This window comes from Microtus oregoni, unplaced genomic scaffold, assembly GCF_018167655.1.
Source record: "Microtus oregoni isolate MIOR12 unplaced genomic scaffold, Mior012 000027F_ref0000203, whole genome shotgun sequence".
NCBI lineage: Eukaryota > Metazoa > Chordata > Mammalia > Rodentia > Cricetidae > Microtus > Microtus oregoni.
Window position 1 is genome coordinate 17,717,725 of NW_024543086.1, and position 208,411 is coordinate 17,926,135.

General features: G+C 46.6%; 10 protein-coding genes and 1 non-coding gene across 17 annotated transcripts; 5 read left to right on the forward strand and 6 right to left on the reverse strand.

The window, feature by feature from the left end:
• The first annotated feature begins 9,066 nt into the window (after positions 1 to 9,066).
• LOC121463879 (hemoglobin subunit alpha-like) lies at positions 9,067 to 9,929 on the forward strand. Its single transcript, XM_041676422.1, has 3 exons — positions 9,067 to 9,227; positions 9,344 to 9,548; positions 9,694 to 9,929. The coding sequence occupies exons 1-3, from the start codon at positions 9,133 to 9,135 to the stop codon at positions 9,820 to 9,822; spliced, it is 429 nt and encodes a 142-aa protein (XP_041532356.1). The 5' UTR covers positions 9,067 to 9,132; the 3' UTR covers positions 9,823 to 9,929.
• A 2,570-nt stretch (positions 9,930 to 12,499) lies between these two features.
• LOC121463748 (hemoglobin subunit theta-1-like) lies at positions 12,500 to 13,577 on the forward strand. Of its 2 annotated transcripts, XM_041676198.1 has the most exons (3): positions 12,500 to 12,806; positions 12,917 to 13,121; positions 13,233 to 13,577. In XM_041676198.1, the coding sequence occupies exons 1-3, from the start codon at positions 12,712 to 12,714 to the stop codon at positions 13,359 to 13,361; spliced, it is 429 nt and encodes a 142-aa protein (XP_041532132.1). In that variant the 5' UTR covers positions 12,500 to 12,711; the 3' UTR covers positions 13,362 to 13,577. The 2 variants fall into 2 exon arrangements, with proteins under 2 accessions (XP_041532132.1, XP_041532131.1); XM_041676197.1 differs by having other exon boundaries at positions 12,500 to 13,121.
• A 4,147-nt stretch (positions 13,578 to 17,724) lies between these two features.
• Luc7l (LUC7 like) lies at positions 17,725 to 47,375 on the reverse strand. 2 transcript variants are annotated; one of them, XM_041676022.1, is made up of 11 exons: positions 47,195 to 47,326; positions 46,242 to 46,312; positions 45,189 to 45,283; positions 40,797 to 40,895; positions 35,431 to 35,541; positions 33,627 to 33,770; positions 27,966 to 28,142; positions 25,935 to 26,023; positions 24,059 to 24,088; positions 23,319 to 23,486; positions 17,725 to 21,955 (listed from the first exon to the last, which is right to left on the reverse strand). In XM_041676022.1, the coding sequence occupies exons 4-11, from the start codon at positions 40,890 to 40,892 to the stop codon at positions 21,814 to 21,816; spliced, it is 957 nt and encodes a 318-aa protein (XP_041531956.1). In that variant the 5' UTR covers positions 40,893 to 40,895; positions 45,189 to 45,283; positions 46,242 to 46,312; positions 47,195 to 47,326; the 3' UTR covers positions 17,725 to 21,813. The 2 variants fall into 2 exon arrangements, with proteins under 2 accessions (XP_041531956.1, XP_041531955.1); XM_041676021.1 differs by lacking the exon at positions 46,242 to 46,312 and having other exon boundaries at positions 47,195 to 47,375.
• A 6,073-nt stretch (positions 47,376 to 53,448) lies between these two features.
• On the forward strand, positions 53,449 to 83,410 carry Fam234a (family with sequence similarity 234 member A). Its single transcript, XM_041676467.1, has 13 exons — positions 53,449 to 53,651; positions 72,576 to 72,687; positions 74,998 to 75,294; positions 77,194 to 77,310; positions 77,637 to 77,828; positions 78,541 to 78,671; positions 79,946 to 80,078; positions 80,325 to 80,454; positions 80,836 to 80,976; positions 81,287 to 81,362; positions 81,552 to 81,707; positions 82,139 to 82,241; positions 82,330 to 83,410. The coding sequence occupies exons 3-13, from the start codon at positions 75,030 to 75,032 to the stop codon at positions 82,539 to 82,541; spliced, it is 1,656 nt and encodes a 551-aa protein (XP_041532401.1). The 5' UTR covers positions 53,449 to 53,651; positions 72,576 to 72,687; positions 74,998 to 75,029; the 3' UTR covers positions 82,542 to 83,410.
• Positions 83,411 to 85,576: 2,166 nt separating this feature from the next.
• Rgs11 (regulator of G protein signaling 11) lies at positions 85,577 to 94,007 on the reverse strand. The gene is given in 17 exon segments (XM_041676617.1): positions 85,577 to 86,375; positions 86,462 to 86,544; positions 88,619 to 88,757; positions 88,836 to 88,923; positions 89,050 to 89,165; positions 89,258 to 89,371; positions 89,467 to 89,528; positions 89,602 to 89,631; positions 91,149 to 91,217; positions 91,700 to 91,781; positions 91,921 to 91,997; positions 92,521 to 92,579; positions 92,684 to 92,735; positions 93,293 to 93,399; positions 93,478 to 93,528; positions 93,598 to 93,694; positions 93,939 to 94,007. Coding segments are annotated over 17 exon segments (1,410 nt in total). The 3' UTR covers positions 85,577 to 86,260.
• A 1,635-nt stretch (positions 94,008 to 95,642) lies between these two features.
• Arhgdig (Rho GDP dissociation inhibitor gamma) lies at positions 95,643 to 97,842 on the forward strand. Its single transcript, XM_041676319.1, has 6 exons — positions 95,643 to 95,974; positions 96,636 to 96,815; positions 96,909 to 96,992; positions 97,185 to 97,261; positions 97,339 to 97,402; positions 97,480 to 97,842. The coding sequence occupies exons 1-6, from the start codon at positions 95,902 to 95,904 to the stop codon at positions 97,677 to 97,679; spliced, it is 678 nt and encodes a 225-aa protein (XP_041532253.1). The 5' UTR covers positions 95,643 to 95,901; the 3' UTR covers positions 97,680 to 97,842.
• A 501-nt stretch (positions 97,843 to 98,343) lies between these two features.
• On the forward strand, positions 98,344 to 101,056 carry Pdia2 (protein disulfide isomerase family A member 2). Its single transcript, XM_041676445.1, has 10 exons — positions 98,344 to 99,011; positions 99,120 to 99,253; positions 99,330 to 99,467; positions 99,535 to 99,651; positions 99,759 to 99,884; positions 99,954 to 100,151; positions 100,241 to 100,361; positions 100,441 to 100,622; positions 100,731 to 100,835; positions 100,933 to 101,056. The coding sequence occupies exons 1-10, from the start codon at positions 98,780 to 98,782 to the stop codon at positions 100,975 to 100,977; spliced, it is 1,398 nt and encodes a 465-aa protein (XP_041532379.1). The 5' UTR covers positions 98,344 to 98,779; the 3' UTR covers positions 100,978 to 101,056.
• Positions 101,057 to 101,297: 241 nt separating this feature from the next.
• Axin1 (axin 1) lies at positions 101,298 to 158,910 on the reverse strand. 2 transcript variants are annotated; one of them, XM_041676336.1, is made up of 11 exons: positions 158,554 to 158,910; positions 154,012 to 154,970; positions 119,944 to 120,084; positions 112,398 to 112,494; positions 110,388 to 110,525; positions 107,567 to 108,084; positions 107,048 to 107,218; positions 106,103 to 106,348; positions 104,124 to 104,231; positions 102,663 to 102,830; positions 101,298 to 102,138 (listed from the first exon to the last, which is right to left on the reverse strand). In XM_041676336.1, the coding sequence occupies exons 2-11, from the start codon at positions 154,887 to 154,889 to the stop codon at positions 102,012 to 102,014; spliced, it is 2,592 nt and encodes an 863-aa protein (XP_041532270.1). In that variant the 5' UTR covers positions 154,890 to 154,970; positions 158,554 to 158,910; the 3' UTR covers positions 101,298 to 102,011. The 2 variants fall into 2 exon arrangements, with proteins under 2 accessions (XP_041532270.1, XP_041532271.1); XM_041676337.1 differs by lacking the exon at positions 104,124 to 104,231.
• An 11,408-nt stretch (positions 158,911 to 170,318) lies between these two features.
• Positions 170,319 to 173,431, reverse strand: Mrpl28 (mitochondrial ribosomal protein L28). 2 transcript variants are annotated; one of them, XM_041676353.1, is made up of 5 exons: positions 173,105 to 173,431; positions 172,192 to 172,344; positions 171,643 to 171,777; positions 171,474 to 171,560; positions 170,319 to 170,713 (listed from the first exon to the last, which is right to left on the reverse strand). In XM_041676353.1, exons 1-5 carry the CDS (start codon positions 173,390 to 173,392, stop codon positions 170,603 to 170,605), a joined length of 774 nt encoding a protein of 257 aa, XP_041532287.1. In that variant the 5' UTR covers positions 173,393 to 173,431; the 3' UTR covers positions 170,319 to 170,602. The 2 variants fall into 2 exon arrangements, with proteins under 2 accessions (XP_041532287.1, XP_041532288.1); XM_041676354.1 differs by lacking the exon at positions 172,192 to 172,344.
• Positions 173,432 to 173,701: 270 nt separating this feature from the next.
• On the reverse strand, positions 173,702 to 183,168 carry Pgap6 (post-glycosylphosphatidylinositol attachment to proteins 6). Of its 3 annotated transcripts, none has more exons than XM_041676144.1 (13): positions 182,919 to 183,168; positions 180,023 to 180,197; positions 179,736 to 179,943; positions 179,403 to 179,530; positions 178,928 to 179,196; positions 178,519 to 178,832; positions 178,032 to 178,122; positions 177,867 to 177,951; positions 177,465 to 177,601; positions 176,493 to 176,671; positions 176,272 to 176,418; positions 175,272 to 175,388; positions 173,702 to 174,972 (listed from the first exon to the last, which is right to left on the reverse strand). In XM_041676144.1, the coding sequence occupies exons 1-13, from the start codon at positions 183,028 to 183,030 to the stop codon at positions 174,676 to 174,678; spliced, it is 2,259 nt and encodes a 752-aa protein (XP_041532078.1). In that variant the 5' UTR covers positions 183,031 to 183,168; the 3' UTR covers positions 173,702 to 174,675. The 3 variants fall into 3 exon arrangements, with proteins under 3 accessions (XP_041532078.1, XP_041532077.1, XP_041532079.1); XM_041676143.1 differs by having other exon boundaries at positions 176,272 to 176,397; positions 177,828 to 177,951; XM_041676145.1 differs by having other exon boundaries at positions 177,828 to 177,951.
• An 11,150-nt stretch (positions 183,169 to 194,318) lies between these two features.
• LOC121464088 lies at positions 194,319 to 194,449 on the reverse strand. The gene has a single exon (XR_005976491.1). It is a non-coding gene; the product is annotated as a small nucleolar RNA SNORA33 (small nucleolar RNA).
• Positions 194,450 to 208,411: the final 13,962 nt, after the last annotated feature.

Below are 208,411 nucleotides of genomic sequence, written 5' to 3' on the forward strand. Positions count from 1 at the left end.
AAACATAGAACGATGTATGGTGGAATAAGTCTTTTAACCTCAGTGTTCTGGAGACTGAGGCAGGTGGATCTCTGCAAGTTCAAAACCAGCCTGTTCTTTTTTTTTTTAAATATTTATTTATTTACTTATTATGTATACAATATTCTGTCTGTATGTATTCCTGCAGGCCAGAAGAGGGCACCAGACCTCATTACAGATGGTTGTGAGCCACCATGTGGTTGCTGGGAATTGAACTCAGGACCTTTGGAAGAGCAGGCAACGCTCTTAACCTCTGAGCCATCTCTCCAGCCCCCAAAACCAGCCTGTTCTACATAGTGGGCACCAGGTCAGTGAGGACCCATGGTGAGGCCTTGCCAAATTCAAAGTAAGGGAAGAAACAAGCAAATAAGGCTGGAGTGATGGGTTCGCAACTATGAACATGTTCTGCTCCTACCCAGGACCCAGGCAGATTCTCAGTATCCACATCAGGAAGCTCTCGAGAACCTGAAAGCTCAGTTGGAATGAGATTTGATAGCTTGGGTAGATGGCTCAGTGGATAAGAGCACTGGCTGCTCTTCCAAAGGATGTGGGATCAATTCCCAGACCCACATGGCAGCTCACAACTGTCTGGAACTCCAGTTCTGGGGGATGCAACATCCTCATGCAGGAATACATGCAAGCAAAAAGATCTGATACCTCTGGCTTCCATATGTTGTAGGGAGTGGGGGGGGGGGGGGGCTTTGTTCCATCCCGGCCACCCAGCTAGCTTACACATGAAATAATCACACAGAAACTACATTCATTTAAACACTGCCTGGCCTATTAGCTCTAACTTCTTATTGGCTAATTCTTACATCTTAATTTAACCCATTTCTGTTCATCTTTGTATCGCCACATGATTGTGGCTTACCAGCAAGATTCTAACCAGCGTCCTTCTCAGGCTGGACACCTATGGCATCTCCATGGCGGCTCTCTCACTCAGCTTTCTTCCTCCCAGAATTCAGTTCTGTCTTCTCTGCCTCCCTAAGTTCTGTCCTATCAGGCCAAGTAGTTTCTTTATTAATTAAATGAAAGCAACACACAAACAGAAGAACCTCCTACACCATTACCCCTTTTCTGTTTAAAAATGAAAGGAAGGCTTTAACTTTAACAAGTAAAATTACATGTAAGAAAACAGTTATCAAGCAAGAATTACAGTTACATTATTTATATCTATTTTATCTTTTAAAAAAATATTTATTTATTTATTTATTTATTGTGTATATAGTGTTCTGCCTGCATATATGCCTGCAGGCCAGAAGAGGACACCAGATCTCAGTACAGATGTGGTTGCTGGGAATTGAACTCAGGACCTCTGGAAGAATAGTCAGTGCTCTTAACCACTGAGCCATCTCTCCAGCCCCTCTATTTTATCTTTTACCATAACAAAGGAAAACTATAACTATCTATTTATTCTTCAACTCTATCAAAGACTCCAGAAGGATATTATATTACCTAAATAAACAAGAAGTAAGCAACTTCCAAAACTCTAGAAATGACAGAGACATCTCGCTGCCTGTACCGTCACCCAAAGTTATTTTGTACCGTTGGGGCATCCATCTTCAGCCTACATGCCTATAGTATCCAGCAGACTTTTCCATGAAGCAGGAAATTCCAAAGACAGTTCAGTCACTTTTTTTCTGTGTTCTACAGAATGTCTCACAGACTCTTTCATGAATCAGAAACCCTGAAGGATCATCTCACCATTAGGCAAGTTCAGCAGTCCTTTCTCTGTGGGTTCTTCATGTCTAGTTGATGCATCAGTCCAGGCAAGAGCAGTTTCTTGCCCAAATGGCTAATCTTGTTCAGGAAGTAGTTTGGTGCTGCCAGGAACAGGTGTGACTCATTGTCATGAAAAGTCCAAAATTATTAAAACATTTTAAATGTCATATTCTGTAGTCTTTGAAAGATATGAAGAATGCCTATCTAACTGAAATATATCTCTATATAACTAAAGAATCTAACTAACATGACTACAAGCTTGACTATCCATTAACAACCTATATTTCCTAATTATACATTACATTTTAAAATGAACTACACAATCACAATATCTTAATTGAGAGCAGAAATATACATATAACAAGATTGACCTTAAATTTATATCAATAAAGCAAGATTCATACCAATGCAAATTATTCATATCTATATCATATCCCCCTTTAAATGTAAACAGTTATAAACAATATTTGGGAATATGGACATAGTTATTTCTCTCCAAACTTCTTCCTGCTGTATGGGGGCACTGTTAATCAGGTCCTTCATGGTATATCCTATGTGCTAGGTTCATCTCAGTCAGTAATTGAGTGAAGTAATTTTCTGAGAGTGTTTACAGCGACCTTTTAGGAGGGTGTGGTCTATCATACCATATAGATCTAGAAGCAAACCACAGGATCTCATCTTCTGTGAACACAAAAGAATAACCTCTTTTCCAAAACACTATATCCTTAGACCCAAATTTTGAAGTCATAATACTTTTTTTTTTTTTTTGGATTTTTTGAGACAGGGTTTCTCTGTAGCTTTTTGGTTCCTGTCCTGGAACTAGCTTTTGTAGACCAGGCTGGCCTCGAACTCACAGAGATCCACCTGCCTCTGCCTCCCGAGTGTTGGGATTAAAGGCGTGCGCCACCACTGCCCGGCTCATAATACTTTTATAATATACATGGTGGTTTAGCCTAGCAGCCCATACAATGAAATGTCTCTCTGTACTTAGTTCCTTCACAGTCAAAAACTTAAAAACACAATAATATACAGAATCCATACTCTCTGTGAATTTTCTATTTTTATGTGGCTTATTTTTCTTTACTTATTTTAATCTATGACTATCTGTACTCTGTCTCTTTAAAGACTTTACTCCTTTTTTTAAAGTATTAACTTTATTTTATGACTTTTTATACTCTTTTTCTTCTCTCTCCCAAGCCTATGTATGTTTATCTTACACTATGACCCATTTAGAGGTTTTTTTATGTTTGAATCTGTCCTATTGCATTGCCTTTAATTATCTACTGTCTTGAAGAGCTTTTAAAATGCTAAGCAGCTTGGTTGCAGCTGCTTTGGATGTTGGCTCCACCTCTCTCCAATTTTAAAATGGTGGACATACTATTTCTGCTAGCTCTGGGGGCGCCGGGTCGGAGCCGCACTCAGCACTTTAACTCTGAGAATGAGCATGCAGCACATAAATTCTTTTTATCTGAGTTATAGCCAAATCTGCCACGCAGAGCACTGTGCAGCCTGGAAACATCTCTGTGTATGGCGGCGGGAATCTGCCATGCTCTCCTGCCTGCCCAAGCCTAGTAGACTGATCCTGCCTTCTTCCCAGGAAGGAAGAGCAGAGCCACGGGCATGCTCTCAATCCAAAGTGGGTGTAGAAACACCTGGGCCCACAAATGCCATTGAAATACTTAATAGCTGGCTTTTGTACTGGCGGCACAGCCCAGGAAGCCACGTTTTTTTTTTTAATAAATATTTCTTTATTTATTATGTATACAATATTCTGTCTGTGTGTATGTCTGCAGGCCAGAAGAGGACACCAGACCTCATTACAGATGGTTGTGAGCCACCATGTGGTTGCTGGGAATTGAACTCAGGACCTTTGGAAGAGCAGGCAGTGCTCTTAACCACTGAGCCATCTCTCCAGCCCCAGGAAGCCACGTTTTTAAAACGTGTGGCTTTTTTTTCCTGCTACTGCTGCTGAGTCAGGAAAATGTCTCTTAAAGTAACTGTAGCATGCACCAGCAAACAGCAAGCTGTGTTAAACTCTCTATATATTTTATTTTTTCATCTAGAATTACTTTTTAAAGCCCTCTCAGGTTTTACGTGGACTTAGCTGGCCACGTTGGGCAGCCAAACTGTAGTAGGGAGCAGGGGACACTTTGTTCCAGCTGCCTGGATAGCTTACAACTGAAATAACCACACAGAAACTGTATTCATTTAAATCACTGCCTGGCCCATTATCTCTGGCGTCTTATTGGCTAATTCTCACATCTTATTTTAACCCATTTCTAATAATCTGTATATCAACATGAGGTCATGGCTTACCAGGAAAGATTCAGCATGTCTGACCAGGAAACTCTATGGCGGCTCTCTGTCTGCCCTTCTTTCCATCATTCAATTCTGTCTACTCCACCTACCTAAGTTTTGCCCTATCAGGCCAAGCAGTTTCTTTATTAATTAACCAATGAAAGCAACACACAGACAGAAGGATCTCCTACACCAAACGTGGACACTTCATACAGGCACATAGAAATATATACAAGAATAAAAATAATTAAAAAATAATTTAAATGCTGGGTGATGGTGGCACATACCTTTAATCCCAGCACTTTGGAGGCTGAGGTAGGAGGTTCTCTGAGTTCCAGGACAGCCTGGTCTGCAGAACAAGGCCCAGGACTGCCATGGCTGTTACAGAGAGAAACGCTGTCTTGAAATAAAAAAATACAAAGAAATACTTTAATAATATTTTAATGTTTTTATGAGTATGAATGTTTTTTAAAATATTTATTTATTTATTATGTATGCAATATTCTGTCTGTGTGTATGTCTGCAGGCCAGAAGAGGACACCAGACCTCATTACAGATGGTTGTGAGCCACCATGTGGTTGCTGGGAATTGAACTCAGGACCTTTGGAAGAGCAGGCAATGCTCTTAACCACTGAGCCATCTCTCCAGCCCAAGTATGAATGTTTTGCCTGTATGGACACATCTGTGTACCACATTTGTGCCTGGAGACCATGGTCAGAAGAGAGTATCAGATCCCCTGGAACTGTAGTTACAGATGGTTATGAGCCACCGTATAGGTGTTAGAAACTGAACCCAAGACCTCCGCAAGAGCAAGGACTGCTCTAAACAGCTGAGTCAAATATCCAGCCTCATATATAGGATAGGGTTTCTCTCTGTAACTGCCTGGCTGTCCTGGAACTAACCTTGAACTAACTGAGATCTGCTTGCCTCTGCCTCCCCGTTGGCTGGGCTTTAAACCTTGCGCCAGCACACCTCGGCCATCTTAGACTTTCTGTTGCTGTGAAGAGACGCTATGACTATGGCAACTCTTATAATGAAAACATTTGAGTAGTGACTTAGCTGCTGGGAAGCAAAATGTGACTGCCTTGCCAAAAAAGGTACAAAGCCACATGGCCAACATAGACAAGAATTATGGGTTAATATAAGTTATAAAAGAAAATAAGAGAAGCCTGAGATATTAGGCCAATCAGTTTATAATTTAAAAAAAAATAAAACATTTATTTGGGGTGGATATCTTAGATTTCAGAGGTTCAACCTATTATCATCAGGGCAGGGAGTATGGCAGTGTACAGGCAGATGTGGTGCTGGTTACATCTTGGCCAGATGGCCACAGGAAGTGGAATGAGACTCTAGGCAGTATCCTGAACACAGGAAACCTCAAAGCCTGCCCCTACAGTGACACACTCCCTCCACAACACAAGGCCATGCCCCTTCCAACAAAGTCACACCTCCTAAGAGTGCCACTTCCTATGAGATTATGGGGGCCAATTACATTTAAACCACCACATTCGACTTTTAATTAAATAAAAATAATCTCTAGGGACTGGTGAGGTGGATCAGTGGTTGGGGGCACTGATTGCCCAGAATCAATTCCCAGCACCCACATGACTGCTCACAACTTTCTGTAATTTCAGTTCCAAGAAAACTGACACCCATGGAAAAACACCAATGCACATAAAATAAAAATAAATAAAACTAAAAAAAGGAATAAATGTCTCTAAAATATAGTAAAGGGCACTACAGAAACAAATGGCAAGGAAGAAATCTTCTCAAAAGCGAGTATGTGGGGGGCTGGAGAGATGGCTCAGAGGTTAAGAGCATTGCATGCTCTTCCAAAGGTCCTGAGTTCAATTCCCAGCAACCACATGGTGGCTCACAACCATCTGTAATGGGGTCTCATGCCCTCTTCTGGCCTCCAGGCATACACACAGACAGAATATTGTATACATAATAAATAAATAAATAAATATTTAAAAAAGTGAGTATGTGGGACTGGTGTGGTGTTGCATGGTTTTAATCAAAGCAAAGGCAGAGAGATCTCTGTCATTTCAAGGCCAGCTTGGTCTACAGAGCAGGTTCCAGAAGAGTAAGATCCAGTCTTAAAAAAATCAAATATAGTGCCGGAGAGAAGTGGCGCACGCCTTTAATCCCTCCACTCAGGGGGCAGAGGCAGGCAGATCTCTGTGAGTTTGATGCCAGCCTGGTCTACAAGAGCTAGTTCCAGGACAGCTAGGGCTGTTACACAGAAAAAAATCTGTCTCGAAAAAAAAATTTAAATCAAACAAAACACTGAGTATATGTGCTTGTCTACTCCCTCCTTGAATTGCTCAGATTCTAACAGCCTGTGCAAACCCAGGCTGGGGAAGGATGGTTTGAGTAGCTGTGGTCTAGCAGAGAGACCAGCTAAGCAGCAGGTTGTAGCCAGATGCAGTTGCTCTGAAGGGAGTCCGAGCACTGGTTTCCCTACAGAACCCTCCCTGGAGGAATTTCCCTTCCCTCTGCCATCTCTCCAGCCTTCATTTTTATTCACATGTAGGAAAACACCTAAGAAATAAGCTAAAGTCGATCAAAGCATTCACACCCTGCTGTGTTATCAATGGGAGACAGTCTAGGTCGTATCTCTCCACCCAGAGAAAGGCTGAAGAAGTCTGGGACTGAGCCTACTGTCTTCATTAAGTCTAAACAAAGACATATCTGGAGGGAAGGAGGGATGAAGAGAGGAAAGAAGAAAGAAGGGAGGAAGGAGGGTGGAGAAGGGAGGAAAGGTAAAGAGAAGAAGGGGAGGGGAGGGGGAATGAGAGGAGGAGAAGGGCGGAGGAGGAGAAAGGAGAAAAGAACAGAGGAATTTCCATGCTCCCTAAGGCTAAGACTTACCCTTTGAGGATCTCAGGGAGGAGAGACTGAAATGGTACCTACAGAGGGGCACCTTACAAACAAGTGTCAAGCATCCCATATGCCTCTAAGTCCCCAGCATCTTATCTTTTCTGTCCTCAGAGCCAAGAGCTGTGAAGCTTGGGAAAGAGAAGGAAGCATGCCAGGGGACAGTTCTGCCAAAGGCTGAACTACTGTGCCGCAGGGAATAGGACCCTGCATCTTCCCAGACACCTGTCTGGAGGGAGGGGAGCAGGAAAGAGGACGAAGCATCTAAATCTGAGGCTGGGGTCAGGACAACAACACCGACAAGCTATTTGCTCCCGTGAGTACAGTGCTGATCTCCAAACACTGGAACCTCAGAGCTGCAACACCAGGCCCTCATGCCTGTCTACACCCGCAACTCTTGGTCTAAACAAGAAGTGTGTACACTTGAACTTTTATATTCCTGACATGTCGACAGAGAGCATGGACCTACTGCCTTGGCCCAGGATCTTTCTGTACCTGCACTGGAGGAGGATAGCATGAGAAAGAGTTGCAGAGATATCCTGGGGAAGACTAGCCTTCAAGAAGTCCTCCCAGGAGACAGAGAAAGAAGTCTTTTTTAAAAAAAGATTTATTTATTTATTTATTTTTAAATTTATTTATTATGTATATAGTGTTCTGGGCACCAGATCTCATTATAGATGGGTGTGAGCCATCATGTGGTTACTGGAAATTGCACTCAGGACCTCCAGAACATCAGTCAGTTCTCTCTTAACCTCCTAGCCATCTCTCCAGCTCCCAGGAAGTCCTAATAATACATATGCCACCTTTTTGTAATATCATTTGACCCATACCCCCTAAGCACAAAACAAAGATCACCACAAAACACTTCTTTAAGCCGGGCGGTGGTGGCGCATGCCTTTAATCCCAGCACTCGGGAGGCAGAGGCAGGCGGATCTCTGTGAGTTCGAGACCAGCCTGGTCGACAAGAGCTAGTTCCAGGACAGGCTCCAAAACAAAAAAAAAAACACTTGTTTAGAAACACACACACAAACACACTCACACACAGAAAAACAGAAATAATAAAGGGAGGGGGGAAGATAGAAAATCAGAAAGAATAAGAAAAAAAGAAAGAAGAAATGGAGGCCATTAAGACTTCACAGCTAGTTTTCTGTTATTCTAGTAAGAAGTCAGTCCCTATGCTCAGTCATCCTCACCCCAAGTCAAAAAAGTTGGAACTGAGCCCAGGAGTTTCAGTTGGCTACTGCTTCATGCTCTGTGTTATCATACATTTATTTCTGCAGTGCTAGAACTGAATCCAGAACCTTCTTCAAACTGGGTAAACATTCTGCCATCCAGTTACACCCCAGCTTCTTTGCTATTATTTGCTCATATTAGAAAGATGGGGTCTCTCTTTGCAGAGACTGACCTTGAATTCCTGGGATCAAGCAAGCCTCCTGCCTCAGCCTGCTAGGATCCGAGGTTCCTCCTGTACAACACCAAAGTCAGCTCTCAGCATCTTTCCTTTGCATCCATGGGAGCCCTGGGCAGCTGAGATGCAAGTCAGAGAATCTGGTGCCCTGTTCCTGCAGTTCCCTGCACTTAGAAGGCTGACCAGGGGGTTGACTTGAGCCAGAGGATCCAGGTCAGCCTGGTCATCAGAGCAAAACCTGTTCACACAAAAGGAGGAAAAAGAGAGAGAGGGAAAAGAAAAGCCAGGAGGAGCCAGGAAAGGAGAGAGTAGACAAAGGGACAAGAGGGAGGAGGGAGAAAAAACAGGGAGAGGGTTTCTCTGTGGGACCCCAGCATCTACCCTTCTTGTTCCCAAAAGAAGAGTGTGGGGCAGAGCAGGGAGTGTGTGGGTTAGGAAAAAGAGTGAGAAGCTGAGACCCAGAGCAAGGAGGAAGGGTGGGCACTACTCAGGCTGGTCTGAGTAACTGCCTTCTCTGCACAAGGCTTTGGGACTCTTACCTCTTTTCCAAAAACACATCATTGAAAGCAAAGGAAGTTATCAAGGAGCACCCCAATGGGTGATAAGGATTGTCTACAGGCAGTGGATGCCTATCGTCAACTCCCCAACTCCGGGCACCCCTTGCCTGCTTTGCTCTGCAGTGAACCACCCTAGTGAGCCAAAGAGGGCCACCCCAAGGGTGTGTCCCAGACACAGCAGGTATATAAGAGCAGCAGCTGCAAGTTCAACACACTCCTGATTCTGACAGACACAGGAAGAAATTCATCATGGTGCTCTCTGGGACCGACAAGAGCAACATCAAGACTGCCTGGGGCAAGATTGGCGGCCATGCTGGTGAATATGGCGCCGAGGCCCTAGAGAGGTGAGACCTCTGCTCTGTAAGGGCCATGGAATCCAAAGCAGACAGGGTGCACAGAGGACAGCCCTTAACTGTGCTTTCCTGTGACCTCAACTCCTCCCCCCACCTTCTTCCCACAGGATGTTCGTGGCATACCCCACCACCAAGACCTACTTCCCTCACTTTGATGTGAGCCACGGCTCTGCCCAGGTCAAGGCCCACGGCAAGAAAGTCGCTGATGCCCTGACCACCGCAGTTGGACACCTGGATGACCTGCCCGGTGCCCTGTCTGCTCTGAGTGACCTGCACGCCCACAAGCTGCGTGTGGACCCTGTCAACTTCAAGGTATGGGCTGGGGCTGAATGGTGGCAGCAATAGGGGAGCGGCGGCTGATAGGACAGCATCTGGGACAAGCAAGGAGGTTATGGGGCCCCTCATGACAAGGGGACTAGGTGTCTACTCCATGGTCTGAAACTTCCTGTCTCCACAGCTCCTGAGCCACTGCCTGCTGGTGACCCTGGCCAACCACATTCCTGCCGACTTCACCCCTGCAGTGCACGCCTCTCTGGACAAATTCCTTGCCTCTGTGAGCACCGTGCTGACCTCCAAGTACCGTTAAACTGGAGCTTCAGGGCGTCTCCTGCCAGGCTTGCCTTCTGGACAGGCAGTCTCCCCTCCCTTGCACCTGTACCTCTTGGTCTTTGAATAAAGCCTAAGTAGGAAGAAGCCTGTGTGCCTGGGTTGTCTGCATCTGCACAGGTGCCCGACTGACATGGGGAAGCCTGGGGGAGGTCATATGCCCAGCCTGGGACTCAGGTCCCCTGTGCTGAGGCAGAATGCCAGACTAGACTAGGGAGGAAAAAGAAGGAGAAGTGGAGGGAAGAGGGGCAAGCAGAGTCTCCTGCCCAGGGTCTCTGGACAACCTCTTGTTCTGCAGTCCCTGGCTGGGTTACTCTTACCCTGGGTTTCCCACCGGGTTCAACATGAATTTGCTGGACTACGATGTCCTTCCTACTGCTACCTTTCATTACACACACAGACACACAGACACACACACACAGACACACACACACAGACACACACACACACACACACACACACGACCAGAATTTCCAGGACTCCCCATCAGGTGACTGCTCCAGTCCTCCCTTTTTTCAGAGTGATATTGAATCCTCATTCACCCACCCCTTAGACTCCCTTGAAGACCAGAAACAAGAATGAAGCTGGGGGGATGAATGGTGCCAATGCAGACACCAGACAAGTCTGGGTAGGTGCCACACCTCATGCCCACGCTTTGGACAGTCATGTCTGAGGACCATAAAGAGGTGAAAACTTAATCACTGGGACAGGCTTGGCACTCATTTCCCAGCCCCGCCCTGACGCCCCTCTCCACAGTAGAGACAAGGTTCAGAGGCAATGGAGCACAAGCGAGTGTGTCCACACACACAAGCCTTCTCCTACAGAGCAGGCTCTGAGCCTGGAGCAGCAGCAGGCTTGGCAGCAGTCCATCCAAGCCCTCTGCTGACAGCTCTGGCTTTTCTCTCCGAATCAAGAAATCATGTTTTAGGAATTCCTATCTCAGGCCCTCTCAGGTAATGATGTCCTTAATATCCCTTGTACATCAGGGTGGGCCCTACTAGACAACAGCTAAAAATGGAGCACCCTCCCACAACCGTGATGGTAGGCAACAGGTGGCCTACATCCAAAAATGTCTGCTCTCCTTTTCTCCATTGCTTGTTTCCTCCTATCCTTCCTTCGGTTTCTTTTTTCTCTTTTTAGGGCTTCATGTAGCCCAGGCTGGACTAAAATACCTTATGTAGCCACGGATGACCTTGAGCTCCTGATCCTCTTGCTTCTAACTCCTGAGTGCTGAGATTTAAAATGTGTGCCTTCATGTCCAGTCTGTGCAGTGCTTAGGAACTGTACTCAGGGCTGGATAAGTTCATATATATATATATATGTGTGTGTGTGTGTGTGTGTGTGTGTGTGTGATACTATATACACACATTCATGCACAAATGTATACATACATGCATGCATATGCACGTATTGCACAAACATTCTATCAACAGAGCTATGTCTGTACCTCACAATAAAATATTCTTCAGCCATGGACACCAAAGAGTAAATTTTGTATATTATGTGAGTGAGCTTAAAAAAAAATGTTGAGCAGAAGAAGCAATGGAGCAAAGACCACACAGCACATGATTTTATGTTTGTAAAATATCAAAGTGAGCAAATCTATAGGGACAGCAAGCACCCTCCCGGTTGGCAGGGGCTTTAGGAAGGGTTGGATAACTAATGCTAGGGGGCTGGAGGCTCTATTTAGGTGAGGAAAAATTCAGGAAATGGGTATAAGGGATGACTGCATAACATTGGAAATGACATAAGATCAGTGACTTGTACACATCAAAGACAGCAGAATACACGGGGCTTTGTGGCACGTGCCTGCAATCCCAGAACTTGGGAGGTAGAGCATATCCACACACAGACACACACATTTAGTGTAGACTGACACAGAGCACCAAGTGAGTGAGCCACTACCCTTGCTATCATCATTGACACAGTATAGGCATCCATAAAGCTATTGTCCCCAAAGGAACTTGTCCTGGGATCCAGGCATATATTACTTCTCATCCACTTTATTATTGTAACTCTAAGAAGAACACATTTTTAAATTTTAATAAATTTGGAATTTATTAAAAGGGATTGCATTGGGGGGGAAGGGAGTGTAGAGCCAGGATCTCATTATGTAGTTCAGGCTTGTCTGAAATGCCTATGTAGACCGGGATGGTCTTGAACTCACAGAGATCTCTTTGCCTCTCACTCCTGGGTGCTGGGATTAACCTGTGCCTCTGCCACCACACCAGGTTTAAAGGGCTTTTTAAGGTAGATTTGAATTTGTTATATTCTATATTTATCCGCATGGGTGTTTTGACTGCATGAATGCAGCCCGCGGAGGACAGAAACAGGAATCATATCCGCTGGATCTGGAGTTATACAATTGTGACCTGCCCTGTAGGTGGTAGGTATGAAACCCAGGTCCTCTGGGAAAACAGCCAGTGCTCTCAACTGCTGAGACATCTCTCCAGCCCCTTTAAATATAGATTGAACTACGTGAAATTTAATAAAAAAGAGACGTGCTCCAGGGGAAAACTAAGGTAGACCCAAGTAAGGCTATGGGACTACTCGAGGGAAAGTTACGCCAAGAAGAAATCCTTTTCACTACTGAATGAGAAAGGGACGGACACCTATGAAATATCCTAAGGACTCGGGGGTCAGGTTAAATTGGCAGAGCCAAAATACACATAAATTGTAATGTGGTAGTACATATTAGATACATTTGTCCATAGAGCTTTGGGGCTCAGGGGGACAAAGGGCTGTAAGTCCAAGATAAACCCAGCACCTAGGCGAGCTCGAACGCAGCGGCGCCCCCTGGCGGCACCCTGGCTTTCCGGGAATCTGCCCACAGCCGGGAAGCCTGGAGAGAGGACACAGCTCAGTGAAGATGTCTCTGTCCCAGACTGAGCGCGCTCTGGTTCTCGCGCTATGGAAAAAGATGAGCACCAATGTTGGAATCTACACGACCGAGGCCTTGGAGAGGTAAAGGCCCCCGTCGGGCGCCCTCGGGCTCACCTTCCAATGGACGGCCGGGCAAAGGCGGGTTCTCTACACCTCCCGGCCAGGATGCACCCAACTCAGTTTTCCCACAGGACCTTCATGGCTTTCCCTGCCACCAAAACCTACTTCCCACACTTCGACCTGAGTCCCGGCTCTAGGCAGGTTAAAGCCCATGGCCAAAAGGTGGCTGATGCTCTGACTCTCGCTGCCCACCACCTGGACGACCTGCCTGGTTCTCTCTCTGCTCTCAGCGACCTGCATGCTCACAAGCTCCGCATAGACCCCGCCAACTTTCAGGTGGGTTCTGGGACGGAGCTGCTCTGGTGGCTGCTGCAGAGGAGGGTGCCTTCAAGTCTGGGTGTCAGGGAGAGATAAAAGCAAGGCGGGACGATTCTTTCTCTAATCCAGTTCTTCAGCCACTGTCTGCTGGTGACTCTTGCCCGACACTATCCTGGGGACTTCAGCCCAATGATGCACGCCTCCCTAGACAAGTTCCTGAGCCTTGTGACTTTGGCACTGGTCTCCAAATATCGCTGAGGATGAATCCTGGGATCCCAAAGCAAGGTTCCAAGAGGCTGGAATTTCAGCCAAGCTGGAGTCATAGACCTCCCGTGAAAGCGGGCAGGTCTTTGTATTGTGGTTTGGTTTTTAGTTTGTTTTGTTTTTGTTTTTTGATAGGATTAATGGTCTTGTGTAACCCAGCCTGGCCTCTCAGATCCATAATTTAGACTAGGCTGGTTTTGAACTCCCATCTCCAACCTACCCCTTGCCCTATGCCCACCCACCATGGATTACAAAGCATGCCTGCCTCACCACACCTGGCTCCACAGACTCTTTTTATTTTAATTTAACCCTTTGTCTGTGTTCTGTGTTGGAGGTGGGAAGAGGGGCCTCCTGCATGCAGAAGTGCTCTAAGCTGTAGAAAGTGTAGCTGCCAGAGAAAATACGGGCAGGTAGTGAATGAATTCAATCTTTAGAGCAGGAAGACAGGATCTGTGTAACACACTGCGAAGAGTAAAGAGCCGGGTGGTAGCAGGAAGACCACCTGCAGCTGGAGGGCCTGTACCTCCACATGTCCCCAAGCATCTGGGGAGCCTCAAGCCATCTCCACCTTGGAGCATCTATGGCCCCTACTCACAAATGCATGCCTTTAGCCTTGGCCGCATCAGTTGCAGAATGGTCACTTTTGTGTCTCAAAGGGGTGACAGGTACAAAGGTCACAGGTCAGCATAAAGGACAATGTTCAAAACAACCCTATTTCCCAGGCATCACCCTCCCCTGGGTGCTGTGGAAGAATCCTTTTCTACACTATGACTATGTACGATCGCCATTGCTAATAAAAAACTGACAGGCTGGTGACTGGGCAGGAAGTCAGGCTGGAAAGTCAAACTGAGAAAGCAGGGAAGAAGGAGGGCAGAGTGAGGAGACACCAGCCAGCTGCCCAGAAAGCAAGACATGCTAGAGGACAAGTAAAGCCACCAGCCACATGACAATACATAGATTAGTAGACATAGGTTAATCTAAATGTAAGAGTTAGCTAGTAACAACCTGAGCTATTGGCCGAGCATTTACAAGTAATATTAGTTTCTGTGTGGTAATTTGGAGACAGTGCAAGGACAGAGAGTGGCAGTCAGGACAGAAAAACTGTGCCCTCCACCTAGGCTTCTGGTCTGTTTCTAGACTCTGCTCAGGGCCAAGTCTTATTGCAAGGCAGTCACCTGCCTAGATACATACATGGAGATCACAGCTTTAGATGCTGGTCAATGAGGGTGAGCATGGATGCCCAGGATACACTGGGCACTGTGCCAGAGAAACTCACAGTCACGAACTCCTGCCTGCTCAGCCCAGCCATGCCCAGGGTGTGTGGGTATGTGGGTGTGTAATTTCGGGTATCAGGGAGGCTGTGGTTAAAGCATTCCGTGCAAGACTCAACTGCTTGGGATGAGATGATTGCACTGAAGCCTGTCATGTAGAAAAGGGTCTTGGGGACCTCCAACCCAGCCTTCACTGGTTTTCAAAGAGGGATCGAAGTTTCTTTTGGCTAGCTAAGATCCATCATGACTGTGACAGAAACCTGATTTTAACCTACTGTCTTGTAAGGAGCTGCGGGCTGCTTCCCGCCGCCCAGCTCCTGCATGACTAGCTTTACCCAGATTACATGTAAACTGTATTCTTTTAAACACTGCCAGGCCCATTAGTTTTAGTCTTTTTTTTTAAATATTTATTTATTATGTATACAATATTCTGTGTGTAAGCCTGCAGGCCAGAAGAAGGCACCAGACCCCATTATAGATGGTTGTGAGCCACCATGTGGTTGCTGGGAATTGATCTCAGGACCTTTGGAAGAGCAGCAATGCTCTTAACCTCTGAGCCATCTCTCCAGCCCTAGTTTTAGTCTCTTATTGGCTAATTTTTACATCTCGATTAACCCATTTTAAATAATCTGTGTAGCACCACGAGCTGGTGGCTTACCAGAGAGATCTTAACCTGTGTCTGTGTCAGGTGAGAGAATCATTGTGACTCACTGACTCGGCTTCTTTTTCCTAGCATTCTGTTCTGTTTACTCCGCCTACCTAAGCTGCTGTCCTAATCAAAAGGGCCAAGGCACTTTATTAACCAATAGACATATGACCCTCCTCCATCACTACTGTCCACTGGCTACATCTCAGTCTCATGATCCTTCAGGTTCACAAGGAAAGGATACTCTCACAAAGTTTCCTGGGCTTTCCTAAACAAGACTGCCCAGTACCAGCTAAACCACAGATCAAACACAACAATAGTTGGTGGCAGCACTCATTTGGGTCCAAGCTACTTCCTAATCTGAGGCAGGGAAATCTTAGGTACAAAAAACTCCCGGAGCTGTATACACATTCACCTATAAAACACACACACACACACTAAAAAAAAAAAAAAAAAAAAAAAAAAAAGACAGGCCAGGGTATAGAACTCAAGAATGGGGCCCCTATCTTGGATAGGCAAAGGTTTGATCTTTAGTAACACGAAATAACAAACAAAAAGCAAAGTAAAAACATAAAAATAGGCTATTGGCTTGACATTTAGCTCAGTTACTACCTAGGCCAGGATCAAAACCACAAACTAGACTTCTGAAGACACAGAGACAGTGCCAGAAATACTCTGATTCCTGCCCCTTTTTTGCTGGACAAGTCCAGGACCTGCCAATACAGACCCCAGAGAGTAGGTCAGCTTGTTGGAAGACCTACAGCACCAGGTATTTCTGGGAAATCCAAAGCACAGTATCTTTCCTTCTTGGTGCATCTCTTGAGCTGAAGGTGACTGTTGCCATTTTCTGACACTAAGGCTCTAGTGTGGTTTTTCCAGGGACATATAAATACAGAGTATCCATAGGAACTGGAACGGTGCCAATAGACTCCCCAGATGATGGACACCCACCCAGTTTAGTGAATAAAATAGTTAAAGACGCCCTGACCACAGCAGTTAGAGACCTGGATGACTTGCCCGGTGCCCTGTCTGCTCTAATCGACCTGCAGGCCCACAAGCTGCGTGTATAACCTGTGAACTTCAAAGTATGTGCTGAGACCTGATGGAGGTGGCAGTGGGAGGTGTTCAGGGGTGGGGAGCAGGATCTAGGACCAGCAGGAAGGGCGTGGGGCCCCTTGAGCCCAGAGCAGTGAGTACAGTGGTTTCAAAAATTTCAGCCCAGTGTCTAGGTGTCTACAGCCAGGGTCTGAAACTTCCTGTCTCTGCAGCTGCTCCTGAGCCACTGCCTGCCAGTGACCCTTGCTTGCCACATTCAGGCTGAGTCCACCCCTGTGGTTCAGGCATCTCTAGACAAATTCCTTGCCTCTGTGAACACAGTGCTGACCTCCAACTGGAGTCTCCTGGCTGTCCTCCCTCCCTGGCATCCATACTTCTTGGTCTTTGAATAAAGCCTGTGTGCCTGGGTTGTCTGCATCTGCACAGGTGCCACGACTTGTGCTGTTTTATGGAAGCCTTTAGGACCTAAGCAGTGGTTCTCAATCTTCCTAATGTGACTCTTTAATAGTTTTGCACATTGTGGTGACATGAAATTATTTTGCTGCTACTCCATAACTGTGTAATTTTGCTACTGTTGTGAATTAATTATCTGATATACAGGGTATCTGATATATGATCCCCAAGGGGGTCACAACTGGCAGCAATGCCTCTAGGGTCTAGAATGGGGCATATCCCTAGGCTGGGACTTGTGCTGAGGCACAAGGTCAGACAAGAGCAGGGAGCAGAGAGATGTTGAAGTGTAGGGAAGAGGGGTCAAGCAGAGACTTCTGCCCAGGATTTCTGGACAATCCTGTGTCCTGACTAGGTTTACTTTTATCATGGGTTTCCCAGCGGGGTACAACACACATTTGCTGGAATACAATATCTTTCATTACTGCTACCTTCCATACCATGCAGACACATATACATAGGAAATGGCCCAGCTCAGCACCCACCGGAATGTAAGCTAGTGAGAGAGAGCTGGAAGGCTTAACCAAATGCTCCCCTAGACACACACACACTTTGCAGGGCAGAGTGTCGGTATGATGTATCAGGCTTGGCATCAATACATCCCCAGTTCTCTTATAAAACCCTGGGTTGAGACAGACCTCTGTGATTTCAAGGGTTGTATAGTGAGGCTGTCTCAAAAGAAAAAGACAAAAACAAATGCTGGGTAGGAATGAACCTAGCCAGGAACTACAAAGTCAGGAATTATTAGGAATTCTGGACAGAAATAGCAGTCAGTGTCTTTTCCTCTGGGCCCATGAAACATTTTTGGAAAATAGTCATGGCAGAGCATCAGTGATAATCCCAGCTGCAGCATACTGTAAGAATTAGAATGTGAGTGTATATTAGATTGGTTTCTCAATGCTGTGACAAAAGACCTCACAAAAGCAACTGAGAGAAGCAGTTTTATTTTGGTTCACAGTAGAAGGGTACAGTCCTTGTGTGGTGGGGAAGTCACGGTTGCAGGAACTTAAGGCAGCTGGTCACACTGCATCTGCAGTCAGGAAGCAGAGATGACGGCTGGTGCTCAGCTCTTTTCCTCTTTTTTATTCAGTCTTGGACCTCAGAGTATAGGATAATGCAGCCTATATCTGGGTAGGTCTTCTCACTAAAACCTCTGGAAACACCTTCACAGACACATTCACGGGGTGATTCTAAAACCCATCAAGTTGATATTAACCATCAGAGTGAGTAAAAACATGTAGCTCACACTCAGAATGGAATTTTTTTTACCCATAAAAGTAACGAGATTACATCATGCCGCTGAGTTTTGCAAAAACCTTGAGCAGAAGCCAACACACCAAAGGCCATACAGTGCATGAGTCCAAGTTTGTGAAATATCCAAATAAGCAAACTATAGGGACAGAAAACAGGTTCCAGATTGCCAAAGGCTTCAGGAAGGAGCTGAATAGTTTTGGGAGTGGGCTGGAGTTTCTGTCTGGATGAAAACATTCTGCAACTTGCTAACAGTGATGATGACTAATACTGTGGATACATAAACATCACTGACATACACATTAGAAATGGCTATAATGATGGTTTATATAGAAAGCTTTGTTGCATTTTGCTGTCGTCTCGGGAATACATCACGGGCATTCCACAAATGTCACTGTTCTGAAAGGAACATGTGCTAGGAGTCAAGACACCCAACAGCTGTCCACTGAATTATCTGAGAAGCAATTGCTTTCATTTCAGCAGTAAGCAGACCCTAGTAAGTGTTTTAACGACTCAAGAGGACACTGACAAAGATAAAACACACACTAAAATTCAGTGTATTCTAATAATGCATGCCAAGTAGGAAAAACCTAAGGCTTGGGAGCCCAGGGAAACATAAAGCTCCCAGGTCATAGCTAATTCTGGAATCCAGAGCTCATATATCCCAAAACCAAACTACAGAATAAAGCTCACAACCAGTGGCGAACTGACCCTGCTGTTGTTGGAGGGGTCCCTATCAAGGTGAACAAGTATTGCTGAACCGGAGATGCGTTCTCTAAGGAGGCATATCCTGCATCTCCTCTCTCTCACGTCCTCTGAGTTCAAAGGGCTTACCCTTCCAGTACACGGGTCAAGGTCCAAGAGTCACAGATCCCCAAGTTAATATGATAAAGGTCCAGTCTTTTAACCTGTTAAAATGACCATGGGACATTTGGAGATTCAAGAGGCCTCTAACCTGGCAGGCCTAGGGTTATTCGTCACAAATATTGAGACCAGATTTGGCTATTCTGGGAAATACCTGCAGCTTTTATCCCTCAGAGAATAACAGTATCACAGTTTCTCTAACTGCAGGAGCAGCCTTGGTCAGACACTCTCTAGGGATGCTTCACTTTCATCCTCCTGACTTTTTTCAGATACATGTTGGCTAGGCCTAATTCACTGATAGGCCACCTAGGATAGAAATAGGGTCCCCAGTACAAGTGCTGCTCATGTAGTCAAGGGGACTAGGGGCTACTAAACCCTGTTTTCATCTGATTTCAGAGAGAAGATAATGCCTTCTTCCTGCCTTAAAATCAATCATGGTCATCACAGAAACCTGATTTTAACCTGCTGCCCTATTTGCTATGTCCCAGGCACAGGAATATGTCCTGCACATCCATGTCCTTCAGTTCTTACTCAACATAAGGCAAATTATGTCCTGTATGAACAAGTGCAAGAACCTGTAAAGTAATCTATGTCCTGTATAAGCAAGAAAAAAAAAAAACCTGTAAAATCATCCCCCAAAGCACATGCATGACACACATTATATGACATGGGAAAAAGTGTGGATTTGAGAAGCATTAGAATCACCAGCCAAAGACAGGACCTCCCTGCCCAATACACTGGTATCACCCATGCACCAAGGATCTGGAAGGAATAACAGGATCCAAGAAGGGCATATATCCTCTTTCTGAGCTGGACGTCCACCTTCTCTCCTATGCCCTGGCCTGTGGATGGTATTGGTTGTTGGGCTTCACAAAGGGCCAGGATGAAAACTACTGGTTCTTCAAATTCTTGGGCCTGGAACCTAATCAGTACCTGGGGCCCTCAGGTTGCATATAGTAGATCCCATAACTTTTTGCATAATGGCCTGAGCCACCCCCACAAACACACACAACAAATCTCTGGTCATCTGTCCTAGTTCCCTTTCTCCATGAAAATTCCAATTAAGAAAACAAAACATCAGGAGACAGAGGTAGGCAGATCTTTGAGTTTGAGGCCAATTGGTTCTGTAAAATAGGTTCCAGAATATTCACATAAACCCCGTCTAGAAAAACAAACAAAAAGCCCAACAACAATCACAAAACAAAACAATAAAACAAAGCATCCAGATGTGTTGGCACAGTCAACTGTGCCAGCTATTTGGGAACAGAAACACGAATATCTTGAGCCCTGAAGTTCAATAGCATGGTTAACAGGGCAAGATTGTTCCCCCCACACAACCCAAAACAAACAAACAAACAAACAAAAACCTTACAAACTTGGTAAAGTCTCCATAAGAGACTGAAGCAAGCAGTCTTTCTGCAACTCTAGGGACACTGACCACCCAAAGGATTCTACTTATGCAGAGGGTCTGCCTACTGTACCCCAGTAGCTGCAGTCTACCACATGAGCCCAGAAATTATCCTCTGTGGGTACCAAAGGCCAGGGCACAGAAATGTTTTTAGTAACTTTACACCCTGATAAAACAAAATAGTTGTTTTATATGTAGACAGAAAAGGATCCAAACCAGACATGCTGATGTTGGCTCTGAGGAGAACTGTCCAGGTAAGCTCCCAAAGAGTCCAGGAAGCAAAATGTTCCTAGTAAGAGTCCACAGCTAGTCAAAATTTTTACCTGGGACCAGGTACAGTTTTACTCCAGGAAGACAGCAGAGCAGAGCTAAACTGATTCCCACCTAAAGGCCAAGGGGCTAGAGATGAAACCTACAATGGCACCTGTGCATAGCACTGAGACCCAGTGGGTCCTTCACAGATATTCTACCCTACCTTCTTTCGTATGGAGACAGTTGACAAGGTAAAGTCTGTTTCACACACCAGCATAGCAAGTACCCACACACATCCTCTGTAAAAGAGAACCCAGGGCAGCACCAGGAGCCACACTACAAGATCTCAAGATCCTATGTGTGACCATCAAACCAACAGTTCAAGACAGCACCTAAACTTTTACAAGCATGGCAGGGAGAGGGGAAGCTTTTATGTTTAACACAACCAAATAAAGCTCCTTCTGAAAACAAACTCTAACTCCCCCCCCCCCAAGAAGTGAAGGGAAGAAGCTCCTATTCAGATATCCTTTCTATTTAGGTTTCACTTTGGTCTTAAGGCATTGGTCCTCTGTGAACAACATATACTCAGGGGTTGACAATAAGTCCACCCTGAGAGTAAGCCACCCAAGATACCTGACCTAAGCCGCAAGCCTTTCCCAAGGACCTCCTGAGTGGCAGTTAGAGGCCATCTATGTCTTTTTTCCCATCTAAGTGGAACTGCTTCCCTAAGCTAAGGTTGCGATAGCTATAGCTCTCCCTAAGGAAATGAGTGTGCAGTATGGCCGCCCCCTCACACCCAGAGCCGGCTCTATGGTCTGCATTGAGTAGCTGAGACGCAGCATGTGAGCCAGGCAGAGAAGTCACAAATATCTGGCTCAGTTAAGTGTGTTGGAGTGCCCTGGCACATAGGATGCTAAAGTTAAAGTGGTCAGACATCTGGACAGTTTCCTAAGGTAATGGCAACACCAGCCTTTATCTCCACAGGTGCAGGGTCCTAGTGAAGTGCCTCTAGAGTAGAGGACAGCACACACCCCAACACAGCTGTCATGAGGCAGCCGCCAAATTTATTTGTTCCTATACAACATAACCCCAAACACAGGAGCAGCTCTGAACAACTCTAGAAACTCACAGCTAGGGCCAAACAATAGAAATTTTAACTACAAAAGATGAGTTGTATCCAGCAAATATAAAGGGTAATTTAGGCTGTGCTGAACATTTGTCAGACTATTTACAGTGCCAGAGCCAGGTTCAGATCTCGCCAGCCTCCTTCTCCTCCGACCTCCGCGATGCAGTCTTGCCATTGGAGCTCTCCAGCCTCCAGTCAGTGGGCCCTCGCTCACTCCGCCCGTACTCCCAGGATTCCTCTCTCAATGAGCGCTCCCTGGAGAACCTGGGAAAGTGGAACCAGAAGCTCAGCAGAGGCTGCCATCTCCTTCTGGCTGGCTGCACAGGAACCATTAAGGCAGACCCTCAGCCCTAGACTACAGAAGGCCATTTCCCTTCTAGGCTCAGGTGCCTTCTTATGTGGGCTGGGGGAGATGTTTCAAGACAGGGTTTCTCTGAGTAGCTGTGGCTGTCTTGGAATTCACTCTGTAGACCAGGCCTTAAACTCAAGAGATCTACCTGCTCTTGCTTCCACTGCTGCCTGGCCTCAGGTGCTCATGTGCCTCTTAACATGCCAGAAGACAGCCAACCAAGCCTGATTCCATCTGTATCTAACTGATCACACAGATAATAATTGAAAAAAGAAAAAAATTAAGGTAACCCTTTGATTTGAGGATAGTGGCTTATACCTGTAATCCTCACACTTAAGAAGGTGAGACAGCAGTGATTAAGTCAGAGGCCAGACTGTGCTACAGGGTGAGGTTTGGTCTTAAAAGCAACTGATAAAAAGTAACATTTGAAAAGTTTAAGGGGGTGGAACAATAGGTCAGGATATGATGTTTTGTGGAGAACCCATTTGTAGGGCATCAGAATCACCAGTAACTCCAGCTCTAGAGGATTCAAGACAAGTTTTGTCCTCCAACAGTAAGAACAAACACGTACGCACACTCACATACATACATACACACACACACACAATATACACTTACACTAACATTTGTGACACAATACATTAACATACACATAATAAAAATAAATCTTTAAAAATAAATAAATAAAAGGAAAGACTTTAATAAGGAAAGTTTTTGGTGTAACAGAAACAAAGCAAATGGGAATACAATAAAGTTATGCATGTGGAGTATGACGCAGTATGTAAAGACAATGGAAAAAGAGTAGAATGGAAAAACCACATATGTCAAGCATGGTGGTATACACATTTCATTTCAGCACTTGGGAGGCTGAAGCAGGAGGACCCTGAGTTCAAGCCAACCCAGGTTACAAAGTGAGGGCCGGTCTCAAAACAAAATTACAAGAGAGGTAGGTAAGTAGCATAACCTTTTTAAGACAAAATCCTTAGCTGCTCTTTACCAAGTTAAAGTACAAAAAGCCCAGCCAAGTACAGTGCTACCCAGAGGGCCATGAGAGCTCAACAGCCTTATACTATTCCAAGCACTAGGTGACGCTCTCTATCTCTCAGGGTACCAACACAGGGTGCTAGTCACCCAGAGCCTGTCTTCCCATAAACCCAACCTTGTCCCTACCAGATGTAGTGGCCAAAAGGCCAGCATGACAGACCCCAGCAGACTTGGGAACACAAAGAGAAAAGGCTTGTTCCTGGCTGCAGCTACTGAGGAAGTCAGAGTAGTTACTTGTATTTTGTACTCCGGTCCCTGGAAGCCCGGCGGTGGCCCCGGCTGTGGCTCCGGGAACGACTGCGATGGCGCCGGTGTCTATCTCGGGACCTGGAACGGGAAAACTTCCGTCGCTCTCGGGAGGTAGATCTAGATCGCCTCCGTCGTCGATCCCGAGATCGTGACCTGGAAAATCCAGATGATTTTGAGAGCAAGACATCACTGAGGTCAACCTCCATTTCTCTCCTCTTAGCATCTTTTGGCTTTTAAGCTTTCCTGGGATTTCTCTCTTTCCTCCCATAAATGTACAATTTTGGACTAAAGAGTCCCCTGAATTAGTCTGATGGCAAAACCTTTCCCCTAAATAACATCTCTAAAGAGTACAGTACTTGGCCAGACGTGGTGGTGCATGCCTATTCCAGAACTTGGGAGGCAAAGGCAAGTAGACAGGTCTCTAAAATTGAGGCCAGACTGGTCTACAAAGTCAGGAATACACAGAGAAAACATGTCTCAAAAAACCAAAACACAGGATTTAGACACTCCTAGTTGGTCTGTAGGCCTCAGCAGAAGCTCCAGGCCTTCTTTCCTTGTAGTGGTGGTAATGGAATATGTGTTTCTGTTGTGCTAAATCCTAAGCAATGCTCTTCACAAATCAATCTTGCCTACCTAAGTTGTGAAGCTGTTAACATCAGTTATTAAATGTTTCTGCATAAGAAAGTATTCAACTTGAAAACCCTGTGATAGATCTGAAAACCTACCTCCTGCGATCGCGGGTTCTTGATCCAGACCTAAACAGGAAAATAAAAAACACCATTAATCCCACCACCAAGGAGCCGAGGCAGATGGATCACTATGAGTTTAAAGCCAGCCTGGTCTACAGAGTTCTAGGCCAGTCAAAGCAACATAGTAAGATCCTATCAAAACAAAAAAAAGTGTCCCTCGAGATAGCATAGTTACTTCTGGCTCTCATCTCTTCTTTCAACTCAAATTAGATCCAACACATCTATCTGAGTATGTCTCAGGCACCTCAAACTGAATATAGCCAAATTCTACCCCTATTCCTCATTCCATCCTCCCTGTCCAAGGTAAGGGAAAATTCCAGATTAGAAACCAAGAGGCCAATTGAACACGGTACTGGGTGCACACCTTTGATCTCAGCATAGAGAAGAAAAGACAGGCGGATGCCTGAGGCTACAGAATAAGTTTTATGACAGCCAGGGATATACAAGCAACAAAACAAAAAGAAAAGAGACCATGAGGCCAGCTGCACTCCTTCTCCTCACACGACCCCAAGTCCAGTCAGTTCTACCCCAAATACCTTAGCCCAGATCACACCACTCACACTCTTCTTGCCTCGAAAATCAGAACCTCACTGGTGTTTGGGGGGCGGGGGAGGCTTTTGCTCAACACCTTAACACTCTGCTTCTCAAGCAACTACGTCTTATAGGAAACTCTGTCCTGTGGCCCCATGTGACCAATTCAAAAAAATAAAGGGGGAGGAGACATACAAAGCCTCCACCCCTTCACTTCAAAGCTGACAATTTTTTTTGTTTGTTTGTTTGTTTGTTTGTTTTGTTTTTGGTTTTTCGAGGCAGGGTTTCTATGTGGTTTTTTTTTTTTTTTTTGGAGCCTGTCCTGGAACTAGCTCTTGTAGACCAGGCTGGTCTCGAACTCACAGAGATCCGCCTGCCTCTGCCTCCCGAGTGCTGGGATTTTTTTGTCCATAGCAATGCACTGCCATGAGACTACAGCTTAGCAGCAGATCCATTGTTGCCTTCCCTATTTGCTGAAGGTTCTATGCCCAGCTGTCAGAGCCGGCTCTGTGGGGTCCAAGGATGGCTGGGGTGGGTGGCTCACACCTTTAATCCTAGTACCCAGAAGGCAGAGGCAAGTGCATCTCTGTGAGTTTGAGGACAGCCAAGTCAACACAAAAACTCTGTCTTGGGGGGAAGAGGGGAGAGTAACTCTCCCTAGTTTCTTCCTCCCTTGTTTAAATCAATGTCATACCTCACCAGACTGAGTATGTTATAGATGTAATAATTTTTCTTTTAAAGGCCACCCCAGAGCCAGGTTGATGGCACATGCCCTAATCTCAGCTATTAGAAGGCAGACACAGGCACATCTCTGCAAATTCTAGGCCAGCCTGGATTACATAGTGAGACCCTATGTGGTATCCCCAAAGGGAGTGGCACTATTAAGAAGTATGGCCTTGTTGGAAGAAGTCTGTCACTGTGTGTGTAGGAGGGGACCAGGAGGGTTGGCTTTGAGGTCTCCTATGCTCAACACACCACCCAGGGTCTCAGACTTCTTACTGCCTGTGGGTCAAGACAGAGAAACCCTCAACACTTTTGCCAGTACCATGTCTGTCTGCATGTTGCCTTACTTCCCACCACAATGATAAATTGACTCCACAATCAAATATTTTCCTTTGTAAGAGTTAACGTGGTCACAGTGTCTCTTTACAGCAATAGAACCACTAAGATACCCTATCTCTAAATTAAAAACACACACACACACACACACACACACACACACACACAAGTAAATAACTGCCGATTCTTTGTATGGTAAACACTGACTATTCCAGGTCACAACATGGCAAACAGCAGTTTCCTAAGGCTGGCCCACACTTACCTCCTGCTCAGGCGCTCCTCTCGCTCTCTCTCCTCTCTTCTCCTCAAGCGATCCTGATTTCTCTTTTCCTGCTTTTCAGCCACAGTTTTCTAAATAAATGAAAAATGGGTGGGGGGAGCAACAACTTTTAGGAAACAATATATTCATTTTTAAAACTAACGGAAGCCGGGCGGTGGTGGCACACACAATCTCAGTACTCAGGAGACAGAGGCAGGTGAATCTCTCTGTGAGTTCTAGGTTAGCCTGGTCTACAAGAGCTAATTTCAGGATAGTTAGGGCTGTTACAGAGACACCTGGCTCAAAAAAAACAAAATATCCCTAACAGAACAAATGAAAAAAAAAATTAAATCATTTTATACATTTGGTTACAAATTACGAAGGAGGGGGGTGGGCTGAACTTTTAAGTCACAGGGAATTGATCACAATGCTTCAAACCAAACCATCAAGTTAGCTGTTTATCCTACAGCCTCTCTATAAGCATTGTAGTAAAAAAAGAAACATGAGTCAGACCACATACACGCTGCTGCTGGGAGTGGAACTCTTAGGTAGCTAGAAGCAACTCACTTCTGATGTGGTAAGTGCATCAGCACAATTGCATATTCAATTCATTAGGCTCGATCCTAAATGTGACAGAAGCCAGAAGGCTCTGATACACTTTACCATCAAATCAGCATCAACTTAAGCCAGCTGAAAAGGGCTAAGAACCTTTATAACCCACCACTAACACTAACAAATCCTGTAATACACCATCTGGGCAGAGTGGATGAAAACACAGTCCTGAAAGGGAGAGTAAGTCATACCCCATGATACAAAAACCTACCAGTCCTCCCTGCTTAGAGCCTGGGATAGCATAGAAAATCTCTATGCCCAGTGAGTAAAGCAAGTACCCTCTAGATGAGAGGACACAGGAAGGCCCAGGCAAACTGTTCTGTCCATCACCACACCTCTACACCTCCAACTCGGTCATCCTTCATCTGAGCTAGGCATACAGGTTATCAGTTTCTTTTCACACCTTCCTAAAGCAGGTATGGCTGAGAATAGACCCCTAGGTGTGGCATCACTTCCTTCCCCACATCTACAATTCACCTCACATGACCAGCATATCAAACTCATACTGGCAAAGATGCAAAGTAGTACATTAAAATGCTTTTGGGAAAGGCAGAAGCAAATGTTTTTGTTAAGGCAAGGTTTCAACAGATGGATCTTAAACTGCCCAGTTAGCTGAAGATGATCTTAAAATTCTGATCTTCTGCTAGGCAGTGGTGGAGACACTTTTAATTCCAGCACTTAGATAGAGCCAAGCAGATCTATGTGAATTCAATGCCAGTTTGGTCTACAGAGCAAGTTCCAAGATAGCAAGGGCTACACAGAGAAACCCTGCCTGAAAAAAAAAAAAAAAAAAAACAACAACAACAACAACAACAACAAAAAAAAAAAACAAACAACAACCCAGAAACATGTTCAAATTCAACTTAAAGAATATAGATAAGGGCCAGGCGGTGGTGGCTTTTTCTACCTGTGGGACCCTTCTTAGAACGTCTACTTCCTGATGAATGCTTCACCCTCTGAGTCTTCCTAAAGACTACAATATTAAGAATATTTTAATGGCCGGGCGATGGTGGCGCACGCCTTTAATCTCAGCACTCGGGAGGCAGAGGCAGGCGGATCTCTGTGAGTTCGAGACCAGACTGGTCTACAGAGCTAGTTCCAGGACAGGCTCCAAAGCCACAGAGAAACCCTGTCTCGAAAAAACCAACCCCCGCCACCGCCCCCCAAAAAAAGAATATAGACAAGGCCATAAAGAGATCTGGTGCCCTCTTCTGGACTGCACGTATACATGCAAGCAGAACACTGTAAATTTTTAAAAAAGGGGAGGGAAGCTGTGGCTCGTTCCTTTAATCTCTGCACTTGGGAGGCAGAGGCAGGTGGATCTTTGAATTCAGAGTTAGCCTGGTCTACAAAGTAGTTCCAGTACAGTCAGAGCTGTTACAGAGCGTACAAAAAAAAAAACCAGAAATATTATCAACATACCCTCAACTGATCAAGCTTCTCTCGGATCTGAATGAACCCCAAGTGTAACTTGCCCCCGAAGTGGTCTGCTAGACGACGGTCATTGTCATGGAGACCAAGATAAGCCGAACAAACCTCACAGACACGAAGCTTTTGCTGCTGAAAACTGGATGCAGGCATAGAATTTCTATATTCTTCCTATGGTTAGACAGATGAAACAGACAAACAAACAAATAAATAAAATATAAAAGATGAAGTGGAGGCATTTCAAAACTGTCACCATGCAGACCCCAGAATGCAACAACCTGAAATATAGGCAACATTTTATCATGTTGAAAACTAGATTGCTCAGCTTTAGGTATATTAAGAACTTCAATTTCGTTGTTTATTTTAAAAGAATTAACATTTAGTGGCAGGAGGTTTTCTGAGTTCCAGGACAGCCAGAGCTACACACAGAAACATTATCTCAAGAGAAAAAAGATAAATTAAAAAAACTAGCATTTATGTATGTCTTATCAAGAACAACAAGGAACATTCAAATCACGGAGATAAGAATGACTGTTCTAGGGGCTGGAGAGATGGCTCAGTGGTTAAGAGCACTGACTGCTCTTCCAGAGGTCCTGAGTTCAATTCCCAGCAACCACATGGTGGCTCACAACCATCTGTAATGAGATCTGGTGCCCTCTTCTGGCCTGCAGGCATATATGCAGGCAGAACACGGTATACACAATAAATAAATAAATAAATAAATAAATAAATATTTTTTAAAAAAAGAATGACTGTTCTAAGATAAGCAGGGAAGAGAAGACTTCAGAAATAAACAAAAACAAGATGGAGTGGGATGACTCAGCAGTTAAGAGCACTTGTTCTTTCAGAGGCCCGTGGTTTGGTTCCCAGCATCCACACAGGAAATTGCAATCATCTATAAGTCTAGATACAGGATCTTTTCTGGTGCTTTCATCTGGCTTCTGTGAGCACTAAACACAAGCAAGTGAATCCATGTAGGCAAAATACCCCCCCCCCCACACACATATATATATAATTTTTTTGAAATAGGGTTGGAAAGATGGCTTTAAAGAATATACACTGCTCATGCATTAGACCTGAGTTCAATTCCCAGCACCTATGTCAAGCAGTTCACAACCTACAAAAATTCTAACTCAAACGAGATCTAATGCCTCTAGGCTACCTCAGCCACTTACACTCACATTGATACATACACACACACAATTTAAAATATTTTTTAATTTTTATTTATTATGTATACAGTGTTCTGCCTGCACGTGTGCCTACAGACCTGAAGAGGGCACCAGATCTCATTCTAGATGTTTGTGAGCCACCATGCGATTGCTGGGAATTGAGCTCAGGACCTCTGGAAAAGTAGTCAGTGATCTTAACCACTGAGCCATCTCTCCAGCCCTAAAATAAATATTTTTAAAAAGTAAACAAAAACTAGCACAGTCATAGCAACTGGGTCCTGATATACAGGAAATACATAATGCACGTCTAAAAGATACTCTGAAAGGCCACATCATTAACACTTTCCTTGAAGAGAAAAGTACCCAACACATATGTACCCTCCATAAACACTAAAATGTTTATAGAAAAAAAAAATCACTTATTCTGCTCAAAGTAAAATATATCAAACAAAAGGAAAGAGGCTTGGCACACTGCTTCTGGTACTTGAACTCCAGTTAGAACACTGCTATAAATTCTATACTGAAGAAAATCATTCCTTTGTCCTATTTTTTAAAAAAAGACTGATCACACTTATACAGCCCTTATCTGGAACTTGTGGAGATGTTAATTGTCTCAGCCTTCTGAGTGCTGGACTTAAAGGTGTGTGCCACTACTCCCTTCTTTGTTCATTTTGGAAGGAAAGGCTTGAATGCATATGTAACTGCTTACATTAATTCATATATTTAAAACATTCCCTAGGAAATGTAAGTTTAAATACACTCTCACGTACCGCTGGTTATAATAACCCTAACATGTTCTGATGTTAAAATAAGGCATTTAGCTGGATATGGTGACCTACTCCTTTAATCACAGTACTTAGGAGGTAGAGGAAGAGAAGAGGTCAACAGATCTCTGTAAGAACAAAGCCAGCCTGGTCTACATTGTGAGTTCCAAGCCAGCAAGAGCTACAAAGTGAGACCCTGTATAGAAATAAAAGCAAACCAACCAAACAACAATAAAACCCCAACCAAACAGAATGATCATTTATGTATGCATCATTAACCAGGAATTCTTCCAGGTAAATGTGCCCCCGTGCCACCATGTATTAAGAACAAGGTCACTAGCCAGGTGGTGGTGGCACATCTTTAATCTCAGCACTCTAGAGGTAGAGGCAGGTGGATCTCTGAGAGTTAGAACACAGCCTGGTCTAAAGCGAGTTCCAGGACAGCCTGTTAAGTAGAGATAACCTGTCTCAAAAAATGAAAATAAAAAAAAAAAAGCAAGGTCACCACTATAGAAGGATTTAATGTGAAAACTCAGAAAAAACTGAGAAACTACCATTTATATGTTCTGTGTAGATAAAAAAAAAAGGAAGCCTGTAGCAATAAACTGAGTAAAATCTTCTCTTAGTTACTATCACTAACTTGGTTATAAAAAACACCAAGACCAAAAGCAAGTTGGAGAGAAACAAGTTTATCTGGCTTACACTTGCACATCATCATCTTTCACAGAAGGAACTCATCAACTGATGTGATTCCCCAACCTGTCCTAAGAGACTATAGACCCCCTTTAGGGCTGGAAATATAACTCAATGGTTAAGCTCTTCCAGTGGATCTAGGTTCAATTCCCAGCACCCATATGACAGCTCACAACTGTCTGTAACTCTGGTTTCAGGGGACCCAACAATACCCTCACACAGATATACATGCAGGCAATACAAAAAAAAAAAAAAGATGCAGAGATCCCTCCTCTCTACTCTCTAGCCTAGGGAGTACTTGTCATCAGAAGATACTTCCAACTGTCACACTTGGAGCTTATGTAGAAGGTACAGTCCAAGCACTGGTTCCAGTCTTTTAGGGTAAATTCTATCTAGACATCTCAGCTGTGTTATGAATCTCTTTTGTATTTCAAGCTAAGCAATTACATAAGCTTAGACACAACACAACAATGCCACCACCAAGTAGAAGTGGGGTAAGTGTCCACTGGGAGTATGAGACATTAGATCGGAACTAGCCTGTTCTGCCTATCCGACCTTTGCTGCAAACTTTAATTCCAATCACTTTTGGAGAACTACAGAAAAGCATAATCCTGATGGTCTCAAGCTTCTCCCCCTGTTACTCGGTTCAATGAGCATTGCTCTAACACCCAACAAAACCCTGACACTATACAGGTCAGCTATAAGAACAAGAGGCACAATAATACTTAAAAGTTAAGCAGGCACCAGCCATGCACCAAACACCATTTTCTTATCTCCTCCCCACCCCTGGACTTTTTGCTTTTATTAAAGGTCTAAGCTATAGCTTTGAAGGCTATCCCCAACCTACCTATAGACCATCCCAAAGTCATCTCTTTTATGAATCTATCTTCATCAATATCAATGGGAGGAGGAGGAGGACCTAGAAAGATCATTCAGAAGTCAAAAGCACTTGTTGTTCTTCCAGAGGATTCAGATTTGATTCCTAGCACCAACTCAACACCTCACAACTGTCTGCAATTCCAGTTCTAGGGAATCTGACACCATCTTCTATCCTCCATGGACACAGCGCGCGCGCACACACACACCCTAACAAATGGATCAAAAAGGAGTTTTAGGAACAAATGTCTAGGTAAGCTATATAAAAGATGGATACAGGTTCTTTTAACTTTCTCATACCCATAGAATATTCAATACTAAAAGTAAACTATGAGCTTTGGGGTGACAATGTCTAAATTTTGGCAATAAACATACCACTCTGGTGGGGGGGTGCTGATAATGGGAGAGCTATAGAGGATAATTTGGAAATTTCTGTCCCTACCTGTGAACTTTTTACTACAGTCGTCACAAAGACTATTTTTTTTTGTTTTGTTTTGTTTTTTGTTTTTTCAAGACAGGGTTTCTCTGTGGCTTTGGAGCCTGTCCTGGAACTAGCTCTGTAGACCAGGCTGGTCTCGAACTCACAGAGATCCGCCTACCTCTGCCTCCCGAGTGCTGGGATTAAAGGCGTGCGCCACCATCGCCCGGCTCGTCACAAAGACTATTATGTGGAATAAAAAGAATGTAGACATGGTTTAATAGTCCAAATGTTCAACATTACTGAATTACCATCACTTACTTCCCTATCATTACATTTCTTGTTGAAGCCCAGATTGGCCTCAAACTCACTATGTAGTCAAGACCGGTTTTGAATTCCTCATCCTTTTTTTGGTCTGTATTCTGTGTGTCATCCATGTCCCGTGTCCTGTCCCTACTCCCCAGGTGTGAAGAACTGGGATTATAGGTGTATTTATTATGCCTGAATTATTATACTTTTATTATTATTATAACAGGGAGGCTCAGGTAGAGGGACTACTTTAAATTACAGACCAGCCGGGCGGTAGTGGCGCACGACTTTAATCCTAGCACTTGGGAGGCAGAGGCAGGCGGACCTCTGTGAGTTCGAGACCAGCCTGGTCTACAAGAGCTAGTTCCAGGACAGGCTCCAAAGCTGCAGAGAAACCCTGTCTCGAAAAACCAAAAAAAAAAAAAAAAAAAAAAAAATTACAGACCAGTCTTGGTGGCACAAGGAGTTCATGGTCAGCCAAGACTATATATAAAGTCAGAGAGCATGTTTAAAAAACAAAAGGCCGGGCGGTGGTGGCGCACGCCTTTAATCCCAGCACTCGGGAGGCAGAGGTAGGCGGATCTCTGTGAGTTCGAGGCCAGCCTGGTCTACAGAGCTAATTCCAGGACAGGCTCCAAAGCCACAGAGAAACCCTGTCTCGAAAAACCAAAAAAAAAAAAAAAAAAACAAAAAACAAAAGCTGGGCGGTGATATTGCACACCTTTAATACTAGCACTCAGGAGTGGAGTGCACTCACAGGCAGGAGGCTCCCTGTGAGTTCAAGATCAGCCTGGTCTACATAGCTAGTTGTAGAACAGCCAGGGCTACACAGAGAAACCCTGTCTCAAAAACCCAAAAAGCCAAAAAAACCAAGCAAACAAAAAAAGCTGGGGACGCTAATAGTACATGCATTTAATCCCAGCACTCAGGACTCAAGAGTCAGACGGATCGAGGCCAGCCTGGTCTGCAAAGTGAGTTCCAGGACAGCCAGGCATGTTACCCAGAGAAACCCTATTTTTTTTTTTGGGGGGGGGGGGGGGGAATATTGCTGCCATTCCAGAGAACCTGGATTTGGTTCCCAGCATTCACACACGGCAGTTTACAAACATGGGTAATCCAGTTTCAGAGGAATCAATCCCCTCTTTTGGTCTCCAGGGGTACCAGACATTGAACACATGTACAAAGCGCACATATATGTAAGCAAAACACTGACACAGACACACATACACATATAAATAAATAAATAAACGTTGAGAGAGCAAGAGCAAAAGCTGAGTGCCAGGCATGGTAATGCATGTCTTTAATCCTAGTACCTGGAAAGGAGAAGCAAGAAAATCTTTAAGGATTTAAAGTTTAAGGACAATCTGCATACCAAGTTCCAGGATAACCAAGTTCCATGTCTCAAAAATAAGCAACAACCAACCTCTGCTTCTTTTTTCTTTGCACGAACTTTCTCCACTTCCATAAGGATCTTCTGAGATTCATCCACATTTCCTTCAGCTCCTAGCTGCTCTGCTTTAGCAAGGAGTTTTCCTATTTCTTCATTCAGCTCATGCACTTTTTCTGCCTAAGGACAGAAAATCAGATAAAAACACCAAACATCAATACCTTGAGTTACAAAGAAAACAAGTATTTCTCTTCTTCTTGCTGTATACCTAGCCTATTCCTCTGAAAATATCCAGACTCAGTAACACACTTAAAGATTAAAAGCTCAGGGGGGGGGCTGGAGAGATGGCTCAGTAGTTAAGAGCATTGCCTGCTCTTCCAAAGGTCCTGAGTTCAATTCCCGGCAACCACATGGTGGCTCACAACCATCTGTAATGAGGTCTGGTGCCCTCTTCTGGCCTGCAGACATACACACAGACAGAATATTGTATGCATAATAAATAAATAAATATTTTAAAAAAATAAATAAAAAATAAAAGCTCAGGGGGCTGGAGAGATGGCTCAGTGGTTAAGAGCACTGGCTGCTCTTCCAGAGGTCCTGAGTTCAATTCCCAGCAACCACATGGTGGCTCACAGCTATGTGTAATGAGATCTGGCACCCTCCTCTGGCATGCGGGCATACATGGAGGCAGAATATTATATACATAATAAATAAATAAATCTTAAAAAAAAAAGATTAAAAGCTCAGTGGCAATATAACTGGCAACCACTTCCAACTTTTGGATGGAAGCTTGGAAGTGGGGATGTCAGTTCAAGATCACCTATAGTAAGTCAGTTCAAGGTCAGCCTAAACCACAAAAGACCACTTCAAAACAAAACTATGACAGCCTTACTATCATTACACCAGATTCTAAGCAAGCCCATTTACTCCATTGCATGGTATTTTTGTTTTGCAATGGAGCACATGCCGTTCACTTTAGAACTGACACGTTAGTTGGGTACTGGTGGCACACACCTTTAATCACAGCAATCAGAAGGCAGAGGCAGGTGGATCTTCGTGAGTTTAAGGCCAGCCTGGTCTATCTACAGAGCTAGTTCCAGGACAGGATAGGCTCCAAAGCTACACAGAGAAACACTGCCTCAAAACAAAACAAAACAAAAGGCCTCCTCCCCGAAAACATGTTGGTTATTTTCTGTGTCTCTTTATGTCCTCTGGGAAGGAGTAGTAAAATTCAAGGTTTAACATACAAACGTAGGCTGCAAGCAAAATATCTAATTACTAGAACTTCCCAGCACACATGTATCTTTTCTTTCTTTTTTTTTTTTTTAGGTTTTTTTCAAGATAGGGTTTCTCTGTGTAGTCTTGGCTGTCCTGAAACTCACTCTGTAGACCAGACTAGCTTCAAACTCAGAGACCTGCCTCTGCCTCCCAAGTAATGGGATTAAAGGCATGCGCCACACCGCCACAATTTTTTTTTCTTTTTTTGATTTAATAAAGTTTTATTTTTCCAAATGTACAACTGATTGAACCTGTTTATGCATCTTTACCAGCAGCTAGGATAAATTGAAGGCATTTTCATATCCATTTCTAGGTTAAGAAGTAATATGCATAGTAAATTAGTACTGGCTCACATCTTGTGATGCATGCCTTTAATCTCAGCATTCAAGAGGCAGGCAAATCTCTGTGAGGTCAAAGAAAAGAAAGGAAAGCAGGCTCCAAATGCCTTGGCCACAGACCATCTCCACTGGGAACAATCAGTTTAGAAAGCACCATCTACACAGAATTCCCAACTAGTGTGAGGGTGAGACAAAAAGAGAGTTATACCAGTCACTTAATATACCTTTGCAGAAACTTCTGCACTGATCTCTTCCTGAGTTTCTGCCAGCCTCTTCTTGGCAAGCTCAGTTCTCCGATCACACTCTGCAATGAAGGATTCTAAGTGATCCATTGCCTAGTTCGGAGAAAGCAAACAGCTAAGATCAACATCGCATAGTTTTTTTTGTCATTGTTATGTCTTTTATTTGCGAAGAGAAGTGCTTAAGATTAAACCCAAAACTACAAGTATGCTAGAAAGGAACTCTTCTGAATTACACCTGCAGACCAGTTTCTCCAGCTAAAGTCCCACAGACCAGGCTGGCCCAAAACTTGCCATGTACTCTGGGCTGGCTTTGAACTCACAATCTTCTTCCCTTAGCCTCCAAAGTGCTAGATGAGAGGTGTGCACATCACACTTTGCACACTGCATAGTCTTGGCACCTATATATGTAATAGGAACACAAGCTTACGTTTATTTCTTTGTTTTGAGAGTCATACTATGTAGTCCTTTTGGACTTAAAATACTCCCTATGTATATCAGGCAGATATATGCCCTTAATCCCATCACTCAGGAGGAAGAGATAGGCACATCTCTGGGAGTTCCAGGGTTACATATGAAACCTGGCCTCATAAAAAATAAATAAAAAGAAATTAAATTGCAATTCCTATCTCTGCTATGGCATCTATAGGGACAGCATGAGCTGATACTCTGCTTAAAAATTTATCATCATAATTAACATAATTAGAGTCATCTTAAATCAAATTGCTATCTCATTTACTTATTTCCAAAATTTGTAGAAAGATCTCTAACTCTCTGTTAAAATTACCAAGAAAATGGACTGAGGGAATTGCTTAGTAAGGTGTCAGTCATGCAAACATAAGGACCTGAGTTCAATCCCTCCAAAATCTACATGTGGCAGTCAGCCTTTATAATTCCAGCATTGGGGAGGTGGGGATAGGTAGCTCTCTTGGACTTCTCCATCAGCCAGTCTTATCTACTTGGCACATCCTAGACCACTGACAGAGAAACACTGTCTCAAATAACAGGTGAGGGGCTAGCAAGATAGTTCAGTGGGTAAACATACTAGAGGCCAAACCTGATTAATCTGCATTTACTCTTTTGGAACCTGCATGATGGAAAGAGAAAACCCATTCCCATAATTGTGTGTATGTATACATACAAGCAAATAAATATAAAAAAAAGTTAAAATAAAAACAAAAAAAAATTGACAAGTGGGCAGCACCTACAAAAAAACAACCAAGGCTGTCCTCTGGCCTTCACAGGCACACAGCAGGAGGCTGAGGCAGGAAGATTACTATGAGTTGGAGGCCAGTTTGGGGCTATATTGTAGAATAAAGAGAGGCAACCCACACGTAGAGGAGAAATTCAGTGTGAAGGTGGTTCAGTGAATAATAAAGACTTTGTTGAGAAAGCAAGTTAGTACTAAGACTGAATCTGGGGCTGAAGAGATGGCTCAGAGATTAAGAGCACTTAATCTCTCTCTTCCAGAGGTCCTGAGTTCAATTCCCAGCAACCAAGTGGTGGCTCACAACCATCTGTAATGATATGGGATATGATGCTCTCTTCTGGTGTGCAGGCATACATGCAGACAGAACAATGTATACATAATAAATAAATCTTAAAAAAAAAAAGACTGAATCTGAGTCCTAGAACTCACATAAAAATGGTAAGAGGCCTCACCCTCACTGAGAAACAGATGGGGAAGGGGGGAGGGGAGGGAGGAACTGGGATTAGTATGTAAAAGAAAAAGTAGTAAGAGACAGCCAGGCAGTGTAGCCAACACCTTTAATCCCAGCACTCAGGAGGCAGGCTAGCCAGGTCTACAAAGCAAGTTCCAAGGCAGTCAAGGATACATACACTGTGAAGCTCTACCCCAAAAGAGGAAGGAGGAAGGGAGGGGAGAAAGAAAAGGAGAAAGGGTGTGACCTATGTTTGCTACCACAGTTGCAAACTGTACTTCTGGAAAGATGAAGAGCTGGTCACCTGTCCTTACCCAGAATAACAGCCCCAATACAGGATCCTGAGGTATCCTTAAGCCCACTCAAGTAGTGCTCCCCTACTGTATACTCAGCATTATATATATATATAGGGAAGATCAATGACTCACTCAAAGCAGTCATGCAGAGCCACACCTTTATCAACTAAAATGCCTCTATATTAAGCAGATTCTTAGTCCAATGGTAATGTGATGGAGGAAGGTCATTGGTTTAAAAAGAAACTGCTTAGCCTGATAGGTTAGAACATAGGTAAACAGAACAGAATGCTGGGAGGAAGAGGAAGTGAGCTCAGATGCCATAGCTCTGCTCTCTGAGGCAGACGCGGTGAAGCTCCGACCCAGGATGGGCGTAGGCTAGAATCTTCCTGGTAAGCGCACCTCATGGTGCTACACACATTAATAGAAATGGGCCAAGCAGTGTTTATATGAATACAGTTTGTGTGTCGTTATTTTGGGGCATAAGCTAGCCAGGCAACCAGGAGCCGGGCGGCAGAAACGCAGCCCGCAGCTCCTTCTACAGAAGTAATGGACTCAAATATCTAAAAATCTAAAAACGAAATGGTTACACAACAAAACAAGCAACTCAGAGCATGGAGTGTCTTCAAACAGGCATGTTCTTTAAAAACTAAGTCTGTTTTGCTGTCCCTTTCTCTCCTTTCAAAGTGTTTCAAGTGTAGATTAGTTACAAAAGGACAATTTTACATAACAGAAAAAGATGAGTCTAAAACTCAAATTCTTTTTTTTTTTGGAGGGTGATTTTCAAGAAAAAGTTTCTCTATGCAGCCCTGGCTGTCTTGGAACTCACTATGTAAACCAGACTTGGCCTCAAACATGAAGATCTATCTGCCTCTCTGTCTCCCAAGTGTTGGGATTAAAGGTATGTGCCACCACCACAGGCAAAAACCCAGATTCTAATCACAATCTACCCTTTACGAGAATGTGTACAGTGGTCCCACATAATGGTACAATGAAACCCAACTTCTAAGAGCACCCAGGCATATTCAACCCTGCATGATACCCAAATAACTATGCTCTCTTCCTTCCATGCTCAGAGCCTAGATAGAAACAAGGCCACAGGACAGAGTAAAAACACTTCACCAATGAAGTGTTGCCCAGTATGTGTTAAGGCCAAGTTCAATTCCCAGCACTGTCTTTCTAAAAAAGAGAGCAAGAGAGAGCAAAGTAGAGCAGGCATAGTACAACACATTTTTAATTCCAGCATCAGAGAGAGTAACGAAGATAAGTAGGCTTCTAAAAGAAAAAAGGGGGGTAGGGTGGTTGAAGAGATGGCTCAAGCAGTGAAGGGCACCAGCTGCTCTTCCAGAGAACTCAGGTTCTGTTTCCAGTAGCCACATGGCAGTTCTTAACTATCTAACGCCAGTTTTAGGGGGTCCAATGCCCTGTCTGGCTTTCATGGGCACCAGGTATGCATGTGGTCCACGGACATAAATCCAACTGAAATATTTCTACACATTAAAATAAACATTAAAAAAAATTAAAGAATAAACAAAAGTACCAGTAAATTCAAGTAACTTGCTTTACATTTTAGGTTGCTTTGTTTTGGGGTAGAACAGAAAATAGGGTTACACTATGTATCCTGGCTAGCTCTCAACTTTGCTATGCCTGCCTATAACCACAAACCTCTTGCTTTAAACTCTTGAGTGCTGGGAGTATAGATAAAGTCTCATCTTTACTATTCTTATAGAAAAGTATCTATTTAACTTTAGGTAAATGTCTATAATTTTAACATTTCGGAGAGAGAATCAATCCATAGCTACAAAGAAAGTTTGAAATTAGCCTTGGCTACATGAACCCCTCAACCCCCAACCTCCAAAAAAGGAGCTTTAAACCTTTTGAAGGCAAGTTGGGCATGCATCCCCTGCCATAGCAGTGCTCAGGGGATACTCACATAGTGAGTTCAAGGCCAGCCTGGTTTACCTAGTGAGATCTAGGACAGTCATGGCTACATTGCAAGACCTTGTATCAAATAACAACAATCCAAAAAAAAAAATATATATATATATATTAAGAACTTACATGCAATGTTTGAATAAACCTGTGACACAATTCTAGCAATTTTCTATTAATACAACATCCATACACTCCCCACCCCCCACCCCGCTCTTGCTCTTTTGCTAAAATTTCTCAAGGACATGCCCCTTTTGGGAACTGCTCTGAAATATGACTAAAAGGAGATCACCCAGGCATGTCTGCAGCAGTAATATTAACCTGATTCTTTGGCTGTCTCCAGAGGACAAGGAAGGTAGGTATACTTATAGACAAGCTATGCATTCCTGAATTTACAAATACATGACCACAAAAAAGAACCAAAAGTGCTTTGTGGCACTGGAGAGATGACTCAGTGGTTAAAACCAAAGCTGCTCTTGAATAAGATCCAAGTTTGGGGAACTGTAGAGGTGGCTCAGAGGTTAAGAGCACTGGCTGTTCTTCCCAGCAACCACATGGTGGCTTACAACCATCTGTAATGAGATCTGATGCCCTCTTCTGAAGACATAATGGTGTAGAGCACTCACATACATAAAATAAATCTTAAAAAAAAGACCCAAGTTTGTCAGGTGACTCACAACTGCAGATAATTTCAACATAAAAGGGATCTGATGTCTCTGGCCTCCACAGGTACCCGAACTCATATACACATACCCACATACATACACATACACAATTTTTTTAAAAAAAAATACTTTGTGCCTGTATTGCTCATGTTACTGTAACCAATTTAGGGAGGGGACGGTGGAGCTGGAGGCCCCACATGTGAGAACAGGATTTCTCAGAAAATTAGGAAACAACCTTCCTCAAGACCCATTAATACCACTTTTGGGTATATATCCAAAGGATGCTCAATCGTGCCCCAAGGGCATGTGTTCAACTATGTTCATAGCAGCATTGTTTGTCATAGCCAGAACCTGGAAACAACCTAAATGCCCCTCAACCGAGGAATGGATAAGGAAAATGTGATACAATTACACAATGGAGTACTACACAGTAGAAAAAATAACGGTATCTTGAGTTCAACTGCCAACACTATACAAATCTATCGTGATGGCATATGGCCCTGTAATATCAGTTCTCAGAAAGAGGCTCAGGAGTTCAAGATCGTCCTTTGCTACATAGCATGTGCTATCAGTATGTATTATAATAGACACATAAAAAAAGCAAACAATGAAATGAAATTCAATACAATAAGTTGGGAGTCACACACACATAAGATGGCATCTGCTGTGTTCTAGAACTTAAGATTCTTAACAAGTGCTTATTTAATTACTTTGCTTTATAACTCACAGACATTACACTACTTTCAATAGTAATTGATACTCTGTAGCATGGATAAATAAACATCCAAAAAAAATCTTACATCTAATTCAAAAAACAGGTCTCTTTCTTTACTTGCAATTTCATAATCTGCTCGGAGGGCCAAGTCGTGGATTTTGGTACATTCTCCTAAATCCATGCGCTGTGGGAAATCAAAAAAAAAAAAAAAAATTAAAACATTAACACCTATTCATTATAGAAAGCATGAAGTTAATATGATTTAGCATTTCAACTTTCACTGAAATAAACAATACAGTTTTACAGATAATAAATAAGAAATGGATCAAGTGTAATGGCATATGATAATCTCAACAGTTAAAGAGTTTGAGGGGCAACAGGGTAGTAAGTTAAAGACCAACTTGGACTTAAGTAGCCTAGTCTCCAACAAAAGAAATAAAGCCAGGCACACTGACTGACACATTTCTGTAATTGGTGCCCTTGGCAGGAGGGTCAGGAATGTAAAGTTAACTTCACCTTCAGCTACATAGTAAGTCCAAGGTCAGCATGGGCAACGAGATCATATCACATAAACAAAAAAGAAAGATATATCCTAAAAATGCATTTTTTTAATTTATTTTTTAGATTTATTTAGCTGGGCAGTGGTGGCTCATGCCTTTAATCCCAACACTCAGGTTGCAGAGGCAGGAGAATTTCTGAGTTTAAGGCCAGCCTGGTCTATAGAGCGAATTCCAGGACAGCCAAAGCCACACATAGAAAAACCCATTTCGGGAAAAAAAAAAATTTTTATTTGTGAGTGTTTTGCCTGGTGCCTTCAGAGGTCAGAAGGCAAATCAGATCTCCTGGAACTGAAATTACACAGTTATAAACCATCATGTGGGTGCTAGAAACTGAACTGGAATCCTCTATAAAAGCAGCAAATGCTCTTAACCACTGAGCCACCTCTCCAGTCCCTGTATTTTTCTTTCCTTCTTTGTTCTTGCTGTGGCAACACCAGACACTCCACTTGGAGCTTGTTTTCTTCTTGGCAAAACTGGTCTTTGGGCAAAAAACTGCCCCTGCCTCAACCACTGACAAAATGCACGATGTCCAGACTAGACAAGCAGGATACCGCCCAGCTGTGTAACTGTTTTGTAAGCCAACATTTTCTTTTTGTTTTTTTTTTTCTTTTTTTGGTTTTTGAGGCTTTATCCCTGTAAGTGGTGTGCTGTCAATAAGACTAGTCACAATGTATTATGTATTCTAATCACATGTAAAACAATCATACTGCAGTTTGTAATGTTTATGTTAATCCTGAGTACAGGACTGTGCAGGTATCTCCTGCTCTGGCTGTCTAAACAGCAATAGAAAATTTTTGTCCTAAAACTTATGGCATAGCCGGGCGGTGGTGGCGCACGCCTTTAATCCCAGCACTTGGGAGGCAGAGGCAGGCGGATCTCTGTGAGTTCGAAACCAGCCTGGTCTACAAGAGCTAGTTCCAGGACAGGCTCCAAAGCTGCAGAGAAACCCTGTCTCGAAAAACCAAAAAAAAAAAAAAAAAAAAAAAAAAAACCCAACTTATGGCATTAAATCAAAGCGCAAGTTAACAAAATCACAAGGAGAGGTAGGAAGATCAGGAGTTCAGGCCCAGATTCTACTGCATTGTGATTCTGAGGTGAGCATATGACCCTGACTCATACACAAAAAGTGGGAAGGGTTGGCAGGAGAGATGGCTCCATTGGTAAGAATGCTTGCTGCTCAAACATGAATGTTCAGAACCCAGCACCCATTTAATTATCCAGGCATGATTACACATATCTGTAACCACAGCACTGTTTTACTGATTGCTAACCCAGTCAAAACTCCATAAACTCTGGGTACAATGAGCTTTAGACTAAGTAAAACACTGTGCCAGGTGGTGGTGAGGTACACTATAATCCCAGAACACAGGAGCACAAGAGGCAGCAAAAGCTGGCAGATCTGTGAGTTGGAGGATAGCCTGTCTACAGAACAAGTCCAAGGACAGCCAGGGCTACACAGAGAAACCTTGTTTCAAAACAAAAACAAAAAAAGAAAAAAGAAAAAAAAAAAGGAAAGAAAAAGAAAGTCTCAAGGGACTAGGAGACCAGCGATAAGACGGTAAAACTATCCTCCAGCATCTGATTGAGTGCATAAATATAACTACACAAAATTTTTAAATCCATGCATGATTCACTGTGAAATGTTTTCTTGCGCACAAATATTCATACAATGAGTGGTTGATTTTTACTTTCTTCATAATAGCTATGAAGCCTTAAACTGGTCCTTTGTAAAACACTTTCACGCTAAGTAGCTGAAATATAACAGATGATTTTCTTCAGTTTATAGTCTGACATTTAACTTAATTTTAAATGAAAGCACATCCTACAAAACTAGCATTTATCTGTACTGCTCAGAGACTATAGTAATTGGGCAGTATAGATTTCTTCAAAGAGCTACAAAAATACAGGCTGGAGAGATGGCTCAGAGGTTAAGAGCACTGACTACTCTTCCAGAGGTCCTGAGTTCAATTCCCAGCAATCACATCGTGGCTCATAACCATCTGTAATGAGGCCTGGTGTGCCCTCTTCTGGCCTGCAAGCATACATAGAAGGAATGTTGTATACATAATAAATCAAAAAAATAATTTAGGGGACGGGAGAGATGGCTCAGTGGTTAAGAGCATTGCCTGCTCTTCCAAAGGTCCTGAGTTCAATTCCTGGCAACCACATGGTGGCTCACAACCATCTGGAATGAGGTCTGGTGCCCTCTTCTGGCCTGCAGACATACACACAGACAGAATATTGTATACATAATAAATAAATATTAAAAAAAATAATTTAAAAACTTACAAAAAATATAATCAATGTGATCTCATTGATTTTTATTCTATTTTAGGGACTGAAAAGATGTCTCAGCAGGAAAAGCCACTTGACAGTCTGAGTTCATTCCCCACATCTGTGGGGTGGAAACAATCATTCCTGTAGGAGCTGGAGAGATGGCTCAGAGGTTAAGAGAACTAGCTGCTCTTATTTTAAAGGTCCTGAATTCAATTCCCAGCAACCACATGTTGGCTCACAACCATCTGTAATAAGATCTGGTGCCCTCTTCTAGCATGAAGGCATACATAATAAGTAAAATAAAATCTTCAAAAAAGCTGGGCAGTGGTGGCGCATGCTTGTTATCCCAGCACTTGGAAGGTAGAAGCAGGTGGACCTCAGTAGGTTCAAGGCAAGCCCGGTCTATAAAGCATGTTCCAGGGGGCTAGAGAGATGGCTCAGCAGTTAAGAGCATTGCCTGCTCTTCCAAAGGTCCTGAGTTCAATTCCTGGCAACCACATGGTGGCTCACAACCACCTGTAATGAGCTCTGGTGCCCTCTTCTGGCCTGCAGGCATACTCGCAGACAGAATATTGTATACATAATAAATAAATAAATATTTAAAAAAAGATGGACACTAATTCTCCTGTGATTTATTTATATTTTTATTTATTTTATTTTTATGTATACGGATGGATAGTTTGGCTGCATGTATGTCTGTATACCATGTACATGCCTGCTGCCCAAAAAGACCCTGGGACTGAAGTTAAGACAGCTGTGAGCTACTGTATGGGTCCTAGAAATTGAGCCTGGGTCCTATAGAAAGACAATCAGTGAGTGCTCTTAACCACTGAGCCATCTCTCCAGCCCTGTAACTCATTTAAAAAAAAAAAAGATTTATTTATTTATTATGTATACAACATTCCTTCCATGTATGCTTCCATGCCAGAAGCTCTCACCAGATCTCATTACAGATGGCTGTGAGCCACCATGTGGTTGCTGGGAAATGAACTCAGGACTTCTGGAAGAGCAGTCAATGCTTTTAGTCTCTGAGCCAGCTCTCCAGCCCCCTGTAACTCTTTATACACAGAATAAAGTGGGGGTTTCAGCAATTCTAATCCTAAAAGTTGTTTTCTTAAACATTAATTTTTAAGGTTTATTTTGATTATTTTAAAATTATGTATGTGCCTGTGTAGAGGTTATGTGCACATGAATGTAGCTGCCCCACATTTAGAAGTGGCTGTCAGTCAGATCCTCTGGAAATGGAGTTACAGATGCTGATAAGCCATCATGTGAGTACTAGGAATCAAACACTGGTAGTCCACAAGAGCAACAAATGCTCTTAACTACTGAGCTACATCACTAGCTCCTATTATGTAATTTTAAAAAATAAAACATTACTCTTGGGTTAAAGAAAAAAATATTAAGCCGGGCGATGGTGGCGCACGCCTTTAATCCCAGCACTCGGGAGGCAGAGGCAGGCGGATCCCTGTGAGTTCGAGACCAGCCTGGTCTACAGAGCTAGTTCCAGGACAGGCTCCAAAGCCACAGAGAAACCCTGTCTTGAAAAACCAACAAAAAAAAAAGAAAAAAGAAAAAAATATTACATCTACTGTCCCACCCCACCCTGAGTAATCCATAAGGTTCTGGAATGCACCTACCGTCCCAGCAAGGATGTCATGGGGGCAGCAATCCAAAAGGTGACTCTTGCAGACACGGTCATCTGTAAACTTGACCCTCTGTCTGGTTTCATCTCCTGAAATTCATTTGTGGTTTTAAATAAAGTAGTATCTCACTAACTACACAAGGCTATCTGGCAAAACAATACACTCAGATGATTTGCAGACTAGTATTTCTGTATTCTCCCCATCACACACACTAAGAAACTGATCTAAAGATACTGACAATTGGAATGGAATGCAGATTTTTTTTCAAGCTAAGTAATTTATGAAGACGCACACTTAATCACATCTAACTCCATCATTAAGTCAAGGAGTCAGAAATAAGAGTGAGTACCAAAAGGAATCAGCCCAAATCAGTGTGGGCATGAGAACTAAGAAGCAGGTAATCTACCACATATGACTTAGAGCTGGCAATTCCCAACCAAAGCTACTTATTAATCTTTTTGCTGCAGTCAAACAGGCAGTGTTTTATTATAGAAAACTGCCAAGAGGAAGGAGGATGTTTTCAAGCTCTATCACTGACTCTTAAATATCTCTAGACCTTTTCTTGTTATGCCCCTTTCATCCCCACCCTTACAAAGGGAAGTTGGCACCTGGGAGTCACTTTTAACAAGACAATACCAAAGAAAGCAAAAAGGAATCAGGTTAGTCAATACACACTGTGAACTCCAACACATACTGTACCCATCTGCATTCTTCAAGAACTCAGCTGCAGAATTTTATGCCCGCTGTTGAAAAGTTTTAAAGGAAAAGTTTTCTTGCCCACACCTGCAGTAAGGAAGTCAGGGGGAATGATACATAAAAGTAAAGGCAAAGTGGTATGTGACAAATTTTAAGGCTAATCTGTGTAGAGGACACAGTGCTGTGTAATAGTCAAGGAGGAATATATTTCAGGATTTGCAAGCATCCAGGATTAATGTAGTGTCTTTTTACTGAAAATGTTTTCTTTCTAAACTACACTTTTAAAGTTACTTGTGGAAAAAAAGCAAACACTTTTTTGTTATAACAGCTTAGAAATTGGTTGTGACTCACGGCTCGATGAACATGAGGCTTTTCTGCAACTCCCTTGCAGATTGATGTAGGCAGGCAAAGATACACTGAACCTTTATAAATAAAATAGAGGGGCCACAATTGTTCAGTTTGTATGAAATAAAAATATGGGAAGCAATTCAAAAGCAACTCAACATACAAAGAAAGCTAAAAGCACTTATTGACCTATGAAATAAGGTGCAAAGAATCTGCACAGCCCTGCGAAATGTGCCAGTGTGAAATTACAACTTCATTACTTTAGTAAAAATGAAAACACCAACCACAGCAGGGATCTAGCTTTGCTGGGATGCAACTGCTTTCTCCTGAGACACCACCGTGATCTTGCACGCCTCCCTACACACCTACCTAAAGAATGCCAAGAGCTGACTAAACCAGGGCTAGTCTGGAAGGCTGGGGAGTGAGGGGTGGGAAGACTAGGAAAGTGCACGGAGGAACCCACGTTAGAAATGCTCATTTACGGCTCCCCTTGTGACCGTACGGAGCAGGAACGCCCGGGGTTTTCGAAACCCGTCCAGCTCCTCGGGGGTCGCCTCTCCTCCGAGCAGTATCAGAGGAATTCTGCCACACGGCAGCCAGCGCCCGGGAGCCGCGCTGGTTCCAGCCCTCCGCCGACGCTCCAGTACACCGGGCGGCGCCGAACCGCGGTGCCAACCAAGAAGAATTCGCATGACGGAAAATGGGAGGGGGACAGAGCCCCACCGTCGGATCGGACTCTCAGAAAGGAGGCCGCCCGGACGAGAAGGACACGGCGGCCGCAGCAGCCTCGCAAGCCAAGCGGATCAGACAAAGGCCCAGCGCCTGGGGTCGGCCAGCGGGGGGAAAAAGGAATGGTGCCCCGCGCAGGCGCACAATGTCACGGCCCTCGCCTCAGGATGCCAGGCGGCCTCGCCTTACTCCCGCCCCCGCCCAGCACCTGGACGGCCGCTCAGACTCACCGTCCCGAGCCGTGCCCATGAGCTGGTCCAGCAGGGCCCGCATCTGCGCTTGGGCGGACATGGTGGCCAGTGGGGACGGCCGCGAAGCTCCTCACAACTCAACGGCAGCAGCGGGAACAGCGGCAGCGAAAGATGGTCCAGTCGGCCTGAAGCCTGCTCGGCGCTTTCCCGCCGCGGGGAATGCTGGGAGGAAGTTCGTCAACGTTGTTGGAGGGCCTGCCGGGAAATGTAGTTTGAAAAAAGCCAGAGTCGCTAGGTGGGGCGGTCACAAATTGTCCTAGAGGCTAAATTAAAACTCCAACCCTGATCCCTAAAACATCAAATTCTATTGTCTGTCTGTCTGTCTGTCTTTCTTTCTTTCTTCCTTCCTTCCTTCCTTCCTTTCCCTTTTTGGTTTTTAGACACAGGGTTTCTCTTTGGATCCATAAAGTTTAAGCTAAGGATTTCTTTTGAGACAAGAATGAAAAGACCACCCACCCTAGGATGGTAGACAAATTTGTGACAATGCTGCTTACCCTATATAAACTGTAAAATTTTCCAGCATGAGACTAGACTTTTTTTTTTTTTTTTTTTTTTTTTTTGGTTTTTCGAGACAGGGTTTCTCTGTGGTTTTGGAGCCTGTCCTGGAACTAGCTCTTGTAGACCAGGCTGGTCTCGAACTCACAGAGATCCACCTGCCTCTGCCTCCCAAGTGCTGGGATCAAAGGCGTGCGCCACCACCACCCAGCTGAGACTAGACCTTTTTGAGGAACTAGCCCATATATGTATTAAAGAGTTCTCTCTTTCTCTGAATATTTATGTGGTTGGAGTTTCCACTTCACAAAGACTCGCAATAGTACAATATTTGTATTATTATATATTCCAATTCCCATGGAACTGGAGTTTAAATGTTTGTAAGCTTCCATCTGGGTACTGGAGACTAAATCTGAATCCTGTGCAGGAACAGCAAGTGCTCTTAACCCCTGAGCCATTTCTCCAGTCTACATCTCCCTTGTTAATGATTTCCCTTGGCTCTGCTCACTTGCTTTTGAGAGGGATGACACAAATGGCTCTATTCCGATACTGTTGTTTCCTCTCTCGTCTCTCAATGAACTTTTTTTTCCTCCAAAGGCATGGCTGATTAACCAGTCTTTGCTCTGGTCCATCACTCATAATGCCCCAGTCTGATCTTACACTAGGTGATAGATGATGTGAATTCAAGTTTCCAGAAAAGCCCACACCTATGCTAAAGATTCTACAAGGCCAATTTACTGGTTATGACTGTATGAAAGGAAAAAGGGGAGGGACTGAGGATGTGGCTTGGCTGATAGTGTGCTTGCCTAGTGTGCCCTGGGTTCTACCCCCTGCACAGCATAAAACCAGACATAGTGGTGTTCACGTTATTACAGCAATTGGGAGGTAGGGGCAGGAGGATCAAAAGTTCAAGTTCATCTTTAACTACATAGTTCAAGGCCAGCCTGGACTATATGAACCCTTGTCTAGAAAGAAAGAGAAGGAAGGGAGGAAGGAAGGAAGAAAGGAAAGAAGGAAAGAAGGAAGGAAAGAAAATGGAGCGTTAGAATGTTGCTGATCTGGAGCCAAATTATCATGAGCTATAAAGGACACAGAGAATGAAAGAAAGATTTTTTTTTTTTAAAAAAGCTCTGAGACAAAATGTAGATGAATAGAAACAGGTAAAATTAGTTAGAAGAGCTAGTGGGACAAGTCTAAGCTAAGTCCAAGCATTCATAATTAATAATAAGTCTCCAAGCCAGGCGGTGATGGCGCACACCTTTAATCCCAGCACTCGGGAGGCAGAGGCAGGCGGATCTCTGTGAGTTCGAGGCCAGCCTGGTCTAGAAGAGCTAGTTCCAGGACAGGAAACAAAAAGCTACAGAGAAACCCTGTCTCAAAAATCAAAAAAAAAAATAATAATAAGTCTCCATGTCTTTATTTGGGAGCTGGTTGGCAGCCCAAAGACAATTCCACTACATCTGTGTACTCAAGGCCAGCCTGGTCTACAGAGTGACTTCCAGTACAGCTGCAGTTATGTAGAGAAACCCTGTCTGAAAAGAAAAAGAATACAAATTAAAACTTCATAAAATCGGGAGCTGGAGAGATGGCTCAGAGGTTAAGAGCATTGCCTGCTCTTCCAAAGGTCCTGAGTTCAATTCCCAGCAACCACATGGTGGCTCACAACCATCTATAATGAGATCTGGTGCCCTCTTCTGGCATGTAAACATACATGGAAGGAATGTTGTATACATAATAAATAAATAAATCTTTAAAAAAAAAAACCTTCATAAAATCTTTCCCAGATTGGGGCACGGTATTCAGCAGGAATGTTGAGACATGATGGTTTGAAAGAAAATGGCGCCCCATAAGCCCATGGGAAGTGGTACCATTAGGAGATGTGACCTTGTTGGTGTAGGTGAGGTGTTGGAGAAAGTCTGTCACTGGGTCAGATTTTGAGGTCTCAGATGCTCAAGCCAGGACAGTGTCTTACTTGCTCTTCCTGTTGCCTGCCAATCCAGATGTAGAAGTCTCAGCTACCTTTGGCATAATGTCTGCCTGCATGCCACCTGCAGGCCGTCATGCTCCCCACCATGATGATAAGGGACTAAACCTCTGAACTGTGAGCCAGGTGTTAATCCCACTGGTCAAGAATAAGACCACTACCACAATTTAAAACCAAATTTGTGCCAGGCCTCCTTAGCCTCCTTATTCCCCAGGGAAAGGTGAGTACCATTCCACGGCCCCACGACACAGGACAATCAGACGTGATAGGGAGTCAAATCAAAGCGGAAACTAAGTTTATTACTGTGAGCGTCAGCTTAAATAGCTTAAGTGACATCGTGTGATGTGGGTGTACCTCCAGCCAATGAGAGACAGTCAAGCCCTCCCTCTAGCTGAGGGGCATCTACCTAGATTTTGCTGTCTCATCCTCACTCAGTTCCCTTAAACTCGAGCCAGGCTTTTCTCTGTCCTATAGGCCTTGAGGTACAGGCCCTGAGATACTTTTGGCCCAACAATTTGAAATACTGGCCAGATGTATGGATTCTGGCCAGGTCCATCTTTGGGTGTCCAGCAGATGGCCCCAATCAGGTTTTGCAGCAGCTTAAGTATTTCCCATCAGGTCCAATCAGGAACAAGAATACATCCTGACTTATGTCCTCCAGCCTACATGCAACCAGGGGCAAGCATACATCTTGGCATATTTCTGCCTCTGAACCTCCTGCCCACCTGTGATCCAGCACATTTGGTGCAGAATGGTCAAACCAAGGGAGTGAAAACAGGTGGCTCATTATCTCCCATAAACAATAGCTTCCAGCATTTCAGGGACTGTCTGTCCTGGGGCAAGGGGCTTGCAGGTCAGAGGCAATTTGTTGTTGTTGTTTCATGGATCTCCAAGGCATACTAATTAAAACTTAAAATGTAACTTTGGCTCTCACACAGCCCCAATAAAATGTTTTCCTTTATAAAAAGTTGCTGTGTTCATGGATCTCTTCACAGCAACAAAACCCTAACTAAGACAAGGGGCGACCTGATTCTATATTCCTGTGCCATGGGCACTTGCATATTTGACTTAAGAACAAAAATCGCTTATCCCTTTCTAGGCAAGAGCTATGTCTTTTTTTTTTAAATATTTATTTATTTATTATGTATACAATATTCTGTGTTTATGCCTGCAGGCCAGAAGGGGGCACCAGACCCCATTACAGATGGTTGTGAGCCACCATGTGGTTGCTGGGAATTGAACTCAGGACCTTTGGAAGAGCAGGCAATGCTCTTAACCTCTGAGCCATCTCTCCAGCCCCTGTCTTTTTTTTTTTAATATTTATTTATTTATTATGTATACAATATTCTGTCTGTGTGTATGCCTGCAGGCCAGAAGAGGGCACCAGACCCCATTACAGATGGTTGTGAGCCACCATGTGGTTGCTGGGAATTGAACTCAGGACCTTTGGAAGAGCAGGCAATGCTCTTAACCTCTGAGCCATCTCTCCAGTCCAAGAGCTGTGTCTTTGTGTTGGCAAATTACCGGTAAGTGTCAAAGCCAAACAAGAGGCTGAAGATGTGGTTCTGTAGTAAGATGCGCACACTGTTCCTGCAGAGAGCCAGAGTCTGGTTCCTAGCACCCACGCCCACTGTCCACAACTTCCTGAAACCCTAGCTCCAGGAAATTGGACACCCTCATCTGGCCTTGGAAGCACATGCAGTGACACACATATTCTCTCCCCTGACATACACATAACTAAAAATAAAATATTTTAAAAATAAAAATAAAGGGGCTGGAGAGATAGCTCAGTGGTTAAAAGCACTGACTGCTCTTCCACAGGACCCGGATTCAATTCCCAGCACCCACATGGCAGCTCACAACTGTCTGAAGATTCAGTTGTAGGGGATCTGACACCTTCACACCAATGCACATAAAATAAAGTTAAAATAAACCATAAAAAATAAAAATAAAATCAAACAACAAATTTTTTGACAAATTTGAGCAACAAGATATTTAGGGGCAGTGGCACTTAGAGACATACTACAACAAGCCATATCAGCTGTTTTTGTTAAAATGTTTTGACTCCTCACTTGGGCCCACAGGGTAAATGAAAATAGGCTAAGAGCCTAGTATTTCTGCCTTCATTTTGTGTCTGTCTGTCTCCTTTACTTTAACTGAAGGCACATATTGATCATTATCCTAACCCTTTCTTAGATGAGATCCCAGGAATCTGGCAGGACAGCTCTCCCCAATCCAAACAACTACCATAGTAGTGAGGCTGCACCATCAGCAATGAGTAGATTAACAACTTTAAATGCATTGGGGGCTGGGAATATAGCTCAGTGATAGAATGTTTACCTAACATGCACTAGGACAAGGCAGCTGAGCAGTGGTGGCACACACCTTTAATCCTAGCCCCCCGGAAGCAGAGGCAGGTGGATCTCTGAGTTTGAGGTCAGCCTGGTCTATAAAGGGAGTTCCAGGAAAACCAGGGCTGTTACACAGAGAAACCCTGTCTCGAAAAAAAAAAAAAAAACAGAGAAAAAAAAAAAAAGCTAGTCAGGTAGTGGTGACACACACCTTTAATTCCAGCATTCAGGAGGCAGAGGGAGGCAGATCTCTAAGTTTGAGGCCAGCCTAGTCTACAAAGCAAGTTTCAGGGCAGCCAGGGCTACACAGAGAAACTTGCCTTGAAAAACACAACCAAAATAAATAAATAAGCAAAAATGCAAGGCCACCCGGGGTAAATGACAACTCCACCTTTAAAAAGAAAAAAGAGCTGGGCGGTGGTGGCACACGCCTTTAATCCCAGCACTCGGGAGGCAGAGGCAGGCGGATCTCTGTGAGTTCGAGACCAGCCTGGTCTACAAGAGCTAGTTCCAGGACAGGCTCCAAAACCACAGAGAAACCCTGTCTCGAAAAAAAAAAAACCAAAAAAAAGAAAAAAAAGAAAAAAAGAAAGAAAAAGAAAAAAAGAAACAAACAAAAAGGAAGTTAGAGATGTACCTGAATTGGTAGAGTGCATTACCTACCAAGAACAAAGCCATGAGTTAGATTAACAATAGCATTGCATAAAACCAGTGTAATAGTGTAATGTCACATGCCTGTGATGGCAGGAGGCATATTTCAGAATAAGGATTTCAAGTTCAAGGCCAGTCTGAGCTATATTAGACCCTATCGCAAAAACAATAGAGATAAGAAGACTCAGTGGGTAAAGGTCCTTGCTAAGCAATTGCGCAAGCCTTGTAACCTTCGTTTGATCTCAGGAACCCACATAAAGGTGGAAGAAGAGAACCAACTGCAGAGTTGTTCTTTGACCTCCCCGTGTCTGGGTGTGCGTGCCTGTGCGTAGAGGGAAGAAAATGCCGCGGACAGTAGGTGCACGGAACGATTTGCGGTCTAGAAAAAAGAACCCTTAGAGAGGGTCTCCTTCTGGTCAGGTGACCAATGTCTCCCTTCACAGTTTTCTGGGGTCAGTATTGCAACATGAGACCCAAGCTATCATAACAGTACCATGTCAAAATGCTCGGCTCCAGCACTAGTGGGCTCTTTGCTGGAAAGGAGCAACACCGGACGCCACATTCACGTTGCTAAGCAATTAACTCAGGTAGCTTGACCAGGTCACGCTGGTACGCCCCTTCCGCCGACAGGAAGTGACGCACAGCGCTGGTGGGGTGGAACTAAGGAGGAAACCATAGCCTCTTTGGGGCGGGGCTTGCTGCAGGGCAGGTCTGGGGCGGGCCCTGTGGGGGCGTGGCACGCTGCCCTCCAGGCCCGGGCGGGTCCGGGCCGGCTGGGGGAGGGCGCTGCTCTCCTACGCAGTCTGTCCTTCTGCTCCAGTGCTCTCCACCCCGGCTGCTTGGAATGTGGATCCCGGACTCCAGGGACCGCAGTTGAGCCAGCTTTGGCAGTCCAGGACCACTTGCTGAGGAGCAGGATCTCCCGGACGCGTCCGAGAGCAGGTCGAGAGCCAACTAGGTAACTCTCACACGCGACCTCTTTCGGGCCGAAGCCGGCTGCGTTCGATTGCCAGGAGCTAGTCGGGGCCTGGAGCCGGTCCGGCCACCTGGAGAGCGGCGCACAGCTCGGGTCGGCCCCGCCTGAGCTCCCAGAGTAGCAGGGTCATACAAGGGGCCTGGCACCTCCGGGCGCGCGGAACTCGCCGAAACAAATCTGTGTTCACCCGTGTGTGTTCCCTGGAGGGCGCAGTGCTGACCCAGAGCGACAGGGAGTGACCTACCTGAGAGATCCTGGGCTCAGGAGGACATCTGCTAGTCTCGTGCAGTTCCTTAAATTCTGTCCCTCTCAGCAGGGCAATAGTGAGAATCAGTTTATATTCTTCAAGTTCAGGGCCAAGGCAGTGTGGTGGGTAACGGCATGGATGGTGATGGGGATGTCTTCATTCTTCACCCTCACAGTTCTCCCTGCTGCTTGTTTCTTTAATCTGATCACCGCCTCCTCCTGCTGCCTTGAACTGGAAGCAATGTTCCTGCTTGAGCCTTTCTGGTGCTGGGCTGTTCTTTCTTCTATACTGGCATTTTTCTCACTCCCCCTTCCAATTGCCTCCTTGTGCTGCTTATCAATTGCTTTGTAACAAAGAAACACAAAATTTAATGGATTAAAACAATCTTTATGCCAGCTGTGGTGGTGCATACCTCGAATCCGGAAGTTGAGGATGAGACCTAAGAATTCTGAGTTTGAGGTCAGCATTGGCTACAACATGAGGTCTTGTCCAACTAAATGCACAAAATAAAACAACATTTACAAGTTAGCACTTTCTGTGGGCTGCGAACCAGACGTAGGTGATGATGGCCCGTTGGCTCTCACTAGGTTGAGGGGATCTAAATCCAAGACAACTGACTCAAAAAGCCAGTGGCTAGTGTCCTCGATGCCCCTGGAATCTTTCCTGTTTTCTATTGGTAGCTGTCTTCCCTCATAAGGGAAATGGGGGGGGGTGATAGGAACTACTGTACTTTTTGTGACTCAGTTTTGAAGTCTAACACCCCCTCCACATTCTGGGAATAGGTACAGCAAAGAGTTTGTGAAATTTGTGTGTGTGTATGTGTGCATGTGTGTGTGTATATGTGTGTGTGTGTATGTGTGCGTGTGTGTGTGCGTGTGTGTGTGTGCGTGTGTGTGTGTGGGTGCAGGTGGGTGCGTGTCAGAGAAGACAACTTGTAGGAGTAGGGGCTCCAGGGATCCTCTTCTCCAGTCCTCCGGTGCTGGAACTGTGTGTGTTGCCATTCCAGTATGTTTGTGCACTGTGATCATGTTTGGTGCCTGTGGAGGTCCAAAGAGGTCATTGGATTCTCCAGAAATTACAGATGTTTGTGAACTACCATGTTGGTGCTGGGGTTGATCCTGGATCTTCTGCAAGAACAGCAAATGCTCTTAACTTCTGAGCCAACTCTCTAGCCCCTTGTGATTGTATTTTAAAACCGTGCTGCTAACCACACCTGTGGGAAGAGAGCGCCTACTCATTCCTCTAATTAAAGATGGAGTTCCACACCGAACATTCACACGGCTTTCATGTGAGAATGACTGACTAGACAGTTGGTCTTGGGACGGGGCTTTTCCGAGGGAAGAGAGTGTGCAGTCACCAGGATGATGTTGAGCACTTGGGAAAGGAGATTTCCCTGTAGAAAATTGAGGCGGTCAGCTGGGCAGTGGTGGCGCACGCCTTTAATTGCAGTGCTCAGGATGCAGATATAGGAGGATCTCTGTGAGTTTGAGGCCAGCCTGGTCTGCAGAGCAAGTTCCAGGACAGCCAGAGATACACAGAGAAACAAACAAACAAACAAACAAACAAAACCATTGCGGTGGACTTAACTAGAGAAAAATACGGTCACAGTACTAAAAAGAAGGCACAGGGCCAGGTGGTATTGGCGCACACCTTTAATCCCAGCACTCAGGAGGCAGAGGCAGGCGGATGTCTGTGAGTTCCAGGCCAGCCTGGTCTACAGAGTGAGTTCCAGGACAGGTTCCAAAAGCTACACAGAGAAACCCTGTCTCAAAAAGCCAAAGAAAAAGAAAAAAGAAAAGAAAAAAGGCACAAGTTGTCACTTCTGATTGGTGTCCCGTGTTTACAGTTGGCATTTAAAGCCACCTGATCCTGCAAGCTATAGGTTTTTTTTTGTTTTGTTTTTGTTTTTTTGAGACAGGGTTTCTCTGTGGTTTTGGAGCCTGTCCTGGAGCTAGCTCTTGTAGACCAGGCTGGTCTCGAACTCATAGAGATTCACCTGCCTCTGCCTCCCAAGTGCTGGGATTAAAGGCGTGCACCACCACCGCCCGGCTAGATTTTTTTTTTTAATGGCTAATGAACTCACGTGTTAGTAAGTGACTCTCCCAAGAGAGGCTGATGGTCATATTAAAGATTAGACATTCAGACATGTGCACTCTTATGTGTATTTTCTGCCACTCTGCTTTGTCCTTGGACAGGGTGAGCAGTAACTATAAGTTGTTTGTTTGTTTGTTTTCCGAGACAGGATAGCTTTGTAGCTTTTTTTTTTTTTTTAGTTTTTTTTAAAATATTTATTTATTTATTATGTATACAATATTCTGTCTGTGTGTATGCCTGAAGGCCAGAAGAGGGCACCAGACCTCATTTCAGATGGTTGTGAGCCACCATGTGGTTGCTGGGAATTGAACTCAGGACCTTTGGAAGAGCAGGCAATGCTCTTAACCGCTGAGCCATCTCTCCAGCCCTCTTTGTAGCTTTTTGGTTCCTGTCCTGGAACTAGCTCTTCTAGACCAGGCTGGCCTCAAACTCACAGAGATCCGCCTTCCTCTGCCTCCCGAGTGCTGGGATTAAAGGCGTGTACCACCACTGTCCGGCTCAAAAAGTGTGTGTTAAATTACTGGAAATCTCTGTCACGAGAACCCAGAGGGGAACCCTAAGCCACCGTGGTATAACGCATCACGTGAAGTGTCCCGGTGGGTTTTTGGCACATCTGTGTTCTACTTGCATTGTAGAAGCAGTAGAGGAAGAGGGACAGATGCGGGGGCAAGTACAGAACAACAGTGTGATGGGGACAGATTGTGGCTGTGAGACGTGGGAAGGGTGGCAGGCAGACAGGAGCCAGGGATGGAAGGACCTGGCGTTAGCCAAGGTTTTGACTTTGTTCTGAAGTGGTCATGACTCATTCTAGACTCGTAACACGACCAGGAGATATTTTTGGAACATCTGAGAGGGCTCCAGAAATCACTGTGAGAAGTTTTAAAATACAACCTAAGCGGTCGCCATGAGGAAGACCTAGGGTTGTTGAGATGGCTCAACCTGTAAAGACACCTGCCGCCAAGTCTGCTGATCTGAGTTGGATTCCTGGGTCTCACATGGTGTAAGGAGAGAACCAGCTCCTGCAAGTTGTCCTCTGACTCCCACAAATGCTGTCAGTGGCATGCATGTGCCCATATACATATGCACACTCATTAAATAAAATGAAATGAAATGAAAAATATAAAAGGGAGGGGCTAGATTGACAAGATAGGTGAGTTAGGCTCTACAGGGTTTCTTTTTTTTTTTTTTTTTTTTTTTTTGGTTTTTCGAGACAGGGTTTCTCTGTGGTTTTGGAGCCTGTCCTGGAACTAGCTCTTGTAGACCAGGCTGGTCTCGAACTCACAGAGATCCGCCTGCCTCTGCCTCCCGAGTGCTGGGATTAAAGGCGTGCGCCACCACCGTCTGGCTTCTACAGGGTTTCTTAAGTGTCCTGAAGTTTACCACACATCTCACTCAAAATTGATCTTGAAACCCACGCTCTTGGTGTGATGCGCTCCCAATCTCACTTGTAAGCGCCTTCACGGAACTTAGGTTTTTAGACTATAACATGTACAAAAATGCTGACTCCTAACTAAATAATCAGAAAGTAGGTGCTGACCACTCATGTGATTTATCTCTGAAGTGGAATACGTTTTAGAATGATCATAGGTTGAGCATGCAGGAGTCGTGTGTTAGTTCATTGGTGGAAACAGTTGGTTTTCTGTTGACCTCACTCAGTCTTGGTAGTTGATTCACAGAGCTGGTGTTCTCTATTTGTCTGTGAATGTATAGATGTGTTCATTAAGAAAGTCTTAAAAAAATGATGTGGCAGTCAGGCATGGTGGCACAAGCCTGTAATCTTAGTATTTGAGAGTCACAGGCACACGAATCAGAAGTTCAAGATCAGCTAGATAGCACATTGAAGGCCAGCCTGGGTAATAAGACCCCGTGTAAAAAATAAACAAAAATTTTAAAAAATCCAGAAACAGACAACAACAAAAATAGCGATAAGAATTGATGCAAAACTTCAAGTAAATTGATGCAAATTAAAGCTATAATTTACCTTAATAGTCCCCTACTAAATGTAGGGGTGAAAAGCAATAATACGGATTCATAGGGGAATTGCAGGAAATAAGTCTAATCTAGACTTCAGGAAAAAAGTTTATCCCTTGGGCTAATCTATAAGACTTACCTGAGACCGATTTCCTTCTGAGCTGAATATGGTCTGTGTGCACTGTGATACTTGGGCTAATCTATAAGACTTATCTGAGACCATTTTCTTCTGAGCTGAATATGGTCTGTATGCACTGTGATAGTTTTTGTCTTAGTCAGGGAACCGTGACCTTAAGATTTGTTCCGCTTTGAGAAATTATTGTGCCTCTGTTCTTTGTGTTGAGATTCCGCTTTGTGGAGAGAGTCAGTAGTGTTCGCTGTAAACAACAGAACACTATAACTATCTTTGTCTCACATCTGCTTGGCTCAGCTGGAAAACCCGGTGCTGCCTGGTTGGTTGTTGTGGGCATCTGTCTCAAACATCTCATATTTGAACCCAGTTAGACTACAGGGACCAGTCTTGGAGGTGGTGCAGGCCATGCAGTGTAAAAGACTTTCTTTTGTTCTTTTTTTGGGGGGTGGGGGTGGTTTTGATACAGGTTTCTCTATGTAGCCTTGCCTGCTCTAGAACTCTCTGAGTTTGAGGCCAGCCTTGAACTCAAATCCACCTGCTCCTGCCTCCCTACTGCTGGGATTAAGGTATTCAGAACCATGCCCACCTTGTTCTTGTGTTTTGTTTATTTGAGACAGGGTTTCTCTGTGTAACGGCCCTAACTGTCCTGGAACTAGCTCTTGTAGACCAGGCTGGCTTTGAACTCAGAGATCCTCCTGCCTCTGCCTTCTGAATACTGAGATTAAAGGCATTTGCCACCACTGCCTGATTTTGTTCTTATTTTTTAAGACGGGGTCTTGTTATATAGCCCAGGCTGAATTTCAGCTCACTGTGATGCCCTGGTTTAGCCTCCTGAGTCCTTTAATTACTGATGTACGGTCATGCCCGTATATGTAAATATATATATATATTTTTTTAAATATTTATTTATTATTATGTATACAGTATTCTGTCTGCTTGTATGCCTACAGACCAGAAGAGGGCACCAAACCTCATTACAGATGGTTGTGAGCCACCATGTGGTTGCTGGGAATTGAACTCAGGACCTTTGGAAGAGCAGGCAGTACTCTTAACCACTGAGCCATCTCTCCAGCCCAATATATATATTTATATTAGGGACAAGCTTTTGTTCACTCTTGCTGTAAGATTGGTTGGTGATGGTAGGTCAGGAATAAACTTAGGATCTGAAACAAGGAGACCGATTTATTATACTCATCTTTTTGTCCAGAGACATGCTCCTTAAAATCTTGTGCCGAGCTGGGTGGTGGTGGCTCACTCCTTTAATCCCAGCACTAGGGAGGCAGAGGCAGGCAGATCTCTGTGAGTTCGAGGCCAGCCTGGTCTACAGAGTGAGTTCACCCTGTCTCGGGGGTGAAAAAAATTGGCCCAAGCCGGGGGCAGTGGGGGCACACGCCTTTCTTTAATCCCAGCACTGGGGAGGCAGAGGTAGGTGGATCTCTGTAAGTTCGAGGCCAACCTGGTTTACAGAGTGAGTTCTAGGACAGTTTCCAAAACCACACAGAGAAACCCTGTCTTGAAAAACAAAAACAAACAAACAAAAACAACTTGTTGTGCCCATTTCAGTTAAATATATTTGAGTGTTCACTGTGTGTGGTTTATGGGACAGTGTCATAAAATTGATATGGCAGAAGATGAGCACGCATAGAATGCTTTGAGTTGGAGATGTACCACACACACAAGTTATAAAAGAAATATACTGAGTTTCTGGGGCAAGAAGAGATTAACAAGGGTCAAACCAAACTTTTCTAACAAACTGAACTTTTCTAGGACTTTATGCTTCTCAAGCTGAATGAAGGGGTAGATTCAGGTTCTCTCTCTCTCTCTCTCTCTCTCTCTCTCGTGTGTGTGTGTGTGTGTGTGTGTGTGTGAGAGAGAGAGAGAGAGAGAGAGAGAGAGAGAGAGAGAGAGAGAGAGAGAGAGAGAGAGAGAGAGAGAATAGTTAGATAATGAGTATCAGGAAGTTCCCAAGGGACACAAGCTAACACATGCGAAGACAGAAAGTGGAGCCAGGCAGTGGTGCACACATCTTTAATCCCAGCACTCAGCCCTCGGGAGGCAGAGGCAGCTGAATATCTGAGTTCACTGCCAGCCTGGTCTGCACAACGAGTTCCGGGACAGCCAGGGCTGCACATAGAAACCCTGTCTCAAAACAGCTGGAGATAATGGCTCATGGGTTAGATGGCTGAGCAGTTAAGAGCACAGGCTGCTCTTGAAAGGACCCAGTTCGATTCCCGGCCCTTGTGTGACAGCTCATAGCCTTCTGTAACTCCAGTTACAGGGGATCTAATACTCTTCTGATTTCTGTGGGCACCAGGCACAAATGTGGTACACAAACATATATGTATAAACTGTGTTTTAGATCAAAATGCTTAATTTTGAATGCTAGATCTTTTTGTCTAACCTCCTTTATTCATAGAACTTTTGCTTAAAAGAATGAGTTTGCCATGGTGGTGTGGGCCTATAATTCCAGCACCTGGGAGGTAGAGGCAAAAAGATGAGGAATTCAGGGTAAGTTCCAAGCCAGCCTGTGCAGAAAAGAAAAGGGGCCTTGGACAGTAGAGGACTTGCTGTGAAAGAATGAGAAGTTGAGTTTGGATTCCCAGAAGGTAGACTCCATGTTGACCTCTGGCCTTCACATGCATGGATACACATGCACAATAGCACACACACACACACACACACACACCACAACACTTAGATTTTTGATAAGGTGCTAGGAATATATATAATATATATATATATACACACACACACACATATATATATGTGATTGTGTTTATGTATATGTATATATGACCCTTTGCTTTCAGATCAGTAGAACTGCCATTGCAAATTATTTGCTCTGCCCATCCTGGGGATTTCAAACCTCCCATAAATTTGAAGCAAACATAATCAGATTCGTTTTTATTTTTAATTGTCTCCGACTCAGAAACTCAGAGCCCTTAGAGGAAGCGTATTTCGTTTCCTTTCTGCATCCACTGTGTTTATGAGCTACACAAGCTCTGGCACAATTTTATTGTTCTTTCCCCACAATCAGCGTTTTCACTCAGGTCATGATAGTCTGCGTGCTACTGGAGGACAGGTGTGGCAGCCCATGGAACAGAGAATGAGTGTCTAATTTCCTGATAGTCCGTGGAGCCAGGGGACAATCTCTCTGAAAAACTATCAAAGGCGTTGTCTTGCTTCAAGCTATCTTTTGTTTTGTCTCCCCCCAACAATGATATATATCATAGGGTTGGGATATAACCTATTAGATGTTTGCCTTTTTGGCGTGCATAAAGCCTTAGTTTCAGGGCTGGAGAGATGGCTCAGTGGTTAAGAACACTGGCTGCTCTTCCAGAGGTCCTGAGTTCAATTCCCAGCAACCACATGGTGGCTCACAACCATCTGTAATAAGATCTGGCACCCACTTCTGGCATGCGGGCATACATGGAGGCAGAATGTTGTATACATAAGAAATAAATAAATAAATCTTTAAAAAAAAAAAAGCCTTAGTTTCAATCCCCAATCCCTGGTGCTGCAAAACTTGTATGTGTGTGTGTATGTGTGTATTTGTGTGTTTGTACATGTTCATGAGTGTGCATTGGGAGGCTAAATTGACATCAGGTAACTTTCTAAGTTCTCCACCTTATTTATTTATTTATTTATTTATTTTCTGTATGCAAGTGCTTTTTCTGTGTGTATGTTTGGGCACCACCGAGTTTCTGGTGCCCATGAAGGTCAGAAGCAGTATTGGGTCCCTTGGAACTGGAGTTATAGATTTGTGAGCTGTCATGTGGGGGCGAGCAATTGAACCTGGGTCCTAGCAATTGAACCTGGGTCCTCTGGAACAGCAACAAGTGTTCTTAAATGTTGAGCCATCTCTCCAGGCTTAACAATAAATTACTAAGAAGTTTATTTTAAAACAGTTTTTTGGTTTACATGTATTTTTGCCATTTATTAAAATGCAGGTAGATTTGCATACTAGTGAGAATGATGTGTTTGTTTATCTTTCCTAAGAATTAAAATTAGGCTGAGGCTGGGGGTGACACCACACACCTTTAATCCCAGAGTTTGGGAGATGGAGGCAGGTGGACTCTCTGTGATGTCATGATGTCTCGGCCAGCCTGGTCTGCAGAGTGAGTTGGAGGCCAGCCAGGGATACACAGTGAGACCCTGTCTTAAAAATAAATAAGTAGCCAGTGTGGTGGTGCACACCTTTAACCGCAGCACTTGGGAGGCAGACAAAGGAGGATTTCTGAATTTGAGACTAGCCGGGTCTACAGAGCGAGTTCCAGGACAGCCAGGGTAATGTAGAGACTCTGTCTCAATAAATAAAGTTAGCTCAAATATTCAATACTGCACAAGACAGCATCTTCAGAACTTTCTGAGTTGGATGATGTTTTTATTTTGTATAAATGCATGATTAAAAGTGCCAGAAGTCATTTAAGAAATTATGAGAAATTTGGTCCCAATTCTAAAATGGAATTCTTTGGGGATTGTTTTCATTTTAAATGCAAGGTACTTCTGTTAGACCCTGAACTTGCTATGTAGCCAAGGCTGATCCTGATCCTTGATGCTTCCTGCCTCCCTCTCCCAACTGCTGGGGTTCCAAGTGTTTACCACCGTGCCTGGTCTTGTTTTTCTAATGACCAAATGTACTGACTCTGGTTGTTAGTGTAATCGCCGCAGTGTGGCAGGGACGGTGCCAAGCTCGGTTTCCTTGGCAGCCAGGCCTTGTAATGCTTTGTCTGTTGCTCCAGGTATTTTTAATGACCACAGCAAATGAAAACGTTAATACCTTTCTGGTAGTGCCGAGCAAATTTCTGAACCAGCCTCTTGCTGCCTGTGTGAAATATGAACTGCCTGGCTTTGGTTTGTTGCTCTTGGGGCCTTTAATAACTACCTTTTTTGTTGATGTCTGAGTAGAGTCCCCAGAATATTCTTCCTAGGGATCCTATGGGTGCCATGAAGGAATTTCTCAACAGTATTTTTGGACTTTCCTTTCCAAGTTAAGCCTGCACTCACCCGTTCTGCAGTAAGGCATTAAGCCCTGTGTGGAGAGTACTTAGCAATGAGAGGACGGGCCATCTGTCCCTTTGGTGTTTAGGCTGTCACTGTGGTCTGGCCTATGTGATCCTCGGTGACTGTGGCCTTTGCTCTCTGCTCTGAGGATTTGGTAATCTCAGTTTTGATGACTTAGGCTGTATGGTTTTTATCCACTTTGAAAAGAGAAGTGATTGCAGCGGTGGCTTCAAGAAGCCAGTAATTCTGCTGAAACAGAGCTGCAACAGGCCAGTGGCTAGGCTGTTCTTGGAGTATGTCCCTAAGTTACTGAAAAACTCCTCCAGTAATGATATTCTTCCATCCACAAGCAAAGCCAAACAAAAGGTTCCTGTTTTTGGAGAAAAGCAGTTTCATAGAACTGGGGGCTTGAAGGCGTTGGCTAAGGCGCCAGGGGAGCTGGTTCTCCCTCCTGAACTTGTATGAACCTCTGACTTCACTTTTTTTTTTTTTTTTTGTTTTTCAAGACAGGGTTTCTTTGTAGCTTTGGAGCCTGTCCTGGAACTAGCTCTTGTAGACCAGGTTGGCCTCAGACTCACAGAGATCCTCCTGCCTCTGCCTCCCGAGTGCTGGGATTAAAGACGTGCGCCACCACCGCCCTGCCCACCTCCTTTTGTTATTTGTGTTTTATTTTGAACTAATGATGCATTCAAAAGCTATTGTAAAAATCATGTAGTGTCTTGGCTCCCCGCGCTTGGATGGTAATGGTCTCATGGACCGAACGTTGTCCTGTACAGAAAGATATTTGTTGCACAGTGTATGTTAGTTGGAGGCCAGCTTGGTCTCATCAGCCTGCCAGCTTTTACCGTCTTCGCGCAGGTCCAGCTGCATAAACCTTCACTCTAGGTGACACTGATGTGCCAGCCTTACGATCAGGATGCCAGTTCATACCTCGGAAGAGACACGCCCTGCCCTGCTATACCGTACCTCTTACCCCAGGCTGCATGGGAAGTCTTGTCCCGCAGAAGTAGATGCCCAGGGGAGCTGTGCAATCTGCTCACAGAGATTCAGTATAGGCTGTGATTCCCGGGGAAACAAGCACTGGGCATAGAACACTGTCTTTTACTGAGGGAGAAGGAAGCTGTCATCTCTTCTGTCTGGCTCAGGTGCACTTTGGGGATAAATGACATTATTTTTATTTGATTTGGGCCCACAGTCTTCCCCAGGGCTTGGTTCTGTCAGAACAGGAGTCTATAAAGAAAGATTCCGGTAGAACTGGAGCAATGACTTGATGATGGAGAATACTTGCTGTCCTTGCAGAGGACCTGGGTTCAGTTCCCAGCACCCACAGGGCAGCTCACCACCATTGCAACTCCAATTCCAAGGGGATCCAATGCCCTCTTCTAGTCTCTGTGGGCATCAAGCAAGCATGTTGTATATAGACATACATGCAGGTAAAACACTTATACACATAAAATAAAAAAAAAATTTAAGACTGGTGTTGGTGGCATACACCTTTAATCCCAGCACCCGGACAGCAGAGACTTTTAAGCGGGATGGAGAGATGGCTGAGGGGTTAAAGCACTGGCTTCTCTTCCAGAGGTCCTGAGTTCAATTCCCAGCAACACATAGTAGCCCATAACCATCTATAATGGAATCTGATGCCCTCTTCTGGAGTGCAGGCATATGTGCAGACAGAGCCATCAAAGGCCCTGAGTTCAATTCCCAGCAACCATATGGTGGATCACAACCATCTGTAGTGAGATCTGGCACTGTCTCTTGGAAAGTGAATATATATAATATATATATATATATATATATATATATATATAATAAATAAGCAACAAAAACAAGAAACAAAGAACCCAGGTTCAATTCCCAGCACCCACATGGCAGCTCACAGCTGTCTGTAACTCCACTTCCAGGGGATCTGATACTCTCACACAGACATACATGCAGGCAGAACACTAATGTACATAAAATGCAAATAAATAACTAAATTTAAAAAATAATTAGAAGGCAAGCTAGTTAAGTTCTTGTTATTTATTATGACTCTGTGTGTGTGTGTGTGTGTGTGTGTGTGTGTGTGTGTGTGTGTAGGGGGAGCATAAATGCCCTGGCTTACACATGGAGGTCAGAAAATACGTTTTGTGAAGTCAGTTTTTCTTTCCTTTCACTTCCAGGGATTGAACTCAGTTCTCCGGGCACATGGCATACACAGCAAGTGCCTTTACCCACTGGGCCATCCTGCCTACTCTCAGTTCCTTTGCTTTACCCTTGAGTACCTACCAAGGTTTCTGTCTACTGGCTATTTTCCACGGGATGCCTTCAAATTTCCAAAGGCTTCCCAGTAGAATATACTATCTCCCTTCTGTGGATCATTTGTTCTGGATTCCAATATAAAAACAGCCCTGTGAAGCCAGCCTTTGTCTGGGGTGAGGACTGTGGCCTTGGGGCGTGGCCAACGGTCACCGCAGGAGGCCTGTGACCAAGTGGGTAGTTCTTTAGAACTTAAACAAAGTTCTTTAGCTCTTTCGGACTTAGAAACCCAGGGTTGACATGTGTATATATGCTGTGACTTCTTTTGTACTAGCTCAAAGTAGAAACAACTCAAATATCCTCTAGTACGCAGTACGCGTCTGTTCAAACTGCAGCATCCACACATGGGCTGCTCAGCCCAGAACGGGAAGAGACTGATAATATCTGTGGCAACTTGGGTGGACCTTGTCATACTGAGTGGAAAAAAACAACTTCAAAGTTCGCATACCGTGATCCACTTATAAAATGTTCTCTGAAGACAATATTTAGAAATGGAAAGTTCAACCGGTCTTAGTGGGTGTGCCTTTAATCGCAGCTCTTAGGAGGATCAGGAGCTTAAGGTCACCCTGAGTACATAAGCAACTCCATACTAGTCTAACTTAACAGGAGCACCTTTACTAAAAAAAGAAAAATGTAAAAAGATCGCTCAGCAAGTAAAAGTACTTGTCATATAAGCCTGGCAACCTGTGTTCAATCCCTAGAAGCCACAATGAAGAGAACTCCTTTTTTTGTTTTTTGTTTCTATTTTTTTTCTATCTACTTTTGTTTTTTAATTAAAAAGAAAAATAGGACTGGAGAGATGACCCCATCATTCAAAACAGCATATGCTCTCCCAGAAGACCCAAGTTTGATTTCCAGCACCCGCATGGCAGTTAGCAACCCTCTGTAGCTCCAGTTCCAGAGGCCCCCACACCATCTCTGGCCTCCAAGGGTGTGCGATGCATACACTACATACAGGCAAGACACTCATCCACATAAAATATGATTTCAATTTTTTTGTTTGTTTGTTTTTTTCAAGACAGGGATTCTCTGTGTAACAGCCTTGGCTGTTCTGGAACTAGCTCTTAGATCAGGCTGGCCTTGAACTCATAGAGATCTATCTGCCTCTGCCTCTGCCTCCCAAGTGCTGGGATTAAAGGCATATGCCGCCACCACCACCTGACTTTAAATTTTTTTTGTTATATAGTTTTCTGCCTGCATGCCAGAAAGGGGTACTTGATCTCACTATATAGGTGGTTGTAAGTCACCATGTGGTTGCTGGGAACTGAACTCAGGACCTCTGGAAGAACAGCTAGTGCTCTTAACTTCTGAGCCGTCTCTCCAGCCCAGTTTTAAAGTTTTTAATAATTTAATAATGTGTATGAGTGTTTTAATAATTATGTATGTGTATGAGTGTTTTGCCTGCATGTATGTCTGTGACCCACACACGTGCATTCTGACCCAAGGAGGTCAGAAGAGAGTTGTGGATTCCCTGAACTGGAGGTATAGTTGTTAGGCACCATATGGGTGCTGGAAACTGAACTGGGGTTCTCTACAAGAGCATCAGGTGCTCTTAACTGCTGAGCTGTCTCTTAAAAGCATCTCCTGGCCCAGCAGTGGTGGCGTACACTTTTAGTCCCAGCACTTGGGAGGCAGAGGCAGGCAGATCTCTGAGTTTGAGGCCATCCTGGGCTACAGAGTTAGTTCCACTACAAGTTCCAAAGCTACAGAGAAACCCTGCCTTGAAACCCCGTCCCCAAAGAAAAAGGAAGGAAGGAAGGAAGGAAGGAAGAAAACACAGTTCTGATATATGGAAATCTAAGACAAAATTCTGAAATAGTGGGTAAGAGTCAGTCATACATTTATGTTCAATATAGCATAAATCCATAGGCTTATATGTAAATAATTCAAAACTAATGTTTAAAATGGAAATATCACAGCTAGTAATGACAGCACACTGTATCTAAACCAATTGGGCAGGTGTGCATTTGACAGACTGTTTGGAAAGTCAGAACTAAAATAAAAACAAAATAAAAGAAACTCAAGCTATTAGGTACAAATAAGGAAGCAATTTAGATACAGAAAGAAAGAAAGAAAGGAAGGAATGAAGGAAGGAAGGAAGGAAAGCAGATATCAAAGTGATAAAGCATTAGAGTGTTTCTCAAACCTGCCTCCACCTGGCTGCGTGAGCCACAGCACGGTTTTACCCTTCTGTGTGGCTCATATGTGTTCATGTGTGTGCATGCTTGGAGACCAGGCGTCATTCTTCAGGAACTGTTCACCTCTTTGAAGACCTTGGCTGGGACTTGGTGGACTCCATTTTGACGTGGCTGGCTAGCCGGAGTCTCAGGTTCCACCTGACTCCGCCTCCCTTCCACCTGACTCCGCCTCCCTCCCACCTGACTCCGCCTCCCTAGTGCCCGGTCACAAAGCTCACCAGCCTGCTCAGGCTCTCCACAGACCTGAGGGTCAGCGGGTCAGCTCCGGTCCTTGACTGCCTACCCAGTTCCCATTCTTTTCTTTTTTGAGACAGCCTCTCAGGCAGCTCAAGGTAGCTCCCTATATAGAGGAGCTGGCCCTTGACTCACAGAGGTCTACCTGCCTCTGCTTTCTGGATGTTGAGATATAAGGCCTGAGCCACCACACCTGGCTTTTCCTGAATTTTCCAGACTGGGTTTTACGTATTTAGTTAACCTTAAACTCATTAGTCGACGAGCATAGCCTTGAACTTCTGCCCAGGCCTAACTAGTGCTGGGATCACGTGGGTCAGCCACGCCCGAGTTCTCTCACCCTTTTAGATGGAACCATTTCTAGCCTGCACCTTTAATCCCAGCACTCAGGAGCTCTGGCAGAGCACAGGCAGGCGGAGCTCTGTGATTTTGAGGCCAACCTAATCTACAGAACAAGTTCCAGCACAGTCAGAGCTACACTGAGAAACCCTGTCTCTAGGGGGAAAAAAAAAAAAAAAACCATTTCTGCACTACTTCCTACAGCCATTTTATCGCATAATCTTGACTAGGGCGAATCTTCAGTGCTCTTTTCTGTCGAATCAGGATTTTCTGGGAAAGCTGCTTATGGTGTTTTCAGCAGCCTCACCAATGCTTCCACTCCAGGTGCCCAGCACAGCGCTTGAGTAACTGATGGAGAAACGTCGAGGTGAAGTTCTGGGTCTTTGTTTACAAGGCTGTGCCCAAACGATCCCCTTGTCTGCCAGTCTTGACCGCCCCTCTGCGGCTGCTCACATTCACCTCAGCCCCTGATGGAAACTGAGTAACAGAATCATCGCTGTTTCTTTTGGTGACAACAACAGGATTAAGGCCTGGGCTTGCAGCATGCCTGCCATGTACTCTGTCTCTTTCTGTAGGCCACACTTCCAGTGCGTCTATGTGCAGGCCCCTTCCCCTGGGCCCTTTGTTTCCTTTGACACAGGTCTCATTACAGACTTGCTATGTAAAGATGGTGTTGATGTTGCGCTTCTGGTCATTTCCCCCACACCCGTCAGTTAGGATTGCAGACCTGCATTGTCTGGGTCATCACTGATTTATTCATTTATGTATCTTTTTTAAATTTATGCTTTATTTTATTCTGTATGGGTGTTTTACCTGCATGTATGTCTGTATACTGCATGGATGCAGTACCTATGGAAGCCAGGAGAGGGCATCAGACTCCCTGGGATTGGAGTTACAGATAGTTCTGGGCCAGCATGTGGGTGCTGGAAATTGAACCTAGGTCTTCTGGATAGCAGCCAGTGCTCTTAGCCATGGAACCTCTCCAACCTATTATTTACTTAAAAAGAAAATAAATTAAGGACAATGGATGTAGCTCAGTGGAGTTCACTTGGCTCCTATGCAGGAAACCAGTCTCTAGTATCACAAGTAAATAAAATAGGGTGTCCTTCACTCTCCATCCCCAGGTCTCCTGATCTGGTGGGTTCCCAGGCCATCCTCACTTCACCCAATAGTCTTCTCCAAAGGTTTGGCTTTGGCCTGGGAATCTGGAGATGGCTCATTCACAGCCTCTGCTGCTTCCTGGACGATGGGCAACAAGTGAGTGATTCCCACTTTCTTAGGCCTCTGTTTTCTGTGAGTTCGAGGACAGCCTGGTCTACAGAGTGAGTTCCAGGACTGGCTCCAAAGCTACACAGAGACATCTTGTCTTGAAAAAACAAACAAACAAACAAACAAAAAAGATACAAAGCAAGAACTGATTCCCACAAGTTGTTCCCATGACCTGACGACCTGATGACCTAGCTAACCCGGCACTCAGGAGCATTCATGGTGTCCACTCACTACTTCTAAGCCTGTGGCAGAGATGGGAGCCTGGGCAGGTTTTTTTTTTTTTTTTTTTTTTTCCACTGGGCTCCAAATCAGAAAACAGATAACTCGCTGGGGGAGTGACGTATACCTGTGATATCCTGGTGCCTGGGAGGCAGAGGCAGGAAGATCACAAGTTCAAGCCAGCCTGGACTGCATAGTGAGATCCAAACCCAAATAAACAAAACAAAATGCCCAGACGTAGTGGTGTACACCTGTACTCCCAATACTAGAGTTCAAGGCTGGCCTTGACCATGTGGTGAGTTTGAGGCCATCCAGGGCTACATGAAGCCATGTTTCAAAACAGCAATGAAAGCCATTCACAGAAACTGGCAGTGCTCCATTCCCGCCACAGGTGACCCATCTGGTGTGATGTCATATGATAAATCATGAAGTATATTAACGCTTCCCATTCCCGGGGTGATAGGATGGCTGTGGGAAGGGCTTTTGCTGCTCAGCTTACCAACCTAAGTTCAATTCTGCTGGGAAGGAGAGAACCAACTCCTGCAAGTTGTCTTTTGACTGAACTCACGCGGGCGCATACACGTGCGCCTGCTCACAATGAACGAATGAAGGAATGAAGGAATGAACGGCTAAGCATAAGAATAAAGAGTTTGCTACTCCTTTAGCTTTGAGAGATCACCTTTATAGCGTAGCTACTCTGTTCATTTTACTTTGTTCACTTTTACTTGTGCCGCCAGGCCAGCTCTTGTTTTCCTGGTCGTAGTTATAAAATAACCTTCTGGAGGTACCCTTGCCATATCTCCATAGATGCGTGGGCTATTCTGAAAGGACAGTAAGAAACTGGTAGCTTGCTTCTGCTCCTAAGATTTGCCCTCTTTTGCCTTCCAAAGATTGTATTAGATGTGTTCATTACTGAGGTTTTTCGGGGGGTACAGGTGCATGTAACCAAGCCAGGCCTTAAATCTAACATGTAGCTGAAGGTAACTTTGCGTTCTGATCTTCTTTCTTCACCACCAAAGTGCTAGGTTGCAGGAGTGCGCCACCATGTCCACATATTACTGACCTTTTTATTTTTTTTTAAATTTTTTATGATTTATTTATCTTTATTTTATGTGCATTGGTGTGAAGGTGTCAGATCCCCTGGAACTGGATTTTCAGACAGTTGTGAGCTGCCATGTGGGTGCTGGGAATTGAACTTGGGTCCTCTAGAAGAGCAGTCAGTGCTCCTAACCGCTGAGCCATTTCTCCAGCCCTTACTGACCTTTTTTAACACACATTTATTTATTTATTTATTTATTTAGGGTTTTTTGAAGACAGGGTTTCTCTGTAGCTTTGGAGCCTGTCCTGGAACTCACTCTGTAGACCAGACTGGCCTCAAATTTACAGAGATTCACCTGTCTCTGCCTCCCGAGTGCTGGGATTAAAGGTGTGTGCCACCACCGCCTGGCTAATTTATTTTATTCTTGTGCGTGTGTCTGTGTGTATGTTATCTGTGTGAATGTATGAACACGTGTGTGTAGACGCAGATGGAGGCAGGAGAGAATCAAACCCGCGAACCTGGACTTACAGGCATTAATGATCCAGCCACCGTGAGTGCTCAGATCTGAACTCAGTCCTCACGATTGGATAGCAACATTTTTAAATGCTGAGTCAATTAGGCTCATTTCAAAAATTAAAATAAGCTGGGAGGCAGAGGCAGGCGGATCTCTGGGAGTTCGAGACCAGCCTGGTCTACAAGAGCTAGTGCCAGGACAGGCTCCAAAGCCACAGAGAAACCCTGTCTCAAAAAACTAAAAAAAAAAAAAAACAAACAAACAGAAAAAAATTAAAATAAATAAACAGAAAACCAAGCTAACTTGTAGTGCTTTACATGGTCCTTTGTTCTTAGGTTGAGGTGTCCACGTGGCTTAGGAATTTGAGAATGACTAAGAAAAGGAGAACAGGAGCTGGGGCTGTAGCTCGGATGGTAGCGTGCACACCTAGTGAACACGAGGCCTGGGCTGGCTCTCTGACTGCATAGACTGGGCATGCATGGCAGCTCACTCCTGTGTTCCCAGCACGTGGGGCGTGGACGCAAGATGAGTTCAGGGTCACCTCTGGCACATAGTGAGTTCAAGACCACCCTAGACTACATGAGACTTTGTCTCAAAATACAAAAGAATGCCAGATGTGGTGGCACCTGCCTTTAACCCAGCACGTGGGAGGCAGGCAGATGGGTCTCTGGGTTTGGGGCCAGCCTGTCTATATAGTGATATTCGGGCCAGTTGGGATTTCATAGTGAGACCAACCCTGTCTCAAAACTACCACCAACTCCAAAAACACAAAACAAAACAAAACAAATTAAATAAATAAAAGGAAAAGCAGGATGATGCTGTAGCTCAATGTTTAGGTGCAAGTCCAGTCCCCAGACAGACACACAGACGGATGGACACTAGTTTAATAGCTTGAGACCTGTACTTAGATCAACTAAGTCTCCTGAGATTTGCCCAAAAGAAGAACGCTCTCTACACCATTGGTGAGCTGATCGAGGCAGTGTTCTCTTCTCTCTGCACCTCTCCTGGTTGGCAGTAAGATGAGGCTCCACTTGGAGTGAGGAGCACTGTGGCTGTCCTCTGATTGGATGAGCCACAGTGGCTGAATTAGTGGTAGCTAATGAGACAGACAAACAAGGGCAGGTTCTCCACACTCCTCCTCCACCTGGCTGACCCTGGGAGCCTCTAGGAGAACATTTGTCCTGACTCTGACTCAGACCCCCGCCTAAGGGGCAATTATTAGACAATATGGGGTCTGGGACCAGCATTGTGTAGGCACCCCAGTGTGGAGAGTGTGGATAGCTGTGGCAGGACCAGCTGCAGTCATTGGTGACCTGAAGTGCATTTACTGAAGGCTTTACAAACCCTTAGGTCTGCCTGGGCTTATGGAGGCGAAGACCATCCGCGACTAGTGATCAGATGCCCCAGCTGCTGGCCAGGAGATTCTGCTATTGAACAGGCCCTCAGGTGCCTCCACCGCCAGGTAGGTCTGGGAAATGTGGACCTTAAGGGCAGATGGGCTGTGTTTTCAAACTCCTAGGACCCTGCCTTATGCCCAGTGGGTGAAGGTTTCTGCTGTTGTTAAGACGGGGTCTTGTTCTGTAGCTCAGTCTGGCCTTCTACCGGGACAGTCCTCCTATCCCAGCTTCCCAAATGTCAGTATGACGGGTGTGAGCCACCACACCTGACTTGAAATATGAAGCTCAGAGGTGCTTGCCTGCACAGCACCAAAAGATTCTCTGGTTTCCGACAGGTAATGATGGCTGCTCGGCTCAGGCTGGAGTTTCCCGTAATTAGACTTTAGGGCTTCCAGAGCTCTAAAGATAGGATCAAAAATGCTAGCAGGTGGCTTCTCATTTGGTTCTCCTTGCCTTGCCACAAACAGTTGTGCTTTAGACATTCAGATGTCCCTTCCTTGTGTCTGCAGCGCTGGGCTTGCTGCAGCTTGGCTTCTCTTTATGCCTGGCCTCGCCCGGCACCTTGCACCTTGCTGCTGCCCCCTGCCAGGTGCACTGCTGACTTTTCCCCTGGTGACCTCTCCCCGTACAGCCCGGCTGTGCTGCCCCACCCACCTCAGGGGCTTGGGCTTAATGTGGGGCCTGGATGACTCAATGTTTGATTTTCCCTTGGCCGACTCATTACCTTTGATAGGAATACCTCTTCTGACCTTCGTTTGTGGTAGAAGAGACAGCATGCTGGCACGTGACTATAGCCATGAACTGAGGAGATTGTGAGCTTGAGGCCAGCCTGGGGTGCATAGTTAGACCCTACCTCAAAAAACAAGCGAACAACAACAACAACTACTACAAAACAAACAAACACAAAAAACACTATGGGCTGGAGAGGTGGCTCAGCAGTTAAAAGAACTTGCTGCCCTTCCAGAGGACCAAAGTTTGAGATGGTTTCTCTATGTAGCCCTGGCTGTCCTGGAACTCAGTCTGTAGACCAGGCTGGCCTCATACTCAGAGATGCCAGAGATCCGTCTGCCTCCATCTGCCTCCGCCTCCCAAGTGCTGGGATTAAAGGCGTGCACCGCCACTCCCAGCTCATTTAAGATTGTTTTACTTTGGTAGTGGGGAGGCACAGGCAGGTGGATCTCTGTGAGTTCAGGGTAAATCTAGTCTCCTGTAGTAAGTTCCCAGTCAGTCAGAACTTGTAAGAACCTGTCTCAACAACAACAACAAAAGTTTCTCTGAAGTTGGAATCTAGATCTTTTTTTTAATTAATTAACTTATTTTAATGTGTATGGGTGTAATTTATTTTTAATGTGTATGGGTGTAATTTATTTTTAATGTGTATGGGTGTTTTGCCTGCATGTATGTCCATAAAGCATGTGTGTGCAATGCCTGCAGAATCCAGAAGAAAGCATCAGATCCCATGGAACTAGAGTTATGGACCGTTGTGAGCTGCCATGTGGGTGCTTAGAATCAAACCAGGGTCCTATGGAAAAGTAGCCAGTGTCTAGATCTTATGTGGCAGACTTTTCCTGGGGAGGCATCGACTCACCCCAGAATGGGAACCCATGACAAAACAAAGTCCAGCTTGGTGAACCGATAAATTTTGGGGGGGGGTTACTAACAAGAATGTGGGTGAGGGGTCACTTGCAGGAGCAGAGAAGACCCCAAAGCAGCTGAAAGCACCCTAACTCAGGTAGCACCCTACCTCAGGAAGCTCTGACCAGGAGCTCTCTCTTTGCGCTGCTTTGTAGACCCTCCGGATGTGAGATTCCCCTGAGCACTTGGCTGGTCAGTCTCCCTCCCAGGAGCTGTTTCTCTTTCCGTGAAGCTGGGAAGGGTCTTTCCAGAATCTTTCAGGTTCCACTGTGCCTCCCACTCCTTCCTGGAGAGAATCTATCATTTCAGAGAAAACTGCCTTCCCACGGATCTCTTGGGAGTCCGTTTGTGAGAACGTTGGCCGCATCCGACTGTCACACATCCCCTTTCCCACCTGTGTGTCTGACAAATGAGCAGGGGGAGCTTGGTTAATGAATGTCATGGGTGGGTTTATTGTCATTGGTTCTGGTCACCGTGTCCCCTAGTGAAGCCCTGGTGTTAGAGGACAAATATACCGGCTGCTGGTTTGCTGGTTTGTACAACCAACCTGCCTTTTCCTGTTGTATTGACGTCTTAGGTAGCATGTGTTGTGGACAGTCCAAAAATTCATGTCCTTTTTTCTTGGGCTGATGGTCCAGAGTGGCAACTGTAACCAATGCCTAAGAATCAGAACACAAACTGAGCGAGATGGTGAGCAGCTCATGGAACTGCTGACCGTACCCATTTCTTCTCCCACGCAGTGACCATCGTTAAGCTCTGGAATGTGCTCAGAATGGGCGATAACAAGGATCTAGAAGCTGAAATCCACCCCTTGAAGAATGAGGACAGAAAACCACAGGAAAACCTGGGAAACCAATCGAAAAGCGAGAACTTGAAGAACAAGCCTCAGCAGTCCCGCCTGTCCCGGTGCCGCACGGTGGCATTTTTCCTTTCCTTGTTTATCTGTCTCTTCGTGGTGTTTGTCGTCTCTTTCATCATCCCGTGTCCAGACCGACCCTCGTCTCAGGGAATGTGGAGGCTTGACTACAACGCTGCAGGTGAGCCTGCCAGGGGCCTCTTTCCCCAGCAGGGTTCCAGACCCCTCTTGGGCCAGCGGCGCTGTTACAAATGGGAGCCTGGTGGTCTTTGGCAGTCAGCCCTGAGTGGCTGCTGGGTTTGCCTCTGAACTTGGAGATGTTAGGAGCCTCTATTGGAACCAGAAGCACTGCCCTGGTCAGGTAAGTAAGAAAAAGGAGGCTTATTGGCTGATTAATGGAAACAGTTCAGTGACTGAGAGGTTAGAGAAGGCCCATCCGCTGCAGGGAACAGCAGATGTGGAGGTGTCCCGAGGTGCTCCAGGTGGGAAACCAAATCACAATTTATATCTGTCCCATGAATTAGCCCTTATGAAAAGCAGCGGAAGAGCCTTTCCATTTTTAGTTTTATTTGTTTGTTTGTTTGTTTAGAGACAAGCTCTCATTTAACCTCAGGATGGCTTCAGACGTACAGTGGAGCTGGGCTGGTCTTAAACTCCTGCCTCACACCCTAACTGCTAGGATTATGGGAGTGTGCTCCCATACCTGTGGTCCAGGAGACTGAACCCAGGGCTCCATGAATGCTAGGAACTCACTCTACCACCTGAGCTGCATCCTTACTTCCCCAAGTCTTGCTTTTTTTTTTTAAGACTTATTTATTTATGCATGTGAGTGTTCTGTCTTCCATTAGGACTGCAGGCCAGAAGAGGGCATCAGATCTCATTACAGATGGTTGTGAGCCACCATGTGGTTGCTGGGAATTGAACTCGGGACCTCTGGAAGAGCAGCCAGTGCTCTTTAACTACTGAGCCATCTTTCCAGCCCAAGTCTTGTTCTTTTAATGAATGTATTTCTCTCTTTTTGTCTTTTTGGTTGTTGTGTTTTTTGTTTTTCCAGACAGGGTTTCTTTGGGTAGCCTTGGTTGTCCTGGAACTCAGTCTGTAGACCAGGCTGGCCTCTGCCTCTGGCAGATCCTCTGCAACAGCAGCCAGTGTATTTACTGAGCTGTCCACTCCAGCCACTGCTGTTTAGACAAGTTATGGCTATGGAACTGTTGCTGGCCTAGAATGTACTATATTGCCTAGGCTGGCCTCAGACGTGTTATGTCACTGAGGCTATGAACTCATCCTAAACCTCCTGCTCCCAGTTCTCATGCAGAAAACTGCTCTTGGCTGATAAGTAGCCACATTGAACGTTTTCGCATGTGCCTGTTCATCACTTGGACATCTTAGGAGAGATGGCTGTGAAATCCTTCACCCACTTTTTTTTTTTTTTTTTTTTTTTTTTTTTTTTTTTTTTGAGACAGGGTTTCTCTGTGTAGTCTTGGATGTCCTGGAACTAGCACTGTAGACCAGACTGGCCTCGAACTTGTAGAGATTGGCTTACTTTTACCTCCTTAGTGCTGAGATTAAAGGTGTGAGCCATCACACCAGGCCTATATTTTCTAGTTCTAATTCTGTCTAGGAGTCTGATCCATTTTGAGTATGATAAATGCCCAAATTCAACCTCTTATGGTTTGGTTTTAAGCGTAGAGCTTCTCACTTGAACGGAGATACAGGGCCTAACAAGGGTGGAGTGTGACTGAATCCCATGCTGGTCTTGAGGATTGTCTTCTGTACAGATACTCAGATTTTTTTTTCACTTTGTTTGTTTGTTTCTTTTTGAGACAAGGTCTTTCTTTTAGCCTTGGCTGTCCTGGAACTCTCTGTGTAGATCAGTCTGGCCTCAAACTCACAGAGATCTGCCCGCCCCTGAAGAAACTGCTTGTCTTAGTGAGGAAGATCCTGCTCTTATCTGGGGAGGGGGAGCACCTCCCAGTGGCAAGTTGTACATTGGGAGCACCAAACCACACAGAGCATTCAACTTGACCTTCCCAAAGACAGACATGGCCCACGGAGCATAGTCTGTGACTTTCTTTTTCAGTCCCGTATGACTTTCTGGCTACGGGAGACGTAAACAGGGACAAGATCCAGGACGTTCTCTTTCTTTATAAAAACACCAACAGCAGTAACAATTTCACCAGATCCTGTGCCGATGAAGGTAATTCCTGTTCCTTTTAACAAGGAGCCCCCACCCCATGGGATAAAGGCTCTTTGTCCACACCACCTTCTTATTTGGAGCATTCGAGTGGAGGGGATTCAGGGAACCACCCCATCCTTTTTTCTTTCTAATAGAATAGGCTCGATAAGGCTTTCAGTTCCCTCACTCCACCTGAGAGGCCAACCCCAGTACCTTCTGAGACTCTGGTCTAAGGGGAAGTAAGGGAAATGAGCTCAGTCACGTGGCTGAGACACAGAATAAGGGAGCCAGGAGGTGGCAGAACACTGTCTGAGACTGACCAAATGGTTGCCCCCTCTCCCCTCCAGGCTTTTCCACTCCTTGTGCCTTTGTGGCTGCTGTGTCCGGGGCCAATGGCAGCGTGCTCTGGGAGAGACCTGTGGCCCAAGATATCGCCCTTGTAAAGTGTGCCGTACCACTAACGTCGGACAGTGAGGTGTCTTCTGCCTGTATCCTTGTGGGAAGACTAGGTTCTTTCATTGCTGTCAGCTTATTCACAGGTCAGCCCTGGCTCTCTCCTGGGGGTTGCTGAGTGGGTAGGAACCTTTCAAATGAGCGTGTGACCACTTGGAAGCCAGTGGTGTCAACTTTTTCAGCTGCTCTGCTGTGCTGCCCTTGTGTCTTTGCAAACACAGTTTGCATCTTGCTGTGGATGCTAACAGACAACTAGTGTCACCTGCTATGAGGTAATAGTGGTCAGCCTTGGCTCCTGGTGGCTTAGAGGGCCGGACTGAGCCTACTGATGCCGCTCTCCTAGAACAAGTCTCCGAGCCTTAATGTAACAGGCCAGAGGAAGAAAGACACACCCAACTTTTATGTGAGCGTCTGGGGATCTGAACTCTGGCCATCACACTTGCGTAGCAAGTGCTTTAACCATTGAGCCATCCTCCTGCTCCATGATGTTGCAGTTTTTTGCAAGGTCATACTATGTAGTCCAGACTGACCTGTATCCCAGGCTGGCTTTTCACTTGCAGCAAGCCTCCTAGGTCAGCTTCCTAATGCTGACATTACAGGCCTGAGCCGTGGTACCCAGCTGCCTTTTCAAGAGGCTATCTAGTATCTTCTCCCTCAGCTGTGTGTGCTTGTTCTGCAACATTTCAGAGCACTTGTACACACTCCTGTATCTAAGTGGGCTGCCAAGGATGGCTGCCCTCCTGTAAGTCTATCATTGGCTCGTCAAGATGATTGGAGCCTCTGTGTGTTTGGTTTTAGGGGAAACCCTGTGGAGCCACTCCAGCAATTTGGGTGGAAATGCTTCTGTATTGAGCCCCCTGCTCCAGGTGCCCGACGTTGATGGTGATGGCGCCCCAGACCTATTGATCCTCGCTCGGGAGGGGCACGAGGTGATAAGCATAGTTCTAAAGTACCCCAGGCCCACTTACTCCCTTTTCTTCCTCTTCCACTTTTCCCTAGAGAGAATTTCTGTGACCACCCAGCAGGGGGTTCTCCCAGGGCTCTGTATCCTGAGGTCCACACATACAGCATCTGAGGTCCACACATGCAGCATCTGAGGTCCACACATGCAGAATCTGAGGTCCACACATGCAGCATCCTGAGGTCCACACATGCAGCATCTGAGGTCCACACATGCAGCATCCTGGGGTCCACACATGCAGCATCCTGGGGTCCACACATGCAGCATCTGAGGTCCACACATGCAGCATCCTGGGGTCCATACATGCAGCATCCTGGGGTCCACACATGCAGCATCTGAGGTCCACACGTGCAGCATCCTGGGGTCCACACATGCAGCATCCTGAGGTCCACACATGCAGCATCTGAGGTCCACACATGCAGCATCCTGAGGTCCACACCTGCAGCATCCTGAGGTCCACACATGCAGCATCCTGGGGTCCACACATGCAGCATCCTGGGGTCCACACGTGCAGCATTCTGGGGTCCACACGTGCAGCATCCTGGGGTCCACACGTGCAGCATCCTGGGGTCCACACGTGCAGCATCCTGGGGTCCACACATGCAGCATCCTGGGGTCCACACGTGCAGCATCCTGGGGTCCACACGTGCAGCATCCTGGGGTCCACACGTGCAGCATCCTGGGGTCCACACGTGCAGCATCCTGGGGTCCACACATGCAGCATCCTGGGGTCCACACATGCAGCATTCTGGGGTCCACACGTGCAGCATCCTGGGGTCCACACATGCAGCATCCTGAGGTCCACACATGCAGCATCTGAGGTCCACACGTACAGCATCCGAGGTCCACACATGCAGCATCCTGGGGTCCACACGTGCAGCATCCTGGGGTCCACACATGCAGCATCCTGGGGTCCACACGTGCAGCATCCTGGGGTCCACACGTGCAGCATCCTGGGAGGCTCCATCTCTACAGGAACTTACTGGCTTCCCCATGGGTGGCAGAATGCACATGGCTTATGTATGGGTTGGCGTGAGCCTGCAGCTCCATGACCTACAGCTCCCATACCTCCCAGCAGGCTGTGCAGCACAGTCACACATGCTCCCTGTTGGTCACTCTCCTCAAAGTACTTTTCCCCCAGACCCAAAGAGTGTTTACCACCTTCTCTGCAACTCCCTAAAGCTCCCCTGCCCTCCCATGGAGCAGGTTCTTCCTCTTCCCTACTGTTCTTTGTTACTCCAGGTCAGCGGGGCTATCTATTCAGGCAGCACCGGGTACCAGATTGGCCACAGAGACAGCCTGGGTGTGGATGGAGACGGTGGCGCCCTCCTCCATGTGACCAGAACGGGTGCTCACTATATTCTCCTGCCCTGTGGTATGTTGGATGCCACATTCTTGGGATGGGCTTTTCTCCTGGAGTGATGCTAGACAGAACACTGGGTTCCGGGCTAGATCAAGAAGCATGTAAATTGGTGACTGGCCATCTTGTGGCCACTCCGGTTCGTAAGCTGACAAGCAACAATCAGGAAGCCCAAAGGCTAGACTGGGTGTGGTTCAGGAGGTGGGACTGATGGGTGCACCTGGTCCCCATGGTGACTGTGTCCTTCTGTGTTTTGAACAGCAAGTGCTCTCTGCGGCGTCTCTGTGAAGGGTCTCTATGAGAGAATCACTGGGAGAGATGGCCAGTTTAAGGAAGACTCCTACTGGGAGAATATACTTAATAGCTCTGCCCACCGGAGGCTTCTGCCCAGGTTTGTCTGACACACAGGTCTCAGTTAGGGACAACCTTGTGTGGAGCACAGGACAACCAAACTAGAGCCTTGAAGTACTGTTAGACCACCATGTCTCTGGAACTGAAAAACGGGCAAGCAAAAGCAGAGTAAAAACTGAGAAGGCCGGGGTGGCTCCGTGATAGTGTGCTTGGCTAGCTTTCATCCCCCAGTAGTAGAGAAAAATATTGAATGGGGAGATCATCCTTGTTCCACAAACAGCATCTCATTTATACTTCCAAGCTAGGGAACTGAGAAACATGAAGATATACCATGGGGGCCTGAGGGAAGAATCCCAACAGGCCTGTCTTGGTGAGGCAGGACCCATATGCTCCTCCCACCACCTCCACTCTCCTCGTCTAGCTCTGGAGCAGTTCGCTACCTGATGAATGTCCCAGGGAAAGCTGGCCAGGACGTGCTGCTTGTGAGCTCTGAGACCTGTATGCTGTTGGATGGACAAGATCTGGTGCCCAAGTGGACCCTTGGTGCAACTCAGGTTCTGAGGTATGTGCAGTTGCTGCTGAGTGTGGGAGGGGTGCACGCCTGCTCAGGACCTCAGTGTGTCCTGCTGACTGGCAGGGGGCGTGTACAGTGGACTGGAAGGCCTGTGTAATTCTGTTAGAGGCCTTGCTGTCCTCGGATCTGTCCTTGTCACTGGAGGGGCTTCTGAAGCTGCTGGTCACAAGTACTAGCCCCTCATCCCGGGTCTAGATGTGGGTAGCCCCATCCAACCCAGGAGCTGCGTCCATGGACATTTCATCTCAGTTTCCTGTACCAAGACCTTCTGTGAGGTCTTTTTCCTTAATCCTTCCAGAAAACCCGTCCTTGGCCACTACAAACCAGACACTTTGGCTGTGGTCATTGAAAATGGAACCAGTATTGATAGACAGGTAGGCTGGGCTTCCTGTGTGGATTGGGCATCTACCTTGCCAACAGCTGATAACAAACTGTGAAAGCAGTCAGTGCTGAGCCCCAGGCTGCTGCCCTCAGATGGGGAGGTGATTCAGAGAGCAGCCTTTGCGGCTGGCATGGCTGAGCAAGCTGGGGCTGTCTGCCAGTAGTGTCCCCTCCCTCCCCAGATCCTACTTCTGGACCTCAGTACTGGGTCTGTGCTGTGGAGCCAGCACCTCCCAAGCCTACCTGGGGGCCCACCATCCACAAGCCTGATGACAGCAGACCACCGCTCAGCCTTCTTCTTCTGGGGCCTCCATGAGCTTGGCAGCGCCGATGAGATGGTACAGGGTCATATGTTCGGGGAATACTCCTTGTTGGGATCTGGTGCCAGATCCCCCTGGAAGCTGCCAGGGACTGGACCACCAGAAGTCCACTGCATGAGCACAGACCTGTAGAAAGGGGGTCCAGGCCAAGAAGGAGGTATCATGATGTGCCTTGGAGCTACAGGAGAAGGATCTTGGAGATGGGGTGGACCTGTAATTGGGGAGGCAGGTGCTTATGAACACCAGGAAGGACCAGGTCCAGGTGGGGGAAGCAGGGGCTACCAGATATTCATGGAACAGGAAGTGGCTTTCTGGGGGACCCTGGTAGACATAGTCTAAATAAGGATAACACATGGATAACCGCTTTTAAAGGTAACCTGAGGGCTGCCCACTTAGACGTGGCGGTGGCCTGGGTGCAGCAGGTCAGGTGCACTGTGTTCTCACTTCAGGGTCCCCAAGACATGCAGCACAGCCTATACATGTTCCACCCCACCCTGCCTGGCATCCTGCTGGAGCTAGCCAACGTGACTGCCAACATCGTGGCCTTTGATGGTGAGCATTGGCTCGGGCACTGGGTCCGGCCCTTCCCTCTGCTAGTTTGCTCTGGCCAGTCCTGAGCACCACTGACTGTCCCCCACAGCCATCCTGTTCGAGCCAAGTCGCCATGCTGCCTACGTGCTCCTGACGGGCCCAGCAAGCTCAGACATGCCTGGCCTGGTCTCTGTGACCAAACACAAAGTGCAAGACCTCGTTCCTGGCAGCAGAGTGGTCCACCTTGGCGGCGGCAGCTCAGACAGCGACCAGGCTATCCGCGACCGCTTCTCCCGCCTGCGGTACCGAAGTGAGGTGTAGGTGGTGGCGGCTGGAGCAGATGGAGACTCCAACTGTGAAAACAAAGCCTCCTGGAAAGTTGGCCTACCCTTAGCCTCCATGCTGACCTCACTGCTTGCCCTGGTCATTCTGGCCTTCTGAGAACTATGGCCTTACCAGCTCTACCCAAGAATGTTGGGGGCACCTCCAGTCTCCTGCCTATACCATATCCTCCCTCAGAGGTCTCACTGTGTGACTCATGTGATCTGGTCAAGGCCAGTAGGCCTCCCTGTGGTCTCTCTGGGCCAATATGGGCCAAGCCAGCCCTTCAGGAAGCCCCCCACTTAGTGCCTCTGTACCTTCTCACACTCCACTGAAAAAGCCACTGCTGTGGGGTGCCCCTGCCTGTGGTGTCTGTCCGTCCCTCTCCTTCCAGCCTGGCTCTCCCCTTGTCTGCACTGTCTCTCAGGAGTCACAGAGCTCAGAGGGTGGTAGGCCCTGGGCGACTTCAAGGCTACAGCTAGAACCTGAGTCTCTGAGCTGCTTTCCCAAAGCAGAAAGGAGCATGTCTCCTGAGCAGCAAGAGTTTTTTCCCAGCAGAAGGGGTCTGGACTGGAGCCTGTGGGTGCACTTGAGGGACCTCTGGAATACACGTTGAGTCTATCTCTTCCTCAGTACACTGGACCTGCTGTCTGCAAAGGCATGTCCCTTTTCCTGCTCTCTGGTGCTTACCTGATACAGGTCTCACCTTGTGCCTTGTTGCTCCTGAGGCCCAAGGGCAACAGAACAGCTCTGCTCAGACCAGATCCCTAGCTCTGTAGCCAAAGCAGTCCCATGACCCTAGCCACCGTGGAAAACAACATAATAAATGATTTGCACTGATGGGGGAAAGCCCCAGGAGCTTATTGTGAGCCTGCAGTCTGTCTGGATGTCTCTCAGCTTGCAATACACAAAGGGATTATTCTAAGTCATTACCAGGAATTGCCAGGTCTCGGAGCCAAGCGGGCAGTTAAAATGAGAGCTCTCCACAGGCCTACCCGATAGGAACAAGCCTGTAGGCTGCACAGCCTCTAGGATGGTCACCAGGACAGCGGCTCCCGCTGTCTCGGCAGGCACCCCTACCCTAGCATCGTGTCCTCTGTTCTGCTATGCAGTGTAATGAAATGGAAGATCAGGTCAGCTCTGGCTGTCACTACACAGGAGGACCTGGAAGGGTTTCAGGGCTTGACCTGAGAGTATCAGTTCTTCTGAGAACCTTGGAGTTTGCTAAACATAAACTTGTTCTCATAACTGCTCATGTTCAAAAATCTTAAGTGTGCGCGTGCACAAAAGCCTGAGGTGTGGATAGGTATTTTCAAGGCTGAGGGTGATGGATAGGTGTTTTCAAGGCTGAGGGTGATGGATAGGTGTTTTCAAGGCTGAGGGTGATGGATAGGTGTTTTCAAGGCTGAGGGTGATGGATAGGTGTTTTCAAGGCTGAGGGTGATGGATAGGTGTTTTCAAGGCTGAGGGTGATGGATAGGTGTTTTCAAGGCTGAAGGTGATGGATAGGTGTTTTCAAGGCTGAGGGTGATGGATAGGTGTTTTCAAGGTTGAGGGTGATGGATAGGTGTTTTCAAGGCAGGAAATTGGTCCCTCACCCTGAGAAGTAAAGGTAACTCAGCACACATATCACTCAGAGAAGAAATGGCGATGGGGGAGAAGGGTGTACCTCCAGATTTCAGGAGCCAGGCTCTCCACTGCACAGGATGAGGTGCAGGGTCAAAGGACAGACACCAGTCAGGCTGGGTTGTACTCTCTTACCCTGCTCCCCGAAGGCCACCTAGTGGCTGTTGATTCGCCTGTTTATGATCATTAAGGGACCAGGCAGTTTCCCCTCTAGCCCGCCCAAGGTTTCTTAGGGTCCTGGGCTTGCTTTGGGTTGTGTCTCCTGCAGCTGGGCATACCTGCTCTAGGTGACACTGGACAGATGGCAGCATCTTGTCTGCTCACACCTTCTTTGACAAGTTTCTGACTTTCTCTTGCACTCATGCAGACTGAGACCACCAAAGCCTGAGGGGACTGGGCCACTCAGCAGCCCAAGCACAATGGGCACCCTCCACAGTAGAGATAAGATGGCCTGGGAATTGGTTCTCTCTACCACGTAGGTCCTGGGGATTGAACTCGGGTCATCAGGCTTGACAGCAAGCACCTTTACCCGCTGAATCATTCTGCCAGACCTGTTGTGGCTGCTTTTTTTGTTTGTTTGTTTTGTTTTGTTTTTCGAGACAGGGTTTCTCTGTGGTTTTGGAGCCTGTCCTGGAACTAGCTCTTGTAGACCAGGCTGGTCTCGAACCTACAGAGATCCGCCTGCCTCTGCCTCCCAAGTGCTGGGATTAAAGGCGTGTGCCACTACCACCCGGCTTTTTTTTTAAAATATTTATTTATTATTATGTTTACAATATTCTGTCTGTGTATATGTCTGCAGGCCAGAAGAGGACATCAGACGTCATTACAGATGGTTGTGAGCCACCATATGGTTGCCGGGAATTGAACTCAGGACCTTTGGAAGAGCAGGCAATGCTCTTAACCACTGAGCCATCTCTCCAGCCCCCAGCTTTTTTTAAAAAAATATTTGGGTCTGGAGAGATGGCTCAGTGGTTAAGAGCACTGCCTCCTGTTCCAAAGGTCCTGAGTTCAATTCCCAGCAACCACATGGTGGCTCACAACCATCTGTAATGAGATCTGGTGCCCCCTTCTGGCCTGAAGAACAATGTATATCTAATGAATAAATAAATCTTAAAAAAAAAATTTATTTATTTATTATGTATACAATATTCTGCCTGTGTGCAGGCCAGAAGAGGGCACCAGATCTCATTACAGATGGCTGTGAGCCAGCATGTGGTTGCTGGGAATTGAACTCAGGACCTTTGGAAGAACAGGCAATGCTCTTAACCACTGAGCCATCTCTCCAGCCCCATAGTGGCTGCTTTTTATACCAGAACCACACCCTTGATCCCCGCCCCCTGCTCTTCACACACACCAGTATATGACATGCTTACACTACAGATGCCACACATCACATGCAAGGGCTTGAATCTTTTATTTCTGTAGAAATGAGTTGTGAGCAGAGACTGGGGGACAACCCTGGTGGGAGCTGCATGGCAGAAGGAGGCATCTGTTTCTAGCTCTGGGGCAATGCTAGCGGCTTGGGGCAGCCTGGAGAGGGAAACTGTTCCTTGGCAAAGACCTTCCCTAGGGGTTCTGGGAGCATCACAACCAGGACAGCAGCGTGGAGTTGTCTTTCTACAGATCTGGTAAGACGGGTGGAAGAGAAGCCATGTACAGTGGTGAATGTGGTACCTGCACATATACTGTCTACTAAGAAGCTCCAGCAGAACAAGGAACCCACACAGTGTTGGAGCCCTCCTGAATAGGATGGCATAACCGGAGACCAGTATCTCTTCATGGGTCACTAACTTGACATTCTAGAGAAGAGATGGCTACCTAGTCTTGAACTTAAGATGACAGAATACCAGAAACTCTGAGAATTACCTTCTAGGAACAAGTCCTGTCCTGGTAGGGTTCAGCCAATGAAATCTCTTCACTATGAATCAGTGGCTGGACCAGTCCCTTCTAGGCAGGGGAGGATTTCCTTAGTGGAGGCCCAAGGGCCTTATAGTTAGGCTGGGCTCTCTACACAGGGCGATACCAGTGCTGGGGGCCCAATGTCCAGGAGAGCATGACCCCACAAGTAAAGTGAGGTGACTGGCAAGATTCAATTACTGCTCCCCGTTGCCACCTGCAGGGGTGCTGGTCACTGCAGGCTCCTCAGGGGTAGATTGAAGAACAGGGCTGGGGCTTGAGTGCAGAGTTTTCCGCAAGAATGGGAATGCCCTGGGGATAAGAAAGTGCTGATGACCTGGGTCGTCTTTCTGCAGGGTCCTCCCTGCTCCGTGGATTTGGGTGGTGGCATGGCTCACCGGCGCTTCGTCTCCAGTGGAATCACAGCTTCCTCCAGCAGGTCCTTGTATATGTCAGACTTCAGGAACCTCGGGTAGGAGTCCTGCCGGAGACAGTATCCTGTCTGACTCTTCCACTTCCTAGCCAGGTCCAGTCAGGCATTTCTGGGGCTAGCCATCTTCTTGCTCATAGGCCATTCAGGACAGGGTGCTGGGGGTGGGGGCAACCATCCAACACTAGCCCAGAACAAGACCTAGAGAGAGCTGTCACCCATCTGGTGGGGCCACCAGACTGCGAAACATGGGCAAGAGGCACCATATTCACACATGGAGGGATGAACCAGTATCTCCAGCCAGGGATGAGGAGCCAGAGTGCTCCCACCTCTCTGTAGAGGCAGGGCAAGAATGCTGGGTTGTAACTGCACAGCGGAGCCAGGCTTGATGGCTCACACCTGTAATCCCAACCCTTGAGAGGCAAAGGGAGGAGGAGCATGAGTTCATGGATAGCCTGGGCTACATAGTGAGGTTATTAAGAAAGAATCGTCCTTTAAAGGGCAGAGCACTAGAAAAATAGAGAAAACCTACAAAAACCCACACTAAGGCCAGGTGTGGTGGTACATGCCATTAGCACTCAGGATGCAGAGGCAGGTGGATCTCTGAGTTCAAGGCCAGCCTTGTCTACATAGTGAGTCCCAAGGCAACCAGAGCTACATAGAGAAGCCCTGACTCAAAAAAAAAAAAAAAAAAAGACATCTCAAAACACACACCAGAGAGCAGGAGGCCAACAAGGGCTGGGTGTCACTGAATGATCATTAAGATGACCAGGCCAGGAGTGGGAGAACTCACAAATCAGGGTCTCTGTGTAGCCCTGACTGCCCTGGAACTCACTTTATAGACTAGGTTAGCCTCAAATTCAGAGATCCCAGAAATCCACCTGCCTCTGCCTCCCAAGTGCTGGGATTAAAGCTGTGCACCACCACACCTAGATTTTTGTTTTGTTTTGTTTTTTTTGTTTGCTTGTTTTGTTTTTTGAGAAAACAATGTTTTTTTTAATGGTGTGATGATGGATGCCTGAAATCCTAGCAGTCTAGGGGGAAACAGAAGGATCAGGAGTTCAGAGTCATCCATAGCAAATTCAAGGCCAGTCTGCACTACAGGAGACTGGCTCTAATGACAAGGATGATGATGATAATCAATTGTTACAGGTTGAAACTTTTTTTTTTCTTTTTTGGTCTTTCGAGACAGGGTTTCTCTGTAGCTTTAGAGCCTGTCCTGGAACTAGCTCTTGTAGACCAGGCTGGCCTCAAACTCACAGAGATCTGCCTGCCTCTGCCTCCCGAGTGCTGGGATTAAAGGTGTGCGCCACCACTGCCTGGCCTGAAACTTATTAAATATGTTGAAATCCATGTGTTTTTGTTTTTGAGACAGGATCTCACTATGTAGATCAGGCTGGCCTTGAATTTACAGAGATCCACCTGCCTCTGATTCCCTAGTGCCAGGATTAAAGGTTTGCGACACCATGCCCTAAGAAATCTATTTATTTATTATAGTATTAAACGGCATCAGGAGGCTGAGGCAGGAGGCTCGCCTACAAGTCAAAGGCAAACTGGACATTTATACATAGTTAGAGATTATAGAGTGAGACCCTGACTCAGACAAACCAAAAAACTTGCTAACCCCTCTGAACACATACTAAGGACCCAGGTAATTGTTTTAAAACTGATCAGCACTGGCTGGGCGGTGGTGGCGCACGCCTTTAATCCCAGCACTTGGGAGGCAGAGGCAGATGGATCTCTATGAGTTCGAGACCAGCCTGGTCTACAAGAGCTAGTTCCAGGACAGGCTCCAAAACCACAGAGAAACCCTGTCTTGAAAATAAATAAATAAATAAATAAATAAAATAAAATAAAAAATAATAAAACTGATCAGCACTGTAAAGAATCGAGCTTTGACTCCATCTATACCACTAGATGACCAGAGAGTACACAAACGGGTGGGGTGGGGAATTGACGCCCAGGCAAAAGACAGCAGGCAATGGTGGGGTCTGAATGCCACCACGCTGGTTTACTGAAACCAGGGCAGTGAGCTGCACAGGCTGTGCTCGCTCCTTATGAAGCCAACAGAACTGAAAGCAAAGCAGGCAGAGTTGTGACAGCAGCGACACCAGGATGTGCCCACCTTCTTCATGAGCATGTAGATATGCAGCTGGGCCGCATCGAGGACATAGCGGTGAGGCTGGCGCATCCCCTCCAGGGTCCACTCCATTGTCCGGCTGTCAATGTTGACCCAGCGGGCAGCTCCAGGGGCCAGGAACTGCCTGGGACACAGATGGCACAGAGCAGGCCCATGCTGGGCCTGAGCCATGGCCAACTAGCTTCCCCTCCCACACACTTACTGGTAGACAGCATCCACCAGGGCAGGGACCTGGGCCTGCCTGCCAAAGCGCAGCTCCTCACAAGCCTCCCAGAAGCTGAGGTTTTCCGCTGAGGACAGGGCAGCAATCAGGGTTAGGGGTCCCACTGAGAAGGCTAGAGAAAGCCTTGGGCAGGGTCCCAGGCAGTGGTCTCTCCCCCTCGAGGGTGCCTATAGCAGGAAGGTAGGCTCCTCACCGCTGAACTCCTTCTGGAGAAAGTCCATGAAGTGGCCACGCCCCACGGAGTCATCCAGGAGCTCTCGGAAGCTGAAGCTCCATCGCTCCACACGGAGCTTTGTGGGGGCAGCCACCCTGGGAGGGGAGAGGGCAGAGCAAGAGAGAGTGGACTGCTGATCCTGCTAATAGTCTGGGAGTGATTGACTACCTGAACACCCAGGGCTTACTTGGGCGCATTCATGGCCCAGTAGGTGACATCATCTGTGATCCAAGGGTTGCTGGGCAGGCATCCTGACAAGATGGGATCGTGCGGGCCATGCTGGCTGCTGAACTTCAGGTACCTGGGGGTTCCAGGGACCGGTGCAGGATAGCCTTAGGGACAAGGAGCTCTACAAAGGGTCTGGGTTGGGAGGGTCCCTTGCTGCTCCTCACTCACGCCTCGAGGCAGACAGAAGACTTCACCCGGTTCCTGCCCAATGCCTTCCTGAAGCACTCGATCTAAGACACCAGAGCTGAGTCAGGACCTGTGGTAGGGGAGGGGCGTCCCTACCCCCAAGTTTCTAGGACCTACCTCACACTTATAGAAATCCGAGCTCTAGGTCTAGAAGACAGGGGAGGCTTGAGTTACAAGGCAGCCTTCTGGGGTTCAGGAATCCTTCTATGCCACCAACCAGGGCTGAGACTTTGCCCCACGAGGATGCAGCAAAGAGTGGCTCAGACCTGCCCCCAACTTTTGGAGTCCCTTCCTTGTAGCTCTAGCCCTAGGGGAGGCCTCGACAGCCTTTATCTAGAGACTCTGATGCTCTACCAAACCCTAAGCCCAGCTACCTAGAAAGCCTTCACTTGTTAGTAAGCTGTCATGCTTTCTGATGACTTGAGGTCTTTTTGTTGTTGCGACAGGGTTTTCTTTGGTTCATGCTGGCCTTGAACTCATGGTGTAGTTGAGGATGCCCTTATACTTCTGGTCCTTCTGCCTTCACCTCCCAAGCAGGATGATTAGAGGCGTCTTGTTGTTTGTTTTGGTTTGTTTTTTTCAAGACAGGATTTCTCTGTGTAATAGACCTGGCTGGCTCGACTGCCCTGGAACTAGCTCTGTAGACCAGGCTGGCCTTGAACATAGACATCTACCTGCCTCTGCCTCCCAAGTGCAAGGACTAAAGACGTGAGCCCTCGTGCCTGGCTGTTTGTTTTGAGACAGCGTCTCTTTCTGTAGCCCTGCCTGTCCTGGAACTTGCTGTGTAGACCAGGCTGCCCTTGAACTCACAGAGATCCACCTGCCTCTGCTTGTCAAGTGCTGAAAGTAACAGCACATACCACCATGCCTGGCCTTTAAAGTCTTCCTGAAAACATGTATACTGAGCAATCTTTCTCAGGGGAGCCGGGTTTAACTAAGTCACGGCACATCTAGGCAGCTCTGTGTGGCTGACTGAAGGAGCCATGCAATAGACTGGCCAACTATTCCCAACTCCTTAGCCACACTGGGCTCGGGGGCTGGGGTGGATGAGCCCCTGGCTTCCAACATTCATCCTAGTCTTTCTGCTTTAAACGGAAAAAAAGGTTTGGGGCTGAGTTAGCCAGGTGCTGTGAAAAACAGGATCTGCTCTAGAATGTGGTTTAGGTGGGGGTGACTGACGCCTCGCTGCCTGTTGCTGCTGCATTCTTAGGACTTGTCTGTACTGGGTCCCACCTCCTCCAGGTTGGATGTTACCAGAGGCTTTGGAGGGAGGTGCCTGGGGACCCAGGTCCCCCAAGCCATGGCCTTATCTGTTATCCTTTCACCTCCCTGGGAACCCTGATGCTGTTTCAGCCTGGGGGAAGAGCTTCCCCCACCCCTTTCCCCCGGGACACCACTTACTTGCACCCAGGCAGCAGGTGGGAGAAAGGAGAAGGACAAAGTTACTAAGGGAGCCTCAGGTGGAGCACAGGCAGAACTGAGACCAGGCACAGCGAGAAATAGGGACCTTGGCATTGTCGCATCAGGTCCATTTGGGGTGGATCAAAGGATAAACAGATGGATGAGCAGAGCAATGATCTCTGAAGTGGGTTAAGTGGAAGAGCGTGTGTTAGCGTTAAAGCAGCAGGGAGTGGGGGTGCTGGGGCTGAATATGAGGCTCTTACCATCTGTACTTGGCTGGAGTTGTAAGAGCCCCTCTCAGGACCCTGCTCCAGAATGTTTGGTGCCCCAGGCTGCAGAAGGATGAAATGGGGTGCTAAGCAGTCTTCAACACCCTTTATTCTTTGGTGTGGAAACTGAGTCCAGACATGGTTTTGAATCCCATCTCTCTACCCACCCTGACTCAGGGTGATCCCCTCAGATAGTAGGCAAACCTCAAGCCATATGCTAGGACCTCAGATTCCCAGGCACTGCCACCCGAAACCCAGTCCCTCTGCTGTAGCTGGGCTCAGCCCCACCTTGGTCCCGCGTTAGTGCTTGTGTGTCTCTCATACACTAGTGAAGCTGACTTGTTCTGTGGTCTGGACAAGAGGCAGCCTCAAGCCTAACCATGTCACCTATATATTCTCAACCGAGAAGCAACAAACTGCCTGTCACTGCCCAGACCCTGAAATACACCAACCTAAGCAGGCAGTTTTGAGAGAACTTTTTAGCAACATACACAGACCCTTTTTGACAACCAGGAGAACTCTACCCTCACCACATGCAGACTCACAGGGGGCCTGTTCACCAGCCAGTATGTCTGCTCCTGACACGAAATGACCAGCCTGTCTCCCTTCCTGCGCTGCTTTGCTGCTCTGGGAGAGGTGAAAGGAAGTTGATCCCCACACAGAGCCATGGGATGTGATGTTCTTGGCCCCGGGGCTGCCAGTGCCCAGCTCGCCATCCTGAACACTCTGAGCTCAGTGTCCCACTAGCTGTGGTTTGGTGTCTCACCGCAGCTGCTCTTGAGCCTGCATCACTACTAGATCCCAGGCATGGTTGATCTTCTTGTGCAGCTGGGCATAATGTTCCTGGAGGGCAGCAGGGTATTCAGTGGGTAAAGTGGGTAACCCACACCCAGGCCTAGCTCTAGAACATAGACCCCAGCTCCCAGGGGCACTGCAGGGATTTAGTGTAAATGGTGTGTGTGTGGGTGTGTCTGTCCACCTGGTACAGAAACCAGCTCACCCCATGGGAATTCTAACTTTTTTTCTTTTTTGGTTTTTCGAGACAGGGTTTCTCTGTGGTTTTGGAGCCTGTCCTGGAACTAGCTCTGTAGACCAGACTGGTCTCGAACTCACAGAGATCCGCCTGCCTCTGCCTCCCAAGTGCTGGGATTAAAGGCGTGTGCCACCACCGCCCGGCTCTCATGGGAATTCTAAACTGGGGCTGCCTTCCCTTCTGGAAACCTTAAGCCTCCCCTAGAGGAATGAGGGCTTCCCAGTGAGTCGGCAGGGGCTGAGTAGAGGTGCATTGTCTAGTGGCCTTGGCTGTATGCCTTGGGCTCAAGGGATGAGTCTGTGCTAGAAGTCCTTAGTCTTCTGGAGGTCCCACCTTCTCGTAGTCCACCAGGGCCCCTTGTTTTTGGATGTTCTTCTTAGCCAGGTAGATGGCTGGAAGGATAGGGACATAGTGCACAGGAGCCATCAGGGTCTAAACCCTATGGCACTGCCCTGGTACCCAGTTCCCAGACTGGATTTCTAGCCATCCCACTCACCATAGTCCAGCTCAGCAGCTGGCCACAGAGTGCTTGTCCAGAAGTAGGGTGTCTTGTGCAGGGAAAATGATGTCCAAGACCTTCTCATCTCTCTCCCAGTTACTCCCTACTACTTTATGGTTCCTAGCTATGGCTCCTCAGAGGGTGCATCCTGATCTGGAAGCTCCCGCTGACCACTGCCCATTCTTTCTACCTGGAGCAGAGGCCACTTTGTTTCTTGGGGTCTTGTAAAGGGACCGCTTCTGTGACTCTGAACACCTCCCCAGCTGACTGGGGAAGAAGTGGAGCCTGATAACCCAAGGATGTGGTCACGGTCTGAGCGTGGGGTGGCCTGGACTCACACATGGAGGGAGGTGCAGGGCCCCTAACATCAGCAGATTATCTTTCAAGGCTGGGACCTGCTGCTGGACTCCAGCTGAATGCTCCGCACATTGCCCTTTGCACGGCTGCTGCAGCCCTAGAAAGTTGAAGCTCCCTTGACTTGCTTCTGTCCAGATCTTTTGGGGGAGGGTGTGGGTCCTGTCTAGTATGTCTCAATGTTCCCGCTCCAACCTCAGTAAGCCCCACACCTCCCCTGGTGGCGGTGCACCCTGCTACCCTGGGCCTGACCTGGAACCTGTAGGGCGTCTCATCGGGCCGGAGCGTCAAGTCTCGGGACTCACGCAGTGGGTAGATGTAGCCATGCTGAGCCAGGAGTGTGCCCAGGTGCAGGGCCTCTGACGAGAACGAAAACTAAGCGCTCAGCCAGCCTCCCCCTCCACACACCCCGATTCGCGGTGTGCCTTGACTCTCACCCTCCTCGGAGATGCAGAACTTCTGAACCAGCCATTCCACGACATCTCTGCCTGCACGGGAGAGGCGAAGTGGGCGGAGACCGCGGCGCCCTGCTCCCCCAGGGTGTCCACGAGTCTCACCCGCTACCGCGTGGGGAATGGCGGTGATCAAAAGGCGCTGGCTCCTCATCTTCACGCCCTGGTCAGGGTCCTGCATACTCACGATCATCCGCTCCATCTGAGAGCGAGCGCGGGAGGTGGGGGTAACAACTCAGATCGCTCGCAGTTGCCCCCAGGATCCCCAGGCCACCGCGCGGGGATAACAAACTGAAGCAGCAAAGGCCCGGACCAGGGCCACCCAGTGCTGTTATTCTGAACTCCCAGTGCTTTCCCGGGTCTCCCCAGTGCTCTTCACCCACCTCTCCTGCCGCGTTCCACGACCCCTTCCTGCCAAACCTTATGCCCACAGGCCAAGGACGCACCTTGCTGAGATGTGGCCTCTGCGTGCGGGAGGACCGGCCGTGGGGTGTGCAGCCCGCAACCGTGGCCATGGCGGATGTCCTAGAGGAGACGCCCCGCCCCTTGCCGGCCCCTCCCGCCAAGGTTAACCGTGTGAGCACAGGTTCCCGCACGACCAAGTCAACGGAGCTCTCTCAGGCTGTGACTTGGGATAGCCTGCCGTGGGGGCAGCCTGAAACCTCAGATACCTGCCAAGCAAGGAACCTGCCTTGGTCTGGTGGCTACCTACCTCAGGGCTTGGTCTTGGAGATGGGGCATTTCACCAAAGCTCTGGAAAAAGACAGGTTTTCATCAGGGTGGAGACAGTAAGAAAGGATGAACCTTGCAAGGGATGGAGAACTCCAGCAGAGGCGTCTGTGACTAGGTGGACCAGGTTGGGAGCAGCGGTTTAGGGTCTTGGTAGGCGCTACTCTATCCATCTTAAGGAGTGCAGGGGCCAGCAGAGTCAGGGATGTGGGATCAAGGCTGTAGTTTGACTGGCCCAAGGGTATCCTGTCAGGTATGTGGCACCATGTATGGCCATGGTGGAGCCATAGAGTGGTATGATGTAGCCCACACCTGGCAGGATTACTGACCATTTAAAAAAAGGGCACAAATGGGTCCTTTCTTTCCTGAGGATAGGGTGCCCTCTTTCTCTTCCCTACCCAAGGGATGCTGGGAGCCAAAGGAGGGAGAATTTGCCTTACTGAGGCCAGGAACCTTCAATATGTTATTTGAGTTGATCCCAATGGATCAGGAGGCTGGAGAGTGTCCTGCCTAGATATGTTACATCTGCTGTAGATCCCAGCCTTCTCCTGTCCCCTGCTTCACCTACACATAAGGTCAGGCTGACCAAAGGACAGCAGTCCTCCCTGGATGAGTAGGCATTCTCTGGAAGTTTCAGGCTGCTGGCCGCTGAAGCCATCCCCAGCTAAGGACAAGTAATTTCAGTGTCTAACACTACACACTCCCTGCAGGGCAGGGGTGGGTCTCCCTGGAATCCTGGGCCTTCTTGAAGGGTTTTGCTTTGGAAAGGTAGTAGGCAGTGTGACCACTAGCCCAGTGCTTCAGCGTTCATGGTCCCTGCTACTCAGAAAAGCAAAGGTGGGTTGATCCCTGGTTCTCTCCAGAGAGGAAAAACACTCCTTTCAACAACTTCCTTACTCAGATCCAGGCCTTTAGTTCTGCAGTCTTCAGCTGAAGGCCCAGCTCACCAGCCATCTGCCTTGGCTAACCAACATCCCCTCCCATCCCTAGAGCTCCTCTGGATGTCAAGATTAAGAAATCTCTCAGCACCCACTTTCTGTTTCTTCAGCATCCTTTCTTTTCCCGGTCATAGGAACCTGCAGAATTGCCTGAGTCCCAGGTCCCCACAGACACATCCCCCACCCCACATTCACAGTCTGCACCAATAAGCTTTAAGGGATCCTTGACTCTGTGTGGCCCAGACTGCACTTCAGTATGTGGGCGCCCAGAACCAACAGGGTGTGGCCCAGCTGGAGGCTAATAGGCCCTGAGAGTCCCCTTTGCCCAGACAAGAAGGAGGGAGCAGGTGGAGGGTTGCGGGGCTCCAGGTGTGCCCTGCGCCGCCTGCTGATAATGGGAGTCCAGGGACGTGGGGGCGTCGCACCTGTTCCACTTGGCGTCCCTGGCCGGCACGCCCCGCCTAGGGGATCCCGGGGGACCCGACTCCCCGTGGGGGTGGGGCAGCCCTGGGTCCCTGGCGACGCGTCCCGGCGCGGGGCGCGGCAGGGACGACGGGGTTCCGGCGCGGTGCGGACGACACGCGCGTCTCTGCGGGCTGCGCGGGGTCCGCGGAGCGGCTGGGGGCGCGCGGCGCGGGCGCGGCGCTGGGCGCGGGGGGCGCTCCCGGCCGGGATGAGCTCACCGCAGTCGCGCCGGGGCTGAGCCGAGCGGGCGGCGGCTCCGCGGCGGGCCGCGGCTACCATGCTGGGCCTGGACGCGTGCGAGCTGGGGGCGCAGCTGCTGGAACTGCTCCGGCTGGCGCTGTGCGCCCGAGGTGAGTGGCCCGGCCGGGAGGCGGCCACGTGCGCCGGGGGCAGCAAGAGAGCCGTGCGGTTGGGGGGTCAGTCCCCGCGGCAACTTTGGGGGGCTCGTGGGGACCTCGTGGCGTGGATTCTGGCCGGGCGTGGGACTTCAGTTTACGCAGACCCTTCTGGGGAAGGGAGCCAGGAGGAAAGGAGTGTGTCCAGCCCGGAGGCTGCGGCCTCTCCCGTAGGTGGGGCTGGGGCTCCTTCCGGTGAGAGGCAATCCTAAGGTTGGAGGGCAGTAGGCAGCATCTCAGTGAGACTCCTGCCCAAGACACCTAAAGCGGATATGGAGACCCCTAGTTTGGGGCACCACCGCAGGGGCCTAGGACATTATGAGAAGAGCTCAGAACTGGGGAGCCCCTAGAGTTCCCCAGGGCCACTCTCTTTAAGGCTAATCAGAAACAAACTGGTCTCTCCAGGGTCTGTTAGGAATCTCTTCCAGTCACCAGAGCCCCTCCTGAGGAGACCAAGCCTAGAGACTTCTAGGGACTCAGGGGCCACCGTGTGTCGGTGACGGTGACAGCTCCTCTGGCTTCTTTAGCTTCACTGGGCAGTGGGAGGCACACCTGGTGAGAGTGTGGGTCCCAGTCAGCAGGTGGCAGGTGCTTAAATCCCTTCCCCTACTCCCAGTCCTCTTGGCTGACAAGGAAGGGGAGCCAGTCCCAACAGATGAGGTGCTGGACGAAACTGTACCAGAGTACCAGGCCCCTGGGAAGAAGAGCATGCTGGCAATCTGGCAGCTGGACCCTGAGGACGTGAGCCTGGTCAAGTACAAGCAGGCGCTGCTGGGGCCCCTGCCACCCGTTGTGGGTATGGCCTGGGGCCTGGATGTGGGGGGTCGCAAGCAGGGGGTGGGGGAAGGTGGGGCCAGCAGGGTACCCTGTGGATGCTGTTTCTCCTCAGACCCCAGCCTGCCCAACGTGCAGGTGACCAGGCTGACGCTGCTGTCTGATCAGGCTCCAGGGCCTCTCGTCATGGACCTTACAGGTAACCCCCTCTGCAGACCAGAGCCCCATCTTTGGATGAAGACGATCCTAGGCTCGACCCTGTGCAGAATCCTACTTCCTTGGGTGCACTGCCACAGACGTCATGGGCACCACCAGTCCCTACATAGACATTCCTGGGGCAGGGTCTTGCACATCTTGGAAATTTAGAGTGTACCTGTTATTTTTCTGACAGGAGACCTGGCTGCCCTGAAAAACCAGGTGTTTGTCCTGAAGGAGGGCATTGAATACAAGGTGAAGGTCACCTTCAAGGTGAGGGCAGCTGCAGTAGGGGGCCAGCCGTGTCCCAGCCTTCCAGAGAAGGCTCCTAACATTCTCCTTTCCCCCAGGTCAACAAGGAGATTGTCAGTGGCCTCAAATGTCTGCATCACACCTACCGTCGGGGACTACGTGGTGAGATAGTGTGGAGGGCAGCTGTAGGCTGGGAGAGGTGGGCAGAGGGGTGGCTCCTGACTACCTTCCTTCTGCAGTGGACAAGGCCATCTTCATGGTGGGCAGCTATGGCCCCCGGGCCCAGGAGTATGAATTTGTGACGACAGTGGAGGAAGCACCAAGGGGCGCATTGGCACGTGGCCTCTACGTGGTCAGGTCCCTCTTCACTGATGATGACAGGCTTGACCACCTATCCTGGGAGTGGTGCCTCCACGTCTGCCAGGACTGGAAGGACTGAACCTCCTTGGGGCCTGTGTTCCCAGTTTCTGTCAGTTGTAGAAGGACCTGCAAGCATCCCCTAGACCTCCCAGTTGGTGATCAGATGTCCCTCACTCTGCTGTGTCCCCCTGCCTGGTGCCCATTAAATGTTACCCTGTCTCGCTGCCCTCGTGTTGCCTCTTTCTGCCTATCTCCGCCCCTAAAGGGCCTTTCACGCTTTATCTTCTCTGAGACCCAGCCAGGTGCCACGTGGCTGTTGCTGCTTGGTCCCCGGTCCCTTTATCTACTCCAGCCTTCAGGGCTCAGCACGCCATGGATGGTCGGCTCCTGCCAGTGTTGCTGCTCCTGCTGGGTGTCTCAGGCCCATGGGGACAGGGACAGGAATCTGAGGGCCCTTCAGAGGTGCTCCCTGAGGAGTCCACTGGGGAAGAAGTCCCCACGGATGATGGGATCTTGGTCCTGAGCCACAACACCCTGAGCCAGGCACTACAGGAGCATCCAGCCCTGATGGTGGAGTTTTGTGAGTGCTTCAGCCAGCGGTTTGGGGACCTTGGGGGCCTACGAGTTCAGGCGTCTACTTCCTAGACTTGGCCTTTCTGGCGAGAGGGTGCCTGGACGGAGGCCCTGATGTTGAGCTGGGCTTGGTGGTGGTCTGGTCTGGGTGGCAAGGTGTGGTGGAAGAGGAGTAGCAGCTGGAGGACATGTGATGCCCAGAATCCTCTCCTCTGTCAAGCGATGGCCACATACGGATGTTACTACCTTTGGGGCCTCTATTCCAAATGACTGGTCACCGGTCCTTCTGTGGAGGCACAGTGTCCAGTTTGGGTGCTCATGCCATATCCTGTGGCATATGTGTCTGTGGTTCCTTATAACCCTTTACAAATGTCAAAGCCATTCTTAGCTGGCAGGCTTTAGAAAGCAGCTGCATGTGGCCCTGGAGACAGGAAGCAGGATTCTTCCCAAACTCTCCCCAACCTCACTGTGCCTGGGCCCTAGGAGTCTCTGGGGTCTGGCACCCGGGTGTGGTTGTGATCAACGCCTAGGGTGGGCCTAAGGGAGGAGGTGAACAGAACATGCTTCCTGTTGGTCCTGGGCTGCAGCTGGGGCTGTTGAGGACTGATGTACTCACAGCCTCATCCCCCAGATGCCCCATGGTGTGGTCACTGCAAGGCACTAGCTCCTGAGTACAGCAAGGCAGCTGCCCTGCTGGCAGCAGAGTCAGCTCCTGTCACCTTGGCCAAGGTGGACGGGCCTGCAGAACCAGAGCTGACCAAGGAGTTTGGCGTGGTAGGGTACCCTACACTCAAGTTCTTCCAGAATGGAAACCGCACAAACCCTGAAGAATATGTAGGTATGAGGTGGGTATGGCTGGGGGTGGGCAAGGTCATCAATGAGGAGTGGGTGTGGCCTAGGGATGGGTGGGGCAGAAGTCCAGTCTGAAATGGGGACATCTCTGTAGGACCCCAGAAGGCTGAGGGCATTGCTGAGTGGCTGAGGCGGCGAGTAGGGCCCAGTGCCACACATCTGGAAGATGAGGAAGGTGTCCAGGCATTGATAGACAAATGGGATGTGGTGGCCATCGGCTTCTTTCAGGTAAACTGGGAGGGGTGGACAGGCTACGGGAACAGCACTGGTGGTACCCATCATTCTCACAGGACTGGGTCTGTAGGACTTACAGGAAGAGGATGTGGCCACCTTCCTGGCTTTGGCCAGAGATGCCCTGGACATAACCTTTGGCCTCACTGACCAGTCACGGCTCTTTCAGAAGTTTGGCCTCACCAAGGATACTGTGGTTCTTTTCAAGAAGGTGGGTTAGGGCTAAGGACAGGGTTGGGGTCAGGGCCATACCTCCTGCTAACCTTGCTGGTGTCCAGTTTGACGAAGGTAGGGCCGACTTCCCAGTGGACGAGGATACTGGCCTGGACCTGGCGGATCTGTCCCGCTTCCTCATCACACACAGCATGCACCTGGTCACAGAATTCAACAGCCAGGCAAGTAAAGCTATAGGTCACAGTGAGGTAGGGTGGGGTGCAGGAACCTTGGGCTGGGGGACCTTGAACAGAGGTCCAGTGAAGTTAGGAGTTTTCTACCCCATCAGACATCACCGAAGATCTTTGCAGCCAAGATCCTCAACCATCTGCTGCTGTTTGTGAACCAGACACTAGCTCAGCACAGGGAGCTGCTGACAGAATTCAGAGAGGCAGCTCCCCCATTCCGGGGGCAGGTACTGGGGGGCCAGGAGGGAGGAGTGGTAGGGCTAAGGGAGATCCCAGCGTGGTATGACTTTTGGTAGGTGTTGTTCGTGATGGTGGATGTGGCGGCTGACAACGACCATGTGCTAAAGTATTTTGGCCTCAAGGCGGAGGAAGCCCCAACCCTGCGCCTGATCAATATTGAGACCACCAAGAAGTATGCACCTTCAGGTGTGGCGCCCATCACTGCAGCTTCTGTAGCTGCCTTCTGCCAGGCAGTCCTCCATGGGGAAGTCAAGGTCTGTAGCTCTTAGAGGTAGGAAGGAGAAGTAGCCCTACAACCTTAACCCTACATAAGACCCCAGTGAAAACCTGCTTGCTTCCCTAGCCCTACCTGATGAGCCAGGAGATACCCCCTGACTGGGACCAGCGGCCAGTCAAGACTCTTGTGGGCAAGAATTTTGAGCAGGTGGCTTTTGATGAAACCAAGAGTGTGTTTGTCAAGTTCTGTGAGTGCTGAAGAGGGGGAAGGTGGCAGGCTGGTGGGAGGCAGGGGTGTCAGCTAGCCAAGCCTGACTCCTCCCCCAGATGCCCCATGGTGCAGCCACTGCAAGGAGATGGCTCCAGCCTGGGAGGCACTGGCAGAGAAGTACAAAGATCGTGAGGACATTGTCATTGCTGAATTTGATGCTACGGCTAATGAGCTGGAGGCCTTCTCTGTGCATGGCTATCCCACCCTCAAGTTCTTCCCAGCAGGGCCAGACCGGAAGGTGAAGGGATGGATAGGGTAGGGAGTGGACTACTACTCCATAGCTGGCTTGGCTAGCATCAGTTTGTGGCTGGTGAGCATGCCCTCAGGTCCTTCTCTTTCTCCTCAGGTGATAGAATACAAAAGCACCAGGGACCTAGAGACATTCTCCAAGTTCCTGGACAGTGGAGGTGACCTGCCCGAGGAGCCCAAGGAGCCTGCAGTCTCCAACCCAGTGGGTACTCCATTCAGGATTCCAGTCCCTCAGTAGGTTCTCTCCCAGCAGCATGGGCAGAGGCAGGTCTGAACTGGGCTTCTGTGATCCATTCTAGGAAATACAAGCCAATTCCACCATGGGGCCCAAGGAGGAGCTGTAGCCATTTGCACACTGCATTCCAGGGAGTGGTGTTCTCCAGCGCTGGGGGGAGATGTGCACTATGAATAAAAATGTTTTCCCAGACTTTGTGTGGTTCATGAGCAGGGCTGGCTGGTCTCCCTAGCCTGGTCCCTGGTGCTTACCTCTAATTCAGTACCTCATGGGATCCGACCTTTCTCTTGTGCTCCTGACTTTGAGGCTTGCCTGGGCAAGAAGGGGTAACGCATACAGGGTTGCCTCCACTGCTTGGCTTGAGGGCAGCACATCCCTTGGCCCTGCCCCATTGGCAGCAGACAGTATATATCACAGACCCAAAGCAGTTCAAAAACTGTTTTATTTCATTATTATCCAAGTACCTTTGAAAAGATAATTGTACAAGTCATTGCATGAAAAAATGGGCTCAGGGTACCCCCTGCTGGCCCTGGCCTGAGAAATATACATATTTACATGGACACTTAGAAGGGACCAGACCCCGCCCCCTGCTGAACCAAGCTGGTGGCTGGAAACAGGCAAAGGGGCCTGAGGTACTCAGCCACCAGATTCACACAGTGGCAGGCAAGAGACAGCATGTTGAAGGCACTCAGTGACATGTACAATATACAGAGGCCCCCAAAGGATCCCCTGCTCCTTGGCCTGAGCCCAGCCAGGTGCAGTGGATAGGTTCCAGAGGGAGAGGAGGACACAGGAATACAAGCCCAGGTAAAGGTATCCCTGGGTCAGTCTGCATTCAGAAGCAAGAGCTGCTGAGGGTCATGGGATGGCTCCTGGTATTGCTTCAGGGGGTGATATGGGGGTAGGTGGGGCTTTCCTTTTTGAAAAGCAAAACAGAGAACCCCATGGAACCACTCAGTAGGAACCCCCTCCTTCCCAGACCCAGAGGGACAGAGGTATGGCAGACACCTGAGCCCCCACACCAAGAGCTTATGACACAATCTTGTGCTGTTCCCCACATCAGGCTCCTGAGGACACGGCTGCCCACTGGCCGATGGCTGTGCACCTTAAGTGATGGTGTAACCTGGGTGTGTTGCCCAGTGCTCAGTCCACCTTTTCCACCTTGCCAATGATCTTCTCTTCAAAGACAGGCAAGATTGCCTCGTCCTCCCGCACTTCTTCAAATACCACACCACAGTCAAACTCGTCACTCACTTTCTTAAAGTAGTATCTAGGAGCAGAAAATTGTGGAGACAGTGAGAAAACCCAGCTCCAGGAGAGGAATGCCACACTTAGGGTAGAGCTGGGACCACTGAAAGGGCTAAGTTAACAGCTTGTTGAGAATTGCTAGAAAACCCCTGGGAGCCCCAATCCTGGCTTCTGGTGGGTGTGGAGGCACTGATAGGATTATAATCCAGGAAGAGCAGAAGTCCTGCCATCCACATGGGCTGATACAAGTAGGACTCACAGTCTCTCAGGTATCAGCAATCTTTCTACTGGAGTTTAGAGCTGAGTGACATGGAGGAAGAGGTCTGAGGCTAGAACAGAGGGCCAGTCCAGCTTTGAGGCAGGGTCCTGATGCCACCCAATCCTGATGTGCCCTAAATAGGGCAGTAAGCAGCAACCATGGCTGATAGAAGGGGGGGGGGTGTGAAGGGAAAGATAAAAGACCGGTGGGACAGAAAACTCTTTCCTTCTACACTAAACCCATAAGCATGCTGGGCAAGTGTGCTTTAAGGCTGCAGCTTTTCTCACCTGTAGCTCCCCCTTTTGGTTAGCAGCTCCTTGAACTGGCCCAGGGTGACAGCACGGCCCCGCACTAGGGTCCGGTAGGGGATGGGCTCTCCACAGAAATAGTAGGCAACAACGATGCTGTCACATGGTGGTGCACTCCCACCACCTGCCTTTCTCTGTGATTTTGTCCTGGGACAGAAAGAGAATGGTAAGTAGTGGGCTCAGGCCAAGGTCACACAGAGTACCTCAATGGTACCATTTATAAACAGAGGACAAGACATCCCAGGGTCAGTACCTCACTCAGCAATGTGGTATTCACCTTGCCACCCACCTACCCAAAATCTAGATGCCAGTCCTGTGTAAACTACTCACTAGGAAATGAGCTAAAGGTCGAGCTCTAAGAAAAGCACTTCCCTCCAGACGATAAAAAGTAGCACAGACACCCACAATGACCAAGTCAGGCCCTCAGTTCACAAAGCCCCACCACCAAGGTTATAAGGGAGTCGGTCCCTAGACTCTGACAAGTCCCAACCTCTCCAAACTTCCATAACTCTCAAGGATGGACCAATCAGGGCTGAACAGATCTGAAAGGTAAGTGTTCCAGGACCAGGATCTCCAAAGCAGACTGGAGGCTTGAGCTGTTTCTTGCTCAGGTCCTATACATGCTGTGTAGCTGCTCTGAGTCTGCTCCTATGTTCCTATACCTTTCAATGGAACCCAGAAGCTTCCACAGCTGGCCTTACCCATGCCAGTGCTTTTCCTTGAACAAGTAAGATACCTGGGGCCATTCTGGTTGTGGGACTGTCCAGTTCTTAGACCTTTTTCTAGCAGTGGGCTTTTGAAACTCTGAAGGTGGAACTGGGGAGATCTACTTCTCCAGAACAACAGAGGGCCATCTGTAGAGCCCTAAGCTCAGGATACCCTCTCTCTTATGAGTTGTGGGTAATGGAGTTTGGGCTGGGTCAGCAGCAAGGCCCAAGGGGGATCCTCATCTTCCTGTCTTGAGTAAAATCACAGAAAGGGCTTAGTCAGAAATGTCCCTAACCTACATGTGGCCGTGGCAGCAAGACGTGCAGAGCCTAAGTCTTGGCTGTAGTCACACCACCTAGATCCTACTATAAACTTGGCTCATGCTCCTGGTGCTACTTCAAAGGGACTAGGACTGTGGACCTGATCCTGTATAGAATGATGGTCGACCCACCAGTCCCCAAACCTATCTCAGGAGCTCAGGAGAGTAAAGACAAGATGAAAGGCAAGCTGTGGTGCCTGAATGGACCACACACAGGTATAGGGATCATGTCCCTACACCGAATAGGCATGATCTTCTCTATTGGGAGACAGGAAGGAGAAGCCCCAGCAGGCCTTTCTCCAGCCCTGATGTTTCCTGGCTCAGTGATAAAGCCTATCAAAATAGCTGCTCCACTTTGGGATTTGGCCTGGGCTGGGATGGGCAGAACCAGGAGGACCCACGGGCGCACGTACTCTGTCTCGGAGAGTTCCAAGTCCGACACGGCTGGTACCACACTCAGCACCGGTGCACATGCTGGCCTGACACAGGTGCGTCCCCGCTGCATGACTGCCTGCACATACCTAGGGAACAACCCGCATCAAAGAGGATGGGGCTCAGCCAGTGTTGTGGACAGTGTGCACAGACAGGGTGAGCAGCAGGAACTAGCTACCAAGAACTCCCACTCACATATCAGAGGTCCTGCCCTAAGTGTCTAGACACAGGATCAATGCCAGTCTGTTCTTTAGAATACACTCTGGAGTACTGCTCGTCTCAGTGCTACAGGTTCTCTTTACCCCCTGTACAGATGTCTTCCCCAGGCTAGAAATTCTTGGAGAGGGCCTGCCAGTCCATCTCTCAGGGATGTGGCTCTTTCTACACAGACTTCATCATGAACTTCCTGAAGATGACATGGCTACCAGACATAAGCAGCAGCAGTGGTTATACTGTACCTTGGGGAGCTGTTGACACGACTGAGGCATGCCCCAGAATCTCTGCAAAGCAAACCTTTTCCAAGCGAGTCCTCTATGTGGGTACGTCACTATGGGTACCTAACAGTGACTTTACTCTCGTCTACCTTTCCAGGACCTTCCACGGCCTGGGGCTTTCACCTCATACATCTACACTTGCTTATAAAATTCCAGACAAACAGACTCAACACATTCAATTTCCTCACACATGAAGATTTTGGAGGCAGCAGTTAAGACCTGATATATGTGTGTGTGGTGATAGTGTTCTCATACCCCAAAACTCAAACCAGAAGGGTTTAGCTGATGCTACTTGCCAGGAGAAAACCACAACTGTTACCATCATGTGGGGCTTGCCAGGTAATGGTAGGATGAACAGATGCAACCTCTGTGACACAAGAGAATCCTAACTCTCAAAGTACCCTACTCCACAAGAAAATCCTGCCTCTTAGGAACACTTCGCTACTGAGAGCACCCTTCCCAGACCACTGAGGGCATTAGTCCTAGCAGATCCCACATGACATCCTCCTCCACTGCCTCGACCCCTGCCAGATACACACACTATTTCAGCACCAGGAGGAACACTTCCTACACAGAACAGGCAGCACAAATGCATAACATGGCTTACAGCAGGTGGCAAAGTGGCCCCTTGTGTTCAAGGTAGCTGCAACTTCTTTTAGAACCAAAGTTAGAATAGGTTCAGAGCTTGGTATGGGTCTGTAGAGATTTTCAGTGAGCTAAAATGTCTAAGCTTCCAGGGAAACTATAGCCTGATCCTATTAGAGACCACAAGTGCAGAGTCTGCTGGTCATGAGTCGTAGCATCCCAGGGAAAGAGAACCCTCAGAAGTGAGGTCAGACCCCAGAATCTATACAACCTAAGTTAATAATGGGGCTGATAGTTTCAAAGGGCAATAGTGGTCTTTGTGTAACCATAGTTCCAGGGACTGGGTAAGAAACAGATTCTAAGCCTTGATGGAGATTACTACCATTTGAGAATTCCAATGAGTCAGAATGTCCAAGTAACCGACTGAAAGCCGAAATAAAAGGTTTCTAGAAGGCATGTTCTAGCTCCCAAGAACACTGCTACCCAAAGAGAAATCTTTTGAGTTTAAGCAGAATATATTCCCTAAGGAAAAGAACAGGCTTGCTGAACGGTGATGGTGAAGGGGTCAATATTGTGATCACTCCAGACAAATCCTATTATAACTGTCTGTGCTTCAGAATTGTCCATCATCTCCCTGTGGTTGTGCTTTGTGTGGCTGTCATCAGAGATGGTCAGGAATTCACCACTAAGCTGAGCATGCCCAAAAGCTGTTGTCCATCTGACCAAGTGCTGGTGAGAACATTCACCTCATAGCCTCTGTCCTGCAGCAGGGCTACCTCTGTGGTTCTCAGTGGAGAAGCAGTCCAGAATGGGTGTCTTACCTCAAGGGCCTTATAAGAGCCTTAGGGCCATGTAAGGTCACCTACACCACGTGAGCCTACCTCTGCTTGGAGGGCAGTTTGTTGGCTCTCTTCTCCTCTTCCTCCAAACGCCTGCGGGCCTCTTCCAGCTGGGTCAGGGGGTTAGGGGCGGGATTGGGTGGCATTGTGGGATCTTGGATGAAAAGATGAGACGGTTGGACAGAGTTCCGGAGCTGAGCACTGACCCAGGGGTGCACGGCTCCAGGACGCTCAATAGACAAGGGCCTGGAGCTCTCATGGGCTTGCTGCTTCCTCATCCCAGAAGACCTTGGGGGACAAAGACAAGTGACTGCATAAGCAGTGGAAGCAACAAAGTGTGTCCACCCAATTACAGGAGTCACATGGGTCTCCTCTGATCCCGTACAGTTCACTCTTTCCTTCTTGAAGAGTGTTCTTTTTTTTGTGTAATTTGAAATTGAACCAGGAGTTTGCTCATGCTGTGATGTCACTGAGCTGCATTCTATAGTTCTTACTTTTTGAAAATTTTATTACATTAATTTTGTGTGTGAGAATGAACACACATGTACGTGTCTTTGTAAGGATGTCAGAGGAAAACGTAAGGGTTCCCTCCTACAATATGTATCCCAGAGTATGTTGAGGGCAGGCAGCACATTAGGGTAGTCTGGGACTGAGGAAATGGGTTATACAGAGGACCACAGGGATGACACCTGCTCCCTGTGGAGCCAGGAATATGTGCAAACACACAGTAATACGAGACAAGATGGATGAGAGATATGCAGAGAGGTCACGATGGGGCTGAGCTATCTCAAACCCTTAGAATTGAAGAAAGTAGGCGTAAAAGGCAGAAGACTCTCCCATAGCTGCCACTTATGTAAGTTCATAGGTGACAGGGACTTAGGTGGAGTCATATGACCTTGTAGCCAGAAATAAACTCCTAAAAGCAAAGGTGTTGGCAACAAGACAGGTGGCTAGTTGCTAGGGAACAGGCCCCTGTAGTGTACTTACCCATGGCCTGCCTTCCGATGTCTACTGATCTCCTTCTCCCCCTCAATGATCCACTGCATGATCTTCTGGTTCTTCTCTGCATCCTCTGTGGTACTGGGTACCTCTGCACTAGCATTCTTCCCAGACTCAGTCTTCTTGGTGTTTCTTTTGGAGGATGCACTAGCTTTACCACTGTGAGATCAATATATATGAGGTCACTTGCTGTTTCCTAAACTCTCAAGCACAACAAGAGGGCCTGTAACCCACTGTGAAGGCAGTGATCTCTGTGAAGGTCAGGTGTCTAGGGTCTGGGGTCTGCTTTGATATGGTAGGAGTCATGCTGACCATAGCCCAAGACAAACCCACCACCCCTCCTCACCCAGTCATAGCAATGCCTGGATCCTGTCTGGCCCCTGACCCTGGTGTCATATGTTTTTTATCAGGGAGGATCAAGCCACCATAGAGCCATGGCCCCTCTGGACCACAACTTGGATACAAGGCCACACGGGAAACATGTGAAAGGGCTGGGTCAAGACTCACCCAAAGGCCAAGTCTCCAGCACTGGGGGTGGTGCCTGTGCTCTCTGAATAGCTGCGGGGCTTGGCATGACCATGTGTTTCTGGGCCCCATGAGAAGTTGCTCTGGACCCTGCGGGCAGCTTCAGCCTCCATTTGCTCCTTGGGTCTAGCTGAATTATGGTGAACATGGTGGTGGACATGCCTATGGTGGTGCAAGCCAGCTGTATCAAGCTTCAACCCCAACTTAGGAACGTGCTTTCCATGCCCGGAGGCTACACCGCCTAGTACTGCAGTCTTGGCTACATGCCCATTATCGGGAGAACGGTGGCCTGGACCAGGTGACTGGCAGCCAGGTGTCCTCATGACCCTTTGCACATGCTCATCCAGGATGCTCTCAGGATTCTCCTCATGAGCATCCCGCAGTCCAGAGCAGCTCATATCCACATAGCGGGGTGGGAAATGGTGCCAGGCTGGGACAGAAGGCAGTTTGTGACTAGCCATGGGGCCAGAAGGCAATTCACCATCCTCCCCTTCTTCTTCCTGTGGAGAAACAGCGGCATTGTCAGGACGAGAATGAGGATAGACCTGGAAGTGAGCCACAATCCTGACAGTCAAGTCAAGGACTTTCCTAACTTCAATGTAGTCAAATTAGGGAAAGGTGTTGACTCCTGGATACCCTGTGCTTGAATTTCAAAAGGCCCTGGGAATCTGAACTGATCCCATCAACCTGTTCTTATCAGGCAAGGAAAAAACAGGTTGAGTGGGATTAAAGGTCTGGTGTCAGTTGTGACCACTGAGAAGGCACTGCATAGATTTAGTTTTATGACTCAGTAAATGAAGGTTTTTGTTTTTGTTCTCTCTCTTGGTTTTTTGAGACAGGGCTTCTCAATAGCCCTGGTTGTCCTAGAACTCACTGTGTAGACCTGGCTGGCCTTGAACTCACAGAGATTGACCTTCCTCTACCTCCTAGATGCTGGGATTAAAGGTTTGCACCATTACATAAGGATGACCCAGCTTTTCTTACCAATTCCTCATATGTTGCAATAAAATGTAGGATTTGTGGTGAGCCTCAGTTTCTATCCCTTGCCCCTGCCAGTTGGGGTTATAGGCTTATGTAGATTCCCATCTTGTTTCATGGATACTGGGATCTGAACTCCAGTATTTTCTTTTGGAGGTGCGGGGGAAGGGTTGTTCGAGAGACAGTGTTTCTTTGTGTCGTTTTGGAGACTGTCCTGGAACTTGCTTTATAGACCAGGCTGGCCTCGAACTCAGAGATCCCCCTGCCTCTGCCTCCCAAGTGCTGGGATTAAAGGCGTGCGCCACTACCGCCTGGCTGAACTCCAGTCTTCATTAATCTGTCCATTTCTTCAGACCTTCTCAGAATTTTATTTCCTCAGTTTTGTTATTAAAAATAAATTATTTTAAGCCCATTTGTTTTTAATCTTAAATCTCCAGTCTGTGAAGATTATAACTGGTGCCACCATTAGCCCTGTGTCTACAGTAGTATGTAGATCTGCTGCTAAGGATGTAACTCTTAGACAATGCACACAGTTTACAAGGAGTCTGAGAGGGTAGGGATGGGCCTAGACTGGGGCTCTGAGTTTGGAGAGGGTTGGGTTCCATATGTCAAATAAAAACATCAGGTAAAGTAACAGAGAACCTCCACAGTTGAACATTATACTCTAGAACTTCCAGTATGAAAACCTGCATAGATAAAAATGTTTGATCTTAGCCAGGCATTGGCACACACTTGTAAGCCAGCATCTGGGTGGCTTAAACAAGAGTATTGCTGTAAGAAACCATCCTGGGCTGCATAGCGAATACCAGGTCAGGCAGGCTACAGTAAGACTGTGTCTTAGGAAGGAAAGAAGAAGGGAGGTATAGAGGGAGGGAGGGCAGGCTTGAATTTGCAAGTGTTAAACTGTTTATCATAAAACACTGGGAATGAAGGACACATATAGGTAGGCCATGGCCCTACATAAAGAAGGTCTTTCTATAGTAGCATAGAAAAAACAAAAATATATACAAAAGCAGTGGTTTCTTAGCCAGGTGGTGGTGGTGGTGCACGCCTTTAATGGGAGGCAGAGGCAGGTGGATCTCTGACTTTGAAGCAAGCCTCATCTACAGAGTGAATTCCAGGACAGCCAGGGCTATAGAGAGAACTCCCCCCCGCCTCTAAATTTTTGTTTTGTTTTTTTCAAGACAGGGTTTCTTTGTGTAGCTTTGATGCCTATCCTGGAACGAGCTCTTGTAAACCAGGCTGGCCTTGAACTCACAGAGATTCGCCTGCCTCTGCCTCTGGAGTGCTGGGATTAAGGGAATCCCAGCACTGGGATTAAGGGAATGCACCATCCTGTCTCTTTTGAAACCAAACCAAATAAACAAAATAGTGGTTAGTGGTTTCTCAATGAGCCAAAATGAGCCCCAAGGAAGCCATTACAGTTACTATGCTCTGTAGTGTCCCCTAAGTGAGCAGGAGCCCGGCACCTGTCCAGCCTGCCTACTACCATAGGTCCATTGTGCCTTAGCTCAGTTCCTGCCACCTGCCAAGGCTAGGCACACAACCGTTTTGTCAGTTTCCTGTCTTCTTCAAATGTTAGGAGCCTTGGGAACTTCCTCCTAGGCATCTCCTGGCAGGAAGAGATTGCTGGGGGAAACACTAAGCTCAGTTCATAGTAAAAGAGAGAGGAACAAGGTGCTGAACAGAAAGGCAGGTGGGCTCCAGAAATAGTAAGAAGCAGGCTGAGTAGAACATTTCAGAATGGAGGCTACCCTAAGTGCAGGACTTCCAAGCCACAGGAAATAGTGGCCTTGACACGGTTCTAAGCATATAGTCCACTCACCATCCGTACACGCTTCAGCCGTTCTTCCAGCTTCTCTTCAGCTTCTCGAGTGCGTTGGACAGCCTCTAGACGATGAATAAGCTCTTCAGCAAATTTCTGTGGTTCTACCCGGATCTCCTTTGGCATTCGGTAAGTGCGCTGGAGAGAGACACAATAGTCAGTAGGGTTGCCTTCACAGGATGGTCCTGTATCCTTTATAGAGCAGCACAGTGACAGCCTAGTAAGAGGATGTGTACAGGAAAACTTGATCTTAGTTATTTTAAAGTTCTTATACATTTATTTGTTTGAATATGTGAGCATGCACATGGTAGATATGTGCACAATGGCACTATGTAGAGATCAGAGGATAACTTGCAGGAGTTGGTTCTATTCTCCCCTTTCACCCGGTAGGTTCTACAGATAGAACATAGATCATCAAGCTTGGAGGCAGGTATATCTATCCACTAAGTAACCTTGCTGGTTACATCTATTTTAAAGCAGGTATTTATGGTTCCCTTTTACAGAGACACTAACATCCTCATTGGCTCCCTTTCTTCCTTCACTGAGCACTGACCTGACGACGTGGACTTCTCTCTAGCCACTCACAACTAAATTACTGGAGGCCTGGGCATGGTCCTGGTATGCGTAGGTTGTGGCACCCCTGAGTGAGCAGGTATACATGCTCCCAGACAGATAGTGGTCAGTACCTTGACCAACATGCCCTATACTAAATATTCACAACTCGTCACAGAAAAACATTCATGACATAAGGTGGGGAATTCCTGAGGTTCAGTGTAAACAGCACTAGGAACACAGGATCAAGCTGAGTAAGTACAGCACCAGTCACTAAAAACTCCTAGGGTGAACTTCTGGTTCTGAAGCAGGCTAGTCCCACAGCATACACTAGTTCAAAGGAAATCCTGGATGGAACAGTGCCTGGTCCTGATGCATGGCTGAGTGTAATCAGAGTAGAATTGCACTCAGGAGGGTTGGGATTCTAGGCTCTGTTACAGCAATGGGAGACACAAAATACATCATATATAAAATGAACACGATTTTCCAATCACAAATGAATCTTTCCTAACTTGGGAACTGAAGGTGCAGTCAAAAAGCTGAAAGACTCCAACTAAGAAATTCTGATGAGGCTGGGTGTGATGGTACATATCTTCAATCCCAGTGCCCAGGAGAAACAGGTGGATTTCTGTGAGTTCAAGATCACCCTGGTCTACACAGTGAGCTCAAGGTAAGCCAGAGCTACATAGTTGCTGTCTCAAAATAATAAAATGAATCAAAACAAATGCCAATGTCTGTGTGATGCTCTGAATTGCCCGTCCTCCCTACACAGGTATGGGTGGAGAACACTGCTACAAGCTCCCCAAGTTCTCCTACAAGTTTTCTGCCCAAAGCCTGTGTGCCAGAAGGAACAATAATTGTTCTGTGTGCCACTAGTGGTCAGTGCAAGTAGAGAGAACTATAAATGCCTACTCAAACACAGAGTCAACAGGCTCAGGACAAGCTACTGTATTACCCAAGAGGCAATGCTGAGGCAGCTTCTGAGCCAAGATGTCTACACGGCAGCACCCACGGCTCAGCCACAAAAAGGACAAGTTCCTTCAGGAGCAAAGCCTGTGAATGGATATCTAACATACCCTGGGGTCAGGTGACTTGCAATGTCCAGGGCTGGGTCCCAAGTAGAAATCTGTCTTCTCAGAACTACTACAGAAGAATATCTGACTTTACAGAGAAACCATACAGGGAAGGGTGGGTGCTAACTGGAAGTCACTTCCTGTTACTGAGCAAAAGAAGCAGTTCAAGATTTGGGAGCTACCATAGACTATCTACTCTGATGGTTATCTCTCAGCTCAACATCACTCAGACAGACTGTCTGCTGTGCCCAGTGGTAAGCTGTGGTCCTAAGAAGCCTACCAAGTATCTCTCCTACTGATTGGTGCCATGGTGGCCAACTCTGTGTAAGAAACCAGTTAGGCATCTGGAGAGAAGGTATAGTGCTGCTGAATATGTGGGACTTACAGGAATGTGAGGTAGAGGCACCCGTCCATTAACTTGGACACTCTCCTGCATCTCCCTTCGGTGCTGCTTACGGATCCTGTATGGGGGGATTCCATCCCTGAATAGACAAAAGATATAGCCATTAGCTCAAGTAGAAAATAAGATACAGCAGAGTACCATATACTTACCAGCCCATGGGCATTACTGATAGCAATGATATATCCACATTGTATCAGCCCATGTGCATGCATATATGTTACTTACATGCACTTCATGACATACACACATAAAATTCATATATAGAAAAGCCCAGGAACTCAGTCATGAAATATTCTTCTAGCTACTATTTTATCAACATTTCAATGAAGATCAGCTGCCCTTACTTTATTTATCTCTGAGTCTATAAAGTCTGAAAGTTTGATAGCTAAGAATCATTTTCACATTAAAAATTTTTATTACACACACACACACCATGTATATAGTTTATGCATGTATATGGGTAAGTATATGTACCACAGCACATGTGTAGATTCTGGGGACTGAACCCAGGCCACTGTGAGTCTTTTAGAAGAGCGAAGCAAACATGTAAGGCCAACTATAAACAGCCTTTAGCAGCCATAAATCCAAGGACTAAGGTCACTAAAAGGCCAGACCCTTGCTTATTTGAGATAGACAACAAATCCAACACCTTGTGAAACTGCCCAGCCTCTATCCTATAGTTCTAGAAAGTGCTCTAGGAATCAATTATGGCAACAAATGGAACTAGCAAATCAGAAAAGACAGGCTGACAAACCAAAGTGCTGGGTCTTCTCACTACAGTTCTCTAGTTACATGAAAACAGGTGGGTGGGAGGACTGCAATCTCCATGGCAAATAGGATAGGTTTTTAAATTATCTTGCTAATCAAAGAGTCCACAGGGCAGTTAAGGTGTGTGATCTGTGTATCCTGCCCCTCTGGGGGAGGTGGGAAGTCATCAAGGACAGCGGAACTCCAACCATACTATGCTTGACAGCAGAAAAGACACATCCCCATCAGAGGATTGCCCTGGCAACCTTCCCAGGTGCTTGGGCAAGAGGGTAGTATTACAGTGTTTTTCCTTTTACATATGCAAAGGGGACATAGAAAATAGAGGAATGGGAGTTTAAAATTCATATGACTTGGATTCCCAGGCACTCAAGATGGTGGCCTAAAGCCAACAGCTGAAACCTGTTTCTTCTATACTTAGACACAACACTTTAAAATCCCAGCCTCTGCGGATTAGGCTTGTCCTCAAAAACTACATCTAAAGAGGCAGGTGGATCTCTGTGAGTTCGAGACCAGCCTGGTCTACAGAGCTAGTTCCAGGACAGGCTCCGAAGCCACAGAAAAAACCCTGTCTCGAAAAACCAAAAAAAAAAAAAAAAAAAACCAAACAAAAAAAAAAACCCTACATCTAAAGATGGGTGTCATCGTACTAGGAAACACCTTGTTGAACAGTTGTATGATCCAATTACGGCTCCAACGTGAGAAACTCGTAAGCTATCCCAAAAGGTATAGTGAGAAACATCATTTCATTTTTTGCCTCAGATGTATGTTCAAATACAGGTGGTAGTTTTGTATACCAATTTCTTAAGTCTCCCAATAAAATCTAAGATGAACAGATCCTAAAACAAAAACCATCTACACGTATTTTAAGTGTCTCCATTTTGATAATATGATCTTTTCTCTTTTTTTATTTTATATATAAGTGTTTTTTACCATGTGTGGGGTCCCTTGGAACTGTAATTACAGACAGTTGTGAGCTGCCATGTGGGTACTGGGAATTGAACCCAGGTCCTCTGGAAGAGAAGTTCAATGCTCTTAACCACTGAGCCACCTCTTTAGCCCCAACATGTTCTTTTCTTAAGAAAATATTCAGAGGCTGCAGAAAAGGTTATGCTGGAGGTTAAGTCTTATGAGTTCCATAGGACGAGGAGGACCAGGTGCTACAGACACAACTGCGGTCCTCTTCTGATGGGGCTATGATGGCAACTACTCTGGCAGTGAGAGGTCACAAAGGACTTCAGGAAAAGAGTGTTGCTGAAAATGTCAACATTCAAAGATTCAAAATCGAAATATAGCCAAGTATGGTAGCACACACTTTTAATCTCAGCACTAAGGAGGCAGAGGTAGTGGCTCTCTAAATTCAAAGCCGGCCTGGTCTTCACAGTGAGTTCCAGGCTAGCATGGGCTACAGAGTAAGACCCTGTCTCAAAATTAATTAATTAAGAGAGAATTAAATGAGACATTCCTCAGATATAACAAAACACAAAGAGACAAAGTCCATCCTGGTATCACTACCACATGATTACTGGAGTAGAAAAGGAAACAGTCCAATATATGCCACATGGCACTGGCCAAACTCAGTTCCGAGCACCAGGAGATGGCATGCTCTATTTTAAAAAGTCATGTGTTGGAAGAATGTTTAAGGGCAGGCAAATGAAAAGAACCAGCCACAAAACTGGTACAAGCCGGGGGTGGTAGCACACGCCTTTAATTCCAGCACTCCGGAGGCAGAGGCAGGCAGATTTTGGTAAGTTGAGGCAAACCTGGTCTACACAGTGAGTTCCAGGACAGTCAGGGCCACACAGAAAGACCTTGTCTCCAAAACACAAAACAAACAACAAAAACCATGAACATAAAGGGGACCATCCTCTAAAACTACATTCAGTAAGTGTAGTGAAAGAGACATGGAGGAGAGTGCCTAGCCTAGCAAGTGGTCTATCTGTGCTGGGGACAGAGAAGTTGGTGTGGAGATGGAAGGAGGAAACAGAATTAGGATGAAGTACCTCAGTCCTAGACAAATGGGCTTCCACAATACTCCTCCTGCTGGCTGCATCTCTGGCTCTGTCCTTCTGGCCTGGAGCTGGTGTACCTCTCTCAGCCAGAATGGATTGCTGAGATATTAATTTGGCTTCTAGAGTGAGCCCTAAAAACTACTACAGACTTCTTGGATAAAGACAGAATTTTCAGCAGCAAAATTTCAAACTTACAGCCTTCTTTATTTCCCCCAATGTATGTATGTATTTATGTATGTATGTATGTATGTATGTATGCATGCATGCATGTAGTTTTGCACTGAGGCTTGAATCTAGCCTTCTATGCAAGCACTCTACCACTGAGCTACATCCTAGTCACAAGCTTATTTATTTTCATTTGTATTTTGCTACATGTATGTCTTAGTGAGGATGCAGAATCCCCTGGAGTCATAGACAGTTGTGAACTGCCATGTGGGTGGTGGGAATTGAACTCAGGTCCTCTCGAAGAGCAGCTGGTACTCTTAACCACTGAGCCTTCGCTCCAGTCCCTAACCTTATTTTCTTGTAAATGCTTTCTCATCCTAAAATAGTATCATGTGTTTCAAACTTGTTTTTTTCTTTCTTTTTGTTGTTTTTTAATTTTCAAGATAGGGTTTCTCTGTGTAGCCCTGCCTCTGCCTCCCAAGTACTGGGATTAAAGAAATGCACTACCACTACCTCAGCTCAAATTTGTTATTAGTTGTTAATTATGAATTAATATAACTCTAAACAAACCATGTATTTCTATAATGCCTGTAGCAAATAATTTAGCAAAATCAGTGTGGAATTTACTCATTCAACAAGTTTTAGAAGAGGGACAGGTCAAGATCAGATGAGGAAATCTACAGAGAACTGATGAGCCAACCTCCTGGGAACTCTAGATGGTCAGCTGTGGAGCCTGCATGGGACCCAACTAGGCCCTCTGCACGTGGGAGACAGTTGTGTAGCTTTGTCTGCTTGAGGGCCCCCTGGGCATATTTATATTTCCCTATGGTGGGATGCCTTTGCTCAGCCTTGATTGGGGGGGTGGGGGGCTTAGTCCTGTCCCAACTGAATGTACCAGGCTTTGTAGACAAGACTCCCCTTCAGGCCTTACCTTCAATGGGAAGTGGAGGGGGGTGGGAGGGAGTAGGGGGTGGGAACGGAATTGTGGCTGGTATATAAAATGAATGAAAAAATTAAAAGCACAAAACAAACAAACAAAAAAAACCCAACTAACCAACCAAACAGGTTATTAGGACCCTCACTACTATCTAGGCATGATTTGACACACCAATAAACAACAATAACAAAAATCATTCTTTAATAAGCTTACTTTTAAAAATACTGTTGCTTTAAAAATATGTTACTTAAAACAATTTACATTCTAGGGTTGGGAAGCTAGAACGTAATTAGAAATGCTATAGTCCCAAAGCAGCTATCGTAAGTACTCTGAAAGCTATTCCTTGTAACCCTAAGACTTTTATATAATAGATAGTTAGAAACTGGTTTCAGCCGGTTAGTGGTGGTTCAAGCATTTAGTTCCAGCACTCAGGAGGCAGAGGCAGGAGGATCTTTGAGAGGTCAGACTGGTCTACAGAGTGAGCTTTGGGACAGCTAGGGTTAACACAGAAATTCTATCTGGGGGAGATATCTGGTAGGAGGACATGTGACTCCTGTTGGTATCAATGTTATTCAGTTTTTGTGAACTGTCTAAAATATTTAAGGAAATATTCTCCTTTATAATTAAGCCATTAGATTTGGTAAACTGCTAACAGTTATGTCTTCAGAGCTGCATTTGTTTAATCAGAATCTTCTGCGGGGGGGTGAAAAGTGATTGAAGTGTCTAGATTAGAACACAGAAATGAGATGACAGTGAAACCAGATTATGTGGCCTGCTATGCTGCTAAGTTTCTCTAAGAAATGTTCACTTATATCAATGAAAACAAAAAGCAAAACTACACAACTACACAGACACACAATAGTGGAAAGTGGGGAGCTGGGGAGCTAGATCAGCTGTAAAGTACTTGCTACAACAACATGATTCCCCAGCATCCACTTAAAAAATAAAACAAAGCTGGGCATGGAAGTGTATGCCTACAGTCCTAGCATTGGAAGGTCCCTGGTGCTCACTGCTCAGCTAATTTTACTGAATAAGTGACCTCCAGGTTTAGTGTCAACAAGATTGTTCAGTGGGTAGAGGCCGTTTGGGAATACAATAGGTGTGTAGGCTTGATAATTGAAATTCAATTCCTGGATCCCACAAGGTAATAGGAGAAAACCAAAAACCACTCTATAGTTGCTCTCTGACCTCCACATGTGCTATAACGCGCGCGCGCGCGCGCGCGCGCGCGCGCGCGCACACACACACACACACACACACACACCCCTACATTCTTTTTTTCACACTCATAATAAATTTTTTAAAATTTTAGGGAGCTGTGGAGTCAGCTCTGTGGTTAAGAGCATTTGTTCTTCCAGAGGACCTAGCATCTACATGGTAGCTCAAAACCACTCTAGGTCTAGGATATCTTACACCCTCATCTGCCCTCCAGGGCACTAGACACACACATTGTACAAATAAATAAATGCAAGCCAGCTGGTGGTGTGCACTTCTTTAATTCCAGCACTCACAGACAGAAGCAGGCAGGCAGATCCTGTGAGTTCAAGGACAGCCTGGTCTACACATTGAGTTCCAGGATAGCCAGAATTGTCACACAGAGAAGCGCTGTCTTAAAAATCAAAACCAAAAAAAAAAAAAAAAACACAACAACAACAACAACAACAACAAAAAAAAAGCCAAACATCCCCCAAAACCAAACATGCAGGCAGAACATATAACACAGTGTGTGTGTGTGTGTGTGTGTGTGTGTGTGTGTATTTATCTCCCTTTTTATACTTTGTTTTTTTGTTTTGTTTTTTGAGACAGGGTTTCTCTGTGGTTTTGGAGCCTGTCCTGGAACTCACAGAGATCCGCCTGCCTCTGCCTCCCAAGTGCTGGGATTAAAGGCGTGCGCCACCACCGCCCGGTTTATCCCCCTTTTTAAAGACAGGGTCTCAATATGTAGCTCTGGCTGTCCTGGAACTCACTCTGTAGACCAGCTGGCCTCACATTCACAGAGCTCTACTTGCCTCTGCCTCCCAGATGCTGGGATTAAAGGAGTGTGCCTGGAGATCAACACTGGAAAACACCTAGTGCTGACCTCTGGCTTCTACACACACACACACACCCATATATACCATTGGTGAGCACTCTCCTTCCTTCTAATTTATACCTACCAATTTCCCAGCTTTCACGCAAAGAGACACACAGGTAGAGCAGAACTGCTGAGCTAGGCCAAGAACCCTGTTGGGAACCCTGCGCAGTCATGAAATAGGGACATCTAGTGGCGATTAGAAGACTTGCTCCTGGTCACTGTAATAAGCAAAGACTTAATCCAACACTAGGGTGCTTTTGGAGGGAGCTCCAGGAATGGGGCAAACCTGGACTAAGCGTGACTGAGTCAGAACTCCAAGAAACTCCAGGCTGAAGGGTTAACTCAACAAAATGTTTTATGCCATTAAATTACTTAATTTAATTACTTAATATGCACCTGAGCTCCAAAAAGCCACCGGCAGGAGGTGGTTCATGACAGGTCTATTCCCACAAGGACTTTCGGGAATGTGACATTAGAAAAAACAAGCTCCTAAATTGTGATCATAGTATCAGGGAAGTGGAGGCTCAGATCTGCCTCTCCATGGCTTGGAATTCACTCAGGGAACTGGTCTTAGCACAGAATCCAGTCTCCCCAGCTCCCCAGGACTACTCACGATATATCAAGATGCATGGGGTTGGAGAGATGGCTCAGAGGTTAAGAGCATTGGCTGCTCTTCCAGAGGTCCTGAGTTCAATTCCCAGCAACCACACGGTGGCTCACAACCATCTATAATGAGATCTGGTGCCCTTTTATGGTGTGTAGGCATACATGCAGACAGAACATTGTATATATAATAAAGAGTCCAAGGCAGAACAACATGGGCAAGAAACACATTCATATAACCTGATGGATCCCAGGACTGTCTCCAGCCCTGCCCTGGAAGAAGGCTGCCTGTTACCTGGGCCCATCTTTCCAGTGAAATCTATCCTCTGTAGAGGATGAACCTCCAGTTTCTCTGAGTCCTCTGCTCTTAAAAGCTGCTTGGCCTCTAGGAGAGAGAACTAATGCAAACTTCAACTCTAGCTTGGATTCCGTTCCAGGATTTTTTTTTTTGTTTTTGTCTTTTGATACAGGATTTCTCTGTGCAACAGTCCTAGCTGTCCTAGAACTCTGTAGACAAGGCTGACCTCGAACTAAAAGGATCCACTAGTCTCTCCCTCCCAAATGCTGTGATTAAAGGCGTGGGCCACCACCACCTAGTTTTCCAGGATTTTTAAACAATTTTGCTGCTGTTGTGCTAGAGATTAAACCCAGGGCTGCCACTGAATTAATTACACCTTGGCCCTTGGGCTAGTTTTTGAAGGATACTGTAACTCACAGAGCAGTCTGTCCTCTTTCTTTAGGGTTTCTGTTTTAACAGTCTCATTCTATAGATCAGGTTGGTTTGCAATCATGACAATTCTCCAGCTTCAGCATCACACGTTCTGGGCTTGCAAATATAAGATATCATGGCCAGCTTAGTGTTTGTTCCTTGGGGACACTCAAGTCAAGCTTTACAAGAATCAATCAGTAAGGACCAGCCAGTGGGGTAAGCAAAGAGCACTGAAGCATACAGTCAGCAAGTTTGGGACTTACACGCTACTGTCCGTAAGGGATAGGGTGTCAGCATCACTGGACAGGCTCTGCTGTTCACTGTCATTGGCGCTGGTGGCTGGGGCCAGAGCATAGCCAGAGTTGACATAGTAGGGGTTGACGGGCTCCCTCCAAGATCCATACCTGTGAATAAGAAAGACACATGAGTGGCAGCAGAGCAACAGTCTCCTATTTTAATGTACACTGTAGAGTTTTCTGGATTACCACATGAAAAATTCAGAGAAAAACAGAGCAAAAAAGTCCTGTCTCCATCTCGCTGCTCTTCTCATTCCATTCTTCTCAATTCGAAATAAAGGATTAAAAAGGGTCTAAGCTATGGGCATCTTTCCAGATGTTTACTACGGTTTTTTTAAACGCATTCAAGTATACATAGGCAGAATAACATCTCTTTCTCCTAAGAGTACAACCAGAAAGTACAATCCATGATCCCTGTTATAGCTACAAATTAACCCACTTCTGGCCCATGCCAATAGGTATTTCTGAAGCAGTCAGCCAGAGCCACCAAGACTCTAAATCAGGTCCCTGGGCTCCAGGCATAGCCCATGGACAGAACACACAGATGAAATCTGCTGCTGGGTAGTCATGGGGAGATGGGTCAAAGCACCACTACTAGGGCTAACAGAATCCAGTTATTGCTATACAATTGGTCAAAACACAATATACTTAATCTGCATTTTCCCTAAAGATACTTTTGGGTACTTGTCGTTTGCTTTTCTCATCTCTTTCTGGCATTTGGTCCTTGCCTACTATGTGATTTATAAATTCACAACGGTTTTCAAATTACAAAATTATTTTAGCTGGGCATAGTGCCATGTGCCTTTAAGCCCAGAATTTGGGAAGCAGAGGCAGGTGGATTTCTTATGAGTTTGAAGCCAGCCTTGTCTACATACTGAGTTTCTTGCCAGCCAGGACTATAAAGAAAGACTCAAATTAAAAAAAGATTGCCAAGTGGTGGCTGTGCATGCCTTTATCCCAGCATTCGGGAGGCAGAGACAAGTGTATCTCTATGAATTCGATGCCAACATGGAGCTAGGGCTACACAAAGAAATCATGTTTAAAAAAACAGAAACAAACAAACAAAATACCGTATGAGTGTTTGGCCTGCATGCATATAAGTGTACTATGTGCATGCCTGGTGCCCATGGAAGCCAGAAGAAGACACTGGATCTCCTGGAACTGGAGTTATGGACAGTTATGAGTTGATGTTTAGGTGCTAGGAACAGAACCAGGGTCTGCTGCAAGAGCAGCTAGGGCTCTTAACCAATGAATCATTTCTCTAGTCCTCCAACTATTTTTACTATTAATATACATACATATTAGTACCTACCTATATAATATATTCATACAAAATATTTTCTCCTTAAACATACTTTTTCTTTTTTCAAAAAATAATTTATTTTATGTTCATTGGTGTTTTGCCTGCATGTGTATCTGTGTGAGGGCATTGTATCCTCTGGAACTGGTGTTATAGACAGTTGTGAGCCGCCATATGGGTGCCGGGAATTTAACCTGGGTATCTGGAAGAGCCGGTGCTTTTAACTGATGGGCCATCTCTCCAGTTCCAATATACTTTTTCTGACATTCCAAGCCCTCTTATCCTGATCCCATGAATGCATGATCCTGCCTCAGTCTTCCTGAGTAGATGAGATTATAGGACTGTACCACCATACCTGATCCTTATAACTTTTTGCATTGTGTAGACAGACCTTTTCATTTTAGGTTATAAACACAGTATTCTATTATTATTTAAAACCATTAAAAGATTTTTTTGAGGCAAGATTTATCACTGGCTGATCTTGAAATTGCAGTGATCGTGCCTCTGCTTTCCCAAGCATATAACATGATATATCATAGCCAGCTTCCATTAATTTTCTGCTTGTGTTTTTTTTTTTCCCCGAGACAGGGTTTCTCTGTGTTGCTTCGGAGCCTGTCCTGGAACTAACTCTTGCAGACCAGGCTGGCCTCGAACTCATAGAGATCCGCCTGCCTCTGCCTCCCAAGTGCTGGGATTAAAGGAGTACGCCACCACCGCCCAGCTCTGCTTGTGTTTTAAGAAGAGGCTCAGGTTGGCCTCCAATTCACATTCCCTCTGCCTTAGCTCCTCAAATGCTGGGATTACATCTATCTGTTACCATCAAGGCTTCCAATACCATTGTGTGTGTGTATCTGTGTTTGAAAAGGTGCAAGTGGAAGTCAGAGATCAACCTTAAGGGTGTTCTTCAGGAAAATGGCTATCGAGCCAGCCTGCCCCAAGGATCCTGTCTCCATCTCCTGAGGGTTGATTATTATAGCTGGCTGCTTCTGTGAGTGATGGGAATCAATCTCAAGTCATCAAATTTGCATGACAAGTCCATTATCGACTAAGTTAGTGCCCTGGCCTCTAATAGCTGTTTTAAATTTTTCTTTGATTTTTATCTGAATTGGAGATATGCACAAATAAAACTTAGCTGATGCTGACCCCACAATGGATGGCCAGTTGTTAGCAGTAAATACTACATAATAGGTAATTAAACGCTACCCTTGGCCACATCCTAACCTCACTTTAAAAAAAAAAAAGATTTATTTATTATGTATACAACATTCTGCCTCCATGTATACCCGCACGCCAGAAGTGGGTGCTAGATCTCATTACAGATGGTTGTAAGCCACCATGTGGTTGCTGGGAATTGAACTCAGGACCTCTGGAAGAACAACAGCTAGTGCTCTTAACCACTGAGCCATCTCTCCAGCCCCCAACCTCACTTTTAACACAGGAACGTGGATTCCACATTGCTGTACTGAGACTAACCCTGTAGCAGTTGTACATCTGTAACAGTAGTTCTAAACCTGTGAGTCACAATCCCTTTGGGGTCAAATGATCCCTCCACACAAAGGTCCCCCTATCAGATATTCAGCGTATCACATATTCTTAAAAATATTATATTTATTTATTTATTTATTTATTTATTATGTATGCAATATTCTTTCTGCGTGTATGCCTGAAGACCAGAAGAGGGCACCAGAGCTCATTACAGATGGTTGTGAGCCACCATGTAGTTGCTGGGAATTGAACTCAGGACCTTTGGAAGAGCACACAATGCTCTTAACCGCTGAGCCATCTGTCCAGCCCCCATATCATATATTTTCATTTGATTCCTAACAGTAGCAAAATTACAAGTAGCAATGAAAATAATTTTATGGTTGGGGGTCACCACATGAGGAACTGCATTACATGGTCACAGCATTAGGAAGGTTGAGAACCATTAGTCTGTAGCGTCTCCTGCCAATTCTCTTCTTTAAAGATGGCTCTCAGCTGAGCGTGGTGGTGAATCCCTTTAACTTCAGCACTTGGGAGGCAAAGGTGAATTCTGGGTATATATAGAGTAGTATATAGAGTAGTGTGGTTCTCACTTTCCTAATGCTGTAACCCTTTACAGTTCCTCATGTTGTGCTGACCCCAAACATAAAATTATTTCATTGCTACTCATAACTGTAATTTTGCTACCGTTAGGAAGTGTAATGTAAACATTTTGAGATAGAAGCTTGTCAAAGGGGCTGGAGAGATGGCTCAGAGGTTAAGAGCAATGACTGTTCTTCCAGAGGTTCTGAGTTCAATTCCCAGCAACCACATGATGGCTCACAACCATCTGTAATGAGATCTGGTGCCCTCTTCTGGCCTGTAGGGACACATGCAGGTAGAATGCTGTATACATAATTAATAAATAAATCTTAAAAAAAAAAAGAAGTTTGTCAAATAGGTTGCAACCCACAAGTTGAGAATCACTGATATAGCATTCCTGGCCAGCCATGGCTATACAGCGATGGCCTCAACAGCACCACTCAAGAGCACCTGAGGGCAGCAAATTAGGAAATAACAAGGATGGGGGCATTTGAGAGGTTCAGCTGTTTGAACACTGGATCCTAGGGTTAGAGCCCTTCCATTGAGTGGTAAGCCATGGGCTATGCTTGACTGCCAGGCACTCTGTACCATAACGTGGTGTAGAAGGAAAACCCAAATCTAAGGGACTAGGCCTCCTTTTGGACATCCATTTGCCAGGTGAACAGAAACTTTGAGAAAATTCTAACTCCATCAATTGTGCAAGGGCCCTTCAATGTGCTAGATGGGCATCTCAGAATTCCAAGCTATTATACCCTAGGATATGTGGGCCAGAAAGCATTCGACCTTAAAAGGCATACCCTGATCCTTTGTCCCTATACTTCAGAAGGCCCAGCATCTAAACTCAGGAAGGAAGGTGACATTTTGTAAGAGCAGTGCATCCCAACACTCATCTCATTCTTTTTTTTTTTAATATTTATTTATTTATTAAGCATACAATGTACTGCTGGCAAGGAAGGCACCAGGTCTCATTACATTACAGATGGCTGTGAGCCACCATGTGGTTGCTGGGAATTGAACTCAGGACCTCTGGAAGAGCAGCCAGTGCTCTTACCCTCTGAGCCATCTCTCCAGCCCCACTCATCTCATTCTTGAAGTGCAAGGATACAAGGGGCGACAACAGTGCTAAGAAAATGAACCCATCTGTCAGTCAGAGAGCATTCTGACTACACATTGCAGCCCCAAATTATTTGCACTGGGCATTAACGGGCCATGGCTGGTCAGAGAAAGGCAAGACCAGCCATCTCAACCTGGGATGTATGTTAATTGCCAAGAGGCTACTAGGTGCTTGAGAAACCAGCTCTTTGGAATCAGCACCATGTATCTGCCATGATATCTGGGTCAGCCCCTTATCCCCATGGATCAGGTCAGCCTATGACTTTATGCTCTTTGCTGAAGTGTGCAGAAACATTTTTCAAAAACACTGTTATCCTCTAAGTTTAAAATCAGCACAGTTATGACAACCAATACTGTCACGACCACACAACCACAGAAGTAAAACTCAGAATGTTGCTTAATGCTAAATCATTCTTTTTTTTTTTTTTTTTTTGGTTTTTCGAGACAGGGTTTCTCTGTGGTTTTGGAGCCTGTCCTGGAACTAGCTCTTGTAGACCAGGCTGGTCTCGAACTCACAGAGATCCGCCTGTCTCTGCCTCCCAAGTGCTGGGATTAAAGGCGTGCGCCACCACCGCCCGGCGCTAAATCATTCTTGAATTTGGCTGAAAACTACTAAGAATATTAAGCCACATGGTGGCACATGACTGTAATGCCAGCAAGTCAAAAAGAGGCTGATATAGGAGAATTACAACAAACTGAGGGAGGCCTGCATGATCTATATTCAGAGTTCCGGGCTAACCAGATCTATATAGTGACACCCTATCTTTAAGAAAAGAAAAGTATAAGCCGGGCAGTGGTGGTGCATACCTTTAATCCCAACTTTAGGGAGGCACAGGCAGGTGGATATCTATGAGTTCAAGGTCTACAGAGAGAGTTCCAGGACAGTTACTGATCGAAAAAAACAGATGAGAAGAGAAGAGAAGAGAAGAGAAGAGAAGAGAAAAAAAAAAGAATGCCTGGTAATAGTGGCTCATCCTTTCATCCCGGCACTAGGGGAGTCAGAGGAAGGCAGATTTCTGTGAGCTCAAGGTCAACCTGTTCTACAGAGCAAGTTCCAGGAAAGGCTCCAAAGCGACACAGAGAAACCCTGTCTCAAAAAACAAAATAAATAAATAAACAAACGAAATAAAAAGAAAAGAAAAAAGTATAAGGACAAAAGATTAAAATTTAAACTTGTTAGTTTTCTGATTTGCTCTCTGCCCTCCAGACTGTCAACATTGTTCTATTGAGTAACAGAACAGTCCAGTAGGGTGGGGAATTCCTTGAGCATATTCAATTGCCTCCCATCCCACTCCACAGCCTGGTGCACAACCACCCTACCTCCCTTCCCTTTCTACAGTCCCAGGTGTGTATTTCACATGTGTGGTAAGTCTGTGTTCCGCACAATTCAATGAAGACCGTAACTACTGTATATACAATCCCTAAGGTCCAAAGAGAAGGAAAGAACTCAGATGAAAGAGAACAAAGGGAGGAGGGGAGCTACCAGTTGCCCACACCATCTAAAACTTCTATACGTCAGCACTAGCTTCAAGGAATCAATCTGTCAGTCATCTAACTGCTCTACTGAAAGCACAGACCATTTGTCTGATGTGATAAGGAATGCTCTGTCAATGATGTGCAAGAGAATGTCACAGAGAGGTGGAAGGACCATCCCTAGAATTGCTGGAAACCAGAAAGAGGAGGACTGGGTATGCCTGAAAACAGGTGTGCATGCACTTGTACATCTGCACAAAGACAGAGAAAGCACATGAGGCTCCTCAAATTCCCCTTTCAAAGTTCTACAGCTTTTTTTTTCTTCCTAGTTATTTATTATTTTTATTTTGTTGCTTTTTTGTTTTTCAAGACAGGGTTTCTCTGTGTAGCCCTGGCTGTCCTGGAACTCACCCTATAGACCAGGCTGACCTCAAACTCAGAGATCTGCTTCTGTTTCCTGGGTACTGGGATTAAAGGGTATTAAAGGTATGCACCGCCACTACCCTGCTATTTTTTGGGTGTTTGAGGCAGGATCTTATTTTTTTTTTAAAGATTTATTTATTTATTATGTATACAACATTCTGCCTCCATGTATGCCCGCACGCCAGAGGAGGGAGCCAGATCTCAGTACAGATGGTTGTGAGCCACCATGTGGTTGCTGGGAACTGAACTCAGGACCTCTGGAAGAGCAGCCAGTGCTCTTAACCTCTGAGCTATCTCTCCAGCCCGAGGCAGGATTTTATATAGCCCAGGCTGACCTTAAATTTGCTTTGTAGCTAAGGATGACCTTTAAACTCCCAATCCACCTACAAGTGTGTGTGTGGCGGGGGGGGGGGGGTTGCAGGTGTGCATCACTATAGACAGGTCTCTGTACTTTTCTTTTTTTTTAATATTTATTTATTTATTATGTATACAATATTCTGTCTGTGTGTATGCCTATAGGCCAGAAGAGGGCACCAGACCTCATTACAGATGGTTGTGAGCCACCATGTAGTTGCTGGGAATTGAACTCAGGACCTTTGGAAGAACAGGCAATGCTCTTAACATCTGAGCCATCTCTCCAGCCCCCCTCTGTACTTTTCTAAGTTCTCAAAATAAAAACCTAATGGGATCCATGCAAACATGCCCAACTTACTCCTGAGAAAAGTACAAAAACAAATGAATGGAGAAAACGCAGTCTTTTTCAATAAATGATGCCATGGCACCTAGACATGTAGACACACAAAGAATGAACTTTAATTTATATCTCACATTTCATATCAGGTCAACTCCTGAAGCTCCTGGATGTTTTCAGCCTGAACCACAGTGATGCTCCAGCATTCTACTCACTTGGCCTCTGCAACACCTCAGACCAGCAACATGCCCTGGCGTGCTACCCTGGTCTCCTGGGCACTCAGTGCTTCTTTCTCACCCCTGTAGCATCAAATATCAGCTGGCATCCAGGCCACTGCGAGAAGTACTCTGGTCACCTATAGCCAACCCAGAGTGGACCCATCATAATCATTTATGTATGTGTACCGTGTGTATGCCTGGTGCCTACAGAGGCTGGAGAGGGCACTGTAACTCCTGAAACTGAAGGTACAAGCAGCTATGATGTGGGTGTTAGAAAACAAACCCATATTCGACATTGTTATGGAATCTCCTCCAATCGTGGTTCATTTGTCTCCCAGCTAGAAGCTACTTGGTGTCTAAATGCTGTTTAGGCTTCCTAGGAAAATTTCTAACATGGGTCAATGAAAATACTTATCTTGGGCTAAGGAGACAGTTCAATTATAAAATGACTGCTGTGCAAGCATGAGGACCTGAGGCTCATCACTCACTACACACACAGAAAATGTCAGGGATTGAATTGAGCATGGTGGCATATGCCTTTAATCGGAGCACTCAGAAGATACAGATAGAAGGATTTCTGTGAGTGCAAGGTCAGCCTGGTCCAGTCTACATAATGACTTCCAGTGTAGCCAGGGTTACAAACAGAGATTTAATCTCAAAACAAAACAAAACAAAACAAAAAAGGCAGTGCCAGGGGACTTAGACATGTGAAGAGATGCGTACACATACATTTTTAAATTTTAAATAATTATTTATATTTACGTGTATGGGTGTTTTGCCTGCATGCAAGCCTGTGTACTACATGAAAGCCTGGTGTCTAAAGAAGTCAGAAAGGGATGTCAATTTCCTAGAACTGGAGTTTTAAATGGTTATGAGTTGATATGTAGGTACTGGAAATTTAACCCAGGTCCTCTAGAATAGCAGTCAATACTCTTTTTAACAGCTGAGCCATCTCTTTAGCCCCTTGTTTTTGTTTGAGGCAAGGCTTCACTAACTAGCCTCCAACTCACATTTATCCTTCTGCCTCAGTCTCCTAAGAGGTATGTACTACCACCAGGCCCAGCTTGAAGCACTGGTTATTTGTTTGGTTTTGGTTTTGTTCTTCCTTTCTTCTCTCCAGTGCTGAGAGTGAGAACTCTGAGGAAGTAACCTAATACCCACAGGTAGAGGCAGGAGCTTTACTGGTTTTAATTTGTTGTGGCAGGCGATGGAATACTCCTGAGTGTCAGAGGCTTTCAGCTCCTCTCCCAATAGTCTTGGCCAGAATTCTGCTTCAATTGAGTCCTTCCTGCCAGGCTAACCTTGTTGCCCAAATGGTCAGAGGCCAAGAGCCAGCAAATACATTCTCTCAAAGGGCTTGTTCCTACTTCCCCAGCTCCTTAGGGGCAAATCTGTATTAAACGGGAGAGGGGGAGCATACTGGGTTGAACAGATGACTGTAGGCTGAAGGAGATGGTCTCTTAGGACCCCCACGCCCAGTCCTGTCTTTGGTCACCTACATCCAAGAGACCCAACTCAAACTGGGTGAGTTCCTCCAATAATTGTTGGCTCTTTGTGACATCCTTGAAGCTCAGACAGCATTGGTGAGGACTGTGTCTTAGCACAGTGCAGGAGCAAGTCTTGAAGCCAAACAGGGAACAGACCAACCATGCCCCACTACCTACAGGCACTGTCTCCAGATCTGTCCCGGAACTTTATCATTTACAGACTAACTCCTGCCTGAACCTAGATCTATATTTGACTTTGGTAAGAGATGACCCTCAGCTGCATTCGCACCTTCAGCACCCTGAGAACAGCCAACAACACATATAAGGTGCACAACCATAAATAATGAGCACTCTTCTCCCAGGTGCAGAACCATTATTCCCATTATACCCATATAATAACTCAGACAAGCTGTGGCCCCACCATAACAAAAAGATAACACTTACTCTTGGGTCCTACACCCAGGGTCCCAGATATATGAAAGCAACTAACATCGAAGAACAGAAGACATTACAGCATATCATTAATGTCCCAACACTATTCACTCATGAATGACAGCATGACACCAATGCTGAAAGGCATATCTACTCACAGAAAAGAGCATGCTGTTACCAGACATGTTGGTACATGACTTTAATCTCAACACTCGGGAGGCAGAGGCAGGCAGATCTCTGTGTGTTTAAGGTTAGCCTGTTCTACAAAACAGTTCCAGGACAGCCAAAGCTACACAGGGAAACTCTGAATCAAGAAAATCAGAAAGGATACACAGAGAAACAAAAAAAGGCAAAAGCAAAACAAAACAAAAAAGCATGCTGTTGATATCTTGATCTTGTCTACCTATGGATGATATCTACCACCCATTCATGTTATGATGCATACCCATTCATGAAAGGCAATGACATGTCTGGATTCTGATTGTGTCCATCTTATTAGATCACCATGACATTGACACCAATGTACCTTTCACTACATACACATTCCCTTTGGAGACAAGAGACTAGTTTCACAAGATAACTTCTCTTCCAAGAGTTGTAACGTCTCACACTAGGCTTCAGAACTACAGATCCAGTGAAGAAGGTATTAAAAGGGTGAGAGGGAATATCCCTCACTCTATTTACCATCTGCATAAAATGGAAAACACTGGCCTACACACAAGATCTTGGACATATCCATACTACATACATACAGCTACTTACAAAACAAGTGCCTCACCTCTGCACCTAAAGCGAAGAATATCCTGTGAACTGCAATACACATCAGTCACCAGCAGCTACCAAAATCTCTTCATCTCCTTCATGTAAAATCAGGAACTCAGCCTCTACATCCACCTGTGAGGATCACAATCACCAGCACCCTCCACCAGTAAGTACCTCAGTCAGTCAGATGTTAGAACCCTTGGAGGTAGGTGCAGGTGACATTAGAAGCCTGCCATTAATTGTGGACCTACTCTGCAGCATGATTGAGCTGGGTACCACTAACTGAAGCTCCATAAACCCCACACGATATTAAGACATGAAAAGATGGGAGAATAAGTCACTAGGAGACAAGGAATGTGCACTTCTCATCTGTTTAGGAGGTTGATCACATGGGCTTACTCCCCAGAAGGCATTATGTTTATTCTTATAATTTGCTGATACACCCCCTTTGAACAGCATCAAATGTTCTTTATAATCAAGAAGTAGGGGCAAAGAGGGTACATGGCCGACATACTCTGCATTGATACAAATACAATAGATGGGATGATTACAACTTGCCCAACAAAAGTGACCTTGAAGAATTCTGTCCCAATTTTTTGTTAACCACCGAGTCACCGTTTATTCATTATAAAGCAGAAACGACAATGGTCAGCAAGGTGGGTAGCATGGCCTTTAATTCCAGCACTTGGGAGGCAAAGGCAGGATGATCTCTGTGGGCTAATGCCAGTCTGGTCTACACAGAGAGTTCCAGATAAGCTATAGTTACATGGAAAGATGCTACCTAAAATTTAAAAAGTAAAGGAAGAAGAGAGGGACAATGGCAGACTCTGTAGGACTTCTGAGCATCTTAGTGAATAATACTCACAATGCTTGGGAAGGGTTCAGCTTGCAAAGCAGAAGAACCTCAACATAGACTACACTATCTCTGGCCCAGTATCCCACATGTCAGTTGGAAGGAGAAAGGGGTGAGGCTGGCTACTGGTCACAGCTAAACCACACATGCAAAAGATTCTGAAGTCAGAACAACAGATCCATGAGCTCAAAGTACTGGTACTTCTACTATGGCTCTACAGAAGAGAAACGGGGGAAGTGAGAGCCATGTCTGACATCGTATCCTCTCTACCCCAATTTCTACACATTCCAGTGTTAATCAAATCAGCAAATACTTAAAGTAACTGCTACTGAGCATGCAAAATAGCTTAGATGGTAAAGTGCCTGCTGCCAATCTACTTAATCATTAAACACGTGGCAGGAAAGAATGACTAATGCAAGTTGCTCTCTAATGTCAAATATGGACCATGCATGACACATGTGTACACGCACACCCACGCACGCGCGCACACACACACACAAATAACTAAACCGATAAAAATACAGGTAGCAGTCAGGCAATGGTGGTGCACCCCTTTAATCCCAGCATTCAGAAGATAGAGGAAGAGAGATCACCATGAGTTCAAGGCCAGCATGGTCTACAGAGCAAGTTCCAGAACAGCCAGAGCTACTACATACAGAGAGATCCTATTTCAAAAAACAAAAGTTTACACCAATACACAGCCATCCCACTTTTTAAAAATCCCACTATTTAAACCTCACTTCATCAGTTAGAGTGCTTCTTTATCAGATTTTTGTACACCTAAAGAAGTATTCTGAAACCCTTTAATGTGTCCAGGCTTTCATGTAAGGACCTTGAGGAAATCTGATGGAAGCTGTGTAATCACTCAGGTCCAAGCAGAAAGAAAAGGGGTCTCTAGTTTTCAGACTTCACAGCTTTTGAGCCCTCACTAGCAAGTCCTATCTATGTGTGGTTGTACAGAGCTTTCTTCTTCAAATTCCTCTTGGCATACAGTAGCCCATAGTTTTGACTTTGATGTTAAGAGATGCACAAAAGACTAAATTTGCGGCATAAAAGGAAAAGTGAAAGTAAAGAGGTTTCTATCCTTAGCAGCCAGAGATAACACCATATGGCCTGGATTCCTCTAGATTTATCTTAATATATACATAATCTAGTTTTTAATTCAGTAGTGAGATTAAAATCTGTATTATCCACTACATGTACCTCAAACTCATAGAGATTGGCTGCCTCTGCCTCGCAACTACTAGGATTAAATTTGTGCAACACAATGGCTAGGCCCAATTTTCTTTTCTTTTTACGTTTAGTTTTTTAATATTTATTTATTTATTATGTATACAATATTCTGTCTGTGTGTATGCCTGAAGGCCAGAAGAGGGTACCAGACCCCATTACAGATGGTTGTGAGCCACCATGTGGTTGCTGGGAATTGAACTCAGGACCTTTGGAAGAGCAGGCAATGCTCTTAACCTCTGAGCCATCTCTCCATCTAGCCCTCTTTTTCTTTTTCTTTTAGATTTATTTATTTATTATGTATACACATTCTGCCTCCATGTATGCCCGCACGCCAGAAGAGGGCGCTAGATCTCATTACAGATGATTGTGAGCCACCATGTGGTTGCTGGAAATTAAACTCAGGACCTCTGGAAGAACAACAGCTAGTGCTCTTAACCACTGAGCCATCTCTCCAGCCCCTAGGCCCAATTTTCTTATGATGAGCAAAGGTCCTCAAGAGAATGAGGTAAGAAACCCTGAGTTGTACAAGAATGGGAAGCACACACATACAACACATATACACCAAGGCTTCAGTTGTGTCCCATGTAGAGACACTATGTTCCTGAGAGGGATGCAATTTTCAGTCACAGGCACCTCATAAAAAAACTTCTATGACAAATGACCTTTCGCCACCAACTTCATGTTTCCATGGGTGTCACACCAGACCTCCTCTAACTGGCTTGTCACACGTCTTTTCCTCTGAATTCTCATGTTTAAAAAAATGTTTTAAAACCCAGGTATGGTGGTATAAACTTGTAATTCTAATACTCAAGAGGCAGAAAGAGGACGATTGCTGGAAGACCAAGGCCAGCCTGGGATACACAGTGAGTTTCAGGCCAACCAGGGCCAGAAAAAAAAAAAAAAAAGCACTACCTCAAAAAAAAAAAAAAGGTGGAAGATATCATAACATAGGGTCATAGGGTCCAGGATCTATAATTCAAGCTCTCTAAATTGAAAAAATAGTGAAAATGAAAAGGAACAAAAGTATCAAAAAAAAAAACATGACAGAGAGAACATATTATCAAAACAACCCATAACTGAAAGACAAGTTTCTTCTTCACAGTGAGAGAAGCCTCAGAGGGAAAAGCCTGCAATATTATGAGAGAATGCTAACAACAAAGAACACATTCAAGAAGATCCTAAGGGTAAGACAGTAAGTAAGGTAGGCATGCAGCTCAGTGGAAGAGTGCCTATTAAGCACATATATGGCCCCAGATTCAATACCCAGCACCTTAAAGAAAACAAGAAAGCCAAGTGTGGTAGCTGACATATGTAATATTATTCAGGTGGAATCAAGATGATCTCTGTTAAGTTTGAGGCCAGCCTGGACAGAGCTTGAGTCCCAGGCTAATCTGGGCCACATAGCAAGACTTTGCAAAAACAAAACAAAACAAAAAACCATCACCATTGATGGGGGAGAGTCTTCTGTTTTGTGTTAATTTCATTGGTTAAATAAAGAGACTGCCTTGGCCCTGATAGGACAGAAAATTAGGTAGGTGGAGTAGACTGAACAGAATTCTGGGAGAAAGAAGCCGAGTCAGGCAGTTGCCATGATTCTCCCACTCCAGACAGATGCAGGTTAAGATCTTTCCTGGTAAGCCAGCTCGTGGTGCTACACAGAATATTAAAAATGGGTTAGATCAATATGTAAGAGCTAGCCAATAAGAGGCTGGAACTAATGGGCCAGGCAATGTTTAAAAGATTACAGTTTCCTTGCAATTATTTCGGTATAAAGCTAGCCGTGCGGGCGGCCGGGTGCCAGGAACATAGCCTGCCACTCCTATCACTACACACCATCCTGGGAAAACAAGTCATAACCACAGAATGGTTTAGATCAACTCCAGCAAAAAGGCAAAAACCTGAGAGCCTTTCCACCCAATTAAACCCTCCTTAACTAGGCTCCACAAAAAATGTTTGACAACCGGGCAGTAGTGGTACATGCCTTTATTTAATCCTAGCACTCGGGAGGCAGAAGCAGGTGGATCTCTGTGAGTTTGAAGCCAGCCTGCAAAGCAAGTTCCAGGACAGCAGGACTACACAAAGAAATCCTGTCTTAAAAAAACAAAAAAGAAAACAAGTTTGATTACTTTGCACAGAACATCAGTAGTATCACACACATTTTACTAACCCAATACCCAGTAGTACCACAGCAATGACCACAGCACACCATAACACAGTGTCTCAAGAACACAGCATCCAGGACCACCCAAACTGCTAACACTGTGCACCCAGACCACAATTCTGGACACCACACACACTACCACAAACCAAGGCAACACAGCACCTAGTACTCAGAACCACAAAATGCTAAGGGAACTCTTTCAGCTAGAGTAGGAACACAGAAGGCTTTGGGAAACAGGTCTTCAGGGAAAACTAGTTTATCACTTATGTATTATAGTGTATAGTATACTTTAAACTAGTAAAGAATGTAAGAAGTTTCACAAAGAGGCTAGAAAAATGGCTCAGCAGTTTAGAGCACTTATTCTTTTCTTTTCTTTTTTTTTTGGGGGGGGGGGGGTTCGAGACAGGGTTTCTCTGTGGTTTTGGAGCCTGTCCTGGAACTTGTAGACCAGGCTGCTCTCGAACTCACAGAGATCCGCCTGCCTCTGCCTCCCAAGTGCTGGTAGAGCACTTATTCTTGTAAAGAACCGAAATTCAATTTTCCCGGCACCCACATGGAAATTATAACTCCAGTTCCAGGGGAATCCGATGCTCTCAGGCTCGCAAAGGCACCAGGCACTCACAGATTTTATGTGTATGCATACATGCAGGCAAAACACCTATACATTAAAATAAATTTTAAAAGGGGAGAGCTAGAAAGATGACTTAGCAGTAAAGAACTCTTACTGCTCTTGCAGAGGACTACAGTGTATTCCCAGAACCTATGTCAAGTGGCTCAAAACCACCTGTAACTCCAGCTCTAGAGATCTAACACCTTAGATCTCCTTGGGTATGCACACATATACAGAGAAATTTTAAATAAATAACTAAAATTTTAAAATCTTAGGGAGCAATGGTTCAGAGGTTAAAGCACTGGCTACTCTTCCAGAGACCCCGGGGTTAGATTCCTAGCATCCACATATACATGGTGCACAAACATACATGTAAGCAAAATGCTCATACACATAAAATCACAGTTTCTCTGTGTAACAGCCCTGGCTGTCCTGGAACTTGCTCAGTAGACCAGGTGGCTTTGAACTCAGAGATCCACCTGCCTCTGCCTCCCCCGTGTTGGGATTAAAGGTGTGCACCACCACCACCTGGCTAAAATATTATTTTTTAAGGATTTATTTATTTTTATGTGCATTGATGTTTTGCCTGTATGTAAGTCTGAGTAAGGGTGTCAGATCCTCTGCAACTGGAGTTACAGACAGTTGTGAGCTGCCATGTGGGTGCTGGGAATTGAACCTGGGTTTTCTGGAAGAACAGCCAGTATTCTTAACTGTTGAGCCATCTCTCCAGCCCAAATAATAATTTTTTTAATTAAAAAAAAAATCTGAAGCCGGGCAGTAGTGGAGCACATCTTTAATCCCAGCACTTGGGAGGCAGAGGCAGGTGGATCTCTGTGAGTTCAAGGCCAGCCTGGTGAATTCCAGGACAGTCAGGGCTACACAGAGAAACCCTGCCTCTAAAAAAACAAAATAAATAAATAAAAGTCTAAGGGTTGCTTATATAGTCTCAGAAACAGTGGAGACCCACAGTGATCTGACCACTGGGTGGTGGGATGGTAAATGTAGAGGACTTCTTTCAGACTAACCATGAGGCAACGACACAGTATGCCAGTTCTAATCTGGAAAAAGCATGCTCTTAAGGGATTTTAAGCAATGGAGAGAGGACCCACCTGGGGGAGGGGGTCTGTAGTGCAATATCTAAAAATATCATTCAGTGGAGTGCAGCTATACTTGGAACAGAAGAGACGCTCTATAAAGCAACACTTTCTAAAGTAATAATAGAATTTCTAAAGAATAACCAAATAAACAATTATTAGGTAGGTTTTTGTTTGTTTTGATTTTTTAAGACAAGATTACTGTGCCCTGGCTGCCTTAGAACTCACTCTGCAGACCTGGCTGGCCTCAAACTCACAGAGATCTGCTTGCCTCTGCCTCCCCAGTGCTGGGATTAAAGGTGTGAGCTACCACCCAGCAGAACTATTAGGTTTTTTTTTTTAATCCAAATATGTTTTATCCAATTGTGTACACCCATGGTAACAGGCTTACATAGTCTTCAAAGCTGATGGATTCCAACATATAATACATCTTCTATCTTAATTTCAGTTCAATCTCTGATGAATGAACCAAATACAAAAAGTCCAGCCAATAGCCAGGCAGCACAGTTTTATCAAGAAAAAAAAAAAAAGAGAGAGAGAGAGAGAGAGAGAGAGAGAGAAGAGTTTTAGTCACTATTGAGCAAAGTTGAAACGATTCATAATTAAACAAACTGGTCTATTAATATTTGCTATCACTGCTTTAATATAGTTTACCTCTCAAAAGAAAGGCAAGAAAGTGTTAAGAGTCATAGGTGTGAAGGATTCTAAAGAGAAATAAAAAGAAAAAAAATCCTTCAGTTTAGAACCTACAAAAGCTTGTGTGTGTTGATTAAACTATTGCTTTTTGTATGATGTGAACTAAAGTTATTGGCACATAAATTTGTAATATATCCTGTTTGTATTTTTTCTAAGAATATAATGCTGACGTATTTTGTTGCTTTTATTTTATAAAATACGTATGGGTGTTCTGTGTGTGAGTATGTTTGTGTGCTACTTGAGAGCCTGGTGCCAATGGAGAGTTGGATACCCTGGGACTGGAGTTACAGAAGTTGTGAGCTACTGGTGATGGAAAGGAACCTGGATTCTCTGTAAAAGCAGCCAGTGCTCTCAATCACTGAGTCATCTCTCCAGACTCATGCTAGTGTGCTTAGTATCAGAATAAACATTTTATAGTGGCTGGGAAAAAATGGCTCAGCAACTAAAGAGCAGTCACTGCTCTTACAGAAGACTCAAGCTCAGTTCCCAGCACCCACATTAGATAGTTCACAACGCCTGTAACTCTAGTTCCTAAGTATCTGACACTCTCTCTGGCCTCAACAGGCACCTATAGTCATGTATCTTTTATTCTCTGGCATAGTCACACACATAAATAAAAATAAATCTCATCTGTGTGTGTGTAAAATCTATACTTTTTTCAAGTATTGGATGTCTTACTTTTAAATTCTTTATTTAGAGACAGGTCTCACTATGTACACCAGACCAGTCTTAGATTCACAAAGATCCAACTGCATCTGCTTCCCTAGAGCTGAGATTAAAGGCATACACACTACTCTCTACCTTGGCAAGTTATTCCTTTAAATTTTTGTTTGTTTTGTTTTTTGAGACAGGGTTTCTCTGTATAACCTTGGCTATCCTGGAATTCTCTGTAGACCAGTCTGGCCTCGAACTCAGAGATCTACCTACTTCTGCCTACATAGTGCTGGGATTAAAGGCATGCATCACCATACCTGGCTAATTCTTTTAATTTAAATATAAAAAGGTACTTAGGTTTTTAAAAACATAAGTATTGTATTAGTGCTGTTAAAAACACATAACTTCAAGTCGGGTGGTGGTGGCATACACCTTTAATCTTAGCACTTGGGAGTTAGCGGTGGGAGGATCCCTGTAAATCTGAGGCCAGGCTAATCTACTTAACAAATTCCAGGACAGCCAAACTAAATAAAGATCCTGTCTCAACAGCAGTGGTGTTATACTTCTTTAATCCCAGAACTCAGAAGGCAGAGGTAAACTAATCTCTGAGGCCAGACTGGTCTACATAATGAGTTCCAGGACAGTCAGGGCTACATAGAGAAACTCTGTGTTGTATGTGTGGTAGAGGGGAGGAGGGAGTAAGATACATAAAATGTAGAGGATGGGTGCATGCACAAAATGAATAAATGAATGAATAAATTTAATAAAATACGGGCCTCCTGTAACTTTTTATTTGTTTAGTTTTAAGTTTTTTAAAGATTTATTTATTTATTATGTATACAACATTCTGCCTCTATGTATGCCCACATGCCAGAAGAGGGCGCCAGATCTCAGTACAGATGGTTGTGAGCCACCATGTGGTTGCTGGGAACTGAACTCAGGACCTCTGGAAGAGCAGCCAGTGCTCTTAACCTCTGAGCTATCTCTCCAGCCCCTAGTTTTAACTTTTTAAGACAGGGTGTCACTCTGTTGACCAGTGTAGTCTTGAGCAGGAAGCAATACTGTCTCAGTCTCCCAAGTGCTAGGATGACATTAAAGTTATATCTAAGTCATTAACCTTTATTTTATTTCATGTATATGGGCATCTTGCCTATATATATGTCTGAGCATCATGTGCATGCCTGGTGTTCATAGAGGCCAAAAGAGGGCATCAGATCCCCCTAGAACTGGAGTTACAAATATTGTAAGCTGTGAGAGCTGGGAATTGATCCCAGGTCCTCTGGAAGAGCCATCTCTCAGTCTTCTGAATTTTTTTAAGAATGTACTTTTTATACTGGGGAAATAGCTCAAAAGTTAAAGCATTTGTTCACAAAAGTGAGAGAAAGAGTCCAGATCGCCAGAGCATATGTAAATGTCAAGTGGATGTAACAGACTGCCTATATTCTTAGTGTTTCGAAGGCAGAGACAGGGGATCCTTGGAGAAGCTGGCTAGTCAAACTAGCTGTACTGGCAAACTCTGGGTTCAACTGAGAGATTGAGCCTCAATGAGTAAGGTTAAAAACCAATCAAGACTCTCGATATCAATCTCAGGACTCTACATGCATGCAGACACATGCAAACATACACACACAGAAGAAAAAAACCATACTTTTAAATTATAAACACATATTTGAGAAATAGGGCTAGAGAGATGGCTCAGCAGTTAAGAGCACTGGCTGCTCTTCCAGAGGTCCTGAGTTCAAATCCCAGCAAACACATGGTGGCTCACAACCATCTCTAATGGGATCTGATGCCATTAGTTAGTGCTCTTTTTTTTCCTTTTATTTATTTATTTATTTATTGTGTATACAATATTCTGTCTGTGTGTATGACTGCAGGCCAGAAGAGGGCACCAGACCTCATTACAGACGGCTGTGAGCCACCATGTGGTTGCCAGGAATTGAACTCAGGACCTTTGGAAGAGCAGGCAATGCTCTTAACCTCTGAGCCATCTCTCCAGCCCAAAGATTTTATTTATTTCTTATGTATACAGTGCATGTTTGCCTGCAGGCCAGAAGAGGGCGCCAGATCTCATCATAGATGGTTGTGAGCCACCATGTGGTTGCTGAGAATTGAACTCAGGACCTCTGGAAGAGCAGTCAGTGCTCTTAACCTCTGAGCCATCTCTCTCCAGCCCTAGTTAGTGCTCTTAACCTCTGAGCCATCTCTCCAGGCCCCTGCACTCATTTTCTAGGCTTGCCAATGACACTTATATAGAAGGCTGGGACTGGGGTGTAGAGATGGGGAAGACAACGGCTTTGACCCATGCGTAAAATGTCTAGCACCACAAAAAGATGCTTAAGTAGTAGGGGACTATCTCAGATTTTTGGGTTTTTTTTTTTTATTGTTTTGTTTTTCAAGACAGGTTTTCTCTGTGTAGCAGCTCTGGCTGTCCTGGAACTTGCTTTGTAGCCCAAACTAGCCTCAAACTCACTGAGATTCCCCTGCATCTACTTCCTGAGTGCTGAGATTAAAGGTGTGTGTCACCATGCCTGGCTGGATAGGAAGCTACCCATATTTAATGTCAGATAGCTGCATAACCCACAGAAGCAACTGAAGAGACACCTGAATCCTGAATGTTTCTGTAGATCACATACTTTTTGGAATTATCACACACTTTTTGAATTTTTTTTAACTTTTTAAAAAAATTTATTTATTATGTATACAGTGTTCTGCCTGCATGCGTACCTGCTCCCCAGAAGAGGGCACCAGATCTCATTACAGATGGTTGTGAGCCACCATGTGGTTGCTGGGAACTGAACTCAGGACCTCTGGTAGAGCAGTCAGTGCTCTTAACTGCTGAGTCATCTCTCCAGCCCCACATTTTTTGAAATTCTTAACTCTAAGAGGGTTCTATGACTCACAAATAGTGGGTTCTTACTGGTGAGATACAGTGGGAAAAGCAAAGCTATTTCCTCCCACACAAGGTCACAGAGCCTTAGACTGGACAGGGTTGAAGAAGAACTGTCAGGATCAGATTAACCAACTCCCATAACTCAGCCACAACCAAGAGCTGCAGGGTAAACTAATATATATGAAATCCAGACTGTAGAAAAATTGACAGCATCAGAAAGCACAGGCCAAACTTGAATTTTCTTTTTCTTTTTTTCTTTTTTGAGACAAGGTTTCTCTGTGTAAGAACCCCGGCTGTCCTGGAACTTGCTCTATAGACCAGGCTGGCCTTGAACTTACAGATCCACCTGCCTCTGCCTCCTGAGTGTTGGGATTAAATCATGTGCCACCACACTCAGTCCAAACTTGAATTTTCACGACTGACTCCCACATTGACACAAAGACAGAGTCACCAAGCATCTGACCTACAGGTAGAGCTTAATTCCAGGAGAGACCATATTGATGCCACAATGAAATGCACACACTCCAGCAAATTGTGCTGAATACATAAACCTTGCTCTCTTTAAACACTGCTGTGGGTAAAAGCCAAGCTAACATGGTTTACACAGACAGCTTCATAAAATGTTCAATTCTGTGTTGTCTGTCAGTGCTTCCCATTCATAAACCCACAAAGCAGTAGTAGGTACAGCATCACAAGGCCTAGGAGTTCAGGACTGGAGCTGATCCCCATCTCTCTGTCTGACTTCTACCCACAGTACTTCATGAATACCATGGAGTTCTGTCAGACTGTAGAGCTTTGTAGGGCAAAAGCAGGGAAGGCCACCTCTTTTTTTTTTTTTTTTTTTTTTTTTTTTTTGGTTTTTCGAGACAGGGTTTCTCTGTGGTTTTGGAGCCTGTTCTGGAACTAGCTCTTGTAGACCAGGCTGGTCTCGAACTCGCCTGCCTCTGCCTCCCAAGTGCTGGGATTAAAGGCGTGCGCCACCACCGCCCGGCTGGAAGGCCACCTCTTGACAGGCATGTACATATACAGATAGTATGGTGGGCACATTAGGGCTCATAGGATGTCTCTGCAGCATTGGTAGAAGAGATGGTATTTTCATGAACTGCTCTGCCAGCTGGGTGGTGAGGGCACACGCCTTTAATCCTAGCACTTGAGAGGCAGAGACAGTTGGATCTCTCAGTTCGAGGCCAGCCTGGTCTACACAGTGACTTCCAGGATAGCCATAGCAACACAGAGAAACTCTGTCTCAAGGGAAAAAAAAATGCTGTGAAATTGTGAAAGCAGAACTTTGTCAGAGGGCTCCTGTGGTGACCCAGCAGGAGAGCAGTGAGAAGAGCAAGGAGAGATTTGAATCAACACCACTGTACATAGTAGGACCAGGGCTACTGTTGACTGATGAGGGTAGGTGAGGCATGGATGATCCTGCCACTTTTGATATAAAAAAGCTTAAAAGAACAAGTTGGGGGGGCTGGAGAGATGGCTCAGTGGTTAAGAGCATTGCCTGCTCTTTCAAAGGTCCTGAGTTCAATTCCCAGCAACCACATGGTGGCTCACAACCATCTGTAATGAGGCCTGGTGCCCTCTTCTGGCCTGCAGGGGTACGTGTAGGCAGAACATTGTATACATAATAAATAAATAAATAAATAAATAAATAAATAAATATTTAAAAAAAAATTTAAAAAAAAATAAAAAAAAAAAGAACAAGTTGGGCAGAGGAAGACCTAGTGTTGGAATTCTCAATGTGTCATCCTTATCATGTGCAATCCACAGGTGTCTACAGTATCTAACAGAAGTTTTCTTCAGGAGGCTAAATGCCCAGGTAGAGAGACTGAAACCCACAGGTATCTGGTGGGAATCTGAGCACCTGCCACTCATTATCTATGGCTTCTCCATGACACCTCATTCCACAGGTCCTTATTTCATCTCTCCATTTAACAGGCAAGTTCTGCAAATTCTCCACTGTCACAACACAGTAAGAAGGAAGTCAATTCCACAAACTACAGTCTGGGAGCTTATTAAGCTAGAATTTCTTTCTTTTTTGGTTTTTCAAGACAGAATTTCTATGGGTAGCCCTGGCTATCCCAGAACTCAATTTATAGACCAGGCTGGTCTCACATAGTCCACTGAGACTAAGGGCATGTACCACCATCACCCCCAGCTTAAGCTAAAGTTTCAAAATTCACCATGAACTTAACTCCTTATTATTATTACATTTTTATTTATTTGTATGTGGGTGAGTGTGTGCCATCGTGTGTTTGCAGATAACAAAAAGAACAACTCATAGACGTCATTTCTCTCTATTACTATGTGGATCCCAGGGATGGAACTCAGATCTCAGATCCTCAGGCTCAGAGGCAGTCTCTCTTAACTACTGACTCATCTCATCATCCCCAAACAAAACTAACGTTCTCTCTCCTTCTCTTTATTTGACTTTCTCAAGCCAGGCATAGTGGCCCACACTTTTAATTCCAGCACTCTGGAAGCAGAGACAGGCAGATTTCTGAGGCCAGCCTGGTCTACAGAGCGTGAATTACTTCCAGAACAGAATCCAGGGCTGTTACACAGAGAAAAAGAAAAAGAAAAAAAAAAAAAAGACAGGCTCCCTCAGTGTAGACCAGGCTGGCCTTGAACTCAGAAATCCTTCTGTCTCTGCTGGGATAAAAAGTGTAAGCACATCAAAGCAATTTAAAGGGAAAAGGTAGTTCTACTTACTAGCTCAGAAATGATTTTTACATTTTCATTGAATATCCACAAACAAAAAACACATTTTTTGAGTGCTGCCTAGATGACTCAGTTAGTAAAGATACTTATGGAACAAGCCTGGCAATCTAAGTTCAAACCCCCAGAGTCACACAATGCTGGGAAGAACTGACTCCACAAAGCTGTTCTTTGACATACACACACCATGTGTGCATGCATACACAAATAATAACAACACTTAGGTTGAGGGAGAGGGAGTGAAGGGATGGGATGGCTCAGCAATAAAAGAGAATACACTGTCAGACTTTAATCCCAGCTCTCAGAAGGTAGAGGCAGGTAGATCTCTGTGAGTTTGAGGCCAATTTGTTCTACAAACTAAGTTCCAGGATCTGGGCTGGAGAGATGGCTCATTGGTTAAGAGCACAGAACTGGCTACTCTTTCAGAGGACCCAGGTTTAGTTCCCAGAACTCACATGGCAGCTCACAACTGTCTGTAACTCCAGTTCCAAGGGATCTGACACTAATGCACATCAACTAAAATTAATTACTATAAAAACTTTTTGGGGGTCGGGCAGTGTTGGCACACACCTTTAATCCTGGCAGTCGGGAGGCAGAGACAGGTGGATCTCTGAGTTCGAGGCCAGCCTGATCTACAGAGACAGACTCCAAAGCTACAGAGAAACCCTGTCTTGAAAACCTCAAACAAACAAAACAAAATCCCCAAAAACAAAAATTAAAAAAAAAATAGTTTTTGGATCTGGATCAAATAAAGTGTATATCCCATGAGAACTTAACATCAGGGCTACTCATTGACCTCCATACCAAGTATTTCTTAGTAACAACCCAGGGAGAAATATGGGTTCCAAAAGGGCCCAGAAAGCTACCCAGTCACTCAGAGTCTCATCCTAATAACACAAATCTGTATACTAAAACTGTCTAGAAAAGTCTCCAGTTTTCTCATTATGAGGTCATCTAATAAGAGTTCATTATAGCCTACGCCTATAATCTCAGCACTTGGGAAGCAAAGGCAGGCCAGGCAGATCTCAGTGAGTTCATGGCCAGCCTGGTCTACACCTGTCTGGGGGGGCGGGGGAGGGGAGTTCACTTCAGAGAACCATCCAGACATCTGGAAAATGATAGGAATGGCAATGGGAACTTGCTGTCTCCCTCAGCCCCATGCCCAAAGGCAACAGCAAGAGAATACAGAAGGGCTGCAAGGAGGCCAGACTAAAATATGAACTGTCTTTGCCACAAATAACCATGAACAGACAGTACCATAGGTCAAGTTAGTCTAAGACATCTTTGTACCTGTGTCTTCAAATTCAGGCTCAGGGGCTGGAGAGATGGCTCAGAGGTTAAGAGCACTGACTGCTCTTCCAGAGGTCCTGAGTTCAGTTCCCAGCAACCACATGGTGGCTCACAACCATCTATAATGATACCTGGTGCCCTCTTCTGGCCTGCAGGTGTACATGCAGGCAGAACGCTGTATACATAATTAATAAATAAATCTTTAAAAAAAAGAATTCAGGCTCAGAAGACTACACCTTCCTCTGAAACTAAATAAATCTCTCATAGCTTCTTAGCCTTTTGGCTAAGATCAAGTGAAACTAGATGCTCTCACTGGAGCCTCAAATCATGATGCAAAGCTAACCTTCGGAACTTTGCACCTATTGGGTGCTTCCTCTTACAATTTCTTTTTTCTTTTTTTGTTTTGTTATTGACTTCTTAAGCCATCACCAGAAACAGTCAATAAACTGACAGGTGTAACAGTTCCTCAAGCAAACTCCAAGAGGGCTGGAGAGCAAGGGCTGGTCATCGTGTCTAAAAGATCTGTTTTCTGAGTGGAGAGGGCTGTGTGGCAGGAACCCAGCCAAGACAGTACACTGCTCTCGCTGTGAATGGCATCCAAAGTCCACTCAATGTCAATGGTACCAGCAACCAAGCCTGACCAGGAGTATACTACTGGGCTGGCCCAGAAAGACATAGGAAAATATCTAGGAGACTCTACTACGTACAGCAAAGGACACAAATAACAAGAATGGTAAAAGCAGCAAACATGTATGAAAGAGAGCATTTGGGAAGTTGAGGTTAAAACTAGCAGCCAAATGGCTCAAACCTGCTCATTAAGACCTGACAAATGAAACCCAGACCAATTTCAAATGACACTTGTGGGTCAGGCTAACCTACCAAGGAGAGTAATACCCATGCCTGCCACTTAATGTGTCACAATACCTGGGCCTAAGTGCCAAACTGCCAGGATCCTAATTCCTACCTGTTAAAACTATGGGGTTGCAGAGATGGTACATCAGGCTCACAAGCATCTGTTAATTCTAGTTCCAAAAAATTCTATACCCTCTTCTGACCTCTGAGAGTACCTTCCTACATGTGGTATACATTCATACACTTACGCCCACACACAAACACATAAAACAGTAAGTCTAAAAAATGAAAATCAATGCCCAGCAAAATTCTTCACAGACCTTGAAAGAACAATACTCAACTTCATATGGAAAAGCAAAAAACCCAGGACAGCCAAAACAATCCTGTACAAAAAGGAACTTCTGGAGGCATCACAATCCCTGACTTCAAACTCTACTACAGAGCTACAGAACTAAAAACAGCCTGGTACTGGCATAAAAACAGACAGGAGGACTAATGGAACCAAATTGAAGACCCAGATATCAATCCACACACCTATGAACACCTGATTTTTTGACAAGCAAAAAATATAAAATGGAAAAAAGAAAGCATATTCAATAAATGGTGCTGGCATAACTGGATAGCAGCATGTAGAAGAATGAACATAGACCCATTTCTTTTTTTTCTTTTTTTTTTTTTTTTTTTTTTGGTTTTTCGAGACAGGGTTTCTCTGTGGTTTTGGAGCCTGTCCTGGAACTAGCTCTTGTAGACCAGGCTGGTCTCGAACTCACAGAGATCCGCCTGCCTTTGCCTCCCGAGTGCTGGGATTAAAGGCGTGCGCCACCACCGCCCGACCTAGACCCATTTCTATTACCATGCACAAAACTCAAGTCCAAATGGATCAAAGACCTCAACATAAAACCAACCACACTGAACCTCATAGAAGAGAAAGTGGGAAGTATGCATGAATGCACTGGCACAGGAGACCACTTCCTAAATATAACCCCAGCAGCACAGACACTGAGAGCACAACAGGACCTCCTGAAACTGAGAAGCTTCTGTAAAGCAAAGGACATGGTCAACAAGACAAATCGGCAGTCTACGGAATGGGAAAAGAATTTCACCAACCCCACAATGGACAGAGGACTGATCTCCAAAATATACAAAGAACTCAAAAAATTGATCATCAAAAGAACAATAAAAAATCCAACAACAAAAATCCAATACAAAAATAGGGTACAGACCTAAACAGAGAACTCTCAACAAAGGAATCTAAAATAGCTGAAAGACACTTAAGGAAATGCTCAACATCCTTAGCCATCAGAGAAATACAAATCAAAACAACTCTGAGTGAGATTCCATCTTACACCTGTAAGAACGCCCAAGATCGGGGCTGGAGAGATGGCTCAGAGGTTAAGAGCATTGCCTGCTCTTCCAAAGGTTCTGAGTTCAATTCCCAGCAACCACATGGTGGCTCACAACCATCTGTAATGGGGTTTGGTGCCCTCTTCTGGCCTTCAGGCATATACACAGACAGAATATTGTATACATAATAAATAAATAAATTAAAAAAAAAAGAACGGCCAAGATCAAAAACACTGATGACAACTTATGCTGGAGAGGTTGTGGGGTAAAGGGAACACTCCTGCACTGCTAGTGGGAGTGCAAGCTATGGCAATTCCTCAGAAAATTAGGAAACAACCTACCTCAAGACTCAGCAAAACCACTTTTGGTATATACTCAAAGGATATTCAACCCTACCACAAGAACATGTGCTCAACTATGTTCACAGCAGCATTGTTTGTTATAGCCAGAACCTGAAAACAACCTAAATGCCCCTTGACTAAAGAATGGATAAGGAAAATATGATGCATTTATACAATGAAGAATGTGTATAAATGTACAATGACATCTGGAAATTTGCGGACAAATGGATGGATCTAGAAAGTATCGTACTGAGTGAGTAACTCAAACCCAGAAAGACAAATATCATATGTACTCACTCTTAAGTGGCTTTTAGACTTAAAGCAAAGAAAAACCAGCCTACAATTCACAATCCCAGAGAACCTAAACAACAATGAGGACCCTAAGAGAGACATACATGGATCTAATCTACATGGAAAGTAGAAAAAAAAAAACAGGATCTCCTGAGTAAATTGGGAGCATGTGGACCATGGGGAGAGTAGAAGGGAAGGGAAGGAAAGAAAGGGAAGGGAGGGGAGGGGAGGGGAGGGGAGGGAAAGGGAGAGGAAAAAATATATACCTCAATAAAAACAATAAAAAAATTAAAAATTAAAACAAAACAAAGCAAAAACACCATAGCTGTCAAGTCTTTGAGTAAAGGAGCTAGCTTAGCTGCCAGGCCTGCCAATCTGAGTTCAATTCCCAGGATCCATGTGGTAGAGGGAGAGAACAGACTCTTGCAAGTTGTCCTCTGACCTTCACATGTGCACATATACACAAACACAAAGACATAAATAAAATGAAACAACAATAACAAACTATTGGTAAGTGGATATGGAGACACTTAATATTCCAGTACTTGGGAGGATGAGATAGGATTGCTGAGTTCAAGACCACTTGGCTAACAGGAGGGCTTGAGAAATGGCAGGAAGCTCAAGAGATAGCTCAGCAGTTAAGAGCACACTGACTGCCTTCCAGAGGACCCGGGTTTAATTCCCAGCACCGACATGGCAGCATGGCAGCTCACAACCATCTGTAACTCAAGTTCCAGGGGACCCAACATCCTCACACAGATATAATTCAGGCAAAACACTAATGCACATAAAATAAAAATAAACTAAAAAGAGTGCCAGGTGTGGTGGTGTGTACCTTAATCCCAGCACTTGGGAAGCAGAAGCAGGTGGATCTCTCTGAGTTCAAGGCCAGTCTGATCTACAAAGTGAGACAGCCAGGGCTACACAGAGAAACCCTGTCTCAAAAAAACAAAAAACAAAAACAAAACAAAAGAGTAAGATCCTGGGGCTGGAGAGATGGCTCAGTGGTTAAGAGCATTGCCTGCTCTTCCAAAGGTCCTGAGTTCAATTCCCAGCAACCACATGGTGGCTCACAACCATCTGTAATGAGGTCTGGTGCCCTCTTCTGGCCTGCAGGCATACACACAGATAGAATACTGTATACATAATAAATAAATAAATATTAAAAAAAAAGAGTAAGATCCTGTCTCAAAAAGAAATAAAGGGATCCAGTGTGGTGTACACCTTTAATCGCAGCACTGGGGAAGCAGAGGCAAGTGGATCTCTGTGAGTTCAAGGCCAGCCTGGTCTACATAGTGAGTTTCAGGTTGGCTAGGCGCAGTGAGGTGAGACCCTGTGAAAGAAAGAGAGAAAGGAAGGGAGGGAGTAAAGAAAAAGGAGACTGGGAAGATGACTCCAGGGTTAAGAGCCCATACTGCTCTCATAGAGGAATGAAGTTCAGTTCCCAACACCCAAGTAAGGTAGCTCACAAAATTTTCTGTAACTCCATTTCCAGAGTATCTAACTCCCTCTGGCTCTGTAGGCACTGCATCACCCCACACACTGCATACACACACACATACACATTAAAATTTTTTAAAAGCAACAAAAACAAGTAACAATAGAGGAGGCCAGGTGTAGGAACACATACCTGAAATCTCAAGATTTGGAAGATGAAGGAGAGAAAGAAGTTCAAGACCAGCCTTGGCTACATAGCAAGTTCTAGGCCAGTCTAGGCTACACGAGAGATCTTGTTTTCAAAAGGACAAAAACAAACAAAAACAATTTAAAAAATTACTGGTATTTTCAGGTGATGGTGGTGCATGCCTTTAACCCCAGCACTCAGGATGCAGTGGCAGGCAGATCTCCAAACTGAAGGTCAGCCTGGTCTACTGAACTATCCAGGATAGCCAGGGCTACACAGAGAAATCTTATCTAAAAAAAACCCAAAGAGCCAAAAGAAAAAAAATCAAGCTAAGAATGTATGTAGCCCAGTGGCAGAGCATCAACCTAACATGCCCTATTTCTCAGATGTAAGTCTCAGCACTGGGAAGGAAGGAAGAACAGGAGAGCAGACGGGCAGGTAATGAACCAATCTAAGTTAGGTCCAAAGTTCACACACAACAGGCAATAAACAGAAAGGTCTTCTTCAAGAATCAACAGAGCTCCAGGACCTGGTGGCCCAAACCTGTAATCCCAGCTGCTCAAGAGACTAAGGGAAAAGGATCACAAATTCAAGGTCAGCCTGAGCAACTTAGTGACACCATCTCAAATTTATTCTAGTCTTTGAATTTTTCATTTATTATGATTGAGAAGGGGTGTGTGTATACCATGTGTGTAGAGGTCAAAGAACAACTTTCACTGTCAGTTCTCTCTTTCCAATTTTACACAGGTTCCAGGGATCAAACTCTGGTGCCAGGATGAGTGGCAAGTGCCTTTACCCACTGAACCATCTCAAAATTAAAGAGAGAGAGAGGAGAGATCTGAGTACATAGCTCAGTGGTTTAGGTTCAATCTCCAATACAGAGGGTAAATTAGAAAGAGAAAAATTGAGAGGAAGCAAAGCAAATACCAAAAGTGTGCTGGGACACTTAGGCCTAAGAGTTCACAGTGCCTGCATAAGTATAATAAACTCAAAATCCAATCAAGAGTAGTGTGTCTCTTGGTTTCAGCTGAGAGCACCATGCCTTCTCAGTTTTGAAAGAACCAAGCTTCAAGTCATCTATATGAAAATCACTATGCACATGCACTGACACACAGGAATGGCAACTCCTGTCAAGGCAGAATGGCCACCAACAAAAGCACAGGAGAGCACCAAATCAGAGACACAAGGCAAGGCGGTCAGTGACCCAAGTCTGTTGGTATCATGCTACACTATTTCTGGATCTTTGTATCTCACTAACATACCATTCACAAACAAGTTATCACTCAGCAAGATTTAGTTCTGAGGCCTCCTTCCCTAGTGAACACTTGCTAGTCATATCTATTCAACATCAACTTTTCTTTTCCTAATTCTCATCAGCCCAATTTTCCTTCAGAGGACTCCTCTCCCTCTACTGGGAAATAGTCATGCTGTCTAGGTAAGGTGCCCCATTTTGCTTACAGGATTGTCCTACTTGTACCTCATTAGGCTCTAAGCCAGTGGTTCTCAACCTTCCTAACACTGCGATTTTACTACAGTTCCTCGTGTTATGGTGACACCCAAGCATAGAATTTTCGTTGCTACTTTATAACTTTAATTTTGCTAATGTCATGTGATCCCTGTGAAAGGGTCATTTGACAACCCAAGAGGTCGTGACTCACAGGTTGAAAACCGCTACTCTAAGCATTCAAGGTCCAGCAGGACATAGCAGCATCAATGTTCCCCACTACGAGCCAATGAATAATCTTCCTGCATTGCTATGGGAAACGCAAGTAAACAAGGGTAGTTAGAGCACACGTTCACAAGGCATCCACCTCCACCTCCATCACACGGGATCCAACCAAATGGGTTGTCAAGAAAGCAAGTTCACTGAACCATAAAGGAAAGTGCTAGTCAGGTGTGGTGGCACATCTTTTAGTACCAGCACTAGGGAGGCAGAAGTAGGAGGATCTCTGAGAGTTTGAGGCCAACCTGGTCTACAGAGTCTAAATTTGAAAGGACTATATAGTGAGATCCTATCTTAAGAGAAAAAGAAAAAAGGGGGGAGAGGAAAGTGGGAGGGAGGGAGAGAGCGAAGGAGGAAAAGAAAAAAAAGAAAAGTTGAATTTCTGTTCAAAGCACATGAAACAGAAGCCAATTCAGTCAAAATTTAATCCCAGTATGTGGTTGGGTTGGATTTTCTTATTCCCCGCCTTTGTGCTTCCTAACTATAGCCCCTTGCATGACAAGCAGAATGTATCTAAATTACAATGTTGAAGGGAAGTCATTTATTGATAAACTTGTCTCTAAAGCATAAGGCTTTGAATTAGATCATTAACATTGTAAATAAAAAACATGAACAAATACCACAGTCAACAACAACAACAAAAAAAAAACATGTTGGAAATGAGGTGGGGGAGTTTGCCAGTAATCTCAACACTTGAAAGGAGAATAAATAATTCAAAGTCATCATCAACTACACAGCTAGACTGAGGGCTATAGGAGATCTTGCCTCAAAAAATAAATCAACTGCTAAGAATGTAGTACAGTTGGTCAAAAATCTGTCAACACCCATTGCCTCAAATTCAACCTTGACTGCATAAATTGGTGGTGCATTTCCATAATCCCAGAATTCTAGAGTGGAGGAGGAGGACAGGAAGCTCAAGTCATTCTCAGCTACAGAGGGAATTTTTGTTTTGTTTTTGTTCTCCGAGACAGGGGTTCTCTGTAGCTTTGAAGCCTCTCCTGGAACTAGCTCTTTAAAACAACAACAACAACAAAAAAAAAAACTTATTTATATTTTATGTATGAGTGGTCTACATGTATGCCTGTACACTAGAAGAGGACATCAGATCCTATTATAGATGGTTGTGAGCCACCATGTGGTTGCTGGGAATTGAACTCAGGACCTCTGGAAGAACAACCAATGCTCTTTAAACTAGCTCTTGTAGGCCAGGCTGGCCTCGAACTCTCAGAGATCTGCCTGCCTCTTCTGCCTCTGCCTCCCGAGTGCTGGGATTAAAGGCACACGCCACCACCACCTGGCTCAAAGGGAAACTTTTAGGCCAACCTAGGATGCATAAGACCCTGTCCCAAGCCAGGCGATGGTGGCGCACGCCTTTAATCCCGGCACTCGGGAGGCAGAGGCAGGCGGATCTCTTTTGAGTTCGAGACCAGCCTGGTCTACAGAGCTAGTTCCAGGACAGGCTCCAAAACCACAGAGAAACCCTGTCTCGAAAAAAAAAAAAAAAAAAAGACCCTGTCCCCCCCAAAAAAAAATTCCTGTAAAATCTTGCTAAATAGCTGGCCTGTGGTGGTGTATGCCTTTAATAACAGCATTCAGGAGGCAGGGCAGATGTATCTCTTGAGTTCAAGGCCAGCCTGATCTACAGAACAAGTTCCAGGACAGCCAGGGATATAGAGAGAAACCCTGTATTGGGGGAAGGAAGACCATGCTAAGTAAGTAACACTTGGTTAATGACAATGAATAAAATAACACAGTTCAACAGTCTACTTTGAACTGTGTCACTAAACTAAAGAAGTGTTAGTTCTGTAGCTTTATAAGTGACCAATTTTGGTTTCTCCCTCTGTAGACCAGGCTGATCTCAAACTCAGAGATCTGTCTGCCTTTACCTCCCCTGACAGTTAGGGTTAAAGGTGTGTGCCACCACATCTGTCCTGGAACTTTCTCTATAGACTAGGCTGAACTCCAATTCAAAGATCCACCTGCTTCTGCTTCCTGAGTACTGGGATAAAAGGCATGCAGCACCATCACCCAGCTATACCCATAATTTTTACTGTTTTTTGTTTTTGTCTTTTTGAAGACAAAGTCTCAAGTAGCTTTTCTTTACAGTTCAATGAACCTGCTTTCTTGACAATCCACCTGATTGGATCCCTGTGCCACCAGACTCAGCTGGGTTCTGAACCCCAACCAACAACCCAGCTCAGCAGGTGGGAAAAGTCTTCCTGTTGCGATCAATGATGAGCTAAGTCTCTAGCCATCAGCTTGTGGGGGAGTGGATAAGGAGGAAACTCCGCCCACAGTAAAACAAGCACCAACCAAACAAGCCTCCTATAACCATGATACTGAATTTAAAAAATGGTAAAGCTTGGGTTGGCAAGGCAGGTAAGCAGGTAAGGAGGCTGCCACCAAACTAATGACTGAGTTTAACCCCTAGAACCATAAGAAGTGACCCCACAAGTAGTTCTCTTACCACATATGCATACATATTCCACAAATGAGCCTTAGGGCAATGCCTCCCCACCCCACCATACTGGAGGCCCGTGCATACATACACATACACACACACACACACACACACCCCTCCCCAACCCCACCATACTGGAGGTGCGCGCGTGATACACACATACACACACACGTGCGTTAGTAAATATTAAAAAAAAAAATTAAACAGAAAGGTGAAAAAACAAGTTTCAAAGCTATAGTCATTTGGGAGCACTGTTGCTGTTCCTCAAGTTGCACCCTTGGGCTGATATGTGGAGGGGAAATGTCCAGTTCTGGAATTCCAAGCACAGACATCATGAGTTTCTGACCCCTCCAACAACTGACTACACAGAAACTGCCTCACTACTGTCTCATTCTTCAGGAGGAATCCTAAAGATTAAAATAGCAAGGTGTAGGAGGGTGGGGTTTGGAGAGGTGGTTTAGCTGTTAAGAGCACTTGTCTTTCTAGAGGGTCTTAGTTTGAATCCCAGCACCCACATGGTGGCTGGCAAGTATCTGTTAACTCCAGTCTCAAGGGATCGGAAATTCTCTTCTGACTTCTGTGGACACCAGGCACACATGTGGTATATATACACAGATGTAAAACACTCATACACATGAAATAAAATAAGTCTAAAGTTAAAAGAAAGCAATTAGAATCTTCTATGTGTTTGAATGTATTCCCCTCACATTATTAAGCGTTAGAGTCTTTGTCTCCGATCAGGTCCTTCTTCTATGCAAGAAGACATGAATTTTATGCTCGGGGTAAAGTTTAAACATTAAGAATTTCCATGCTTCTAATAATTCACAAAGCCTTATGTTTCATAGTACAAGTGTTACTAAGGAGAGAACTACAGGAGGGTTTCCAGCATGCTATGCAGAAACTCCAATAAGCCTCCACACCTTTTCATTTTGAATCTCTACCAGTTGCCCAGACTGACACACAATTCTTGATTCTCCTGCCTCAGCTTCCCAAGTAGGTGGGATTACATCTAGCAAGTCCTGTTCATTGTATTCTCAACTCCGCAAATATAAAAAGATATCTAATGACAAGTATGACGGCATCTATTTAGGAAATAAAACCATAATTCAACAACAGCAGCAGTAGAGTTTTCAGTTGGGGTTGAAAACAAGGCCACATGTTACCACCTTTCCCTTGCTCCTTTGCCAGGTCTCCGAGGTGTGTATAGAAAATGGACACCTTGTGCCGAACTCACCTGAGCTCTCTGCCTTCGCTGTACCGTCTACTTGAGGGGGCCCTCGGGGCAGCAGTCTCCAATAGCAGCTTCTGGGTGAGCCTGCTGGGGGGGACAGAGTCTCGGCCATCATCCTCATCTGCATCTTGGTCACATTTCCATTCTTCATCCTCATTCAAAGTAGGCAGGTATCCAGACATGCCCTTCCCTGTCCCAGACCCTGAGCTCTGGTCACTGCAAACCTTCGGACTCTCTGAGCCTGTCCTTGTGTATTCCAAATAAATGTCAGACTTAAGGAAGGAAGGGTAGGTATTCTCTTCCATGGTGGACTGGATTTCTGTCTGTGCCTGGTCAAACATGGCAGGATCAATCTGCTGCTTCATGACACAGTCCTTTATGAAGCTTTTAGTAGCTGGCTTGGTTTGTCTGGACACAATGCCATTGCTATCCAGGATGTACTTTCGGTAGATGGCTCTTGCCAGCTTCAGCCTCTTCTCCTCATTTGAGTCACAGGGCTCAAGCTTCCTGAAGCCACTGCAGGCAAACCAGAAGTCCAGCAAGTCAGCACAGCCCTCCTGCTTCAGGAAAGTCCTGAACAGGCTGATCCCATCTTGGTCATCCAGTAAGGAATGCAATGACTCAGCCCACCTCAAGTATGGTGGGGTGGGGGAGGCACTGCCCTCAGGCTCATATCCCAGATCCAGATCTGAACGTCTTGGGGTAGCTGTCGAGGTCTCACTTTTAGTGCTGGCACCTTTCCCAGAGCAGAAATTATGGTTGACAGGCCTCGAATCAGTAGATACCAGTTCTCCCTCTTCTCCAGGCACTGGGGGCCGGGGGGCATCTTCGGTGAAACTTGCTCCGAGGTCCAAGGGGAAACCCTGCTCCTGGACATTCATTTTGGGACTCTGCGTCAGTGAACAATGAGCGCTGCACCCTAATACCTCAGTACTTACAGCTCCCAAGGGAATCAATCTGTCCTGTTGAAACCATTAAGAGGACAAGGATTAGGAAAGGTGGTCCATGGACACCAGAGGTTCTCTTGAGATGTGCAGTGACGCCCTCCCACTCCCACTTGGAGCAGAGACTCAGTGCAGGCTTCCAGCAGAGATATATTTTGGCCAGAAGTTTTGCTCTATCATTAAGACAATTCCTGGAAACCTTTACAAGAATGCCTCTCACACCAAGTGAAAGCCTGGATCACAGAGGTCAGCTCTCCTTCAAGGGATGCCCTTCAGTGGTGAGGCCTGAAGATCACCCATCCTGGCTAAAGAAATAACTGTCCAATGGACAGGAAAGCTGGAAGAAGAAAGGGTAACTCTGTCCCCATTTGCCAGCATCAGTGAGCTGGTCCCTCACACGTGAAGACAATAACTTCACTTGCCCTAGTGACACTAAGAAACAACGAGGCACATTACAGATCCTCAGGTGGACAGGCACATTCCAAGTTAACAGTCTCTGTATTACCTGTCTGCTCTATCACTTTTCATCCTTGACATGTCTCATAACATGAGCAATCATATAGCAAGATGTCCTCCCTGCTCTCCACAGCTAAGAGATCACCTTCCACACCATGGACCAGAGATGGAAGGACACAGTCCACATACAGAGGCATCTCTCTGTGCATCATCAACATGGACAACTTTAGAGATCCAAAAAACTGTACTTGGCTGCTAATTTCTCTCTTAGGAGATTCCCTTCTCATAACAAATGGTGACTAGGAACTTAAGAGAGGCAGAAAAAGTACAAAAAAATAAATAAATAACTTGTAAACACTTCTGCTAAAGAAGCATACAGGAAATACGGTTTAGATGCACCAGATGAAACTATACAATCTACACTCTTAGAGATTAGAGAACTATAGTTTTTATTGCTGAGTACAGTATGCAGAAGGAACCAAACCTGTTTATATTTAGATAAGAACCTCTGTTATGATCTTTGGTCCTTTTTGCTACATCCCATGGGAGCCTGAGCTCTAGCAATGCCTCTCAACCTATTCAAAGGGGGAGATAACAACAGTCTGCCTTGTCCCAAACATACCCACTAAGCTGGAGAGAGGCATATGGCAGAGTAGGATGCCCAGAACACTAAACAAGCCAGAGGGTACAAAATGGAAGAATCATCCTGAGTCGAAGCTAGCCTAGACTACAAAATGAGAACCTAACTTAATAAATGAATAAAGCCAAATGTACTGGCACACATCTGGAACCCCAGAACTTGCAAGGTGAAGAGTTCAAGATCTTAATCAAAAGATCAAGGTCATGGGCTGGGGATGTAGTTCAGATGGTAGTGTGTTACCTTAGAAAGCTAAGGTGCGGGTTCTATCGCCAGACCCCCAATACTGCATAAAACAGAACGGTAGCCAGGCAGTGGCGGCGCACGCCTTTAATTCCAGCACTCAGGAGGCAGAGGCAGGTGGATCTCTATAAGTTAGAGGCCAGTTTGGTCTCCAGAGCAAGTTCCAGGACAGCCAAAACTACACTGAGAAATCCGTCTTGGAAACAAAACAAAACAAAAAACTGAGTGGCAGTGCACACCTTTGAAAGGAGGGAGAAGCAGGAGATCAGGAACTCAAAGTTATTCTTGGCTACATAAGAGTTGGAGACCAGTCTGGGATACAAGAGACTCTCACAAAACAAAAACAGCACAATGTACATCTACAACTAAAAATAAGGGAGTGGCTCTCCCTGGTCACCACTCCATAGTGCTGAGCCCTGGCTTCCATGAAATCCATCTCGTGTTCATTCTCACACAATACACACTTTAACTGCTAACAATGCTGATGACTAGATTACTAATAGCTTGAAGGAAGAGGCATGTACAAATAAAAGGTGGGTCACAATTATGACATTTCTACAGCTAATGACTTCTTAGGTAGGTTATAATCTCAGCCTCAGCAGGACCAGCCTGTTTCTTAAGGTCACAGCCCCCATGACTGTGGTCTCCTGCTGTTCAGAGTTCCCCACACCTTTCTTTAACCTCAGTCACTTTCTGGGAGCTGTCTCCATGCAGTAAGCACCATGGATGTCTGACATACCACACTAGACCATTATGCCTACCATGTTCTTATCTAGGCTATCACCACAGGAAAAAGGGCCTGCATCCCTGGTTACCTGTCTCTGGAAGTACATGAGCATTCCCACAAATTACTACCGCTAGCAACAGCCCAATTTCTAATAATTCCTGGGTTCCCACAGAGGACAGCTAGCATTTAAGGCACACACAGAAATACCACACATAAAGTAGCTATGAAAATTCAGTAAGAGTCCAACACCCGTAGCACCAAATATGGCCTCAAATCTGTAACCACCACCTATAAAGTGACTCCACAAGTCTGATATCATATATAAAATTCCCTTTGACACTGTCAAAACACACAGCCCTGGGTATGTGTGTATATATTATTATACTCAAGCATAACTTCCAAACTTATGATTTAGACTGAATGTGGAAGTAATAACGTGACTAGCATTATACCAACTATCTACCGATTAAATTCTTGAGAGGTCAGGGCTATAATTTCCTATCTACTCCAGTCCTCCATCACATAAAGTCTTAGGGGCCATCATAACCCACTTTGTTTCTCTGAAAGATGCAGGACAAGTCAACACCTGCTGAGATATCAAACAAAATCCCTGAAGCTACGGTCTAAAATTGAAACCAGCTAGGGCTGCCTCTCTCAGGTAACACTGGACTCCATGTTCTCCACTAGTCTGGGAGTAAAGGAAGGAGCGCACACATTGTGAGAACCCTTTTTAAGTTATCCAGGCGATGAGCTGAAAAAAATCCAAGGCTGGTGGATTTTTTTTCTCTATATTGTCTTCATGCCCAACTAAAAATGTGCAGCTCTGGGTTTTGGTTTTGGGGGATTTGCTTTGTTTTGGGGGAGAGGGTAAGTAAGGCATCATCCAGACAAGAAAGGGACACCTGGACAACAGGGTGTCTGGCAAGTCGAACCACAGCAGAGTCCCAGAGTGCCCTCCTTGCTCTCTTACTCATCCCTACTTTCCTTTACTTTTTTGCAACGGTTGGGGGATGACGCAAAGGGAGGACACACACAGTCTGCCACTAGCACCTCTTCAACACCAACTCACCCACATCCTAAACGTGTCCCAGACCCGTGAACAACCCCAAGCACACCACACTCAGCAGAGACACATCCAGCTGAAGATCATTCTTAGAATCCTTGGTCTTCTTTACTCCCTCGTCCTGTTCACATAGGCCTACTATCCCCGTGCCCTACTATCACCCCTTCCTTCCCTGGCACATCGGCCTCTAAAGTCATTCACCCCATATGCCTAGCATATCACGCAGCCCCCACGCCTCTACACGTACTGCGGAGCCTGCACCTCTCCTACTCGGCTTCCCCTTGGAGCTCTGGTCTCCCCGCGCAGAGCACAACCTCGCACATCGCGGGCCGCGCTCAGACACGCCTCCCGCCCGCAACCCGCGCGCCCCTCTCTTCCGGGTCCGGGTCCGCCGGCCTAGCGCGGCCTACTCCCGCAGCCCCGGGCAGCAGGCCTCCGCGCCACAGGAGCGCGCCCGCCGGCTCCCACTACTCACCAGCGCGCGGCGGCTATGGAGGCGCGGCCCGGGGCCTGGCTCCTGGCCTGGCGAGGCCCATGCGCTCAGCGGCGGCTCGGCGGGCCGGCCACGGCGGGGGCGCGGCCCTGGGGGACCCCCATCGCGGCAGCGGCGGCAGCTCGGCGACCCGTGGCCCGGAGGAGGCGCGAGGCAGGCCGCAGAGCGCCGCCAAGTCCCGGCTGCTCACTCTCACCGGCCCGCTCTAGAAGGAAGCTCCAGCCCGATCCCAGAGGGCTCCTGCGGCGGCGGCGGCGGCAGCGGCCGCAACAGCCGCAAGCGCTTCCCTGAGCCGGGAGCCTGAGTCCAGACCGCTGAAGCCCAGGCCCGAGCGCCCCCGCCGGCGCCGCCCGGAAGTGCGGGGGCGGGGCCGCGATGTGGGGCGGGGAGGCTTGTGGGCGGAGCCTCAGTGTGGAGGCAGGACCGCGGCGTGGGTCGGAATGGGAGGCAGAGGACCAGAAGAGTAAGGGGCAGGATCTTGAACGGGAGGCGGGGCTGCAGCTATAGTCAGAGTGGAAAACAGGAGCCAGTTAGGTAGGGTCTTGCTGTGGTAGAGGCGGGGCGTGGGCCAAAAGAACTGCTGGGACTTAGTCTGGGAAGATGCCCAATGGGACGGCGACTATAGCTTGTCCCGAAAGGTGGCATGGGAAACTTAGCCCTGGGCGCGCTCAACAACTATGGCCATCACCAAGCCCTGGACTAGTGCACCGAGGACAGAGCGCCCAAGTCTTAACTAACACGCCCAGTCGCAGGTGCAATCCTGAAAAGGCTTCTGGGTATCCGGACGCCCTTCACACACTTACACAAACATCCTGTCTCTAAGACTTCTCTCACTGAGGTTACAGACCTGAGTCTGCAAAACCAACAGGCCAGCTCCATGTTGCCTCACCACAGGCTTCAGGACACAAAGCCACAGCATCAGGCGCATATATGCCCAGCTCGCTACTTGGCAGCAGCCCCTACAACTGCTCTGGGGTACTACCCTGTCAGGATCAGCACAACTGGAAGGTATTGTTCAGGCCTCAACCTTCTGCCAGCCACTCCCCAAGGGAAGGATGTATTATCGCCCTTGCGAGTGTCATCTACCATGCTGATCCGGACTCCACAGATGAGCTTCCCACACCTCTCAGGAAGTCCATTTTGCCAACAGGAGGTTGCATCTCAGGATCAGCGCACACCCACCCAGGGCTCACCCTGGCCAAGGACAACGCGCCCACATTCCTTCAGAACCTCTCCTGTTGGCACCCCACACCACCTATCCGGGCTGCATCTGCAGTTGGCCATCTGCATCTTCACTGTGCACAATGCTATTACTAATGCCACTACCGTGCTTTCTCCTAGACACTGTTCACCCTCCTTGCCTGTCCTTTATCCTTCATGGCTCCCAGGCTTAAGACTTCTGAACCCATGGACCATCTTCCACACAGCTGCATGAGGTGATTCTAACCCTGCCACCTGCCTCTGGGGAGGACTTAGCATAGTGCCAATGCTCGGGGTTGTATAGAGAAGGGACCCCTTAAACTATAGCAACTAGAGTAACCTGGCCTACCAAATTCGCATCCTAGACCCATCACTGAGCCTCCGGGCAGGGGCTGGGATATAGACAGTGCCGTACTGCTAAGCCAGCATAGCCCCATTCAGATCCCAGCAGCAGGTTTCATGCTCACACGTGCCCAAGTAACACAGTCCCAGCCAGGGTCCAGGGCCCCTTGCAGCCCCTGCCCCAGACCATTCAGCCTCAGATCATTAGAAGAAACAGTTAGGGCCACTGATTGAGCATAGGTATCCTTGGTATTGGAGTGCCTCCCCTCTCCCAAACCCGGGCCCCAACGCTTGCCTTGATTCTGTAGAGCTGTTGCTGCGGCCAGGCCAGGCTCTCGGGATCAAGTCCACGTCCATCCTCCTGCTAGCCCACGGTGGTGGGTATCCCCAAGCCCTGGGACCAGAATAGGAGCCTCGGGCCTCCAGCTCCTCGGGGCCCCTGCCCTGCAGGGACAGGAAGGGAATCAGGAAGCCTGGAGGAAATGAACAGCTTGCTAAGGTGGGCTGTGGGGTGGCCATGGAGGAAGAATTTCAGATAGGGGGTGGATGTTAAGGAGGGTAGACCAGAGGAGGGAATTCCAGCAAGGGCTAAATGATAGAGACCTTGAGGGAATTCCTGCAGTGAGGAAACCGAGGACAACACTTGGGAATCTTGCTTCTGAGCGATAGGTGCCCTCCTATACATAGGGGCAGTCCACCTAGAATTTCCACTAGCAGCTTTAACTTAACTTTCATGGCATTTGTTCGGGCTTCTTCTCAGGAACCAAAGAGGGTTTAAAACAAACTCATAAGCAGAAATTACTTTCTCCACTGTAGACATAGAAATACTCTACATGTTTTTTTGAAGCCTTTATTTGCCCCTATGATTGAGGAACATGTTTATGAACAGAGATACAAAGAAAGTCATCTGGCACCAGCTGGCATGTGTGTTGTGGTGTCTGGCCCGGTGATACATGGCAGGGCCAACTACAGAAATGAATGGCCACTGCTCATGCCCAGCTCAGGAAGAAAGAACAAGAAGGGACCATTCTGATTGCCAATTCTCGGGGAAAAAGGGAGTCTCAGGCTCAGCTGGTTTCCAGCTGTCAGTCCCTTACCCCCTCTACCAGTGCAAAGGTATAGCAGGTAGTAGTGGCGTGGCAACTGAGTTCCCAGTAGGGAGAATGAAGACATGTAGTTTTAAATGGTTCATTTACAATTCTGGAATAAGGCAGCCATCTATAGCCAAAGTGGCTCAGAATGCTCAGAGGACTTGTGTGGCCCAGGTCCCTCCCCCTTGGCCAGCTGCTTTCCTGCCTTAAGCCCAATCCTGGCCTCTGTCTCATCCCACACATCTTTTCCCACCATTTCTAAGATTGGGGCTGGAGGGCTGGGGTAGAGGTGGGGTGGCCAGGGCCTCTCTGCCTAATGGAGGACAGGAGCTTGAGACCCAGCAGTGAGGAGAAAAGCTGCAGTACCACAAACACAGATGCTAATTCTTCTGTCACAGTACATGTGTCTGTGAAGGCAGGAGGAATAAGAGTCTATCAAAGAAGACTCATATAGGCCCCTGGTAGGAAGCAGAATTATCAAAGGGTTCCTCCCACGTCCCCTCCAAAACAGTCTCACTGTATAGTACAGGCTGGCCTTGAACTTGTGATCCTCCTGCCCAAGTACTAGCTTTCCAAGTACTAGAAATACAGGAGTGAAAGTGTCAGTATGTCCTGCATGAGTTTTACTTTATTCTTTATTCTTCATGAATGTGCTACAGTAACATTACCATTACAATTGCATGGAAGCCTCGACAACTCTGTAGTGGCTGCCACCTTCCAGTTGGCATCAATGTACAACAAGCCACAGGAACAACATAATAGCCAAGTGAGCTCCTGAAGGATGCAACTGCTTGTCCATGGGCAGTGTTAGCTTGTGTGTTCCTGTGCTCACTCCAGTCTAGGGCCTCAGGAGGCCTTAACTGTACCAGAAGCCACCTTGGCACTGGCAAGACCCTTGACGGATTTGTTTGTTCATTTATTTGTTTGCTTGTTTATATGCGCAGGGGCATAAGATGTTTGGGGCCTATATGTAGAGGTCAGAGTACAACTTTGGAAGTTGGTTCTCTTCTTCTGAATGTGGGTCCCCAGGACTGAACTCAGGTCATCAGTCTCAGCAGCAAGCTCCTGTACCTCCGGAGCCATTCTGCTGGCCCCAGGTTCTTCCCCGCCTTGTATCACTCCTGTGATGTGCTCTGAACTAGCATGTCGCTTTACTCTTGCTGTTTGTATTTTGCCCACAGGAGCACAACTGTCCTAAATGATATGGTTCAACATGGCCGCTGTGCTAACCACTGTTGACACTTCTAAATAATGGGTTATTCGCCAGCCACCATCACAATGGAGGGTTCTGATGGGCCCTGCTTCAGAATGCTGTTTCAGCTGAGTATCTGCCTTCCCCTCCCAGGTAAGGAGCACTCATCCCCAGAGGAGTAGAGAATGAATCACTCTGCCTTGCTAGCATGGTCTCTTCAGAGATGGACACTGGGGTCAGTTTGTACCCTCTGGGTTATTCTATGTCCCGGCCCAGTCAGGTGGTATCATGCTTATCCCCTGGGTTAGCCTCCAGCGGTACTCATGGCCATGCCCTCCTCCCTCCAGCAGACCTGGCCCAGCATACCATTTCCTGAGCTCACTCCAGTCTAGGGCCTCAGGATGCAGCCTCCAGGAGTCAAGGGCCAGTAAGGCAGGAAAGAAGTGTAAACAGGCATGACGGAACCCTTCCAGGATACTACTGGCACCTTCTTATTGGGATGTGACTGCCTACTGTCCTAAGGGGAGTCATCCACACTGCTGTTCTGGTGGGCTCTAGCCCACTTGTCTGAGAGCATCTGGGCAAAGGTGAATATAGACACCAAGTCGATGATCAGGGTCAGCAGTAAGGCATGGAGGGTGGGGAGTCTAAGTCCCCAGCCCTAGGACCCAGAAGGGGAAGGCAGCCTGCCACCAAGCCCAACACCTCCCCCAACTAGGTAACTTCAGGAATGGCACCAGCTACTCTGCAGACTTGAGTCCCTGCTGTGTCTTAGTGGAATGTCCTTGACAAAGTGAGGACCTCTCAGTGCTCCGTGCACAACTCTGCGTGGATAAACTAGGTAGCAGGAGGAAGTCCACTGCTGTGACCTAGTATACACCTTAGAAAGAGGAAGGAGCCTGGCGCTCCCTAACCTCAGCTCCGTTTCCCAGAGTAGGCAGTGGAGACAGATCCTGAAGATACTCCGGAGTGCTCGTTCATACTTCCCCACACAGCCTCAGGTCCCTTCCTCTTCCTATATTGGACACACATTACCATCCTGTTCCCTCCCCGGATGTCCTGTGTCTTCCTTCCCAGTTTCCCATCACATCTTCACAAGCCTTTCTGTTCCCAGGTACTCCTGCACCTTGTATTGGGTATTGGTTTTCCTTCTGTCTGACTCAGCTCAGTGACCCCCACAAACTTGCACAGTCCCAGTGGCTGGAAGCCACCCATCCAGCAGGTGGCTAGGGGACATCCTGACAGGTGAAAAGGTGAAAAGGTATATCACCTAGGGAGGCTAGTGGCCCACACCTTCAGCCTATTTAGGCCCCTCCTTCAACCACCCACCCTCTACACTGCTGTCCTGAGATGTCTCTCTCTGCTGCCTAGGAACTTTGTGGGCAGCAGCGGCCAAGTTCTAAGTATGTGATTATGTATGCTGGGGTCCCTCCAGCCCCTTTGTTGCTGCAGAATCTGTCTTGGCAAACAAAAGTGCACTGGATTAGCCACAGTGGATTAAAAGATTTGCCTCTCAGAGTTTACCTAACAAGCTACCAATCACATCGACAGCAGCTTTCAACCCCCGGGATGCATTTACCAAGCCAGCTGAGAGTTCATGGCCTATGGGCAGCAGGACCCGGCTGCAGTAGTAATATACCCAGCCACAGCCCATCCTCACACACAGCATTGCCATGGCCCAGCATGGCTTCCCAGCTCCTGCAGGCTCCTTGCGGGTAGACTTAGGGGAAGGAACAGGATGCAAGTAAAAGGTGGAGGCCCAGAAATGGGGACTAGGTCTATCCAGGACTGCCTCCCAGAGGATGTATTAGGGACCAGGCCTCTCCCGTGCCTGGCCTGGCACCCAATGCATTCACGCATGTCATACATAGTAGCAAGGACAGAAGCAACATGGAGGGTGGCCACAGGAGGCAGGTGATACACTAGGCTCTTCTGTGCTGTGGCACATGGCCCCTCCGCTGTCACCTCACAGCATGTGCTCCAATACACATGCACACATATGTACACACATACACACACACGCGCGCGCGCACACACACACTCACACTCTCTCACGGGCATGCCCCTTTGATCTCCGAAGGGGACTCCATTGACAAGCTCTTAATCGCAGCTGCCTGTGCAGGGCTGTGCTCTGAAGTCCCGAGTAATGGGATTTTGTGCTTCTGATCTATCTGGGCTGGCTGCTCCCCCTGTTATAGGTGGACATTTTTTTTTCTGTTGCTTCTTTTTTCCCCTTATTGAAAAAAAAAATTGCTCCTTAAACCGTGCCGATTTGAAGCGGCTTGTCGCCGAGCCCAGGCATGGTAGTCAGGACACCAAGGGCCTGTGCTAGTCAGGGGGTCTTTGAAGCCGCCTGTGTGAATCTGACATGAGAGACCAACCAAGGCGGTTTTCGGGCCCGTGGTGGTGTGGTGTGGCTCCATTCCGCTCTAAGTCTTTCTTTTGTCTCCTCCCTTGACCCTTCTACAGACCATGTGGGGTGAAGATCCAAAGTGAAGGTTCGGTGGGAGAGTGTGTGTGTGCTGAGGGTGGGTGGGCTGAGGGCAGGTCCACAACCACAAGAACAATGGGCTACAAGGACCACCTACATCCACCTGTCCACCCATTCTTCCATTCATCCGTCCACCCGCCTGGCTTACCTCACCTGCCTGGCTCCATGTGCCTGATTGCGCCCCACTGTCCCGCTGTCCGCCATGATGGGCTTGGCTGTCCGTCCGAGCACTTTCAGCCACTCCAGGAAGCGGGTCCCTGCTCTTGGCCACTGTGTGGCTGGGAGGCAGAAGCGTGACTCTAGGCTGCAGCTCAGGCTCCTGCCGCCTATTGGCTGAGGCAAGGACCAGATGACGGGCCTCAGAACCCTATGGTAGCCATGGCAACCAGCCCCTTTAGACACCGCCACCCCCCAAGCCACTCCTATCTGCAGAGGGAGCAGGCAGTGCTACCAGTGGTCCCATGCCAGTGTCCCTTCAGAGGGGCACTGGGAGTGGCTATATAGTAACTGTCCCCACACTAGCTATTAAGCATTTTTGTTATATGTTTCATAGGGGTCTCTGTCCACCTCATGGCCTTTCCTGAGATGTAACATGTCCTACTCGATTTCCTCGCTGAGGTACAAATGATATTTGGAGCTCCTACTAAAAAAAGGACTTCAGGTCAGGCTTGCCCCAGGGGCTGAAGGCCAGTTCTACACTGGTTAAAAAACAAAACAAAACATTGAGAAGCGGGGAATGGTAGGCAATGGGAGGAAGAACAGGGAGAACCCCACCCAGTTCTAGGTCAAAAGATCCAAGCTTTTGGCCTACCTCAGATGGAAGTTTGTCAACACTGTCTCTGCTTACAAATCTCTCTACATTCTTACTTGGCAAAATTCTGGAACCCTTCTCTGGGTACAGGGCCTTCTGGAAAACAATGTACCCCCAGACCTAACTAATAATAGTCGCCCGCAACACATTTAAGGATACCCCAAGAACAGAGATTCTCAGCAAGAGTATGCTGTATCACCCCTCGATGGACTGGCCATCCTGGTTAGAAGCCTTTGAGAAACCTTGAAGTCACCAACATCCCAGTTCTGTGACATTCACAAAGAGCCTAGTCTGTTCAAACAGCCCTGGGAATAGCAATGTCTGGCTAAGAGCCCTGCAAAGGTCTCTTGAGAACTCTCAGACTGCATCTCACTTCCTAGGTAAAGCCAGACCACACCCTCAGGGTTTCCAGGCTAGAACACCAAAGCCTGGCAGGTCCCAGGAACCTAAGTGGCCAATGAAAAGTGCCCTGCCAAGACTAGAGAGATCAAAGGGTCAAGAGAACCTGAAACATGGGTGGAGTAGTTCTTACATCCACGGCTGAGAACAACCAGGGCTGGTCTTAGGCATCCAAGCTTGGAATAGTAACTCAGTGACCAGTCCCAGCATGGTTCATGGCTCAACTGCTTCACACAAGTCAGGTTAGTGTCTCCTGAGCTGCTGACACAGGATAGTATCTGAACTCGAAGGGTCTCCTTACCACGTTGGAGACCAGCAGTAGAAAAGTCTCATCAATGGGCAGGGTATGAGTGATGAATGGGAAGGCAGCCTGGGCCAGCTGGCTGTGGGAAAGAGTCCATTCTACAACACAGTGTGAACCTAAGGAGATTGATGTGAGCTGCAGCAGGTGAGCTGGGGTGATGTGGGAGCTCCTCCTGCTGGCTGAGCTCTTCTGGTCCAGCGATCCAGCTTAGGTTGGCTCAGAATGGACAGAAGACCTAGACACTATACAACCTGACCTGTGTTTGCAGGGCAGGAAGGGTTCAAGTTGCCAGGAAGCCATGGTGTTAGCACAGACCAAGGCGGATAGGTAGACTGACATGCACAGGCAGGGGTGAAATCAGAGTGAACCTCCAGTGGCTTCCTGGGCTCAGAGTGCTGACCGGGCACAGAACAGGGTCAAAGGTATCTAACCAACCCCTCAGGGCCTGCCCACCCACCCCTACCTCCCTAAATACCTCTGCACAATTCAGCATATAGGTGAGACTCTCAGACAAGACAGGAAGAGCTCTGGGCTGGGTCACCTCATGTCATTCCACCTGTGAGTGCCAGAGGTCCTTTCCAGCCTTGGTCTCATCTCTAAATGGAATGATGAAGTCATAGCTGCTCAGGTCTCCACTGCCCAGCCCGTGTGCAGGAACAGCAGCAGTGAGGAGTCACAGCAGCAACAGGACAGCCTCCTGCCTTTGTCACCACGGCCAGCTACAGTCCTTTTGACATGAAGGCTGCCCTCAGCCTGTTGTCATAAAACATGGCAGGGAGTTACCCCTGCCTTTTGCACGTTAGTCTTACTACCCCCCCCACACACACACCCAGTGCAGACTCTGAGACACAAGCAGATGGACAGGATGGTTCCTGGGGTACAGAAAGAACCAGGGAGAGCGGCTAAGGCAGCTGAAGTGGAGGTTCAGGACTCGTGAGAAGCAAGGAAATGGGCGGAGAGCTATTTCCCAGTTTCCCACGGCTTGCATCTCAGTCCCTATTCCATGTGTGGTTTGCATTACTAACACAGGCTTGACTCAGTGTGTATGTGCATGCATGTGTGAGCAGGGACACTCCATGTTCCCCCACCCCCACTCTGCAGCAAGCTGGAACCCCCTCATCACACCCAGAAGGCGGGACAGTGGTCTGTTTGGGACCTACCTGACTCATTTTACTGGGGGAGGAGATAAGTCAATCATTTGCTATGGAGCATCATCAGTTTTCTAACTCAAAATGTTTGTAAAGGTGGGCATGGCTCACATCTATAACCTCAGAACTCAAGAGGGTGAGGCATTAAGCTTGCCTCAAATTCAAAGCCTTCCTGGGCTAAAGTGAGACCCTGTCTTAAACAAAAAAAAACACCCAGCAACAACACAACAGAAAAAGCAAAAACAAAACAAAGTTATTTGTGGGGATGTGAGGAAGAAATAAACACCACACTCCACTACAATGGGGCTATTCTGAGAATCAAGGCCAGGGCCACACTAGAGTGCACCTCAGTTCTGCCTGGCCTTCTATAGGAAAATGGAACAGCCTTAGACTTCAGTAGCAGAGACTAACAGTGACTTGTTCAGGCCATACTCAGCACCTGATACACCGATGGCTAGCCTGAGCAGTTTCTCAGTAACCCCAATCCCTGGTCCAGAACCATATCCTCAAGAGTCACCATATGTGGCATATGATCACTTGCCTGGAACACAATTCCCAAATGGCAGGCGGGGCCAGAGTTGAGTCTGGCACCCGACCTATTCTGACTGTATCCCTCAAGGCAGCTACAGGTCTCTTGAGGCCCCAGGAAACAAAAAACAAGAAATCCCACAGGACCCAGCCCAGCCTAAGGGTATAGAACATCTACAATTCCAGCCCTTGGAAGAGACACGACATGAGGATCTGGAATTCAAGGCCAACCTGGGCTACGTAGTGGGACTTTGTCTCCAAAAGAATAAGCAACAGAAAAACTCACACAGGTCCTGCTTGACCCAGGTCTTGGCAGTGAGAAAGGAGATAATCAGACAGGTAGCTAGCTGAACCAAGTCAGACAGTGAGGACAACAATTACACACCCAACAAGGACCTAGTCCTACCTGGAAGAGATTAGTTTAATTTAGGAGACTCAAATTTAAAGCCAGTGATGTGGGAACCACACTAATAATTTTAACTACTAGGTAAGGCCTTGTGGGTTCACCAAGGCATAGCTGTCCGAGTATTGTTTGCTTTAGGTTTAATATATATATATGTGTGTGTGTGTGTGTGTACACACACACACACACACATACAAACACAATATACACACACATACATATATACATATATATATTTGGACACAGGGTTTCTCTGTATAGCCCTGGCTGTTCTGGAACTAGCTCTGTAGACCAGGCTGGCCTTGAACTCATAGAAATACACCTGACTCTGCCTCCCAAGTCCTGGGATTAAAGGCAGATACCACCACTGCTCGGCTGGTAAAAAATAAATGATTTATTTACTGTTTTTTTTTGTTTTGTTTTGTTTATTTCCCAAGACAGGGCTTCTCTATGTTACAGCCCTAGTTATCCTGGAACTCACTCTGTAGATCAGGCTGACCTCAAACTCACAGAGATCCGCCTGCCTCTGCCTTCTGAGTGCTAGGATTAAAGGCGTGTGTCACCACTGCCTAGCTAAAAAAAAATTTAAATTACAGTCAGCGAGATGGTAGAGCCAGGAAAGGCACTTGCCATCAAGCTTAATGTCCTGACTTTGAACCCTAGAACCCACATGGTAGAAAGAAAAAAATCAACTCCCACAGGTTATCCCCTGACCTCCTAAGAATTATACACAGGGGCTGGAGAGACGGCTCAGAGGTTAAGAGCACTGCTTGCTCTTCCAAAGGTCCTGAGTTTAATTCCCAACAACCGCATGGTGGCTCACAACCATCTGTAATGGGGTCTGGTGCCCTCTTCTGGATAGCAGGTATACAAGCAGGCAGAACACTGTATACATAATAAATAAAATCTTTTAAAAAAAGAAAAAAAGAACTATACACAGAGCAAGAGTAGTATGTGCTACACCTACGCGGGGGCAGAGGCCAGAATAGACAGTAAACCTGAGGTGCACCCCTTGGGCTCTGACCCCAAGGCAAGCCCTGACCCTCATGACTCTCTGTGCAGGCCCTCTTACGCTGGCAGAATGGTTCCATGCCAGTTTTGGATTGGGCATAATGAACACAATCAAGCACCAGCACTCCTATTGTTCCCCCTCAGAGGATCCCATTGTCCTACAGCCAGTGGCCAGGCCCAGGTCAAGCAAGTAGTTAATGTTCCCTTTTATAGCAGCTAGGTATGGTGCTCTGGGAACTCAGCTCCCACTACCACCGCATCTTCCTCCACACACAGCTGAGGAGACCCTCCCTGTCTTCCCCAGAGAAAGGAATAGGTTTCAGTGTTGCTGCCTCTGAGCCACCAGCTCTCATGGCAAAAGAGGCCCCAAGGTCATTGGCCTGCCTTCCAACCCAAAGCCACAGCCCCAACCACCAGGTAGAGGGGAGCAGTTAAGTATGGGGATGCTGAAGTCATGGCCTTTAAGCCCATGTAGCCCCATTTCCTGAATCACTGAAGCTCTAAACACAGGAAGCTTTCCCCTTTAGCTCTGCAGGACATATTGCAGAGGCCTGTGCCAGGCCCCAGACTACCTTCCTGTGCCCTGGATAACATTCCGGAACAGCTAGGGATGTACACTGGGAGAGAAGCAGCTCCATCTTGCTGTACCCTTGATGCCTCAACCATGAGGGATCTCTTCTCTAAGGAAGTTAAGCAACACAGGGGACCTCAGTCTCCACAGCTCAGCAGGGCCAACAGCTACAGCTGGACAGTGCAAATAGTCCCCCTGGGTTCCTGTGACAGGGGAATGACCAGGCCGGCCGAGAACACACAGAAGGACTACAGACTCCCACGCAAACCAGCACACTTTACTGTGGCTCAGACTGCCTCGGACTTATTCCAAGCCCAAGAACAACAATGCTGTAAGTACTTGACCAGCTTGGACAGGCATGAGCTCCACTCCAGGCTGCCAAAAGTCCTGGCACACAGGGTTCTCTGAACAGTCTTCTACAGGAGCTGTGTGGTCAGCACATGCCAAGCAGGGTTCACCCACTGCCCACAGGTGGTCCTTGTGCCCACCCCAACTGTGTCCACGGTGCTAAAAGCCCACAGGGAAGGCTGAGCCCGGAGTTCAGGCGCGGTCACCAGCTCTCTTCTGCACCACTGCTGGCCTGGACAGAACCTGTTCCTGAAGCCGCTGGACCAGCTCCTCTACGTAGACCTTGAACAGGGGTACAGGGTCCTGAAGGGGAAAGGTCATGGTAAGGCTCAATGTAGCCCAGAGATGGAGTGCTAGGGAGGGTGGTAGCCAGCCGCTTCTAGCTGAACATGGGGAGAAAATGGGGTATGGGAGAGCCGGAGACAGCCAAAGTCATATAAGACTGTTTGTGTTCCAGGACAGCCAGGGTTACAGAGACACAGTCTTGAAAAAAAAACAAAAACAAAAAACAAGCAGGGTGGTGGTGGTGCACATCTTTAATCCCAGCACTAGGGAGGCAGAGACAGTTGGATCTCTGTGAGTTTGAGGTTTCCTGGTCTATAGAGCTAGTTCCAGGCCAGGCTCTAAAGCTACAGAGAAACCCTGTCTCGAAAAACCAACCAACAAACAAACAAACAAAGACTGCTTGCCATCCTAGAGGGCAGAGAGCCTAACCACCAGAACAGGATTGCTTTCTCTTGACACCAAGAATCACAGGCTTCCTGTGAATCTGGCTTCCCTGTACTGATGGCTACCACAGGCTCTAGACTTTTCTGGGAAACATAACACAAAAGGAAGATCCTAGGAGATGCTGAGCGGCCAAGTAAACACCCAGTGCCAAAGGTCCCTAAGCATCCAGGGGAAGAAAAGAAAGGACTTAAGGAGAGGAATCATGCCATGCTTCGTCAAAGTGGCAGGAGCCAAATATACAGCATCATTTAGGTGCGGCAGTCCCCAAATGCTAGTCTCTGTCTAAAGCAGCCCCCCATTACTCAACCTCAGTGGCCAGTCCCCAGGTGCTCACCTTTTCCTCCAGGAGCCTCTGCTTCTCCACAGCCTCCTCCAGCGTCAGGCCAACCCACTCAGCTTCTGCCTCCGGGATGACAAAACTCTGAGCAAGCAGAAGAAAGGCTCGGTGAAGCGCGGGCCAGGCCAGAAGGCTCAGGCAGTGAGCAGGATGGGGAAACTCTGACCTTGTACTTCTCATAGATGGCTAGTCTCCGTTCGGGGTCGTCAGGGTGTAACTGGGGGTCCTGGCGAGCAAGCCTCAGCAGCATCCCTCGCTTCAGGTCCATGCCAAACTTGGAACACAGGTCTTCCTTTGGGGTCTAGCAGAAGATTCACATAGGGCCAGGTGCTATAGCAGGGTCCCACCCACCCTACCAGCTGATAACCCTAAGCTAGACCAGAGCAGATCAGGCATTGGAATCAGCACCAGCAAGAAAGCCTTTATGGGTCAAGCCCAAGACAATGCCAAATGCCAAGACAAGAGTAAGCAGTGGAACAACCATTCACAAGTGACCTTCCTGAAGGCAGGAAGCTTCCACTGGGGCTGCACCAAAGAGCAAGCGGGCCCACTGTGTTTTGCTAAGACTTGTAATGGGTAGCCTGGGTGCCATGTACTTCCCCCCACCACACACACACATACACATACACACACACATACACACACACATACCCCATACATTCTGCTCTGCACCTCCCTTGACTGACAAGACTGTAGTGCACTAACCCCTGCTTGCCTTGAGAATATAGAAGTCGAACCCATAGGCCTCATCAATGAGATCCAGGGTCCTCATGGTCACAGTCACGGTGAACTTCTTGTCCAGGATTTCACTGTAAAGCTCCCGAGTGAACAGCTGAGGCTTCCACACCTTCTTCACCTTCGCCGAGAGCTGAGCGTGCAAGAGAGACCTGTTGATGACTGCTGGGGTGCTTCACTACAGACCAAGTGAGCCCCAAAACACCCTTCTGGGAGCTGGGCTATGTGAGCTTGCCCTCTCCCCTCCTCGGAGGCTTCACAGAACCGCTGCTGCTAGGCAGGGCTCCTGGGGCTGGACCTGGACGATCACATAGATTGTCTGCTTGTATGTGTTCCAGATGCTGGCACAACTGAACAACTGCCAGCGAGTGACATCCTGGAAGGCGTTAAACACTCTCCTCCCACAACACTTAGCTAGGAGTAGCGTTCCACCAGAATGATCGATTCCAGGCTCCGGACTTTGTAAGCTGCCTGAATCCAAACATCTCAGTTTATCATTTTATCTCCTGTCACAAGAATGAGACAAATGCTCATAGAAACTGGCAGAGGACAACCAGATTTCACCTCTCCGTCCTCTTCAGCACAAGCGTCAAATCTATCCGTCCTTTCATCTCTGTGGTGCTAGGGATTTGAACCCAAGACCTCAAATACGCTAGGCAATCACCCTGTTCCGTCGCAGCCCCCCTCCATTCTTAATCTTGATGGCTACCTGACCAGGACCACCCCACTTCAGGACCCCACTTGACGCTGTCATTGGAGTTTTTTCCAAATTCTCGCCGCTCCACTTGTTAGCAATGATCCGTAAGCCAAGCGCTTATGTCAGCCAGGCAGACAGTCCGCAGCGCCCAGAGCAGAGCCTGCCCAACACAGCATGCATAACAGCCCGCACCCACCTTGTCGTTGTTGGCATATCTGTAGCCCAAAATCAGGCCCTCTCCACCCCATAGCCCCTGCTGGGACTCTGGGGGGTAGTGAACTGAAATGGGTACGTCCTCAACTCGCTCGCGCTGCCCGTTCTTCGGGTTGATCTTGAACTTGACTCCGTGTGGTCTGTAGTGTACCGGGGTGGGTGTTCGTTCTTCTTCCAGCGAGCGCAAGAAATGGGCGGGCAAGCGGGCATAGATGCCCTGCCGCAGCCGCAGCTTCTGCCACAGGTACACAGGATACTTGTGCAGAGGCATTGCGTGACCCTCTACCTCTGAAAGTAGCGCGCTCGCGTCCGCCGGAACCGGATCCGGAAGAGCGTCGCCGAAGGCGTACCTTTGCTCACTGCCGATTGGTAGCAATGCCCATCCATCTAAAACAGTCCCTTTGCCGCAGCCTTCTTTAGGGACCGTGGAAAATTATCTAAGACAGCAATGGTTTAAGGTACCTTCTACCAAGTGCAGCCCGGGAGTTCCCTAGCATCTTTGGCAGGTCTGTTAGAAATGGGGTCCAGCCTCCCTTTCCCTCCAGGGACGCAAGAAAAAAACGTAAAACACTCGTTTGGTTTGAAAAATCATTATAGATTATTAAATTAATAAATTACATAAAAATATGCCTTCATAGAACAGTTTAACATTTTACCACCTCCCCCCAACAGTATATACATGTTTCCCCTTTCAAGGGGCTGAAGTGTGCTTTGGTGGCCAAATAAAGGGTGTCAGTAGCTGGGGGAGCAGCCCAGAAAGTCCATATCCCGACAAAACCAGGACAGAAGGTCCAAGGCCACAGAGCAGTGGAACAGGACCACTGTACCAATCAGTTTAGAGCCCCCAGGAGGCTCCAGAAAGATTGTGCCAGGGCTCCAGAAACTCTCCTGAAGCCTCAGCTAATTCAGTAGGGGGTCAACATCCTAGGGACAACACAAATTAGTGCTCACTAGACTAGGACCTAGGCAGGACCTTTAGGATGAGGAGGGCACATAAGTAGGGTAGTGTGTGCCTTCTGGGGCCACTCCTCATACAGCTGAGTATCCTGCCACTCCAGGTTCTTCTCAGGATCCGTGGCTCCAACAGAGAATGAGGGACAGTGCATGCCCCCCCCCCAGGGCCTTAACAGCTCTTGGACTCATCCACAGCAATGGCAGCAACAGGGCATCCCCATGCTAAGGCAGGATGGTACATGCTGTTAGGGACAGTGGTCTCTGTGGACTCAGTCCTTGCCTTGTATGTCTCACATTACAGCTTCACAAGCAAATGGGACAATAGGGATCCCTTATCTCTATCTTCAACCTTAACATAGTGATCTGCCCACAAATGGTACCTGCGGTCTCCAGGTAAAAGCAGCTGGGACCTACAGAGGACAGTGGCAGCAGTCACAAAGATTTAGGGATGGAGGAGTCCTCTCCTCTGGGAAAAGAAGCCAAGGGTCGCAGGACAATTTTATTCAGGTGGAAACCTGGTCGGGCTAGATAGGCACCTCTCTTGTTCCTGCCCTAGCTGAAGAGGTCATCAGAGTATCAGGTGTCCTTGAACCAGCCACGTCACGTCACTGTGTACAGCTCATCCCGATCATTCCTGCAGATCTGATAGTGACAAGGGAACTTGTGCAAGCAAGCCCACGGCTCGGCCGGCTCCTCTGGTGGTGGCAGGAGAAAAGCCGCACTACCAGCCAATAGCATGTGCCAAATGCTGTGCGTGTAGTAGTAATTCTCACTGGTCATCATGGAAGTGTAGATGGCGATACCTACAGAGGCCATGGAGATGCCAGGCAGGAGGTAGAAGACCCAGCGCTGCCACGAGGTGGGGTAGCACTGACGCCGGTGCCCACAGCGATACATCTGGAGTGAATAGCCACAAGAATGTCAGTGCCGGCCGAGTGCAACTACAGTTCCCAGGAGTTACAGAGTCTATCTAGGTCTAGGCAGCAGAACTGCATACAGACGCATGGCTAGCAGTCCTCAGGTCAAGACCTCAGGCGCACAGCCACTCTGGGGCTCTATGGGTGGCTGTTACTAGCTCTGAGCAGGTGTGGAGTTTTGGAGCCCTTCTAGCAAAACTGGGATCATAACCAAAATCGAGGGCCTAGTTCTCTTCTTGCTAAGTCTAAACAGAAGAACCTATGGGCCCTGTTCCTTACCCACATGGAGGCCATGATCACAAAGGCAAAGAGGCAGGGTCCCATCAAGTTCCAGATGCCCCTGCGATCCATCTGCAAGGACATGGCGATGACCAGTGTGCCCAGGACAAACAGGACCTGGGAGAGACACGGGGATGGTTTGTGGGGTCATGGGAAGCCTTTGGCTAAACTCATCTATGACGGCATAAGACAAAAGTACTGGTGGTCAAGTATGCTGGGTACCCACTATCAGTTTCTCACCATTCTGGCTGTTCCTCTTGGAGTTATTGGCAGGTTTTGAAGATTTTGATCTATTCCCGCTCAGTCACCTGAGAGGGAAGTGTCCTTCCTCTAGCGCCTTTACTGAGTCCAAAGGTGAACACAGAACCTTCTGAGGACTAGGTGGTGATGCCCGCCCCTAATGGGCAGTCTTGACCATACTCGCATGATCTTGTATACCAAGCCTTCCAGGGTCTCTTATCAGGATGACCTTAGATGCTCCCTTGGAGAGGACCCATACCTAAGTCTCCATCAACACATCTGCCCACAGCCAGGGGGCAGTTCATATGCTTAGCACTCAGTCTGCAGGATTCTTCAGAATATTCCTTGCCTACTTTTTCTATATGATCATGGAGCTTCTAAGCATGCCCCTGGCGAGTACCCAGCCTGCAGACAGTGGACATAGTTCACTAGTGCCAGAGTCATCTCCACTGTCCAGCTGCTGCATAAAGTCCCCAGAGTGCCCTAGAACAAGGACCCCAGGAGCATGGTTGGGGCTTTTCAGGGAGGCATGGCCTGGCTCCTCTTTGAGCTTATGGTCCTGAACCCCCATCCTCCTTCCTGGAGTCCTCGGATGAGCACACCTTTCCCCCACAGCTTTCCATGACTTCCCCCAAGAGTGGCTAGTTATCATTTGAGATGGCTCCCAGCCCTTTCTGTTTCGTCCCTCTTTGTCACTCCACATACTGTGTGTGAGGGCCTCTACTTCCCTGGACCCAGGCTTGGCGTCAGAGCCACTCACCTGTTTCAGGATTGTCTTCAGACGGGCCATGCAAAGAATGGTCACCCAGGTGGACGCCCCCGAGCCCAGAAAGTCGCAGTACTGGAGTGTGTCATAGCTGAGGATACACAACACTGCCTCCCCCGGCTGGTCACAGGCGTGGTAGAACTGTGAGGTACAGCGGTGAGCAGCAGCCCTGACCGCCCCACCCAACTTCCCCAAGGGATTAGGGCCAACCCTACCGTGGAGAAGAACATGGTGTAAAAGTAGACAGAGGCCTCAACCAGGAAGGACCGGTGCAGGGACACAGCAATGGGGGCCAGGAACATGAGGTTGCTGAGCGTGAGCAGGAGCGCGGCTGCCCTCTGCTGGGCCACAGTCTGCGCTGTGCTGTTGTCAGTGCAGCTCCACCCACGCCAACCTAGGGGGCCACACAATACCTGCATGTGCTGGAAGCAGATAGTCGGCTTCCGAACTTTCAGGCCTCATCCTCACCCAGACGGAGGAGGTATAGACACAAGCCTAATGGAATCCACAGGCATGGTAGGAGGAAATTGGTATTGATAGGGACTGGCAGAGACAGTGGGCAGGCATGGGCAAGTGGGAACAGCTGAGGGCAAGCTGGGTCGAATGTGGAAGATGCATGCAGACATTGGACAAGTGTGCGCACTCACAGCAGGTCTGGGCAAGTGTGAAGAAGTAAGGAGAAGCATAGCTCGCGCAGGCAGTCATGGGCAGTGGGAAACAGGTATGGACAAGTGTGTGTAGATACGGGCAAGTGAGAGCAAGTACGCCCAGTTGTGAGTGGGCATGAGCTTGGAGAAGGATGAATGGGCAAGTATGAGTAGGTAGGGGCAGGTATGAACAGATATAGAGATATGTGGACATGTAAGGACGAATGTGGCAAGCAGGGACAGATGGGAGCAAGTATGAATATGCAGGAACTGCCATGAAAAGTGTGGACCAGCATGTAGTCATAAGAAAAGTGAGAGCAGCTTTAGGCATAGACAAGCACAGGCAAGGGCAACAGTTGTAGGGGCCGGATGGGTGTGTGCAGTCAAGGGCAAGCAATACCAAGGTCAGGAGGCAACACCTCCCCTGCAAATGTCTCAGTGCCCATATGCCTGGAGTGGGGTGGGGGTGGGGAGACCACGGGGAACACGGGGAACATGGGAAGAAAGGGGAGGCAGATTTGCTCTGCACATTATTCTCACCTGCTTTGCAGCTGCAGCCTGCATACAGATAGCCGTATCTACGGAGCAGGAGGCACTGGCCATAAGGCCCACAGTCATTCAAACAGGGCACCAGATACAAGATGGTTTCCACACGAGCTACAGCCTGTTCACATTCCCTGCAAAGGAAGGGCCTGAGCGGGCTGGTTGCAGTGCTCTGCTGGTTCTTCCACCACCAGGACTCCCAAGCCCAGTGCTAAGCCCTCCAGGCTCCAACAGCTGAGACACTCATTTTCCCCACTAGTGCTGTTGGGGGCTAGAAAAGGAAAACCCCTCCTAAGACACAGACGCTTCCCTTCACTGCTACCAGCCCATGTCACGGTGCCCAGGCCCAGATTCACATACTCAGAACTCTCAGGGCACACAAGCTGCAAGGAGAGGTACCAGTTGTCTGTCTCCGGGTAAGGAATGATGAGGTTGGCCGTGTGAGATGAGGCACTCAGAAACATGGAATGGCCCTGGAAGAAGGCTGCACGGGGTAGGAGGGCCTGTCAGAGGTGGCTAGAGGGGACAGTCAGTCTCTCCACCAAGAGTGCCTGCCCAGAATACCTGTGGTGCAGTTGAGTGAAGTGTTGAAGCTGAGAAAGGGCGAGCCAGCGTTCAAACAAGCTGCTACCGAGGTACCATTTGTGATCTCTGTCTGGAAGGGGAAATAGCACAGATTAGCCACTGTCAACCCTAAAAAGGTATCTCGCCTGCCCACCTTGCATGTTAGCTCAGTCATGATGAATATTTATTATGTGGGGAGGTGGGGGGGAACCTCCGGCTAGCCCAAGGTTGCTTGATCATGGTCTAAATTCCCTTCAGTTGTCTCTGGTTCTAGCAATTCCCCTGCCAATTTGCACAGACAAAATTATGGTAACTTCTGACAGGGACACTACTCCAATGGATCCCCTTCTGGCCCATGCTGCTGGTATCACGCTAGGGCCTGAAAGGCCACCCCATCCCAGTCTCAATGCTGATGTTACTCTGTACCCTGAGATAAGCCCAGGTCACAAGCAACTGTAGACTGCTTCGGTGGGCTTCCAGAGGATACCTGGTTAGCCCTCAGACTGATGACGAGAGAGCCTCCGCTGTCCATGCCTGTGTCAAGACGGAGCCGCATTACAGAAGGTATGTTTGCATGCACCATCACGAAGGCCCCATTCAGGGGTTGGAAGTGTACAGACACCACGTCCGTGTCTTCTCTCATAACTGGATAGTTCAGGAGACAGGAGGGGGCACTGCCACCACTCCTGCCCAGTTCCCAGTGGGCAGGGCTTTGGGACAGTCGGCCCACAGAGGTGTCATGGCTCTGGTTTGGGTTGTTTTGCATAAGACGATGGAAGGTCACACTCCATGGCCTGCACACTGTCAAGAGGACAAGGGCCTCAGCCAGAGGAAAGTCTGGAGTTTTTGGGGGAGGTAAGCAGAGCCAGTCCACCCCTCCCTCCCATGTAGCCCACCTGTAAAGGCAGCTTCAGCATTGAAGACCACTGACACATGAGGTCCTGCCAGGTTCTCAACTGTCACTTGTAGCCACCGGCTCCAGGGTGGTGAGGACAGCAGCAAATAGCAGGACGGAGTGAGGCCAGTGCAACTCAGCACCTTTTGGAAGTTTCTAGGCAGGGTGGATGCACCCACTGTGAGACGCACTGGACAGCCGGGGCTCACACTGGACACACAGCCCTGCAGGTCCAACCGAAGCTCCTGGGTGTAGTCAGGGACAAAGATCCTGTGGCAAGGTGGTGACTCAGACTCACTAGCTCATATTGTGAACTTACTTCCTCTAATCTGCTTAGGGAAAGTATCTGGCTCTCTTCCCAACATGTCTCTAAGGTACAGCCTTCTCACCTGCAGGATGAGACAGTGGCACTACCCCCGCTCTAGACCCAAAGCTTGGGGCTACGGGCCAGGCTTGACCTCCCCATCTCCACTCACTTGAGGTAGCTGGCATGGGAGAGCAGCGTCTGTGGGAGGGGGACATCAGGCTCTAGGATGGAGACTTCAACCACCCTCATGGCCAGCATATCAGGCTGGAAGAAGTAGGCACAGGTAGGAACAGAGCCCTGGGAGAGAACAAGGCAGGGAGTGATGGGGTCAGAGAATGCAGGATGTAGGCCAAAGGAGAAGAGCTTTGAGGGGAAACAGGGTTGAACCCAGAGTCAGGTAGCTAAGAGAACAGTAAGGTCTGCCTCAGAGGTGGACAAGAGGTTGGTGGTCCTCCATGCATCAGGGGGTTTGGCCTTCATCCCAGGAAGTCAGCTCCCTCACCTTCACCTCGATCTTCTGGGATGAGGGAGGGAGGTGAGCCACCACGAACCAGTCCCCAGGGGCTGGGTGAGAGATGTTGACAGAGGTGTTGCCCAGTAGCATGGTGCTCAGCAATGCCCTGATGTGGAAGGAGGCCTGGCTCAAGGTGTTATCAGGGAAGCTAGTGCCCAGCGGGTTGATGACAGGAGGGGCGCCATAGCGGAAATGCCTGGAAGAGATCAGGTCAAGGGTCAGGGACAGGATTTTAGCCAGGCATGGGTGCTAGGGACAGAACACTGGGTACCTACACCGTGATCTCTACGTCAGTGCATGAGGGACCACTCTGGGACACGTGCAGCAGCCAGCGAAGCAGCACTGTGTCTGGGGGCACGCGGAAGTGGAAGAGCCGGGTGCTGCCATACCAGCTGTAGAAGGACAGCTTCTGTGGGGCCTGAGAGAAGTGCTCAGATACCAGCCCAGCCTCTATAAGGAAAAGGTAACAGTCAGGTAGGTAGGGCAGATAGGAAGAATGAGGCCGCATGGACATCAGGTCTTAGACCACCTCTCGACTTTGTCACTCATACGTCAATCTTAGCCAAGGCAGAAAACACCTTCTGGCACCTAGATGTTGTCTGCAATAATCTCAAGTTTCTCCTAACAGTGAAGTTATTCCTCTGCCTCCTTTCCCTAGATGGCCACTGTCTATTTACCAGGGACTTTGCCTTCTCACACGGCAGCATCCTGCCAACACTGAAGTCAGTAGCCCCTAGCACCCACCACCTTCAGATGGACCCACCCAGGGCTGGTAAGCTCTCTTTCTTTCTGTTGGTTAGTTAGCTCCACCCCTTGCATTATATCCTGCTGCATCCTGGCCAAGAGATGGAGACTGCAACACAACAGGGGTAGTCAGGAAGGTGGTCCCCCCCCACACACTGATATCTGCCTTGATCACTGGACCATCGCAAAGGCTCCTCCCTCCCACCTCACCTCCTGTGAACCTCTCCTAACCCCTGGGCAGGTAGGGAGGCTTGGTCCAGAAGGTAGTTGCCTCTCCAATCGGTTATGACTTAGGACACAGCCAGATCCCTACTCAGAAAAAGACCATGATGAGGGACTTCTGTCCAGAAGCCTGGACAGCCATAAGAACCAAGGGACAGCCAGGCAGAGGTGGTGCACGCCTTTAATCTCAGTACTTGGGAGGCAGAGGCAGGTAGATCCCTGTGAGTTTGAGGACAGCCTGGTCTAAAAAGCAAGTTCCAGGACAGCCAGGACTGTTACAGAGGAACCCTGTCTCTTAAGAAACAGACAACAAGGGCCAGATGGCTTCTCGGTTCCAAATGGCTGGCACCACCAACTGCCCTCAGGGCACATACCCACGCTTGGTGGAACAAAGACAAAGCAGACAACCAGGCAGATAACGCTCCCAGACTAGGGCACCACATGGCCTCAGGCCCTATAAGAACCCTTCCAGGCTCCTACCCCTTACCTAGTGCCAGCTCAGGCTTTGTGCCTGTCCGATCTTGGGTATCCCTACGGATAAGCTAAGGTAGACTGCTGTCCCTTTGAGGTTAATGAGTAATAAAGTGCTTTAAGAGAAACACAGTACTGTTGGCATCCTTCCCACTCAGAAAGCCTCCCTTTGCCCCACTGTGAAAGTGGTGCCTGCCTGGCTCCCCCAGGAGAGGGGAGAAGGGAGTCAGGTGAGCAGCTGGCTTTCTTGCCAGCCATGTGACTCCTCCCAACAGAGGCACTTGGAGAAAAGATAGCAGCCTGATGGAAGGAAGCTAAGGGAGCTGCCAAGGAGCCTGGCATGGGGGTAGGGCAGAGTGAGGCTCCCTCAGTAAATTCCCAGCTCTCAGGGACCTGCAAGCCCCATTCATCAGGTTGAGGCCTGAGTACCAGGAGCTGCTAAGGGCCCTAAGGTGGTGGCACGGCAATGGGCCAGAGAAAAACAGAGAGGCAGAATATTACTTTCCCAGCTGAGGCAGGACAGAGTCCTCACCCCTAGGACTGTGACCTCTGAGGAAGCCAGGTGAGAGAGGTCACCCTACAATGTGCTGGCCTGCTAAGGGAAAAGTCTTCGGGCCCCACGAAGCCTTTGTGAGGAAGGTCACTTGGAATAGAGCTGACATTTGTGATGTTTGAATACTTAGATGAGACCTACTCAAGGTTGCCTTAAGACCAGGTACCAAATACTCATATTTAAACAACCCCTCCAGGCTGCCTTGATGAAACACTCACTTATTTTGTTGAATGTATTGGACCTGGACAATTGGCATGATAGGGTGAGCCCCAAGCAACAGTTGGAAGGATGGAGAGGGCCAACTGAACAAACTCTCGTCTGCTCCAGGCACCTCTCGGAGGAGCAGTACTTCAGAGAAGCGTGGGGATCAGAAGGGGTGGAATCGGAAAGTGGGACGAGAGAGACAGGAACTGTCTCAGGAACATCAGGTAGCACAAAGGACTGGGGAGTTTCAGGCAATACTGGACAGGTACCCATCTTGCCCATTTCCAAATATCTAGAGTCTCACTGTCCACCAGTCCTGCCTCAAGCACAGCCCAGAGGGTCGAAGATCTAGCAAGCCATAGTCCAAGATGTACCGGCTTAGAGAGCAGAAATGCAAAGAGTAGCTGGAAAACTCCCCTAGAAGAAGGACCCTTTTGTTACATCCATTCTGGTCAGCCAGTATCTCTAGGGCCAGCCGGCAATACAGTATAATCGGTGAGAAGCAAAGCCAGTAATCAAGAGTGACCTTCCTGGGACTGGAATAGGAACAAAATGCTGGCTGGACCCCTAGTACAGAGTCTGGCCAACTTTCTCCAGCTCTTCCCTTCTACCACAACAAATGATGGCCCTTGCCCCACCACGGTTCAGCTATTCTTCATTGATAAGTTCCTCTACCTCCCAGCTCTTAGGTGCCACAATCGCTACCCCAAGCACAGGAGAAAGGGACCGGGAGGGTACACTGCAAGTGAGCGAACTCGGCGGGCCCGGAGACAGAAAAGCGAGCGTGGGGATTTCTTAGCCCCGGACGCCCCACAGGGGGCGCAACCCAGAGTGAGAACAGAGATACATCGCCGCGCCAGGTGAGCGCACAGGTGCCCCCCGTGAGTCACAATCCGCCCCGGGACCTCCCCCCCCCCACCGCTCCCCCTGCCCCCGGCCCGCGCCTCGGATGGCGCCTTAGGCCCGTGCGGGCTCACCGCTCTTCTTGCTGTCGCCGGCGGCGGCAGGCGGGGGCCGAGCGAGGAGCAGCAGCAGCAACAGCAGCGGCGCTACCGCCCGCGCCGCGCCCCCGGCCCCAACCCGGCCCATGACTCCGCGCTCGGCCCGCGCTACCCCGCCCGCGTCCCGCGCCGCTCGCCCCCGCCTGGGCAGCCCCCGCCGCCTCTGCGGCCAGCGCCGCTGCCTCGGTCCCGAGCTCCCATGGCTCGGCCAGACCTGCAGCCAGCGCCCCGGGCACTTCCGCCTCCGAGGCCCCGCCCCGCCCCGCAGGGAACCGGCTTGCGATCTAGGTCCCTGAGGGTGCGGGACCGCGTCACCTTGGCCAGAGAGGAGTTGGGCAGCAGGGGCCCAGGAAGGTCGCCTTTTGGGGGGGGGGGGGGGGACACGGACTGATGGGCGATTACACATCTTGAGGGGACAAGGGATGGGAAGAACAGGATGGAGGCTCCTGTAGAACTCTTTGGGGTACTGAGGGCAGGTGTCACGTGGTAGACACAGGGTGAGGTGGGACACAAGGCAAAGGTCGCGCGGGGCAAAGGGGACACAAGGTCACGCTGGACACAAGATGAGATACGGAGGAGAGGGATACCTACATGGGACCCGGGTGGAGTCAGGGCAGAGGGGTCTTGCTGGACGTAAGAGAGCATGGGACTGGAGTCTCAAGGCATTGGAGGTAGGGAAAACTGTTGTAGGGGAGGCGCCATAGGATTCATGGATTAAGTAGTCATGTCGAAGGCTTGGGGCACTTCAGAAGAGTTACATTGGACTCATTTGGGGGCAGGAGACAGAATTATTCAAGACATGGGAAGGGATCAGAGGGGCCACGCAAAACGAAGGAACATAGGGTAGCATAGGTGTGAACTGGAACCCGTAGGATGTTGAATCTGGAGGGCTGTAGTAAGAGCCCAGTAATAAGTAAGCCAGAATTAGCGTCCCAAGAAGGTGCACGCTGACCTTGACTTGAACTGAACCTCCAGCTGCCCGAAGTCCCCCCCTCCTCAATCCACCGTAACCACACACTGCAGCAAAGGTATAAATGACTAAATGGAAGAGGGAGGTGTTCTTTTTGCACCCCTGAGAATTGGATAACTGAGTTTCTTGTCAGTATTGGATGCACTCCTCTGGGTACCAAAGGAATATATTCCAAACATCTTACAGATATTGTTGCAAACTGAAAGCCCTACAGAAGAACTTGGGGAAGCAATCATAAGGAAGAGAAGGCTTTTCTACGTAGGCATCCGATGAAGCAAGTCAAACTGCTTTAAAGAATATATACAAGCCAGGAGGTGGTGGCACGCACCTTAGAGGAGGCAGAGACAGGTAGATCTCTGAGTTCAAGGCCAGCCTGGTTTACAGAGTGAGTTCCGAGAAAGTCAGGGCTACACAGAGAAACCCGGTCTTGGGGTAAAAAAATATATATTATATTGAGATTTTATAAATATAAATCTATATATTTATAAAGTTTATATAACATATATAAATTAAATTATGCAGTGCAGGTTGCAGCCAATTCTTCCAGGGGCAGTCGTGAAAACTGAGTGTGGTGTCTCTCTACTGAACTCCCAGTACTGACCAGGCTGAAAGAAGAAAATTGCCATGAGTTCAAAGCCAGCCTGGGCTACGGATGCTAGTAAAGTACTCCCTATGTCACCATCACCAGCCTTCTCATAGAAAATGATAAAGACCAAGGTGCTACAGAATTCCTAAAACATTATGCAAATTAGAAGAACAGCGCCTCCTCCAGTGTTAAACAGTGAAGCCGTTTTTATCCTTTTGCCAAACAAAGCAAAGATCAAAACGCCCTGATCTTTAAGGGAAGACGGGGCCCAGATTAGGGATGTCCCCAGGGAGCATCTGGACTCTAAAAATAGCCAAAGCCAGCGGCCAGACTCTGTATTTCCTACCGTTTGCCCTGCCTGTTTTCACTGCCATGTGCCCACTCTTATTCCGGTAGATGCACCTATAATTGGTCATTAGGGTTTGGGTGTAGAATCCTGAAGTACCCACATTGAGTTGAACTGGTGGTTACACGAGAAATGGCCAGGTGTGGTGGACCACACCTTTATCCCAGCAGTAGGAAGGTGGAGGCTGGCCGATCTCTGATTTCAAGGCCAATGTGGTTTACAGAGAGTTCCAGGAAAGCCAGGGCTACCTAGAGAAACCCTGTCTTGGGTAAAAATATAATTATATGTTGATATATATATATTTATAAATTTATATATGTATGAAATTTATATATGTTCAAATAATGCAGCACAGGTTGCTGCCAATTCTTCAAAGGACAATCATAAAGTGCTCCCTATGTCAGTATCACCAGCCTTCTCATAGAAAAGGATAAGGACCGAGGCGCTACAGAATTCCTAAACTATGATGCAATTAGAAGAACGGGGGAGCTGGAGAGATGGCTCAGAGGTTAAGAGCATTGCCTGCTCTTCCAAAGGTCCTGAGTTCAATTCCCAGCAACCACATGGTGGCTCACAACCATCTGGAATGAGATCTGGTGCCCTCTTCTGGCCTGCAGTCATACACACAGACAGAATATTGTATACAAAATAAATATTTAAAAAAAAAAAAGAAGAAGAACGGACCTCCTTTTGTGTTAAATAGTGAAGCCATTTTTATCCTTTTGCCAAACAAAGCAAAGATCAAAACGCCCGATCTTTAAGGGAAGATGGGACCCAGATTAGGGATGTCCCCAGGGAGCATCTGGACTCTAGAAATAGCCAAAGCCAGCGGCCAGACTCTGTATTTCCTACCGTTTGCCTTGCCTGTTTCCACCGCCGTGTGCCCACTCTTATTCCGGTAGATGCACCTATAATTGGTCATTAGGGTGGAACTGGTGGTGTGCTGTGGACCACACCTTTATCTCCAGCAGCAGGAACTGCAGAGGCTGGCCAGTCTCTGAGTTCAAGGCCAGTTTGTTTCACAGAGGGAGTTCCAGGATAGCCAGGAACCACAGAGAAAGTCTGTCTCAACAACTCTCCACCTCCCACAAATAAAATAAAATAAAATAAAATACTGTGTGATGTTTGGGAATAACCTACCATATACAGAAATTTTAGCTTAGAAAAAAAACGGGTAGGACTGCCCTGGCACATGCCTTTAATCCCAGCACTGGGGAGGCAGAGACAGGCAGATCTCTGTGAGTTCGAGGTCAGCCTGGTCTACAAAGCAAGTTCCAGGACAGCCGGAGCTGTTACATAGAGAAACCAAAAATTAAAAATATTAAAAAGATAAATAAAACCTTGAAAGAAGACAGAAAAAGAATGAGCATGGATAGAACAGTGTTTGGAAAACTGTTTTGGTAAAATTTGGGTTGGGGGGGTAGGTGAGTGGTAGCACCTGCCTTAAAACCAGCAGGAGACAGAGGCAAGGACAGCCTGGTCTATAGGGTGAGTTCTAGGACAGACAAGGCTACACAGAAACCTTGTCTCCAAGGGAAAAAAGAAAACTGGGTAGACAGAGGCAGGCGGATCTCTGTGAGTTCGAGACCAGCCTGGTCTACAAGAGCTAGTTCCAGGACAGGCTCCAAAACCACAGAGAAACCCTGTCTCGAAAAACCACAAAAAAAAAAAAAAAAGAAAAGAAAACTGGGTAGGGAAATTCAGAGCTTGGTTGGAAAGATAGCCCATGGGTTAAGAGCCTTTGCTGCTCTTCTAGAGAACTGACGTTCACTTCCCAGCACCCACATCAGAGGGCTCCTTCCTGACCCCCCCCCAGGCCACTCCCATATAAATAAAATATTTAAAAATGTTTCACGCCTACCTAGCAAAGATATCCTGGAAAGTCTGTGAAAGAAGTTGGCATCTGGCCACCCTGCTGGGCACTTAGGGAAAGGAAACAGGTGACAGGGAACAGAAGACTAGACCGTGCCTGCTTTAATTTTTGAATGTTTACTTAGTTGGGGGGGGGGGAGAGCTAAGGGTGCGGGCAACCAGGCATTGAAGGCCAAAGAAGGGCAGGTGAAGGGTGTTGGTCACAGAGGAAAGAAACACCCTTTGTTGCTCTGGATTCCAGGCTGAGTCCTTCTAACCCCAGCTGCAGGGGGTTCCCAGGCAGTTCTCAACTTCAAGAGGTCATTTGGGACTTTTGCTGAGCTGTGTCTTCAGCGTGCTGCTCAGTGCCTGCTGAAGTTACCCACAATCCTCATGGGCAGCAGATAAATCAGTACCATAGCTTGTTCTATTGACTGTCCCAGACTGGGTTTAGAACCACCTCATCTCTCTCTGTCTACTCCAAAGCCCTCCCTTAGTGTGTCCCTGTCGAGGAGGGTTACTCTGCCTTACAGGTGGGAAAGAGACTGCAGAACTCCCTCTGGTGCCCACGTTATAGAGTTGTAGAAGGACAATCAGCCCAGGACTGGAGTTTCAGGGCCTCTGTTGAGTAATAGCTGAGCAATGGCAGGAACTCTACCAGGAAATGTAGCTCTATTGCACTTGCGGTTAGCAAACCGTAAATGCAAAAATGTACTTTGTCATGTTGGCCTCTCAATCAACACACACTGCACAGTTTTCTGCAGGACTGTGAACTACCTTGCAACCAGAGTTTTAAGGCAGAAGGCCTGTTCCAGCAGCTTAAAAAGATGAACAATCAAGCAGGAGAAATAGGTCGGAAGTTAAAAGCACTTCATGCTCTTGCAATGGGCCTGATTTCAGTTTCTAGCACCCAAATGTCAGCTCACAACCATCTGTCACTCCAGATTTGACACTGGCTTCTGGCCCCTTTGGGCACTGCATACACCTGGGACACATACATTCATTCAGACAAAACACCCATACACATAAAATTAAAAAAAAAATAAATAAATAAGTTTAAGTCTTTAAAAAAAAAAAAAAGAGCCGGGCGGTGGTGGCGCACGCCTTTAATCCCAGGACTTGGGAGGCAGAGGCAGGCAGATCTTTGTGAGTTCGAGGCCAACCTGGTCTACAAGAGCTAGTTCCAGGACAGACACCAAAGCTGCAGAGAAACCCTGTCTCAAAATACCAAAAAAAACGAAAAAAAGAAAAAGGAAAAAAAAAAGATGAAGGTCAGTCATGGGTGTGTGTCGTATCCCTTTAATCCTCTCACTTAGGAGCCAAAGACAACAGTTCTCTGTAAGTTCAAGGTTATCCAGGTCTACAAAGCAAGTTCCAGACTAGCCAGGGCTACACAAGGAGACCTTTTTATCAAAAATAATAATTTTAGTCCAAGAGCAGGTCTACCATCATTGTCTCAACTTCAGTCGAGAAGGGTGTTCTGATAAGTTGTTCATCGGAGCAAGGGAGGCGGCCAGCCCTGGTGCTTCAGAGTGTGTACCACTCTTGCAAAGGACACAACTTCAGGTCTCAGCCCCTGTACTGGGTGGGTCACAATTGCCTGTAACTCCAGCCAACCCTTTCTTCTGGTTTCCGTTGGCACTTGGTAACCACATATAATTAAAAATTAAGAGCACTCGGGAGGCAGAGGCAGGCGGATCTCTGTGAGTTCGAGGCCAGCCTGATCTACAACAGCTAGTTCCAGGACAGGCACCAAAGCTACAGAGAAACCCTGTCTCGAAAAAACAAAACAAAAAAAAAATTAAGATGGTTTTTAAAGGTGTTAATCGCTGTCTGCTCTGTTAATCACCACCTTCGCTTAAAAGAACCAAACCGGTTCCAACAAAATCATCTACACAGGACGCAGTTTCTTCTTCACGGATAAAGCTCCCTGTCTCAGGACACCGCTCCCAGATTCATCCTCTGCAGGTGGCCCTTAATGCCTTATGGGAATTCCCCCTCAATACACACTACCGGGAAGAGGATCTAGAAATGGACGTCTGGCTGCTGGCAAAGCCACGCTGTTTCTGAATCTGAGGTGACTGCAGGTTTAGGACAATGATTCTTTTGACCTTTGTTTGGCCTTCAAGGGGAAAGAAATGGGGTGATAGTGGCTCCACAGGGCTGTGAATAGTGAATAGATACCTGTTTGTGTAACCAAACCAGAGTCCAATCCAAGGTCAATGAAACAAAATGAATGCTAAAAGCACCAGATTCTCAAAAAAAAAAAAAAAAAAAAAAGTGGCGCACACCTTTAATCCCAGCACTCCAGAGGCAGAGGCAGATCTCTGTGAGTTCGAGGCCAGCCTGGTCTAGTAGAGCTAGTTCCAGGACAGGAACCAAAAGCTACAGAGAAACCCTGTCTCGAAAATACAAAAAAAAAAGCCGGGCGGTGGTGGCGCACGCCTTTAATCCCAGCACTCGGGAGGCAGAGGCAGGCGGATCTCTGTGAGTTCGAGACCAGCCTGGTCTACAAGAGCTAGTTCCAGGACAGGCTCCAAAACCACAGAGAAACCCTGTCTCGAAAAACCAAAAAAAAAAAAAAAAAAAAAAAAAAAAAAAAAAAAAAAAAAAAAAGAAAATACAAAAAAAAAAAAAAAAAGATATCGAAGAAAGAGCCAGATGCTGGGTGGTGGCAGCGGCTGCAAATGCAAATAATCCTAGCACTAGAGGCAGGTGCATCTCTGAGTTCAAGTTTGAGGCTAGTCTTGGCCATGACACTCAGGCACCCAACACCCAGGGCTACACAGAAAAACCCTGTCTTACAGAAAAAAAAAAAAAGAGCCTGTTACACTTATCATAGTGGGAACCCTAAGAAATATCAAATACAAGTTTTTCTATCAAATACTATAAAACTTATGCTTAGACCAGGAGGGTGTAATGGTCTGTTCTGTCTCTTTCAGAGACAAGCCCTGCCAATTTCCCCGCAAGGCAGGCAGATCTTCTGGATCTTCTTTCCTGCCTGTAGCCTGAGTCTCCCCTCCTTTCCTGTCTCTCCCAGAGGTAGCTGCTGCTGTGGCTCCTCTCCCCTTGCCCCGTGTCTCTCTCTCTCTCTCTCTCTCTCTCTCTCTCTCTCTCTCTCTTTCCTCTTCCCCCTTACTCCCTTTCTCCTTCACTCTGCATGGCATGCCTATCCATCTGTCTCTCACCCGCCAGGGCTGCCCTGCCCAGGTCACTCACCCGCCACGCGGCTCCCTGCCTGGGACCCGGCTGCCTTCGTGGCCCACTGTGGTCTCATGGCCTGCTGCCCACTGCTGCCACTCGGGGACCTGCAGCGTTTCTGCCGCTGCACCCTTTGGGGAACCTGCAGCATTTTATTTTAAGCCATAACAGAGGGGTCTCGTAGAGATCCGCCTGCCTCTGCCTCCTGAGTGCTGGGATTAATGGTGTGTGCCACCACTGCCCAGCTTCTCCTAGGACTTCTGATTCTAGTCTTCAATTGCCCTCGTTGTCTGTCCTTACCTCCTCAACTGCAGTATCGGGTGTCAGCACTTTGAAGCCATGAAATCACTAAATGGTGGTCCACATGGAACCTACTATAACCATGCTCCTGGGCCATGCCATCTTCCAACCTCTAAGAGAATGTCTTTCTCAGGGCCCCTAATTCCAACACTCACAGCCTGAAAACTACAGATCAGTCACTGCCCTTTTCCCTTCAGACAGAAATCTAAACTTATCCCAGAAGAGGAGACTGTGAGGAGTTAGGGCAGAGGGCAGAGGAGCACAGAGCATCCTCATATAACAGTTGGAACTCAGTTATCTATCCATGACGCCTCTGTCCAGGTGGTGGAAATGAAGGGACAGGAGAGGAGAGAGGCAAAGGGGAAATGAGAATGAAGTAGGGAGACCCAGAAGAGGGGAGGACCCAGGGCTTTATAGGAGGTGCAGCCCTGGGACCCCATGCTTCAGAGACCACCCCCCCCCCCCGGAGTGCTCACTGCTTGCTTCAGTCACCAAGTTTTGCTTTCTCTGAGTCCCTACTTCGTCTGTTCTGGAGTGTCCAATTGTCTGTTCACCTCTGGGAGAGAGCCCAAACCCCTAGACAGCTGACCTTAGTGAAAGAACCCAAACCCCTAGATAGATGACCCCAGGGAAAGAGCCAGACCCCTAGACAGATGACCCTGGGCTCGTACCCCCATTACATGGGTATAGGTGTGCACCCACACTTGGTATGTTTGTGAAACTCTTCGCTCTATCTGAGGATCTTTTGGACAAAGAATTGCTACATTGGTAGGATCTGGTTGCTGAAAAACATGAATCTGCCCTACTTCCAGGCTGACTGGGAACCCGTAGACCCCCTCTCTAGCGCAGTATCTGCTTTCCCAGACAATGTGTTCTTCAGTCTGACTCCCCATGCTTCGGGTACAGATTTCAAAAGCTCAACAACAAAAGATTCCGATCCAGAGCTAAGAAGTAGTTCGGTCATAATGTCCTCTGCTTGTATGCACAAAACCTCCAGTATCAAAAGAAAGGAAAGGAGGGAGGAGAGGGAAGAAGGGGGGAGGAAGAAGGGGGGGCAAAGGAAGAAGGGAAGAGGGAAGAGGAGGGAGGAGGAATAGAAGGGCCTCTCTAGTTTGACTTGAACCAAGTAACAAGAGGGAGAAGCATTGTAGAGCTTTGATTTTAGGGATGACCCCAAGCTCCTGAACCTGCCCTGTGGAGCAAAAGGAAAGGAAGACAGCTCTCTCATGACTGCCCCTGTAAGGGAACCAGGGGATATTCAAGGCCACCAGCCATATTCTGGGTGACCTGGAAGCAAGAAGGGAGGGCAGATATTATCTCTATAGCCCTCTCCTTCCACAGTGCCCCAGCTCGTTAGCATGAATTAGGATTATCTCAGGGCTGCTGAGATGTTGAGGTTTCATAAACAGAAACAGTTTCTTCAGTGTCACAGGAATCTTTCTGAAATAAGTACCAAAGAGAGTGGATGTCATTGGTCAATGAAAGCCAGGATAGCTCCAGAAAGGCCTCGGTCCCATGTCCAGTTTCCACTCTCATTTTATACTATAAAACCACAAGGTGGGGCTGGAGAGATGGCTCAGAGGTTAAGAGCACTGGCTGCTCTTTCAGAGGTCCTGGGTTCAATTCTCAGCAACCACATGGTGGCTCACAGCCACCTGTAATGAGATCTGGTGCCCTCTTCTGGCCTGCAGGCATACATGCAGGCAGAACACTGAATACACAATAAACAAATCTTTAAAAATAAATAAATAAATAAAACCACAAGGTGAGGCGGGCTAGCAAGAAACATTTCACAGAAGCGTGCACGGCTCTCAACAGCTTGTTAAGAGCAACAGCCCATAGCTTCAGCTGTGTCTCCAGGCCATCCTGTGCCAGGGAGCAAATGAAGTTAGCAAACAGGCAGTACAAGCAGGGCTTTAAGTAAATCACTAAATAAATCAATAATCAGTGTCTAATAATTGATCTTTTTAGCCCTATCCTACTTCACCAGCATAAGATCTCTGAATCTTGGTGGCCATTCTGGCTCATGCCTGTGGCTATTGTGTTCAGGAGGCTAAGGCAGGAGAACTGCTGAGAGTTCAGGGCCAGCCTGGGCTGTAACTGTGAGACTATTTCCAAAACAGATAAGAAAAATTTCTGAATCTTAGCTTTACTAAAACAAACGTATTCATCCAAACCCAAATACTGTCTATTATTTCATAAAAAAGATCATTTTCTGAGAAGAAAATATGAAATATATATATTGTGTCATATTGATGAAAAAGAATTTAAAAATTGTTCATTATGGGCCAGAGAGATGGCTCAGTAGCTAACAGCACATGCTGCTGTTGCAAAGGGACCAGTGTTCAATCCCCAGAATCCGCGCTGGGCAGCTCATCACTGTGATTCCAGTTCCATGGAGCTCAGACTCCTCTGGTCTCTCATGGCATGCACATACCCACACACATATACAGACACACATGCACTCAAATAACAAGACTGACTTAAATCATTTCATCGTTCATATATGCACCATGGGTGGGGTGAATGTGTCTTAGAGTGCACGTGGTAATCAGAGGACAACTCTGTAGGCTTGGTTCTCTCCTTCCACGTTCATGCAAGGTCAGAGGATGAAACTCAGGTTGTCAGGCTTGCAAGGCCTTTCCCTGCTAAGCCATCTCACTGGCCCAGATTATTCTGTTTTTAGAAACTGCTTCCTCCCCTCAATTCCTGAATGTGTGTGTTAGATGTGCTTGTGTGCGGGTATAGGCACCTGTGTGCCAGCATGGAGGACAGAGAAAAGTGTAGGTGTTCTCTACTCCATACCTCTCTGATTTATTCTTCTGTGATGTGTGTGTGTGTGCGCATGGTTGGTAAGTGATTTTAATCCCAGCCCCTGGGAGGATGAGGTAGGCAGATCTGAATCTCTGAGTTTCAGGAGAGCCAGAACTACACAGTGAGACCCTGTTTGAAAAACAAAACGAAACAAAAAAGCAAGGTCTAAGGTCTCTCCAGCTTTCTTTTTTTTTTTTTTAAATTTATTCATTTATTATGTATACAATGTTCTGCCTGCATGTATGCCTGCCCGCCAGAAGAGGGCACCAGATCTCATAGATGGTTGTGAGCCACCATGTGGTTGCTGGGAATTGAACTCAGAACCTCTGGAGGATCAGCCAGTGCTCTTAACCTCTGAGCCATTTCTCCAGCCCAGACCACATTTTTTTTTTAAATTTTTTATTTATTATGTATGCAATATTCTGTCTGTATGCCTGAAGGCCAGAAGAGGGCGCCAGACCTCTTTACAGATGGTTGTGAGCCACCATGTGGTTGCCGGGAATTGAACTCAGGACCTTTGGAAGAGCAGGCAATGCTCTTAACCACTGAGTCATCTCTCCAGCCCCCAGACCACATCTTTAAAGAAAATATTTCATTGGAGAGTCTAGCTTACAGTTCAGAGGTTCAGTTCATCATCATCATCATGGTGGGGAGCATGGTGACATACAGGCAGACGTGGTACTGGAGAGGTAGCTAGGAGTCCTACATCTTGCAGGCAACAGGAGGTTGATTGAAAGTTGCACTGAAGCTTGGCAGTGGTGGCACACGACTTTAATCTCAGCACTCACAGGCAGAGGAAGGCGGATCTCTGTGAGTTCGAGGCCAGCCTGGTTTACAAAGCTAGTTACAGAGAAACCCTGTCTCGCAAAACGAAACAAAAAGCCACACTGAGCAAGGCTTGACCTCAAAGTTCTCCCCACAGTGACACACTTCCTCCAAATCTATACTCACCCCGACAAAGCCACACCTCCTGCCAGTGCCACTCCCTGTGAGATCATGGAGGTCAGTTACATTCAAAATCCCGCAGTTTGTATCATCACACTTACCTATCGCACATTTTTTCTTAAAAAATTAGATTCAGCCGGGCGGTGGTGGCACACGCCTTTAATCCCAGCACTTGGGAGGCAGAGGCAGGCGGATCTCTGTGAGTTCGAGACCAGCCTGGTCTACAAGAGCTAGTTCCAGGACAGGAACCAAAGCCACAGAGAAACCCTGTTTCGAAAAACCAAAAAAAAAAAAAAAAAAAAAGATGCAAATTATTTATTCAATATTAAGTTCTTCTAACTATAAATAATTCAGTCTTAAGTGCTTCCAGGGCATTTTCAGGGATATTAAAGACTTCAGCTGTCCTTAAGGCTTGCAACACGGCATCACTAGTGCCTGCGTTTTCTAAATTTCTGCAGAAACACGCCGAGATAAGCAGATTAATTGGCTGGTTCTCTTTCTTTCTTCTTTTCTTTCTTTTTTGTGTTTTATTTAATATGTATGGATATTTTGCCTACATGTATATCTAGTGCCTGGTGATAGTGGAGGCAAGAAGATGGCATTGGATTCCCTGGAACTGGAGATAAAGACAGTTGTTAGCCATCATGCAGGTGCTGGGAGTCAAACCCAGGGCCTCTGAAGGAGCAGCCAGTACTCCTAATCCCTGAGCCATCTCGTTAGGCTTCCTACTGGAGCTCTTAAAAGAACCCATTTCTGGGTTGGAGTTGGTTCCATGGTTAAGAGCAGTTATTTGTTTGTTTGTTTTCCTAGACAGGGGCTTCTCTGTAGCTGTGGAGCCTGTCCTGGAACTATCTCTTGTAGACCAGGCTGGCCTCAATCTCACAAAGATCCACCTGCCTCTGTCTCCCAAGTGCTGGGATTAAAGGCATGTGCTACCACCGCCCAGCATATTTGTTCTTTTGAAAGACCTTGATTGGATTCTCGGCACAAACGTGGAGACTTACACTTTCTTGAGCACCAGGCATGCATGTGGCACATGGACATATGTATAGGCAAAGCACTCATATGAATAAAATAAATCTTTTAAAAAAACCCAAAAAGTACCCATGTGGTGGTTTGAGTAGGTATGGCCCCCGTAGACTCACGTGTTTGAGCACTTGACTCATAGGGAATGGCACTCTTAGGAGATATGACCTAGTAGGAGAGGGTATCTGTCATGGTCCAAGACCAGCTTGGACCATAAATTATCTCTCGGACCAGCAGGAAGGCATGAGAATAAAGACATAATTCATATGACCTTATCGGGAGGGAGTTTTCAGGGATCCCTCATGAAGTCCTTAATTCTCAACCTGAAAATCATCTGCGTTTATTCTCCAAACAAACAGCTTTTATACCAAAACGTAAACTGAGGGGGAAGCTCATTAGCATTCTGTTTCCTAGGTAGCCGGGAGAATGACTGTGGTCACGTCCACACCTTCCTATGCCCATTTTGTCACGTCTTCCCATCTATGCCTGCTCTGTCACATAGACTGAATTAACACCTCTTTCCCAGGCGACCTCCCAAATTACAAAGGAGATAGCGACATTAGCATATCCTGACCCTTTGTTTAGGATGGTGTCAGTTTGTCTGGAAAGGCTGGTGACCACCTTCTGTGTGACAGGTGCAAACTGTGGCCTGAAAGTCTGGCCGCCATATAGTGTAGACTATGGGCCTGTATAATATGGCCTTACAGGTATAGCCTTGTTGGAGGAAGTTCGTCACTGTGTGGAGTGGGTGTTGAGGTGTCATATATGCTTAAACTATGCCCATTATGGCACACAGCTACTTCTGCTTCCTGTGGATCAAGACGTACAACTCAGGGGCTGGAGAGATGACTCAGTGGTTAAGAGCACTTGGTGCTCTTCTAGAGATCCTGAGTTCAATTCCCAGCAACCATATGGTAGCTCACAACCATCTATAGTGGGATTTGATGCCCTCTTTTGGCATGAAGTCAATAGAGCATTCATATATATAAAATAAATACATAAATCTTTTTAAAAACAGTGTTCTGCCTGCACGTATGCCTGCTTGCCAGAAGAGGGCACCAGTTCTCATTATAAATGGTTGTGAGCCACCATGTGGCTGTTGGGAATTGGACTTAGGGCATCTGGAAGAGCAACCATTGCTCTTAACCTCTAAGCCATCTCTCCAGTCAAATACATAAATCCTAAAAAAGAAAAAAAGTAGAACTCTCAGCTGTTCTTCATTATCATGTCTGCCTGCATGCTACCATGAAGATAATCCACTAGCTCCTAAAACTGCAAGCCAGTCCCAATTAAATGTTTTCCTTTATAAAAGTAGCCATGGTCATTGGTCATAGTGTTTCTTTACAGCAGTAGAAAGCCTAACCATATGCTGGGCCGTGGTGGCGCACGCCTTTAATCCCAGCACTCGGGAGGCAGAGGCAGGCAGATCTTTGTGAATTTGAGGCCAGCCTGGTCTACAAGAGCTAGTTCCAGAACAGGCTCAAAGCTACAGAGAAACCCTGCCTTGAAAAATCAAAAAAGACAGAAAGAAAGGAAGGGAGAAAGGAAGGAAGGAAGGAAAGAAGGAAGGAAGGAAGGAAGGAAGGAAGGAAGGAAGGAAGAAAAAGCCTAACTAAGACAGAAATTGGTACCAGGCGTGGGGTATTGCTATGATAGGCCTGACCATGTTTTTGTTTGGAAAAATTTGAACTTTGAGAGTTTGTGTTAAGAAAGCAGTGGAATGCTTTTAAGTGCTGCTTAATGATCCATACTAGTAGGACCACCGAAGACAATGGTGTTAAGGGGGATTTGAACTGTGAGAGCCTGGGTCAAGAGGTTCTAGAGGAGAAGACTTTTAGAATGTTGTCTAAAGATCATTCTTGTGATAGTTTGGTGAATTGGTTGCTTTTTGCGCTGTCCAAAGTGTCTGCTTGTGGCTAAAGAGTTTTGGATTAATTCCATTGGCAGAGGAACTCTCAAAACATCCTAGTATAGTCTCTGTCATGTGGTTGTTGGTGTTAACTATACACATTTTGTTTTTTGTTTTTTTTTTTGGGGGGGGGTAGTTTCGAGACACGGTTTCTCTGTGTAGCTTTGGTGCCTGTCCTGGAACTTGCTCTATAGACCATGCTGGCCTTGAACTCACAGAGATCTGCCTGCCTCTTACTTCTGAGTGCTGGGATTAAAGGCCTGTGCCACCACTGCCCAGTTATTTATTCGTTATAAATCTAATGAAGATCTATAGTGAAAAGGAGTGAACTGAACAAGTAAAAGCACAAAATGTACAGATTGCCGGGCGGTGGTAGCCCACGCCTTTAATCCCAGCACTCGGGAGGCAGAGGCAGGTGGATCTCTGGGAGTTCGAGGCCAGCCTGGTCTACAAGACCTAGTTCTGGGATGGGCACCAAAGCTACAGAGAAACCTGGTCTCGAAAAAAAAAAAAACAAGAAAAAAAATGTACAGATTAAGGAGAAAAGGGGCAAAGGGAGTAGAATGCAACTATGCCCTGTGTTCAAAGAGATAAACAGATTAAGAAATGGAATATAGGGAGTAGTGATCTCAGGACAAGACCCCATGCAGCTCAACTTCCAATTTGGGAAAATAAAGAGCAGCATAAATCTACGCATGGTGGTGAGTGCCTTTAATCCCAGTACTCAGAAAGGAGAAGCTGGCAGATCTCTGAGTCTGAGAGACCTAACTTGAGAGATCTGGTCTACAGATCAAGTTACAGGATGTAGGAGGAGGGCCCGCTTCTTTGTTCCCAGCTGCCTGGCTAGTTTAGCCCTGAAATAACCATTCAGAAACTGTATTAATTAAATCAATATTTGGCCCATTACCTCTAGCTTCTTAATTTAACCCATTTCTATTAATCTGTGTATCACCACGAGGTTGTGGCCTGTCAGCAATGTTTCAGCATTTCTATCTCTGGCAGCAGATCCATGGCAGCTCTCTAACTCCGTCCTTCTTTCTCCCAGCATTCATTTCTGTCTTCCCCACCTACCTAAGTTCTGTCCTATCAAGAGGCCAAGACAGTTTCTTTATTTATTAATGGAATCACAGCACACAGAGGGGACTGCCACATCACCTCCCCTTTTCTGCTTAAATAAAAAGGAAGCTTTTAACTTTAACATAGTAAAATTACATATAACAAAACAGTTATCAAGCAAGAATTACAGTTACAATATTTCTATTTACTTTATCTTTTATCATAACTAAGTAAAACTTAACTGTAACTATAAATTCTTCAACCCCATCAAAGACTCCAGAAGGATATAACATTACCTAAGTAAACAGAAGGTATATTGTAAGCAACTTCCAAAGCTCTAGAATTGACAGAGAAATCTCATTGCCTGGACAGTCACCCAAAGTTCTTTTGTATCATTGGGACATCCATCTTCAGCCTACAGGACCATAATATCCAGCAGACTTTTCCATGAAGCAGGAAATTTCGAAGACAGTTCCACCTATATTGGCAGTTTTCAGACATTTTCTTCTGTGTCCTGCAGAATGTCTAGCAGACTCTTTTGTGTAGCAAGAACCCTGAAGGATCATCTCACCTTTTTTTTTTTTTTTTTTTCGATTTTTCGAGACAGGGTTTCTCCCTAGCTTTTGGTTCCTGTCCTGGAACTAGCTCTTGTAGACCAGGCTGGCCTCGAACTCACAGAGATCCGCCTGCCTCTGCCTCCCGTCATCTCACCTTTAGACAAGACCAACAGCCATTACTCAGTGGGTCCTACATGTCCAGTTCAGCAGTCCATGCAAGAGCAGTTTTTTTGCCCAAATGGCTAACCAACTCCATAAGGAGCCTCTTTGATGCCCATCTTCCTCTTGAAGTAGTTTGTGCTGCCAGGAGGAGACATGTCTCATTGTCATGAAAAGTCCTAAGTTATTAAAACATTTTAAATGCCATATTCTGAAGGTCTCTAAAAGATTTGAAGAATACCTATCTAATGGAAATATATCTCTATACACCTAGAAAATCTAACTAACATGACTATAAGCTTGACTATTATATATAAGTATCTATTAACTTATATTTCTTGAGCTGGGCAGTGGTGGCACACGCCTTTAATCCCAACACTCAGGGGGCAGAGGCAGGCAGATCTCTGTGAGTTCGAGACCAGCCTGGTCTACAAGAGCTAGTTCCAGGACAGGCACCAAAGCTACAGAGAAACCTTGTCTCGAAAAAAACCAAAAAAAAAAAAAAAAACCAAAAAACCCTTATATTTCTTAATTATACATTACTTTTTTTTTTTGTTTTTCGAGACAGGGTTTCTCTGTGGCTTTGGAGCCTGTCCTGGAACTAGCTCTGTAGACCAGGCTGGTCTCGAACTCACAGAGATCCTCCTGCCTCTGCCTCCCAAGTGCTGGGATTAAAGGCGTGCGCCACCACCGCCCGGCCTACATTACATTTTTATTTTATTTTTTAAAATATTTATTTATTTATTTATTATGTATACAATATTCTGTCTGTTTGCCTGAAGGCCAGAAGAGGGCGCCAGACCTCTTTACAGATGGTTGTAAGCCACCATGTTGTTGCTGGGAATTGAACTCAGGACCTTAGGAAGAGCAGGCAATGCTCTTAACCACTGAGCCATCTCTCCAGCCCTACATTAAATTTTTAAATGAGCTACACAAACACAATACCTTACTTAAGATCAGAAATACATGCACGTATAGCAAAATTGATCTTAAATTTGTATCAATAAACCAAGAGCTATACCAATGCAAATTATTCATATATATATACATATATATGTATATATATACATACATATATATATATATAACATATCCCCCTTTAATTGTAAACAAACATTTATAGACAATATTTTGACCCACCCAGCAGGTCCTAAGTTACTCCAGGGTCTTGAAGAGGCGCTATCTGAAAGACATGGGGGGAGAGAGAAATGGATGCCAAGCAGTATTCCTTGTCAAGGCATCCCCTTTATTGAAGCAAGTTTTACATCTTATATACTCCTCAGTGAGGAGCTCAGGCAGGGGGGAACTGAGGAAGGGGGAAAGGGGGGAAGGACAGGAGGGGCTCAGTGGCTAGGCAGCTAAGCTGGGCAGTTGCCAGGTCAGTGGCTAGAGCACCTGCTGTTAGTGATAAGCAGCAAACAAAGACACTCCGAGGTGCTGTCTGAAGCTTGAATCTCCAAGGTCAGCATACAATGTCTCAGTTAACTTTAAGTTTTTCTGTCTCAAGATTTTCACCTCAAGGCCCTGTGAGATGTGAGAAAGGAGAAGCCTGAAATGGCTCCTGACATATCCTCCCCCCCCCCTTTTTTTTTTGTCATTCCTCAGCAAGACCAAAGTAAGCAGGTCTTTGACCTTTGACCACAGGGTCCCTGGCTTAGGCTATGTGGAGGGCAATCCTTGTTCCCCTGACATCATGCCCTGTTGAGCCGGCCTGTATGGCCTCTGTATGATGTGCTGTTCAGGGGAGGGCTCCACAATATTCCCGTCATTGGGCCTCTGCATGAATCATAAATGAAAAGACTGTGAGGACCTTTTTTAGGAGGGAGGGCCAGAGAGTCATGAGACATGTTTTAACATTTTTTTTTTTTTCTATCAAAGATCCTGCTCCAAGCGTTCCAGGGTTGAAGAGGTGGGTTAGTAAGGTTAGAGAAGGGGTCAAAATCTAAAATTTTTAACATATACATTAAACCCAAACATTTTACAGCGTGTGTCAAACTTTTTCCAACATCTATAAGCAGTTACAAATACCGTTAGGTCAATTCCAGTAAGTGTACAAAGACAGACATTGTTGTTATCAAACATCACCAGTTCCAGTCTCTGAGCAACAGTTAAAACCCCGATCTTCCCCTTCTTAAGTGAAGAGGGGTTAATATTTTAATCAAAATGAGTTTTGTGTCCCAAAGATTAAAACAGTCAGATGTTTAGTCTGCATCTAGCTCCAAAGTGTCTCAGGGCAGGTGGGACTCCTGGGCGAGGCAAGCCGGACCCAGCTACTGGAAGCACATCTTGGCAACCATCCCAGCAGGGTCTCCTTGGACGCTTTGGAGGCAGAACTACACCCTCAGAGCAGTGTAGCAGGCCAGCCACCAGGCATTTCTCTCTGTGGGGGCAGGGAAGATGGATCAAGGACTCCTCCCCAACTCGTTTTTGGAACTCCTTTATGGGGTGTTTGCAGCTAAAGACATCATCAGGTTTAGCTTTTATTTTCTTTCTGTGAAAAAAAAAAGCACAAACATATCCTAGACCCCAAATATATATAGGCCGGGTTTTTTCATTAATGCATTGCAAGGGCTTTTCCAACTTGCCTTAGTAAAGGTCAGCTTGGTGTCATCATGTCAGATCTGTTTGTACCAGGATCTGTTTGCAACTTTTAGAAGTTGCTTTAAAGGAGCCTTGGTACGCTCCATAAATATACTTTTTAAATTATTATTATTAATTATATACGTAGTTCTTCCATTGGAAGAGCTTTTTGTAAAATTTAGCATAAAATCCTTTAAGGGATTTTTAGCTATAACATTAGCAAAATACAGTTGTGTGAATTGTAGCACTGATCATCTGGGAAAAGATTATTATTCTGGCCTTTGAATTAAGCAAACACAATTGTCCAGGAATCAATCTTAAAATTATTAATGAATCTATTGTTTAGTATAAGAAACATTGATCATAGTCAATATTTTGTTAAGCCATCCCCCAGATTTTATCCTGCCCTTTTGTACCAGACAGGCTACTGTTTTAAGTGAAGAGTTTAATATCTTAATTGGCGAAACTGGGAATGTTTAGCCATAAACAGCATTTTACTTTTTCATAAAACTGTTGTAGAATAAGTTTTATATTTAATACAATATTTGCCATAGTTGAATCATAATTAATATACTGTACTTGTTGATTATTGTTTACTTTACCTGTTGATTTATACTTTACCTGCTTGAGTACCTGTTAGGCAGTTTTTTTAAGCTCTCTATTGGAAATTGGCTCATTGTTTTTTGTAAGAATTTTACCTAGTGGCTCAATATCTCTCATAAAAATATAATAACTAGGGTTTTAACCATTGTATATCTAATTAAAAGTTTGTAAGCTATTTTCCTCTTAAGTTTCAAGTCTACCTTGCAGATAGGAAAATGGAAAAAGGAAGCATTTTAACTAATGATGTTGGCCTTATTAGAGATCAACATGTAGAAGAATAAAAATAGATCCATATCCATCTCCATGTATAAAACTCAAGTTTAAATAAGTCAAAAGCCTCAGTATGTAAAAATTACATTAAACCTCATACAGAAAAACTTAGAAATACATTTTGCCACATCTTAAACATAGCCTCAGTGGCATAAACATTGGGAGAAACAATTAGATCTCCTAAACTGAGAAAGTTTTGTATAACAAGACTATAGAGTGGGAAAAGATCTGTACTTATCATAAGCCGATTTTAAAAACATATGAAGAACTCAGGAAATTAGTATCAAAAAATTAATCCAATAAAAATATATGTTACAGACATAAACTGACAACTCTCAACAGACAAACTTAAAAATGACTGAGAGACACTTAAAAAATGCTCAAACAGGGGCTGGAGAGATGGCTCAGCAATTAAGAGCATTGGCTGCTCTTCTAGAGGTCCTGAGTTCAATTCCCAGCAACCACATGATGGCTCACAACCATCTATAGTGGGATCTGATGCCCACTTCTGGCCTAAAGTCGATAGAGCACTCATACATAAAATACATACATAAAATAAATAAATCTTTTAAAAAAAATGCTCAAACATAACATTTTTTAGCCATCAGAGAAATACAAATTAAAACTTTGAGATTTTATCTTATCCTTGTAAAAATGACCAAGATTAAAAATATTGTTTGACAATTTATGCTTAAGAGAATGTGGGTAAAGAAAAAACTCCGTTGCTGGGAGTGAAAACTGGCACAGCCACTTTTGGATCATAGTATCTTTATTTTTTAAAATTAGGCAAATATCTACCTTAAAACTCAGCAATACCCCTTTTGGGCCTAAATACAAAAGTTGTTTAACCATACCATAAGGACCTGTGCTCAGCTATGCTTATAGCAGAATAACTTCATCATAGCCAGATTTTGAAAACAACCCAAATGTATCTCTTTTACACCAGGATAAATGAGACATCCTCCTTTTTAAATACCCATGAATACCACAAAATATCTTGGAGTAACTCTAAGCAAGCAGGACAGAAGTTTGGGTCCTGTCATCCCTGCTTATGAAGGGGGAACTGTTTTTTATTTTTAACCATTATCTCTGTTAGGGTATAACTCTGGCCCTTGATAAATTTAGTAAGAGGTCTGAGTCTCAGCAATCCACCCTGAAGCAACACCTGGCAGCAGGAAAGGAGTTTAAGCTGAGACAATTCGACTCCCACATAGGAGCAGACCGTACAAATGGAAAAACTTGTATGACAAGAACTTTAACTATTTTAAGAAGAAAAAATTTAAGACATTAGAAAATAAAAAGATCTTCTATTTTCTTGGGAAAATAGAAGAAGCACAGCAAAAATGACAATCTCACTGAAAGCAATCTAGAGATTCAGTGTAAATGTCCATTAAAAATTATAGCAATATTTCTCATAGAACTCGAAAGAACAATCCTCAACTTATAAGTAAAAGATAAGAACTCAGGATAGTTTAAACAATTTTTAAAATCCTCTGAATGTATTACAATCTTTGATTTTAAAACTTTTCCATAGAACCATAGTATTGAAATTAACCTACCTTGGATAAAAATTTATATGCCTACAAATTAAAGATTTTTTGCCAGAAGCAAAATTTTAAAATGGAAAAGAAGCATATTTACCTTCCTTTTACTGTCCTGAAGCTGTAGTTTTTTGAGACTAGTTTCCTTCTTGCAAACCTGACTGGCAGCTTCTGCTCCGTATGGCAGGGGGTTGTTCTTTAACTATTATGATTGGCTTATTCAAAAAGGCTATTACCAATAATTAGCTGGAGAGTGGTTGCCAGATCAGATGAGGTAAAGGGAAACTTCTGAGGGTCACTTTGCCCCTTCCCAGGGACTAAGTCATAACATCAGGAACTGAGTCAACACCTAAGGGTTATCTAGCCCCTATTCAGGGAGATAGAAAGTTCCCAACATCTCAGTACGTGCATGTATAGTTGTTATGTCCTTGGTTCCCAGGGGAGGTGGGGAAGTACTGAGAGTAGTCAGAAATGGCTTTAGATTTTTCTTAAAGTTCTACATTTCCCCTCTTATTTGGCCAAATATTCCAATCCTGGGATATTAGTAAATTCGGGGGACTAATTGGATCAGTACACAGAAATTAGCAGTATCATCAGAGATACAGGGGTTAAACCAATGTTGTAGGCTCATCATAGATCAATAGAGGGCACCAGGTACCAGTTTCTTGTCCTCTTGGGATCTGGGAGAGTTAGGTTACACAGGTACTGATATTGAGGGGTTGGAGTCCCCAAACATACTTTTGTTAAAGTTAACTTTTTTGTTGCCCCCATCTACAGGACATATGAGAGGTGATATTGTTGAAACTGCCGGATGAGGCTATTTTCTCATAATAGGGAGATCCTGCTGACAGGCATAGCCAGCAAGATTGTGTCAAGCTGGGGTCAGTACTATTTAGCAAGAAAAAGGCACCCCACACAAGGCTGAATAGTCCCTGGCTGGTGGTGGGAGGTGCTGGCAAAGAAGCAGGGAGAGTAGCTTAGTCCAGCCAGCAGCAGCAGGCTCTGGTCAGATAGTACTTGGTTCTCTACCTTAGCATAATGATGAAGGTGGCACCTAAATCTTGCTTCTGTATCCTGTTTGGGAAATACCATTGTATGCCCCAAGTCCTTCCTGACACCCATGGAGACAGTCCTGCTGTTTGCCCTTGGAGACAAGTGTGGGAGATGTCACAAGTTCCTGTGCTCCACATGGAGCTTTGCTTTGGAAGTATAATTTTTATGAACAGTTATCCAGTCCCCCAAAAAACTAGGTTTTTAATAAAGCATCCCCAGTAGTTTTATATTTTTAGGCACTACAGTATAAAAATTTAGCTTTCCCAGGTAACGATGTAGGGAACCTGGTCTGGGTGGCCATGTGGGCAGGTTTGGAAAATTTTTTTCCTTGACCTGTAAGATAGTATCCAAGTTAAATGTCCCGTCCCTCGGCCAGCTCACCTCAAAAGAGGGCCATTCTGAGGAACAGAACGTCTGCCAGAGTTTCTTCTGGATTTTTACAGATTAATTATGAGCTTGATCTTTAACCTCCTTCCAATGACCTAAAGTCAGGGCTAAAGGGGTAGTTAATCAGGTCTTTCATGGTGTATCCTATGTGCTAGTTTCATCCCATTTTATCAAAGACAGACTGATACACAAGAACAAAAATACAGAGGCAGAGGCAGGCGGATCTGTGTGAGTTCGAGACCAGCCTGGTCTACAAGAGCTAGTTCCAGGACAGGCTCCAAAACCACAGAGAAACCCTGTCTCGAAAAACCAAAAAAAAAAAAAAAAAAAAAAAGAACAAAAATACAAAGAGACAGACACAAACTCAAATCCAGAAGCTGGTGCTCTCACCACCACTCTGGTGCAAAACTGAAAATCACAAGAACAAATAGACAGACATAGACTCAAAATCAGAAGCCGCGCAGCAGCAGATCCAAAAATACAGATGGAGGATCACGACTCCCCCGGGGACTAGGGCGAGCGACCTGGTCATTCCTCCCTCTCACAAACGCCCATGAAACGTCTTTCAGGGCTCAGGGTCAGAGGTCTGGGACACATCTGTCCCCTCTCTTGGTCCTGTTTCAATACACACCCTGTGCAGGTACAATTTTTAAATTACTGATTCACAATTACACAGAAACAGAAACACAATACACAAACAGACATAAAAATGAGCTCATTTAGGATCTCCTGTTTACCAAATGCTTGCCCCATGCCTGGGGGTGAATTCCTGGCCCTGTCAACATCAACCAAGGGCATTTCTCATCAATAAAACACAAGAAGTCTATTAAATCTTTGTTTTTAACTCTTATTCCTCTCTCCCTGAATGATTGCTTAAATTCTTGTCTGAATTTCTATTCCTTTGAAAATGCCCATGTCTATGGGGCGACAATGATCCTGCACCTACCTTGTCCTGCAGATCTGTCTGAGTCCTACAGCTGCAGAATCTCCTTTTTTCTCCTGGTCCCGGGGTGCGCTCCATCGCCCGCCCGATAGGAGGCTGTGTTTTAAGTCCCTGTTCGGGTGCCACTTGACCCGCCCAGCAGGTCCTAAGTTACTCCAGGGTCTTGAAGAGGCACTATCTGAAAGACATGGGGGGAGAGAGAAATGGACGCCAAGCAGTATTCCTTGTCAAGGCATCCCCTTTATTGAAGCAAGTTTTACATCTCATATACTCCTCAGTGAGGAGCTTGGGCAGGGGGGAACTGAGGAAGGGGGAAAAGGGGGAAGGAAAGGAGGGGCTCAGTGGCCAGGCAGCTAAGCTGGGCAGTTGCAAGGTCAGTGGCTAGAGCACCTGCTGTTAGTGATAAGCAGCAAACAAAGAAGACACTCTGAGGTGCTGTCTGAAGCTTGAATCTCCAAGGTCAGCATACAATGTCTCAGTTAACTTTAAGTTTTTCTGTCTCAAGATTTTCACCTCAAGGCCCTGTGAGATGTGAGAAAGGAGAAGCCTGAAATGGCTCCTGACAATATTTGGGAACATGGACATAGTTCTGTCCATACTACTTCCTGCTGTTTGGGGGAGTTATTAATCAGGTCTTTCATGGTGTATCCTATGTGCTAGTTTCATCTCAGTCAGCAGTCATCAGTGAAGTAATTTTTTGAGGGTGTTCATGGCCTATCAAACCACACCAGTCTGAAAGCAATCCACAGGTTCTCATCCTCTATGGAAATAAAAGAAGAATCTCTTTTCCAAAGCAACTTATCTTTAGACACAAATTCTGAAGTCAAGGTACCTTTATAACATACATGCTGGTTTAACAAAGCAGCCCATACAATAAAATGTCTCTTCGTACTTAGCTCCTTCACAGTCAAAAAAAAAAAAAAAAATCAAAGAAAACACAATATATACAATCCAGACTCTGTGAATTTTTCATCTTTACATGACTTATTTTTCTTACTCCTTTTAATCTATGACTATCTGTACTCTGTCTCTTTAGAGATTTTACCCTTTTTTTAAAGCATTAACTTTATGATTCTCTATATTTCTTTTCCTCTCTCTTCCAAGCCTACATACATTTATCCAACACTATGACTCATTTACAGATCTTTTTATCTGGATTTGTCTTTATTTCATATCTGTAATTATTTTCTGACCACAAGTGCTTCTTAAAATGATAAGCGCTTCTTAAAACTTAAGCTGCGACATTGTTAGGAGAAATATGGCAGTGCCTGCTTCCTGCAGTCTAAAACTTAAGTGGTGCCATTAGTATGATATATATGGTACTGCATGCTTGCTCAGCACATTCCAGCATGGTGGAGCTGCTCATTGCTGCCTCTGAGAGACATGCACAGTGACACATCTCTAGGTACACAGCCACAGCCGGTCTATGCCGCCCTTAAGCAAGCTGTGGCAGTCAAATGCTCTGTAGCCGGACCTCCTGCCCAAAAGTGTCAGAGTTTGTGCTGGCAGTGGCCCAGAAAGCTGGCATTTTAAAATTGCCACTTTTTTCCTGCTACAGCTAAATCAGGAAAATCTCTCTTAAAGGAGCTGTGGCACACTACCAGCAAACAGCAAGAAGCTGTGTTAAACTCTGTATTTTTTTTTATACAGTTAGCCAGAAGAGGGTACCAGACCTCATTACAGATGGTTGTGGGCCACCATGTGGTTGCTGGGAATTGAACTCAGGACCTTTGGAAGAGCGGGCAATGCTCTTAACCACTGAGCCATCTCTCCAGCCCCCTAAACTCTGTATTTTTGTGTCTAGAATTCCTTTTCAAACTCTCTCAGGTTTTAAGTGGATTTAGCTGGCTACGTGGGTGCCAATCTGTAGGAGAATAGCCCGCTTGTTTGTTTCTGGCCACCCAGCTAGCTTATCCCCAAAATAACCCACACAGAAACTGTATTAATTAAACCACTGCTTGGCCCATTAGCTCTAGCTTCTTATTGGCTAACTCTTACATCTTAATTTAACCCATTTCTATTAGTCTGTGTATCACCATGAGGTTGTGGCCTATCAGCAAAGTTTCAGCATGTCTATCTCATGGCGGATCCATGGCGGCTCTCTAACTCCATCCTTCTTCCTCCCAGCATTTATTTCTGTCTTCCCCACCTAAGTTCTGTCCTATCAACAGGCCAAGGCAGTTTCTTTATTCATTAATGGAATCACAGAACACAGAGGGGATTCCTACATCAACAGGACAGCCAAACTTGGGAAGTGAAGAAAACCATTGAATACAGAAAATTGGCTACGCCATTGTGGTATACACCTTTAATCCCAGCACTTGGGAAGCAGAGCCAAATGGATCTCTGTGAGTTCAAGGCCAGCCTGGTCT

Coding starts and splice junctions, on each gene's coding strand:
- LOC121463879 (XM_041676422.1), top strand. CDS start 9,133: ATGGTGCTCTCTGGGACCGACAAGAGCAACATCAAGACTGCCTGGGGC. Junction 9,228..9,343: donor GGCGCCGAGGCCCTAGAGAG/GTGAGACCTCTG, acceptor TTCTTCCCACAG/GATGTTCGTGGCATACCCCA. Junction 9,549..9,693: donor TGGACCCTGTCAACTTCAAG/GTATGGGCTGGG, acceptor CTGTCTCCACAG/CTCCTGAGCCACTGCCTGCT.
- LOC121463748 (XM_041676197.1), top strand. CDS start 12,753: ATGGAAAAAGATGAGCACCAATGTTGGAATCTACACGACCGAGGCCTT. Junction 13,122..13,232: donor TAGACCCCGCCAACTTTCAG/GTGGGTTCTGGG, acceptor TCTCTAATCCAG/TTCTTCAGCCACTGTCTGCT.
- Luc7l (XM_041676021.1), bottom strand. CDS start 47,255: ATGTCCGCCCAAGCGCAGATGCGGGCCCTGCTGGACCAGCTCATGGGC. Junction 35,542..40,796: donor ACCTGTTTTTTGAATTAGAT/GTAAGATTTTTT, acceptor TCTCCGAACTAG/GCAATGGATCACTTAGAATC. Junction 24,089..25,934: donor GAGGAGCGCCTGAGCAGGAG/GTAAGTGTGGGC, acceptor TTTCCTGTTTAG/GTCTGGATCAAGAACCCGCG.
- Fam234a (XM_041676467.1), top strand. CDS start 75,030: ATGGGCGATAACAAGGATCTAGAAGCTGAAATCCACCCCTTGAAGAAT. Junction 80,455..80,835: donor CACCGGAGGCTTCTGCCCAG/GTTTGTCTGACA, acceptor CTCCTCGTCTAG/CTCTGGAGCAGTTCGCTACC. Junction 80,977..81,286: donor GGTGCAACTCAGGTTCTGAG/GTATGTGCAGTT, acceptor TAATCCTTCCAG/AAAACCCGTCCTTGGCCACT.
- Arhgdig (XM_041676319.1), top strand. CDS start 95,902: ATGCTGGGCCTGGACGCGTGCGAGCTGGGGGCGCAGCTGCTGGAACTG. Junction 95,975..96,635: donor GCTGGCGCTGTGCGCCCGAG/GTGAGTGGCCCG, acceptor CCCTACTCCCAG/TCCTCTTGGCTGACAAGGAA. Junction 97,262..97,338: donor AGGTGAAGGTCACCTTCAAG/GTGAGGGCAGCT, acceptor CCTTTCCCCCAG/GTCAACAAGGAGATTGTCAG.
- Pdia2 (XM_041676445.1), top strand. CDS start 98,780: ATGTACTCACAGCCTCATCCCCCAGATGCCCCATGGTGTGGTCACTGC. Junction 99,254..99,329: donor TGGCCATCGGCTTCTTTCAG/GTAAACTGGGAG, acceptor CTGGGTCTGTAG/GACTTACAGGAAGAGGATGT. Junction 99,468..99,534: donor CTGTGGTTCTTTTCAAGAAG/GTGGGTTAGGGC, acceptor GCTGGTGTCCAG/TTTGACGAAGGTAGGGCCGA.
- Axin1 (XM_041676336.1), bottom strand. CDS start 154,889: ATGAATGTCCAGGAGCAGGGTTTCCCCTTGGACCTCGGAGCAAGTTTC. Junction 102,831..104,123: donor TTGGAACTCTCCGAGACAGA/GTACGTGCGCCC, acceptor TTTCTGTCCCAG/GACAAAATCACAGAGAAAGG. Junction 102,139..102,662: donor ACCAAAAGGGGGAGCTACAG/GTGAGAAAAGCT, acceptor TTCTGCTCCTAG/ATACTACTTTAAGAAAGTGA.
- Mrpl28 (XM_041676353.1), bottom strand. CDS start 173,392: ATGCCTCTGCACAAGTATCCTGTGTACCTGTGGCAGAAGCTGCGGCTG. Junction 171,561..171,642: donor CCATCTATGAGAAGTACAAG/GTCAGAGTTTCC, acceptor CTGCTTGCTCAG/AGTTTTGTCATCCCGGAGGC. Junction 170,714..171,473: donor AGAGGCTCCTGGAGGAAAAG/GTGAGCACCTGG, acceptor TTTCCCCTTCAG/GACCCTGTACCCCTGTTCAA.
- Pgap6 (XM_041676145.1), bottom strand. CDS start 183,030: ATGGGCCGGGTTGGGGCCGGGGGCGCGGCGCGGGCGGTAGCGCCGCTG. Junction 178,123..178,518: donor TCAGTCTGAGGGCTAACCAG/GTATCCTCTGGA, acceptor TTCCCCTTCCAG/ACAGAGATCACAAATGGTAC. Junction 176,672..177,464: donor AGGCTGCAGCTGCAAAGCAG/GTGAGAATAATG, acceptor GTGGCCCCCTAG/GTTGGCGTGGGTGGAGCTGC.